Raw genomic sequence first — 272,339 nt, 5'->3', positions numbered from 1 at the left:
CGGGCGGGTGGGTGGGCTGGAGGGAGGGCAGCGGGAAGGGGTCCCCCCTCCGCCGGCACCGCCGGGAGTCGCGCCGAGCCGGAGAGCGGGATGTGCGTGAGGGGGGCAGCCGGGGCCGGGCAGGGGTGGGCAGGGGCAGCCCCTCAGCACGGGCGGCAGAGTTGGAGCCGCGGCTTTGGGGGGCTCCGCGGGTGCCCCGGATCGGGGGAGGAGGAGGAAGAAGGTGTCCCCGGGAGGTTGCAGCGGGAGGGCAGGGCACCTTTGGGGTTCGCTGTTCCTGCCGTTTGTGTATTTATTCTGATTCCTCCCATCTCCCGGGTGTGGGGCACGGAGTGGCGGCCGCGGAGCCCCCTCAGCCTGGGTGGGTGCTGCGGTTTGCGGGTGTTCGGGTGTTGTTCGCCGCGGAGTTTTGGGGTGGGCTGGTGCGACCTCCGGCGCTCCCTGTCCCGGAGACCCCCGGGGACGGCAGGGGAAGTAAGGGGGCTCCGACCTGCGGGGATGGAGCCGGGCACGGAGCCCCCTCGCTCTGCCGGGGAGCTCTGCCCTGGCTGGGGCTGTGCGAGGGCTCCGGGGGCTCCTTTTCGGAAGCTTTGTGCCGCTGGAGGTCGGGGAAGGGGGCTCAGGGGTGCCCCAAACCCCGCCGGCTCCCAGGGCTGCCACATCTCTGGCAGCTCCCGGGGCTTCGAGAGGTTTTCGGGGAGGGCAAAGGCGTGAAACCCCCGAAGGGTGTCTGTGTGCTGGAGAGTTTAACGTGGGAACGGGTGGGGGAGGAGGAGGACCCGGAGGGAAGTCATTCCCAAAATGTGCGAGGAGAACTTGGGTGGGGTGTCAGACGCGTGTTTGTTTTGTACTTCTTGGGAAGAGGTGGGGAGCGGGGGTGGCCGGTGAATGCTTGTGTGTCCCGTGTCCGGGATGGTTTTGGGTCAGAACGGTTTGACCGCAGGAGCGGTCGGGGGAAGCGGCAGGACATTCTGCTGGAGTGTTTGCTTCGGCTTCGAGGTTAAAACAAAACAAGATGCGAGAGTGTTTAGGTGCAGAATACACACCCGAGCTAGACCCCGCCGAGTTCCTCGACCTCAGTTTTGTCTGATAGGTGCTTTCATTTTTTTTTTTTTTTGTTTTTTTTTTTTTTTTTTTTTTTGGGTTTGTTTTTTTTTTTTTTTTTGGTTGGGTTTTTTCCCCCTTGTTGGTGGAGTGTCTCTTGGTATGTTTGCAGAGCACTTCTTCGGAAGCATTTTGTTCTTTGCGATAGGTCTGGAAAAGCCTCGGTTGGACGTGCTGTTTTTTCCCCAGTTCTTTCGTGTTAGGGACAAAAAAAAAATTTGCTGTTTTGGGGGGTGGGGAAGGAAGAAGGAAGAGGAAACGAAGGTTTAAGCATGTTCGTGAAGTCAGGTCTCAGTTTGTTCAGGTAACACTGGGAGCGTGATTCGTTGGCTTTTAAGTACAAAACGTTTATGAACAAAAAAACTGGGGAGATTTAAACTTTGTAGGCAGGAAAGCGTTAAAGTGATGGCCAGGGAACGCGGATCTGCGAGACGCTATCTCCATCCCCCTGCTTCAAACTAGTGGGGATGGAGGGAAGGAAAAAAGAAAACGCTGGGGAAAAATACCCCTACAATTTGCATGAATGATGCCTTGTAAAATACCGGAGCGAGGAATTGTGCTCTGCAGACGATTTGTGGGCTGGCGAAAGCCTGAAGTGCCTGCTCGGGTCCCGTGATATGACTCGCTCATTTCTGCAGGGCTCATCAGGTACAGGCTCTGCTTCCTTCCTGGGATGGTGCAGCTGGCATTTGATTTCCTCCATGGATGGGAGAGGAGGAGTCCTGTGCAGTTTTTTTCCCCGAGATGATTGCATTTTCTTTGGCCTTGCTGTACCCTGCCTCATTAGTAGGAACTGCATCTATACTTATTTACCATTATACCGTGTCCCTTGGGAAGCAGGGTGTAGTTTGGAGTAGGTATATATGGATTTATCACTCCTAACATTTTTTTCCTCCCATCGTGCTAAGACCAAATCCGTCAACAGCAGAGAACAAACTTAATTTATTTCTGTGTTTTGCATCTCCCTTTTTACCATTTCTCTTCCAAATTGCTAAGAAAACATCTCTGAGATGGAGAGAGAGGAGAAGGAAGAAAGGGATGGAAAACGTTGTCTGTGCAGGGATGCATTTGTTATCTGCATGTCCGGGGAGCACCAGTGTGAGGAAGGGCAGGGTTTGTTTCTCCATGTGAAAACTGGGGTTTGAGAATGTTCTTTTTCCCTTATGTGGAGATTATTCTTTAGCCCTGCGACAGCCACAACTTTTTCTGTCTGGTTGACAGAATTACCCGAGGAGCCTGGGCAGGAGGCTGGGAACAAGGAACTTGTGTTTCACTCCGTGCTGCCTGTTCTTCCTCCCCTCATTCCCTTAGCACCAGTGCAAGCACTAGAACAGGCATCAGCATTTTTACTCCTGTGTCATCCCACTGTTCCCAGCAGGTCTAGACGACATTGTGGTATGCAGGCTGCCAGCTGGGTTACAGGAATGCTACCCTAGGTGAAACGGCAGGATTTTTAAGGAGGGGTAAGGAAATCTGGGAGAAAATCCCATGTGAGTGAGGCCTGGTTTTCTCTAGAACTGCTTCACTGAGAGGTGTCAAGCAACTCCTTGGGTTTACTGACCTTGCTGGACAACGTGCATCTCTCTAGCATTGTGATTCTGATAATTCCATGGAATCTGTAGCTGCTGTCAGCTGCAGGGAGCTTATTTTTAAGGCAGTTTCTGTGTGGGTCTTACTGGTCTCTTACAAAGGGATATTAAAAGTTGATAGCTGTGCAGTGTTTTGAAAACTAAATTATTATGAAGTGTTTACTTTGTAGTGATAATCCATAGCTTCATGGGAGTGTTGGTATGTTTTTTCATTGCTGTCTGGATTTGGGAAAAGAGTGGGGCTCTGACATTCATTTTTAATACTAACCTGCTTTTTAATAAAACGCATTTTTATTAAGCATGACTGTCAAGAATGTTCTGTTGTTAACTTTTGGGACTGCTCTTTCTGTGTTATGTGTCAGTGGGGCAGGGGTGAAATTTGGGTCTTTGGGTGGAGAATTGTGAGTTTCAATGAAAGTGAACCATGAGAAAGGAGGAAGCTGTACTGTTCCTTTTACCAAGGGATCAGGGAAGGTGTTTGGTTGTATATGTTAGAAAACAAATGAATTTTCAGGAAACAACAGCACATTTTAATCTAAAGAAAGCAACTTGCACTTCACAGTGATTTCTGTGCAGCGCTTTTAAGGACATTACAGAATGACAGGCTACAGTATTGGCATCTGTAGCAAACCTTTTTCATCTGCAAAGTTTTAGAATTTGAAATCAAAATACTGTCAGCTTAAGAATCTTGTTGCAGAAAAAACAGATGCCTTTGTTCCTCCTGTCGATAACTTCATGCAGCTTTGATTCTAAAGCTCCTGAAGTTTATTTCACGTTATGCTGATTTTAACAGAGCGGGGATTGGATTCTGCATACATGTCCTCATGGGATTGGGCTTTAATTATACCTATGCTGATAGTATGATCTTGTGGGTTATCAATGCAGTGAGACCAATATTGTGATTACAGCAGGATTTTTAGGACATAATGAGGAGAATTTTTTTTTTTTTTTTTTTTGAGGAGGGGATCAGTGTAACTCATAACCCTAAAGGCTGGTTTTATTTGTAAGATTAGTAATAAACTGTATTTTAGCATTCCTGTATTGACGACAGCTCCCTTCTGACTCCTGTTAAATTAGGATAGCTGGGTAGCAAAGTGTGTTCAGAGTTTGTATCTGAACACTCAGTCATGCAAACGGGTTGTGTGGTAGCTGTGAATACAATTCCCAGGGTTAATGCTAAAGATAAGTGTTTTGACAAATGCTTTTAATTTGGGGAACAATACAAGCAAGAATGACAGGATATGAAAAGAAAGTGCTATTTTTTGTCTCGCAGGTGGCAAACAAAGGTGTAGAGGGATCAACTTGCCCAGGTTCCTACAAGGACTCTGCAGCAGAACTCGTAATCAGTCTGTGATCTCAAGGGTTTGTCAGGGCTTTAATCAGTTTTTCTCCCTCCCCTCATTAATTGGCTAGCTTTGACATTTTGAAAATAACATCTAGAGATTATTTCTCTTTTCTCCAGTTTCAAACTTTATCGCGTGAAGTTTTTTTTGTTTTGTTTTTCATTTTTAGTCAAGCCTTGAAAACACAAGGTTGGAAAACTTGATCTGAGCAGCACCTCCCTGACATATGATACTATCTCCAAACAGCCTCTGACAAGTGAACCCTCTCATTGAAATCATGTGAGGAATTTTATTACTCAACTCTGAAGATCTTCTGGGGGAAAGGAGGTTGCAAACTATTAACTATGTGGTCTTCATTGCAAGTTGGCAGATAAAATGCTCTTACGTATTTGAGGCTGTCATGTGGTCCACAGCCAGAAGTAGAGAATCAGCTTTGTAGTCGCTGACCAACTGAAAATTTCGTCTTGTCACTGTGAGAAACACATTTATTTTTGTGTTGTGCCTGCAGATTTCAAGTGAATATATTCCTTTCTTTAAACATGCTCTTGATTATATCCTTCCTCTCTTAACTGGACACTTACACAGCGTTATCCTGTGGTCATATGAGCACGTGGAGAAGCTTTTACCCTTGATAACCTTAAAAAGTCTGCTGGGTTTGGGCATCTCCTGTTCTTTGCTGTTGCAGTTGGGTTTAGCAGAGGTTTGTTGTTGGTGCAGGCTCCCTGTGTGACACCACCAAGCTCAGGGCTCATGTCACAGTCCCAGAGCCTCTGCTGTGACAATTACAGCGTTGTAAAGCCCGACCTAATTGGGGCTGATCGATTTATGGCCGTAGCTCCTGTGGTGGCCAGAGCAGCACAGCTCCAGTGGCTCCCACTCGATCGTCCTGGCTGAGCCACTGCCCTCCTTTGCTGTTCCATGTCAAAACAATACTTTGTGCCTCTGTTTGTAAATCTCTAGAAGTGCTTGACAGAGGTATTGGTGTTTTACAAATGGAGAAACTGAGGCACGAGGGCCGAGTGACTCACGTAAGGTCACGGACCGAGGCAGCAGCACTTTAACACAAGTGTCTGCTCCCCATCTGTTGCACTTTCCATCTGTGATATACTGATATACAGTAACCTTATAAGGAATTTATTTGCTGGTCATCTGATGTCATTAAGAATATCTAAGTTCAGAGATTATTTTTTATGGTGATAGGAGGATATCCCACTGACTTCTGTGGCTTGACACTTCTCATCCTTACTTACTCAGTTATTTTACCTGCTTTTAAATCCATTATATTCCACCTCCCATCAAGTGAAAAGCAAACTTTCTCATAAGACTGTGAGGGATTCCCTTCTTTCTTGTACTGCTTTTCTTCTGCTTCATTTAATAGGATTTTTTGGTGTTGGACTTCTGATCTATGTCAGGAATGCACAAGCGTGTCTGTTACTTGTTTTACTTCAGCCCCATGTTAATACAGACACCAGCAGGTTGAACAATTGCTGTTTTAATGTGCTTTATTAAGAATTAAAAGAAATAATCTATAACTGGTTATTCTCCCTGTCTGTGTGGAGGTTTCCCTTTCCCAGTTCTAAATCAAAGCTGCAGGCAGAGTCTGAACTTAAAGTCTGCTCTTAAAACAGGGAACTGCTGTAGTGCTCCTGACAGAGTGAGCTCTGCTTTATCTTCCTGTGCAGCCAACCAGGAGCTGTGGAAGGTCAGTTCACTTTTTCCTACAGAATTCCACTCTGAACGTTCACTTCATCGTCTCATCTTGGTTTCAGTGCAATTACCAGCCTGAAACTCATTACCAAGCAGAGCCCTTCCAGCAGGTTGTACATGAATACACCTAAAATCACTTCTGTAACACGGCTTGACAAAGATCCCACTTTGTGTGTGTGTCCATGGAATGCTGACAGGTAATGCTTCCAGTCTCCATTTGCCCAATGGGTGGAGTGTTGCTTCAGGGGAAGAGTTTTTTCCAGCCTGAGGAAACAAATTTTGACACTTACCTCATGCATAGAGGTGGCGTTTTTTTGTTTTCCATATGTACAAGTTACATTTTTAAGCTTTATTAAATTTACATGAATCCCATTCACTGCTGTGGTGGTAGATGGGATTTTAATATTGGGTTAAGGAAGGAATTTACAAGCCAGGCATAAAAATTCTATTAATTATGTTTGGCTCTGCCCCCAGTTGAACCTTGCTTGTCCTAAGTTCCTGGCATTGGTCTTCTCCCCACTTCTGAACTTAATATTTAAGAAGCCTTTTCTTTCTTTTCTTTTTGCTTCCTCAGAATTTTTAAGCTCAGCAGCAGGATAACTACCACTGAAACAATAGTGTAGGCTACTCTTTCCGTGGCCTTGTGAACAGCCAGTTTTGTTCTTCTGATAAGCCCTTGCCCTATCAATTGGGAAGTGCAGCATATAGTCATTTCCTGCATTTCGAGCTGCCCGTTCCTTCTGAGCTCTGAGGGAAGCACTGAATCTGCTTTTTGTTCTTGCCATGGCACAGTACTACTGATGGCAGCAGAAAGCAGTTAGTTAGTTCATCAAATACAAGTGCTGTTCCTGCTTGGATATTTATTCTGACCTTTACTTTGGACAGTTTCTCTGCCATGATCAGATTCTCTGATTACAATGTCAGCTTTCACCAGAAATCTCTTTGTGATTTAACTGGCAGCGTTTGGGGGTTTGAGCAACTGGCTGTGCAGCAGCTCTGACATGGAAGTGGTGCTCCACTGTTAGAAAGTTCTTCCTGGCAATGAAATTTCCTTTCTAGGCTCTACCATAGGTTTTATTTTATGACCCAGGGCAAACTTTTTGACTTGCCACTGTTCCAGTGTGGAATATGGAAATAATCCTTTCAGGGCTGTTGAGATGCTTTTATATTTAGGAGGTATGTAGAGATTCTTAGCTGGCTGTTAATGGGTGCTGCTACTCTTGAGAGTATAACCCTGGGTCTCAGAGCTGTAGTTACCCAGAATGAGAACTGATTATATAAGCTAATACTAATTTTTCGTGGCCCAGGTGGGAGGAGTAAGTAGCTGATCAGAGTTTGCCCAGCTAAATTGCATTACATGTGGTTTCCAGGCATCATAGCTGGTCATTCCATGTTTGTATTTCATGGGAGCTCCATCTGCTTGGTGGAGTAGTGCTGTTCAGTGATAAGTATGAAAAAGAGGGAACTTGCTGAACTTGAAACTTATTCCTCCCTCTTTAATTTCCTGGTCCACAGAAGTTGAGTGATGTTAACATATTGGAGATTCATAAAATTTAAGGCGAGAACAGATAATTAAATTGCCTTCCCTGATATGTTTTATATGCTTTGTATCACAGGCCTTTAAATTTTAATCATTTACTCTGAAACTGAGACCAGTAAATGATGTTTGGCTAAAAACAATTTGAAAGCTTTCCAGCCCTGAGTGTCCATCACTGGTAATTTCAGGCTCATCACTTCTCTTGGTGGTTATAAGAGGCTGATTTCTAATTTGAATTAGTCTAAGTTGTGCCGCTGGTTCTTGTTAGGATTTTCCTGACAAGATTAGAGCCCTTTAGTATCCAGGACTTTCTTGCCATGAAGGTACTTACACTCTGTAATCAAGTTATTTGATAGATAAGGAAACAGAGTTGAGCTTTTAAGTCTCACTCTGAGGCATTTTCTCCAGCACTCAGATCATCCGGTGATTCTTCATGGTCTCCGTTTATTTTTAACATTGTGGGGACCAAAAAAGGTGCCTGCTCCAGCCTGTGCCTGTTCCATACCAAATTCCGAGGTGCCTTTAGTCCTTTTTGCTGCACAACCATTGAAAAGGTTCCCAGGAGCTCTTTTGCATGGGGAAATCCCGTTCATGAGCCTCGCTGCCCCAGCACTGGCATTCCTTACTCAAGTAAAGTCTGCCATTTAGTAGTTACAGTCTGCATTTTTTAGATTATAAATTAGCCTTTGTATTCTGATGGGTTTGGCTTTCCTGAGCTAACTTAAGGCAGGTTTTCAGCCTCCTTTCTCCTGCTGTCCTTTCCTCCTCATAATGCCCTGTTGTGCTACAGTCCGGGTGTCACTCGCAGATTTTTATCTGCAGTGATAAAAATGTTGAACTGCATCAGACCTTAAATTTAGTGACAAAAAAAAAATAAATTAGCATGATGCAATCCCAGGAAGTAGATTAAGAAGTGTCTGACTGACAGCTCTCGGATATGAAGCAGCCAATGTGGGTTTCCACCAGCACCAGAGTATGCTCTGTGTGTGCACTTGACTGTGCTCAACTACATTTGTAATCTCAAAAGAACAAAGTTAGTTCTTTATCAAGACATTTGCCATTAAAACGTGCTGACTGGCACTACTGGTGTCCTTGTTCTAGTAATTTTTTACTGGGAAAACACAGATTTTTCTTTTCCTGTTCTTTGCCTGGATGGATACCCAGCTTACAGCTTTACTCCATCCCCTGGCCTGGGATGAAAGGCCTCTTTGGTGCATGGGTTTTAGGCTGATTTAAATGTTCCCCTGCTAATGGAATTGCTGCGAATCATCTTTTATTGCTGATGAATTAGAAGGTGCTTCATGTGACACAGGCATGTTGCCCCAGTCAACAGAAAACTATTCCCAGTGTTTTTTCCTTTCACTAGAAAGCTACTGGGGTTTAAATTTTACTACTGGTACTGTGTTTGTTTTTTAAGACAGCTTGAGTCTTGCACTTTGGTTGTTAAGAGAAACATCCCAAGGCCTTTTTTTTCCTGGATGTCCTCAAGTGTAAAATGGCAGCGTTTTTGGGGTGGTTGTGGTGCATCTGCTGCCAGATCCTGTGGAATTGTGGAAGTGATTGAACTTCCCACCTTTACAAGCAGCTACTTCTGAAGACACTCATGAATTACCCTTCAGTTCATGGGCATTATTCTCATAAATAGTGGTGTCACTCCTCTGTCACACTCAAGGAAATTCTGATTTATTCATAGCACTGTGCCTTCTTGCTTTTTGTTAAAAATGCAGCTGCCTTTGCTTGCTGGCTGTTCCCTTGAATTTCCCTTTTCCTGTCCCAAACTGATTTAGCTTTTACTCCCTCAGTATTGCAGCTGTAATCAGCAGTGCACAGGAATGTTGTCTTCTGCAGGAGAGGCAGTATTTTTGCCATTGGTTTTTAGGATCCTGGATAATGTGGAATCTTGAAACCGAACCTCATTTAAATACCACTAACAGGAAGAAGTAAAAAGTGTGGTGTTTTAGGCTGGGTGTTTTTTTTTTTTCAAGTTGGGTGTTTTTAAGGATTTGCTCCCTGAGAAAATCCCTATTTTGAAACCTGCAAATTCCAGGCAAATTGCAGTGAGGTCGGGCGAGTATCTAAAGTTTGGGGTGTCTGCTTCCCTTCTGGCTATCTGGTGGGAAAATGGCCACAGTGATAGGCTTTGAGGAAAGATTGGGAAGAGAGAAGAAAGGAGAGAGCACTGAGGCACAGGATCTTGGAGGCTGGGGAGGAAACTGTGGAAGAAGCTGTGCCGTTTGTACTCCTGCACTCTGAGGTGTGGAAGTGGAAGGCAAGCGATGAGGACCCAAAGCTGTGGAGTTCTGGATATTTCATGTCATGGCAGCCTCTGAGCTGAGCCAGCAGCTCTCCTGCCTCCTGGTTAAATCAGGATCTGATTTTCCTGTTCCTCTGCTGTCTTCTTGCAGGAGTTGTTTATTGACTGAAATTGTTTCCATATGGCTGCAATGTAGAGCTTGATTACATTAATCGTGGTGCTTTCCTGTGGCATTGCAGTGCTATGGGAAGATCATCCCTCCCTCTCTCCCCTTCCAACCTCCTCTTCCTCTATAAAACCTTGGGCTTGGAACATGGAACTTGTTCAGGTATTATCTTCTTTCCTCTCTGAGCCTTGTAAAATGGGAAAACTGGGATCCAGATCTTTTTTGGTTCGTTGTATTTGATTGCCTAGGTGGGTTACCTTGGCGTATAAATGACTCATAAAATAGTTAAAATGAAGATTAAAGTGGCAATAATGCTGGAACTGGGCCTCCAGGGTGTTAAACACTGAACAAGCAGAAAAGAGTCTGCTTCCAAAGAGTTTTGGGACAGTCCATTTGGATTGTATTTGTTGACACTAATGATCAATTTAAATGCTGCTTCAGGAAGGTGTTAAAATTCCTGTACTCTGGATGCTGGAAGGCAGATTCCCAGCTTATCTGGAGCCTGGAGGCTGTGTCCAGTTAGTGGGAAACAGATCTGTTTAATGGCAAATGGATGCATCTGTATCTTTGATAAGAATAAAAGCTGATTGCTGGCTAAGTTGGCTGATAAAACCAGCAATGAAGCATCTCTACCTTCTCTTTGTAATTACACCTAAACCTGTGTTCATAATCAAAATTCAAAATCTGGGGTTTTTTGTTTAAAAAAAGTTTTCTTTTTAAATAGGGTGAAATATAAAAATGCTTTTTTTCTAAAGCCTAAGCTTTTTGCTGTAATGCCTCTGTTCTTGTAATGGACTCCAACAGAACCTCAGCATGGTATTTCTACTGCCAATAAATCAAGTCAAACCAGTGGAGTGGTGGTTGTCACTCTTGGCTGAGCACATGGAACCAGAGTCTGATGAAACAGTCAGTAAACCTGGTTTTTGACAGAAGTAGCCTCTTCTGCATGTGCATAGAGAATATTTCCTTTATTTCTGTGTATTCAGGTAGTTCATATCACAACCTATTTAATTCAAACCTGAGAAACCATTTGGGAGCTGTAAATGCCGAAATACTTGTTTTCCTCCCCTAACATAAGGTGGAAAAAAGAACAATGAGGGAGGAGATTCACTAATACTGAAATCTTTCCGTGGAGGACACAGCAAGGTTCAATTCATTTAATAAAGAGAATTCATTTGTTTTCACTAAAGCATTTTAAAATGCAAACCATGTTTCTGTAACCCTTTTATGCATCCTGCACCTATGATGTATCATTCAAGATTAATAAAACTGTAATACATAAAAGCTGGCATTTTAAAATTGTTTTATAAACAGTCTGGCTAATAACCCAGGGTGGAAACTGGAATGCAGGTATGCTGCTCTTCAGGCCTTTGCCTGGCTAGAGGGTGAAGCTCCAGTTTTTGTTGTTTGTTTTTTTTTTTTTTTTAATTTAGTGGAAAATGAAAGCTTTAGGGGAAGATTTAAGCCCCGAGCACGGGGTATCCAGTGATGTTCAGGGTGGTGTCAGTCACTCCGAGGTGTCTGTGGCTCGGAGAAAGGCTCAATGAATGTCCCTCAATAAATGTCCCTCCTAATTTAGAGGTGTCTGACTCGTGAGCTGGCAGGTAAAAGGCCAGTGACCATGGAGTTGTCATGGCCGTCTTCTCTGCTTGTCTTTAAAGGAATTGCTGCTGTCCAGTGCCTGGAGCAAAGGATGTGGGCACCTTCTCCAAACTGGGATATTGAAAGTCTTAAAACTGTGAGATCTGCCTCCCTTTAGCCCATGCTGAGACATGACGCTCAGGGAGGGTGGATTTAAACCCTTCCATTTTGCTTTGTGTTTCAGCACTGCTGCTTGTCCTGCATTTCCAGTATCAGGAGGAGTTTCCTCATGGAAAGAGCAGTCAGGCACTGGAAAAGGCTGCCCAGGGAGGTTTGGAGTCCCCATCCCTGGAGGTGTCCCAGGAAGGGCTGGATGTGGCACTCAGTGACAGGGTGGGGGATCAGTCACAGGTTGGACTCGGATGATCTCAAGAGGTCTTTTCTAACCCAAGTGATTCTGGGATTTATTTGTCTTTTGTGGATCCTTTGTGGATGGCTTGTAGACATTGTGGGGAGAGAACTTCTTGCAAAAGGCTGGGGATCCTGCAGCTGGATGCCTGCAGATCCTGATTTATCTGGAAAACCTCTCTACTCCCTCCTTGTTTTCCAAAACACTGTGGGAAAGGTAGGCTGGAGAAACCTGAGTTTTCTTCTGTCCCTCACACAACCCACTGGCTCCATGGGAGCAGAAATTAAGACAGGGACATTTAATTTTAAGTGTTGTCATCTTTACAGAAAATCACAATTTATCTTTCCTTCTCCCTGTCACAGAGCTTGTCTGTGCTACTTCTTGCACATCCGAGCTGCTTTCTGCTTCTTACCCATTGCATGACCAGCTGAAACAAAAATACAATTCCACTGCTTTGAGTCCGTCCAGAACTGCCTTCAAGTAGCAGCTTTACACTAATGAAGTTTAGTTGGTTTGCCAGTTACTTTTCAGTGATTTGCAGAACTGCTGAAACACAATGAGTTGGTGAAGACTCTCTTGTGTATTTTGTGTGAGCTCAGATATTTGAATATGGAGTAGATGAGTACTAAATATCTGCAATTTCCATTAAATTTCGATATCTTTAAAGGATGAGTCCTTAAAACAAGCTCTTACTGACGTTAGAGGCAGTGGGATTGCTCTCTGTTGGCTCTCACAAGAACTGAACTGGAGCTGTATTGTGGATATTTTGTTTTTAATTAGCAGATCACTGAGTTCTAGGTCCTTTCATATTTAAGAATAATTAATTCTCCATTGTTTTTGCTTCTGACAGACTTTTACTGTCAGCCTTCCAGAGGATACATTGGCCTTCCCTCCAGTTATCTGCCAAAACAATTTATTGTGAGCAAACTTCCCCCCCACCCCTCATGGCAGAAATTTGCCTCTGGTGTCTTTCTGGGTGCTGTTTCCCAGCTCTGCTTTATGCTCTCCATCTCTTCCAAATAAAACCTGCACAGGGATGGGATTGAAACACTTAAACTCCCCTTGCCCACTCCTGAAAAATTCCACAGTGCTGGCTTTCCAGTGAGCAGCGTATGTTAAATGTCCTGCAAATCACTGGATGAAGAGGATGATCCTTCAGTTTTCTTCTAATGAGAATGACTTCTGAGAAGGCTGCAGGCTCAGGGCCATGCTGCCATTGCAGTATTATCAGTACATTTTGGCTGCAAATGTGATTTCTTTTTTCCTTTAATATTAAAGGGAGGGGTTATGACTTCTGAGCTATAATTGTGCGGAGACATTATTTGGGCAGACCTCCTAAACTCTCCTGCATTAATCTGGATGTGCTGGATACGAGCTGCTGAGGAGAGTCTTGGACCGTGACTGGTGTTTGCAGAAAGCAGAGAAATTGCAAATTATGTGTTTTGATGCTGCACCTTGAGTTTCTCTTGCCTGTTTTCCCTGCTGTTGTTGATGGTCTTTCTTTTGTATCCATTCCTATACCATTTGCAGTCACAGTTCCCAGTTCTAAATTTAGCTTAAACCCAGTTTTGACTTGACTTCTTGGTTTTGGACTTAGTCAGCCACCAAGCAAAAGTGATTTTAGCAACATTCCCTCTGGTTTCAGAAGCCGCCCTGCTGGGCTGTGCCTACCCCAGGGCTCTGAGGCTGCTGGGCTTTGTAGGAAGATGTATTTTTGTAGCCCAGTCATTACCCCAGCACCAAACTAAATCCAGGTGGATCGTCATGTTCCTGCGCAGTTATTTTTGGAGCAGGTTGCACTGGAAAATTGCACTTAAGGTGGGGGTTAGACTGGACAAGCTCAAGAGGTGCTGTCCAACTTCTGCAGTTCTGTGGTCTGTGCAAAGGGGGAAATTCAACTGATAATTTTCATGGAGATGCATCCTTGTGCTTTTCATCCTGTCCCATGTTCTCTCTCTCACCTTATTTTTGAAAAGGAGAGCTTTTAAAGTGTTTTACTGTAGTTTTTAAAGACGTGCAACTCTTACTGGATTGAACACCATGGCTGGCACAGGGGAGACTTAGAACGCAGTTGTTTAATTGGCATTTTACATGGTAGACTGAAATTGAGGATTGAGTGAGGTTCCTGCTTTGCTGCTCTGTTTCTGCAGGGCAGAATGGTACAAAAATAAGGGGGTATGTCCTGAGAGTGCTGCCTGGAGCTGATTGTGAGCTGCACCACCACAGGGCAATGCAGGTTTGTAACTCAGCATTTGGGCAGCTATAAAGTAATGTTTGTGTAAGAATTGCAAAACTCAGCCTCATTTAAAATCAGGTGGAAGAAATGTGCTGTTGGGGTCAGATCAGAAGTTTGCCTTTGCTCTGGCACAAGGCTGGATAATGCAGTGGTGGATGCTGAGGAGAGCCTGAGGAACCAGGCAAACATTTGACCCCTCCCCAGCACATCCTTGCAGCCATCCTCACTGTGTGCTGCAGATGTTCTCTGTGTCCCCCCTTTTCCACCCAAAGGGAGATCCAGATGTGTTGGATCCTGAGCCATTTCCATTGTGGTGTCTTCCCCTGCTGAATATCCCATGCCTGGGGTCCAGGTAGCCCTTGTGAAGGAGGTGTTAGTTCAGTTCCTAGTGAGAAAGTGTCCTTAATTTCTAATTTAAGTCACTTTTTTTCAATTTGGCTTTTCCATTCTTTTTGTTGTCTTTTTCTTTCAATCCCAGTTCAGTCCTGTGCTACTTTAAGCATGAACAAATACAGTATTTAGACTCTGTGAGGTGGATAGTGAGTCCTTCCCATTCCCATCCTCACCAATGTGTTCACAGGGCTGTTCAATAACTCTGGTACTTGGTTCACATGGGATCAGTTGGGAGAACATGGATGTTTAACTTCATGGTCTGACTGGAATAAGGGATAGTTTTGCTGGGATTGATTAAGAGAGAGTCCAAAATTCTGAGCCAGCAAGACTCTGCAAGTGCTCACCCCTGGCAGGGAGAGCAGGACACAGCTTGGATTTCTGATGGATCTGCATCCAGAAAAACACACCTGGCTGTGTCCAGAGTGACACAAACCCTGTGGAATAAGGGCAGGGAATTGTTTCTCTCCATTTTGGGCACTCTCCAAACATCTCTCTGTCTCTCAGTTACTGTTTAACTCCAGCTCTGTGTACTCTTCATACGCAGGGACTAAGTCTGCTGTTGTTTAGAAAATGAAGGTTTTTTCTGACCTGTCAGTGTCTTTTTGGTGTGGATGTGATTGCTATTTGCCTGTCATTTCTCTAACTTGTAAAGCTGTCTCCAGTGTATGCAGTTTTATATCCCATTAGCTTGCTTTTTCTCATCTTATCTCACAGCACTGTAATCATCTGTTCTCTTTCTACCCCCAAATACTGGCTTTAAATACTGTTTTCTAAAAACCTTCCTCCTAAAAACTGCCTCTGTGTGACACCTCCCTTGCATGCAGTGATACATGTAAGACTTGAACAAAGAATTTCATATTTATTTCATTGTAATTTTATTCTAGATAATGTATTTGATACTTGCGATTTTTGGAGCATTCTAATTTACCTAAAAGGTTATTTTTTATAGGGGATGTGTAAACACACTGTTTCAAGTGCTGTACAACAGTGGTGATTCTTCACTGGGGAGAAGGAGCTGAAAGCAAAGGAAGTTCTGTGAGTTGCATTACTGAAAGCACAAGGGTTAATGTTTTTTTCTTGCCAGTTGTTAAGTCTGTTTCCTGCTTTTACTTTAATGTCTGTATATAAAAAGATTTTGGTTTCTTTGTCCCCTTGCACTTGAACTAGAAACTGTAATCTATTTGTGGTGCATCGTAGAGAAGTTATTTTTTTAGTACTTTTGGTTTAACAGTTTCTCTGTAGAGAAAAAAAAAAAAGATTGAGGCATCCTTCCAGTGAAATATAAAATGAGAGGATTGTGATATCTGAATTTAGCAATGCCTTTGCTAATAGGACCAAAGATGACAAACCAGATTGAATAGTCCCTTATCCCTCTGTTTTGGAGAGAGCCAGGCTGAAGAGAATAATCTGCAAATAAATAGCTGGGAATGACATTTGCATTTCTCCTTGTAAGAAGTTGGTAACAGTTCTACAAGGAATGGATTGGAAATGAGTTTTCTTAACCTGTAATGAGTAGGGAGCTTAAATTTCATTGCTGCTGAGGATTTCTAGCCAAGGATTTCTGTTTTACAGCTGTTATTAAAAATTTATGGGGCAGCTCAAGATCAAAGCAAATATATATTCTCTTTATTATGTAAACTTGGTTTTGTGCAACATATGCATTGCATCTATATAGTTTAGGCAGGATTTTTTGTTCTAGCAAAGGCAAACAGCCTTTACATGGTGCAGTTATATCCCAGTGACTAATGGTGGTCTGATTCTCTCTCTTCATTCTTTTTCCCAAGTAACTCAGGAAAAGAGAGGTGCTGCACTTGCCTTGTTTCCTGGTTGAAATCTTCTGTACTGTGCTTCATACTGAGGTTTTATTACAGCCTTTTTTTTTTGGTGTTCCACATAACCCAGGTTTAGGTTTCCCACTGATGTGCTGAAGGACCTCCTTGGATTACCTTTCACTTCTTAAAGCCCAGATCTGAAAATATTTATAGAGATTTTTAACCTTATGGGGTGGATCACCTCACAGACAGGGTACAAGAGGTTTTCATTTCTTTAGGCTACAGGAGGTTTTCAGGAAGGGGGTGGCCTGGCTTCTGTGCCACACTCCAGGTACTGGGTTCCTTGTAAATGCCTTCTGTTCATTCATATTTCTTCTCTGAGTGTCTTCTTCTTGCCCTCCATTCCCACCTTGCTGCATATGAAAGCAAGCTGTCAATATTAGCATCTTTTATCACATTTTTGGAGTGAGACTTTTTTTTATATGTTAGCTTTGAGAATACATTAGTTGTCAATCTCAAATTTTACCAGGACCTGTGATCTCATTTTCAAAGTGAAAGCTTAGATATGAACCTTGATGGTTCCAGTTGGAGAAGACAACTGTAAAACCTAAAAACACAGGATCATTAAGGTTGGAAAAGACCAAAGAGGTCAAGTCCAACTTGTGACTGATCCCCACCTTGTCACCCAGCCCAGAGCACTGAGTGCCACGTCCAGGCCTTGCTTGGACACCTCCAAGGATGGGAGCTCTAAACCTCCCTGGGCAGCCCTATCCTATGGCTAATCACCCTTTCCATGAGGAAATTCATCCTGGTTTCCCAACCTGACCCTCCCCTAGCACAGCTTGAGGCTCTGTCCCGCTGCCATGTCATGGTTTCTGAAGGGCTGTGGTTGCTGTACTCAAGCATCTCATAGAGATTCACACATTCCAGTTCATTTTTGGATTGTGTTCCTTGTATCCCACTTCTGTCCCGTGTTCCCAGCTGCCTGGTGGTCTCTGAGCTCTCACATGAACTCCTGCTTTTGCACTTGCTGGGGTTTGTGTGCACAGCCCTGGGTGTAGCTGAGCCCTTGGTGTGCTGTTACTTTAAAGCACTGATAAAAAGGCTGTAGAATATGGGAGGCAGGAAGGGCAAAAATCTGAAAAGCTGCTAGATCTTAAAGATTAATCAGCCTGGTTTAAATAGCAAGCAAAGCTACAAACAGCCTTTTCTGCCCAGCATGCTTTCTTCCCTTGCTTTTGCAAAGTTGTTTCTCCAGGGGAAGATTTCAAGCTCCATAAGACTTGTGTTCTTATATTAGTGTCAGGACAAGGGCTAAGATTATTTGTGTGAATATGTACAAACAATTTCATTACCTGGGGTTCCTTTCACGCTTTCTCCCCGGTGGAATTATGGCCTCATACTGCATGATGGTGTATCTGTTCCTGTTTGTACAGATCTGTATTTACAAACAGGCCAGGGAGCTCCTGTGCATGAGCTGAGAGAAGGAGAAGTCAGTGTAAATGACAGCCTGTGACACAAAACCAGCCCTATTTATAAATATAATGAAGGATATACAACGGTGCTCTCACAAGAGGGGTGCAGGCAGACCTAGGGTTGCTGTAATGCGGGTGGTTTGTGGGGTTTTTGGTCTTTTTTTCATTTGAAGAGCAAATGCCTCCACATCTGTGAACAGCTTCCTGCACCCTTTTAACTCACAAAGATTTGATTCAGTTCTGCTGCAGGAAAGAGAATGATAGGAGCAACCTGAAGATGGGGGCAGTTCCCAGAACACATCATCCCCCAGCTCTGCATTGACAGAACTGGCAGCCCCTTCTCCTCCCTTTGCTGGGGCTTTTCAGCTCCTCTCCCTCCTGGGTTTGTCTGCTTCTCTAATCAGATTCAAAGAAGGATTGTAACACCATGATGGGGGCAGGGGGAGCAAGGGAAGCAGGTAGAAATGATAATTTATTCCTTTATTTTCTCCTCTTTTCCAAATTGATTACCAGTTGTGCTTACAAAGCACCATTTACAACAGAAATCAAACCTGAGGGGGTCTCATTCAGATCTGGATCAAACAGCAGCTTTCCATATTGGTGGTACTGACTTGCTGTCTCTTGGTGGACTGTAAGGTATTAGAAAAAGGTCCCTGAAATAATTGCAGCAAATGTGAATGTTCTGTCTCCTGTGCACGTTCTCAAGCACTGTCAGTGTTGCTGGGATTGTCTGAGAAGCAGAAGCGATGCAGGTTTTTATCAATACTTGTAATTAAGAAAATGTTCTGGCTAAAATGGTGAGTGGTTTTATGAATCTGCTGTGTCTTGTAGTATTAGTGGGATACAGGGTGGCCCTTGGATCTGTTTGCAGAAAGTTGGACTTTTTTTTAAGGTTAAGAAATGTGATCCTGGCCCAAGGCTGAGGGAAGCAGTGTACTCAGCAGCCAAGGTGGACAGGACATCTGAGGTTGTTGTCAGACCTCTTTGTGCCTGTAAAGTTGATGTGTTTTACCATCCTCAGAGATTGAGATGAGACTTAATAGTTTAGAGTATGCTGATGGAAATATGTATATATATGTGTATATATGACTCACAACTGAAAGTGTGATCAGAGATTGAGATGAGACCTAATAGTTTAGAGTATGCTCTGCTGATGGAAATATGTATATATATGTGTATATATGACTCACAACTGAAAGTGTGTATTCATTCACTGAACAGCATTTGATACAAGATCAAAGTTTATGTTTAGAGAGGTAAACCAGCTTTTTTTAATCTCATCCCATGAAAAGCAGAGCAAGAAGGGCAAGAGGGCAGGTGTGGGTCACAGGTAGCAGCTGGAAGCTGGACTGGATGGACTGGGAGGACTGGTTGTGGTCCTTTGTGGGACAGTGGGGCCCAGGAAAGTGATGCTTTATCATCCTGCCTCTGTGGCAAAGCAGAATGTCAGCAGTGGTAAGTGATGGAGGGAGAGATTTTGTGCTGGTTGGACATTTATTAGGAAGGATTTTTGCCTTAGAGAGGCTTAAATCATGATATCCATCAAAGAGTGGTTATTAGATCACCTGGCAAGCAAGAAGAAAATAAGGGAAAACAAGAAATTGTGTTTTCTAGCACTCGCTGTCCTGTTGCTTCTCTAGTCATGATTTTCTTGGGGAAAATTGTTTTTGCTGAATAGTGGATTCTGAGACAGGCAGTTAAGGGACAAGAAGACTGTTGCTTTTATTTGAAACATCTTGGAAAGGAAGCAGTCTTAAAGGCAACAATAAATGTTCTGGCATAATGCAGACTAAACCATCCTTAAAACAAGTCTATATCCATCACTCTGATATACTGGAGTCCCAGTCTGCTGATTTGATGTCAGGATGATGAATTATGACCTTTTATTATTTATTTATTTCTTAAGGTTTAGTTGCAGACTTTATAAAAACACAAAGTAGGTCTGGATTTGGTTGTGAGGTTTATGGAATGGCTGGAAGAAGCCTATGGTTTTGGAGCAGAAGTGGGTGGTATCTTTTCCTGTATTTGGGTTTATTTTATATACACCCAAATGCATTTGTATGTACATAAAATTTATTTATATATACACACCTTACACTGGGTGAAATTACAACCAGGTGTAAATCACTTTTACTTCTGTACATAGCAGTGGTTAGAGGTCAATTTGTGGGTGTTGCCTCCTGTGCTCAGCAGGGCTCCTGTGTGTGGAGACACAAATTTAAGCTGATAGGGAACCAATTTCAGATGAAGCTTGGTGAGGCACTCACAGTGACACTTGGGTTGTGCAGATTTATTTAAATTGCTCTGAGGTCTTCTTTAATCCTTGCAATTTGTGTAGACAAGGCCATTGGAGAACATCCCTGAAAATACCCTGCAAGTGCTCTGCACAGCAAACACAGTGCTGCAGTTCTCCCAGGCCATTTCAGTGCTGGGGGATACTATGGGATGTATCCAAACCCCATGGCCAGCCCTGTGTCCCTGCAGATTTGGCTCTTGGCATGCAGTGCTGTAGTGTTGACCTCTGCAAGGCTGTGCAGTCATGGAATGGTTTGGGGTGAAGGGGCCTTAAAGCTCATCCCATGGGCAGGGACACCTTCCACTGTCCCAGGCTGCTCCAAGCCCTGTCCAAGCTGGCCTTGGACACATCCAGGAATTCAGGGGCAGCCTCAGCTTCTCTGGGCACCTTGTGCCAGGGCCTCACCACCCTCACAGGGAAGAATTCCTTCCCAATATCCTATCCATCCCTGCCCTCTGGCAGTGGGAAGCCATTCCCTGTGTCCTGTCCCTCCATCCCTTGTCCCAAGTCCCTCTCCAGCTCTCCTGGAGCCCCTTTAGGCTCTGGAAGGGGCTCTAAGGTCTCCCTGGATCCTTCTCCTCTCCAGTTGAACACCCCCAGCTCTCCCAGCCTGGCTTCAGAGCAGAGGGGCTCCAGCCCTTGTGGATTCCTCTGGACTCTCTCCAACAGCTCCACGTCCTTCTGCTGTTGGCCCCAGGGCTTGAGGCAGCTCTGCAGGTGGGGTCTCACCTGAGTGGGACAGAGGGGCAGAATCCCCCCCTCCCCTGCTGCCCACACTGGGGGATCAGCCCAGGTCATGGGGGTTTCTGTGATGTGAGAGCACCCACCTGGGGCATGTCCAGCCTCTCATGCCCCAGCACCCCCAGGTCCTTCTCCTCAAGGCTGCTTTGTATTTAGTCAGATATGCATGGAGATGTTGCACATTACTGGGCCTTTGTTTTAAAATAAAACTCTCAAACCACTCTCCTGACCAAAAACCTCAAGTTTTTCCTCTTTGAGTTTGCCATTGTGGCTGTTGGAAAGCTCTGCCTTGGCTTGTGATGGTGTTGTTGTCTCATCTTGGTGTCTCGAATAGATCTGATAGGAAACTTCATCAATTGCCTTATTCCTCATTTATACTAAAACCTTTCCTACTTCTTGACAGTGAGTAAAGTGCTCCCTAAATTTCTTGACATTGCTTTTGCAACTTCCTAGCGTGGGAGTGACCAGGTCTGCTTGCTCACAGCAGTTTAATAATTTCTAAACAATTTACTGCACCTGTTTGAACATTTCCTTTATATTCCATGTGATACAAAACTCATGCCCATGAACTCCTTCTAGTTCATATTTTTAGAAGGTGTCAGAAAAAGTGGTTTGGTTTTAATTTGCATGTTTCTGCCTAAAGGAATGAAGCATTTGTTTCCTCAAATATACTTGAGAGCCAAATTCCTCTGGTTGTCCTGTTGTCTTCTCCCAGCATTTCCTTTGCTCCCCTTCCCTTAGCTGCTCGGGGCAGAAGTAGGACTGTCTCAAATGCCCAACTCCTTCTAGTTCATATTTTTAGAAGGTGTCAGAAAAAGTGGTTTGGTTTTAATTTGCATGTTTCTGCCTAAAGGAATGAAGCATTTGTTTCCTCAAATATACTTGAGAGCCAAATTCCTCTGGTTGTCCTGTTGTCTTCTCCCAGCATTTCCTTTGCTCCCCTTCCCTTAGCTGCTCGGGGCAGAAGTAGGACTGTCTCACAGGTAGATAAGATCCATGAAATCCATCCCAGAAGTTCTGTTCCTCCAATAAATGCATCCCATGGATGTTGCATGGACCTGATTGTGGCTTCAGAGGGTGGGGATTGTGCAAAGTTAACGCTGCAGCACGTGGATCAATGCGAATCAAAGGGGTTTAAAGAGCAGGCAGGAAACTTTGGTTTGAATAATTTGTCCTCACTTTTGTTTTGCACTTGTATTTCTTGGGCTTTGCTGAGAACTTCAGGGGTTTGTAGCAGGTGTCAGGATGTAACCTGAGCAATTACATTGCTTCCTATACATTTATTACATGCTGAATTAGAGCATGGTTAATCCTGCATATTTCCCAGCTGATTCCTATTTAAAATCATGTCAAGCTTCATTTGGATGGAAACTAATTCAGTTGAAAGTGCAGTTTTACTTGATGTTAAGGCTGTGTTACACTTCTGTCAAAATACAGCTTTTCTTCTAAAGTACATTTATTAAATAGAATGAGTCTTGCTAAGCTAAATTTCACCTAATTTCTGGTTACCTTGTCCTTCAAAACCATAGATCTGGCAGAGCTCATCAACTTACCTTATTTTTATTCCTCCTTTAAAAGCGAGAAACTGTTTTTCCTGCTTTCTGAATTCCCAGCTGATTTCTCAACTTTGAAAGCAGCAGTCATTGAACTGAGCTAAATAAGCAAAGTAAAAAGAAAATGTTTGTTCTTTTGTACTTGCAGACAAGGATTCTGCTTGAAAGATGGGTTGGCACTTTATCAGACACTGGTTCCCAGTGCTTACCAAGTGACTTCCACTGCTTCACTGCCTTGAGATTCTTCTCCCTTGGAAAATTTTTGCAAAATACGCATCTTAAAATCGTTTTTCTAATTTAAATTATTTCAATTTAGAAAGTAATTTTCAAGCTTTTATTTTTAAACTGCATGACTCTGCAGTGATGCAGATGCACCTTTGCTTGTGAGTATTGCAGCTGTGTTTGTGAAGTCAAGGGCACGTGTGGCAGCAGCCCCAGCCCTGATCCATGGATAGCGTTGAGCTGGATGTGGGATTGGCATCGTGCTGCTGGCTGGGGATTGTTGAACACACAGCCCAGTGCTGCTGTGCCTGCTCTAGGACCTCTTATCCCAAATTTGGGTGCTCCTCTGAGATCAGCCTTTCAGTGGGATGAGGAACCAAGGACTTGGAAGTCATTGAATTATGGAATCAAAGAGTGGTTTGGGGTTGAAGGGACCTTAAAGCTCGTCCTGTCCCATCCCCTGCCATGGGCAGGGACACCTTCCACTATCTCAGGCTGCTCCAGGCCCCATCCAGCCTGGCCTTGGACACTTCCAGGCATGCAGAGACAGCCACAGCTCCTCTGGGAAACCTGTACTGTGCCTTCCCCGCACTCACAGCCTTCCCAATATCCCATCTATCCCTGCCTCTGGCAGTGGGAGGCCATTCCCTGTGTCCTGTCCCTCCATCCCATGTCCCAAGTCCCTCTCCAGCTCTCCTGGAGCTCCTTTAGGACCTGGAAGGGGCTCTGAGCTCTCCCTGGGGCCTTTTCCAGGCTGAACATTCCCAGCTCTCTTTCCAGAGCAGAGGGGCTCCAGCCCTGTCCAGTCTGGCCTGGAACAATTGAGGGATGGGGAGTCCATAACCTCCCTGGGCAGCCTGAACCGAGGCCTCACCACCCTCACAGGAAGAGGTGATGTCCTGCAGCTGCAGAGAGGAAATGTCCCCTGCTGGACACTCAAACTCTGGGTATTGCCCGGCTTTGAGTATTCCAGGGATTTTTCCTTGGTGGGAAAGACCCTACAACTGAGAATGTATTAAAATACTTGAAGCTACATGCTAAGAGCAAGCTCTTAATGCAATGTTTATGACAAGGCCTTCAGCTGTTTCAGTAATAGGATTTGGTTTGACTTCTTTGTTGTTCCTGCTCTGAAGTTTTTAGGATAAGTCTCTGGAAGACTGGTGGGAAGGAACTTCCTGAATTATTCCAGGATCCACGTCCACGGCCGGTGCTCCTGGCTGACAGCGCTCTGCCGGCTATTTTGAGCTCGTTTATCTTTGTAGATAATGCTTGTCCTGGCATCATTCGTTGCACTCCTTTAACTTTTAAAGGCTCTAAATGTGAGTTAAACATAGACCATCTACTTCTAAATCCTTATTTTGTGCTCATGTCAGACATTAGAGGCAGCAGCAGTATGGAATCATGGAATCACGGGATGGTTTGGGTGGGAAGGGACCTTAAAGCTCGTCCCGTTTGCTCCAAGCCCTGTCCAACCTGACTTTGGAGACTTCCAGGGATGGGACAGCTTCTCTGGGCATGCCCTTTTCCTAAACAAGCAGTGGAACTTTGGCAGGTGGCAGAGCTGTAAAGGTTAAAATTGGAATTACTCTGTAGAAGGATAATTTCTTATTCAGAAATGGTTTAACTCTGCTGAAGGCAAGGCAGGCAAGTCTCCCTGCAGTCTCTTGAGCAGGAGCTCTGCTTGCAAAAAGAGCATCCTCGACAGATGCAGCTTCTGTGCAGTAGTTAAAAATAAACTGTGAGCAGTTTAACAAGAAAAAAAAAGGTTTGGAAACAAATCTGGGCATGAGTTTATGACAACTCTGGTTTTCTGAGTGCATTGGGGAGTGAATTTTTAAGATCTTGAGGCAGGAAGTGTCTGTACACAGCCATAAGAGCAGCTTCTGCTTTCTTTTTGGGATATGAACTTTTCCTGTTCCTTAGGTCTGGGCTGTTTGTTCTCCTGAAGGCAGCTAAGCTCCATCTGCTTTTTAAAAACGGGGAAAATGCTGTTTGCTACACACAGGGATTTGAGGTAGGGTTTTTTTGGTGGTTTGTCCAGCAAGGATATTTTAGGTCAGCACAATAATCTAATATTTATAAAGTTTGGGGGGTTTTTTTGGGTTTTTTTTTGGTGTTGTACAAAAAAGTGCCTTTAATATTAACTGAATTTTGTCATCTAAAAATGTTGTAATTTCCTATTGCATATTTTGTTTTATTTACCAATTACTGATAACTGAATAGATCATGAAAACACAGATTTTGGTATAACTCCTTCACTAAAACACAGAGTATTTGTTTCCATTCCTCCCCTCTTAGATTGAAGTCAAAAGCATAAAGCTGCTTAGGATCGATAGCTTCCTGGTTTTCTTAGGAACAGAATTCTTTTTCCTCCTCTGTTTTTTTGTCCCACATGTGTGTTGGAGATACCATTTAAGCTCTGATCCTGAAAATGCTGAAGTATGCTGGTAATCCTGCTAAATCCACTTTGAATCTCCCAAGTGGAAAAGCTCACGCAGTCAGGGCTGGACGTTCTCTAACCAAAAACTTTACAGCATGGTAACTTTAGATGGAGAAGCTGCAGCACTATTTAATCTTTAAAGTACTGTAATACTTTAAAATGTATTGTAATTGGATCAAAGTGACCAGGATACAGTTATTGGCTTTGTGCTGTTGCATTAAAATGTTTGCTTTTAAAAAAACCTGCTTGGTACTCGAGACAGTCGTGTTTTTGTGTATGCCAATAAAATAGGTAAAAGCACTCAGTGGTTATTCTTTGTTTTTGAGAGCTGTTATTTGCATAAAATGTGCAAGCAGAGCATTGTTTGAATTCTTAGTAGATTCCTGTGCTTGAAAATTCATAGAATGCCACAAGGTTTGGGTTGGAAGGCACCTTAAAACTCATCCCATTCCACCCTCTTTCATGGGCAGGGACACCTTCCACTATCCCAGGTTGCTCCAAGCCCTGTCCAGCCTGGCCTTGGACACTGCCAGGGATCCAGGGGCAGCCAGAGCTTCTCTGGGAAATCCATTCCAGCCCCTCACCACCCTCACAGGAACTGACTTGAATCTGTATCATCTGCCATCCTTTGTGCTCTCACCTCCTTCCAGCTTCTCCAGCGTTTCCTTCCTTGTTGTACCTTGAAGCAGAAGCTTCAGGAGAGAAGGTAGAACCAAGGGGAAGAGTTGATATTTTAAAGGGTTTGGATAGTGCCAGAATGACTGGAAAATTCAGGTGAAGAGTATGAGGATGAAGAAAATGAGAAAAAAATGGTGGTAGCTATGAAGGATTACACAAATCTAAAATAGTTTTTGTAGTAAAGACCAAAGCAAGCCAGGGAGGACTAGGAGGAAAACCCAGATTTCATGAGATGAATAGAATCATACAGAATGGTTTGGGTTGGAGGGACCTTAAAGCTTGTCCAGTTCCACTCCCTGCCATGGGCAGCAACACCTTCCAGAATGCCAGGTTGGTCCAAGCCCTTGTCCAGTTTGGCCTTGGACACTTCCAGGGATGGAGCAGTTCTGAGTAACCTTTACACTGCCTTCAGCAAAGGCAGTTTTCCTGGAGTGAAGGAGCTCCTGCACTTTGTTAATCCCTGCCTTGCTCCCGTGATCAATGCAGGAAAACAGCCTGCTGTGAAAATTTACCACCAGAGATCAATAAGCCCTGGCTACCCAACTGTATTAAAGGGAATTGATGGGCTGAGGGATCTTGTAAACACTTGCTTGTCCCATCAGCATGTTTGTGTGTGTGGTGATGGGCAGGACGTCTCCAGGGCCCTGGCAGGGGGATGTGGCTGCAGCTGTGCTCGGGATTGCTGCGGAATCGCCTCCGTTTATCTTCTAAACCACTTCGGCTGCCCCAAGATGATTGCACATCAGCAATGGAAATGTTAGGGCTGATAGGGAATTTTATAAATTTTTAAGTAAGAACACACGAGCTTTATTTATGCTGGCTGAATTGAGATTTAGAGAAATACCCAGCTAACTTTGGCCCCTAGATGACATTTTAAGGGATAAACGATCAATGTTATGCAAATGAGTGAATTGATCAAAACTGGTGATTTAAATCACTTTGATTTACATCAGCAAGAGGGAAGCTTTGATTTAAATCATTGATTTTAATCTTGTTTTGGGATTGTACTTTCATTATTTTCCTAAAGATAGGTTGATTTTCATTGGCTGGTAACTATTGGAAGCGTGTTTATTCACAAACAGGTACAGCTCTTAAGTTAATTCCTTCATTTCTTTGTTTGGGCAGGAGCAGGAATGCTTAGCTGGTAGGGAAAGTGGGGTAGGAATATGTCCTGAAGCAGGTACATAATTCAACAAATCCTCATTTAAATTCTGTAACGTTTACATTTATAAATGAACAAATTATTCCTTATATCTGCCAAAGAGGGCAAAAGTGCTTTAGCACTTGACTCTCCTTCCCAGTGCTTCTGCTGTAGTTTTCACCAGCCAGGACTGGGATTTATTTCCTTTCCTTTCTTGCCTTCCAAAACACAGCAACAGCTAATGCTGCTAAATATTTTCCATGTCATTTTAAATACCATTGCACTAAGTTTATGTTTTGGAGTAGTTGATCAAAATTGTAATGTAACTGCTAAAAAAATTAAAATACAATTCAGAACCTTTTTTTTTACATCTTGCCTTACAAATTCTAATATTAATTCAGGTAGTTTCCTAGTATTTTTTTGATGGTGAATGTAATCCTGGTTTGGTAGTCAAGGTGAAAAATGCACTAAGCTATGGAATACATATTGAATTTCTTATTTCCTCTCTGAAGGACTTCAGCAGCAGATTTTTTTTAATTTGTGTGTGGAGTGTGTCTTGCAGACGAGTTCAAGTGGTTTGGTCACTGTTTAAATTCCCCAAGCGAACGAGGCAGGCAGATGCTGCTCCGTGTTCTTCTGATTAAAACCAAAACTCTTTCACACTTGTATTTTTTTGTTCCTGGGCCGCAAGATTTACTGCAGCCTAAGAGCAGCTTCAGTGGAGATGGAATAAGCACAGACAAGAGATCCTTGTCTGTTTAGATTTTCTATTACACTTTGTTAACATTGATGGGATGATGATGATAGCTTTGTCTCAACTCTAAAGAGCACCTTAAATCCTTTGGTAATTAACTCTTTGCTTATTACTTTGCATCTTCAGCACTCTGTAAATATTTATGTTTAGGAAAAACAGTTTGAGGTGTTGAGCTGATAATTCCCATCTTCAACAATATCAAACCCGTGATGCTGCTTAGAGTTCAGTGCCTCTGCTGAAAGTTGCCATCATTTCTGTAGAAGATGCTGCAGGGCTTCCCTTCCTCCCTTCCAGAAAACTAGAATTAATTCTTTTAATTGTACTTTTTGACTTTTGTAGCGCTTTAAAACAAACTCCCTCCCCATGCTGATGAACCAGCACTCCAGTTGCTGAACGTGCTGCACTGTAAATCAGGGCAAAAGTGAGGTCCCAACGTTTTGTCACTCTCAGTTTCACTTGAGTTCTGTATTGTCAGGTCATTCATTTGCTGCTGTTTGTGTTCCTTGGTGATGGGTTGATAAATAGCTGTCCCTGCCATCACTCAAGTGGCTTCTGCTGGAAGTGACAAAGTGATGCAGGAACCAGGCTCTTGCAGATGTTAAGCTCTGCTTAATAAGTTAGAAAACACTTAATTTTTTTCTGATGAGGACAAAACACCTTTATATGAATGCAAAACGTTTTTGCTGCTCAGATCTGTAAAACTGGAAGGGAGAAGTTAATGGTCCATATGACCTTACACCTCTGGGCGCTTCTGTCCTACATCCTAGATTAGGTTTTTAATTCTGAAGCAAAAAATTCCACCCATATCTGACTACAAATCATATGTTGGTGGCTGATGCAACTTACTGAGATGGTTTATATATTGGAATATCCCTTTGCAATAAAAACAAGTTGAGATGGAATAGAAATGTCAAATGGTAAAGGGAAATTAAGTGGGAAGAGCTGTTTCCCCATACTTGTAACACAGGGAGTGGTAGATGTAAAATGGAGTGGAAGGATATCCTTCAGGATATGTGCCAGCCTGGATAAAAAATGAGGATTTCTTGTCCATTGCTGTGAAACACTTGATTCTTGGTGGTGTTTTGTGTCTGGTCCCTCCAAGATGTGGATGTGGGAGCTGCAGTCTTTGATCCCTTCTCTCAGCCCCTGCAGATCAGCTCCTGGCCAGCTGCAGCACACACTTCCTCTTGCTCAGCTGCACAAGCAAAGCAAAACGGGATGGGAATGTGGGCAGGAGCAGGACTGGAAACAAGATGTTGTGAAGTTCATGTAGAAGTTGAGAATGTGGCAGTAAAAGGATGGAGAGATGAATTCTGGGAGGATTCCTACACTGGAAGGAAAGAGAAGGGACCTTTACAGTGAACCTTTCAATAACCCACCCCGCTTGCCAAGAGTTGTGCAAACCCAGAATGGAAGTTTCTTGTAGGGAAATGAGGAATATGATGTTTTCTCATCTTCTCTGGGCAGTACAAGAAAGAGTCAACCTGATTTTCAGCAAGAAAAGGATATTAGGAAAATAATTTCTGTGCTGGACTTCTGAAATAGCTCACTTGGGGAGTCTTAATATTCTGGTTGCTGTTCCCTGAGTTGCCGTAAGCTTTTCCTGCCAGTAACTTCATCTCAATGCAGCAACAGTTATCTGTAAAGTCTAAGTGATCCTGCAATAAAAGGGCCTTCTTAATCAGAGATGGTAACGTCTGAGACAGTCAGTGCTTTCAGCATTGGCATCCTGTTCTGCTCAGGCAATCCCACGTAGGAGGAAGACAGACACAAAAAGTGATTTGGCTGTAATGCAGCAAAACAAATTCTGGCCAAATTGTGGACTTGGAGTTAATGGGTACACAGTGTTACTCTGCAAGTCTGCAGCGCTGCCTGGAAATCAGGGGCAGTTTTGTAGCCTGTTAACTACTTAGGACTGTTTTGTTATTTCAAGTTTGGCTTCAGCCAGTGAAAAATGGGGCACTTTCACATCTTATATTTCAAAAATAAAAACGTTTTAAGAATATTAAGGGCAAGTCTTACTCGATTGCTTTAGAGCGGGCGCTGAGGCTGTGATCTCATCCATTTATATGCCGTGTGTGTGTCATCCCCCTTTCTCCCCCAGCCAACTGGATGTTGACTTATGGTGTCAGTTTTCTCCTTGTGGATGTGGAGCGAGCCTTTCCTGCCATTCCATGTTTTACAGTGCATCCACGCTCCGCAAGGGCTGCACATAAATTGTGCCCAGGCCATTTCAGAACATCGGATCCTGCAGGGTCAGACTGGCTGACGAGCCCAGGAACCAGTCTGTGATGGCAGTAAAAACACTCCTTGCAGAAAGTCAGCCTTCATCTGGCAGCTGGAGAAGTGGCAGAAACCACACCCAGAGCTTCAGCTTTTGGGGTTGTTCATCCTGGAGAAAAGGAGGCTCAGGGAGGACCTTATTGCTCTGCACAGATCCCTGACAGGAAGGGACAGCCACGTGTGAGTTGGGCTCTTCTCCCAAGGAGCAGGGACAGGAGAGGAACGGCCTCAAGCTTCCCCAGGGGAAGTTTACGTTGGACATTAGGAGGAATTTCTCCATGGAAAGGATTGTCAGGCTTTGCAACTCCCCAGTTCCAAGGTGGCTTGGATTCCCCATCCCTGGAGGTGTCCAGGGAAGGCCTGGATGAGGCACTCAGTGCTCTGAGCTGGTCACAAGGTCGTGATGGGTCACAGGTTGTATGTGATGATCTTGGAGGTCTTTTCCAATCTAAATGATTTTGTGATTTATGGATTGGCAAAATTTGGGCCATCAGGTGTGGTTTCTCTGCCCCTGCCCAAATCTCTCCATTTCTATTTTTCCTGATAATCCTTGACCCTCATTCTAGAGCTCTTCTGCTGTGAGCTCTTCTCATCAAGGGCACTTGCTGGTTCTTGCCTGATCAATCTCAGTCACAGGTAAAAGTGGCTCCAAACAAGTTTTTACAGGTTAAGAGAGTTTTTTAGATCAATCCTGTTTTTTTGCCAAGACCTTTATATTCCAAAGTATTAAGGCTGAGTAGTCTTTTGATATTAACTGCTGCTTGTTATTTACAGCATCAAATATACCAAATAAATTCTTATTAAGTCAGGGTTTGGCAAAGTGAAGGACACAGGAAGGTATGATGTATTTATTTACTTTACATCTCTCAGCTTTTTTCCCTTCAGATCATTTGACTCCACAAGCTGGAGCTGAAAAAAGAGCAAATGTGAACTTTGTGAGGACAGTGGGAGAAGGGCTAAGATGTTTCACTTTCTGCTTTGGATTGTAAAGGAGGTCCTAAAAAAAGACACTTGTCAGAGTTCCCCCACTTCTCCTTTTCTTTCTCAAATCCTGAAATGGTTCTGTTGGTGCAAATCCTTGGTGAAAACTGCAGGGCACCAAGCAGCACTGTAAAATTATTAACCCTTTCCAGTGATTCAGGTATTTCATTATTTCCATCACCCCTCTCCTATAGAGCTTATTATGTGTAATCTAGTGCCAGCAAGAGGGGAAAATTAAAACAGGTTGCTCTATCCCTGGGAGTGTCCAAGGCCAGGTTGGAGGGGGCTTGGAGCATCCTGGGATAGTGGAAAGTGTCCCTGCCCATGGCAGGGACTGGAGTGGGATGAGCTTTGAGGTCCCTTCCAACCCAAACCATCCCAGTATTCTGTGATAATCAGATTTTTTTATTTAATACAAAATCAGTCGTTAGGAGATCCATCTATTTTGACTATGGGATGAGAACTCATAACCAGTGACTTTTGTGCTGTCCTGTTCTCTAGAGGAAATTGCAGCAGTCTTGCTGCTGTAACTTTGGAATGTCTTCCAAGAGTTGTTTAAATTCTAGGACTGACCTCAGGCATGGGAATTTGGCTGTGCTTTCAGTGGTAAGTCGTGTTTCAGCAGGGGTTAAACTGACTTAACAAATTGTCTCCTTGGGTGGATGATGACAGAGATTTATATAAGAGATCAATGTGCCAGTGTATGATCTTTACTGGGTGTAAGGAATCATAAAGAATTCTTTAAGTAATAAATGAAGTTGCAAGTACCCCTTTATATAAGTCAGTGTTTTGGATAATATTCTTAGAACTAACTAAAAAGATAAAAATTCATCCTCCCGTCTCCTGTGCTTGGCAGCAGAATTGTTGGTCAGCAGGAATTTGCAGAACTTTGTGAAAAATTGTTTTTTAGATAATTGCCTGTTGCAGACTGTCTAGAGGAACTCACATTTTATTTTTGGCATATTGCATTAAACAGTAGCTCTTATATTTTAGGCCTGATGTGGTGATTTATATATCCTTCAGTCCTCTGGTGGACATCCAATTTCCAAACTTGGATACCTTTCCTGAGTAACTAAAATTTTTAGTTCTCAGACAGGAAGAGTAACTTTCCAAGTCAGTACCTGTCCAGCTCAGAGGAAAACCCTAAGGTGATGATGGGGATGGATCTAAAAGCTTGCGCAGGAAAGGCTTTAAACTCATTCCCACCTGGATTTTGGGGTGAAGACCTTTGAACATCTTGGCTGTCCTTTTGATCAATATCCATGCACTTGGAGAAGGCTTGGAAACTTATCTAAAAGTTCAGAATCAAAGTGGAAGTCAGGTTTGAATTAAAAATACTGGGCTTTTTCTTTTATTGCGTTAAAACTGGAAGCTTGTTAACAGCAGCTCATTGTTTTGTCACTGATACACAGGAGATACTGCACAGATATTTTTGGATTTTACTTGGTACAGCCAGTTTTGCAGGGGGAAAATGCAGTTCCTTGATGGTGCAACCACAACTCTTGAAATATAATTTGGGGGGATGCTGCTGGCTCATCTTGGTACCCCAGCAGGTGGAACTCGAGGGATGGAAGCATTCACACCACAGAAAGATCTTGCACCTATTTTTAATTGACAGTTATTGTATCTTTAATTAATATTTGAAGGACATGTGTGTAAACATGGGTTTGTCTCCAATTGCTGCTTCTCTTACTTTAGAGTGCGACTGAATGGGATGAAATTAATGGACCATTTATTTGCTTTGAAAATAAAATGCGTACATAAAAATACATAATTACGTAAAATTACATTAAAATTACATGAAAATAAAATCACATAAATACAAACTTCCCTCCAGGAGTCTGAATGGCCAAATACAAAGAATCTTCCCAGACCTTTGAAACACAGGGTGAGGCGTGGAGATAGAAAAACGTGTTTGGAAATGATGGAAGACAGGGCTGGAATAATTCCTTGGATGATTTCTGGTTATCTCCTTACAACTCTGGGATGCAGTTTTGAGCAGTCAGCCTTGCTCTTATAGGGTCCCTTTGAATTTCTGAGCTGGTCCCTGGCCCCTTTGGACAGGAACAAGTGGATACTTTACAGTTCCTTGGCTGTAGGAAAGGCTGGAGAGCTCCTCTCAGGAAAACAGCTCCCAGAAAATGCTGCTGCTGAGGGGGTTTAGGGAATAAGCTGTATCATGTCTAGGAAGCTTCTGGATTAGAGAGGAGTTTGGGGGGGTTACAGAGTTTTTTCTGTGGATTGTCATTCCAGCAGGTAACACAGGTTGATTTAAGGAGGGTTTGGACAAACCCTGATGTCCACAGCCCTCTGGTGTTACAGCTCAGTCCTTTGGAATATAGAAAATATCTGAATGTGGGGGATAAATTGGTGGGTTTTCGGTATTATTTTGGCCACTTTGCTGCTGCTTCCCCCAGCACTGGCCTGGACCTTGTGCTTAATCTAAGCTCAGATGTTTGCTTCATAAGCCAGCTGTAGTAGGTAATGCATTTTCTTCTTGTTTCTGGAAGTGCAAAAACTCCATAATCAATCAGCTTTGAGAATAAATTGATGGCAAGTCTGCCTGTGTTGAGTACAGATGATTTGTTCCCAATTCTTCCCATCTCTTTACCTTCTGACTGGCTCACAGTTAGCAGGTTTCCTGCAGACATTGCCTGCATCCCCTTGCATTATATATGGAAAAAAGAAAGTTTTCAGAGAAGTTAGCAAGTGAAAATGGAGAATGTAATGGCAGCCAGAACTGTAGCCTTTGCTGCCAGTGACAGCTATAATTATATATGGGGCATGTACATTCTAGCAGATCCTTCCATTTAACCACCCTGGTTTAAGCAGAGACCAAATTTAGGATCTGAGCTTGGTGACCATGGTACTCACTAAATCTCTAATTCCATCTTCTGCCATTTACAGTCTTTCTCAAATGCTCAGTGAGACTTTTTTTCCTCTAGTTGTTCTATGGAACAGCTTTGATTTTTCTCACTTTGTGGTTATTTTAAGCTTCAGAAAACAATAAGAATGTACTTTTTTTCCCCCCTCTTTCCTCTGTGCTTTTATGAAAGCAGAATCTGTGTAGATAAAGCACAGTTGATCTGTTACGGATTACTGTTTCTCAGTTATTCTTTTGCTCTTGCATATCATGCCTTTATGTAGAAGAATATTTAAAGGTGCTGCGTAGAACAGTGAGATGAAAGATTCTTTGTGCATTGAAGAATTCTGGTGTCACAGGAGTCCACCTGTTCTCCCCTAACTTTTTTTTTTTTTTTTTTTTTCAAACAAGTTTATTTAAAGTGATTTTTAGTGCTTGGAAAAGCTGCTGCCTTTTGACAGCCTTCGAGATTGAAAGGCTGTCCCCACAGGTGGTGGCAGCGGCACCGTGGCCTGGAATTCAGGGCACAGGAGTGGGAATCAGAAGATCCATGTTCTGTTCTCATCTTTATCTCAGTTGACCTTGAGCCAAGTAGCAGCAGCTGAGGCTCAGTTTTCTGTGGGGAATTTTACCCCAGCTCACGAGGACATTGTTGTAAAGATTTGCTACTCGCTTAGGGAAGAAAAGACAAAGGATAAAAACTCCTTGCATCATCATCAAGCCACAGAGCTCGTGTCCATTCTGCCAGCCATGAGAATAATTGGCTGTTTTCAGGAGATATTACCAGCAGCCCGTGGAAAACCTTGGGTTGAGTGGGAGTTCTTTTTGTCTGTGGAAAATTGCCTCAAAGGGGCTGCCAAAGCCACGCTGGTTTCTTTTGGTGTGTCCTACATGAATGAAATCGTGGTGATTTCTGTGGAGAGTTGAGCTGGATCTGCCCAGAGATCCATTGGATGTAGCTTGGTGTGTCACATTGTGGTCAGCATGGGACAATTGATGCACCCATCCAGCCTGCAAAGCTCTTCCTCTGATTAAGCACCAGAGGAGTTTTCTTTTTGACCCTTTCAGGCCATCAGCTTAATTCCCAGAAGCTTCAGATTTAATTACCCAGATCATTACCACAGCATGCATAGCTGCAGATTTTATTAATGACCATAAAATTACTGAATCCTCTTTAAAATGAGTGTGGATTCCCAGCCAGAAGTTCCCTTCACACCTCAGCTCTAGTACTGGTGAATCCCACAGGTTGGTGCAGCACCTTTGCAAGTGCCACCTTTCTGCACCTGATTTCCTCCAGATTTACTACCACTAGTAATACCCTTCTGCAGTTCTGTCACCAAATTCAGCTGTTCTTGCCTCTCAAGTGGTAGCTGAGGTGAAGTTTTACAATTCTCAGAGCCCATTCTTGTACCTTTAGCAGCAACCTGACCTTTACACCTCTCTGTTTCAGATTCCTTCCACTCACTCTGCTGCCTTTGTGCCTATCCCTAAAATGTTCTTTAATCCATTTCAATTCCTTCTCCCTGCACAATACTTTATGACTTTGTAAATCAGCCTGAGTGGTACAAAATCAAATGCTTTCCTGAGATCCTGATAACTTATGTCCACTGTTTCACTCTTGTCTAACCTAACGATTTGGTCGTATAATAAAAAGGATTTCAGCAGATTTGTCAGGCATGACCTTCCTTTTATGAATCTGTACTGAATGTCCTCTACTAAATTATGCATTTCCAAATGTTCTGCAATTTTGGCTTTTATCAACACTTCCAATACATACCCACAGCTGAAGCTGGATTTCCTGTTCGAAGATTCAGCAGAACTCTGTCACAGCCCAATGAAATTCATCAGTTTTTCAGAAGCCTCCATCATACAACTTCAGCTTCTTGTCCTCATCTTACTGAATGGTTCTTTCTGAGAAAAAGTAGGTTTAGATTGGATATTAGAGAGAAATTCTTGGCTGTGAGGGTGGTGAGGGGCTGGAATGGATTTCCCAGGGAAGCTGTGGCTGGCCCTGAATCCCTGGCAGTGTCCAAGGCCAGGCTGGACAGGGCTTGGAGCAACCTGGGATAATGGAAGGTGTCGTGTTTTGAACGAGGTGAGCTTTAAACCACTTTTCTGTCCCAAACTATTCTGTAATTCTGTAAACACACTGGAATCAGTATTTTGGTTTATAGAGCTCTGACAGTCCTGAGTGCTCAGGAAATGCACAGGGTTGGTGTCACACATGGGATGAGCTGCTGAGTTTCAGCCCACTCTCAGGTAAGGGGGTTTAGGCTGATAGCTCAGTCTAAATTTGGTCTCTAGCTTCCTAAATAATTTCAGTTGAGACTGGAGGTCAGTTCACCTCTCTGTGCATCCATTTATTTTCCTTGCCTGTTTCCTAAAGAGTATTTTCCACTGCAGACTTGTGTTGCGCTTTTGGCTGAATATATATGTGTGAGGGGGGAAGGGAAACTCCAAATCCTCTGAGTGTTCTTGCTTAAAGCCCTTATGTTTGTGCTTATACCTACTTTGAACATATACCTTGTCACTTGGGCTATGCTTCCAAATCTGGATTTCTCTTGGAGGGATGTTCTGACCCACCTACTTTGCACTGCTGATATATTTAGCAAAGTTTTGCCGTAATAGTCCTCTGGTGCTGTCCTAAAGCTGTGACCTGCTCTGCTGCCTCTCTCCTTCCCTGGCCCCTTCCATGCGTCAAAAGCCAGAGTTCTGCACAGGACCAGGGGAGTGGCTTTAAACTGAGAGTAGGTTTGGATTCTGTGTTGGGGAGAAATTCATCCCTGTGAGAGTGGGGAGGCCCTGGCACAGGTTGCCCAGAGAAGCTGTGGTTGCCCCTGGATCCTTGGAAGTGTCCAAGGCCAGATTGGATGGGGCTTGGATCAGCCTGGGATAGTGGAAGGTGTCCCTGCCTGTGACAGGGGGATGGAATGGGATGAGTTTGAAGGTCCCTCCCAACCCAAACCAGCTTGGGAGTTCATGTTTCCTTATCCCCAAGCCTGGCTGATGCAAAGCAAAGGTGCTGCTCAGCCTGGGTAGATTGAGAGTGGCGCAGGAGGGTCCCAGCTGGATCTACAACTCCCTGACTGGAGGAAGCAGCCAGGTGGAGATTGGCCTCTTCTCCCAGGTAAAAACAGACAGGACAAGAGGAAATTTCCTCAAGCTGTGCTAGGGGAGGTTTAGATTGGCTCTTAGGAACGATTTCCTAAACAAAAGGGTGGTCAGGCATTGGAAGAGGCTGCCAGGTAGGTTTGGAGTCCCCATCCCTGGAGGTGTCCAAGGAAGGACTGCACGTGCCACTTAGTGCTCTGGACTGGTGACAAGATAGGGATCAGTCACAGCTTGGACTCAATGATCTTGGAGGTCTTTTTCAACCTCAGTAATTTGGGATTCTGGGATCCCAGTGCTGGAGCAGAACATGTGGGGATGGAGTATTAAGACTACAGGGAATGGTCTATTCTTTAGCCTGGACTCAGCTTTTAGAGCATAAGCACCCCTAGATCCCTGCTTGGGTCTGTGTCTGCCCTGCTTATTGAAAGAGAAGATTGGAGTTATGGAGATACTTAACTTAAAATTACAGAAGATGCTCAGTGTTATAGATTGGCTTTTCTTTAAAAAGCCAGGTTCTGCCTCCCTCCTCCAGCCTTCCTGTTAGATGTCATCCAAGATGGATTCCAAGTGCAAAAAAAAAAAAAAAGGGAAAAGAAATAAAGCAAGTGAACCTGCAGCAAGTGAATCATTCCTACTAAATTTAAACCACTTATTATGGGGAGGGAAAAAAAAAAGAACTCGGATTACAGGTTTAGCAAGCGTGAGCACATACTTCAGCGTGTATTGCTGGATTTGCAATTGCCAAACTACTGATTTCTTGGAACTCTGCTATTAGCATTGTTAAGCAGTGTTCCAGACAGTCACTCCTATAAATCCTGTTAATATGTTAAGCAGGAGAAGGCCTTTGAAAGAATAATATTTAGCTGGTGAGTGATCTCCATTTGGGTGTGTGGTCTGGGCTAAGGTAGGGGAAGTGACTGTGCTTGCTCTTGGAATGTGTGGCTGGAGCATCCAATTGATGTTTGCTTGAATGTTGCTGCCATTTCTAGTAGGTGCTTGGGAATATTTTATTTATTTTTGGGAGAAAAGTGTTTAACAGGGTGTATGAAGGGGCCAGGAAGAAAACTGGAGAGGGACTTTGGTCAAGAACCTGAGGGACACAAGGAATGGCTTCCCCATGCCGTAAGGCAGGGCTAGATGGAATATTGAGAAGGAATTCTTGGCTGTGAGGGTGGGGAGGCTCTGGGATGGAATTCCCAGAGAAGCTGTGGCTGCCCCTGGATCCCTGGCAGTGTCCAAGGCTAGGCTGGATGGAGCTTGGAGCAAGCAGGGACAATGGAAGGTGTCCCTGCCCATGACACAGGGTGACACTGAATAAGCTTTAAGGTCCCTTCCAGAGCAAACCGTCCTGTGATTCCATGATTCTCTAGCTCTTGACTTTGGAATTAATATTTTGTTTCACATAGCTTTGAGAGGACTCTCTGCTGAGATCAGAGTACCAGCAGCACCCACCTGCAGTTCAGCAGGGTGGGTGTCACACATGGAATGAGTGTCCGAGTCTCAGCCCAGTCACAGATCAGTGAGTTCCAGCCCCCTGGCCTGGGCAGGGACAACTCATCTCTGTTCTGCATGAGTCACTGGGTAGAAACAAGATGAAGTCTCTGGTATAAAGTCACCAGAGCACAGCTTCACCTTGGACTAAAAGCTCATCCTCTCCCTTGTGTCTGCTGCTCCATGTTCCTCTGCAGGGGTGGCAGAGCCCCTCAGGCTTTCTGGCAAAGCTGTGAAAAAGGAAACTTTGATCGGCCTCTTTGCTTGCCATGGATAATTCCTGTAGAGGGGAAGCTGATCAAAGTCCAGGTCAGCTGGGAGGAAGAAGAGGGGAAGCAGAAAGGGACCGTGGAGCCACAGATCGATATTTTCAGCACAACAGGTTGACAAGGGCACGGGGTGGAGCGAGGTGAGGGGATGTGTTTGATCTGTGCTGCTGCAGTGGGGACATGTCTGCCACAGCCCAGCCCTGCTCCAGCATCCCTGGCAGAGTCAGGATTCTCAGATAACTCCTCGTGTTCTGAAGTGAGCAGCAGATGGGTGCCCTGTGACCTCCAGCAGTTGTGAGCAGAGGGCAGACCCTGGTGACAATGCCCTGCTCTCAGCCTCCTTTTATGGCACAATTTTTATGTAGACTTTTTTTGGAGGTGAAAAAGAGCTGCATTCTTATTTTATTACAAGTAACCGAGGGCTTGCAGCATTTTTCAGAACACCATTTTATATTTTGTAAAGTTCCTACCAAGTTTATTGTTTGTACAGCATTTTATCACATTCCTTTTTGGGAAAAAGTAATGATGATCTTAAATCCAAAGCCTGTTTTAAAACAGATAATACTTAAATTTTATGCAGTGAATTTGCTATTGTCAAGCGATACCACTTTCCTCCTAATACTTTTTCTTGTGCCATACAGCAGTGCAAAAATAAAGGATTGTGAGGCATGACTTGTTTCTCTTGCTTGTTCCTGGTACAAGTGATGGCAGATACAATTCTAGTTTCTTTTTTTGGGTCAGCAACTGCGTTTAGGTTCTTGAACTCAATTCACCTGAATGTGCTTCTTGTATTGAGCATCTTCATTGGATTGTGTAGTTGCAATTCTCTGTCCCTGCCGAGGGTTTTACGTCCATGCAAATGCAAATTCCAGGCATGGGGGACCACTCTATGAAAAAATGCAGCTTTTGGAAGTGTTCCCTGATTTGGCACAGGAAAAGTTAAAATCAAGTCACATAAAAAGGAAATCAAGTTTGATTCAATCAACACATTTCAAAGCCCTTGTCTTGCAATTAATGTTCCTCTATCAAGGACCCAATGCCAAGTGCAGTTTCTGGAATTCACTAAAGAGGGTTTGGGGCATCTACAGAGGTGTTCCCTGGAGAGTCATGGATGAAGGAAGGTCCCTTCCTATCCAGTTGGATTTCTTGGAGCTGTTGTATCTTCTGCAGTGTCCCTTGTTGACCCTACCCTTTCCCACACAGAATCTATGAGTTTCCCACAGAATCTGTGAGTTCCTCTTCCTAGTGGACTCCTGAATCCCCTTTGGGACAAGCAGTCTGCCGTGGAGGTGGATTCATGGCGTGCAGACGTTGTGCTGGGCACTAGACCACCTCATTTTGCTAGGCGTGTCCAGGGCTCCTGTGTCCCTGTATCCCTCACAGAAAACTATCAAGATAATTAGTGTTAATGGGATGGTTTTTGGAGGAGTCTCTCATTTATTGTATGTTTGGACTCAAGGACTTGGAAGTCTCCCATCCATCAGTTTTGTTGGGATGGAGGTGTGTTCCTTAGAGTGGAGTTGAAGTTGCAAACCCTGCTGGTGTCATGTAGGGGCTTTAAATCTCAGTTCACTCCAGGGCCTGTCTTACCTCTGGTAGCCCTGTAGGAGTCAGGTAACTCCTAATTCACTCTTCCTCCCCCATTTCAGTGCTCAAAGTGATCTGAGGTGGCTGAGAACCTGTTTGATCCCTAAGGAAATGGGGTTGTAGCAGTCATTGGCTGTCCCTACTGGTCAGGAGTTTGTGCCTCGCTGCCACTCTTCTGCTGGTGACATTCACACGTCATTTCAGCTGGAAAAGCCAATTCAGGTATGTTCTTTTATTCCAGGCAAGCTTTTAGCCGTGTTTGGAGGGGTGAACATGCAGCAATCCAGGAGATACAGGAGTGTAGGTGGTTGGGATGTTAAGGCTGGAAGCTCATTTGTAAACATAACCAAGGTACAACCTGGGTGCTCTGCTCAAATGGGTCTGCAGGGGTGGCTTGGTGACAGAATTTCATTTCCAGCTGCCATTAAGGACAAAGCAACACTAAATAACATCCTTTTACTGGGCTTGCATTGCCTTTGATGGATCTCTGGGACTTCTGGAGCAGCTCAGGGTCCGTTCACAGATGGTCATTTCTGCCTTTCTGGAAGCCTTGGAGTTTGGAGAACGTCATGATTTTGTGACCTCAGTTTTTCTGTAGTAGGATCTACTGCCAGTCTGTCTCAAAATGCAGCCTGGCCTCTGCCTCGTGCTCTAGGAAATTCGAATAAATTTGTGAAAGGAGGTTTCTTTTGCATGGGATTTGGGAGGGAGAAGAAGGGAGAAACAGTTTTGACTGTGATCTTTGGCTAATTGTCCTGTGCAAATGTGCTGCGGGGCATATTGTAGGAGAAATCATTTATTTGCTTTTCTACGTTTACCTGTAATAAATGATAAGCTGTGGCTGTATCATAAGATTGAGGCGTTTGTTTTCCAAAGGGGAGAGGCTGCTGTCGATGTTTTCCCCTCAGAGTTCAGAGAAAAAACAAGATTCCATAAAAAAATTGTAAACTTGTTAACTTGACAAGGAGCTTCTGCATTCCCTCACCATAATCCCAAAATATGGCCTGCTGCAGGGTTGTACTGTGAAAGGTTTGGTAAACAACACACTCACAGTAAGAATGAAAATAGCAGTGACTGGAGGTGACTTCTGAGCATTTTTTAAAGCATTTTTATGTTCATAAAAAGTGTTTCCACTCACTGGCGCAGGTTGCTCAGAGAAAATGAAGTCTTAAATTTTGAAGATACTCAGGACATGGTCCTGAACAGCTGGCTTTGGTGGCCCTGCTTGAGCAGGAAGCTTGGATAAAAGGATTTCCAGGTGAATCTGGATGCTGCACGTCACCAAGCCATGGGGTGTGCTCAGGAGGTGGCAGTGCCTGGAGAAGGTTCCTAGCCTTGCTTCCCAGGGCACAAATAAAACACATCCTCGAGTCATATGGCAGAGCTTTTTTTACATTTTTTTTTCCCTAATATGCCTATTTTGGGAAAATGGGCTAGAGAGTCCTAGATTAGCTCCAGTATTTTGGACAGTAGTCCTACTTTTGTGCGTGTACCCAGAAGAATTTAAGTTTTGATACAAATGCAGTACCTGGACTTTTAAAAGCACTGGGTAAATAAGAGCCTGTCTGAACATCTCCCAGGAATAAAGGACTTGGAGCTGGCAAAGGAGGGCTGCTGTCTGGAATGTGAAGCCAGACACATTCCAAGTAGAAATTAAGTACAAATTTGTAGTGGAGAGGGTGATTAATCATCAGAATGAACTGGAGGGGATGGATCCTGGGTCTCTTGCTAGTTTTGAGGCAGGATGTCCTGGGACAGAAGTTAAACCAGGTGACAGCTTTACTTCACACTGACCTCAGTGTATAGAAGCCTATTAAATTCAAAATCATTTAGGTTGGAAAAGACCTCCAAACTCATCCAGCTGGAATGAGTCCCACGTTTGACAGATGCTTGTCACCCAGCATCAAGTGACACATCCAGCTGTGCCTTGGGCACCTCCAGGGATGGGGACTCCACCACCTCCCTGGGCCCATTCCAATGTTGAACAACCTTTTCCATGAAGAAATTCCTCTTGATGTCCAGACTGAACCTCCCCAACACGTTCATGTACATGTGTACACACGTGTGCACAGGGTCCACCCAGAAGACCTGACAACTCCTACAGACCTTAAGCTGAACATTGAGTAAAAGACCTAAATTTTTTAATTTTTACCGTTTCTAGGAGAGTATTGGTTTGTAATTATGCGTGGAGTTGTGGATCTGCCTTTACTGCAAGTTCAGCAGTGGTAGAACTTTGTTCTTAGGGCTGAGTTTCTTCACCAGCCTGGACCTTGGTGGTTCTGCATTTCAGGAGTGGTGTGACAATTGTAGTGGTGGGGCCTCTGCTGTGTTCAGCCACTGCCCTGGGTGGCTTTAAGCAAGAATTCAGCCCCTCTGTTCATGTTTTACTTAGGTCAAAATGTTGATGTTTGTCTTCCCCAAAGACAAAAGCTTTTAGTTTGTTATTTGTAAAGCCATTTTAAGAACTCACCAAGGAAGGTATTAGTGAAATACGAAATGATGGCTTTTAAAAAAAAAAAAAATTATACTGTGTGAGTCACTCAGAAATTAAAAGAGAAAATTAGTTTCTCTTCCAAATAAGTGATATCAGCCTCATCTTTACCAAGTGACTTTCTCCTTGCTTCTGCTGGGTGTTGTGGATCAGGGTGAACTCTACTTCAAAACATTTAATTGCACACAGTGAGAAATGAAGAAAACTGAAGGGGATCCCAAGAATGTATTAAAAATCAGAACTAAAATGAGAATGATTTCATGTCAAGTGAGACAAATGCAGAGTTGATACTCCAGTGCTTCACACTTCCACTTGTCCTTGGCACCGAGAAAATGAGATTTTTAATATCTGAAAAACAGATTGCCATGAAGACTCATCCATTGTAAATTTAAGCTGCCTTTATAGCAACTTAAGCTGGGGACAAGATTGTTCATTACATCTGATTCTACAACTGCAGCCATGATTTCCATATTAATAGTGACTTTTTTTTTTTTATTGTCTCTACCAGAAATAGGAAGGGGAGCTGGTTGTGTTTTCCCTGGGTTAGCAGATAATTTATTTAATGAATAATGCGAAAAGGGCAAAGGTTTGTGAGTTCTTACTCCCATATCACCACAAAGAGTGGTGACACCTGCCTTGGCTGCTGTGCTCAGACTGCTTTGGTGCTAAAAGGAGACTGAGGGAAAGGGGGATATTGAATGATGATTCAGAGTCAGGATTTGTTGCTGATGGAATTTATGTTGGTCAGGATTGAACTGTTTTGACTCAGATTTTAGGTGAAGGGTTTGCTTGTTCCCTGCCTGATGTGCCCTTAAGCTACAAAAGCATTGAAGCAACTTCTCACATGTGTCTGGGGGTGGGGAAGGTATTTCTGTGCCACTGAACTTTAGACCAACGTGGAGTCAAAGACTGTTTGTGCCCCTTTTCAATAGCGGCCGCTGGGGCTGGCAGCGCCTGGAGGAAGCACCAGCTTCCTCTCCTTTCTCTGGAGCTGGGTTTCCTTTCACCAGCCCTGCTCCCAAGGCAGACCTGAGCCTTCCCTGTCCTTCCTTACTTCGTCTGGGATGGTTTGTGGTTGTATTCTGAGTGTAGTAAACCTGCCTGGTACTTTAACATAGCAAAAGCAGAGAATTATCCCTATTTTCTCATGGATTTGCTGCTGTTTATTTCTGCTGAAATCCATTCGTCCTCTGTCTGCACTCACAGATCTGCAGTCTCTTGGAAAAGCTCATCTTCCTCCTCTAATCGCATCCCAAATTTGGTCTAGATCCTAATGGCTCTTCTCTTAAAACATCTGAGGTCCATACCAGCTTTTCCCTCTTTCATTGCTATCACTAATATCATCCTCCTGCCTTTGTCATCTCAAAACCTGAGTTACAGCAGCCTTTTCTTTGCTTCTCTTATCTCATCTCCTCATGTTCTACTTTTAATCCTGCATTTCATGATGATGGAAGACGATTTTGTTTTTCCTTTCTGGGTTTTCTTCTTTGCTACATCCATACTCCTCACCCTGGAAGCAGATCTTTCTCTGAGGAATCCAGTTCTTTATCATTAGCCCCTCTGACCTTCAGAAAGTTTGTATATATTCAGTCTAATTTGTTCCTCTTTGGAAAACAAAACAGCTCTCTGTATTAAAATTTGGCAAGAAGTCAGCAGCATGATCTCATATTTTTTTGTGACTGCCTCGGGGAATATGTTTAAAATGCAGTTAAGAGATTTGACAGAGGAGGGGCTTTGTGGGGAAGACTCTCTAAAAGGTTTGGGGTGGCTGACAGGGAGGGACCTGGGTGTTTGGCTCTTCCATCCATCAGTGGTTTGGTGTCACTGATTCTCTCCCAGCTCACAGAACGTGGCCTGTGAGGGTCTGCTGGGACAATTTGTCTTGGTCACCTCTTTTCCTGGAGAGAAAGAGGCAGCTCAGAGCCTCAGTGTGGGCCACATGAGTTCTTCTGGAAGAGCAGCAGCCAACTCTCAGCACCTCCCCTCCCTGGAAACACCCAGAGCTTTCCCTGACCACAGCTGGGTGGGAGAAGGCTCTTACGGACAGGCTTAAACCTCCCAGGAAAGCTGGTGGTCAAAAGCTGAGTGCTTCCACTTCTGGGAAAGCTCATTCAGACCAGCCTTTGGTCCTGGAAGTTCATGAGGTTCTTCATGGAGGAAAAAAGGGAGAAAACCACGTAGAGATGATATCACCATCCCTGGAGGGATTTAGGAGCCGTGTGGATGTGGCACTTGGGGACAGCCTTGGCAGTGCTGGGGTAACAGTTTTACTTGATGGTCTTGATGGAGGTGATTTTCCTCCTGTGCTCTGCTTTGTGAAACCTCATGTGAAATTCTGTGTCCAGCTCTGGGGTCCTCAGCACAGGGAAGACGTGAAGCTGTTGGAGTGAAACCAGAGTAGGCCACGGAGCTGCTCCGAGGGCTGGAGCCCCTCTGGAGCCAGACTGGGAGAGCTGAGAATGTTCAGCCTGGAAAAGGCTCCAGAGAGTCCTCAGAGCCCCTTTCAGGACCTAAAGGGCCTGCTCTCCATGGATTAGCAATCCACAATTGCTGATGTTACAGATGGAGCAGAGAAAATTATCCCTGTGCTCCCAGCTCCCTGTGCTGCTGTATCCACTCATTTTCTATCCCAGCTCTGCCTGGATATAACATCCTGCTTTTCTCTTTCCTTTTGGTTAATAGTTTGACTTTTGGAGCACTTTCAGTCCATGTTAGTTTGTGGAGAAAGACATCAGCAGTGATAGCTGAGGAAAATTCTATTAGGTCATTCCTCCTCAGAACACAGTACCTGTCTCCTGAGCTCTTTGCGGATGTTGGCCAAATAATCCTTTTAATAGCTTTTGTGAGTTAAAAGGGTAGGTAACTGTCATAAGGCTAAATGATTGCATAGATTAATTTACTTGTGGCCGAAAGAAATCAATTGTAATTTAAATTTTTGTCTCTGGACTGATTACAACACCAGACATCAACTTTCTCCGTAAGAATCTACCATGTGCATTGAAGTCTGTGAGTCTGGATTAGTGACAGATTATCCAGAATGATGTGATTGGATCTCTTTGCCTCTCCCAGACATCTCTAATGTTCTTGGATCTTTTCCTTGTGTCTTACAGAATGGTGAATAACACTGAAGACCCTCAAGAGGCTTTGTAACGTCCCATCCTCATGTAAAGTATGCTCAGAACTTTTCCAGTAGTGTAAGTACAAGCTGAAGAAACTCATAGCAATTGAGAGTAATTTTTTGGTGTTCTTCTGTTAAATTGTCTAAAAAGAGCAGGGAAATGCTTACAATGATTATGAGCAGTTGGCTGAGTTGGAGAGTTTCACTGGTTTAGTGGAAGATTTAAACCTGGAATAGTAAATTAACTGGATGTTTAAATTAGGGTGTAGTAATGTTGAATTGCTCACTTGGTCTGGCTTATGTACTGTTTGTACTTCTGCATTTCTGTCACTAAAACAGAAGGGAAATGATGCAGTTCTTAGAAAATCAGTCTTGATCAGAGAAAAATCAGTGTTAAAGGAGAGATCTCTGTACAGCAACTGAACAAATGAGAGTGATAAAAAGTTGAACACTCTAGATTTGCTGAAAGGGATGAGCTACCTTCAATTTAGTAGCCTCTGGCAGAGACAGAAAACCTGGGGTACCTCACCTAACCCTGGTGCTGGATGTGTTACTCCAAGCAACTCAAGTGTCTTCAGTGCCAGTTGAGGTTGTCCAAATCTCATTGTGGAATTTGAAATCAGTTTGTTCCTTTTAATTACTTCCGTCATATATCTTCAATTTAATTGGTTTCTATGCTGTTTCTTCAATAAATAAGCAAATAAATTCAAATTTTGAAGCTTGTCAGGCTGAAAGGAAGGGCTCGACCTGCACTGTGCTGTCACTCATCTCCCACTGGGCAGTCCTGTGTGGCTGTTCACAATATCCCTGTTACAGGCACAGCCAAATGCTCATCCCCTGCAATCAGATCCTGAGATACTTTGACCTCTTGACTTCAGATTGTTCCTTCTGTCAGGTCTGGAAAGAGAAGCCTTTTCTGCAGGATAGGTAGCAAGGAGCTGGGCTGCTGTGAATGCATCACATTTTCCCTGATGGGTTATTTCAAGGATGAAGATCTATCCTTGGACAGTGATAGTGCAAGTGGCAGTGCAGAACAGCCTTCTGTAGAAGGAGTCACAGCAAAAAATAATGACTGACAGGGATTTAATGCTGGATACCAAACTCTAAAGGATTTAAAAAAGCCATTAATTAGTGATTTTCTATTGCCAGTGGCTTAGTGTTCTGTTCAAAACTGGTGGTTTCCTATTTTGCTTCCAGTCCCTTGAGCCACCTCCTCTTCTTCCTTTTAGCTGGAAGTATGTTGGATTTCAGTATTAAAATCACCACTTGAAATTGTAAAGATCTGGTTCACAGCAGGAGAGAAGTCTGGAGGTAAGGCCACATCACCCTGGGCATCTTTGTTATCCCAGTAATTTGGAGTTTGCTGGGTGACCTCAGAGCTCCTCTGTGCTTTGAGTGAGCACAAGGACATCTCAGAGCTTTGTGTCAGGCTTTGGTCAGAAATTTCCAGACTGGGAATTGCATAGCTTGAATTTCCTGTGCTTTAGCTCAATTTCAGTCATGTTCTGCCCCTGTGCAGTTTTCTGCTGCCACCTCCCAGCAGAGCAGTAGCAGCTTCCTTGATTTATCTCAGTGTATGTGTAGTCAGTATGTCCATGGAAGATGCTGTAAAAGTAGAGGTGAATCATTTTTGACTGAGGGAAAACCGGGGGGAACATATTTGGAGGGAATTAGAGAGTATTAAATTAGAGGAAATGGGCCAAGATGACCCATTTAGATAGAAAGTTTCCAGATTAAACCACAGATATCTTTTTAAAAGGGTAAAAGGGATTGTGAAGGGGAAAGAAGAAAATGGAGCCTTAAAAATTTTTTTTAAAGTTTGAATTTAAATAATGATGAAGATTAAGATTGAAGAGTTGCAGAGCTGCCGTGGTCAGAGTTGGGTTGCTCCTAAGAGCAGGAGTCACTCGGGTGCAGTTACTATTTCACTGCCTATTTTTACCCTTAGTAGGATGAGAGTCAGTGCTGGAGAGGAGTTTGAGGCATGGTGTGAACACAGAACTCTTGATCTTGGCTTCCCAGGAATTAAGAATTTATCTAAAATTAAGTCCTGTAGCCAAAACAGCTTTATCTCTATTGGGCTCCCCATAAATATGGGAGTAATTACTTGAGCTTTGTAGTCCATATTGATTAATTAATATGTGTTAATAGTGAGCTATGGCTATCAGTGTGTTTTACGTCCCTCAGTGTATGATTTCTGATAGAACCAGACAGTTTCACTGTCGTCACTTCAAATTTACCTGGATGATCAGGCCAGTGGTTATGAATTTAACTGCCAGCAATGGCAGGGGAGTCTGGAGAGTGAATAAAAGAAAATCAGGGTGAATAATGCAGATGGGGAAGGACTGGATTGAAGCCTTGTCATCATTTGGGAAAAACAACAGGAAGAAAAGAACAAGAGTGTGACTTCTACCAAGTTAGCACGGATTGAAGAGCAGGTACTGGACTTAAAGTGGCTCAGAAAATCACCACAGGCTGAGCTGTACCTGTGCAGTGTCCTTGAAATGTGACACAGAACAGGTGAATTAAACTCAGGTAACAGAAAACTCAGCTAATTTTCTCCTTTTGTCTTTGGTGACAAGGTATTGTGTAAATAGTGGGTGACTCTGGGAGCATTCATTTGGCTTTTTTAGCTTTTTAACTGAAACTGCCTGAGTCTTTGGTTCACTTTAAGATAAACCACATGAGTTAATTCATGATTTCGTAGCAAAAGTGACCTAAAGAAAAAATCTTGTTGTATGGTAAAGTTTTTTCCTCAAAAGGGTTTGGCACAGCTGCCCAGGGAAGTGGTGGATTCCCTTCCCTGGAGGGATTTGAAAGCTGTGTGGATGTGACACTTGGGAACGTGGGTTAGTGGTGGCCTTGGCAGTGTGGAATGTGCACTGAGCCTTGTCTGTCATGCAGGAAATTCCCCTGGTTTGGGTCTGGGTTACACAAAGACATGTTTGTTGCTTTAAGAGCATTAATTAGGATATTAATTTCTTTCTGAAATGCTTTTAACTAAAATACAACTCCAGTATGGAAGCAGCAGTGGCCAGAAGCCCATGGTTTTTGCTGTTATGATTTATTTTCTTCAAGGAGACACTGTTATCTATTCCTGAGTTCTCCAAGTGTAATCTCTGTCTTCACTAAGGCTGTGCCAGTAATACTGCACTTACAAACTGTTTTTCTAGTGGAAAATAATTTGCTTTGTAGTTAAGCACAAAAACGGGTAGGTGAGGTTCAGCTGTTTGCTGAGTTTGGATTTTAATTTTCTGAAGTAATTAATTTCTCTTTTAAGACAGTGTTTTAGTTGTTATAGATCCTGAAGGAGAGTGAGGGTGCCTGAAATACTTCAGAATGTCTCTTTTTCTTCATGTATGGAAGAGATGGTGGAAATCCTGGTGATGGCTTTGCTTGAAAGTTGTCCTGCACTTTGTCATGTGTGATGCTGTAGATGAACCCTGTATGTGTGAAAATGCTCAGAGTTTGGCCAGGCTCTTGTTCTGCCTTGTTGCAGAATTCCTGAGTGACTTTGAAGGAGTCATTTGGACTTGTCCAAAGTTCAGCCCCTCTGGGAGCTCTTGGTCACAAAAATTAGTGTAGTGTTGCTTCCCTGCCTCACAAGGATCTTGTGATTGGAGTATTTAGATACCCCAGGTGGCAGAATTAATGGAGAAGAGTTCTGAGACTCTGCCTGCATTTTAATAAAGGATTGAAGCCTTGTCATAATAAAGAATTGGTCAAATTTTGAAATTAAATGGAGGAGGCAGAAGACAGCACTGTACCCTGTGATCTTGACGGTTGAAAATGATGAATTATTGTAGAATCTCAGAGTGCTTTGGGTTTGGATTGGAAGGGACCTTAAAGCTCATCCTGTACCACCCCTGCCATGGGCAGGGACACCTCCCACTATCCCAGGTTGTTCCAAAGCCCATCCAACCTGGCCTTGGACACACACAGGGATGTGTCAGTCTGGTGTCTAGGCCAGGCCATGTCTCAGTTTGATTGATGACTTTTTTACTGACTGTTTCTTCACGTGGATTACACTATTTCAGTGTGTTCATGAGATGTACTGTAACTAAAGCACACAAGTCCTGCTTTGAGAGCTGTTACAGAGCTTATATATCCAAAGTTTAGTCTTTGGCTCCCAAATCCAAGAGCTCTTCCTTGCTCTTGGCACAGGTTTGGGCTTTGGGCCCTGGTTCAGCACTCAGCTGCCACTACAGTTCTTCTCTCTGTTTGTTAGTTCTGCTGATCCCTCATTCTGCCCTTGAATCCAGGCTCAGAGTTTGAATTCCTGCCTTGTTGCTGTAGAATTGCAACAATAGCAGGAAACCCAGATTTTGGAAGTAAGGAAGGTTAGGGTTAGACAGATAAGGTGTCAGTGTGAATCAGTGTGTGCCTTGAGTAGAATTCAGAAGTATCTGGCTGCCAGCCCTGTGCTTAGTCAGAGGTCAGTCCCTTTTGTAAGACTTGGATTATGACAATAATTGCCATTTATATTATATTTTTGCCTTGTAAGATCAATCTCAAGTTCTCTCTCTCTTTCCCAGAGATGTAAAGCAGAGTAAGTTACTCACCCAAGTGGCAAAATGACTGGGTTTGCTCACTGCCAGCATCCATTAAAATAATTTTATCAGCAGAGAATTTCAGAGAATAAGTGGAAGAACAGCTTGTGTAGAGCAGTGAGTCGGGGTTTGGGGCTCTTTAACCAGCTAAGAAACTTGAAGCCTCCTGAAGAAACGATGTGTTGATATTCTGCTCTCAGCTTGCCTCCTCTAATTTGTGTAGCGGTGAGCATTTGATTACGCCGGATTTATTTTCAGAAGTTTCAGGCTGCTCTTATTAATTGTCCCCATTTTGATCGAAGGCGTGTGGCAGAGCTCTGCATTCCAGAGCCGCTGTTTTGCATCCCTAAACAGAGCTGCTGACACTGGGGCTCAGCTCGGAGCCTGATTTCCCTCCTTGCTGCAGCACGAGGCTCTCGTTTCCCTGGGATGAGAACAGTCATTACAAGAATTACATTTTGTTTGTGAATCAGGATGAATGGGAGTAGAGTCCTTTTTTTTTGAAAATCAGAACCCAGAGTTGCAACTGCAGGAGATAATTATGCAAACGTATGGATGAGGATGGTTCTGTGTTCGTTGACATGATCAGCACTTCAGGCCTGAGGTTTCTTTCTTTTTTTCTCTCTCTCTCTTTTGAAAACTGGTACAACTCCTCTGAAAATACTGGAGTTGCAACTGATGAGCATAAGTGATGAGTCAGATCCTTAATCCTCTGTTACGCCTCAGAATTCACAGCATCAGCTCCTGGTTTTGAAGGCAGCTTTGCTTAATATGTTGCAAAGTTTTAGGTGGTTCTGAAATATTTATATTGCTATGAATCATTGAGTCACACAATGGTTTGTGTTGCAAGGAATCTTAAAGGTCATCTCATTCCAAAGGCAGGGATGCCATTCACTGTCCCACGTTGCTCCAAGTTCTGTCCAACCTGGCCTTGGACACTTCCAGGGATGGGGCAGCCACTGCTTCTCTGAGAAACCTGTGCCAGGGCCTCCCTACCCTCCAAACTGAAGGAGAATAATTTGTTTAGTAAGAACAGAAAAGGCCAAAGCTTGAATTTCAGAAGACTGAATACTGTTATGCCCTCAATGCCCCAATTCTCTTCCAGCAGTGCCTTAGAGCTGCCCTAGAAAGGTCACAGTCTTTGCTTCTGAGCTTGACTGTCTGTCCCTTGTCTGTCCCTTCCAGATCAGAACATTCTGGCATTCTGGGATTTTTTTGGTGATACGTGTCAGTAGCTCAATTAAATCCCTTCCTTTGAGTGTCTTGTAAGAACCAGCTGCATCCCTTGGGATGGGGTGAAGGGTTGGATGGGCCCTGATCAACCTCATCTCTCAGTGCCTTCCCTGCCCATGGCAGATGAACTTTAAGGTCCTTTCCAACCAACACCAGCCCGGAATTCTGTGTGGGAGAGGAAGGACTGAATGAAACTATGCTTGGTCCTTGGATCTCATAAATATGTGTGGAGAGAGAAACAAGCTTGCACAACCTAAACCAGGGTTAAAAAATGTAGAGTGGGCAGCTGGAAGTGGAGTTTCTTTGTAGTCACTGGTGCTCATAGGGAGCATCTGGAGCAGTACTTCATGTGGATTTGGTGGTTGAATATCAGACTAGGTGATAAACAAATTACATTGCTTTGGAAATAGCAATGCCATCCTTAATGCCTGTTTTTAATATCAGGAGGACATCCACCTCCAGAGCTGTTCAAGCTGCAGTTCCCCTCAGTAGTGGATGCACAGATACACAGGAAAAATCTGGCAGGTTAAGGAGTTCTACTTCCAACTGTGATGGTAGTTAAAACTCTGGTTTAAGTAATGAGTTGTACAAGTGATTTTTTAGCTGTGTACTTTGGAAAAACCTATTTCAGCTGAAAAGCCACAATTTGTGTCGTGATTTTGCTCTTCCCTTTAAATGGTGAGATGGCAGTGAGCGACACCAAGGAGGTGCCTGTGATGTTGTGAAAAATGCTGGTGCTGTAATAAATGAAATGACAAATCCTGGATGTTCCTGTAAGCAGGACAGTGCAGTGCAGGGGTGTCCTACCCTGTGCTGTGTGTCAGAGAAGGGTAAATGTTGGCATCTCTCCCCATCCTGCTCTCCTCAGTTGATGGGACTTGATCAGAATCATTCTTAAACCAATTACCAGACTTAGGATCCTGTTCTGAACACTTTGGCTCTTGCCCACATCCATATTATGCAGATTATATCAAATATAGGTCTTACAGCAGAAAGCTCAACTGGTTTTGTAAGTCTTGAGCTTTGCTTATTAGATAAAGCTGTGAATTTTATTGGGAATTGGAGAAGGACCTCTGCAGAAGAGCATCTCCTCAGTGATGCTAGAGTGCTTCCTACTCATCTACAGTGAGTAGAAGAGTGGAAAAAATGATTTCTTGTGATCATTAAAGAGTCCAGAGCCATTTTCTCAAGTGTTAGAGGTGTTAAGGCTGCTGTCTGGCCTTATTCCCAAACGGGTAATTGAATTGCTTTGAACTTCTGCGAGTTCAATTGGACATGGACTTAGCTTGTAGCTGTTTTTATGGGATTATTCTGCTGTGCTCCATCACCTAGAAAGTTAAGTGTTGGGTAAATGATTCTTGTACCAGCGTGGGCTTGGGCTGTGAGAGCAGGTGAGAAGCTCTTGATGTGTTTTTCCTTACCTTTCTCTATACAGTGCAGGAAAAGAGGGGAAGAGAGCACTCTGACCTTGCATCCGCACTGGAGATCAGAGGAGTCAAAATGGGGAGGGAACCCCACATCCAAAGGGTGGAATTCATTTTAAAAAAAGAGTAAATAAATCTTGATGGAATGAGAAGGACAGGCAGTGCTGGTGAGAGGAGCCCCTGAACAGCCTCCACTCCACAAAGTCCCCTCAGAAGAGGAGTGGTGCTGCACTGGGCTGGTTGGGACCTGCTAGATATTTTATATCTGCAGGTTTGGGCTGGAAAATAAATTCCTTTTTATTTACCTCCTTAGAGTTCTCCCTTCAGTCTGATATTCAGGTATCTCTGGTTGCTTTCGGATGAGCTTTGAAAGATGAGCATGAAGTTTTAATGCTTTAGAATGGTAGAATTGGACCATCTTTTTGGGGATGATTGCCACCTTAGTGTAAGGAATGTAAATAAGTTTGATATTTTAGGCTACTTAATTTTTTTCTGCCAGAACCTAAAGAAACTTTGTCTTAAAGGGCAAGATTCATTTGTTAAAAAATCAGGCACTTTTAGTTTTGAGCTTAATCAGAAATTTGCAGAAGTTTTGCTTGCAAAATTTCAGGGAGAAAAATGCACAGCTGTTCTTCCTTGGTTATCTCTCTTTTTTGGGGTGTCTCCCCAAGGAAATTTGACAGCTCATTGTCATTGGTGAGAGTATTGACAGCAGATAAGGCATGGGATGTAGAGGATATTTTGCTACACAGGCAGCAAAGTTGGCTTACAGCAAAGTCATTCCACAGTCCTGTTCTCAGGAAAAGTATTTTCCATCTTGATTTTTTCCTATACCCCCCAATCATTCTGCTTGTCTCTATCTTATTTTATTCCTTGCTACTTTTGCAGTTGATTGTATTTCACAAGGAAAAAGAGGGGGAAATAAATTGAATTAAAGGTAGCCAGAGGAGTGCAGGAGGATAAGAGGCTCTTACTGCAGTGTGGGGGGGATGAAGTCGTGGAGAATATTCACTCATTAATGAGGTGAATGAAATTAGGGTGATTCTAAAATGGTTGATTTAATTAACTGCTTTGTAAATTGATCTTTAAACAGGATAAGTTTATTGAAATATTTTAAAAAGGGAAAATAACCAAAGCCCTGCTCGAGTAACAGTTTGAAATAATGCTTGCTGTAGTTATTCATTAAAAAGTTGTGGATAGTTGGCAATGTTGGAACATGTTCAATAATACCACATTTTGCAATATTTGTTTTGGGGTTTTAATGGAAATTTCCAAGTTCCTGCAGCTGTTTTCAATCATAAAAGTCCCTCAGGAGCATTATTTCTAGATCTCATGGCTGTGTAGAAAAGCACGTGAAGATGGGAACAAGAGTTCCAGATCAAGAAGACGAGTGAGATGTGTCAGTGCAATATTTGCTGACTGTGCGAATAAAAACCAGCCACTTTGGGCATCTCTCTGTGACATTAGTGAGACCAGCAGGGAGATATTCTAATTTCGGTGTTCTTACCTCTTAAAGATTACCCAGAAGTTGCCTTAAAAGTTTTAGAGGGCTGGACTAATTATTTGCATGGAGAAGATAATTGATTTTAGGTGGTTTTTTTTGTTGTTTTTTCTTCCCAAGTTGTCCACATTTTTCCAGTGGCTGTGTTAGGCACAGTATCATGGAGTTAATTTGACATTAGGTTTGCTACTCTTACATTAGTTTCTGCAAGGCTTTGAAGTCCATTGATGAACAGGACTCCAGAACACCAGTTGGAAGTCATTGAATGTCTTATTCCTGGGGCAGAGGGTCGCCTTGCCTTGCATCCCTGTGAATTGAAATTCCTGCACAAGCTCAGCTGTGTCAAAGAGGGACAAATTGAGGCCCGAGCTCTTCCTTCATACATCCACGAGCAGCAAGAGGTCAACCCCTGCCCCTGCATCTGAGAACTCTGCCCTTCATTAGCTGGAATTCACTAAAGGACAGTTAGGATTCACCAAATCATTGTGTGTAATTTACTAAAGGAGATTAATTTGGCCTGGGCACCCAGATCCAGGAGCTGAGCCTTAGCACTTTAGACAAATTAGGAATGACACCCAAATTTTAGAGAGAATCGCTGGCCATGGCCACCAACTGCTTCAGGAGGTGGTAAGGTCCTGGAACAGGTTGCCAAGAGAAACTGTGGCTGTTCCATCCCTGGAAGTGTCCAAGGCCAGGCTGGACAGGGCTTGGAGCAACCTGGGGTAGTGGAATGTGTCCCTGCCCATGGCAGGGGATGGAACTAAATGATTTTACAGCCCCTTTCATTTACCATTCTTTAATTCCATGAGTCTGTGTTTTGAAAATTGTCTGTTGACAATTTTGAAGCCATCTGGAAAGTCTTGTATTTGTCAGATGGGAGTTTTTTAGTTCACGGGGCTACAAGGACAAAAGTTCTGGGTTTCTGCATCTGTGATAAATGGACGATTAAATAATTTAAAGTATGTTTTAAATACTGTTAAATGTTAGTCTGTAAAGTAGGAATTTCGAGTGGAGTTAATTCTGGTTGGAGGCTCTGGCTCATTAAATTCTCCAGTTCAAACCAAGAACTTGAGCACATGAAACTTGGTATTGACAGATAAATGATCTGGGAAATGGTGACATTAGAAACACTGGCAAGAAATGCCCAAGCCGGCTGTTGCCCTGAGGAAGGGTAAGCTGGCATATCCAGTGGAAACCACCTCAAGGCCAGATGTTTAAAGAGATTTTTTTCTTTGAAAACGGTGCTGCTTGGAGCTGGCTGTGATGAGTCAGTAAGTCCTTGTGACACTTCTCCCAAAGCTGGGAGAGGAGGATGGAGCAGCCCTGCCTCCTCCAGAGGCCAAATCTAGAACACAGCGTCTGTTTCCAAATGCTCCCCGCCAAGCTCCGAAGGTCTCAGGCTGGGATGCCACTTCCAAATTGTGGTGGTTACAATTCCAGTCAGTTGCAGGTCGACTGCTGCATTGCCTGCCGTGCCCTCCTGTGGTTCAACAGTCTAGGTGCTTGTCTTGGAAAATTTTAAATGGCCTGGATGTTTCCAGTAATCAGTTTTCCGGAGGACAGCGCATTCCCGTTGGGCTGAAGCGCTGATGTGGATGTAGAACGTCTGTCTTCTCACACAGGCATTTTCTTGGATGGGAGTCATCCCCTTGCATTGTCCTCCTGCTTCCTTCTCCCATGAAACAATGTAAGGAGCTCAGTAGTTGCTGGATGAGGACAAAGATGGGATTTTCTTCTCATTTCTGTATTTCCCAGGCTGCAAGTGCCGTTTTTGTGGATTTGTGCATCTTGGCTTTGTCTTTACAGCTCTACTTCAGCTCTACTCCAACTTGCCAGTACTCAGTGTTGTTCTTCAGCCCCAGCTATGGATCTTGAGTCATTCCATGACTCCTGTTAGGAACTTCTCTGTGCCAGGGCAGAAATGGACATGAGGAGTCATTCTCAAAATTTGTGGGGAGGAATAGGCAGCCCTGTCCCTGGAAGGTCTCTCAGCCTGACAGCCATCGTCCCTCTCCTGGCTTTCACAGGGTCCTTGGAATTCTTCCTTGACTTTCCCTCAGCTGTGGTTTGCTTTGGCTCTCAGGGATTGTACATCAGCTCTGTCACGTCTCCTGGAGTTTGAGTGATCTCTTCACCCTGCTCTCCTGCAGGAATGGTAATAAACCCTTGACTCACGAGAAGATTCCCGAGAAGGATGGAAAATGCCGTATTCTGCTTGCCAAGTTCTGCCTGCCCTCCATCTGCCATCCCTTCTTCTCAAGATCTAGAGTTCTGAAGGAGGAGATCTTGTTGTTTGTGTGACATTTGGATCTGTAGCCAGGAGACTTAGGAAAGAAGCACAATTAAGGGACCATATTGTGATTTTTCAGTTCCATTTCTGGGCTTTGCAGCAAATAATGTTAATTTGTTGTGGCACCTTGGGAAGTTTAGGAGTCAAAAATGATTCTGTTTTTTGAGCCACCAGGATGGTCGAGTTACCTGAGAAGCCAGTCTTTGGAGGGGAAAAAGCTGAAGACTTATTTCTTTAAATGAAAACTCAGGAGTAATTGGATGTGCTGCACTTTCCTTGTCAGGGCAGGCAATCTGTGACAACATTCCAGGTTCAAAAGTTCCTAACTTCAGAAATCCAACTTCAGTCAGATCAACTTGGGTCCTACAGGCCACTAGAATTTCCGCTGGGTGTGTTTTTATCTTTTTTTTTCAAGGTAGCAACAAAAGTTAGGGCAACTCAAACTCTTTGTAGTTAAGATTTGAAAGAGTGGAGATTCATAAATCTCATGTCATAACTGGTGAAAACTTGTCCAGAAAAACTCAGATCTGTGGCCACCACAGAAATCTGAGATTCCTGTCTGGTGGGTACTTAACACTGGGCAAAATTTTCTCTGGGATCTAGTTGCAGCCATAATTACTGAGCAACAACAGTCTCTGTAGCCGTGGTTTATCAAAAACAAAAGGGCACAAACAACAGTCTCTGTAGCAGTGGTTTATCAAAAACAAAAGGGTTGGTGCAGATGTGGGGAATGTCAGGGGAGGTCCGAAATGCTGTTGGAGCACTCCAAGGAAAATGAACCCTTCTGCTGTGTAGTGAGATTGGGATTCATGGCAGGTGTCCGACTGAGGTTGGTTGGAGGTGAATTTTGGAGCTGCCATGTGTGTGTGTCTTTAAGTTTTCCACCAGAATTTATAAAGTACCTTCCGTGTGCCACGTAGAACTCTTGAACTGAAGTATTTTGTATTTTACCTCATTTCCAGCCTGCTGGAAACCATGTCTCACTACACAGACGAGCCAAGATTCACCATAGAGCAGATCGACCTCCTGCAGCGCCTGAGACGCACGGGAATGACCAGGCATGAGATCCTGCACGCCCTGGAAACCTTGGACCGTCTGGACCAAGAGCATAGCGACAAATTCGGGAGAAGGTCTGGCTACGGAGGCGGCTCCTACGGCAACAGCACCAACAACGTGCCGGCGTCTTCCTCGACGGCCACGGCTTCCACACAGACGCAGCACTCCGGGATGTCCCCGTCCCCGAGCAACAGTTACGACACCTCCCCACAGCCTTGCACTACGAATCAGAACGGGAGGGAGAGTAACGAGAGGTTGTCCGCCTTCAACGGGAAGATGTCGCCCACCCGCTACCCCCTGGCCAACAGCCTGGCCCAGAGGTCCTACAGCTTCGAGGCTTCCGAGGAGGACTTGGACATCGATGACAAAGTGGAGGAGCTGATGAGGTGAGTGGCGGTCTCTGTAGAAGGTATGGAGGTGAGAAGTGCCTCAGCAGGAGTGGGTGCATTGGAGGATTGCTCAAATAGGGATTGTAGGGTGGTAAAATGCTGGCACAGGTTGTCCTGGGAGGTGGTGGATGTCTCATCCCAGGAAATATTCAAGGTCATGTGGGACAGGGCTCTGAGCAGCCTGATCTAGTTGAAGATAGTCCTGCTTATCACAGTGGGTTTGGACTAAATGACCTGAAGTGTCTCTTCCAACCCATACTGCTCTATGAGGATTTGATGATGATGATGATGATGATGATCAGGAGAGCAGGAGCTGCTTCAGGCAGTTGTTCCTGCCAGTGCTCCAAGAGTCACCATCCCAGAACCTTGTGGAGGCATCCCCTGGCCCTGTGGGAGTGCCCCACAGTCTGACTGTTGAAATAATTTTTCCAGTGCTATGCCAAAAATTGGAATTGATGTTAGAGCACTCTTTTATTCAGGATTCTGATGAAATATCAATTCACATGACTCCTTCTCCACTGTCTCACACTCACTGTAATTCCTTCCATATAGAGGGAGAGAAGGGAATCCAAGTTGGATTGGTCAGTGCTTTCCAGTGGGATCTGGAGAGGATGTATGCTGTTTGTTTATAGTTGGTGGCAGGGATTTGCAGAATGATGCAGGAAAATACAAATAATAAAGAAGAAGCAGAAGTTTTCTCTGAGAGCCATTGGGGTGGTTTTTTTCAGGGCTGACCTTCCTTTACTTTTAGCAGCTTTCTTTTCAACATTATGGCAAAGATGAAAGGAGGGGATTATACTCCTGAGGATGAAAGTCAGTCAGTGGGCTTTGAGAGCACAAAGAAATAAGAGGAAAGGCCAAATGTCTCAAAACAATTTTGGTCATAATGTTGGAATTTATTCTTTTTATTCTCCCAAAACTGCACCATTCCTGAAGTAGCTGTGGGAGGACTGGAGTCCATAAGCTCCAGAATGGAAATGTGTTGGAAGTAGTTTGGAGATTTCAGGGAAAGATGTGGCTTTTGGGGGAGAGATTAGAGATGAGCAGTAAGAAAAGCCGATCAGCCTCATTTGCTGTCGGCTGCAGGATGATGGAATCGTGCAGGAAGGGGGTGAGTAGAGCAGAGTGCCAAGTTCCATGGCTGAGCTTTGGGTTCCTGTGCAGTGAGTCTCAGGTAATGCTTTTAGTGCTTGTTTAAACTGAAACTGCTTGTGTTTGCAGGCATATGGAGGATGAGTGTTGGGTACAGAAATAAAAATGAACCCACAGCACAGCATTCATTTTGCATTTATATTTGCAAGCTTGAGTCTGCCTTCAATGCAGCTGGGGCAGGAGGGGAGAAGGGAAATGTCTCATAAGGCCTAGTAAAGGCTGATTTTAATTGCCTGCCCTTCTCAGGAAGGGAGAGAGAAAGAGGAGGGGCAAAGTATGTGTTTATTGCAATTGAAATTTGCTGTGTATCACAGTACATGTGCAACCTCCAATTTATTTGCTTTTAGCACAGTTTTAGCCCCTTCTGAACTACCTGTGCAGACCTTGTACAAAAAAATCATACAAAGACCTCATTCATTTAGTACAACCTCTGGACTAAGCAGGGGACTAAAGGAGGGATGTGAGGACAGAGGCTGCAAAATTTTGGATCTTTTCCTTGGGATGCTGGAGGAGGTTGGTGTATGTATATTCATTTGAGCAACTAACCATGCAGCCCCTGCTATCCTTTATTTTTTATTTTTCTGCCTCATTTTTATGAGTGAGGTTTTTATGCTGGTATGAGAGATTTATTCATCCCTGTGTAATGAAACTTTGTACATTCCATATGGCAGTGCTGCACCTAATATGAATTATATGGGACATGAGTCATCCATTCTCCTGCTATGGTGCTTTGATCAAACGTGACACTTGTTAAAAGAAGTGTCCAGCACTGAAGCATTTGGGCTGTTTTAATGCCAGCCTTCCCCACTCCTTGTCCCCTAAATAAAGGAAATAAAGGCATTTTGCATCTTGCAGGTGCACTTTGGTCCGTCCCTCTTTTTGTGTGTCCTGTTCTTGTTTTGTTTTGGTAGGAGGGACAGCAGTGTGATAAAGGAGGAAATCAAAGCCTTCCTCGCCAACCGGAGAATTTCCCAAGCAGTTGTTGCACAGGTAACAGGTAAGAGCTCGGGGAGTCCTTTCCTCATTTTGGGAATCTCTGTGTCTGAACTGCTGTCTGAGCATGGTGCAGATGTTGGAATATCACTTGGCTTTCTGCATTGCAGTGCAGATCTGTCAGCTTAGTCATGATAATGTATGCCTTTGATTTAAGACCCATTGTCCTGCACATCATGGAACTTCCCCAGTGAATCACTTTTTTTTTTTTTCTTTTTTTTTTTTCCTGTGGCTTGTGCTGGCAGATTTTATTTTACAGCATTATAATAAAGCCTGAAGTTCTTATCTTAAAATGAAAACGGTTTTCCTTAATTCTTAAATTGTTGTTGAGTGCGGCAAATAGATGCATATCTGCTTCTCTGGGTATGGAGGGAGAGAGATAATGTGTATTCATATATTAAAAAGTATATGAATAGTCAGGAGAAACAGCTATAGCTGGTACCACCACAGTCAGGAGTTGGAGGATGAGAGTTGGAAGTTTTATCCATCCTTTGAGTCACAATTAATAAAAATCCGAAGAGAGGTTGAGGATGACCAGACCAGCTCAGGTGTTACCTGGAAGGAGCAGCAGTTTGGGTGCCCTGTGCCCTGAGTCTTCTCTCTCACATCCAGACTGGTGAACTCACTGCAGTGGTGCCACTTTCTCCCTGGGTGTTTTCCCAGAGCTTTAGTGAGAGGGTAACAAAGTCCTGTTGCTCCTCCATGGGGTGAGGTGTTGTTATTTCTCCCTTCCAGGCACACAGGCCTTGCCTGGAACAGCCTTGGAATCATTTTGGTTGGAAAAGCCCTCTGAGACCATTGAGTCTGATCCCCCAGCACTGCCAAGGCCACCACTGATCCGTGTCCCTAAGTGCCACATCCGTATGGCTTTTAAATCCCTCCAGGGATGGGGACTCCAGCACTGCCCTGGGCAGCTGTGCCAGGGCTGGACAGCCCTTTCCAGGCAGGAATTGTTCCCAGTATCCAACCTGAACCTGCCCTTAGGCCATTCCCTCTCATCCTGTCCCTTGTTCCCTGTCAGGGAGTTGTGCAGGGCCAGAAGGTCCCAGCTGAGCCTCCTTTTCTCCAGGCTGAGCCCCTTTCCCAGCTCCCTCAGCTGCTCCTGGTGCTCCAGCCCTACCCCAGCTCCATTCCCTGCTCTGGATTCACTCCAGCCCTTCTTTTAGGATGAAGACTTGATGATAAAATTCAGAAAGCTCAATCCCATGTTACACCTCTAAGATTTATTAACTTCTTAACCCAAGCTTGGATAAAGATCTTGAAATAGATGATTTTTAAGGTTCCTAGATGTCTGGGAATGCCAAAGCAGTAGGAGGAAAGTTACTATTTTATTATATTTCCAGGATTTGAAATGTCATAGGAATCCACCTGTCTGGGAGCTGTGGGTTTGCAGACATGGCAGCAATTGAGGTGGGCGAGCACAAATTGGTGCTTGAGCCACAGAGCCAGGAATTCTTTCTGTGTATCCAACTCTTCTGTGATCCTGGGTAAAATGACTTGTCCTTCCCCAGTCTCAGTTTCATCCTGAAAATCACGAGATTAACAATTTGTGTAAATGTAAGGGATGTTTTTTGCCTTATCAGATGTTAGCAATAATACTTCAGAAATTAATATGTAAGTTGAGTTGCTTAAATTGTACCTGAACTCTAAAATTTTGGTACATAGTGGGTCACTCTCCTGCTTTTGTTCATTCCTTGCCTAAATATAGTCCTGGAAGAACCCATCTCTGAATTAACTTCTGTATAGCACCCAACAAGTCAGGCTGGCTTCCCCTGCAAGAGAAGGAGTACAAAGAGAGGAAAACTGCACCAAAGGAGTCTTTCCAAAAGGAGCCAGTGTTTGGGGTTTTTTTGGTCAATGGGACTGCCAGTTGTGGGGTCATTGAATCAGAATCACCACACCAGATCCAAGTCTGTGTCAGTGAAAGGAATGGGTCTAATTATAATTAACTGATTAATTATAATTAACCCTTGATGCATGTGTTTGATACCCTGCAAGAAGCTGTATGAAACACAAGACCAATCTCTTTACACCTGATCCTTTCCCTCCTTCCATTCTGAGCCTGTTCTCTTGGATTTCAGTTGGCATTAAGTTGGCATTTAGCTTTTGGGAGCTCTCATTGTTTCCTCCTGTGAGTAATTGACACCAACCATCCACTTGAGACATGTCTGACTGGATTTCACACCCTTCCCACTCAACCCTCCTGTGCAGCACAAGGGAGATCCACAGTGTGCTCACAGAGGGACCAGAGAAATACTGCAGGGTGTCAGTGGGACAGAATGAGGGCTGAGCTGAAGGCACTGTGTTATTATCTTGTTTTTGAGCCAAACCCATGGGAAACTGGTACATCTTTGCATCTCAGTCATCCTCCCTGTGCTTGGTGGGAGCTGATTCATTTTAAATCAACCCCCGGCCTTGTGTAAGCAGATGTGTAGCACTTACGTGCCACTCCTAAGTACATAGTAATGGCTTATCTGAGGGAAATGGTAAATCTCAAAGAGATGTTCGGAAGGACCAGATTAAAGAGTGTGCTCAGCTCTAGCAGGGAGAAACATCAGCTTCCTCTCCAAAGCAGGGAGTGGTGAGGAGTGACTGGAAATAGCTCGGGACTGAGATCCGGAGCAGAGCGTCCCAGGGCTCTCCTTTCCAGAGCTGTCTCAGCCTGATGAGTGCTGGATGACTTGGAGTATTCTTCAGATACCTCCAACATCCCTTTCAGCTGGGGAAGAGACTCCCAAGGAATGTCTGGAAACCACTTCTGGTTCAGTAAAAAAACAGTTTTTATAGGCAGAGGCTTTGCAGAGTGTATGATCCCAAATGGCATCACCTCAGGATTTACAGCCTTTGTCTTACTGATAAAGATTTTCTGTAAAAAGTTACTTGTACAAGAGAAAAATAGAAAAATTGGCTTTTAGTCTTCATCCCTTCTGCCCTGGGAAGAGGCAAGAAAGAAGTGAAAAATTTATGGCTGGTTCTGTCCAGGAGAGTGGCTTGGCTTGGCTACCTCTGCTGGCAACTTTTCCTTACAACTTCTACCAATTCTCTGTTTCCCCTGTCCTTATGACCTTCTTTATCCCCATTCTGTAACTTGCCATGTTCTGTCCTTGATGCAGAAACCTCTACTGCAACTGTGACCCCTCAAAACCTCCTTTTTGCCTAATTTTGCTAATTCTTCAAACTACACTTTCATTCAGAAACACATTTCTCCTTTTCCCCATCTTAATTCTAACCTTGCAAAGCAGTTACAGAATCCATAGTTCTGTAGAGCAGTTCTGCATCAGTAAACAGCTTTTCCTCTTGTTTTTCCTGCTGTAGCATGAGGCAGGTGATGGAGAGGGAGGATGCAGGAGAGAGGAACACAAAGCTGCGGGTTAAAGTCAGCTGTTGCAGTAGAAAAATGTTGAGGCTCTCTTAATCCTTATAAAATTACCAGAAACTGTAAAAGTCATTTAGATAATGAATCTGACAGGAAAAATTAAACCTGGAAGACATTCTACGGGGCTGCCTGGTGTATGGAGAGGACAGGGCAGGCTGGAAAATAGTAACAGGGTATTAAAAAGTGACTTGAAAATAAAGGATGATTGATAAGAAGCAAAAACTTAGCATAACACTTACTAGTGCTGGTCCTAAAAACAGGAGCTGCTTTTTATAGAAACTTTTTTAATGGTGTCTGTAATAAGATAAACAAGAAGCACTTGGGTTGGGCTCTGTATAAATAATCTCCTACTGATAAGAAAAATGACAGTATAAACAGGAGCTAATAATAGTTCCTGCGGAATTTCCTCTCCTGGAGTTTGGAGCTCCTTTTAACATCACTGCAGCCTGCTCAGGGGCTGGGGGTTCTGCCCCACGTGGGGCAGGTGAGCTGCCAAATTTTTACCAAATAGAATTTGAGGTCTTGTGTTGGAATTTGCTTAAATTGCCACAAGAATTGTACTTGGCCACCAGGTTATGGTCAGGAGGCAGAGGATGAAGAGAGAAATGTAAACTTCTCTCAGAGATGCTGTCTGAGCTTCCAAAGTTAGATGGAGGGTGGAGAAATATTTTCAGGAGCTGATGTCTTTCTGTTCTACAGTAAAGGAGAGAGGGAGGAGAGCACAGGGATGAGCCCTCTGCAGATGGGCTAAAGTGGTTTGATGGATGATGCCTCTGCAAGGTTTGGAAATATTACCTTTCCTGTTTTTTACACATAGGGAGTGAAGGAATAAAAAAAAACACCCTTATTTTCCTGAAGTTACAGAGCAGAAATTTCAATTCAGTTTTTTCAATTCTTAAAAACATAAAAACCAAACCACCATTAAAAAAAAAAAAACAACAACCCAAGCCCATCAAGAGTAAAATGCAGATGTCGTTTTTTGGGTTGTTTTTAAATACACAGAGAGCTTTCTAGGGTGCATTTCTGGTACCCTTCCCAATTATTCTGCTTGTACAACCCAGCCCTGTCCTCCTGTCTCTCTGCCTTAATTGATAGGAGATCTCCAGGACTTGGCTTTAGATTATGCTAAACACACGTGCAGTGGAGGGCAGCCTTGGAACACTGCTGGAACAAATAAAATCCCCACAGGTTTGGAACCCACACACAGGGATGCTGAGCAAATGCCAATACACAGGGAAACTTAACTAGTTCCACCGTGGAGAGAATTCAGAAAATTCCTGAATTATTGATCATCTCAAATGGCATGAAACTGCATTTTGAGAAACATTTTCCTTCCTGTTTTTTTTTTTAAATACTCATGACAACACAGAGATTTGGTTTTTTTATGATTTTGATCTTTGCAGGTTTTCTGTAAACAAGCTTTGCTAATCTCCTAAATTGATAGATGTCCTTTGCAAGCACTTGTTCTCTGAATCTGGGACTTTGCTTACAAAGTGAAGAATTAAAACACAGTCAGTTAACTTTCTTCTCCAGCTCTGATGTATTCCAGGTGCTTCTGAAAACCTCTCCTGAAAGAAACATTAAAGAAATGCAAAGCAGAGCTGCTGAACAAATCTATCAGTGAAGGTGAAAACCAGTTCCCAAAGACTTGGTGAATAGCAGAGTTGAGGGTTATGAGCAGATTTGAACTGCACATAGCAGTGGCCTTCTCTTGATGATGTATTTTGCCATTTATTTTATGGTTTTGGAGGGGAAACTCTCCCCTAATCAGTTGTGTAGGGGACAGCAGGGCTGGCCTGGGGGGTGAGCACAGACTGGTTTGTTTATCACTGGGAAGTGTGACCTGCTGTGGGAAGGAGTGAGTGTGACACAAGCAGTCAGCATCTGTGCTGCAATAATCCTTTGTGGATACCACTTTCCTTCAGTATTTTCTGTGAGAAAACTGTTGGTGTCCATAACCAGCTGTGTTCCTGGCCCTGCTGATGCTGAGCCCAGAGCACCACAGCCCTCCTTGAGGTCCCTGCTTCACTTGGAGGGTGAATTTCCTCAGCACAGCTGGGTTTTCACTACTCCAGAAAAGTTATTTCATCAATTGCTTCTGGCAGCGGGATGATTTCTTTTTTCCTGCCCGTGCAATTCCCTAAATCAGAGTATGATTAGAGACAATGTGACAGGAGGGTCCTGGTGGTCACTGTCCTGTGAGTCAACTGTCTGAAACCCACTTGAGATGCAAGAAACTCTGACATGACAACTTGGGGGATTTGGTTTTTTTCAGTGAAAGGAGTTAAGGATGGGTTTAGATCCCACAGCCCTGGGATCTGGGAGATCCTGGATGAGTTCTTCTGAAAGACTTTGCATGTGACCTTGGGTTGGTCAAGCTGTTGGGATAGTTTCGGGGCCTCTAAACCTTGCTGAGGTCAATTTTATGCCTTAAAAACATTTTACAGAAGCAGCTTTATGAGCTGTGAGGGCTCACAGTAGGTCAGAGGCTCAACTGCTGTGGCTAAATGACAGCCACAAAAGGATCCCAGCACAGATCCAGCTCTGTTTGGGAGAACTTTGATGCAGTTCAGGACATTGGGACAGTGCATCATCTGGAAAGAATGATGGAAAGAAGCTTTTTACAATGAAAATGGCACAGGTTGGTCAGGAATTTGGTGTCTGCCCCATCCCTGGAAACATTCAAGGTCAGGTTGGACAGGGCTCTGAACGATGTGATCCAGTTGAAGATGTCCCAGCTCATTGCAGGGGGTGTTGGACTAGATGACCTTTAAAGGTCTTTCCAGCTCAGATTTTTCTGTGATTCCATGAAAGTGGACATGGCAAGACCCTGCTTGAGTTTTTTGGCTCCTGCTGCTGTGCCTTGCCCTTGAGCACATTGTCTGGAATGGTGACATCTGTGCCACGTGTGACAGTGTCAGGCAGCCTCTTGAGCAGGATTCAGATTTTCCACTCATGGCAGACATTTAATCTCTATTTATAATTTTTATCTACCAGTGCTTTGTGTTTGTATCTTACGTTGTTATCCAGACACTCAACACACCCTAATTCACTGCAATAAGTGTAAGTGGACCATAGTAAACAAGTAAATGACTGGAACTGTGATTAATTAATGGGAGCAGGGCAGCCAAAAGCAGTGAGACACAAACCTTTGTGTCCCACAGCCCAGGACAAGAAATGGCTTTTATAAATCATAATAGGTCAAGAGCTGCACATTTTTGCACTGGTGATCAGGCATATGCAGATGGCAGGATTTCAGCTAGGCTGGAGCCTTGTTTTGGGCCAGAGAGTGTTATCAGCTTAAACTGCCTTCTTCTGGTATTAACTTGTGTGCTTCCACAGTTACTTGATGTAAACTTGGCAGAGTCTGAGGGCTGTGTTTGGTTGAATAATTCCACTTCCCCAGTAGTGTAAACTCAGTTTTAGATCCCACTGTGGGCCCTGGGGGTAGGCAGCTCTTGGCTGCCCCAGCTGTTCCTGAACTCTGTCAGTTGAGGGCAAGGCAGTCTCTGAGAGTGGGGTCTGGGAAAATCAGGGTCTGTTTTTTGGGCACAGCTCTGCTGAGCAGCAGTGAGCTGCTGTATCTGAAACAAAACACACCCATCCTTTCCCCCAGGACAATTAAGACTTCATAGCCTCCAGAATTCTGTTTGAGGAAGAACAATTAAGAGTACAAACCCAGTGATTTTAAAAATCTGGTTGGTGTAAACCCACCTGAATATGGTACCTGAGAGTCAAGTTGAGACATTCTGAAGTTAGCTACCTTCAACACACCAAAAAAAGCATAATAAACCCCCACTTTAGAAGTGGTAAAACTACAGGGGGCTGTTTTTAATGAGTTAAATATGATTATGAGAGCTTATAAAACCTTGATGCATCTCTAGAGGGGGGAGGTACTTTGGGTTCTGTGTGCAAACCAGCCTCTACCTGCCCGGGTGATATCTCCAAGCAGGTGGTGGCACAGGTGGTGTTGGCAGTATATTGGTACTTGGAGCACCTCCTAAAACTTCACTTCTCAGGAGAGTTTGGATGTTGTTAACCTGTTCTGATAGCTGAAGGGTCTTGTGGAAAGCACAGGGAGTTCTGAAGTAGTGCTTCAGTTACTCAGCAAACTGCATTTTTACATTTTCAGGTGAACCTATTGCTGATCTCTTAATGCACTTCTAAACCTCTTGTTTTACTTAGTTTCTCTGCTGATCATTTTTTGCCCTTGCTGCATTGATCCTTCATTCCCTGCTTTGGAAATAACTGTATTAACTTCTAGGAATTTTTTCCCCCTTCCTACAGTTTTCGTAGAAATCTTGCTTTAAAAACTGCAGTGTTTTATCCCCGATCCTCCCTGGGTACCTCGAGCTTGGCTCCTGCTTTGCTGACAGACAGCTGCTCTTTCTGGGTTGTTTTCTGGCTGTTGTTACAGCTGCTGGCAGTTGGTTTGCTCCATTTCTGAACTGATGTGATCTATATCACATAAACTGTTTTCTGTGTTTATCTCCGTTCTTATTCAAGCATTGAATGATAAGGATTTCCTAACAATCGTTATTTGTATGTAATAGTGGGGAAGGGACTTGTTCCCATTTCACAGATGAAGTTTAGGAGTCATGGAAGGAGTGGACAATTCAAGTCTGTGACAGCTTTGGCTTCCCAGTTTTTCCCTCTTTGCTTTGGGGTTGATTATGGAGATTCCAGGGTGTTCCTTGAGTAAGGTTGAACATAACCCCAGGGAGAAATTTGGGCAGTTTGGGACAGAGCAGGGAAGCTTCAACTCTGCTTTTTACAGGATTGAAGCATCACCAAGTCCTGGGCTTTGTAAGGCACCACCTTTTATCAGTAGACAAACCACTTAAAAATGTTTGGTAAAGAAGAACTTTTCTCTTTCTTTTTTTGTTGAACTTTTCTCTTTCTCTCTTTTTTTTTGTTCTGTTCTGGTTTTTCACAGGTATCAGTCAGAGCCGGATCTCCCATTGGCTGTTGCAGCAGGGGTCAGACCTGAGTGAACAGAAGAAAAGGGCATTTTACAGATGGTACCAGCTTGAGAAGACAAATCCTGGTAAACAAATGCAGACTAAACATCTCCTGCTGTTTATTTACAGAATGGAAGCCTTTTGTTTGTTAGCACTGATAATTCGCTTCTTGGTCTGGGGTACTCCAGAGATTCTCCCTCTGACCAGGTTAATTTTTAGGAGGGTGGGAAGAAATATGCTTTTTGCTTTGCAACAAATGATGCAGAGCTGCCTCATCCAGAGCTGTCTGTCCAGTTCCTCAGCCACAGATACCTGCTCTGCCCTCCCTAAAATCTGGGACCACTCGCTAAATCTGGGAATCAGAAGCAGCCAGTGAAGCTGTAATCAGTTAATGTGAAATACAAGCTGAGGCTCTTCAGAGTGAACAAATAGAAACCATTCATAATGGCTGCATAATATAAAGTTTCAGCAAAAAACCCCATACATTTTGTCAGAGAGGATCTTCAGAGGGTTTTGGTTTGGATCTCAAACTCATGGATTGGGTGTTGATACTTACAGTGATAAGCTGGAGATGTGTCTTTCAAATCCCACCTGCTTCTCCAAATCTCAAAATAGATCTTGAATACAAAAAGAGAAGTAAAGCTCCTCATTATCTTTAACTAACCAGCAATCTTCAAAATCACAGTTGAATTAATTTCCTTGTATTGTTCTCCTCCATAGATTTTGTTTGACCACAGTTCTTATTTTTCCCTTTTTAACAGTTTTATTGTAAAGATCAAAATATTTATGTTTAATTTCCTTTAAACATTGGCTTGATTAAATTAACTGTGTAATTTATTTAAGGAATTTAAAACTCAGGCTCTCTAATATGAACTTGGCTTCAATGTCCAGAATTCTATTAAGAAAAATTCCAAGGGAATCAGAGCCTGAAAACTTCTGCTTTGTGTGTAAACTGAAAATCAAGAGGCTCCAGCCAGCAGTTGGCCTGAGGATAATTCAGATTTAAGTTGGGTGGGTTCAGAAGGACAGCTAAGCCTGTTTTTTCTGTTAAGCATGTTGAGGCTTCTTTTTCTTAAAGTTGTTTTAAAGAGCAAAAGTGCCAAGAGGCCTTGATTTTTGCACTGGCTGGAATTGTGATGCTGAGGATCAGCAGAATTCCTGGGTACAACCATCCAGTACCAGCTGCTTGGAAAGGCTCAAGTTTTACCCTGCAAAGTAACTCCCTGACCTTTCCCTTTGATGAAAGGTGTTGCCTCCAAAGTAGTGGAGAAAACTTGAGAGTTTTTGGAATGTGCAAAAACCACCAAAACCCTCTCCAGATGAAACCTGTTGTGTGGGTTTTTCCCAGCCTTGCATCCTTTATTTGCAGTATCACATGAAGCTGTTTAGGAAATAGTTTTTTTTTGTGCTAATAACAGAACCCTTGTTCAACGTAGCTCTAAAATCTTTACTTCTTCCTCTTTACCTTCTTTTTTCCCCATATCCATGAGCTCACATCTTCTTTGTCCTTTTGCTCTTGAGAGATGTCTAAGGAAGGAAGACTTTCCACACTGGAGGTTATGGCTGAAATTGAAATGAATCAACGTTAACTCTGCTTTGCTTTAGGCATGGAAAAACTCCTTGAAGAGTGCTTGTTTGAGTGTAACCTTTTTCCCAATTAAGAGGTCTTAAACAGCATTTTCAAGGAGTGTAAAAGGCAAATTGTTTCCTCTGCTTAAGCCAAGGGACTATTTGGATACACTTAAATTCCTTTTAGAACCAGACAGCACTTGGTTTCTTTTTAGAGGCTGAGGTAGAGGGAGGAACCTTCAGTTTTCCTGTTGCTGTTGGGAAAATCTACCTGAGGAAAATGGGTTTGTATTTATTTATTCATTGTAGGATAATATAACACTGATTTGAGTTATTGCTATCTATTATATTGCAGGTCAGCCCAGGTAGCCAAGAATAATTAGCATGGGAATGAGCAAGTGTGTAAAGGGAGGTACCAACCTTGTCCAGGGAATCCTGGATGTAAATCACTGTTACAAAACCAATCTGGAGCTGGAGTTTTGGCAACTACTTAGAGTATCCTGTGATTAGTAGTCAGAGTAGCAGGTTTGGTGTCCTCCTTAGAGCCAGAAAATGAGGAAATCAGTGGAGCTTCCTCCCGTGTTCCCAAAAAAATGATGCCATCACCACACTCTCTGTAGGGTATGAAAGATTGTCCTCCTTGGAAGAAACGTGGGAGATGAAATGACTGCCATGGTTTTTTGTCTAGTTGCTCACTTACTAAAAGGTGGCATCTGGCTTTCTGTTCTCATACATCCCATCTTTTCCAGTTCCACCTGCTGGGAGGGAAATCTCAGTCCTTTGAGAGAAAGTCAGGTCTGTGTGCAGAGGGACCCGCAGGTTTGAGTTATCAGAGGGCAAAGTGAGGCTTTTGGGAACTGTTGGTTCCCCAATTTCTGTAATTCTTTATCTTGAAAAAGTGGATCTTCGGAGTAAATCCATTTTTTGAACTGAATTTGTATAGTAAAGGAAAGAAAACCTAAAACTGAAACAGTTTTGACGGACTAGGACAGCAGATGTAATCAATTCCTAAACTGTGAAGGGGGAATATTTTGTATGGAAAGAACTGGAGATCTCTTGGCAGACTTTCCCTTGATTCTGCCAGTTTTTCTGTGCAACTTGTAGAATTAACCTTTTGTCTCCCTTTCCCATCTCCTGGATACAGGTGAGGCCTTTCCCTGTGGGTGACATCCCTGCCTTGCCTTCAGCTCCTCACAGCAGGACCTGTCTTTTACTGTGCTTATATAAGCTAATTATGACTTACAAATATATCAAAAAGAAATTTTATTTCTATCATCCAGAGGCAGTGCTGCATCTGCCAACCAAAACTTGGTGCTGGGGAGCCTTAGGGCAGTTCCAGGGCATTGCTGCTGTTCAGATGCTGGTCCTATATGGACAAGACTCAGCAATTCCATCCCTTCATTCTTTTCCAGCTGGCTTTGAGCTCTTGAATGTGCTGTTTGTTATTTGCCTTGGTTTGACTGCTGGTTTGCATGGGCAGTTTCTGCATTTCTCCTGTCCTTGGTGGTGGGTGTTCAGACAGCACCAGACTGGAATGTTGCAAAGGAGACTTGGAGTCTCATGGAACAGGAGAAAAACACCCACTTGTCCCACTGTATGCAATAATCTTGCTCAAAAAAATGTCTTAATCAATGTTTTCTTGGTAGGAGTGATGTCAGAGTTAATGGCAATGCTGTGAATTCCAACGTGCTACTGACTGTAAATTTTTCTGGAAGGAGTTGCCAGTTGGGGTGAAAGGCAGTTTTTTCTTTTGTTGGAGGGAAGAAGTAAATGCTAAATACTGATGTTTAAAAGGTCTTTATTCCGATTAATAGGGATGCTTTTCGTTTAGATGGAGCTTTATTTTCACACAGGCACCACTTGTCCATCCTGTGTTTTGTGGAGGACTGAGAACATTTTGGCAATAGATAAATTTTATATATTTCAGAAGCCAGTAGTGTCCTGCACTGTTCTCACTATTTTTTTCAGAGCCCATAGGTTTTAAATATTTTTTTTTTCTAGATTGGTAGTTGTTAGCCTGATTAGTTTCCCTGGCACTGGGTGTTGGGCAATGTGGGAAGTTTGTGATGGAGTAACCTTAAGCTTGTCTCTTGCCTCTGTGTAGTGCAAACTGAAGCTGGCACCTCGAAATGATCTGTTAAAGTTACAGATGGATACACACTGCTTCCATTTAGGCTGGGTATTTATTTCTGCCAGTCTTCTCTAATAGGAAGGCAGCTGTGGTCACCTTGGAGAGAACCATGGGCACTTCTTCCTTGAACAAAAGAGAAAATGAAAAGGAGTTATTATCAGGATGTAGCATCTCTTTTGTTATTTTCATAGTGGTTCTTGTTTAGCTATGAAAGAAAAGCCAACCCAAAATCAGGGGCTGGCTGTGCCACGAGGTTTGCACTGGGGAGGGATGGTTGGTGATGTGCTGTTCCACAGAGCTGCAGAGCAAAGTCCCTGCTCTGCTCCTTCTCCTCCCTGCCCTGGGCTCTGTAGGGAACCTTGTGCTGCTGCTGATTTCAATCCAGCATGGCTTACTCTGACCAAGAGGTGTTTATTGTGTGATCTGGGGTCAGCCTGGCTAAAAATACAGTGAGGCATCTGTTCTTATCAGGGTAATGTACAGCAGGTACTTGCTGCAAATGAAAACTTGCCAGGAAATGGTTTCTTGGAGCTGGGAGACGCCTGAGGCTCTCTGACCATTCCATGGCAGGGCCTGCCTGAGCCCAGGGATGGGGAGCAGGGATGCTCTTAGAGCAGCTCCCTTCCTTCAGGATGGAGTCTGGGATGTGCAGGCCCTGGCCAGGAGGAATTTTGAGCGTGGAGAGAGCTGCATTCCAGTTGGAGAGCACCTCCCCTGCCTCCTCTCCCCCAAACCCGCCAGCGGCATCCTCAGTCACACAAAAAATTCACAGAGAAAAGCCAGTGCTGTAGGAAAAGGTGCTGAGCACTGGCAGGGAGTGAGAGCTGTCTCCTTTCATTTCTGTGTGTGAAAGGAGCTCTTCCCAGGCGGTTCACCTCTGCACCCCTCAGAGGTGTCTTGCTGTTTGATACATACACTGAAAACCTTGTACTGCGTCTTCTCCACTCTGTCTGCTCAGGAGACAAGTTTCACTTCTCCTTAAAAGCTGTTTGAGGGGTTTAAAAAAAGAATCTCAACTGGTGACTGGGGTGTAACTTGCTAAGTTATAAAGAAGTGGAGCTGGGTGGCGAGAATATTGTGATGGAATGTTGGAACAGCAGAATAAACGGGAGCTCATTGAAGAGAGGGGGATGAGGAAAAGCTCCATAGCTTCCTTATCAAATGTGCATATCATAAATTATAACTTTGGGTTCAAAGTCATCTCATTCCACATCCCTGCTGTGGGCAGGGACACTTTCCATTATCCCAGGCTGCTCCACAGCCTGTCCAGCCTGGCCTTGGATTCTCTGAGGGATCCAGGGGCAGCCACAGCTGCTCTGGGCACCCTGTGCCAGAGCCTCACCACCCTCACAGAGAACAATTCCTTCCCAATATCCCATCTCTCCCTGCCCTCTGGCAGTGGGAAGCCATTCCCTGTGTCCTGTCCCTCCATGCCTTGTCCCAAGTCCCTCTCCAGCTCTCCTGGAGGCCCTTTAGGCTCTGCAAGGGGCTCAGACCATCCCATGTTCCCTTTTTTCCACACATTCATCCAAGCCCATTTTGGGCCTCTTTATGCATTCAGGTCCTCCTCTCTTGCTGTGTGGGGGTACTTGCTTGTAATTCTCAGCATATTCCTCTCTTATCTGCTGCTGATATTGATGTTACCCCATAGAAAAGAGAAATGGCTAAATTGATCTAGGAAGGCTACTAAAACAAAAAAAAGTGTATTATATTCAGTACGTGAACATACCTGTAGCAGCAGCAGAAAATTTATGCTTTCGATGCAGATTTTTTCCCCTACCTTTGTCTGAAAAATCTCAAGCAAATTTAATAGAAGGATTCTGCATCTCTTGGCTTGATGTGAGGGATCACTGATACTCCTGTCCTCTCCCTGTGAAATCAAATCTTCAGGTAGGGAAAGTATATTGCTAACACAATACAGGGAAAGCTAATTTCTTTTCCTGTTCTCCTCTGTCTCTTTTTAAAATTTTCATTTTTAATTTTTTTTTTTTAAGTTTTTGAAGTGTATTTAAAGCCTGGCAACTTAATAGCCACCCAGCCCCCTAAACTGTGCAAGTAGCAGAAAGACTAGATAAGGAGCTCTCCTTGAAATGGCCTCCCAGTAAATTGGCACTATAGGAAATATTTCATGTTTCAATGGAACCAAGTAATCTGTGTAGGCTCGTTAGCTGGGAATTAGGGAGAGGCACCGTGCCTTGTGTGTGCAAGGCAGAGATTGTGGGCTTCACTTCCTACTGACTCCTCCTGGGGAGCATTTGTAAATTATTTTGGGCTCCAGTACCTAACACAGATGCAAGCCCCTGGCAGGAAGGGAAAGACTCTGTGTGCATTTCTAGAAAGGAACACGGCCAAGTGCCTGAACAGCTCATTTCTTGCTTTTTAGCTGTAGGAATTTGTTTATTGGTTAAACTCTTGGGTTCCCTTGACCCTTCCACTCCTTGTGTATTAGAGGAGCAGTGTTGTTGCACTAACACTGTGTGGTTTGATGATTAAATCCCAGCCATTCTGAGTGAGCCTGAGCACCCAGAGGGGTTTGCTGTCACAGCCTTGCTCTTGAGTGTGCCCAGCCCTGTGAGCAGTGCTGCTGCTTCTCCTGGGTCTGCCCAGGCTGGCTCAGTGCAGGAATTCCACTGGAGCTCAGGATGCTTATGGGATATAGGTGGTGATTTATCTTTTCATACAACTTTTGTTTTCTTTTTTATGTTTTTTTTTCTTTCTCCACATTAGAGCAGCTCTCTCTTCCCTGCAGGGGAAGTCACTGAGCACAAAGCTGTCCTTCAGAACATATCCTGGTTTCTGTCCTTGTGTCCTATCCCAGGTTCCCATCCTCACCAAGGGATATAGGACAGATTGATCTCCCAGAGTGTCTTGATTTATCTTGATTTATTAGCTGAGAGGCTGTTGTGGAAAGGATCAGGGGTAAGTTTCAAAGGGGCCTTTCCTGAAGGCATCTTGCCAAATCCTGTCTCGTGCCTGATGCTTTCCAGCTCAGACTCAGGGAAAGGAGAAATACATCCACAGAAGGGGAGCAGGAGAGGAAAGTTGTGATGTTAATTTCCTTTCAGTGACTTTTTCAGGCACTCTGGCACTCGTGAGCCCCCATTTGCCCAGGCCACAGGGTGTGTTTCTGTTGGTAGAGCTGCTTCAGGTACTTCCTCAGCTCTTCAGACACACTGAAATATACCTTTGGTATAAATTTCCATTTTGCTTCCGGAAGCTGCTGTATAATTAAACAGAAACTGCCGTTTCCTACTTTGTGACAGCTCAGGTGGTAGCACAACCTAAATGAATCCCAGCTGGGGCACAGCTCACCCTTTCTGTGTGATCCTTTTCCTCTTGATGAAGACAAGACAGATTTTCCTAAGTACCCATCAGCTTCTTGGATTTCCATGGTCATGCCCTTCTGCCTCGGAGGTTGGGAAGTAGGAATTCTACCTGGCTTTGTGTATCTTTAGGGTGTCTTTGATAATACTTCATAATTTTTTTTTCAGTTTGAATGGTTTCATCACCTGTCTTGTCTTTTTTTTTTTTTTCTCACGAGCAGGAGTGAGAGGATGGGCCTGACTTTTAACCCTCTGGGAAACACAGTGTTTATTGTCCTTAGGGGCTACACTAAGCATGAGACCCGCTCCCATCCCAATAGAAGAGCCAGAATGGAGACAGACGCCTCCCCCAGTCACAGCTACCTCTGGGACCTTCAGACTACGGCGAGGCAGTCGGTTCACGTGGAGAAAGGAGTGCCTGGCTGTTATGGAGAGGTATGTGGTGGCTCTCTGAGGGGGTTTGGACATGGGAGCTCTAAAGCCAAGTTCTAAAGGATTTTTCCCTGCTCTGGTGTACGCCAGTGCTGTTTTCATGGATGTGTTGTAGCCTCGTGCAAAATTGTAAGAGTTGGATTTGTGATGATGGAGTAGGAGGAGCTGTTTTGCCTCTTGTGTTGTTTAAAAATTTGTAACATTTCTCTGGACAGGATCTCTTTATTTTTGTACACCATGTCCTTAGCTCAGTCTGAGCGTGTTGGTGTTCAGCTCTTTGCTTTTGTAGAAACTTTTCCACTTTTCCTGATCCAGGCTCTCTTGGGAGGGTCTTGCAAGCTCTTTCCATTCTGCATTTCTCCTTTCCACTCTCCTGATTTGTCCCCCTGATGCCTCGTGGTGGTTTAAAGTAGATACCGGCATTTTGGCAGCACTGTAATTGTTTGGGATGCAGAACTTTGCCTCACAAGCAGTAGATTCCTGGTCCAAAAAGGCTCTTAGAACCTCTTACAGGAGCTGGGAGCAGCACAGAGCAAAGTGGATCTTTCAAATCCATATGCAGAGTGGCAGGTGATCATTAGAGCTCCCAGTTCTCCTCTCTGAGCCTGGGTGTGCTTTGCCTTTCCCTCTGCTTACAGGAATGTCTCTTTTGTGGATGATGTTGTACAGTAGAAAAGGGCTGGGGAATTTGGATATAGTTTAGGGATGAACATTTATTTCTGTCCAGGGCTAAAAGGCTGGGAGGAGTTTTTTCCCCTCTGACAGCCTGAGGAGCCTCCTTTCCATGGAAGGACTGGATGACTGTGTGTGCTACACTCCTCTCAGGTCTCCAACCCCAGTGAGATCTCAGCCAGCCGATTTGTAGGATGTGTTTATAACATTTCTTCAATGCTTCCCCTTCCTCTTGTTTGCATGGGGGTCTTGGGAACTGATTAGGAGCAGGAGAGCATCATTTGCCTGAGCTAAGGCTGAAATCCTGAGCTCCCTCAGGAACACAGGGTAGACACATTTCTGTGTCTTTGCAGGGCTGGAACCAGTAACTTAAATGTTTGTTTCCCTGTTCTGGCCTGGCACTGATATTTTATCTGGCATTGATATTTTTGGCTTTGCCTGGATGTTTCCCCAAAGGAAGTAATGTAAATGTTTGAAATCTGTTCTGCTTTGTTAGACCCAACTAATGCAATGCCCTGTGATCTGATAGTGTGTTTTTCTAGTGTCCCCCTCCATAGAGGCAGAACAAGGGGCAGGACAGGATCTTCAGCACTTTGAAATGCTTGTCTGACTGTCCTGATTGTGTGTGCAGAAGGACAGAACCACCACAGCTCTGTGTGCCTTCAGGGCAGCACCATCTCCTGATCAACACTCTGTGTGTGAAATGCTTTTTGGGAGTAGAATTAGAGCTCTTTGGGCATGGCTGGTTTTGGGCATGGCTGGTTTTCTTCCTGGTTTCTGTCTGGCCCAAATACCTGCTGTTATTTGCTGTTTGAATCCTGATTGTGCCTCAGACTCCTTTGCTGGGGAAACTGCTGATAGAGAGCTGAGCAAGCCACCCTTTCCTCATCCACCTCTCTCCTCAAGCCAGTCTCTGCTGGGACTCTCTAGAAATTAAAACTGTGATGTTTTAGTACATCTGTTAGAGAGGTGTGAGATTTGGGTTTGGGTATTGAAAGAACCAAGTTGATCTTGGCACTGTAAATCATCCAGTTGTGAATGCAGATACATAATCACTCAGTCTAATTTTTCATTAAATTCTTCTTGGTTTTGTTCTCTGTGTCTTGTGCTCTGTAAGGTCTTTCCTGCCAGAGTTTTCTCCTTATTCTGCTGCTGCCACATTGCCTTAATCCTGGCTTTTAATATTAATTTGCCAAGCCCTTGGCTAAGTCACTTTGGGTGCTGGGTTTCACAGGCTTGTGTGGGGTACTGGGAAGCAAAGCTGAGGAGTTTTACTCGAGGCAAGAACACAGTAAAAGTGTTGTGTGGCAATAAAGCTGCACCATAAAGAATGGGTATATGGTTGTTTAACTGTTGTGCTTTAATAGGCCTCGTTGAGCTGTAAGGATGAGCTGTTTTATGTGACAAATTTTGAAAGAGTGGGAGAAAAACGCTCTTCTGGGAGCCCTTGGAAGAAAATCACTAATTTCACTTACAGGGCACTGGAGATTTCCAGGTTTGGCCATGATATGACTCATAACAGCAGCAGGATGAAGGTAACCAGACGCCTCTGGCCCAAGCAGATCAGGTTTCCCTGGTGCCCCAGGGTCAGGAATAAGCATTTGGCCACTAAAATGGTGTTTGGCATTGCCTGTGGGCAGGTGCCATTTGTCTGGTAATTTGCATTTTCCTCTGCAGGATTAAGTTTTGACTCTAAGTGGAGGCATCTCAGTTTAATGGACTGTTTTCCCTAATGAAATTCAACTTTCAGTGCACTGAGTTTGTGTGTCCTGCAGCTTCTGGCTCTGATGTTGGTGCACATAAGGATTTGGGCACTTGGTTTGGAGCTGCTGCTCTGGGAACCTCAGGAAAGTGCTGGTTCATTTGGGCTGATACCTGTCCAGGAAGGAGAAACAGAGATCCAGGAGACAATTCCATCCCATTAATGCACTCAGAGGAGGGCTCTGTGCTCCTTCCTCTCTGGCTGCCTCCTGCAATTAGAACTAACTTTGATGGCTTAGTTTAATGCCTGAAGATAAGAGGGTGGAATCCAGACCTGAGTGGAATCTCTGCAAAACTTTTCCTTCCCTCTGAAATGCTTCTGTGATGCTGTATAAATATTTTTGGGCTGAGGATGGGGGTGTTGACCTGCTCCATCACTTAATTGTGCCCCCTACTTTTGCTTTTGTCTTGGATTCAGTCAGTAAAAATTGTAGTTGCTAAGAGTCCATGTGTCAAACCAGCTGAGAGCACTTCAAGGGAAGAATCTCCATGTGATTGCAAAATTTGGAGGGATTTGTTTCTTAGGAGCAGGCTCTCCAATCAAAAATGCACAGCACCAGTCAGGATTTGATCCATGAACTGAACAAGAAGGCTGAGGGTTGAAGGGGGGCAGTTTCTCTTTTTTAAAAAAGATTTAATTCAACAAAAAATTCCAGTTCAATTAATTATTATATTGGTGCCAACCTGATAGAATGAAGATTAGAGTTAGGGCCATATCCTGAAATGTCTGATGTACCTGAGGGTCTGAGTACAGGGTATGTGTATTAAATGAACTAATTGGTTTATACTCGACTTCCAGGATGCTGCTTGTGGTTTCTGTAATTCAATTCTCCTGCCTTTACTGCTTTTTTGGAATCCTCCCAGGGTAGTTTATTAATCCCTGGTCTGAGATTTTTTTGGACAATAGATTCGGGTCTCTTTATCCCTTTACCTTTTATTTTTCTGTAGATATCTCCCTGAATATTTATGTTCTGAAGGTTAAGAGGAGCAGTGGTTCCAGAAAGTAAAGTTCTATATTTAACTGCAGACTAGGTGTGGTTCAGACAACTGCAGTGCTACTGATGCCAACCTTGACCTGTTCTCTTCTGGAGCCTCCTGCTCATGGAATATGCTGAGTTTTGAGTGTCTCGAGGTTGTTGTGTGGCTTTGCCCTCCTTTGGGAGCACAGCTAAGACTGCAAGAGTCCTTTCTGTGCAAACCTGAGGTTAAACTTGAAAGCCTCTTTCTGGTTCACTTTCATGTTCTTTTTTGTTACGTCTTGTCCCACAGATAATGTTGTGTTGTGTTTTGTTTTTTTTTTCTTTTCTCTGCTTTGCTTCTTCTTTTCAACCCCTCTCATTAGAAGAATGGAAGTGAAAATTTCCCTTAGGGCATTCTCTTTTTTTAATGAAGCTGTGTTGTCTTGTCAGTCTATTTTTTTTATTATTTTTATATTTCCCCTCCAGTGATTTATGCTTCTCTTCTAATCATATGTTGGAGTAGAGGTTTATCTTCTTTCTCAGGCAAAAAAATAACTAAGATTGGCAGCAGAATCAGTGATTTTATACCCATTTTAAGGCACTTTTCATTTGTGCTGTTAAAGACTGAGGGGGGAGTTGAATGTTGTTTTTTTAAGTATATGCTTTATCCAAAGATTAAATTAAAATAACTGTAAATTCTGCCCTAAACAAAAATGAATAATTCATCAGTTGAATGTGTTTCAGTTTGTCTAGGGAACAGGGACTTTGCTTTCTGGTTGAGAGTTATTTGGTTTGATTTTATGGCTCTGGGTTTTTATTTCAACACTTGTCTGTGCTTCTGAAGATTCATTTGTAAAGGTGTATTTAGATTAAATAAGGCTGAGATGCCATAGATCCCCATCATCCCCATTTCATATGTGTCAGGTGTTTCACTTGGCTTTATGCAGAAGAGAAATGGGTGTAGATTTCCCAAGATAGGGGGGTACAATTTCGTGCTGTAGCTGAGCTGAATTAACATTTTGTCACCAGCTCATCCTTAGGTGTTACCCTGCCTCACCACCCTTCTCAATTCCTCCTCCTCAGTTTCCCTGCTCCTGCCACACTGGGCTGTGCCAGAGATGTTTCTTGTCTGATGGAAATAGCAGCCAATTCACCCTGCTTCAGGAAAAATAAATCCTTTTTATTTCCCCCTGCATTTTCCTGAATTGTTTTGGCTTGCTGCGCCAGGGCTGTGCTGGGGCAAAGGACAGGATTGCACAGCTGGGAGCACCAGGAAGGGGAAGTTGAACAAAAAGATGGTGATTCTGTGGAGTTGTTTGGTCTGCTTGGTTTTGTTCTGATTTTGTTTGGTTTGAGTTGGATGAGTTCCTGGTTTCTTTACAGGCATGGTAGTACTGGCATAGTGGAAGAGAGGTCCTTTGATTTTTCCAAGGTACAGGAAAGCATTAGGTCCATGAGGATTAGAGGGATGGAGCATCTTTCCTCTGGGAGAATTAGGGGTTTCCAGCCTGGAGAAGAATCTAAGCAAAGCTTAGAGCCCTTTCCAGCACCCAAAGGGGCTCCAGGAGAGCTGGAGAGGGACTTGGGACAAGGAATGGAAGGACAGGACACAGGGAATGGCTTCCCAGGGATAGATGGGATATTGGGAAGGAATTTTTGGCTGTCAGGGTGGGGAGGCCCTGGCACAGGTTGCTCATAGAAGCTGTGGCTGCCCCTGGATCCCTGGAAGTGTCCACGGCCAGGTTGGACAGGACTTGGAGCAGCCTGGGACAGTGAAAGGTGTCAGAATTGTAACAAGGTCCTTTCCAAGTCAAACCATTCTGTAATTCCATGATTACTGTGGCATCACTGCCCAACTCTGCCTGATTTAACCATTTGTGGTTTTGTTTCCCTTCTAAAGCTGAGGAAGGTCATCTCCGTGCCTGGACCAGTCGCTGCTGCATTCCCATCACGGTGCTGGGAGATTCAGCCTCATTTCCCTCCTGGAAGAGGCACATCCCACCCTGATCCCGAGGCAGTGCCCTGGGCATGGTCCTGGCCCCGAGTGAGATGAGGCTTGACGTGCCTTATTAGAAATCCTTCCGACTGTGAAAGCGCTTTTACTGCAGCTCTCCTGAGCGCCGGGGCTTCCACGGCTTCCCTGGGGACCACGAGAGCTCTATTAGCTCCTGAAATTCAGTTAGGAAATTTTCTTAGTTAATTTCATCCCATTACTCTTAGTTATGTCTTCCAGCAGAACCTTAATACCGGCCCCATAGGGGATCTAAGTTTCCTGTGCAAGGCTTTGGAGGAGATTTAAGTTTGGGATTCATTGCGTTTCTCCCTTTCCAAGCTGACAGCAGAGCAGGAAGTAATGTCCTTTGGCCCCTTCCATTAGTCTGTACATTGTTAGAAACAGAACAGCAGCTTCTCATCAATATAACGATGGCCACGGGTTGGCTCGGGAATGCTGCTCGTCTTTCCTGGGTTTGCTGGGAGGTCAGCAGGGTTGGGAATTATCTCTGCTGTCCCTGTGACCCTCAGGTGTCCTTGAACCTTTTGGTGACTCGTTGTTGTCAGCTGTAAAATATCCACTACCTGCTTGGGAGATGAGTCAAGCCAAGGGAAAAGTGCCAAAAGCCTCTAATTCTTGGGTTCTTGAGGAATATTGGCATTAGGAAAAACTTCTGACTTCAGGAGTGGCACAGCACTAAGCAGGTTATCTACAGGAGCTACAGAACATTTCTCAGGAGCAAATCAGCTGAAATCTGCCCGGATGGTTCTGAGATACTTGATCTTAATGCAGAGAGAAACATCAGGTGATCTCTTTATATTTTTTCCAGCTCTTTCAATCTTGTCATAAGGTGTTTGTTAGTCAGCAACTTCCTGGGGGAGATTCAACTTCATTAAGTCCTTTGAGATGCAAGGAATGGGTTTTTTTTGGGTCATTGCTGTTTGTGCTGCTGAAATACTTCGAGATCTGAGCGAAGGCACTTTGCAAAGGCACCCAGCAAAGTTCTCTTTACCATTCATACACAGGCAAGATCATGTGGTTGTGTGAAGGTTCAAGTGGTTTGGCTCAGGGTCATTGCTCTGTGTCTGCATAAAATGCAAGAGCAGCCATTTTCTGCTTGGCACAGAGGATCTGCCTTATTTTGCATTAGATCAAGCTCAGTTCCCTCTCAGACATGCATAATATACAAGCTTCCTATTCTAATCAGCTGTAAGCAAATCCCAGTTGTTTGGCAGATTGCAGGCAGTAAAATAGAATGCAAGGATGTCTGTCCAAAGTCTCACCAGACTCTGGTTTCTCCAAGGATTCAGCACCTAATGAGTTATTTTGCTTTCTAGAGAGCTCAGGTGCTTTTTGTATCCTTGTGTTCTCTCTCTCTCTCTTTTTAAAAATAATAAAAGATGATCTGTGGGAGGGGCAGTTGCTTGCAGCAGACCTCAGATAAAATTCTTGTGTCTGCCAAGGTCAGAATAACAGAAATGAACATTTAGCAAATGCAACTTTGTCAGCCTGGTCTGTAACAGCTCTGGCTGGTGCAGCAAACCCACATTTTAGAAATGAGAATTCTCCTCTAGTCCAGATACTCTGCTGCATTTCTCCAGCACCAGGTGAGATCCTCAGCGTTCTGTCCCCCTGCTCATGAAGGTGACAAGCAGGATCTCATCCCAGGTGATGATGGTTGTGGTGTTTATCATTCTTTCTACCTCTGCTCTCCATCCTGTGCCTGGCTCACACCTGGCCAGCAGCCATGTAGCTGTGGACAAAAGCTCTTATCTCCTATCCTGTATTTTTAATCCTGCTATTGCAGCTCTGGGCGTTCTTATTATTCACATAAATATGTAATTCCTTCTAAATCCTGCTAAGGTCTTCAGGGTACTTCCGGAGAACTAATTATACCTAGTTTCATTTTATATGCTAAAATGTGTTTAAAAAGTCAAAGGTCCCTTTGGCATGAGTATCATGAGAAAGAATAAGGCAGAACATTGCATTTATCCAGGATCATTCTCTGTATGTGCTGCTGTCAATGTGCTGCTCATTTATCTCCTCTCTGAACTTAACAGTCACTCTCTTATCTCTTCTCAGACACCAAGGCTTCCCTTGCCTCTAATAATATTAATTGTCACTCTTCTTTGGACCTTTTCTATTCTTACATTCAATTTCTAGTGACCTGGGGCAGGTGAGTGGGGACCCAAGCAGAGCTGATTTCCATATTTCCAGGGTAAATATTCCAGCTTACACAAGCAGCTGAATCCAAGTCCTGTTGTTCTCTGACCTCCAGCCTAACATCTGTTTTTTTTGCTGATCGCTTTTGTGTACTGATTGAGAGTGTCTCATCTTAGAATAGTCTTTTCCTGAAGAACTACTACTGATTTAGACCTGGTCATGTATGTGAGGAGTTGGAATTTGTTCTTCTCCACGTGTAGTGCTTTGCTTAATGCCGAGATAGCAAATGAAGTTCAGTCGTGGGAGTGTTAATTGCTGTGAATTTCAAAAATACCAGCTTTATTTGTATCCAGTATAAATAATTCTTCTTGCAGAACTTTATTTAATGTAACTGTTAATGCCAGTTGTTCTTGGGCACAACTTGTGGGAGTCAAGGGCTTGTGCTGGGTTCATACACAGAACCTCTTGCTCTTTACAATCATGTTGAGACCTCTAGATGCTGCCTGCTGTAAGGACAGTGTAAAAATATAAGTCTGGTGCTGTGATTCCTGTCTCTTTGAGCTTTCTTGATTTGCCTCAGTCCTTCATGGTATTGTTTTTTCCTGTGATTGTCCTGTTTAAAGGACACAGAAGGAATTAGGAATAAATAGCTTTTATTAATCAGCTAAACTGTTATTTTCTCAGGTATTCTAACGTGGATTCAGGAGGCAGGGAAAGCCATGACAAACTTGTCACACAAACCGTGTGAAGTGGCCCCTGGCAAGTTCAGGCTGCATTTTATGTGGTAGTTCATAATGTTTGGGCTGTCCAGAACAGCTCCAAGCTGAGGGAAGGGTCTCCCCTCCCAGCAGGATTCATCCAATCCGTGTGTATTGTTACCGCTGGAACAAACCTCCCGAAGTGATTGACAGAATTTACTTCCTGAGTGGTCTGGGAAGCATTCAGAAGGAATTCAGGACCAGGCTGACACCTTGTCACTCTGTTTTGCTGCAGCCAGGGCTTTGCTGCTCCTGTCAACAAGGAGGATCCAGGAGCACCATCCAGCCCAGAGTGCAACAGGATTTTCCCATTCCTGCTTTCCAGAACAGTGCAGAGCATTCCTGCTGACTCTCACTGCAGCTCAGCTCTGAGCAGAGTCCAGCCCTTCCTCAGCCAAAGGAAGCTCTCTGCCATGGAGTAACAGATGGGAGGTCTTTACACAAGTAATAAAGAGAGTCATTACCAGGAGAAGTGAAAGAGGAAAATTCCGAAGTCAGACTCTTAAGTTGTTGCATCATGTATTTATGGGCTCTTGGTCAGACTGTGGAGCACTTTTAAAATGTTTAAATGGAGCACCTGAAAAAATGTTCTATCAGAGAACCATATGGGCTTTAGCCACAAAAGTCATTACCACATCCTAGATTTTTTTTTTTATTCTTTGGGGGTTTTTTTTTTGGTGATCCAGTGTAGCCCAGCTTTCTTATTTGTTTGATTTTCCTTTGGAACACATGTAAGATTTAATTTGTTTTGTATACTTTGTTTTTGTGAGGAACTCTGTCAGCAGCATAGAAGTGCCTTTTATAATGCTTTTCTCTCAGGATAAGGAATAGCAGCATCCTCTCTATGTCAGGCTTGGCCTTTTTGGTGCTTTTGTTGCATTGTATCTTTTGGTCACAGTGACTTCACAAAAACTGATCTTCCCAGCTGATGATCTTTTTGTGCCTGTGAAGTTGTTGTTCCCAAAGTGGGTGACCTTGGCTGCTGCACCGTTAAATTTCTGTTTAGTTCTTGCCCTTAGGATTCTCTATTACTTTTTATGGTGCTTCAATTCAGTGTATTGATGTGGCTTCTGACTTTGGTCTCAGCAGATTCATCACCATGTGCAGACTTTCTGTCAGGATCATTAATTGTTTTTGTTTTTAAGATGCTCCAAAGATGATACTTGAGGACTATCCCTGATTGTTGTCTTCAATGCCATTAATTTAATTTTTCGGCCTCTTCGTAGTTAGATGTTTCCTTTCTACCCTATCTCATAATTATACTAATATTTGTCTCTTCCAAAATCGTGAATAATTTCCCATTTGTCACTTTATTAAATACTTCACTAAAGTCCAAAAATGCTAAGAATAATTAGGTTTTTTTGTCAATTCCTCACTTGTTTTTGGAGCTTTACTACCAGCACTGTTAAGGTCATGCCTCCTTAAAGGATTGTCCCCAGGAAACTCAGCTGATTTGAGCGAGGGTGACAATGACATTTAAGAGAAAGCACATGGCAAAAACCATGGCTCAGGGCAAGGAGCACAAATCTTGGGAGTAAAGAGCTGTGGATTGATTTAATCTTGGTTTCTTCTCTTCTACCTGTAAATTCTTGTAATAATATTAAAGAGTAAGATGAAAAAAGACAATTTCAGAATACTTTTAAAGGAGTTGATGATCTGGGTATAAGAAGCGCTCTTGAAATACGAAGCATGATGGGTGTTGGTAAATCAAATAATCTTTTGAGTCTTTGGTGCTTATTATTTCCAAGATAACTATTCACAACCCTGTAGGCAAAAAAAAACAAAAACAAAAACAAAAAAACAAAAACAAAAAAAAAAAGTTGGGTAATAAATGCAGCTATTTCCTTTCCCTGTGGATGGTGAATGGTCACTGAACAATCTTCAGGAAATAAAGAAAAAGATGTTGCTGCTACCAGGTTTGAGAAATATTCTTTAAAGATCCCAAAGTTTCCTGGTGGCTTAAAACTTCCCTTAAATCTCCTTCTTTGCTGTGTTGTCTACAAAGAACCTCCTGAAGTTTGTCTTGGCACTGTAGTAGTTTAATCCACTGGCATTACTGGGTTCATTCATTATTTCTCATTTTCCTTTGCTTCTGTCCATCTCTTGCGTTGTATTTAGGTTGCAATGTACAGAATGGATTGATATTTTAAAATTAAATACATTTTCTGCTACATGGCTGTACAACACTTAATGGGATAACAATTTTGGCCCAGATCTTGAGGATGCTGGGTGTTAGGAAAAATACATGTATCAAGCCCAAAGTCGGATTTCATCTTGACTTTAGGTGCTGGATATCCAGGTGCAGGATAACTTTAGGTGCTCCAGGAATTGGCCTTGTCTGTGGAGTCCTGTAGGATCCTTTCATTTAGCTGAATTATTTTTTATTTTCTGAAAATACAGCAGCAGTTGGGGGCTCTGCTGAGCTGAACCAAGTCTGGTCCAAGACTAGAAACTGAAAACAAAAACTTGTGGAGTTTTGAGGGAAAATGCTGGTGGTGGTGTTGGGAGCTGTCAGTTTATACTGAGATTAACCCCAAATCTCATGATTGGTATTTTTTCCTCTTCTGGAGGCTTGGAACAAAGGGAGGCTCCAAGATTCCCATCCAGAAGAACTAAAACCTTACTGAGGCTAGAGTGAGGACAACCTGAGGGACCTTGGTGCTCACACTGACATTATTTACACACATCCAGGGCTGAGCTTCCCACTAAAGCACGGTTTTGAGGCAGGGATAGGCTGTTCTAGGAATACCCAACCAGATGAGCTGAAAACAGAGCTCTGCCTCTGCTGACTGGAATATTTTGTTCCAGAGAGCAAATAAAGATCTTCTGAGTAATGTAAAAACCAAGTTTTGTTATTTATTTATGTTGCCATATAAAGCCTTGGAATCCTCTGTTGTCTTGTGAATGGTGTCTGTAAAACCCTCAGTGTTGATTAGAGTTTGTCTGGTTGGAATTTTGGGTCACCAGCAGCAGAACAGCCCTTGCCAGTGGGTGGGCCAGGGCTGATTCCTGCAGAGATTCCTCATCCCTCCTCGGAGATGTTTCTTCCATGGGCTGACCCTGCTTTGGCTTTGTTTGAGAGGAGCAGATAATCCAAAATACAACTGAAATAACTCTTGCCCTGTACCACATTTAAAAATGAAGATGAGATGTTTGTTTCACAGTTGTTTGCAGAAAGGTTTTGTTTATCACTCACAAAGTCCAGTGGATTTAATGCACATAAATATCCCTGCAGCATGGAGGTCTCCATTTAAATATTTCAAGTAAATAAAAGAGAACAAGGGATCCTATTATTCATGCTTAGATGCCTTGTTAGGAAGAGCTTTGAAGATGCTGTTTGCTTACACAAACCAGCAGGACAAATCTCACTTTATCTTGTCTCCATGTGTTGGTTACTTGCTGGCTTCAAAAAATGCCCACTTTTATTTTATGAACAATTTAGTGAATTCTGTTGGCTTTGAGAGTCTGGTGGTGCCAGTAAGTTTAAGGATAAATTGAAGGATATTCAAAATCTCAGCTGACATTGTCTTCAAGGTGCCTTAAGCAAAAAGTACCTGTGTGTTTCAAATTGCTGCAAACTCCAAATCTTGCCATTCAGGAGAGGCCTGTTGTGTAATTTCAGAAATGCTCTTATCACCAAATCCAATTAGAAGGAAGAGTAAATCACCACCTCGGATGTCTTAACTATTCTTTTTTTTAATTGTTAATTATCTCGACAGTAGGGTGCTAGAGATTAGGAGACACAGATTATCTTTTGCAAGTACAAGGCTTTCAGAGCTATTATCAATTAATTCTATTTCTAAACAAATTTTAGGATAATATTAATAGCTTGATAGGATTGTGGTCCTCGAGACCGCTGTCAAAATTCTGAGAAAGTGATGTTGAAAGAATGAAAACCTCGTTGTTCTGTTAGCTTTGAAGGTCATCCAGCTTTACCCACTCCCGTGCAAGGTGTATTTTTGGCATTTTAATCTACGTGGCAGAGAAGATTCCTGCTAAGAAACATCAGTGAAATGCCTCTCTTGGAGTTTAGACAGTGACTTGTAAAGCCAGAATTGAGAGTCAGCTCTGTTGTGTGAGGATTTTTAATGTGTGCTGACATGGTTCTGGAATTTATGTATGCAGACACGTCCTGAGGTGTGAAATAATTTCAGTTTCTCTCTGTCTGGTGCTCTAAGTGATCTAGTGCTGGTGAGATCTCTCCTCTAGATTTGCACTTGCAATGAAAAGAAATCCAAGAATGAAACGTTTCTTAGAGTGAGAGGCTTAAAAACTGTGCTGTCCCTGGACAGAGTGTGGCCATACCCTGGGCCTGAAAGCTCAACTGGGGAATGAGAGAGATTTTTAAAAAATGTGGATTTTTACAGTTTGGTTCCAAAGGTGATGTAAAGTTACAGTAAATTCTGCATTGGATAAATCCCCAATATTTTACGTTGGGACTGGATATGTGTGCAGGTTAGACAGAAGATCTGGGCTTAATTCTGGGCTTCCAGAATTGCTGAGAGACCTCTTGTCAGTGCTGTAGAAGAGGCCAGGCTACAGTCCTGCAGTGGTTTCTCCATTCCTTTAAATCCATGGACCTGTGGAATCCATTGGCTAAATAATGGTGCTGTGGAAAAAACAGCAGAGAGCTGCAGCCATCATGTTTGTCAGTGGTTTTTCTGGGTTAGGGCTTTTTTTCTTAGATTTTTGCTGCTTGGATCTGGTTGAGCTGATGCCTCGACTGAAGTTCATCCAGAGAGCTGCACTTCCCATCCTTGCCTGGTTATGTTTTACAAGTCCTGGGGGAAGTTCTCAGCTCCATCAGAGTTTATCTGTGGAGGGGATATCTTGGAGCTTTAATTTTGCTGTCAAAAATAAAAATGACTTTATATCATTAGTTTAGTTGACACCCATGTCGTTACTAGGGAATCAGTAGAAATATCAGTAGATAAAACTGGTGGTGTCATCTGCTGACCTCACTGAGAGTGACATTAGTGATATTCTTGGCCAGTATTTACTGGGAAATAAACCAGTCATTACACTTTCTGATGAGATTATGCTCTGAATGCCACTTCTCTGACAGTCTGTCTCATGCCACGCTGAGATAAGATCTCAGGCACAGATGACAGACTAACTTCAGGAATATTTCCATTGATTTGACAGCCTGAATAATAGTTCTGCTACAAGCCACAAAGGCTGGAACAGTGACCTCTGGCTGCTGGGTGATACTGGGGTGATAAATGTACTAATGAGAGATAAATAGGTAACTACATTGGAGTGTTTTCTGTGCCTTGTCAGTGGAAAGCAGAGGAACTCTTGGGAGGGAAACCAGATAGGGAGCTGAAATTACAGGCATCTTATCAGAGCAAAGGAGCAGCTTTCACCTCATGTATTTTGAGACACCAGAGAATTTGGCAGGGAGCTCCATCCCTGGGGACAGCACAAGCTTCTGTTCGTCCAGGGGTGGGAGCTGGACAGTTCTGCTTTTCCATCCCTCTCTGGGCTGGTGGCCCAGCTCATGGCTCTGGCTTTGCTTTCAGCATCCCTTGGGAGAGGATCTTTGGGAGCTGCTGTGGAAGGAGCTGGGCCCAGCTGCCTTTTCAGCCGTGTCCTCCCGCCTCCCTTGGCTGCACAACCGCTGCTCTTGGCACGTGTGGGGAGCTGGACCAGGCAGGCAGCTGGGCACAAAACATTCCTGCAGAAAGGGAATGAAGGAGAGGATGGGATCGTTCCCTTTGCTCTGTGATTAAATTGTGTTGAGCTGGACTGCAGCCTGAGTTCAGGGAAGATGAATCTCCCATTCCTGGAAGTGTCCAAGGCCAGGCTGGACAGGGCTTGGAGCAACTTAGGGTAGTGGAAGGTGTCCCTGCCCATGACAGCAGTGGGAACTGTAGAGGGTCTTCAAGGTCCTTCCAGCCCAAACCCTTCTGTGGCTCTTTGGTCTCCAGCAGAGGAGTTGGAGCCCCCACAAGAGTGCCAGGATATTTCACTGGCAGGTGAAGCTTCCACAGGGGTGGAAGTGGGAACCCAGGGATGCAAACACAAAGTGAGGGAGCGAGTTCGCAGCATGTCTGCTGTTCTTCAGTAAATGTCCATCTGTGTATTCTTGCCTCCCATTAATTGCAAGGTGAGTTATCCTTCCTCCAGGGAGGGTGATCTGTGTCCCCATACCTGCGTGACCTCACCTGAGAGTGACTCAGTTGCAGCAGCACTTACCCTGCAACACTTTTGAGCCTCTCCACTCCGAACCCCTGCCACACTTGGAAGTTTTAACCATTGGGTCCTGCTGTAAACTATGCATTTCCTCAACTTGGGGTCTTTTGATCAGTTTTGGGGGGCTTTATCTTTTTCCTTATCTGGAAAAGCACCGGCCCCACCCATCCTTCTGCTGCTCAGTGGTTGTTGTTTCAGACACTTCCCTGGCAGCTGCAAAGCTGATAGGAAGCAACAAAACTTCCACTGTGGATTATCAGGAGCACTACTGAGGCATTGCTTAATGCATCTGATATCTCAGCCTCGAGAACAGAAGGGGAAAAAAAGATTGGCAGCTATTGCAGGAATTCAGAGAGGGGCACCTTGGTAGAGAGTCGGGGGGAGACTTCTCCTTCCATTACAGAGCCCTGGGCTGAGATGGATTCCCTCTCCATCATTGTCCTAAGCACATTATCCCTGAAAGAAAGAGGGTTTCTCTGAATCTGCAATTTTTCTGGGCTTCAGTGTTATTGAAATGAAACGGCTTCAAGGATATCCACATTCTTTACCATCATATGGATTCTCATCTCATGTAAATTATTTGGCCACTTTTCATTTTAATCCTCCACTGTCATTTTCTACAAAAGAGATCATTTGGTTTCTTCATGGAAGGTATTCAGCTGACAGCTGCCCTTTGTCTAGAAAGCAGTGTGCCTTTGCAGGAGTTACTTGTGCCTGCTCCTTTCTTTTTTTCCTTCCTTTTAAGTTCATATGGCTTCATATTTTTCATCTATAGCTTTCAGAAACTTTTCAGGCTGTGAACAGGTTTGTGGCTGTGAAGGGAATTTCAGACATCCTGCATTCTTTGCCTGTGTACCTGGCTGATAAGAAACAGAACTAGAGGCAGAATAATTAATTTACTGCAAGAAGAACTGTAGTCCAAAAAAATCACAGTGTTTTCACAACTTCTACATGAGCAAACAAAATAGTCAGTGATGAAGCCTTGAATTTTTTTCCATGGCTTCCCTATCTTGAACACTTAATTATTCTCATCTACTTCTCAGGAATCATAGAATCATATAACCACAGAGTCATTAGGGATGAAAAAGACCTTTAAGATCATCAAGTCCAACCATCAGCCAGCATCACCAGTTCACCACTAAGCCAGGTCCTCAAGTGCCACGTGGTGGGAGGTTTTAAATGTTGTGCTTTGTGTCATGGCACGTCAGCCACAAGACCTTGATAGGATGGGGATGAAATGTGATGTGTTGGTAGAGTTTATGCACAGGGGATTTGCAGGCTGAGGAGGAAAATCAGCAATTAGGGTTGGATATTTAGGGTTACCTGGAGCTGTGAGACCTTTTCCTTTCAGGTTATGAGCTCTGATGAAGAAGCTTGCACTCCTTCAAATACTAAAAGCACAATATGGAGATGAACAGTATGGCCTCAAGAATGGCCCTAAGCTGAAGGGGGCGTAGATGTAGGTTGGATTTTGGAGATAAAATCTTCCCTGTGAGGGTGGCGAGACTCTGGCACAACCTGCACAGAGAAGCTGTGGCTGCCCCTGGATCCTTGGACTTGTGTAGGATTGGGTTGGAGCAGCCTGGGATAGCGGCAGGTGTCCCTGCCCATGGCAGGATGTTGGAACTGAATTATCTTCAAGGTCCCTTCCACCCCACCCCATCCTGGGATTGAGTTCTGAGGAGAAGATTCAGTTTTGAGGAGCACAAGTTGAGGGCTGGCCAAGTTTATAAATGTGTGGGGGAAGGAGAAGTCCCATCATTAATGAAGATAAGGAATAGTCCAGCAGGGGAAGGAGAGGCAGGTTCTAAAATCACTGTCAGCTGCAGAAACAGAGCTTTAACTGCTCCACTAGTTCCCCTTCCAGCTGGTACCCACTTGGGTTTGGGATCCCACAAAAAGGACCAGGATAGCTGTGTGACAGCTCTCTGAGATTTTTGATGCTTTTTCATAAATTGGACATTTAGGGTGAGAAGAATTTCACATTTTTTTGTGAGAATTTCTTTTAAACATTTCTTGTACAAATGTTTAGACATTTACATGAAAAGATCAGAAATTTGATGAGAAACGACAGGCAAATTAATTGTTTATAACTTAGTTGTAAAATGTTTAGAGATAAGAATTACTACTTCAGCAGTTTCTGAATCACAAAAATGATTGGTATACACAGAATTCCCTCATTTGCTAGAAGAGGTGTCTCATTCCTTGTCCAGTTCTGGAAGTTTGCTCCATCACAGGGAGATTTCCTGTTATCCCAGAGAAATGTAAGCATGGGCTGAAGTTTTGTTGTTGGTAGAAAATATTTTTATTATTTGTTGGAAGCAGCAAAAGCCTGGCTGTGGCTTGGGAAAGGGACAGTGTTGAGTTAGAAAAGGGTCACTGGTGGCTCTGGTGTTGCCTTTGCTGCTTTAATTAGTGTCTCACTTTCTTGAATTAACAAGAATGGGCAGTTCAAGGTCACCCTGATTGATAATTTTATGTATTTTGTAATTTCTTCCATAAATGTTGTTTTTTGTACATGTGATGCTGTTTAGGACTCCAGGGCAGGCAATATGTGCATGTAAATAACAGAGCAGCAGTTTTCAGCTGTGATCTCTTGATGTTCCTTTATCTCAGGGTGCTTAAAAGAGGAAACAATTCTTGGCTCTGGGCAGAGGGCAGTGCTCTGTAGGTGGGAGAGCTGAAATATTGTCATGGGGCTGTGGAACTGGGATCCTGAGCTTCTCCTTCCATCACTAACTACTGGAAAAAGCATTTTCTGCTGTGTTTTTTAAGTTCTCCATTCCCCAAAAATGCACCTTTGTAGAGAACCCTGCAACCCCTTTGCACAGAAGTTTGCGGATTTGAGATGGACACACACATCACTTCAAAGGCTGGAATCACAAAGGGGATAGGCATGGAAGAGGGGAGAATGCACTTTAAAATTAATTACCATTTCCAGAGGGTGTGATGTTCATTCTAAATTCTCATAAAGCTGAACAAAGACACCAGTCCTGTGTCAGGGAACTCCTTTGATTCCTCGGTCACCTTAATTCCAGCAATTAGTTCACTCTAATAGTGGAACTGTTGGCTGACAAACTCCCAACTTTTCCAACACTTGAACTGAAGTTTAAGGCAGAGCTGCCCTTCATTTGGAGAAGATTGAGCTATCCCTGTGGTTCCATTTGCTCTCTCCCAGGAGATCACCTGGAAGTCCATGAATGGTGCAACTCTCTGAGCTCATGTGTGATTTCTCTTACTCACTGAGCAGCAGCTTTGAAATAGGACCCCATTTTGGGCATCGCTGTGACTGTAAATGACTCTGTGAACAGGGGGATAAAGTAGTGGCGCCTAAAATTCAACCTGAGTGTTCAAAGTTTGGACAGAAACAGTTCCTGTGTGGAACAGAATCTGGATTTCCACAGAAAGTAGCTGGGGCCAATCCACTGGATGAATAATGGAAAATAGTAATTGCCTCAATATGCTTGAATCTCCTATTACCAAGTGATCTACAGTTAAGGAAATAAATATCTTATTTTCAAATCCAGAGCAGCTGTCCAACAGCCGGGCCTGCTGCTGATCAAAGTTGATAAAAGAAATCCTAGGATTATATATTATGGATAATCTACAGAAAAAACAGTGGTAGTCTCTGCTTGTGGTATGATTAGCAGAGCCCATTGTAGAAAACAGGACGTTTTGTTGGTTTTAATGCAGATCTGATAAGCTCTGTGGAATGTAAATCAGTTCATTAAAATTTGCAGAATGGTTCAATGAGGTAAAAGAGGAAACAGTTTTAACTTTTATAGGGTGTTTACTGCATATAAAGTACAATAAAATCACAGTTATTCCCAAAAAAATAGTGTTAGAAACATGCTGTACTCAATGTGTCGTTCTGAGGAAAATTGAAAAATTTTGAATTGTGGTTTTAAAAAAACAATCTGACTGTAGAAATCATCCTGTGCAATTTCATAGCATCTACACACCACATCTGTCTGTGCAGTATTTGTGGGCTTTTGCATAATACAGATATTAAAAGTATGTATGGATGTGTATATATTAAAAAATATATATGAACAGGGATCAGAAAAAATGTTAAACAGCTCCTTCTACCTAAGCTGGGGGTGTGTGAGGGGATAAAAAATAAATTATAGTAAAGTCAAAGGCCTGTGGTGTCTTGGAGATGATGCTTCACTTGACAATCTTAACTCTGATATCCATGGAATTGCCTGCATTTTTTGGGTGTCCTAGTACAATATTCCAAATGCTGAGATAATACTCATTTATCTGAGGGATTTGGGAAGTTTCCTTCATTCCATGTGGACATAAATGCGGGCTGGTGTTACTTTACCATAAAATTCACTGTGGTACCTTTGGAGAAGTGATGCATAAATCAGCAGCTGACACCTTTTAGTGGAGCTGCTTTGGAACCTTCATGCTCTGATTTCTTAAGAAAAAAACAGCTTTTTTTTTTCCCCTTTTGCAGTTACTTCAATGAGAATCAATATCCCGACGAGGCAAAGAGAGAAGAAATTGCCAACGCCTGTAATGCAGTTATACAAAAACCAGGTGAGGAACTGCTGGGGGGGTCCTTCCCAAAAACAAAGAGGTTTCAGCATCTTGAGTTGTGAGACTGATGTTTGCAGAATCACAGAATCATTTGAGTTGGAAAAGACCTCCAAAGTCATCAAGCTTGACTTGATAAATCAGGTTTTTGGAGGAGGAAGGGGCTCAACTCTCCTGTTTTTTAATATTTTACAGCTTCCAGACAGGGATCTCAGATTAGGACCTGGGTGTTAATGGAGGACCTTATCTTTAGGTCAACAAGTTGCATTTTCCCTGTTTCTGGAGAAGTTATACTTAGGAGTGGAGCATGAATATTCAGTGTAGTGTTAGTGGATGCACCTGCCTTTGCTTAGTTTTGCTAACCAAACATTTACATAGATTTCAGAACTTGTGTTTTGGATATATTTAGATTTCTTACAACCAGAATAAAAATTAATGAGAAGGCAACTAAAGTGTGAGTCATGCACATGGAATCACAAAATTATTTAGGCTGGAAAAGCCTCTGGGATCATGGAATCCAACCATCCCCAGCACTGCCAAGGCCAGCACTAATCTCTGTCCCCAGGTGCCACATCCACGGGGATTTTAAATCCTTCCAGGGATGGGGACTCCACCTCTGGGCAGCTGTGCCAGGGCTGGACAGCCCTTTCCAGACAGGAATTGTTCCCAATATCCAACCTGAGCATCCTTGGTGCAGCTTGAGGCCATTTCCTCTTGTCCTGTCCCTGTTCCCTGGGAATAAAGACGGATCCCCACCTTTTTATCCTTTCAGGGAGTTGTGGAGGGCTGGGATTATCACAGGATAGCTCAGGGTCAGACCACTTAAGAATGGAAGTGACCTCTGGAGTTAATCTGGTGAGGCAGGACCTGCTTAGATGAGATTGTTCAGTTTTCAGGTTCTCCAAAACCAGAGCTTTTCCCATCTCCAGGCCCCTGTTCCACAATTTTGAGTACTCTTCTGGCAAAATAAATTTTCCCTAATACCTGCTGAAATTTTCCTTGGAAAATCAGAGGACCAGAGAGCTGAGGATTTGATTCCTGGCTGTACTGCTGGTTTGTGGAGCAACTTGGAACAAAGTGCTGCAAGGCCATGTCAGGGAGCAGTAAAATACTGCCAGTGGTGCTGATGCAAACCATTAGGAAGCAGCCAAGCTATCAATTTCCAGAGTTTTCTTTCTTTCACTTGTCTCATCTCTCCTAACTTATTTAAGTGTGCAGATTGCTGCAATTACATGGGTGTTTTGTATGCTGAATAAATAAACTTTGAGAAGGAGTCAGAAGCAGGGGGGTGCTCAACCCTGTGTAGCCTGCAGAGGTCTGAGGATGCAGATATGGGGAACATTTTATACAGGGTCAAGAGCAACAAAAGAGGTTTCCAGGATGTCCTTGAAATACTTAATCCCTCCAGTCTTCCCTTATTTATGTTGATGACCAGATAAAGGCATAGTTTTCTATAGCTGCCTTCTGCTTTTTGGGACTTTTTTGTTGGTTTAAGTGTAAAAATCCAGTTTCCAGCATCCACCCCTGTTCTCCTGAAAGATCCCGAGTGTCCTGGCACTGTTGGGAGGGTGTGATGGGTGCTGGGGGCTGAGAGAAAGGACAGCAGATTGCAAGGGTGACACAAAACCTCTTCATTCATTTTACTGCTGTGTGAAATAGTGAACTGTACCCTCGTGACACATAGTAAGAGAAGGAGCCCCAGGGATGAGGTTTGTGGCAGGAATTTCAGTTTTTGGAATCTCAGTTTTGTGCTCAAACTGGAAAAAAAAACTTCATTCTCCCTTGGCTCTGGATTGAGTTGGTTAAAGCTGTAAAGAAATTCCTGTAATTCAGATTTAAAAAAAAAAAAAAAAACAGAAGAAAAGAAGATACTTGGCCCTTAGTGCCACAGCACCTAGACACTGGAATGTGATCCACATAAAGTTCACTTTTTTCTCAGTTATAATAACTTGCCAGTGCTGTCTGTGTTTCAGGGGTTTATCCCATAGAATCCCAGAATTGTTTGGGTGAACAGGGACCTCAAAGCTCATCTAAAATTCCAATCCCAGGACAGGCACACCTCCACTATCCCGAATTGCTCCAAGTCTTGTCCAACCTGTTCTTGGACACTTCCCAGGGATGTGGCAGCCACAGCTTCTCTGGAACCCAGTGAGTAACACCACTGAACTATTGTTTTTCCCTACTGTTGCTCTCCTAGGAAAAAAGTTGTCGGATTTGGAGCGAGTTACCTCCCTCAAAGTGTACAACTGGTTTGCCAACAGGAGGAAGGAGATCAAGAGAAGAGCCAATATCGGTAATGTATCACAGAGCCTGCCTGTAAGGCTTGGGGTTTGCTCAGCAGAGGTGGCAATTACGTAAGAATAAATTAGTGAAAACACCAGAGGTGCTGACAGCCTCGGGAGAAATGTGGAGGAATTATGAAAATGAGTCTCTTGCTGTTCCAGATTTTTTGTGAAATACGTGTAATTTGTAGAATTCTGTCATCAGGGCAGGAGAAGTGATGCAGTTACAAAGTTTTACTGGAAGATCAGCTTTAAAAAGCAAAGTGAGAATTTTATAGGTGGAAGGAGAGTTGCATTTCCCTCCTCTCAGTATCCAAACTCAAATCTGAAATGAAACCTCAAAATTGTAAATAAAGGAGATAGAGATGTTGGCAGGTTCACAAACTTAGTGTGGTTTTTATCCTGGTTATATCTCTGCCCCTGACAGCTTTCCAAGGTTTTGCCCAGGGACGAGTGGCTGGAAAAAAGCCACATTTTTTATGGATGATCAGGAAAATACAAAAGTCACTTCACAGTTAACCCTGTGGGTCCTTAGCTGTAAGGAAATCAAAAGTGACTATGAACTTGTAGGAAGGAGACCCTCTGATGTGGATAAGATATTCTGAGGAGAATAAATCACCTCAGTGATTTATTATTTTGTGGATTCAGCAAACTACTGCCATTCATAAAAAGTTTGATACCCTTACTTAGATATTATGCAGAATTGCTTTTGCAACACATGGGTGACCAGACATCCATATCTGCTTATTTCCAGTATTTTTAATTATTTCAAATGTTCCACGTTTTCCCTTATTTCTGAATAAGAAAAAAAAGCTCTAATTACATCATTTAACATGTTACTGAAGTTTAAATAAATTTATTTTTCTACAAGTAAAAATGGCTTCTCAAAGGGATGGGGGAATAAAGCAAACTTAGTGTTTGGAGAGGAGGTTTGGAAAGAGATCAAAAAGAATCAAGGGGAGCTTTAGATATATGGATCCTACTGGAAGATCAATTTTTGTGTTTTCAAATCCCTGAGGTGCTTTCAGAAATTTCACCCATCTATTTTCAGACACTCCCCATCCCCTTGAGTCCTGCCCAGTCCAAACTATAGGGGAAGATTTACAGGGAATGCCTTTGCCACCCTAGAAATGACACTGATTTCTGTTAGGATTGGCTGGAAGACAGGGATTTTTACTCCCAGGACAGTCTGGTAGTTGGCAGGGAAGGATTTCAGGCAAACCAGTGTTTGTACCTGGGCTGCCTTCCCAAATGTTGGAGGGTGAAAAGAAAGGTGCTAAGAACTAACCCTGTTCCTCCAGTCATTCTAACTTCCCGAAAAAGGGAAAAAAAAGCCCTGAGTTACTTTAACTTCTCCAATGCATCAGATAAATGAGGGATCCATTTGCTTTTTTCGAAGAAGCAGCAATCCTGGAGAGCCATGGAATAGATGTACAGAGTCCTGGAGGTCACTCCAACAGCGACGACGTGGACGGCAACGACTACTCAGAGCAGGTGAGCACTGGAGCCTCGTGGCCCAAACAGGGAGAACTCAAACACCCAAAAAGGCCCTTTTGCCTCTTGAAAATCCTGTTTTGTTTGGCTTTTGTGTCACTGTGATGGGGAGAGGGTGAGAATCCAGTATTCACCCACGTGGATTTGTTGCCTCACGACAGGACACTTGGCAAGTACGCAACGGGGAGGAGGAGGGACGATGTTCTGAAGGAGGCAGAGAAGCAGAGAAGGTAGAAGAAGACAGGAGGATCTGCTCCAAACAAGCAAGTTACACCCCTCACACCACACACAATGTCTGAGACGCGGCAGGAGAGCCTCACCTCAGCCAGAGCCCTGCCATACCCACGCTCTCCTTCCCTGTCACCCTGAGTTCCCCTCCCTCAGGAAGGGATGGACAGGTCCTTCACAGCCCTGTGTGTCAGGCACCAACACTTGTCCCTGAAAAACTGGGCACCTCTTGCACCTCTGATGTGTTTCTGCAAGAAAGGCCCTGTTCTAGCCAGGGCCACCCCTGCTGTGAGCTGCTGACCTGGCCTCAGACATGAGCAGGAGGGAGCCCTGCCCAGGAGCTTTCAGAATTCCTTGTGCCAGCCTTTCCCAGCAGGATTCTGAGCACCCTCCTGGAAGTTCCTGAGCTCCCTCTGTTCTGTGGGAGAACCTTCCAGGAGCTTCTCAGGATCATCCCTCAGACACTGACAGACAAAGGGTGAAGGGTGGGGGAAAGGATTTGATTTACTAAGCCCTGACCTTTAATTGGCTTATTCCATATTGTTCTGCAAGAGTGTGCCACAATTTGGATTATTTACATATTATCTGTCTTTTTTGTTTGTTTGTTTGTTTTTGCATTTTAATTCTTGCCTGTTCTCTCTTTTGCTTGTTTGTTTTTAACCCTTGACAGCCACTTCTTTTTCAAATTCTCTAGCAAAAGAATACCCCTTCCCACACTCTGAGCCCTCACCTACCCTAAAGTTGGTGACCCTTCCTTCACACACCTTCCTGACAGGTATTGCATCCCCTTCCCAATTTTCCCAGTATTGGCCAAACCCCCAGGGCTGTCTGTGCTGAACTGGTTGAACTCAACCAGCTCACTCCTGCTTTTGAGAGGAGATATTTCTGTGCTACCCCGCAGCTGGGCTGGATCACTTCTCCCTGCCTCTTTTGGGAGAAACTGGGAGTTCTCCCTCTGCAAAAGCTGCTGGTGGAGTGGAACAGCAGCTGAGTGTCCTGGAATGAGTCCCTGGCACACTTGGCTCTGGCCCAGGGCAGCAGATCCCTGGCAGAGGCATCCCCAGCTGCTCTGCTCCTGATGGGGATTGAGACCCTTTTTATAGGTCAGCACCAGCAGATTTGGTGGGACCAACTTTTCTGGCTCTCAGTGATGAGAAGCTGCTCTGTTACTGCCATGGAATATTTAGAAACCACTGCCAAGCCCAGAAAATTCCCTGTCAGACAGACAGGACTGGAATACTGAGGTGGAGCGTGATGTAGGCTCCTGAACTATGTTTTTCTACTGTGCATTAACCAGCATACTTTGAAAAGAGAAATAAATGGGTTATTAAAATTTAAAGATTTTTGTTTAGAGGCCTTAGAAATGATATTTCTCAGTAATCTGGGCTCCTCTACGAGGTGTAATCAGTCATTAGCAGCAAAGCAGATTAAATGGCAAGTTCTCCTGATGACCATTCAACATCCCTTAGCTGTTAAACCCAGAAATTCTGTTTTCCACAGAAAAAACTAATTAATTAAACTCTAATAAACTTTAAAACACAAAGTTCATCTGAATACTAACAAAGTGCCTAAACCCCACATTTTAGGGCTTTTTATTTGTACCATGACAAAGATTTCTGAGAGACCCTAAAATTTACCAGACCCTTGTTATAAGTGAATGAATCCTTCTAAATAACCTCAGGATTTTACCAAATCCTGTTTTTTTGTGTTTTTTTTCGGTTTGTTTTTTTTTTTTTGGTTTGTTTTTTTTTTTTTTTTTTTTTTTTTTTTTTTTTTTTTTTTTTTTTTTGTTCAGTTGGGGTTTTTTTGTTTTGTTTTGGTTTTTTGTTTTTTGTTTTTTTTTTTCCTCAACATTTGCCACCCCTCATCTTAATTTTAAAATACTCTATGCACGTTTGAAATTTTAAATCACACAAGGTCATTACTTGAAGGTTGTTGGGAGACTGATAAATGTTTACAATTTCCTTTCTGTAAATTGTAATAATTTAAAAATCCAAGATCGCAGGGGGATAACTAGTAGTGCCCTGTTTCAAAGAGGGGAAAGCACCATGTTTTTTCCCAAAATTCCCTATATGATTTATGGTGGCTCCAGTCCTCTTCAGTCACTGTGATTTTTTTTAGCATTGGAAGAGTTTTCCAGCATCTTTTCCCCTGTATCTGTGTGAATTCAGTGTTTTCACAGGATGCTGATTTGGACCAAGGCTTAGGCTCAGTTTGTGTCATGGTTTTCAACAATAGTAGCAGTTAAAGAAAAAGTGCTTTTCTAATGTGTATAGAATTATTTCATTCTAGTAGCTTCGAGCTTCTGGAAATCAGTACTTCTCTTACTACTTAAGAGGCTTTCTGAGTTTCCATAATTTCTAGCAGACTAATTTTCCCTGGATTTGTCAAACATACACTTTTAAAGCCATTTTTACTTTTGTCTGATGTAAAATCAGTGAATCCTGAACTGAACTGTGCTAGGTGAGCAGTGCTTCCCACTGCTGCCTTGGATCACATTATCATTCCAGCGAGTGTCTTTGATTATTAGATCATAAAAAACCATGGACAATTGTCCTCTTATTTTCCAATTATTTGTAATAAACATTTATCATGTCAACCATCAGCCATTTCTCCCCCAAACTGGAGGACCTGACTCTGTTTAGCTTCTTCTCATGAGGAAACCTCTTCCCTTGGGATGTTTCTTTTCTCTGCCTTTTCGATTTCTGTTGTGGCATCAAATAGAATCAGAGAACCCACAGAATGCTTTGGGTTGGAAGGGACCTTAAAGTTAATCTCATTCCACCACTTGCCATGGCCAGGGATGACCTAAATAGGGCAACTAGAACTGTATATTCCAGCTATAAGCATGGACCTGCCCAGTGATTCCTGTCCTAATTTGCTTTCCTGGCTTAACTTCATGTATCACTTGTGTCTTTATAATTCAATATTTTCCTCCAGAGCTGGGTCCCCCACTCTCTGCCTCATTTACCTTTGTCTGCACAGTGAGGGAAACCAGTCCTAAACCAGTTGTAAACCAGTCTTAAACCAGTCCTAAACCAGTTGTAAACCAGTCCTAAGCCAGTTTTAAGCCAGTCCTAAACCAGTTGTAAACCAGTCCTAAACCACTCCTGAACCCACGTTGTGACCGCACTCTGTCTCCCCACAATCACACGGCTCATTTCTTTTCTCCTCTGTGGTTTTGGACTTGTGGAATAACCCTGCTTCTCTCTGCTCCTTCCCACATGGTTCCCAGGATGACAGCACTAGCCATAGTGACCACCAAGACCCCATTTCCTTAGCTGTGGAGATGGCAGCAGTCAACCACACCATCCTGGCGCTGGCCCGGCAAGGAGCCAACGAGATCAAGACAGAGGCTCTGGACGACGACTGATGCCAAGAGAGGGGAGGGTCAAAGCAAGAAGTAACTTAGTTTTAGACGTAGCACCTTAGCAGACTTTCCTCGGTCCTTAATATGTGTTCTTACAGTATAACTTTGCAGTTTCTTGTACGTCAGTTAGCTGTTAGGGTCTTGTTCTGTGAAGATGGCATGGTGCCCTCAGCCTTTGCATATACTCTCTCAGTATTAATTCCCAATAAATAATCAATCAACCAACCAACCTCCCTCTCCCGGCCCCCAGTGGCTAGAAAGGTAAAATCAAAAAAAAAAAAAAAGAAAAAAAAAAAAAAAAAAAAAGAAAAAAAAAAAAAAAAAAAAAGAAAAAAAAAAAAAAAAAAAAAGAAAAAAAAAAAAAAAAAAAAAGAAAAAAAAAGACAAAAAAAAAGGAAAAAAAAAATCTTGCTGCTCTGTCTTAGCATTCAAAGTGCTTCCAGGTATTTTAGACAGCCCTCAATTACAAGTCTTAGGCTACATTTAAAATCTTGGATAATCTTAGAGATGGTGTTGAAACCGATAGTCCGTACGCTTTCCCTGCCCTGAGACTGAAAGGATGCAAGCTGAGGTAGTGGCACAGGGTCGATGGACACCAGACTGGGAGTATCAACAGAGAGTAAAAAGAACACTTAGAAACCCCACTCCAGCATGGGAATAAATGATTTCCAGCTGCAATAAGCCGTGCCTCACTGGTCATACAGTGACTCCGTTTACTTTCGGGTGCTGTGCCGAGAATGTCCATTGGAAACACATTCCCACATTTCAGTTGATGCTCACATATTCAACACAGACATCCTCTACTCTCACAAGCTGCGTGGCTTAGTGGAGAAGTGCTGCCTTCTGCCTCTGCGACCATGGTTGAAGCCCAGCCTGGGATCAAATGAAAAATGAGCTGAATGTCTAAATGGACAACAGTCCACTTCTCAGAACCACTGCTCGTTCTTGGCATGGCTGGCAGTGCCTGCTCAGAAGAGGTCTAGACTCTTACCCATCCATCATTAACAATTTCACCTTAATTCCTTCTCTCTCACCTTTTCTGTCCCCACTCTGCTCCCCTCTCCACTTTGCCACTTCCGAAAGCAATGTTTTCCAGGAAGGTTGTTAAGGTCCTAAAATGGGTGAGTGGATTTTTACACGTCTGTGTAAGTAATGCCTACATCCTGACTAGCCTGAAAGGTTACTGGAGAATTCAACATCTGACCTTTGCTAGATAATCATCAGAGCATAAATATTCTCCTAAATATGAACTTCTTTTGTTTGTTTGAAGGCAGGAGGATCTCTTACCTGAGAAATGGGGTGTGAATGTTTTGTGTTCTCTTTACTCTGTCTTTGTTAAGGTGTGAGAAAGCTATACTGCTACGAGCAATTTAATTAATAATTGGAAGCCATACTGATAATGGATGTGGTAATATTTGTAAAGCAAACCTACTCTTAAGTAGCAGGAACTAATGGAATTGTTTTCCTTGATCATATGTAGCACTTTTGTTACTTTTTTCTTAAAGATATTTATATTTGATAAGTCTTTTTTTTATCATTTGAGAATTCCAAATACCAAACAGCAAACTTGCATTACAGAGTCACCCTGCGATCACCTTGTCATCTAGTATCTAAATGATGAACTGTGTGTGCATCTAAGAAAATTACATCTGCTAGCATTGTGTGGAAATGATCTCCTGGCATCCTGATAAAATGATATGTTGCTGCCGGTAAGAGGAAACGTTTTGATGGAAACAGCACGAGAAGCGTTAGAGACGGGCAGGGCTGTGTTACATTAACAGAGAACAAATTAAAAACCTACGGAAATTTTTGTAGAGAGACACGTATATAAAAGTTTGCATAGCATTTCCTCCACATTCCGCTTTATCTTCCCAGTTTGTGTGGGAATAGCCTAAAGAGGGGAAAACAGCTCAAGGATGGGTTTCCCTTTGCTCCCCTCCACTTTCGAGGTGGAGCAAAGGGAAATTCCTGTTACTCACCTTGTTCTCATCCCTTCCTCCCTGTTAACCCTCAGAGAGCTTCGTGATGGCTCCAGTGTGGCTCCTCAGCAGGTTTTGAGGCAGGCTGAGCCCTCCAGATCAGCTTTTCCTCTGTCCATGTGGAGCAAACTGCTCCCTCATGTGCCGAGGAGATCCTGTGCTCTCAGAGGGCACCGCCGTGCCACCTCTCTGTCCCTTGGAAGATCTATAGGTAGGGCTTGGCCTCGACTTCCACTTATGGATTTCATTGGAAAATTTATGTGCTTTCCTTAGATACAGATCACTGGAGCAGAATGAAGCCGTCTTTTTTTCCTGTTTTATTGCATTTCTTGAGTAGGCAAATTCATGAGTAGCGTCAGGGCGGACTCAGGAAAGGCAGGACTTGGATCAGTGACCATTGCACCACTGCAGTTATTTTCCTACTGCCTGTATGAATGTTTTGGTACTTAGGAGTGAAAGGATGGGGAGAGCTTTTATTTCTATTTTTGCACAGCAGAATGATCGAGCAAACTCGAGCCTTAGTGGAATTTTACCTACTTATTCATTCCACAGTCACACACTGAGCTGACAAGCAACATCCACGATTTATAGTAAGGAGATTTTAATAATCGATGACCTCTTTACGTTGGGCTTGCCACCACCATTTGTTCTGGCTGTTTCATTTTAAAAGGAACAGACTCAAACTGTTGGACAGCTGCAATTTTAAAAGAAATATTGCTTATTGCTTACTATAGTATCTGTAAAAAAAAAAAAAGGCATTGTTTGAGACTTTGCCTTTTTAGAGCAATAGGGAAGAATAAAAATAGTATTAGAACTTCTGTATCCTGATTATAGGTTCATGTGATGCAGGATCAGAGTAACACCACTGAAATTGTGTGTCTGTACCATCTCATGTAGAATAATCTGGTCTTAATTCTGTTTGTCACTATCAGGAAGCTGCTGACATCCCACACAGCATCTTCTCTGAAGGTTAAACAGGTAAAAAACCCCTTGTGAGCAACTGGAGATTGGCAGATCTTTCTGGGCTGTAAATACCAAGTTTTCCACCTTCCCACATTGTCATTTTACCAGAGAAAGTATCAAATACTTGGGGAATCAACCCCTTGGTTCCGTGGGGTCAGTGTTTGGGAGGTGTCTGTTCTGGCTTCTCCTTGGGCATTGGGAGGTATGAGGAGCAAATGGCACCTCAGAGGAATGAGTGACACCTCAGCTGTCCCCAGGGTCCTCCTGGCAGGTTGTGCCCTTCATTCTAGAAGTTCATAAGGAGCCATTTGCAGCTGGTCAATCCCTTTTTGGTTTGAGTTGAATTATCTGTAATGGGACAGGTGCTGATGGTACCGAGAAGAGCGAATGTGATCTGGAGTAAGTGAAAGAACCAGTGGAGGGTGTGTCCTGGAATTCAGGGATCCTGGAACTCTTTCTTTTGGGGGTTTTTCCAAGATATAGGAGTTGTCTTTGTCTTTATGTCTGTGGGCTGCCTTGGAAATGAAGCCTCATTTTGGTAGCACTGCAGTGGAGTGGCAGTTTGTTGTAGCCAGGCTGGAGTCACTGCAGTTTGTTCTCTGGGGGTTCCCTTGAAGTGGCTCTGGTGGCATATCCAAGCCACCTTTTTGTTCTGTGAACAGAGAAGAAGTTAATTTAAGAAGCTCCTCATCTGTGATGGTCACAGATTGCTTTTACCTTCGTAGAGTGAGTTCTGGCTGATATTTTGTCCCTCATAAAGTCTTTTTACTTGAGTTGTCTCTGACCGTCTTCTTAAAACAACAATTTCTACCTCCACTTCTTTACTGGATTGTTTTAGTGTTGGTTTTTTTTTTAGTTCCCCACCCTTTTTCCTGAAGTATGAGATCCCAAACATTTGCAAAAGCCTTATGAGTTGATAAAAATCAGCAGATTTGTTTTCTGTTGAATACTCTGCAGACACATGTGTGGTTATAGTGAAATCCTGTGCTGGATGTGCAGTCTGCAGTGCACCCTTGCAGCAATTAAGGAATCTCATTAAGAGCTTTCAGGAGGTCATAGAAAGGGTTTGAACCCCTCTGTCCATCTTTTGTGGGGCCATTGCTTGGGCAGGAGGGGGCAGATGGGAGGGTTGGAGCACATGTCACATAGTGGGAGATTGCAGGAGCTGGGATTGTCCAGGCTGGCTCTGGGGACATCCCAGATTTTGGGTTTTAACTGTCTTAATAAATTAGTTTTAGCTTGGGGGTCCAGTGCAGGATCAGGAGTTGGACTTTGATGATCCTTGTGGGTCCCTCCCAACTCAGGATATTCTGTGATTCCAGAGAAGACAGAGCCAGGCTCTTCTCAGAGGTGCCCAGCAAAACCCTGAGGGGCAGAGGGCCAAAGCTGCATGAAGGAAAATCCCAGATGAATATAAATAGAAGTATTTTATGCTCAGTGGCAGAAATGGCCCAGAAAGTGAGTGAAATTCCCATCCTTGGGGATACTCAAAATTCAACTGGACAGGGTTGGATTAGAGACCTCCAGAGGTCTCTTCTGACCTAAATTATTCTCTGATTCTGTGCAGACCTGCTCAGGCTGAGGTGTTCCCTAGTTCTGATTTGTACATGTTGACTTGTTTAAAGAAATTCTCTTAATTTGTTGAGGGTTCTTTCTGTTTTGCTGTTCATAAAAATTATCTTTTCTAGTTTACTAATAGAGAGGAGCTTTATTTGCAGGGTCTGGCTCCAGGCTCCAATCAAGCCATAAGTTAGAGATTTCATTAATTATTTGCTCTGTTTACACAGTTCTTCAGGGATATTTGACTTATTCTGTTTGTTTCATTGCCTAACATCAGACTGGTAAGTTTTTCATGTTTTTGTAACATTTGTGATTTGTAGATCAGTTTTTGCCTTCATTTGTGAAGATTTATCTTTGTCTTGCTGCTGTGAGTGCAAGTGAGAAACTCCACATAGCTGAACCTATTTCAGGAAAAATTGGGATTAACTCAAGACCGCTACTGACTACTGTAGTAAGCCAGAAATTTGGGTCAGTAAATCACAAATTGGTGATTATTAGGAGCTGAAAATTGATTGGGAAAAAGTCAGATTATGCTCACTTGGATCCCCCTTTCCTTATGCTGTTGGGCACTTGTAGGAAAAGCAGTGTGGTAGTTGAAATAGGTTTTATTTTTCATAGAGATAAACCCACTAAGATTGGTGTAAGAATTTTCCAAACTCAGAATTGCTGCCTTGATGCAGGATGTTGGTTCCCTGTGCGTGATCCTAACTGGAATCCAAAGCTGGAGTCACATTTTCCTTTGAAAATTACTAAATTCACTGTGAGACCCTGCCCATAATCCTGAGCTGTGAGTGTTCAGCTGGGGATGGTTTCCAACCCCTCCTCTGCTTTATCCCTCCTCATTTTAATTAATATTTATAATAATATTCCTCCTCCCGCTCCAGCTCCGTCGTGGTGCAGCCCCCACTTCCCAGTGCTCATCAGCTTCTTTCAAACTCATTATGTAATTACCTGCAGATTTTAGGGAGTTTTGTCAAAACTTTGCTCTTACTTTATCTGAGTTTTCTCACTCAAGTAGCTCTTGCACTCTTTGAAGTTAACTTGATAATATTATTTTGATCAAAGTCTTAAGCTCATAGGCAATAATCTTTGGTTTGGTGCAGCTTTTGGCATTTGGCAGGAATCTTTGTTGGCAGGACTGGTCTTAAATTATGTTACATGTCAGTGACCTTAATATATGTTCCTTACATGGGTTTTGTGTGTTTGTAGCAGCAGTCAGGGGTTGGATCTTGATCCCAGCTACTTTAATGGAGTTTTGTGGAGTTTTCACTGTGATTCCTTGGAAGGGAAGGTTGATGGACAGACCAAAAAAATACCTTGCAGTTCCCAAGAAGAGCTGCATAGATACTTCAACCTAAAACATCCCCCCTTGGGCTTCTGAGCAGCTGGGATGTTTACTCAGGATATTGGATCAGTTATTGGCCAAAAGGGATTTGGTACAGCCCTAAAAACCTTCATTTCAGCCTCTCTTTCTGCTGTCAAATTTATGGGGTTTAAACTGTCTGACTAAAGACATTGCACATTGATGAAAACCAGAGGCATTCTAGAGATGGCAGCTACAAATCCAAATTTAAAATACACTGAAATTATCTTTTTTTCCTTTGTGAGAAATGTGTTACAACTAGAAGAGCATGGTTGAGTGTTTTGAGGACTGTCAGTAAGGTGACAGTGATTTGATGTTGGTTTTTGTCCAACAAACGTAAATCAGATCAAACCAATGGAAGTTTATCTCAGCGGCAGCAGTGAGGCAGAGGGGGAAAAATTTAAACTCTTTTACTAAAGGCTTTGTTACCATCCTTGGCCTTAGGTTTTGTCACTTAAAAATAGCCTGGAATAGTTTGTTCTGTAGTTTATCTCAGAGATTTGTGGAATGGGTTGAGTGGGAAGGGATTTTAAAGAGTGTCCAGTCCCATCCATGCCATTGACAGGGACACCTTCCACTATCCCACGTTGCTCCAAGCCCCAGTGTCCATCCTGGCTGTGGACACTTCCAGGGACAGAGCAGCCACAACTGCCACGGAGCTAGAAAAGAATTTACCATTTGAAACACGGGGAGAAAATTCACAAAACATTTTAAATGTCCCTTTTAATCAGGCCTGTGCAGCAAAAGAACCGATGGGCTTGATGGCTGCAGTGTGGAGCTCTTTCCCATTCTTTCAGGGAGGTCTGGAGTGCTCCAGCCAAGAGCTCAAGCAGGAATGAGCTGAAGCCATTGAGCTGGAGCGGGCTGGTGATGGGCCTTTGATGTTTCTGTATGTGCAGAGCATCTCTCCCTCAGCTGCCTTGGCAGAAGCCTCCCTCTGCCATTTATTCCCTCTCTGCTCAATGGCAGCGGGTGTGTTCTGCTGATCAAAACACCCAGCACACTTGTGCTGAATCCTTTCAGGCTGCAGCCAGGGTAATTGGGATGGGCAGGATAAATGCATGGGAGTATGGCAGTCGCAGTGATGGCAGCTCTTTTCAATGGCTGGGTGTCCCTGACTGGTAATTAGCAGCTTTAGAACTGTGGGGATTGGCATGGCCGTGATTAAAAGGATTTCTGTCTTTTCTGTGATTGAAAACAGAAGATCTCCCGCCCCCTAATTCTCTTTTAATACCAGTGTTATTAGTGACACTTGGAACACAGCTCCTCTGTAAACTTAAATAATGACCTCAGTGAATGGTGACTTACAACAGCAGGGACTGAACCGAGCTCAGTTTTCTATGCAAAGCTGCTCCTCCTGTTTCTGTGTTCCCTGCTCCTCCTGCGTGTCACTCCCAGTGAGTTTGAGAGACAAAGAGGACATTTGGTTGTGTGACAGCCTGGGGACAGATTGCCCAGGGCCTGGTTTAGCTCTTCTGGCTCATTTTGGATTTAAGGAGATGAAGAGGATGAGCCATGAACTCCGCTGGACTCATCCTGAGTTTTCACCTCTCTGCAGGTGGAGGGTTCCTTGGAGCAGGGAATGTCCCTGGCTCTTGGGTGCCACTCCAAATTCCCATTCCATGTTTGGAAGCCTTATCAGCACCTGTTCGTGTGTCTGGAGGAGAACACAGCCAGCCGTGTTCTCCTCCAACTCTGTTCTCTCAACTAACACAGTGTAGTGATGGGAGCTAATTCCCCTTTTACCTCAAAAAAAAAAAATCTCGAAATTCCCCCCACAGGAGAGCTGGACACCATCCTTGCCATTCACACAGGATATCTGGTGGTGACCCAAAATATCATCATTTTCCCTGATCTGTTACTAGAGTCTCCAAAAGCATCTGCCATAGGGTGTTCTGTGCCTTTTAAATCTGTTTTTGTGAGTATCTGTTGCCCACTGCAGAACCTTTGCTCCATTTTTGCCCTTAAGTTTCTTGACCAGATTTTTCTGTAGTGCTGTTCTCCACTTACCAGGCAAGTTTCCACTTTTTTTTGGCATGTAAAGATGCTTAGAGGGACTCTTGAGTCAAATTTAGTAAAACTAGCAGCTTCCTATTACCAAAAAATCCTCGAGAGAATTTAGGGACTTCCTTAGGCTTTTATTTAAATCTTCCAGTTACTTTTCAGCTTTTTTGCACTGAAATCTGTGTGAATCCCAGTTCAGAGCAGACCTGTGGCCGTGGGTGCTCCAGTTCTTCGAGCACAGTTCCCACCACTGCACTCACAGTAGCAATGGGAACAACTTCTGTTTTAGAAAATATATTTTTAGATATTCACTTGCTGCTGTCACTGGCCTCAATTCAGCTTCCCGTCCTCCTCTCCCTTCTCCTTAACTAATTAAAGTCTTCCATGTTATGGCAAGATGGCATATGTAGCTTAAATAACCCACCTCTTTAATTAAGAGGTTGGATTCAGCCTTCTGAGATATATTTGACATCATTTGAGATTTAAAAATACATTTTACTTACACAGTTTATCTGTCAGATCGCTGAAGGAGGGCAAAGAGATAATGAAAGTAAATTATTAATTAATATTTCTCACCCAGTATATTCCATTAAGAATATTAAGCATTTATTCCATTCCTCAAAGCACATTTGCCTTTGGATAGAATATTTTTTTTAAGTCTGCCTGCTGATGAAGTTGCTGCTGTCTCTCTTTGCCAGGGCTGTAGGGACAGGGTAGAAAATACTCTTCAGGAGCTAACCAGAGCCAGGAATTCCAAATACCAACTCACTGACCAGCTTTCCCATTTCCTTTATGCATTGTGGGCAGATCTTTTCAAGCCCAACATGCCACTGACTGTCCCTGACACATCCAAGCTGTTCTTACCTTGGAAACAATTGGTAAAATGATGGAGTGAAAACAGCAGCAGGAGCATCTCCACCTCCAGGGTATGGGATGGAGTGGGATGAGTTTGGGTTTGGAATGGTGCTGGGAAGGACCCAGGGGTATTGCACAGCATCTGGAACTGCTCCCTGCAAAGGGGAAACACCTCAGGATCCTTGTTGGTGAGAGAATTGGAGTGGTTTAGGAGTTGTCCCTAGAATTTGAGCTGTGCTTTTGTTCATTTTCTCACAGAGGTAGTTCAGAGAATCCTGGAATGGTTTGGATGGGAAGAGCCATTAAATCCATCCCATCCCACCCCCTGCCATGGGCAGGGACACCTTCCTCTATCCCAGGCTGCTCCAAGTCCTGTCCAACTTGTCCTTGGACACTCCCAGGGGTCCAGGGGCAGACACAGCTTCTCTGGGAATTTCATCCCAGCCACACCCTCACAGCCAAGAATTCCTTCCCAAATCCCAGCCATCCCTGCCCTCTGGCAGTGGAAGCCATTCCCTGTGTCCTGTCCCTCCATCCCTTGTCCCAAGTCCCTCTCCAGCTCTCCTGGAGCTCTTTTTAGGCCCTGGAAGGTGCTGGAAGGTTTCCCTGCAGAGTTCCCTCTCAGTTTAACCAAACATTCCCACCTTGGCACACAGGAACAATTCAGGCAGTTCCGTTCAGCACTTCCTTCTTTCAGAGCTCTTTACTTACACAAATCTTTTTTCTGTGGAGCTTTGTAAGTCTCAGTTGTCTTTCTTCACGGCCTTGGAGAAAATAAATGCAGTTGAGATGTGGGAATGTTTATAAATCCATTGGATATGTGTGATAAATTTATAAAGAGCGATGCAGAATAGAGACACTTTCAATTAGGGTTGGGTTTGGTTTTTTAATTTATTTTTTTTTTTAATGAAGTAGGTGGAATAGGGAGCTTGCATCAGGATTGTGGGAGGCCACCCGACCTTCAGGGTCTCCTTGTAGGTGACACGCTGGTCCCCTCTGGCCTTAATTGTAAATCTATGACTCCAAAGAGATAAAACGTGTCTTTTACCTTTAGAACTTGTTCAGAATATTGAGTAGTTACAGAGATTTGAGTTCTGGAGGGGTTCTCTGCAGCAAGAACTTTCCATCAGAGAACACGTTGTGCCTTAAGTTTCTAACCCCAGTTCCAGTCCCACACGATAAAAATCTTGTACCATTACCCCAAAAATTCAGCATAAATAGAATTTGATCAACTACAACAGTTTCTTTGGGCTGCAGTGCCTCAGCAGCTGATTTTCACAAATACCATTTTCAGAGGGCTTCAAAAAATCCCACAGCCAGCACAAACCCTCTTGCTAAACTGATGTCTCCTTATTTCCTCCATGGAGCCTGCATTCCTTGAAGGAATTCCTGTGGAGTCTGAGCTCAACCCTCCTCAACTGCTCTGAGCAATTTGCTTCCCTCTGAAGTTAATTCTCAGTACTGAATTTGGCACATTATTTTCCCAGATTTCAGTGCTTCTCATAGAAATAATTTCTTTGGTCTTTCATGCAAAGTCCTTCACATCCCAGTAATCCCATTTTACCTGGTTGGTCTGTTCTGAGGTGCTCTGACCTGAAGCTGTTGTCCTTGCAGCCTCCAAGTAAGGGTTTTATGTTATTTCCACCCTATAAAAAGCAATCCAGTGTAGGGCAGAAGCTTCCAAACTTTCTACTCTGGGGTTTCCCAGCTCTCAGACCCTTCTCCCTTCCCTCCTTGCAGTTTGGGTGATTAGGAAATCACAGAAATAGCAATTTTTAAGTATAATTTTTTTATTATTATTACTTGGTCTGTCTTCTTTTTTTACTGGGAAGATTTGTTTACTGGGAGACATTCCCCTTTCCTTTGGCCTTTTAGATGGTGCTGTATCCATTACTTACTTGAAGTAGAAGTATATATGAAATAAATAAGGACAATTTTATCTACTTTGGCCGGTTTAAAAAAAAAAAATCAGCTCATAAATTCAGCCAGTTTACAGCAGGTTCTTCACTTCCACAATCCTGTGTGAAATCAGGTGGTTGGACCATGGGAGAGGGAATCATGGAATGGTTTGGGTTGGAAAGGACCTTAGAGCTCATCCAGTTCCTCCCCCTGCCATGTGCAGGGACACCTTTCCCTATCCCAGGTTGCTCCAAGCCTCATCCAACCTGGCCTTTTTTGTTCCAATTTATTTTGCCTTGCTTGCCCTTTGTGTTGGAACCTTAATTGGAGCAGTGGATTTTCCTGGTTTGGGTGCCTGCTTTTAATGTGGGTGTTTGGGACAGGATGCCTGGATTTGCACAGCTTTCCCAGGAATCTGCTGCTTCCCTTGGACACTTCATTTATCCAGGGTTAGGGATCCCTCATTGCAGCCAGAGTAGCTTATTCTTATTATTATTCCTAAGTTGGTTTAGGATTGAAAAATCATTGGAAAATCTTGAAGTCACTTTTCCAAATGAAAAATTACAGTGAAAACAGAACTTGGATTTTGAGCTTCCCATCTTCCAGTGTCATCCACTGAATTTTCTGTTCCTTTTTTTTCAGTTTCTGTGGGACTGTGGGTGTCATCCTGGGCCTTGTGCTGACCTGAAGCTGCTTTTTGGTTGCTCTCTGTTTGGTCTTTCGGGAGGGACAGATTGCCCATTCTGTCACGCAGTAAAAACCCAAAAGCAGAAGCCCTTTTTCCTTGCTGTTGGCTCCTGGAATGTCTTTCTCAATCTCATCAAAGCCTCCCTGGTTTTGCTGCTGGAGTTCTGGAGGTTCTGGGCAGCACTTCTCCCAGCAGTGCTGCTGGTTGAGGCCAGGAGAGCCCGGTGTCCCGTGGGAACTCAGATCCCCTGGGATGTCACCGTGCCACCTTGGGACAGGCTGTGCCCTCGAGGAAAACCCCGCAATACCAGATTTAAACTCAGTTTAGTTTCACAGCAGTTCTGTCAAAGGGTGACAAAGTCAGTGGTGGCCACGGGGAGCACCATTTTCCTGACACATTGCCTTGGCTGAGTTCCTCTTGCTCTTCATGATCTTCCCAAAGCCCGGGAAGCAGGAGGATACCTGCAGTACTTCTTTCATTTTAGTTTTTTTTTTTCTTAGTGTCGATTTAAAAAGTGCCTAAGTGAGGAACAGGACTCCAGAGTGAGCTGGAGGAATAGGATTAGACCTCATTTCCCTCTTAAGAAAAGAGCCCTCCCTGCATCCCTCCACCCATCTCTCCAGTGAGTCTGGAGCCCAGCAGAATCCAGCTGGAAAAACTTCCCTGTTCTTTCCTCGTGTTGCCCCCCTTGGTTCTCAGTCTTTTGGGGGGATCTCATTCCTCAGCCAAACATCTGCAATCTCTGATCTGGGGTGGATGGCAAAGAGGATGGAATTCAGTAGGAAACTGCCTCTTGGATTGCAGATAAAAAGAGCTCTGTTTGATAAAACATCCACCTCTGGAAAAGCAGGTCTGGGTGGAAAAAGCTGATGTGCTTCTTTAATCGCCTCCTTTGGAATCACAGAATGGTTTAGGTTGGAAAGAACTTTAAAAAACCACCCCTTGGCATGGGCATGGACACCTTCCACTAGCCCTGGGTGCTCCAAGCCTTGTCCAACCTGGCCTGGAACATTTCCAGGGATGGGGCAGCCAGAACCCCTCTGGAATCCCAAAGGCAGTTTCTTCCTATATTCTTAATTATTTCTAGATTTATCATAGTGGCACCTGCTACACATTTTGTCCAAATAACCCTAACTATTGGCAGGTGGTTATAATTTTGTAAAGGTGAGAATTTTATGTGGGTTTAAAGAATAAAGGTATCAGTGATAGTTTAAAATATTTAATTAAAGGAGGATTTCTTCTGACCACAGTGAGAGGAGGTAACAGAACACTATGAAGGAGTTTTAGTACCACTTAAGGGTTCAGCAAATGAAAGCAATCCGTGTGTAGATGTTTTATTTTTCATTAGCAACAAAATGTTTTCATTCTGACAACATCTGAGGTGGGAAGGCCTGGGAAAGGACTGTTGGCAAGGAAAAGCTGTGAGGGCATCTCTGCAGAAACTCAGCCTCTGGGGAGTGGATGGGTGTTGACAGAAGCAGTGATCCTGTGGGAATCCATTGCTGGGGTCCTGATGGAAATCAGGACATTTCCTGATGGAAATCCACTGTTGGTGGAGCCTGTGGCACACACAGACCTTGGCCCTGCTCCGAGATGCCTTTTGGAAGTGATTTTTTCCCTGAGAAGTGCTTGTCGCTGGCAGTGGATGTTGGTGACAGCAGTGGGTGCTGTAGCTGAGCGTTCCAAACCCAGGGGTGAGGGCACGGTGGAACAACCTCAGAGCCACAAAGAACAGCCAAACCCCAGCCAAGGCCGGGGAGGTTCTCACATCCAGATTCTGTCTTGACTTTGTCCCACCGTGCCCTCAACCCAGGAGCTGGTGCCAGCCGTGCTCCCCCTGTCTGGGATGGCTCCAGCTGCCTCCTGTCCCTTCTCTGTCACCAGATACATCCGTGACACCCGAGACGAGCCGTGTCCCATCCCTGCCCTGTCCGTTCCTCCGTCCCAGCCGGCTGCTGGCTTGCCCCAGCTGGGCCCTGTGTCTCATCTGCTGTAGGTGTCCTGCCTACCTCAAGAGGTAACCATGGGATCCTGGAGCGGTGTGGTCACCCTCTGGTCAGTTTTCCATGAGCACTAGCGCACACTCACACTCACACTCACACTGGAATGTATATTCTCCTCCCCCCCAGCCCCCAAATAACCTCTTGACCTGATCCTTGCTGTAGCCACCACCAACTCCTCTTGCAAATTGGATGCTGCTTTAAATGTGAAAACAAATGTTCAAGAAGCTATAAAACCTGAATGAAAGCTAAAGCTGAATTTATAAAAGCCTTGTTGCATATGAGCCAAAAGTGCAAAAAGCTCTATATAATGAACTAACCTGCCACTCATATAAATATAAATATATATAAATATATTAAAATCAGACTGTTCTACAAAATTGTGTATTTGTATTTTTGTGTACGTACAATTTTCTGCTAAGCAGAAGGAGGATGTAGTATAGGATGATGTGAGAAGAGATTTTGTTTAATCATATTTCTTTGTTACTTATTTTTGTTAACATCCAGATGCCTGTCTTTGTCTTATGTGTATGACACTGTTCCAAAGGTGCAGTATCCCTCTCCTGCCGTGTGTCCGACCTCCTTCCTCCACAGGGAGAGTCAGGTGATTCCCCTCATCATCATCATCCTCACCATCATCATCATCATCATCCCCTTCAGATCCTCCCTGGTCTTGATCTTAAGGGCTGCTCGTTCAGCTGAAAGATGAGATGTTTCATTTCCAGGCTCCTTTTCATGGTGAAGTTGAATATTCATGTTCTGGTTGACTCCTCTGCTCGTAGTTGTTCCCTAAACACGTTTCCATGGTCTGCTGCTGCTCCTCAGCCTGACACTTTGGGGGAAAAAAACCGGATTGGATAGGTTGGGAGGGAGGATGAGCAGATCCTCGTGGTGGGAAGCTGGGGTGGTCCCAGGGGTGAACCTCAGTCCCACCCCACGGGGGATGGAGGAAGCACCTCCTGTTCCCCGTGCTGGCTGCTCCTGGGGGCTTGGCTGTCAGGAAGGAGGGCTGGGGAGCTGATGGGCTGTAACTCTCCCTGTGCCCCCTCAGGAACATCCACCCCAGCACCCCTGGTGGCTTTGGGGCACTTTGGCTCTTTGCTTTGGGAAGGTTGGAGCAGCCTTGGGAGGGGCCCATGTGTTCAGATGCCCTTGCAGTGACGGCGCTGAGTGTTGAGAAGAACATTCCAAACTCTTCTCCCAGTCACTGCCTTGACCTGCAAGGTGCTGATGGCTCCCTGTGAGGAGAAAAGGAACAGTGTAGGAAACCTTGGTGTGCTTGGGAATTGTTATTTATCCATCACAGAGAACTGTCCAGGGAAGCAAAGGGCCAAAGGAGACTGGATAGAACAGGATGTAATGGAGTAATTGATGGGAAGCTTGGGGCAGGAGATGATGGAATTTCACCTTCAGTCCCACCACAGCCCCTTGAGGAAACTGGTCCAGCCTCCACCCCAAATGCAGGTGAGGGTCAATATCCATCACACCTTCCCCTGGCAGCAGCTGCTGTGAAAAGGAACCATCAACCTCTCCCCTTGTGCCCCTTTTTTTTTTTTACAATTTAATCCCTGTCTTTGTCAGAGCTGACCCGCGGCCGGGGGAGAGTGATACTGCACCTTTCTACGTAGGGCTCATATTTATAACAATGTGTAATGACTGTAGCAAAAGTCCTTGTTTCTGTATGTGAATGGACAGAGAAACAAGTGCTCTATTGTATTGATTAAAATAGTTCAAATGAGTCCTGTATCATTGTATCTCCTATTCTGGATTAGTGCCTTTTGGACAGTAGACTGTTCTGTAATTAAAATGTAGTATAACTGCTTTTTTGTACAGTTTTGTTTTAATAAAACTTTTTTTTAATTTGTGTTTATTTTAGTATTGTACCTATTAGAAAATAAAAACGTATAACTCAACACTGACCCTTTTCTTCTGTCATCCTTTTTGTGCAGGGCTTGTCTGAGACCTAAAATGTGTCCTGAGAATGAAGAGAATGTAGAAAATTTGGATTTATTTGGGGGGAAAAGGGATTCTTTGTGCCCTCTGGAAGGGATGAATGTGGTGGATTTGGAGCAGTGGAATCACTTGGAATGTGAGCCCTGGGCTGACTCCAGAGACCTTTTGGAGCTCTTTGCACTCAAAGGAGATGTTGAGAGTGGAGTTTTCCCTCCTTTGGCTGGGGTTGTGTTGGTCACAGCTACAAGTGCTGGTCATACAAAGGTGGTGTGTCCTTGGGGATGGAGCCCTTCCCTCTGGGAACCTCCCCCTCCAGGCTCCTGGAGCCTCAGGAAGGGCCCTGTGAGCCCCATCCCAGCCACAAAAGTCTCCTGCTGAAGCAGCTGAAGGTCTGCAGGGAGCAGACCTTGGGTGACAAAACCAGAAGATGCTGAATTATTGAGTACAGGGGTGGTTTGAGGAGCCCCAGGCAGGAGGGGCTGTGGCTGCCCTTTGGTCCTGGCCTGCTTGGGCTGAGCAGCCTGGGGGGGTCCCAGAGAGGGTTTATGGGGTGGCTGGGGGGGGAAAAGTTCCTCAGAGTGGGAAGAAATTCCTGCAGGTGCTGTGGAAGCTGAGCCAGGTGGCAGAGAAGACACAAAGTCACAGGAATTGATTTATTCAGTGAAATGGTGCCCAGGTCCTGCCATCCTGGTTAAAATCAGGATGTGCAGCTGTGGTTGGGGGGTTTGCTCAGGATGGACACCCCAAAACGGAGGGAGGCAACTCTGGAGGGGTGTAGATGATGAATAATGAACTTCAGGGGTGGAAACACGTTTCAGGCTGCCCCTTGTGCCTCTCAGACATCAAAGAAGGGGATAAAATTTATCTTAACCCTCCCCATCATCAGCTGCTGTGTTTGCAGAGGGAATTTTCTGGAGGGAGGAGGCTGGAGATCATGGAATCCCAGAATGGTTTGGGATGGAAGGGACCTCAGAGCTCATCCAGTCCCACCCCTTGCCATGGGCAGGGACATCTTCCACTACCCCAGGGTGCTCTAATCTCCATCCAGTCTGGCCTTGGACACTTCCAGGGATGGGCAAAACACTTCTAGGGGTGTCTGTTGCAACACCTGGGATGCTGGATGAAGCCCACTCCCTCCTTCACAGCTGAAAACCAGGAATAAAGAAAAGCTCCATTTGGAGATGTTTTAAAAAACACAAGAGGAATAAATCCTCATCGGAGGTCTGTGCTTTGCAAAGAAGCTGCATTTCCAGCCCTTTGTGTCTGCTTTGGTGGGAAACCAGATTGATCAGGGAAAAACCAATAATTTCTCACAGGTTGGTGTCCAAAGGTGAGCAAAACCCCCTTGGAAATGAGCCCAGCTCGTGGCAGGGCAGCTCCTCTCTCCACTCAGGGTGAAGCCCAGGGGCTGCTGCCTCCCATGGCAAAGTGTTTGAAGCCAAGTGAGGCTGATAGAAGCAGCGTTAATTTGAAGGAAAACGGGGGGAAAAAAGGTGTTCTTTGTTAGTTTTGGAGGTTTTTTAAAATTATTTTCCTGCTCTTTTTGATGGGAGCCTTTTCAAGCCAGCTTTGGCTGCAGAACAGAACGTGGCAGCGTGGGGAAGGTGCCACAGCCACCTTCCGGGAAGAGCGAGGTTTCAACAAAGTGATGCTGCTTCAAACAGCTCCTGTGTTTCAGCCAAAGAGGGTTTTTTTTCTTTCAGAAGGTAAAACATAAAAGGGAAGTGGCTTTAAAGAAAAAAAAAAAAAAGCTGTTTTCGTGTGCTGATTGCAAGACAGTGCTGATAAAAATATCCTTTGCTCGCTGAGTTTCAGTGGGGATGGGGGGGATCAACATGGTGTTTGTCACTTTAGAAAAAAGCCAAGATAAGCTGAAAAACTACAGAAAATAATCCCAGTCAAACCCTGCCTGTTGTTTCCAACATGAAGCTGCATTTGGGAGAGAAATGGTGCTAAAGAGAAAGGAAATGATTTGGCTCAGGCTGGGGCTTTCAAGGACACAATGAAATGTTGAGGGGGGATCACCCCAAGGCCTTGGCAGGGTTGGTTGTGGCAGTTCCCTGAGGCACCGAGCTCCCTACAGACCAACCTGGAGCAAGGCAGAGAAGTCCTTGGGAATCCTCCTCTCACCGTGGGTATTAGGAAACAATGCTTCCCCAAAAGGGTGGTGAGGCACTGCCACAGCTGCCCAGGGAATGCTGGAATCACATCCCCAAGAGGGATTTAAAAGCCCTGTGGATGTGGCACTTGGGGACATGGGTCAGTGGTGGCCTTGGCAGTGCTGGGGAACCACTGGAATTAATTTTGGAAGCTTTTCCAACGTAAACTATTCCCATTCTAAACATTTTGGTGCCACTAACTGGAACAACAAAGCACAGACGTCCCGGCTCTAAAGAAGACGTTTATTCAGGTCCTGCAGGCGGCATCGCACGTATGATACAATATTACAGTCATTTAGTATGGTACAGAAATAATTAAAAACTTTACAGCTCATTACAAAGTCTCTTTGGATTGCAGCTCATTTAAAGTACACGGAGCCCCTGCAGAGTCTGACCCTGGCAGGGCCACACAAGCTGGGAGCGGCTCCCAGGGAACCCAACGGGATCGCGGTTTGGGAACGGTGGAGAGGGCAGAAACCAAAGATGGATACGGGAGATGGAGGAACAAGACACTTGATCGTGACCCCACTCGAGGTGTTGTGAAGTGTGACCGGCCCACGCCATTCCTCACCCCCTCATTCCCTAAAATCCAGGCACCCCGAGGCTGCCCAGCCCCGGGATAAGGCACTGGGAAAACGAAATGTTGTGCAAAGAACCGGAGGAACCGGCGGTGGGACAACGGGAGCATCGCCATGGACAGGGCTGGACAACGCCCAGGCCCTGCTCAGGTGGGGTTCCACCGCTGTGGGGAGCAATGAGGGGGCTCTGCCTTTGTAGGAGAGCACGGGGGTGCTGAACCTTCCACCCCAACCACGGACAGACCCCTCTGTTCAAGGACCTGGGCGGTGTCACCACACAGAATTCGCTTCTGTTCGTTTTCCTCAACTCAACAACATCATGGAACAGCAAAGGGCCAAAACCTCGGGGTGAACAGGCTTGATTTTGGACACGGAGATCAAAACACCTCAAGAGCTGAACCTAACACAGGAAAAAGGTGTGGCTTGGCTTGAGAAAACACCAAAAAGTCCCTGTGAGCAGCCTCCCCTTGGCTGGCTTGGTGCCACAGACACCCATGGGAGGAGGGACCCCCAGCCCTGCAAACACAGGGGCGATGGAGCCTTTCCAACCCACCAACACCATTTTCCAAGAATCTGAGACCCACCCACATTTCAGGGACACAGCCAGCAGGACTGAACCCCTGAGAGACACCAGAGGAGATGAGACACTCCATACAAATGACACCCTCCTGCATTAAATATTCTTCTTCCCTGTATAAAGTGCATGAAAATCTTGGAAAAATCTGCATAGCTATTCACAGACCAGCCTCAGTGCTGGGCGGTTCCAGTTAAGAGCACCTCCTCCTTTAGGCTGAGAGTAGAGCTAATATTATCAGTAAAAAATAGATATTATTACCTCCATGATGATTTTTACCTCTTTTCTGGTTAGTTGGCTTAGCTGGGATGAAGTGACAGATGGCTTTGAGTAGAGGAATGTGCACTCACTGTGCCAAAAATTTGAAAAACTTCTTTAGAAAACACCTCACATGCCCAGGAAAGCTGTGAGGGAGCAGGAGAGAATCAGGGAATCCTCCAGGAACACCCTCGTGGCCAAATTTGATGTTTTTGGCTTTCTGGAGCTTGTGCTGCATCGGGGTGGTTTTAGGGTGCAATATCAAGACAGGTTTTGTTTCCAAAGTCAGAGGAAATGGTGAAAACCAAGAGAGCTCTGAGCAAGGTCCTCCCTCCATGAAGGCACCACAGGCTCCTCGTGCCAGCAGATTCCTGGAACCATCCCAGCCCTACTGAACAGATTTGCTTCCAGGACCAGTTATCCCAGAGGAGGGACATCCCATAGTTACCCCAGCAGGTGTGGGCTGCTCAAAGCACCCCTCACACCCCTCTCTGTGGTTCTGCAACACAACTGAGGGTGGGAGGAGAGGGAATCCTGGCCGGGTCAGTCGGATCAGCCTCCGGCCACGTGTCCCAGGTGTGCAAACACCAAAGCACAGCCAGGGCTGGAGCCCAAACAGGCCAGAGGAGTTTATAACCAGCAGCAGAAACAGGGAACCACCAACCCAGCTCCTTCTGCTCCTGCCCTTCTCTCCTGCAGCCTGGACACCTTTCCCTGGGGAAATCCTGGATTCCCAGACAGCAGCACAAGAAAAGAGGCTTCAAAAGGACTTGGAGGTTCCTCCCTTTGCATCTCCCCCAAAGGGGCCAATGAGCAAACATGGAGGGGTTTTAAAGACATCCCTAAATCCAAGTATCTGAAATGCTGAGACTAAAAACACAAACTCTGGGGAGGGGCTGCTTCACACCAGCTTCTTCCGGCAGCGCATCAGAACAAAGTGCAATTAAAAACACGGTCAGGGTGGAGTTCAGAGAACCAACAAGGCAGTGTAAGAGGCATCAAATTAATCAGTGGGTGGTCTTTCATTGGCAAGACTCCTCAGACCCCAAAACGAAGAGTTTCACTGTATGGGTTGTGTTCATAAAACCGGTTTTCATTTTAAAACCCGGGATTTCAGCATCAGAATTCTTTATTACCAAATTCCTCCCCCATCGTGGGTTGGATGGACAGGAGCTTCGTGCAAAGGGAAAAAGAGGGAAAACTGTACACTAAAAATATCTTTAAAAAGCTGCTCTGTACATTTTATATTAAGATTTCTTGAGGAAAATTTAGGAAACACTGAAACTACTTACACCAAGCTGGAAGGATACACAACCCCTGGCAGTTCTACGCAGGCTGCATCGGAACCCAGCCCGCTTATTTCTGCTACAGATTAGTTTCTATTTTAATTTTATTCCTTCTGCATAAATGATATTAATTACAGTAAATCAGCATAATTATCTCCTTCACTAAGCATCCCTATCTCCTTTGATACCAATGGAGCTTTCCTTTGGACCTCGGAACCAGATGTTTAAGGCACTTGGATACCCACGGGCAGCGACTGGAGAGATATTAAAGTTTGATCATTAATTTAGCATCCTAAATAGTCCCCACGTAGCTAAAACATCTATTGCTCAGGCTGTCCAATCCCCCCGTGATGACTAAACAAGATATAAACAGCTCAGGATAGAAAAATCTGTGGCTTTTCAGGATTTGACAGGAAAACAAGCGTCGGCCGATCCGTGTGTGGACACACGGACAGGGATACATCCCCTGTGCCACAGGCAGATAAAAACCAGCCACAAATAAAATCAAGTTTTCTAAAAGCCAGCCCAAACCTCCCCCTTTCCAAGAGAGAGGCTGGTTCTGGGGATGACAGAGGCACCTCCTCTTTGGATCGGCGCTCGGGATGGTGCTGGGAGAGCTCCTCTGTGCAGGGGGGTGATTGTAAAGCGCAAACATTTCATGCTTTAAAAGAATAAATAAAAATAAATAGACTGGATTGATCCTGTTACGAGGACAGAGACACCCTGCTTGGCAAAATTCTGAGTCTCCAAAGGCTGGGTGGGAATGGGGAAGCACTTCAGTGCTGACACCTCTGTGAAAATCCTCTTGGCCCACAGGGAGGAACCAAGGAGAAGGTCCTGCCACTCTAGGGCAAGTGAGAGAGGGGATCTTGTCATGGTGAGAGCAAAGATTAAATGGATCAAAAATCAAAAATCGGACAGAGCTGGCCATGGGCTTTCTCCCATTCCCAACAAACCAGCGGGGAAGGTCACACTGCTTTCCACACGAGAGTGGGATAACGGGGCAGTGATCCAAACAGGCACTGGTCCCAGCCACATAACCCAAGGGCTGCTGCTTCTTTAAATAAAGGGACTTTGGGGGTTCTTTATCTCCAAACAAAGTTCTACTTTCACTTTTCTGCCCGTCTGGAATCATTCCCACCTTGCCCTTTCACGGCGGATTACACGATACTGACACAGCTCTTACGGAATTACAACAGAGCTGTTACTATGGGGAGGTTCTTCAGGAACTGCCCTGCACTTCCAGGGAAGCACTGGTGCCTGGGGAGGATTTTGTGGCTGTTGGGAGTCTGTGGTTTGACCAATTTTCCTCTAAAAGGAGGAAGAGAAGGAGCTCATTACACCCACCCAGCGCCGCACGCCGGCCCCGGCTGCCGTCGGTTGCCCCCGGAGGCGTCAGGATTTGGGACAGGAAACGAAGGATCCAGCACCACGACGAGGCAAAGAATTATCATGTCAATCACCCAGAGCAGAGAGAACAAACCCTTCATTAGTGTTTGCCACCAACTGGAAGTTGGGACGGTTGCTTTCGCTTCCCGAAGCCGCCGGCTCCCCCGGCCGCGTCCCAGGGCGTTTGCTGGGCTGGGATCTCTCAGTTTGCCCAGGATTTCCTGTTCTCCGCGTTTTTCTGGCTCTTCTCCAGTCTCAGCGTGGATCCTCCTTCTGCCTTGGCCAGGGCTGTGAGGGAGGCCAGGTTGGAGGCTGACCCGGAGAAGTTCCCGCTCCTCCTGTTCTCCGGCGCTCCCTGCAGCCTCAGGCCGGAGCTGCGGCGCCGCGCCGGGCCCGTGGCCCTCCTCACCCTGCCCGGCTTCACCAGCAATCCATAGCCCGGGTTACACCTGAAATACTGCTTCCCCCCGATGGAGCCGTCGTTCTTGCCTGGGACAAGAGAATCAGGGAGTCACAGACTGGTTTGGGATGGGTTAAATCCAACCCAGCACCTTCTGCTGTCCCTGGGTGCTCCAAGGCCCAGCCTGGCCTTGGACACTTCCAGGGATGTGGCAGCCACAGGTTCTCTGGGTAACCTGTGCCACCCCTCACAGGGAAGGGTATTTTCCTACAAAATGGGTTTTATTCTGTGCAGATTGTGCTACTGCACCCAGAGAAGGAGGCAAGGAAAAAAGTGCTGAGAGGGAGAACAGCTGGTCCCTAAAAATACACCATGGAGGTAAAACTTCCCTGCTGAACCCCAGCAAGGCCGCTGCATGGAGAGTGACTCTGAACGGGACACTCCACCTTGTCCTTCCTTCCCACCTGCTCTATAATTTCTCCAAAAGTGATAAATAATCACTTCTATTACCAAAGTAACAGGAAGGAACAAAAAGCAGACATTTAAAAGAGCTTTTGGCTTTCTGAGTTGATGTTTGAAGTTGAGGATTGTCACTTTTGACATGTCATAAACCCTCCACAGAACAGGAAGGATAATTTCTCTACACTGGTGCTGTTGAGATCTTTCTATTTCTCATTTTATATCATTTAGAATTCTCAGGGAAACTGTTCAGGGATTGCTCCCATCCATAAAGGGAAGGTGGAAAAGTCCAACAGCTCTTTAAATGACATAAAGTCACCCCTTTGGCTTTTGGGGTGCTTCCTTTTCATTTCCACTATCAGCACGTTGGGTCCAATGTATCCTCACGTGGCCAGGACTTGGATTTCCATGTCCTTGGAGTTCTGTCCCTGTTTGCAGTGTGACAAAGACACCCTCTGTGACCACCTTCCCCAAATGAAGCTCTAGATGTGCCATGTTCCAACAAATCAGGATCTTATTCCTTGTGGAAACAGAAAGGGGGGCGGGGGGGAAATTCCAGCAACATCAGCAGCTGAGTCCTCAGCAGGCTAAAAATCTCCTGAGTTTTCCATGGAAGCTGCTGCTTACTGGGATGTTACAGAATCAGCACTGGAGCAGCCTGAAAGAGGGAAGGTGACATTCCAAAATTGAAATGAATCTGTAAATATATATATATATTTATTTTTTTTTAATTTTTTTTTAAATGAGGCACAAATCCAGGACTGAGGAACTACTACAGCTTGCAAAAGGATTGAGAGTTCCAGTTTGACTTCCAGGATGGAAAACTCCAGAGAGTTTTCTGAAAGCAGCTGGGAAGTCACTGCCCAGTTCAGCTCTGATGAGGACCTGGTGGGGCACAGGGAGATTTGGGAGCTCTGGATCCTGGACAGTGTTCTGCTGGATGAACTGATTCACACCCCAGCCTGGGAATGCTGCACTGGCTAAAAGGATTGGAATAAGGAGTTTTTCATGCCCTGGGTAACCCAAATTCTCTCTCTTACTGTACCTCTCCTGAATTTTCCACTGGCACTCCCTGACTTCCCCCAGTCCTGCCTGCTCTGGACAGGAAAGGGGTTGGGAAGCTTGGACTCCAGCAGGGATCAATCCCAGCCATCATCTTCCTCTCCTCTTGTGCTGGAGACACCCCATTCCCACATCAAGAGCACAGCAACAGCAGCAGCCTCCCCAGGAACTGCACCCTGTTTCCAAAAAAAATCCTGGAAACTCTGAATTCTGGGAGTTCCACTGTACAGGTAAGAGTCAGGCAGGGATGACAAATGAGATGGTGAAAGAAACCTCAAATTTTCTGTATGACCTGGTAGTCAGGGGATGGTAATTTCCTACTGCTTTTCACATATATATATACATACAAACTATATATATATATACACACTATATATATATACATACTGTGTATATATATATATATACATACACACACTATATATATACACACACACACAGAAATAGTATTTTGCCATTTTAAAGCTTACTTTAAAATAAAATCCTCTTACCTCTTAATACCTATTAAGAGACTTTGCAACTCATTTAGCCTAAATGTCCCTTTGAGCTAAATCCCACGACTCCTGTTGTGCTTTGAACACCCTTATCCTCACAGCAGAAGCCCAGAAAAGAATCCTACGGACACAAGGCCTGTCTCCTGCAACTACTGCTTGGAAAAGGAATCCTGATTCCTACTTCCAGTGTAAGAAGCCAAAGAAATGACTGAAAAGGGACAGTCAGGCATGGTTTGGGTTGGGATCTCAAAGGGGTTGGGAATGAGAGCAGGTTTGGAAAGAGATGACAGCAGGGAAGACCTTTTACATTTCCCTTTTCTAAATGCCTCCTGCAATGAGCAATAAACCCCCCAGTGGGTAATAAACCCCCCAAAAAAGCAGCTTTAGGATGAGCTCTGCCAGCTGGGACACGCCAGCTGCTTCCCACCTGATCCAGGGGATGTTTTACCTGAAGGCAAATCCAGCTCCACACCAACCCACGTTCCTTCCTGGAAGTCTGTGGGCCCGATGTACCTAACAGTGCCCGTCTTATTGGTGCCAACTGTGACATATTCTCCCTCTTTCAGCCACTCAGGAATTTCATTGGCATCTTCAGAGTCAGAAATCACCTCCAGTTTTTCCTCTGCTGTCTCTGACCCGTTGTGGTTCAGTCCACGGGCACTGGAGGTGCTCTTTTCTTCTTCTTGCTGCTCTTCTGTGCCCAGGGAACTCGTGGGGTCTGCTCCCAGCATGCTGGTAAAGGATCTCAGCTCTGATGTTTTCACCTTCTGGATTTTGAAGGGGGAGGCTGCAGCGCTGGGCTGGTCGGGATGAGCTTTGGGAAACCCCAGCTCTGAAGCTCCAGTAGATGTTTCCTTTTTCCTGGCTGGTCCTGTTGACTCCACTGATTGTTTGGATATTGACTCCTTTGGAGTGGAGGTAGAGAGAAGAGGTTTTGCATCAGTGGCTGCAGAGGCATCGTTCCCCTGCTCGCTGGGACAAGGAGAAGTGCAAGACTTCCCATTCACTTCGGGGCTGTCCCTCGGCCTGGGGGGAGCACTTGGAAGGCTGAAGGTGGGGGGATTCTCCCTCTTTGTGGCCAGAGAGCTCTCAGGAGCTCTGTCCTGCACATCAGAAGGGACCTGAGCCACTGCAGGAGCAGGGGAGTCACTCCCTGCAGGTGTTGGACCTCCCGGCTGAGCCACGGTGTCGCTTCCCGCTGCCAGGGCCTCGGAGAGGGTGGCTGTGGAGACACTGTGGGAAAAATACCCACTGGAGGCTTCACTCAGGGGGCTTGGAGGTCCCTCCTGGCAGTCCTGGGGCTGGGTGTCCCCTGTGGGCTGCTGCAAAGGCACTTTGGGTGTCTTCTCCAGACTCTTGTCCACCTCAGGCGTCTGTGCCACAGTTTCCAGTGGCTGCTTTGCTGCTTCCTCTTGGTTCATCTGAAGCACAGGGGGAGAGAGGGGCTGTGTTATCCTGAATATCTGGGCTAAAAGCACAGATCCCAGACCTCTGGCAAGCAGCAAGGCTTTGAGCTTATATAAATCCCTGTGTAGCTGCCATCTCCAGAAGATGGAAGCTGATCCCAAGTCAGTGGGAGGATTGTCAGCTCGCTCCCTTCCATTAATAAGGGAAGTGTCAACCCCAAGAAATACGCTCCCCCATATTTACTGAAGAATTATTTATATTACAGGAGTGGTCATTTGCTGTTTGAACAGCAGGATTTATATGGAATGGGAACCAGCTGTGATCCATAAGTCTCTCACAGTTATTTGGCTTAACTCTCTGGGTGGATAAATCATCCCCCTGCACCTAAACTGTCATTTCTGTCCCCATTTCCAAATGCCATTCCCACCTCAGAGCCACCAGCACCTCACACTTCCAGAGGATGAAATTAACTGCACCTCATGAGATTAACAGCCCATTTCAGTGATGTATTTCTTGGCTGTAAAGTTTACTAAATCTGATAGATCAATATCTTTTGCCAGCACATGTACTCTAAAAGATTAGGATGTCTCTAAATCTCTTTGGGAAGGAGGGAGCTGGGAGAGTGCTAATAGGAAGGGGGGGTGGAGAAAGAGGTTGGAGAAGGGCAGATTTGAACAATTCCTGTCTCAGGTGAACATTTATGTTTATTATTCACAATTTTGCGATTTCTCCCATCTAGTGGATGAGTGTCCCAAACTACAGGATTTTCAGCTTATTCCCAAAATGCCTTTTCCACTGGAAACTTAAGCAGCATTTGAAGAAAGAGGGATTTGACTGGATTACTAGAATTTCAGAACCAAAGGTTTGCTATTGCTAAGTAAAATGTAATACAAAAAAAAAAAGTTTTTTTAAAAAGTATTTCAGCAGATTAAAAACATATTGTTCACTTTTCTATGGCAAGGGTGGTGTCCATGTGGACTCAGGAGCTTTGCTCTTTCTCTGCATTTTCCCTTTGGATAACACAGGTTTTCTAAGACAATAAAAGCACAGTGGGAGGAAGGTGATGTGCTGCTCAGGAGACTGAAGTTCTTCTGGAAAATGGGAGATCACAGGCTCTATTTTCTCTCCAGCTTAGCAAGAGTTTTTCCATGTTATCATGGCAAAATGGGGAATTAAGCTCCACACTTAGAATAGCCACATCCTGCTTATAGACACTGTCAGAGCCCAGAAATTTTCCTTTTAAAGCAGCAAACCAGCTAAATTTCAGCTAATTATCTGCTAATGCTTTCAAATATCAAAGTGTAACCAGGAATAGGAGAGGAGGTTTTACCAGGACCTAAAACACCCAGCAGAATTTCACTGTCTCACAGCGAGGCAGCAGCACAAGTGCAACAGGTTTGAAGCAGCTGAGGTTTTGGCCACCTCTGGCAGGGGAATATAAAAATTGTATCCTCACAACCTGGGATGTGCTCACCTGTTTTATCCTTGCAGCACTGGCCTCCAGACTGGCTGACTGAACCATAATTCGTGGGACAGCCTGGGGGGAGAGAAATGGAAAAGAATCATTCAATGAAAGGATTAAGTATTGGCAAACTGGTAAATGTTAAAGCTTGCATTTGAAATTTTGGTCATGAAAGGATGGAAAACTAAACTTTCAGTACACGAAATGGAGTTTGTCAAAAAGAGAGGGAGAGAGGCTTTTTACACAGGCAGAGGGGAATGGTTTTAAGCTCAAAAAGATTTAGGTTAGATATTAGGATAGAATTCTTCCCTGTGAAGGTGGGGAGGCCCTTGCACAGGTTTCCCAGAGAAGCTGTGGCTGCCCTTGCATCCCTGGAAATGTTCAAAAACCACCTGGATGTGGCACTTGAGGACATGGACTGCTCCTGACCATGGAGGTGGTGCTGGATTTGAAGATCTTCGAGGCCCCTTCCAACTTTAAGGATCTATGGTTTGATCTCCAGAACTCTTTATCCTTTTCCAGTCTCTAAATTCAGTTTGGATCTGAGCATTATTGGCTTTAACACAAAAAGGAAGGCAGAATCCAGGTCTGTGCATCCCCTTTTCCAGGAGGACATTCCCACTGCCTGCGGGACAAGCAGGCACTGACAATAAATGGCCTTCACTTGCTCCATATTCAGGTTTTTATGTTGCAGATTTGAAATAATCCCTCTCCTGGGACCAGAGCAGCACATTGTGACACCTGATATAAATCTGAGGTTATGCTGTTGGCTTGGGCTGTCACACAGCAGGGGAAGGAGCCACCAGATCAGTGCAGAACCTCGGGAAAGGGAAGCATGAAGAGAAGGAGAACGGAGAAAAAGGCAGAAAAATCTCTTTAGCACTGTTAAATAATGCACTGCAAGGGCAGGTTCAGACTTTGAGGAGCAGAGCTCCTTAAGGGAGACACATTACATAATTTGGGAGCTGCCTGCTTTTATTATTATTTTTTCCCCCAAGGATTTCTGTACAAACACACAGGCAGTGCTCAGCTCCCAGACAAGTGATTCCCAGAACTCAGCACTGAAATCTTCCAGCTGAAGAGTGAGGAACCTTCTCTTGCATCCCTTCTAAGCCCAGTAAAGCAGGAATATGACTGATCTTACCCTCAAGAGGAAGAAACATGGGAGAGAAGAACAGCTTTTATTTATACAGAGATTGTGCCAGGCATTAAAAGACCTAGGTGCTTCAAGGTAGAAAATAAGAAGACAAAAAATGGACAAAACCCCAGCAGGGTCACCAAATAAATTTTTTGAAGACATTAAAGCTCCAGTTCAATAAAAGGAAGCAGGAGAGGAGGGGTTTTGGCTTGTTCCTAAACCTGCTAAATGAAAATTCACCACTGGAATGGGGTTCAGAGCAAACTGGCTCTGTTCTGGGTGCACAGGTTTGTGCATTTTGAGATCCTCACTGGGTCAGGACCTGGGGCTCCAGGAAGCAGATGGATGAGAATAAACCAATGAAGAAACCCTGCAAAGTTTAGGTTTTATAAAATTTGTCCAGCCTTATTATCCAGAAATAAGCACTCGGAATAAGGAGAAGTATTTAAAGCAGTTAAATCAGTTCCTTTGATTCTCTTTTCTCCCTTTAAAACAAATAAATAGTGTTTGTTTGGGTTTTTTATCTCTCCAAAACCTCCAGTCTTACAGCCTGCAAATCCACAAAAATCTAAAAATCCAGTTGGCATCACACAGCAAAAGAAAGAAAACCATTAGGCTTTAATCACTCCTCATCAAGTTCCTCTCCTGAAAGGATGACAGATCTCCAAACTACAGAAACTTTGCCAAGCAAGGTTTAGAAATACAGGGAGAAAAAAGCAATTCTGAAGGGTGGCACTTCCCAGCTTTGGTGCTGACAAGAAGCAGCTGGGCAGGAACCCCCTCAGAGGGCACCACAGCAGACCTGTGGGATGAAATGCAGTCAAATTCCTTGGGGAGAGTGCACCCTGAAAACAAAGTGTTGGGACTATCTGGGAAGACACTGCTGGATGAAAAATATTTCTGCATCCAGAGCCAAATTCTATCATTAAATGTTTGTAGGCAGTGGCTGCTAAACTTGATGTATCTATTTATCCACGAGCCTTTTACAGTGATGGATTCTGGCAGAATTTCTTCAACCAAGCTGACAAAACACAGAGTGAGGGAGAACATGAAAGCTTTTCACTTTAAAGCATCTTTGATTGTCTTCTCCTAAGAGCTGCTGCTCTGTGCAGGGAGATGGTGAGGATGTAAAAAGCTGGACGTGGCCCAGAAGAGGAGACTAAAGGGGCCCCATGAGAGCTGGAGAGGGACTGGGGACAAGGGATGGAGGGACAGGACACAGGGAACGGCTTCAAACTAAGAAAGTGGAGATTTGGATGGGATATTGGGAAGGAATTGTTGGCTGTGGGGGAGAGGAGGCCCTGGCACAGGGTGCCCAGAGAAGCTGTGGCTGCCCCTGGATCCCTGGAAGTGTCCAAGGCCAGGTTGGACGGGGCTTGGAGCAACCTGGGATGGTGGGAGGTGCCCCATGGCAGAGGGGTGGAACTGGGTGAGCTTTAGGGTCCCTTCCAACCCAAACCATTCCAGGATTCCACGGTGACTCTATGAATCTTTGATCCTTTTTTTGACATTTTCTGCTCACTGAGAGGTCACTTTGCACAATCTCTGAGGTGACCAAAGGAGAGCCCAACCTGTCACACTGGTGAGCTTGAAGAGGAAAAGCATTTGTGTGTCTCTCCCCAGTTACAGAGGCACCAATATTAATCCTGAATGACCATTTTTTCATCCCATATATTCCACATCTATATAATGGCCACCTCTTCAAAGAGCTCAGCAAAACACATTTGGCACTTCTGTGTCATTAAGCACTTTGTGAAATGCCTCTGGCAGCAGTGACTGATGCCTTCAGTGCAAAGCCTTTGATTTCGTGTCACTTGGATGAAAATCCCTCAGCATTAACACCCAATATGCAGAAAGTTCAGTGGCATTTAGGAGAACAAATCAAGCCAGTGTAGCCAAGAATTGCCCTGTGAATGCCACGAGTGGCTTAGACAAGGTTGATACAATCCTAAAGGGATTTTATCCCAAACTTCCACTGTTCTTTTTGCTTTGCCATCCCCAGACAGGAGGGGCTGAGCCCAAGGAGCCTCCCACTGACAGTGTTATGGTCCCATCACTATTTAACAACAGCTGCTGGGAACTTCTGCAGCAGAACAGAGATTTAAATTCATTAAACAGAGATTTAAATCAGTCTGGAGCACTCAGGATACAATACTTCCACGAGGTGTGCATGGGAATGCAGGGAGAATTCCAAATTCCCTAGGACACAGCCCAAAAGAAAAGATTCCATTTTTAAAAGGTACTCCCCTGCCCCAACAATATTCCTCTTGAAAATGATTTTAGAATTGATTGCCAAGTCATTAATCACTCAAATACAGAATCTCCCACCTTCCACAAGGAGATCTGAAATTCAGTGCAAGTTAATTTGTTGGGGTTTTTTTGGTGTTTGCTCATTTTCTTCTCTAAACACACTCTGTATTTAAATATTAACCCAAACAACCCCCTCTTATTGCACAGTCTCTAGGTGAAATGTTTCAGCCTGTAATAAGAAATCAGAATTCCCCACTTCTAGTACAATTTATGCAAAATTAACCCCAACATTTCGCATGCAGCTCAATTACTTCATTTCTAGGTCCTGGCAGATTAACAGAGTAATTCATACCCATTTTTAAGTTAGTTTACAAAGGAATTCGAGTGTTTTGAAACTACCAAAGCCAGTTTTCCACACTCATTCTCATCAAAAACTATTTGTATTTGAGGATGACAGGGAAAACCGAGCTCAGAAAGAAATCAAAACACCAAAAACTGAGAGACAAGGAGACACACGAGCTCTGCTGTGGAGCTCTGCTGACTGCAGCATCCAAATGATTTTTCACTTGAAACTCTGAAGAAAAAAAAAAAAGCCTTCAAGATGTTAAAGAAGGTTCTCTGAGGCCACATTATTTACATTTGATTAAGGAATGTCAGTTCTAGCAATTATACTGTGCACCAGGCCCATCCATGAAACTGTTATTTTTTAATGGACTGCCAGAAAAGGGGTTTTGTCTATTGAGAAAGCCTTTCATTAACTGCATTTCATTAGTTTTTAAGATTAATTTCCATGTCTGCATCAGAAGGTGGAAGGGAAACAATTGACAGCTGCCCTCTCCATGTGGCTACACCATAAAGCAAAAATGAATTATATGGAAATTCAAAGAGTTTATCTTTTTTTTTATTTTATTTTAAACAAATCTGACTCAAGATCTCTCTCTCAAGCCATGTGCTAACAAAAAGACATCTGAGCATCCAAAAAGATTCTTGGATAGGAAGGTGACCAAAATCTACTCACCAAACTGGCCACAGGAATTTCCTTCTGCCACAGCAATGACAAAAACCCAGAAACTGGAATTGAGTATGTCCATTTTTAATGTCAGCACCCAGTGATGCCCTGAAATGTGATTACACAGGCAGTTCCTGGAGAGCCACGGGGTCACAGGGGAAAAGAACAGGAATTCTGCTTGGTGCACACTGGGAAAACCTCAGCATGTGAATAAAAAAGAGAAGTTTCAATTCCTACATAATATAATTGAGCACAGACAGATGAAACTCTGCTTCTCCCTCCACCTGCATATTTTACACAAAGATTTTAAGCTTCTCCTCATCAGCAGGGAGGGTCAGAAGACTCCAAATCTTGCACTCTGTGGTTCTCAGCTTTTTCAAGAATAGGCTGGGAAAATAAAAAGCAATTCCAGCCATCGAGAAAGGTTTAAATTGTTGGTTTTTAAATTTTTTTTTTTATTTACAGACTACTAGCAATTAATTTAAAGGCAGCAGATAAAGGAGAAAATAGGCATTTTCTAACTTTAAAGTATATAAACAGCTTCATCAGAACCCAATCTTTTAGGTACATAAACAGCTTCATCGGAAGCCGTTCTGCGAGTTACATAAAGAATCCTATTATGCCAAATTAATTCAATCTAACTAATTAGAGAGCAGGAAGTTCTTTCAATTATTTTATGTGCTGTCTGAGAAACACACTTGAATACGAGAGCAGATTTCATTAATTGCGGTTCATTATTCTCCAGATTAGTTACTAAACTTGCAGCAGAAGGTCAAAGACAGCAATTTTGTTCACTGCCACCACCTTGACTGGGACGTCTCTGCCTTTTTTTTTGTTGTTTTTGAAGCACAAGCAACCACTCCAAACCAGGGGAGATCACTTTGTACAGGTAATTTTGTGTGGGTTCGCCCACTTTAACGTTGATGCCGCTCCAAGCAATGGGCAGGACTGAAATAAAAAGCTGCTGAAATAATTTTAAAAGTGTATTTTTATAATTACTGATCAGAGCTGATCTCCTTTTTTACCAGCACAGGGTCAGAGATTTGGTACCACAGCCACTTGGAATAGTCATGGTGAACTTAACTTCAGCTCCAAACATGGGAAAAGGTTCAGTCCTGTTCCTTTGAAATTTGCTTTTCATGAAATCATGGAATATCCTCAGCTGGCAGGGACCCACAGAGATCACTCAGTGCAACCCCTGGCCCTGCACAGAGACCCCAACAATCCCACCCTGTGCACCCCTGTGAGCATTGCCCAAACCCTGCTGGAGCTCTGGCAGCCTTGGGAATGTCACCATTCCCTGGGGAGCTGTTCCAGTGCCTGACACCCTCTGGGGGAAGAACCATTTCCCAAAATCCAACCTGAATCTCCCCATATCTCAACTCCCAGCCAGGAAAGGATGATTCAGATCCTTCCATCCCCTTTGTCGTTTCTATTCCTGAACTCTGCTCTCCCAAATTATTGTTTACAGCAACAGAACTCCAGCAGTTCCCAGTTAAGGGTCAGATTCCTTTGCATTTAAAGCTAAAAAAGTCCTTTAGGCTCTGCCTCTCCCTTACAGGTTTTTAGTTTACTAAAAACACTTCTCCCACCTTGCACGTTCATTGATATCCCCTGCCACTGTGCACTGAAATTTCCTTTTCCCACAGCCCTAGAGGTGCTGCTCTGTATTCCCTGGGGCTGAGAAAGATCTCAGAAAAATTATCAGAGATGAATTTTGGTGTCCCCTCTGTGGCACAGTTTCTCCAGCTCCACAGGAGCTCCTGGCTGCCTGCCCAGAGTGACCCCCTGAGCCCCCTGTCCCTCAGCCATCCATCACCACCCCCAGCTTAACTCCTCTGCCCACATTTGCATCCTCAGGCCATTAGAAAGAAGCAGCACTGGAGATTATGGGATGGGATGGGATGGGATATTGATAATCTTCAAAAGCCAGACTCGCTGCAAAGGCACCTTTTTATTTTTGTGCTGCACAGAAGAAGCTGGAGCTGATTCTGGGGCAATTCCTTCTGGGTTTTTTCTCTCTTCTGTGCATCTTTCCTTAGGATTAGGAAAAGGTTTTCTCCCCAGAGGGTGCTGGGGCACTGGAAGAGCTCTCCAGGGAATGGTGACATTCCCAAAGCTGCCAGAGCTTCAGGAATGTTTGGACAACACTGTCAGGGACAAGCTGGGATTGTTGGGATATCTGTTCAGGGCCAGGGGCTGGATCAATGATCTCTGTGGATCTCTCCACCTCGGGATATTCCACAATTCCCTGGGACTGCTGACAGCAGTGAAGAAGCCCCATTTCCCTAGGGATGGAGCTGCAAGGAATTTGTAAAACCCCTCAAACCAGGGAGGCACATTGCAATACAGCTGATTTGTTCCATTGTAAAACCTGGAAGTAGAGAATAATTCTAACATTTCATTACATGACACAGATCCACTGGCCATGGAAACCCTGGGCTGCTCTCCAGTGCACGCACTGAAGCATCACCTACTCCTCTTATTTTTTAAAAGACAGAGCATTAATAGCATTTCCCCTCCTATTAAAAATCACTGAGATCATGACCTGGTTGCCTTTCCATAGTAATCCATACCATAAACTAAAATCTCATTGAGGAGATGTCTCTGCAGTTTAAAACTTGATTTCTAGAGAAATCATCCACGACTGATCTTGAACAGGAAAGGAGTGGGAACAGGTGGTTAGACTAGAGGCAGGAAATTAGGCCTCGTTCCTCCTCTCAGCTCTCACTGATTCACTGAGGATTCAAGAAGGTGTGAAAGGCTCTCACTGCAATTGTAAGAGCACCTATTTGCATCTTTCCATACCCAAATACCTTTAAAGAAAGTCACCACCTTCATTTTAATTCTCTGCAGTTCATAGATGATGGGGTTTGTACAATTCCAGCCTCAGCACCAAGCAAAAGGCAAGATTAAAATGTAAAATGAATCCCCAATCAAGCTAAGAATATTTTAAAACTGCCTCACTCTTATTTGTGCTACATGTGCCAGAAATTTCTTTTAAAAATATTTAAGTGTTAGTAGATTTATTTTTGCTTTATCTGTTTAATATTTTACTGTATTTCTATTACGTCAAAACAACTTCCTGTACTCCTGGGATGTTCTTGTAACATCAAGTTTAGTGGTAGCAAAAAAAAGACCTGGATTCACCCACCAAAAAAAAGAGTTGTTCAGGGATTTTAGGGTTTGTTTGGAGGAAGATATTCTTTAAAATGTTTGCCTGCATGGCAAGAGGTGAAGAAAAGTCTGAGTTAGTAAGTAATGAGCTTCCAGAACTCCAGGCAAAGGGAAGAGGGTGAGAGCAGAGCCAGCATGGACAGAATGGAATCCCAAAAACTTTCACACAAGATCTGGCTCCAGATTCATCTTCAAAACAGTTTGTTAAACCTTCAACATTTACTCTAGAGGGAAATATTCCTTTGTAAATAAATATTCCTCACAAATAGAGGAGATTACATGATTTATAATGGGATTCTCTATTTCATCTGGTGTTTTTTTAAAAGACAGAAGTGTTTTTCCAGTCAGCTTGACTGTGCATCAACTTCTGCTCGGAGCACAGGAGCCACATCTGGAGCAGATGGGAACTTTGCAGCACAACAAAAGGAAAAAAAGGAAATCAAATGCTTCCCTGGCACGTGGAGTAGATAAGAATGAACAAAAGCAACTGCCCCAAGTACACAGGGAAAGATGGTAAAAGGTGACACGAGCTGGGTGAGGGGTGGGGATATGAAATAGGGAATTAAAAATAGAATTACATTTTCCTCCTGGCAATACACAAACAACACTAAGTGGCCTTCATAAATTTTACCATTGTTGCTGCGAGTGGGAGGCCCATAAATCACCCTGGGAGTGGAGCTGGCACTTGTAAAGAGCCAAGTGTGGGCTGAGTGTGTGTCAATAAGTTCCAGCAGCTCCACTATCCCTGGACAGGATGGAGGGGAAATGGATCACGAGGCTTTGCTGTGCCTAAAAGCCTGGTTTGCTCTGCAACAACTTTTATAAAACAGCTCTCTGCCAGCAAGCCCAGCAGCACTCACCAGTATTGGATTTTGTGGGTGATTTGATGCCTTACCTGCTGTGCAAGGGGAGAGCTCTGCCTGCCCTTTTTCTCATCTCTAACAGGGAACAGGGACTTCAGTAGCTTTGGCATCTGAGGCACCAAGGACTTGACAGGATTCAGGTAGGAAGCAGCCAGGCTACCAATACCTGTTGGAAAAACAAAATATTCACACATGCAAAGAATTCTTCTTTGGAGAAAGGGGGAAAAAAGCCCCAAAGCTGATTCAAAACCCTCTATAAAAAAATTTTAAAACCTTCTTTTTAGTCTAAGATGATTTCTGCGGTCAAAGAATTAGCCAAGGGAAAGCACTCTCTGACTTTTAGTGACACTCAGGAGCTGCAGTGACTTCATCCCATATTTAGGAAGTTCCCTGAGCTGAAGAAGAGCCCTAGCTGGATCAGGAGAGTTTGGTGAACTGAAGAAGAGCCTTACCTGGATCAGGGGAGTTTGGTGAGCTGAAGAAGAGCCTTACCTGGATCAGGGGAGTTTGTTGAGCTGAAGAAGAGCCCTGCCTGGATCAGGGGAGTTTTCTGAGTTTAAGAAGAGCCTTACCTGGATCAGGGGAGTGGTTCTGCTGCCCAGAGCCTGGCAGGGAGGTACGAGATGGACTAATGCCTCTACTGGAGTTTGTGGCACCTTGGGACACATCTTGCTGACTCTCCCATCGACCCTAGAGGGGAAAAAAAAAGGTGTTTTTCCAAGTTAGCACAACAGAAGAAGCACAGCAATCCCGACACACCCTGCACACCCCCTCTGCCAAGCTCAGAGTGCCAGAGCTGAGGAAAGACCCTTCCCCAGAGGTGCTTTTAGTTGGCAGACCCAGCCCTGCAAAGATGAGCACCCTCAGCCTAAAGACACAGAAAAAGTTTAATTCTAGACCTCATAGCTGTAATATTTCACTCACTTGTGCTGCTGTGTTTTAGAAGCTGAGTAGGTTACAACCAGGTGAAAATAATATGGTGCTGTCTGCCCAAAATTCCTGAATATTTTGTGTATCTACTCAAGAGTAGTGCCAGGAAAAAGGGTGAGGACAGAGCTTTAAACAAGACAAGAAATACAAGACCTAAAGGCTGGATGGTTGTGCCTGGAGTCAGAGAAAGGAGGAGATCAAGAGGAAGCAACTGTGGCACTGCAAAGTTTTCTGGGAAAGAGAAAGTTGGAATATCCAAGCTATGGATAGGCAGGACCCACAAAAAAGATTAGGACAGGTTAGGGTTTTGAAGATGAAACAAGATTATTTTCAGCCCTACAAAAGTCTGATGCAGATGAGGAAGAAATAGTGACAGAGAAAAGAGCATCTCCTCTGCCTTCCCAAGATCCCAGGGTTCTCTGGTTGGGTTTTCCCATGGATCCCACACACCATTCTGCACACCAGGGATGATTTCTCCTGCTTTTACAGAGGCCCACTGTAGTTTTGGAACTTTCCTCTCAAACTCACAGCCAGAAACTGGCCCAGTGACAAAGCCTCTTGGCTAACAGAGAGAAACCCCAAGCCACTGTTTCACAGCAGCATGTGAGTGTCAATAATTTGTGTCCAAATCCATTTTTTATTTATTCTTCCGTCTTGCTAGGCAAAATCATTTATAAATTTGTCTGCAATGATTACTCCAAGTGACTGGCCAGGGTGTGGCCCTGCTGGAAGTTTCATGGATGCAGGACAGGGCTTGGTTTTGGTTCACCAAACTGAGTGTGCAGAGCTGGAAGGGAAACCAAAATTCCATGGGGTTGTCCTGAAAATGTCTGAGGGAGGCACACATGCAAAATCAAACTGCCAAAGCAGCTCCTTCTCATTTATAGGAGACCTGAAGGCAACTCAGTACTCATTTATGAATCTATGGGTCAAAAAAGTCCAGGCTCAGACTCTTCAAGAAGTCTCAGGATCTTGTGGGAAGATGTTGTCCTGTTCAGGTGACAAAATGTTCTCAGGATGAGGTTGCAAAGCTTCACCTTTCCACAATCAGAAGTTGCAAGGACAGGATGGTGCAGCCAAAAAAACCCTGAAGTCTAATCCCTGATAAAAACTGAAGTCTAATCCCATTTATTTTTTTGGTGAAGAGTTTTGCTATGGTTGGTGCAAAATCTGGATTTTATTGTACCCTGAGTTTTGCTTGTGTTTTCAAAGATGTAACAACAGGCAGAGAAATACTTTCACAGTAAAAAGGTGCAGGAGTTACAAGGGATGGAAGGACCTGCTGCATCCTAGATCATAAGTTTAGTATATTTTTTCCTGGAGGAAGAGGGGGGGGGAAATGTGCTTTTTCAAGAAGCTCCCCACCGCTGGATGCAAGGAATTAATCTGACCTTGAACATAAAAATAATGACAGGCAGCCAAACTAATCTTAAGTGCAACTTGAAGTCATGAATGTTTCACAAATAATAAATAAGCCAGGATAGGAGGAATAGATTTCTCCACTGGGTTGAAGGTCACAGTGAGCAGCCCAGGGCAAGAATCATTTCCATTTGGATCTATAAGTCAGTCCCAGGGAAGCTGCTCCTGCTTTGAATAGCAAATAACCTCACTTGGGCAGAGCAGGACATGTCCTCAGCCCTCCTGCTCCAGGTACAGCCAGTACAGACAAATTTGGGATAACTGATGGGTGTCTGAGGTCACTGAGGCATCCTGGAAGTGAAGCTGGTGGAGGCCAGGCTGGGAGCAGCAGGAGTTTGTTTGTCTGCTGGTTTTGAGGACTTTGATGTTTAAGCCCTTCTTGGAAGCTTTCTGCTCTGCCCATGCCTTAAGCCTCCAATTCCAGCATCATCTTTTACCTGCAACTCATTTATGTCTTACACACATCCAAGAGTCACGTTTGAGGCTGGAAAATTCCACAAAATGCTAGTTCCACGAAACCATCTTTCCTATTCCTCATCCCCAAAGTATTTTTTTTTTTGGCTTTTGTGTTTCTATTAGTGTGGATTTCTCTCAGGTGGCCTTATCACGTGCAGAGATTAACAAAAAACAGAAGATTCAAACCAAATAGCACAAGACTCAAAATTATCTTGAAATACTGGTCTTGTTGCCTCCTGGCCTAGTCTGCCATCAGCCTGATCGATGTTGGCACTGGATTAGGAAAAAGAACTATGGAAGAGTGAAAAGCACCTGAAAGCTTTTTTTTTTTTTGAGAATATAAAGCTTGATTAGCGATCCTTTCAGATCTTGGGATAGTGATCCACTTAAAGACAAACAGATCAAGGTGCCACATCTTGAGCCAAGCCCAAGTGCTTCTGGAGGCCACAGAAGAAGAATAAATAGAAAGAATATTACAAATACTCAAGAGTATTGTAGCTTACTAGAACAAGGACTCAGTGCACGTAAAGAGCAACTAAATAATTTTCTGAGTCATGATCTGTGGAGTCAGAAGTGCCCTTCACTGAGTGTTCCAAGAGTAAAATGGTTTCAAGCAATATCTTGACTTTCTAGCCCTGTTTGGGGAATGCTGAAAAATTGGAGTAGGTAAGAACCAGCAGACCTCTTTCAGAATATTCATCCTGCACAGAAAGAATGGCAGCATTTGGTGACTTTTTCTGTAGGAAAAGGTTTTTTTGGTAGGATCTTTTAGAAATTTTGCTTCAGCCTTGATACTATAGATGACTACATTTTCTAAATAATTTTAAGTATTTTGCCAGGAGAAATAAAATTAAGGTCCTGAGAACAGGAATGAGAAAAGGATTTGTGTGGTTGTTTACTTAAGGCATGTTGGGTTTTTGAATTACACTTGCTTTGGAGAGAGTGCAGAGATCAGTTTTAGCCTACAGGTCAGATTTGGGACCCTCAACTCTGAGATGACAACAAACCATCAAAATTAGGTTAGTAATGGGTGGAGAAACATTTTGAAAAGAAAATACTGGAGACAACTGGAAGTGTCAAGTACTCTGCAGAGGGAAAAGGTAATTAATGAATGATTTTACTAAGCTGGATTGAAAGATAACCCATGTCAATCTCACTAAAATAAAAATAATTATTAACTATGTTAACTTGATGAAGTTCCCAAGTTTCCCATCTGGATGTCATCCAAGACTCTCCTGTGTTGCTTTGTGCATGCACCACTACAAGTTTTAAGTTTATTCTTCTTATTATTATTTAAGTGCTGTGAATCTTTTCTCTCTCAAGAAGGGTGGTAAGAGAAAGAGAGAAAGCTTATAAATCACTTGCCCAGAGGAGTCATCATTTCATGAATATATTTGCTCTCTGCCAAGTGACCAAACAAAGGTCAAGTGATTTAATTTAACAAATCCAAGTAGCCACCAGAAAAATGCATGTCCCTTGATGTGTTTTAATGCAGAGCTGTTTATAAAGTGGTTTATTTTTATAAAACCTTCTCCTTCTTCTCCTCTGCCTTCCCTTCTTTCACACATCCTCCATGAAAAACCCCAGGGGATTTATTTCATGCACAAAACCTTTAGGGCAGGAAGGGATGATCACTACCTAAGTCATCTGAGGCTTTACCTGACAAATCTTTCCTTGAAGTTGACAGACCATTAAAATGCAGCCACTGGGTAAGAGAAATGAATAATTCTTGTGTTTTATTATTTCAGCAGTTCAGAAAAGGCTTAGGAAAAGGTGACCATGGAGCACTGGAACACAAGCAAACAGCTGGGACACACAGCTGGGACAAAAGGCACTTGTTCTCATGAACAGCAGGATTATTCAAGTTCAATCTACACGGTATCAATTTGCTGGGAAAAACTCTGGTTCCCAGAAAAACCTGAAGGTTTAATGGCACCATCTTGCCTAACTTGGATTTTCAGCTATAAACACTAGGTCTTTGGGAAAGGAAGGACAACTGTCCAAGACAAAATGGTTCTTGTCAGAGGTGTTTTAAGAGCAACTCGTGGTATTTTTCATCAATATGTCATTTAGTCTGATCTGTAAAACACCTCAGAGGTGCCTTCCATTCACTGTGCCTCTGATTCATCCAGTTTAGTCAATGCAGTTTTTAAAAATTCAGCGTCCACCTGAAATAAATTAAATTAAATTTCCAGCAAAAGCCCCCTTGAATATGAAAATTCACCCCCTGTATTTGATATCAAGACTAAGACACTCAATACCCCTGCATCACTTGATGTGCAAGGAGAAATCAAAATCATCTCAGTCTTCCCTAACCACATCTGCAGTTGTAACAGGAGTAAAAATTGCCTTTTTCTCATTTAAGCAAGCAGACAGAACCTAGAGGTGAGGCCACGTGCAGTAAGACCATAAAACTCAACTGAAGTAAATTCAGAAATTAAAAATTCTCAATGGTGACTTAAATATTTCCCAGGAATGCACAGCTCAGTTTGCCTCATCCTGCTCCCTAGAATCTCTCTGTGCTCTCAGCACACTGGGATACTCTTTAAGGTGTTTTTTTCCCCAAAATGTGCCAGTCCCACACCTCTGCTCCAGTCCTGGAGAAGGACCTTTCCAGCTCTTCAGGAGGATGTGATCACCCATCCATGCTTTTACTACCAAAGTCTGCAAAATGAATCCATGCCTTAATTCTTGAAATTCCTGAGCTGCCTGTTGCAGTTGCATTGACACCGCCTTTAATTCTTATTTCAACTCATATAATATTCTTGTTTAATACTTTTTTTTTTTTTTTTTTTTTTACAGGGGAATGAGCCCTGGCTTTTCTAAGTGATGGAGAATGAAGCAAATCCTAAATTTTACCAGCATGGATGGTGCTCAACATAGAAAAATGAGACTGAGGAGCCCTTTCCACAAAGCTAAAAATCCATGGTAAAAGCAGCAGGGGTGCAAGGAACAACAATTACAGAGAGAAATAAAGAAATGGAATAAAAGTTAAGGAAAGGAATATTCTGGGATGTGCAAAGGGCTTCCATCCATATTTTGCACCCAGTTCAGGTGTTGTTAGTGTCCTGTGACTGCTTTTTCCTGTGATACATTAAATCACTTGTCTGGGATTGGCTTATTATAATAAACAACACCAAATTCCTGGTAAAATGGCAATAAAATAACAATCCATGACTGGAGAAGACTTCTTTGCCACCAAATTTCTCACCAAGGGACAAAGACATCCAGCTTAACCAAAATTCTGCCTGTCAAGCTCCTCTCAGGTCCTTTATGCTGAACTGGACAGGACTGATCTCACCAGTGAGCTCTGTGGTGTCTGTGTGCTATAGGGACATTTAAGGATCTGTTAAATATTTCATTGGGATTACAAAAGCTTTTGCTCATCTTCTTATTGAAACTGGATCACTGCATGACAGTTTGGGTTGGGAGGGTTTAAAGATCACCTAATTCCAGCTCCCTGCCCTGGGCAGGAACACTTCCACTAAGCCAGGCTGTGCCAAGCCCTGCCCAACGTGGCCTGGAACCAGAGATCCCTTCAAAACCAGGAATTCCCAGCTGGGGAGGTCCCATCTCCATGTCCTGAGGAACAAGTGCCTTGGATTGAAGCTCACTGCAAGCAAGGGGAGCAGCTCCACCACCTCAGCTTCACATTCCTGCAGCACAGAGTCTCTGTCAGCAACTACAGCCACGGCCAAGAGCTGCAAATCCTCATGCAAACCACTGCCAACAATTCCAGTTAACCAAAGCTTGGGAAAAGGGGTCATTCCTCTGAGAGCACTAACACAAAACTAAGGAAAAGCATGTTTTCCATTGGGCCAGTTATTTTAAATTCATTTGTTTGCAGAAATCAAGAGTTGCTCACACTGATCTATAAAAGCCATAAAGCCTGAGCAAGATTTGAGAGAGAAAATCTCAATGTTTATCTCATCTCCAGGCTAATGTTCACTGGCAGATATTTAGATATTTGCTTGCTTTCATGTCTGGTTTTTTTTCAGCTGAGAGGGAGTTATTTCTGAAACGACTTCACCCTGTCCAAAAAATCTGTGAGAAATGGCACTGAACAGCTCCAGCTCTGTAAGAACCCATCAGATGCACCCAAGGAGAAAAGTTCTCTGCTTTGTACCAGTTCACGCTGCATTAATGACAGCATTTCAATGGAAAAACTCGTTTGCTCTGTGCTATGCAAAAGAGGCACCACCAGCAGCATCTTCAAAGCAGGAAATAAAAGCGTGTGAGTGAGCGAAATCAACTTTATAGTGAGATAAAATTATTATCCCACTCATTAGGTGGACCTAATGCATTACCTCTGCTGGGACCTTTGGACTCTGAAACATGCAATGAGAGAAATCATTGAGGGGAAGGGGGAAGGGAGGAGAAAAACAGAAATCATTAAGAATCCTAATCTTTAATTTTTGCTTTAAAAACCTTACAATATTGAAACACCCCACAGTTCTCTCCAAATAGAAGTTGCTACAAACACTTCATCACCTGCACATATTTTAGCATTCTCTCCATGGATCAGATGTAGCAGATTTAGCAACCAATGCTGGAGCACTACATCAAAATTCTATTATTCTGTGCAACTGCATTATGCATTAAAATGCCTTGTCACCACCAGATTCTCCCCCTCAAAATGACTCCACGCTTGCTGGGCAGAATATCTATCAGGAGGAGATCCTTCAGTTGATCTAGGATTTGGAAAAATAGGCTTAAATTTAATTTTTCACCTTTTAAAGGAATGCTTTGGGTCTCTAGTGGTGTTTTTAAGGAGTGAAATGGGCTGGATTATCACCCACCACAAGTTTAGGATGACTGGGAGGTCAGGGACTTTCTTCACAGCCTTTACTCTGTCTAGAGGTGGACTTGGACTGAGACATGGACCCCAAAACTCTTCCTTTCTCCCAGCTTTTTTTCCTCCACCCAGGTAAAAGCTCTGGAAGAGCTCTAAAGCTGGACAATGCTCCTGAGTATCCCACAGGGACTGGGACAAGAGCTGGGAACTTCCCCAGAGAGGTCCAGAGCAGCACATCCCAACCTATTTCTGTCCCAAGGATCCAGGAGCACATGGGGGTAGCCCATTTTTCATAAATATTTCCCTTTTATGCCCCCAATCACTGAGTATTTGGGTAATTTCCTTTTTTCCCCAGTTTTCCCAGGAGATCTGCAGATACTCACCCTGTTACTGCTCAGGTTATACGGGGGGGCTAAATCCTGGCGGCTTGCAGAAAGCTGGAAGAGTTAAAAAAAGCAGAATTATTTCTTAAAAAGAACTTTAAAAAATTCATAACTATGCCTCTTGGCTAGTTAGACTAAAAAGAAATAGTTCTTTGGTGAAAGCAGAATCACAGTCCAAGAAATTAAAGGTGAAAATTTAATTCTTGACCTGGGAGGAGCCAGAATTTGACATTAGTTTGATTACCAGTTCTATCAAATGATTTCTTTCCAAATTTTGGGTGGCAGAAGTCTCATTTTGCTTATGCACAACACTGCCACAAAGCTTAAGTTCAGCACATAACTGACTTCAGCATATTACTTGTAACTTGTTTGGAAATCTTCTAAAGAAAAAGAGAAAAAACCCACCCCTTCAACTTGGAAAGGAAATGAAAAATCTCCATTGTTCAGGGAAAATAAAAAAGTAGCACAGAGGGGTCAAAAAGAAGGAAATTCATTGCTCTGTTCCATGACTCCAGGACCTGAGAATGAAGAGTGGAGCTGCTGGAGATGCCAGCAGGGAAAACTCACCCGATTCACGTTGGGGGAGCTCAGGCTCCTGCGGTAGAGTTTTCCTTTTCCCATCAGCTGCTCCTTTACAGCAACTTCCTGGCAGTCACAGAGAGCAAAACGAAGAAAATGAGTGTATTTGGCAAGAATTAAAGCTCTGATCATCCCAGGATAGCTTTGTCTATACAAGTAAAATGCTTCTGAGCTGCCTTGTGGCACAGGCTGCTGTCTGTAAAGTTTACACGGCTAAAATTATCAATGGATAAATTTTAACATCTGGTATTTTGCTGATTGGCATGTGTAGGATTTTGCAGTCTTGATTCTAGGAGATGACAGAGATGCAAAGACTTAGACTCTCTTTCCTAGCTGTGCTCTTATTTTAATCCTTTAAACTAATTATAAATGACAGGGAACTTGCTTTCAATATTTAAAGTGCATCACATTTCCCTGTGAATTTATAGTGGGCAGGCACAAGCTCCAGCTTGTTTTGCATAACTTTTCTGTTTGTGCTTGCATAATTTATATCCAGGAGAAAAATTTTTAACAAATGTTTTTCTCTCCTCTATTTTTCCTGGTAAACAGATCAAGTTATAGTACTTAAAATTAACCCAATCAATGTCTTTTTTTTTTATTGGCAGGATGGCTTTGGTGAATTCAAAGTAGAATGTGGGCAAAATGACAAAAAATCTACTGGCAATTGCAGAAAACTATTGGTAAAGCTTCAGAAAGCAAAAGCTAAGGCCACATAACTCCTTTTCCTAAACCAGAATTAGCAATGAACAGCTTAAAACCAAACCAAGCTCCCCAGAACTGTGCCCTGGGCAGGGAACTCCCAGCCCCATCTGTGCTGGAACTGAGCAAGGACATCTCTGCTGCCCTGGATCTTTGCCACAGGCCCACTTTGGGAGGCTGAGGTGTGCACTGGGGTGGTTTTTGGAGTTGTTTGGTAGCTTGTGTGCAGTCAGGGGGTGTTTGGATGGCACACAGTGTGCTCAGCACTCCCTGCTGCAGCCAGACCTGGCGCAGCCGGTCCAGGGTGAGGATGTTCTCCACGGCCAGGACGCTCCGCAGGTACTTCTCAATGTAGGCTTCAGAGTCAGCTGAAGCTGCATCTTCCACGTTTGCTGCCATCCTGGCCAGTGCCTCCCGCTCCTCAGCCCCTTGAGCATCCTGAGGAGGCAAAAAGAGAGGGCAGCATTTTAAAATAAACCCGAAATCTCCCACTCACTCTCAGAGAAAATGCATTTTTAAACCACACAGCACCAGCTCAGCACTCTTTGTCCTTAAATTCAGAGGCAGATGAGAATCATGGAACAGTTTGGGTTGGAAGAAACCTTAAAACTCATCCCATACCACCCCCTGTCACGGGTAGGGACACTTTCCACCATCCTAGGCTGCTCCAAGCTCTGTTCAACCTGGCCTTTGACACTTCCATGGATGGGGAGTCCAGAACCTCTCTGGGCAATCACTGCCTCATCACCCTTGGAGAAAAGGATTTCTTCCTAATATCTATTCTAGATTTCTTCCTAATATCTATTCTAAATTTCTTCCTAATACCCAATCTAAGATTCTGATCCAAATAAACACCTTGTGCCACGTAACCTGCACAGGTGCTGCTGCCACTGTCACAGACATCTCAAGCTGTACATGGTTATTGTTTTGAGGCTTTTTGGGTTCTTTCTGAGAGTCTCACAGCAAGACATTGCCATTAATTAGCAAAAGGGCTGCATTCAGATATTTCATAATTAAAAAGTGCTTGAGCACATTTGGGGCGTTATCTAACCTGAGAGGAAAACAAAATTTCAAGTGAGCTGCAAGAAGAAAAAAAAATAGAACATTGCTCGAGAAGCATTTCAACACAGAGTGCAAAATGCAGCAGAACATGAAAGAGCCAGGCAGCAATCAGAGTTTTGGCTCTTCATGTGTTAATGTTTTCACAAGTGCCCTGATAGAGCATCTCTTTGGAAAGAAAGGATTAGCATCTAACTGGGAATATGCTCAGGAATCAAGAGCTGCATAAAGACATTACTGAGAAAAAGCCACTTTGTTATTTTTTTCCACAGATTCTCGTGCTCCCCGCAGCAGCCACTTCACCTGCCCATTTTTCCTCCTTCTTTTTCCCTCCCCATCTCTCTTCAAACTGCCTCTTCAAGGACCTGAGCAAATAGATGCTCACTCAACAAAATACACAGTGACAATGCTAAGTCACAGCATGTAAAGGAACAGGCTCCATCTTTTACAAACCACAGTTTCTGCTGGCAGCAGCAAGAGCCAGCATGCCCAGATTAGGGGGGAAAGCACAAAATTAGAGGCTCTTGGCCAATTTGAGACACTCTGATTTCTTACTCACCTCTGGAATGTTTGAGACTATCTCAAAAGTGACGCCACAGCCAGGGATGGAACTTCGGGGGGACATTCTTCGGAGGAAACTCTGTGCAAAACCCTGTGGGGAGCAAACACGAGGAAAATGTGGATTAACAGGTTCCAGCTGAAATAAACATGAGGAAAATGTGGATTAAGAGATTCGAGCTGTGGATTAAGAGATTCCAGCTGAAATAAATGCAGTTCACAATGAAAGAAGCCCAAACTGCAAAGTTTAACCAGTAAACATGTAAGAGCCAAAGATTTCAACTTGGAAAAAATCATTTGCTTGCTTATTGTGGATACAGAGAAGGAGTCACTTCCTTCCTTGCAAGGTGACTGTTTCACCAAGCATCAGCTGCTTTTAGAGGTGCTTTTTTTTTCATGACAGAGCCCTAGGTGACTTGTCTTGAATATTGACAAGTACAGACATTAAATTCTTGACCAAAGAGATCGTTATGAAGAATGATTTAAGGGGCATGGTCATTGTTTATGCTGACTTGGCGCCTTGCAGGGTTAAGAACTGGACTGTTGAATTAATGCAGAGATGAGTCATTCAAAGATGCTGCTGAGACAAACTCCCAGGAAAGGTTATTGACGGGGGTTTTTAGAAAAACAGGAAGAAAGCCGAAGATTCTGTGTTGGATGAAAGTAAAAAAGGGCACTGACTAAATCTGTAGAAAACAGAATTGATGAAGACTTCACCCGATTGTGATTATTGGCACATTCAATTGATCTGTTCAATACAGTCTCCCATTCCACAGGACAAAAAATTCACTGTTCTTCCCCTGCTGAGAAAAAGCTTCTGCCTGATGGAAGCACCAAGAACTGGGGTTCTACTTCCAGCACTGGGAATTGCCTACAGGGTTTCTGGGTGTGACCACACCTCTTCTCTTTGCTCTTGCTTCAGATTTTAACTACAGATGTGCAACCAGAATAACAATCCAGGCTTTCTGCTTTGTCATTATCACTGCCAGGGGAGGCTGGATTCTCAGACAGTGCTGAACAAACTCCTTCCTCCCTCATCGTTGTCAGGATTTATATTATTTTCAGGGCATGATGCTGCAAATGGAATGACAACTTCACTGCCTGCTATTTATCAAACCCTGCTCTCACCTAGACATTATTGTAAGAGCACCAGCTGGAAAACATAAAGGACCAAGAGTGATTAACTCTGGTGAATTAACACAAGGGATCTCTCTTCCAACTATTCCTAGCTGATTTCTAAATACCTGGTGGTGTAAATAAAAATGGTTAGCAGCAATGTGTGGACTTCATATAGGGCTAGGGAAACAAAGAAGTTCCTTTATGCAAAATACAAACTCCGAGCTCACGAGAAATTAACTCTTCTTCATTTTCCAGTGAGAAAGCACTCAGTGGTTAAGAGAAAAATTAACTTCTCACACTTAGATGCCTTAAAAAACAAGCTGTGTAATCATCCACAACGCAAGGGATACCAGGAAAACGACTTGGCAGCTCAAAGCCTCGCTGGACGCCGCTGATCCGGCGCTTCCACCCAGGCTGAGATGGGGGGAGAGAGGAGGGAATGCGAGTCCTGGGAAGTGGGAAGGGCTGCAGGAGCTGTACCTGTCTGCCATAGACGTTGACACAGATGCGCTTGCGCAGCACCAGCTGCATCTCTGCAGGGTGGCTGAGCTGGACAGTGGCTCTGACAATCAGGTAAACCCTCTCCTCCGCCGCCGTCCCCTTGCTGAGCTGGATGCAGTCGTGGACCGTGGAGTCCCACGAGGCTTCTGCTTTCACCTGCAAAAAGGGGGAAAAAAAATAAATGTATCCTCTAATAAGCATAATTAGGTGTATAATTAACTGTAATTAATTAAGCATAATTAGCAAAAATACATAATACATAAATTTTGAGAGTCGGCTTCTCCGTTTCGCTCCCTGTGAAGAAAAAATCCCCGCACTTTAGAAGAGGCCATTTAAAAATCAAGATCAGTTTGCCAAATGAAGACGTTGGGATTAAAAATGCCAACTTGCTCAAAATCTGGAACATTTCCTCTTGAAAAAAGATCTCTGAATACCCAGGATCATTGCAAATAAATTATAAAATATGCAGAAGTGCAGGACCATTTGGCCTAATTTATTAAGATAAACCAGAGAGCAACAGAGATTGCAGTGGAAATCTTCTATCACGCCACAAAAATTCTCTTGGTCTGTATCTGAGAAATAACTGTGCTGAAGCCTTTCTAGCAATACAGCAAAAGCTGGAATTTTTCTTCTTGCATGTTAAAATATAAGTATTAATGAAGATTTAATGGTTTATCTTCAAGCCATAAGAAAAATGGCCTGGTAGCCAAATTTCCAGGCTCTAAATACAAATCAGGACAAAAACAAATCCCTAACAGAACTACCAGGAATAAAGCTCTTCTAAAAACCAAAAAAAGTTTCAGAAAAAGAAGCCAAAATTTAAGAAATGAGTCAGAGGTTCTAAACCTAATAGTAGAAATTATAAACCAACAATTGTAAAGTTGTGAAACTATGAGTTATGTGGCAAAATGGAGGATAATGAGTGTAACAATGCAGAGGTAAAAATGTTAACAATTAACAATTAATTGTTTTTTCAACTAGGGCTTTTGTACTCTGATTCACTCAGAGGTTTTGCTGTGTTAAATACAAACTGAATCTCAGGCTTTTGGAATGTTTGGATGAAGGAAGATCCTTGAGTTTTACTATTTTCCAAATCATGGTTATACTTCCAGTGAATATTCCTTGAAAACACAGTTGCTCACAGGCGAAACAAGTGCTTTATCACTTTTATGACCTATTTGATGTATTATTTGCACATGTGGTCATATAAAAAGAATTAAAATTAAATTTAAAATTAAAATTTAATTAAAATTAAAAGACAAAAATTTCCTGGTCTGCAGCTTCCCTTACCTCACTGTCATGATGCTTCACAATCTGCAGCTCAAAGAATTCCTCCTCTTCCTCTGCCACCAGAGTAGCATCCCAGCCTCCTGCCTCTGGGTCATCCAGGTTATCCTGGGAGCTGAAGTCATCAGCTGCAAACAGGAGGGGATGTGGAAGGTGAGGAAACACAAAACAATCACCCTTTTTAAAAAACATCAGCAAGTCATGAATTCACATTTTCACCCCAGCTCCCCAGCTTGGCTACTTAGACTTCACCAGCAAAATTAAAGCTGCATTGCTCCACTTAAAAAAAAAAAAAATCCCATTTCTATACAGAAAGTGTGCACAGAGATTTGGGGACAGAGACTCAAATGTGCCTAATAAGGGGCAGGAATCTCCCCTTCCTTGCCCACAGGTGGATTTTCAGCACTGAGCTCATTTGGCATTAAATATGTGGTGCTGTTAAGATAAACTGCTGGATGAACAGGAGAAAATACAGTACTTTTAGATCATGATTAAACTCTTAAATCTGGGTTTTGAGAAGCTCAACCTGTCCTGGATGGAGTCCCTCCCCATGAATTATTAACCAGCTCCTCTTTGAAGCCATTGGATCCATGGATGTGCTGTCCCAGGTGGACAAACCATCAATGCCAGAGGATTGCAGCCCAGGTCTCCTCCCACCAGGCTGAGTGTCACCTCTCCTTTTCACCTGACACCTCTCATCCAAGTATTAACCCTCCTTTAAACATCCTATCAAGGATTTATTTAACTGACTGCTCCCTGGATTGCTTTGGAGCTGTCACCTTCTTGCTTCCAACTTCCCATCTTTGGTAGGAGCATGTGACAAACACATTGTTCAAACTGGATCTTGCATTGGGATGCACTGAAACATGGAATTATTAAAACCCTATGATGACTCAAATGTGCCTAATAAGGGGCAGGAATCTCCCCTTCCTTGCCCACAGGTGGATTTTCAGCACTGAGCTCATTTGGCATTAAATATGTGGTGCTGTTAAGATAAACTGCTGGATGAACAGAAGAAAATACAGTACTTTTAGATCATAATTAAACTCTTAATTTGGGTTTTGAGAAGCTCAACCTGTCCTGGCTGGAGTTCCTCCCCATGAATTATTAACCAGCTCCTCTCTGAAGCCACTGGATCCATGGATGTGCTGTCCCAGGTGGACAAACCATCAGTGCCAGAGGACTGCAGCCCAGGTCTCCTCCCACCAGGCTGAGTGTCACCTCTCCTTTTCACCTGACACCTCTCATCCAAGTATTAACCCTCCTTTAAACATCCTATCAAGGATTTATTTAACTGATTTCTCCCTGGATTTTTTGGGGGCTTCTTGGTTCCAACTTCCCATCTTTGGTAGGAACATGTGACAAATACATTGTTCAAACTGGATCTTGCATTGGGATGCACTGAAACATGGAATTATTAAAACCCTATGATTCCTCCCATACATAATATTGCTTATTTTGAAACATTAAGCAATATGTTTCAGGGAAAATGGACACTTCTCCAAGTAATCCACCTGCCATTCCAGGCTACTGCTAATTTTAAGAGCTTGCTTCAATTCTGAAATATCACTGGCTGGACAAAGTTTGTTTCCAAATTACTCTGATCACTTACCATTCAAGTCAAGGAATATAACAGGAATGTGAGTTTCCATACCAGCCACAGGAGTCCTAAAATACAAGACAGGGACAATGGTGGCATTTAAAGTAAGAGAGATTTACCCAGCACACGTCCCTGATGGTCCAAACCCTCAGGACACTGTATTCAGTCTGCAAATTTTAGCCAGACCATTGATAACCTTGGCAAACCTCTTTATTTTAATTTACTGCTGCAGATTCCAAGAGACTCAAATAAATTAGTATTTCTTTTATATCAGCTCTCTTAGAATTATTATCTTCTTTGACCTCTGCTTTCTGAAGTGTTTTCCCTCTCCTAAATGCTAATAGCAAAATTAAGTTTATTTACTCTGACACACACATTCATGAAATGCAAACCTCTCTACTTGAGTGATGGCAGGGAAAATGGGGAATCAGAAAAGCCAGTCTCAAAGTTTTTAAACTAATACTGATGCTGCCAATCCACACAGTTATTACTCTTTCTTACCAAACCCATACTGAGCCAAAACTGATGGATTTATAGTGAAAAAGAGCAGGCTGGAGTCTTGTAATATATAAAGTGCTTGAATCATACTAAACATTTCCTCTGGTGCAAACCAGATTCTTCCAGGAGCAAGTTTCCTGCTCCCCTGTTTTTAAACCTAATGAAACACACTGATATGAAAGTTATGTGTTTCCAACAAGAACTTGATATTTTTTTTTATGTTTCAGAAGCTCTGACAAACTTCAGCTTCAAACTCCATGACACTCAATTCCATCAATAAATACTGTCAGAGGCTTGCTCAGAGAAGATATTCAGGAAGTTTCAAGCAACTGAAGATGAGTTTGAGGTGAAAAAACACCGAATTCTTATCTGCAGTTGTTGCTCACAGCTGATCCAGCACAGCAGCCTCAGTCTAGTGCTCTCTACTATTTTTAATGTTCAGAAAATTACATGCAACACTTGCTGACTAAACAGAGTTTGTTCTCAAACCAGGAGTGCAACAAAACGCTCCTGGAGATGCAGTTTTATGATGAGGGCAGCCTTTTAAGTGAATGAACTAGGTAGTTAACATATTAGCTAATTTTTTTAAATGGCGAGTGCAGTGGTAATAAATATTGATTCCTTTTTTTCAGAAGGTTATAATTACACCCTGATCAATAACAGTATAGTTTACCAAACAGCATTTCTGGATTTCAGAGACACAACCTGATAAAATAATTTAAGCAAGAGGCCTAATTTTAACAACTTTGCTCATGCAGGGTACAGAGGCCAGATTGAGGAGAGAAAAAAAATGGCCACAATCCAAAGCCAGGAATGGGCTGTGCATCATTTTTACATCCCTCCTCTGGGAATGGATGTTCCTACCACTCTGCTGGAGCTCCAGGGATCCCACTGCCAGCAGAAGGAACCATCACAGCATTCCTTTCTTCTGTGAGGGTCAGCCTCATCTCCAACAGCTGAGCCTCCCGATCCGCGTCGTCCTCTGTTTTATCTGCAAGATGTCAGGATGGCAGAGCAGCTCTGAGTGCCTCTGGCACGTGGCAGGAACTTTGTACCCCCATGACAGAATCAACCCTGCTCTGCTCACGACCCAGCACACAAAGAAACACCCCAAAACAACAAACCATTTCATAGAAGCTTCTCCAACTGTAACTTCAACCCCAAAAAAGCAAATTACTGCTGAGTTCAGAGCTCCAACTCTCCATGAACATGTTTTCTACATTTGACAACATATTGAGATAAAAATGTGTGCCCATCTCTCAACCTTTTGCCTTCAACAGCATTTTCCTTACCAGGCTTCCCCACGAGTTTCTGCAGCTGCTGATCAAGGTACTCCTGGCGCTTTGTTAAGGCACAGAGCCACTTCCGACGGAGCCTCTCCAAGTCCCTGTCCTAAAAAGAGGACATTAAAAAAACACATTAAATAAAAAAAACACATTAAAAAAAAAAGTCCTAAAAAACCACATTAAATATTGCTCCAGGAAAGCCAAGGTTTCCTGACTGTGGTTTGCACATTTTTTACAAACCCTTCTGCTCATCCTACACCCAAGCACAAGACGAAGACACATGTAAACCCTTCAACTCTCCACATCTTATTTGAAGTATTTTTGCTTGCCAACTCTTTAACTTTTTTTCTGTACTACCCAGCTGAAAAAAACCCTTCATTTTATATAATTCTTCGCCACCTAACTACTCCAAAACTGACTAACCACTGGAGCTGGAAACCCCAGTCCTCACCACCCCCCTCAGTGTTTAGCAGCCTCATGTCAGGAATCCATCCCTACCCCACACCATCCCACTCTTATGGCATTGGCAAATGTGCCCTTAAAATGATTTTTTTCAAGTGCTCATGCCCTTTAAATAACCCCCAAAACATATGAATATCCCTAAGAACATTCAGTTCCTCCTCTAATATGCTTTAATCTGAAAACTTTTGCATCTGTAGGAGAGAATTTTGGATTTTTACCTGATAACTGTCCATTTCATCCTCTTCTTCCTGGGCCAAAATACAAAAAAACATATAATTAATTTTATTTTTTTTGATAGCAGAAGACACTGAATGTAAAAGGTGTAACTATTTTAAGCAATATTAACAGTCTTACATAAAAATAAAACTCTGAGTTTAGCAATGGTCAAATAATTAAAACACACTGACATCCCAAAGATTTGCTGATATCATCTCATCCAAACACCAACCAGAACAACCCAATAATTATAAATGGAAAAATTCAAAGTAAAGTAACTATCAGAAGTCTTAATAATTGAAAGAAACTGGAATACAAGAAAAAAACAGGAGAAACTCCTTAAAACCTCTTGATCCTGGACAGCAAAGAAAAATGTTGCTTTACCTCTAGGACTTAAGTGTTTCAGCAAGTGCTGAAAAATCCAAATCTGGTATAGAATCCCAGAATTGTTAGGACTGAAAAAGACTTTTAAGAGTCCATTGTGTCCACCCTTCAACCAGCACCACCACCATGGTCAGCACTGAACCTCAAGTGCCAAATCCACAGGTTTTTGGAAACATTTCCAGGGATGGGGACTCTACAAGTGCCTTGGGCAGCTGTGCCAGGGCTGGACAGCCCTTTCCATGAAGGAATTGTACAAAATATGCAGCCTGAACCTCCCCTGGCACACTTTAAGGCTGTTCCCTCTCATCCTGTCCCTGTTCCCTGGGAGAAATCCTGATCCCACCTGGCTGCACCTTCCTGTCACGGAATTCCAGAGAGGAAAATTTCCTCTGGAGCTTCATCTTCTCCAGGCTGAACCCCTTTCCCAGCTCCCTCGGTCCCTCCTGGGGCTCCAAACCCTTCCCCAGCTCTGTTCCCTTCCCTGGACATGCTCCAGCCCCTCAGGGTCTCTCCTGTCATGGGGGGCCCAGAACTGCCCCCAAAACTGAGACGTGTCCAAAATGACTGAAGGTAACTTTGCTGCAAAGTTTTTAAAGGAGAAGAATTTAAAAAATCTACTGCAATTATTAGGGAATTAGAACAGCAGCCACACTCAGGAGTGACAATGCAGACGTTCAACCTTTTATTCCCATTATTTTCCCACCTTTAATTCTCGACCTTCATCCCAAGCAGAGCCACTTGCAATGAGCACAACTGCCCCTCCTCACAGGGAATTGAAAAGGAATGAGGGCTCCAATCCTCAAGGAATTATTACTTATCTAGTTAAGCAATAACGAGCCACCAGAGCCTACTTTTCTACCTTTATCATGAAAGCAAAAACTTAGCTAAGCTAAAATTAAAAAGCCACAGAGAAGAGGCATTTCCTTAGTTCAAGGTCATTAGAAAATCCGTCACATTCCAGAGATACCTGATTTACCTGAGATAAGAGAAATGACAATAAGGGGACTAAAAATCCAGGTGCTGATGTCCAAAGCCTATTGTAATCAACAGGTCTCATAAAATCTGATTTTCAATGGCCCTTTCCCACGGGGGTTATCAGTGTCAGGCATAACTCACTGGTTTCTCTCTCTTAAGTTGAGTTGAAGACTTTCTCCTTGATAAAATTACTATTTTGGGGACTGCCAGCTCTGTGGGATAAGTCTGGAACTGGTCAGTGGATCAGGAATTCACTGGGGAATAAATAAGGTGAGGCAGACAGGATACTCCCCTGGGACTTGTCCCTACAAAGGGGCACTTGTAGGCTGTGGGTGAAGGAAAAACTGCAAGAATCAATCATGCTGTCCTAGGAGAGAAACTTCCTCCATTCAGGAATTTCCTGGCTTTACAGGAAGGAAATGTGGGTATCAGGAGCTGCTGTGATGGAAAAGCTGCAGGGAGAGCCAGCAGGAGCATAATGGGGAATAACAGGAACAATCTGCCCAGGATGCTGCTGGAAAGGTGGAAAAAATTCCCCTTTTTGTACCTCGGACACACAATGAGAAAGGACTGCCCTGGTGAGGAGACAACAGAAACCCCAAATACTTCAGAGCTCAAAGGAAAAGCCATCCTGATAAAGCAAAAAAAGGGGAGCAGACATGGACTGGATCATGCACTGTCAATAGGGTAAATATTTTGGGACATCTACTTTTCCACTCAGCTGGCCTTGTCTCAAGCTGGGCAGCAAATCAAAAAAGTTCAGAGACCTGTTCTGCTGCACCAGATTTTGGCTTTGCCAGCTCCAGGGAGTCACTGAATTCTCATTTATCTGCTGGAGGGAAAAAGTCAAAGTGCACCAGAAACTCACAGGAGCACTGCAAAAAGACAATTCCTTAAAAGAGAGGGATATACATGAGGTGAAGTGTGTATGAGATTGTCCAAGAACTGCCCAACATCTACTGTGGGCCACAAGTGCTTCCTGGAATTCTAACATTTGGAATTTGACACTATTTAAATATATGTTGCATTGATTTGTTTTAGTTTCAATTTTTAATTTGAATACTTTAAATTAATTTTTGTTTTGAATACTTAATATTGCTTTCCATGTCTGATATTTGAAGTAAAAACTACACAAAAAGCTCCTAATGGATTTTAGGAATGTTTGCATTTTCTTTTCTTCTTCAAGTGTGTTAAGGCTGTGCTGCTTTCAAAGAAAGACAGGAAAAAAAAAACCCAACCAAAACCAGAAAAGACACAAAACATCTAACAAGTGTTATTTTTGCCACAGAAAATTATTCCCTTGATACTTTCCAGCTCTTGGAAATAGCTGACAGTAAATATTCAGACCTTTACCTGATAATTTTGTGACTTGACATGTTTTATTTGAACACAGCCAACACCAACAGATAATATGGATTCCTCCATCAGTGGCAAGGTCCCAGATTCCTGCACAGATTTCACTTCAACCTGGATTCGTCGAGATTGCCCCGACACAAAACATCTTACAAGTGTTATTTTTGCCACAGAAAATTATTCCCTTGATACTTTCCAGCTCTTGGAAATAGCTGACAGTAAATATTCAGACCTTTACCTGATAATTTTGTGACTTGACATGTTTTATTTGAACACAGCCAACACCAACAGATAATATGGATTCCTCCATCAGTGGCAAGGTCCCAGATTCCTGCACAGATTTCACTTCAACCTGGATTCGTCGAGATTGCCCCTGTCCAAAAAAGAACAATTTGAAACGCTTGTTTTAAAAAAAAATGAATATAAAGTGCTGAAAGTTTAATTCCAGAGAGACCTCTACTGGCAGGCACTGGCAAGGAGTATTATATTTATCTTTTGGGAAGAACAAAGTGCTGCAATCCCAATGACCCAGTGTTCAAGAGATCCCCCTCCTGTTGCAAGAATTTCTGTTTGCAGGATTTATGATTTTTTACAGAGAAAAATAAAAGTTCAGCATTCAGCACCTCGCCTGAGTAATTTTTAGTCAGCTCCCCTGACTAATTATAGCCAAATTTAGTTTACTTTTCTGGAGGGTTTTCAAACACACCCTTACAGGATTTTATTTTTAATATAAGGCAGAAAATGGGATCTTCTTCCCACCTACAAAAGAGGAGAGCAAATAGTGTAATTTGGTGAGCTACTGGAATTTCAGTGAACTTTTTCTGACTCTGCTCTCCTTGGCTGAAAATTCTGACCCACTGATGGTATCAGTACAGCAAAGCAACTGCTCTTTACTAAAACTGTAAGGGGAAAAAAAAGTAAATTAAAAAAAAAATAAAATTAAAATAAAAATCAAAGGAGTTGGTGAGGTCAGAGAAGCAGCCTGTATCTAACTTTTACTGATTCCTCGTGTTATTTGGGCAGCAGCTTACCAATAGCTCATCATTTTAAAAATGTGAGCTGTTCAGTTAAGCATTAACAATTTAAAGCAGGTAGAATTCAAAGAACAAAGGAGTGCTTGGCTGGAAGGATCAAATAAAAGAGAACTCTTGGACCTCTTTAAAAAATAATGAAGTTCAGTGGAGACTGATGTCCCTTCTGCCAGGTGCTGGCACAGGACAGGGCACAGGACAGAGCAAAAAGGTTACAGGGAGGGTTTGATCACCTTTAAGCTGAGTCTCCTGCTTTACATCTGTTTTCCACTACATCACAATTTGCACCTAAGCTTGACACTTCCTTGGGCACCCAAAGCAAAGCTCCCCAGGTGCTTTTGGCACATCTGGAACCCTGCCTGTGCCAGTCTCGTGTTTCTGTGTTGAGATGACCCCGAGGTGTCAGAAAGTCTCTTTTTTCCCAGCCCTGTGACTGAAGAACTGAGATTCGTCGGTTCTGCTTTTCAAGGTTGTTTATTTTTTCTGATCTATTACATTCTTTCTCTGACCTGTGAGATCTGTCCTGCAGGTCTGGTTGTGGCACAGCGCCTGCCCTTGCAGTGGTGTTAACTTTTTATACTAAGAACTATGTGTAATTTATTTACAATAATTTTCCAATAGCTATCACCTATGTTAGACAGTCTGTCTCTAGTCTAAACCAATCCAAAAGTGTCACCATCCCAGCAGAAGATGGAGGACAAGAAGATGGAGAAGAACAACAGAACATGCCCAGATTCCTCCATCTTGCCTCTTGAACCCCCATTCTAAAACCCCAAAATTCTACTTTTTCACCCTGTCACAAATTAACTATCATTCTACTCAAGCTCTTGTGGCTTGTAAATCTTCACACAAAGTTGGTAGTTTTTTCCATGGGCTAAAATCGAAGGCACAGGTGTTTTTGACTCCGTGCCAAGGTCTCTGTGCCCCTTGCCAGGGTCTCAAATCACCCAGGGCAGCCTGAGGAATGTCCTGGGTCCTGACATGCCACACCTCACCTGTCTGAGCTGGAAGATGCCTCCTGTGCTGACATCCTTGGCAGGGGTCACCTCAACTGGGCAGTACTCCCCGTTCTCGTTCAGCTCCAGGATCTGAACCCACAGCTCCACTTTGCGCGTCACCTCACTCCACCTGCAGAACAAGTCATGCACTGGGTTGTTTCTTCTCTTTGGATGGTTTTTTTTTTCTTTCCCCCCAAAGAAAAAGGAATTAAAACATCAAAACAGTGAGCTCACAATGCAGAAGCAGCAACAACTGCTGCAAAAAATGCACCATTTGTGAGCACACAGGGACCAGCTGTGCAGAGCTTCTTAATTTTCCTGACAGCAATTTTAGTCAAACATCAGAAATAAGCCTTTTCCTGATTCCAATACAAACCCCAATTTCACATTTAAGCTCTGGTCTCAACTCCTGCCACAGAAGCCCAGTGTTGTCAGGGCAATCAGACTGAGATGGAAGACAGAAGAATGAAATATGACATTGTCTCACAAGCTCTCAAGATTCAGAGCACTTTCCTGACCTTCTTCATATCATTGCCTTCTCTCCAACTCTTCCCAGAGCTTAATAAGAACCAGCCATTTTTGTAGAACTTCAAAATTAAAAAGGATAGAGGTGCTCACTACTTAGCTAACAAACATAACCCACTATTTCAGAGCATCCTTTTCCTCTTTGTTATATTTCCCTGACTTATATTTTAAATTTCCTTATATGCAGCTTAATAGTCAACATAAGCTTAAGGTGCAAATAAAAAGAGAAGCAACTGCCAATAAATTAAATCGCAGAGCTGCCTTCTAATTGAAAAAGCAAAACAACTCACATTTAAGAAAATGCTACTACAGGATTACTTTGGGGACAACAAATGGTTCCAGCAAACAAACAATATCCCCCTGCAGTCTGAATTACCACAATATTGTATATTTATGCAAACTGAGGTAATAAGGAACAAAACTTTTCCACTAGAAGCATTACAGGGATGGCATTTTATGGCCAGGAATGAATTGGAGTCATCCAGTGGCCTTCAGTTCGAAATTTGACTCCTTACACCAAGCCTGCTTCAAAACTGGGCACCTCAGATGGTGATTTTTCCCAAATTCCAAACCAAAGACGCGTTTTCCACATGTACCTGTCCCGAAGGCTGCGTGTTTTGGCTTGAATTATTCCCAAATCCCACAGGGCTGGGTTTTTTCGGTCACCACTCTGCTTGTGCCCATAAACTTCAATGGCCAAAGCACCATCATAAAGATGTTCCATGAAGTCTTCAGAAATATTCACAGAAACCTCCTGGAAAGGACAAATCAGTTGGTAACTGTGACTACATGACTCAGGCTGGGAGATTTTACTGCCTTTGCTTTAATAAAAGCATTTAGTAAAATCCCCCTGGTTCCCAAGATACAATCCAGGGGAAAGGAAGTGTTGGCTCAGTTTGTAAAATCAAGGAGGCAGGTTAAAGGTATGTGATTTTCCAAAGATTAAAGTCTGTAAGGAGCTGAAAAATGACCACAGGCTGTTGCAAGCTCTGAGCTCAGCCAATGGCTCAGAAAAAAAAATCAAAGCATATGTTGCAATGTTCAGAATCATAAAATCAAAACTCATCAGAAGGTGTTACATCCATTTCATAAATGATAAGAGGAATAAATTGCCCAGTGTGATGAGAAGTGATAGAACACGATGACAGCTGGGGTGATTTGGATGAGATTCATCCAAGCTGACTTTAGATGTCTCTATAAAATGCCTCTGCTCAGCTGCTCCAAAGCCAGTGGGAAGAAAGAGTCTGTCCTAAATAGTCTGTTCTGACCTCCAACAACCCAACTTCAGCATCTACAGCAGCCCCGTGTCCCAGAACTGGGACATTTCTCTTCATTTCATCAGAGTTTAGAGTGATCAGCTCAGTTACTGACATCCAATATCCTCAGATAAATATTCCTCATCCACAGTTAATTTTACTGAGGATAAATTCCAGTATTAGTTTCTTAGATGAACTGATGTTTTCGTTTATTAACCCATTTCCCCTTCAGTAATTTTTATACAAATGAACAGTGCAGAAGCATCAAACTTAAATGGACTCTGAAGACATTTGTGTTCTTATTAAAAAAAATATTAGTGTATCAACATAATAAAATAAAAAATGGTATTAGGGCATCATGAAATAAAATGTGAGAAAAGAGGCAGATAAAACTGCTACACAAACTTAACCTGCTTTTCTTTGCCTGCCTTATAGTTTAATGAATAAAACAGAAAAATAAATTACATTGCAGTGGTCAAAGACAACCATGCACCGTGGCTCCTTGCTGATGGAAGACTGGGAAGGATCCACCTCAGGTGCAACAATAACTGGCTCCACTTGATCCCAGAATGTGTATTTGCAGAACACAAAGTTGGACAAGTGCTGTGGCAAACCTGTAGCTTGAAGTATTTTAATCTAGAAAGGAGGTGAGAAAGAAATGAAAAGCACTTATTCAACAGGCATGGAATTAAAAACATCACCTGGCAGAACAACGTTCCACTGCAAAGGATAAAAAGAAATAAGAACAGCAAACCAAAAACCATTTAGCAAATAAAATTTCTGCACTGATACTCATTGGAGAAAATGTTTGGAGTGCAGCAGCTGAGGACAGTCACTAGATGTCACCAGGCTCATGTTTCCTAGAAGGAAATATTCTCATTTTTAATGGTGAAATGCACCAAAACCATTGCAATTGAAGAGGAATACCATCAAAATCTCGTATTTCCAGTGGCTCCTTTAAGTTCAAAAAATCCTTGGTTTAAGACACTACTTTTTCTTTCTCTGTGATGCTGTAAATAACCCAAAATCAACCCCAAAGAATGAAAAATTAGCCTGTCCCTCATCAAATCAATGCCAAATAGAAACAAAATGTTGTGAATTCTGATCTATACAAAGCCATCATATTCACCATATATTTAATAAACTTTTATTTTTCATTCGTCAAATTGAGACCAAATGAGCTGAACTTCTGCAGTTATGATCCTCATGATCAGGCAGGAGTATTTTTTGCCTATTGCATCCTGCTTGTAAGCACAGGAGCTCTATGGGACAGGATAAAAAGTGGGGGGAAAAAGCACAATTTCTCCCAAACTGTTCATATTGTCCAGAAGTCAGCAGGGCTGGGGACACGCCCTCTAATGTTTTTTGCCTTTCTTTTCTTACCTGTAGCTTGTAGTTTTACTAACACAGAACTGCTAGTAAATATTTCCTACTAATTTTCTTTTTATTACTAACAGTAATAAACACACTGTACATATTTTATAAAGTATTTAATATTTAGAGAAAGAAATACTGAGAGAAACAGAAGTATTAAGAGATAATGATTCCTAGAATGATGGGAGTTTATCAGATTCTGTGACTCTTCTTGAATTGGATATTGCAGTGCCAATCCTAATACAAAGATCCTCCCTGGATTCCAAGAAAATTCCTGGGGTGAGCCTTTGGCATATGAATGCAATTAATGAAAGGAACAAACCCCAACTAATTATCTTGTGTTACTTCAGCCATTCCAAAAACAAAATAAGGTTACAAAGAGACATCCAAGGTCCAGAAGCCAAGGATTTCTTTCTGACTCAGGATGGGAAGAGAAAAGCTTGCTCAGAGTTTGGGATACACCTGGAACTCACCCTGCAGACAAGTTTTCTCTCCTGGATGTCATTTTCATTTGAGTAGTCAGGACTGTCCTCACCTCCCACCAGCCTGTCATCGATTTCCCCGCTCACTCGAACAACTTCCACGTGCAGACGACCTGAAACCTGGCAGGACAGGAGTCAGAGTTATTTCTGTGCCAGAGAACAGTGACAGGTTCACCCCCTCCCAGTCTGTAAGCAGCCAACACTTCATTCCTTTTTGCACTCTGCATTTGTTGCACCATGTGAAGAACGCTTTGGAGCAAGAATCAAAAAGCCTTTGTTGCAAAAACCATAAAGAAATCAGACACTGGGGTCACCTGGGGAACAATCTCACCTTCAAACCAGTCTCTGGAGGGTCTGCAAAGTGCACACTTGATGCAGAGCATGGAGAATCTTGCCTGGTGTGCTCTGCTGCCTTTGAAATTGTTCTTAGAAAATATATTTAAGAACCTATTTTCTTGATGGCAGGCAGTGAAACCAGTGGAGCTATAGAGCTCATCCTAAGGACTTATTTTGGGCAATTTCCCTCAGGAAGGTGCTCAGGAAGCTTTCTCCTTTCACAATCACCTTGCTGGGATTCAGAGCTGTCTGAAAACTCCAGTAAAATATTATGGGATTTACACAATTCCACACTGTTAGCGATGAACTTGTGCACGTGAAACTGGAAATTATCTACTCCATGTTGGTAGTAGGATCCACAGGCTGTAATTGAACAGCTGAGTAAGGATAGATTATAAAAAATTACGAACCTCTCCCTTCTGATTGATGATTGGAACAGCATATTGAAGCTTCACATCGTAGAACAGGCACTCAAGGAAAACATTGGCTACTCCAATAAGGCTGTGGTTTTCCTGCTCGTCATAGAAGGGATCAGCTCTCCTGAAATAAGCTCTCATCACCTGCAAGCAAATCCAGTCTGTCAGGAAACCAAACCTCCCAGGAAACACTTTTCAAAGTCTTGCACAACCAGCCCAGAGAAAGAAAAAGGGACTCAAGCAAGAGGCCAGATTAGATCACAAGAAGAATGGAAATGAATTTTATGTTGGGTAAAGTCTGTCCTGAGCAAGTCCTCCTTAATTTTGCCAGATTCCTGAACATTAACTGCTGTTGTGTCACCTGCAGGTTCCTATTGTGTGCTCCATTCCCTCACCAAACTATGCATGCAAGCAGGGATCAGAGTGACAAGATAAGGGTTAATGAAATGCTGAGCACCAATTCAGTACTAGGAAAAGCAAAACCTCAGGGAAACTCAGCTTTTTGCATATTCCCTCCCCACCTCCACCCAACAATCCTCCTGAAAATGTAACAGGAATGTAATTACAGGAGTACTTTTTACTTACTGGATTGTCTTCCTCACAGTCTTTCCACTCCTGGTAAAGGTCCCTCATATCCACCAGTCGATTCTCCAGCTTTTCCAGTGACCAGATCTGTTTGCCTTTCCCTTTCCTCCTGACCTGGATTGCAGGCTCACTGAGAATTGCACCTCTCTGGGAAACAATTAAGGGATGCCAATAAGGAATTTGTGTCACAACACTGAAAACAGAGTTTAAAACTAACACAAACTTGAGAATATCTTTGGGAAAAGTCTGTTCCTTTTTTTTTTATTCTGGCTTGAGCAGCCAAATCCAAACGTGACAGGCTCTGAGTTCAGCTGTCACAGTGTATTGGTGCTCATTTTAACTGGGAAGTCTAATCACAGCTACAGGCACTGGTTTCCTTGGATTTTCACCTTGCATAAGTGTTAGAAATGGGAACATTTAAGCATTTCACAAATACCTTCAAGTTACAGCAGGCCTGGAGTTCCAGTTAAAATTACTACTGCCTGCAACTTTCAACTAGTGCAGACACTTAACCCCCCTTATCATCCTGTCTCTGGATGTGTCTTCCCCAGAAGACTGTGAGAAAAACTTCCAAAACAATTGACAAAAATTATAATCCTGGAATAAAATCCATCTACTGCACTAAGGACAGTCTGAGTATCACCAAAATACTGATTTAGCTTCAAGAAATAACACCAGCTTTGGTAGCCAGCCTGAGACACAGAAGCCTGGGTTCAGATCCCTCCTTCCAAAACTTCTAAGATGCCTGGGAACAAATAATTGAAATCCTCTCTGCTCCAGTTCCTCCCTACATAATGGGAATGGCAGAATTTTTGCAGTTCACTGGGATGATGCAAAGTCAAATGTCCAAAAGGGATGGTAAACACTTGCAATAGATGTTACCCAACCTGCAGAGACTTTGTCACTCTGCAACAGCAGCAAGTGGGAACTTCAACACCAGGGGAAAGGTCATGCACCAAAACATTTATCTTTTAAGGGATGTTATCAGATTTTCATGGTATAAAATAAGGTAAGGATGTAGCAGAGATGTATTTAATGCATATTAGTGGAAAACTAACTCAACCATTACAGTCAGAGTAAAAGAAATCTGAACAGTGAGGGACAAACTCACTAAACAACCATTTAATTCAGCCAGGGTGACTGTACCTTGCTGTTGGCATTAAGGCTTGAAGCTGGGATCTGGAGGGTCACTTTGTACTCTGTCCTCTTGTCCAGCTCCTCTCCGATAAAATTGGCTTCTCTCACGTACAAATTGGCTTTAACAATCTGCTCTCGCAGCTTCCTCAGGCTGTGGGTCAGCATTTCTTCCCTGCAAGAATGGGATTGGGAAGGGGAGACACGAAAAAACATGAGGTTCATGAAAAGCAAAATAAATGGATGAGGAGGCAACTGAGAGCTTGTGGGTGAGGATTAAAGAGGGAAGGGACAGATGACATTATAGTGGAGCTGCTACAAATATTGGACAGGTGAGCCCCTCCAGAAAACCCAGGAGCAACCTCACGTTCACAAGCCCTGGATTTCACCAGAACTTGTGCAAAGGTTTGGACACTGCCCTACACAACATCCTTGGGTCCAGCTCTGGGGTTCCCAACAGAAGGAGAACATGGAGAGAGTCCAGAGGAGGCCAAGGAGCTGCACCAGAGCTGGAGCCCCTCTGCTCTGGAGCCAGCCTGGGAGAGCTGGGGGTGTTCACCTGGAGAAGGGAAGGATCCAGGGAGAGCTCAGAGCCCCTTGCAGGGCCTAAAGGGGCTCCAGGAGAGCTGGAGAGGGACTGGGGACAAGGGATGGAGGGACAGCACACAGGGAATGGCTTCCCACAGCCAGAGGGCAGGGATGGATGGGATACTGGGAAGGAATTTTTGGCTGTGAGAGTGGGGAGGCCCTGACACATGTTGCCCATAGAAGCTGTGGCTGCCCCTGGATCCCTGGAAGTGTCCAAGGCCAGGCTGGACAGGGCTTGGAGCAACTTGGGACAGTGGAAGGTGTCCCTGCCCATGGCAGGGGATGGAACTGGAAGGACTTTCTGGTCCCTTCACACCAAAATAATTTTATCATTATATTTATATAATTTATATTTTTAACACAAAAATCAGGTGTATGAAATTACATTTCAACTGGGAAAACCCCCCCACACCCATCTGTATGAATTTAGCAATATGAAAATTAGGATGCTGCTGGCTTTGGAGACTTCTCCATGCATCTGCTGAACAGGCAGCTATTATGTGGCTCATTCCAGCATTTTCCCACCACAGATGTGGATGTTCCATGTTACAGAGAAAGGTTTATTCAGACATGACCCACTTACTCACTGGCCTTCCTGGCAAGTGTGAGAGAGAGAGTGGCAACTGTGCAGCCCAGGAATCTGGTGCTAGAAAACATCCCAGGCACACAGCTAGCACCTTGTCAGGCTGTCTGAAATATTTTTTTATTTCCAAAGTTGCTTTTCTATCCATATATATTAGATCTGTATTTTTCATGACAATGTCTTTACCACACTCATTTATTTAGGGTTTCATCTTCCTCCTGCAGCTGCTCTTTCTGACAGCAATAGTGGAAAAGATTATTTGGGGGCTGAAGTAAATAACCTCAGTGCCATCACCCAGAAGAGGCAGAGTGGACAGTGACTCCTCTGTGGTTATTAAATGATTTTTACAATGATCTGGACTAAAATTCTTTGTATCATCCTCTTACTCCCTTTTTTTTTATTTGCACTTTTCTGCTTGCCAGAACCTGCCCAGGTCAGACAGCTGGATCTGAGTCAAGAGGAAAAACAACCTTCCAGCAGCTGAGTCAGGCATGACCCATGAAAGAACAAACTCACATAGGAGCCTCAAAATTTCATCCATTCACCTCGTCTTTAGTTAAATTTGCTGCTGATCAGGATAGAGCTTCTCCTTAACAACAAAGCAGGAACTCATTATTTCTCATACTTTCTATCATTGTAGGCCTTGTTATTTTGGAGGGGTTTAAGGCCAGGTTGGATGGGGCTTGGAGCAAACTGGGATAGTGGGAAGCGTCCTCCTCATGACAGGGGTGGAACTGGATGATCTTTGATGTCCCTTCTGTGATTTTTAGATAAATATTTTGGCTGTGTCCTCCCCAAGCCCCACCACAAAAATCCACCACAACCACAGCACAACGAAAATCTTGCCAAATTTGCTACAGAAATTTGACTGAACGCCCCTGATGGTCTCAGGGGGGTACCAACCTCTCCTCTGCCCACTGCCTGAGGCGCTGCTGGGCACTGGGGGAGTGGAAGGAGAACCTGTCCATGCTGCGGAAATGCTGCTTCTCGGGAGAGAGCCGTCGCCGCAGCTGCTCCAGCTCGTGCTCGTACATCAGCCTCTGCCTCTCCAGAGCTGATCTCTTCTCCTCCTCGTGCTGCTGCTCCAGGCTTTGCAGGATTGACTGCATTGGGTCTAGGCAGAGATTGAGAATAAAGTACTGCAGTGGAATCCATGCTGAGGAGCGTCCTGGATGCACGGTGTGAGCGCGGGTATCGGGTAAAAAGCGAGACTGGTTTTGTTGCAGTGTGTATTTAAAAAGTGCTGCTGAACTCTGAAGCCAAACAAATGTTTATAAGGCAGATGTTTTAAGAGAATTAAGAAAAGGGAAAGCCCAAGCTGAGTAAAAAAAAACCCAAAAAACGTCCTCCTGTTTCCCAAAATAATGTCATTCTGGGACAGCTACATGAGACCGCAGAAACTCAAAAACACAGTTTCAGAGACAGAAATCACTGCTGTTAATGCCTGAGTGAGACATAACACAAGAAAAATAAACAGCCAAGTGAAAACACTTTGATTTGAGACTGCAGTTCCACCAGCATTCCACTTCTGGCTCTCCCCTCAGCAAGAACTGCCAAACCAAACAGTCTGCCATGGTTATTTTTCCCTCCTCAAGCATAAAAATGACTGTGATGAGTCATTCACAAGAAAAATTCTCCAAAAGGAAGTTATAAGGGAAAAAGTCTGTGGTTATCCTCATATTTTGTACACATTCCCAAATAATTTTTTGTGGCGACTTACCATTACTACCAAGAGCCTTCATGGTGACTTCCATCTGGGCATATTCGTAGCTGAAGTTAATTTCACTGGACACCTCACTGGAATTGTCTCCATCTATATCCAGCTGCTCCACACTGTTGCTGCACTTCATGGAGTTATCCCGCTCCTCATCCTCATGATCTGCCTTCTTTTTCTTCTTTGGCAAATTCAGCCTTGAAATAAGAACGTTTTTAAAGATCTAGTAATTGCTCAGCACAGGGTTGCTTTCAAATATTGTTAAAATTCAGTAGAGCCTCCAAATCAGAAGATTTTTTTCCCTTTCAAATTTTATGGATCTCCTGTGGGTGTACTTTTCCTCAGGGCAAAAACAGGAGCAGAAGGTAAACTAATTAATCCATTCTACATTCTCATAATTAAGTACCTCATGCTACCAATAATACAGTTTAGATAATCATGACATGTTTCAGTCATTCCGCACCCAAATAATTTAGAGGCAATAATGAAGTGAAATCTCACTTTTTTAATGTGGGTTCTCCTATAAAGCATGAAATAAAGCAACGACATTTTAGATTATCATTCAAATCCACAGATTTTTGAGGTATTTCAGAGGATTTTAAAGCACAGACTTGAACAGAAAAGATCTACCAGTGATCCTGTCTGATGCAGGAAGGTCACAGACATGGCTGGGACTACAGGGGACAGAGAGCACAGTGACCTTGTAATAACATGTAGCATTAAAACATCAGTATTGCTTTTATAACCCCCATCTTTCCATGCACCTTAACCCAAAACAAAGTGGGTGCCAATTTACAATTCCTGGAATAACTTTTGTTACCTGAAGAAGTGGTTGTTTCCCCACAGGATTCTGTCTCCATGGTGGAGCTGGATGGGACACACGACAGCAGAGCCATTTACAAATGTCCTGTGAAAAGGCAAAAATCTGAAGTAAATATATTTATACGAAGCTTCATTTTTTCCCCTCCCAGTATTACTTTCATTACTGCAACAAGTAAAAGCAGGAGAAGAGATTTAGGGATTGCAAACAGGCAAAATATTCCCAGAAAATTCACTGATCTACCCAGTGCTGTTTCATACATGCCTCAAATTCAGCTTCTTTTGACCTCTTAAGCTCATGAGGTTCAGTACATTTAGACAGATATTACTACAGATGTGCCTGGGGAGTAAAATTAGAGCTTAAAAATGAGCAGCCTGAGAAAACAAAGCCACTAGAACAAAACACTTGCACACTGCTCTGAAATACAAACACAAAACAGAAATATTTTAATAAGTCAATTGACACCTTTGCTACGTGAACAGCTTAAATACACTACTTAAAATAATCAGAAACTACTTTTATTTCTGAGTCAGATTAAGTTTGAAAGTAGGATTGTTGGATAACTCAAATTTGAAGGGAATCTCAGGTGTCACCCAGTCCAATCTGCTCCAAGCAGGATCAGCCACAAATCAGGGTAAATGTGCAAAGTTAGAATTTTGTGTATTAACAATAAGTTGTTGGAGATGCTGACTCTGCATGTCATTTTGTGATCAATCTGAATATGCCAGCTGCTTCTCAAGTAGAGCTACTTAATTGAATAAAGCAACAAATGCTTCAGCAGCTCTTTGCATATCAACAGATCTCCTAGAAAATTAATTCAAATTTTGATAGGAGGTACATCTACACAGCTGCAAATCAGTGAGTATCTACTTGCTGAAAGCACATGTAATTTACTCATCTCCTCTTTAAAAATTTGGGCTACAAACACCCTCCCTGACAGAAATCTCACTGGAATGGAACATGAGCTGACAGAAGAACAGGTGACAATTAAAATGTAAAAGCAGAATTTTTCTTACTACGAAGGAGATAGAGAAGTTTTTTTTCCAAGTATCTTCGTGCATCACTAATCATAAAATACTGGATAAAATTGCAAGTATCAAACAGCTGTGCCTGCATTTTATTCCTTCACCTGGTATTTTTTTGAGGGGTCAGCATAACCTGGCCTTCTGGGGTGATGTCTATGATGCAGTGCTCAGGAAGAATTCCCATTCCACACAGCTGGATATCTTGAGAGTTGTCTGAGCCTATTAACGTGTGCTCCTGGGGAAAAATTAATTCAGATGTTAATGATGGATTGCAGAGGTTCAGTGGGTGTAATTCACTCATTCTCCTTCTGGATGTGTTGTGTCATCTGGTCCCAAAATTTCACAGCTGTTCAATACTTCCTTTAGAGGGAAAAAGAGAAGAAAATCAATGCTTTGTCTTACAATAACAAGCAGAGAGCACTCAGGCAAGTTTACAGGCAACAGTTAAACATGAAAATGAAGAGAATTTTATGATTTAATGGAGGAATCCAGTGCCTTGGAATGTTGTAGAAGCCAAAGGAATAAAGGATTTCAGGCAGGAATTTAGGATCTCAGTGGCAGATCCATGGTGATTATGGAGGTTCCACCTAGATCAGCAACAGCTCAGGAAATTCCTGGATACTCAAGGTATGGGGGATTTGGAAGATGAAGGATCACCCCACACATAAAATTGATGAGGTTGGAAAAAACACTTTAAGACCATCCAACTAACCCTCAGCACTGCCAAAGCCACCGCTGCCCCATGTCCCCAAGAGCCACCTGCACAAAGCTTTTAAATCCCTCCAGGGATGGGGACTCCACACTGCCAGGCCTGGATCTCCCTTTTGGGACAGAAATCTCTATTTTAGGCATCTCCAAGCAGATATAGCAGTATAGACAGGTCAGTTCAGGTTGTTCTTCAGTACTTGAAGGACCTGGTGCACACACAGCTCAGAGGGAAAGTGGGCAAATATTCTGAGAAACAAGAGAGTTAAATCTCAGGATTTTAGGAAAAACAGCTGCAAGGAATTTTATCACAATAATTTCAAAGCACAGGGATTTTTACACCAAAATTCCCTAGGAGAAAGACAAATCTGAGCTATTAAAAAATAACAAAGACTAATTAAAGGAGACAAAATCTACCCCAAGGAGTTTTCAAAGGAAAAGAGCACAGAAACACCTGAGATTTTTCCTGCTAGCACTGATGGGCCAAAGACTTTGCCTTGCTCTTGTCCTTGTTCCCAGTGACCACTGGGACAAAGTGGGATCTGTCCCAGTATCTGTCAGTGATTTAGCAGCTGAGTCACATTCTGGACTTTTTCATGCAAGTTGTCTGGGAAAGAGTCAACCTCTCCCAAAACCTCAGCTCTTTTCTCCTTTTTAATGTGTTTTTTTTTTTTAGCAGATACAACAGGGAAAAAGTGTTTTCCCCTGTTTCTATTGAGATAGCGCAGAGCCACGATGGCTGATATAAAAGAGGATCACATATTTCCTAAGACTGACTAAACCAAAACCACCTTTCAGCTTAATTGCTCATTTTGTGGCTGTTTTGAGAGTTACTACCCCACTTCAAAGGGAACAGAATGATTTAATGTGAAGCTCAAACCGCTGATGTTCGCTGTGAAATTTTTAGAATTTGCACTCCAAGATGTGACTTTAAAATGGCTGTACCTTGCTTCTCCTTCTGAGTCCTCCATCTACAATTTGTAAATGCCACAATAAACTGCCCAAATATTTCAGCACAGGGTGAAAAAGTCACAGCATGTGTTTGATGGTTAATATCAGAAACAGGGACTGCACATCAGAAGTGCTGAGGCAGAACAGAACTGGTTTTTCACTTCTAGCAAGTTGCATGAAGAGGATTAAAAATGCATTTCGTAAACTGAAGACAGCAGCCAAAATTTATACTATACACAGAGAAGGTGACTACTGATATGCCCAACCTTCATATAAAACAATTTCATGGGGAAAAGCTTGTGAAAGTTTGCATAAAAAAACCCCAACCAACAATAAAAACTCATCCCAGAACACAAGATAGTTTCTCAAAAAGAACACGTCTAAATGTCTTTTTTTAAAATGCCAAAGAAGACCAAAACAAACAAAAACATCAAATCCCCAAACTTTTCCTGTGCATTTAAGAATTACATTTGAAATAAAAAGGTTTTACTTACAAAAATCTTAATATTTTTTAGATATACAGTTTTACAGAACTCTCCAAATACACCTCTGCCAAATGAATTAGAGGCCTGACATTACAAAATTCTTATAAACAAAGATATATTTTTACCTTTAAATAATACACCAGGAGTTCATTGAGAGCTGGATCTGCATTCAAATTAACCAGGAAGCATTTATTATCCCCAACTTTAATTCCAGAGGACTGCAGGGATATGCCAAGGCTTTCCAGCTGTTTCTGACGCTCCTGTAAGAGAGCAGCCATCAAAATTGAGCTGATTGATGCCCAGCCCTTCGGAAATCCATTCCCATCTGCAGGAATCACCAGGCAAAAATGATGGATTGATACTTCTAGAACAGGAAATTCTTTCTTCTGCAACAGGTGAGGCACAGAAGCTTCAGCTCTACCAAGCTCTGCTCAGGGGTATCTGCGATTCCTCCTGTCCTCGCCACTCTGGCTCTGTGCTTTGGTCCCACACATTCCCATATTCCCAGTGGGAAATGAAAGCAGCTGAGAGCAGCCTCCTGCAGCACTGCAGAGCTTCTCCATGACCTCACTGGAACAGCAAAATGCTACCACAAAGCCATCTCTAGAGCCCTTTATTCTCCCTTTCCAGCTAAAAAGCAAGAAGTTAAGTTAAATCCTTGCCAAGCCAAGTTCCATGTCTGTCTTTTGTTCCAGAGCAATCAAAATGACAAAAAACTGGCAACCTGCTATTTAAGTAATGCAAAGAACACTTCCTGCTGAACAAGAATAGCAGCATTTGGATGGTGTTTTGTTCTTGTCAAAAGACTTCATAGAAATGCCCAACAAAGCATTACTGTGCAAAAATGTCCATCTCTCAAAGGGAAGGGTTTGGGTGAGACCAGAACAGTGAAAGAGGAACATTAAACATTTCTGACTTAGAAACAGAAAGGGATTCTTCTACAAAAAACAACAACAACAACAACAACAAAAAATCCACTGGGATAGAGAAGTTGAGAATTGTTCCCAGGAGCAGAGAGAAACTGAAGTGAGACTCACTGTACACAACAGAAAAAAAACCAAAATTAGAAATAATGATGGGAGGGTCCTCACAGGATTACTGCAGGAAGCAGGAATAGGAGAGGGTGAAATTAATAAGCAAAAAAAAAAAAATACAAGAGACCTACAGTGCTTTCCCCATGCTGCTGAGACTTTTAAAAAAATCCAATGAGATAATATAGGAATAATCCTGGAATGCTTATCTTTACCTATCAGTGTGCTTTATAATTAAAAACTGAGTATGTCACAATATTCAGGATCATTCTTTGCTCAGATGTACCAGGTCTAATCAAGATTAAAATTGCAAAGAAATGGCACAACTCGCTCTTGATTTTCTGTTCTCTGTCTCCCCCCACGCTTACAAACCCAACATGATGTCCTTGTAAGGAAAAGTCATGTGTGTGTGTGTGTGAGAGAGAGAGAGAAAACAAAGAACAGAGGAGAAACTGCAGTGTGATGTCAAAGATCTCTCTTCCGATCACCAGTGCCAGGCTCTGAAGTTTACAAAAATCCTTATTATCTGCAGAGATAAAGCACATGTTGCCCTAAGGAGAACTTGGCCCACAATGTGAATCTCATAGGATTAACCGAGAGAAAAAGAGCCAATTCCTGTTAATTTTTTCTCAAGACCTAGTGTTAATTAACTTAAACGCTGAAAAAACCTATTAGAAGTATGTCAAATGCTCACTGAAAATGTGAAAAATTGCCTGTTCTTGTGGCTGGTGTTTAAGGCTTTGAACTCTTATTGATGCCTCTTTGATGGGCCTCGCTCTCTATTAGGAATCATCCTTTCCTCACATCCCTCCATCCTACCTGTCTACCCTGACACAATTTGACAGACAGATAAGAAAGTAGCAAAGACAACATGTGGAGAACAGAGCACAGCCCCCTTTTCCTATATCCCAGTCCCACTTGGGGGTAGGAAGTAGAAAACCAGGAGTGAAGTTGAGCCTGGGAAAAAAGAAGAAGAGGGGAGAAGGTGTTTTAAGATTTTGGTTTTATTTCTCATTACCCTACTCTGATCTGATTGGTAACAAATTAAACTCATTTTCCCCAGTCAAATCAGTTTTGCCTGTGACAGTAATGGATGACTGATCTCTCCCTGTCCTTATCTGGACGCAGGAACCTTCTGTTACACCTCCTCTCCCCTCTCCAGGTGAGGAGGGGAGGGACAGAGTGGCTTCCACTGAATTCCAGACAGTCCTGAAACAGCCTGTGCTGTACAAACACTTGTCCTTATCCCTCCTCTGGAAAAAATACCCCTTTTCCAAGGCTCATGAAACACCCAGCTCTGAAACATCCTACCAGGCTGGAATTCAGAGACAGAAAGGCAGAGAGCTAAAGCAGACATCAAGGCACATTTAGTCTGAAGAGCTGAGCCCATTACTTCAGTTTTTCAACCTCCTCACACATTCAACGCCTAGAAACTATTGTGTAGGATAAGAGCAGGATTTTTTTACTAGTATTATTTTTTATTTTATTTTTTTTCCACCCTTATACACAGGGAGGAATTGCACTGAAAGGCAGGAAGCCCTCATAGTCACAGGCAGCACTTCTTACAATGGATCTTTAAAACCAAAGTCAACACAGTCTATTCTGATTGTGGCATCTACAAGAGGGCTTTGTACCAGAGGCTCCATTCTGCCCTTATTTATTACACACTATTCATCACCTCCCCACAGTCCTCCCCCTCCAAAGCTCCCCTCTGCAAATATATACATCAGCATTTGTGTGGGAAGAACCAGGAGTGTCATGCAATAACCGTGGTGACCTGCATCATTTTTCCAAGGTAATCATCTCCAGTTATGGTCTGAGGCCCTAAATATCAGTTTAGGAGCTATGAAAACACACACAGATCCTCAATAGCTCTATTTTTTATCATTCTGAATGCCCTTTGCCTGGTGCATTGAGGCACTCAGTCCATAACCTTGCACTGAATGCTCTCAATGCTCCCTCATCACAAACAATTTTACTGCCTGAAGAACATAAAGACCCCTATAATCCTCTCATCCGTGGATTATTTTATTTTTTTTTAAATAACTCCTCCATTTGCATACAGTGACAATTTATTATTGTCACTGCAGTGGTAATCTGGGAGGCACCCATCTATCACAGGAATTAAGTGAAGCTTTTCAAAAGGGCAGCAAGCTTGACCTACTTACCCATAAATGTGGGGAGAGACTCAGACAACCTCTATGAACTGACAGACAAAGAAAACAAACCTATTTTTCATAAAAAATGGGGGTAGGGAAGGAGGAAAGAAAGCAGCAAACCTGAGCTATCTCCTCAGTTTTTCGTAATTTTTCTTCCCAGGTCACGGTCATCTCCTGAATCAACTTTTCTGATTCCTCCAATCGTTCTTTTAATTCTGGTGATTTCATAGCCTGCAGGAATAAAAGCAAATAAACAAGAAGAGCTTGTTGTGCTCTGTGTTTTTTTCACCTCTGCAGCCACACAGATGGGGGAATAAAGACAACATGACTCATTTTTCAAGGCACACTTAGCAGTAAGTAAAGGGGTCTTAAAAACACACATTGCACGTAAAGGCAGAATCCACCAAAAAGTTCTTTTAATTAGTTTCAAGCACAGATGTTAACGTGGAGTTTATGTACTTCAACACAAACCAATTACATGATACTGGCAGATCTGCAGAAAGATACTCACACACAAACTAATCTTATCTCTACATTCCAAGTGACTCATACCAAAACCAGTTTTGTTTTTAAAGATCCTGCTGCTCTTGCTATGTCCCCTCAGCTGTCAAACTCTCAGAATGACACCTCACATCTCAGTACACTGTCATGCCACCAAAATATTTTTATTGCTCATTTTTAAATGGCCCGATGTGTGCATTTTTTTTTCTGCAGGAAAAATGCAGCTCTTCTGGTTATGCACCTCTGCATCTCTACATGCATTTTACAGAGTGAATATCAGAAGAAGCTTTACAATGTGCTTCTGGACACTGAAATTCCATTTTCTTGTTAATTTGCCACAGCTTGAATTTTGTCTGGCAAAATATTCAAAGGCCCATGTTCCAAACTACCCCATGTTCCAAAGGACTACCTTAAGAATAAGAAGATATTCCCACGGCCATGCACCAGCCACCCCAAAAACTGAAGGGTATCAGCATCTCCCCACCCCTAGAAGTGTCCAAGGCCAGGATGGATGGAGCTTGGAGCATCCTGGGATAGTGGAAGGAGTCCCATGACAGGGGGCTGGTCTAGAAGAGCTTTAAAAGATCCTTTCTATTCTATGACTTTTAAACTTCCATCTCCATACTGGCATTTCCTCTTCTACTAACCTTGATCAAAAAGCCTGCGGACTTGCTCATGTCATTATTTCATTACTGCTAACAAGGAACATGGGTTTGGCTGGCTGGCATTTAGGCAATGCCAATTAAACAACGGGAGCATCGTCCTCCAGCATCAGACATTTCCTTACCACAAACCCAAAACTCCTCACAGGAATCCAGATCAAAGAGTGGCCTCATTACACTGCACTTCATTCAAGAAAAGGAGCAAGTGCCAGGATTGGAAAATCCTGTTTTAAGACAGGAGTTTCCTCCGCCTCAAGACACAACAGTCTAGGAACTGTCAGCTGATGTGTCCTGTGTGGGCTTTTTCTCCTTTAAATACCTAAACAGGGGGTAAAAGGGAGAAGGACTTTGGACAGGGGTCTGGAGGGACAAGGGGGAATGGCTTCCCATGGACAGAGGGCAGGATTGGATGGGATATTGGGAAGGAATCCTTCCCTGTGTGGGTGGGAAGACCCTGGCACAGGGTGCCCAGAGAAATGGCACAGGGTGCCCAGAGAAGCTGTGGCTGCCCCTGGATCCCTGGAAGTGTCCAAGGCCAGGCTGGATGGGGCTTGGAGCAGCCTGGGATGGTGGAAGGTGTCCCTGCCCATAGCATGGGCTGGGACTGGATGAGATTTAAGGTCCCTTCCAACCCAAAACCACCCCAATATTCTGTGAATTCCACACAGCAAGGGAAGTGAAGCCAAGGCAATTTCCCAAACAAAAATTCATAATACCAGAAAAATCATATCAGAGCAAAGGGGTGGGCACTACCAGGGCAGAATGATGAAGTCCAGATACTCTCAAGTATCTGGTTTAATTTATCAATTTCTTTGGACAATTAGTGAACATTTTCACACATTTCAGCTGCACAATGGCGTGGGTAACTCTCCTCATTGCCTACAATGCCCAAATAAATGCCAAAGAAATGGGTCCAACATGATCCCAGACTCACAGGCTGCTTCTCTGCTGGAAGCAGGTGAATTCCCAGCTCAGGAAGGACAAGCTGGTGGCCTTGGTACAGACAAATTAAAACATGATGTTAATTCCAACATGAAAAAGATCAAAATGTATGGATTATAAAAGAAAGGGGAAAAGAGGATAATTCCATACTCTGTGAGGGGAAAGTTAACTGTCAAGTTTTGTTCTGGCTGTTCAGGAGAGAAAAGGACACTGACACCAAAAGGTAAAAAAAAACCCGAACCCCACCAACTTGGCAACTTCTGTATCTGGAAATGAGCTTTGAAAATGCAACCTGTCATAATGAGTCAGTGCTTTTGTTCACTTCAGGAAGTTATTTATGCACATTTCTGGAAGAACAATTAGATGGGCAACAAACGTAATGAACTGAAAGGAGCACAAGGCTGTGAATGTGGGGTTTGACCTTTACTGTGCAGCCTCTTAACAGCAAATTGCTCTGGCTTTTCCCTGCTCTTTGTCAATGCCACTGGGACAACAACTAGGGTGGGATTTTAATACTTGGGAAAGGAAATATTTATTATTTCATCCTTAGGAAACACTACTTCATTACTCTGGACAGCTGCCATTATTTTGGGAGTAATACTAAAAAATGAAACAAATGGGGATTACTTGCAACTCTAAGAGTACTGTTAAGTCTGTGGCTGATATTTTAGAGGAATGTTTAGGTATTTAATATTATGATATTTAACTTGAGACACCTTAAAGAAACTCTTACACACACAGTGGATGCTTAGCACATTAGGCAGCTCAAATGAGAAGAGTCCAAAATCCACAGGTCATTTGCAGTATCACAGCCAGCATTCCCTGCATACCTCATGATGCAAATGTTGTAATCATAATTTTTCTGAACTGCAAACCACAGGGATTATATCACCATTGCTTTCTTTTCCCTTTGGGAACAGAACTGAGAATTACACTAATTTTTGGCCTTCATCTAACATTTACACCATATTTCTCTTGAAATTTCACAGCAGAAGCAATCACAGAATAGGTTGGAAAAGAACTTGGAGATCATTGAGTCCAGTCTATGACCTAACACCACCTCATCAACTAATCCATGGCATTGAGTGCCACATCCAGTCTTTTTTTAAACACCTCCAAGGATGGTGACTCCACCACCTCCCTGGGCAGCCTATCCCAATGCTCAATCACTCTTTCTTGTGAAGAATTTTTTCCTAATGTCCAGCCTAAATTTCCCCTGGTGCAGCTTAAGGCTGTGTCCTCCCATGCTGTCACTGCTTGTCTGGGAGAAGAGACTGACCCCACCTGGCTACAACTTCCCTTCAGGGAGTTGTAGAGAGATATTGCCTAGTGCCTGTGAGAGATTCAACAGCTGGAAACAGGCAAGAAAACTTTATTTAACTGAAGTCACATCTCACAGTATGTGGCCATGCTGAATTCTTAAAAATATATTGGCAGAGCTCTGCATAAACATCACCCAGTCTTAACTGGAACTATCCATGCCTCCATGTCCTCTGCATCACAGAGTAAAACCAAGAATGCTCAACAAGGTGCTCAGCATCTCAAGGAACGCCCGTGTTTCAAGACAGACACACAGAAAAATGTAAAAATATTATATAAAGGGAGATGGAAGCATCCCCTGGACGCCCTGCAACATTCCCTCATGGAATTCTGTCTTAGGTTATAAGATGTGGCAGGGGGGGTGTATTCTATTCCCATCTGTTAGAGGGGGGGGAGTTATCTTCTGTTAATTGGGCAGTTTTTCTTTATCTCTTCCATAACCAATCCTCCCTCTGGGAAATATCTTCCGTTCATGGGTCAGTGAATGTCACTGCATGACTGATAAAATTCCATCATCCCACTGGGAGATGCTCCACCCAGAGGGAGGAGCCAAGCATTCCTACCTGGATATAATCTCAGATTTGGAACACCACAGGCAACATTTTCCCACTGGATTCTCAGAGGAGCAGCGTCCTTCACCAGATTCCCAGAGGAAGACCAGGCCCATCTACACCACCACTGGACCTTCAGAGGAAAACTACACCCTTCTACAGAAGAACCACATCTGTCATTCCAGGAAGACTGCTTGCTGCCACCATTTAATTGGACTACTACCAACACCCTGACCAACAGAGTGTCAGGTCATATTCTGACTCTGTCAGTAGCTTTTTCTTTTTGTACTACTGCATTTGTATTTATTTTAAATTTTCCTAGTAAAGAACCACTATTCCTACTCCCATATCTTTGCCTGAGAGCCCCTTAATTTCAAAACCATAATTCAAAGGGCAGGAGGTTTCCATTTCCCATTTCAAGGCACGCTCCTGCCTTCCTCAGCAGACACCTATCTTTTCAAACCAAGACAAATCCCCTCCGGAGAGCCGGCTGAGCTTGGCGGGCGGTTTCCTGGATTTGCAAAGCTCCCAGACCGTACCTCAGCCTTGGTGAGCTGCTCCCGCAGCTTCTCCACCTCCTCGCGGAGCTCGCGGATGATGCGGGCGTTGGGGTCCTCGTTGACCACGGCGTGGTTGACGATGTTCTTGGCCCTGTCCGCGTAGCGCAGCGTCGACAGCGTCTCGTCGTAGTTGTCGGCCGCCGGGCTCACCGTGGCCACCATGGCCGTCTTGCTGTTGCCCCCGAGGCTGTCCTGGAATATGGGGAGGGAGGTGTGGTTTAGAATCAACATTTTTATTTTGGTTTGCTGGGTTAAGAGTTTAAGCTGTGCAAGTTAAGGAAAGGTCGTGATTTTCAGTGTTTGTTTTTGAAAGGTCATTAAGGAAATGTCATTCTTGGATTTTGATATTCTTGGCTTTTTTCAATAGGAATGAAAAAAAGGCCCTGTTTTTGGGCTTTTTGAATTAATTTTTTAAAGGATTCTAAGTTTTCTCTCTATGTTTTCTGCTTAGGTTTACAAACCAAAATGTAAACACTTTAGCACTGAGCTTCTCAGATACCACTGAGGGAGCTCAGGAAAAACCATGATGGATTCAGATTATCTCATCTTAAAGACTAGAAGACAGATGTCGTCAAGAAATGAATTACTGAAATATCTCTTCATAAACAATATAGCTGATTTTATTCCTATAAACATTCATAATGGGGTCCGTCCCTTCCTCCCACTGGCATAGCTGACAAATCTGAACTGTGTTACATAAGAAATTACCTTCCTGGAATTTGGTTAAGAAGAAGGGCAAGAAACAAGGAAGGAAACAAGGAATAAAGGAAGGAAATGCAGAAGGAAGGATCCACTCCTTTTACTGACCATAAGATTATGGTTAACAATTTCAGCCAAATATACATACGTGAAGATTCTGGTTTAAATTGTAAACAGATTTTTTTTTTATGCGTGGCAGTTTGGTTTCTTTGGTTTTTACCTTCCTGGAATTTGGTTAAGAAGAAGGGCAAGAAACAAGGAAGGAAACAAGGAAGAAAGGAAGGAAATGAGGAAGGAAGGATCCAATCTTTTTATTGACCATAAGATTATGGTTTACAATTTCAGCCAAATATAGATATATGAAGGTAAAAATTGGGCAGCAGGTTTTTTTTTCTGCGTGGCAGTTTGGAATTTTGGGGTGGGTTTTTGTTTATTTGTTTTTTACCCAATATCCCTTTCTGAGACAAAACACGCTCTTAATTTTCATCTTCAATAACCCATGAAATGTAGGTCAGGCATTGCCATTAGAACAATCTGACTGCATTAGCTGCTTGTCAAACCATTTCAGTTCCAAAGCACACGTGGAGCTTTCCCCAGCAATCATTAAAATGCCCCTTTAAGTATTTCCCCAAGACTCTCCTATTGGCTGCATGATGCCTAAACCAGTTTGACAGCAGTCAGGCTGTTGGCAGCACTTGGCTGTCTCTGGTCATGCAAAAGGGCAAGGAACTCATATGAAATATAAATCTCTGCATATTTATAGTGTTCAACACAGTCAGCACAGGCAGGTAAGTGTATTTATACAGAAATCAGCAGCAAAGAACAGCTTGCTGACTGATCTCACCGTGACTTTACTCATCCAAGGATCAGCCAGTGTTTACTCCAAATTAATCCATGGCTTGGGAGGGTCCTCTCTGTACCACAGAAATGTTTTTTTAACTGAAAACTTTAAGACTAACAGGAGCACAAATGAATCATTCCATGGGATTTCCTGGCCAAAAATTAGGAATGACATCCTGCAACTGCAATCCCTGTTCTGCATAAAAAGCTGGAGTTTGGCAGGGAGCTGGCCAGGTACTCCCCTTCCAAATCCAACCTTAACTGTTTGCACTTTGGGAATGCCCTGCACTGCACTAATTAATTCCAAAATAGGATTAATTCATTATTTGAATTGCAGCTCTGCTGTAGAGGCAGCTGAGAACACTGTAACAGTGATACACCAGAACCCACAATACACCCATTATAAACTGGGCAAAGTCCCTCTTGTAGCAATTCAAGCCCAATGCCAGACTGTCTGATAAAGTTTTATGTATAAAACCCATGTGCTGATTTCACTGGTTTCTTTAATGATAAGCAAGAAAGGTGAAAAAATAGCAAGTCAGCCTCTCATTAGTGAAAAGAGTCTGTAAACCAGCCTGGCAAGGCTGGGCTTGCATGTGTTAAAGAGACAGAATGGAAATAAATAAGTTATTTCTAAGAATTAACTAGCTTTTTCTCCTCTAGCAGTAAGACTACTGTGAAAACAACTCAAAATATAGAGCTTAGAAATTATATTTTTAATAGCAGCCATCAGGATTCTGATTAACACGGGAGAACTAGGTGTGCCAATAAAATTTGATTAAAACCAATAGTTAGAGAACTGACAAAGCTATTGTGCTCCCTGCACATAACCTGATGCCACTGCTCAAGCAATGATATTTTTCAAAATGGCACTTTTGTCTAAAATCCTCAACAAAATTAAGCAAAATTAAGCAAAAATTAAGATCTTGAGGTCTCCTGAACTGATTGCTCAGATTTGTGGAGAGACACTGTATGACAGAGATTCCTGCAGTTAGAACACATTCAGTCTGCTTTGGTATCATAATTACAAGTTGAAAGCCAAGGAGAAAGCTCAGCCCACCATCTGATGGCTTCTCCAAACAGGCCCCTTTAAACGAATAAATCCCTCCTTTGATCTCTAATTAAAAAAAAAGTTTAAATGTTCCCCCTTTCAAAACAAAGCTCCAATCAGAGCTTGTTTGTTAAAAAAGCCCAAAAGCCCCCAAGCCTTTTGTGGCTGATGTTGGACACAAAGAGGGTTTGCCTGAAAGGAGGCGGAACAAAAGTGGGCTCCCGTTCCTGTGCCGCGTCCGGCCGGCGGCACCGTGGCCACAATGCCTCAGACAGGTGCTGAACAGGAATTGCAGTCTGCTCCCTGGATTTGTTTAGAAATGGAGCAGCAGAACTAATTCCAACAAGGCTGGAAATTCATCAGGGAGGTTTCCACCCTGCTGCAGCCACATCAGGAACCCAGAGCGTGCCGGGGCGAAGGGAAGCTGTGCAGGAGCTTTGGTGCCAAATTGCAGAGAGACAAAAAAATTATTAGTTTCTTCTAAATGAGAGTAAAAAACTCAGTGTAAATACAGAGAGGCAAAAATGTATTTAAACACTGAAAAAGCCTCAGTGCAAGAACACTGTGCTGTGAGAACTTGTTTTAATCAGACACTATTTGTGTTGTGCCATTTAGATTTTTACGTGGCTATTTGATGTCCAGATCTGTTGGGGATAAATAATTTCACAAGTCATGCTAAAAGGTTCATTAAAAGGCAGCACTGAAAAAAATGACCGTTTTTGTGTGTCAAGAGGTTACAAGAGCAGGGATTTTGTTTTACTTAAGCACTGAATTCATCTTTGTTTCCAAATCTCTGCAAGAAAAAATGTGGTTTTTTTTTTTAATCTCCACACTTCTGTACAACCTGCAAGTCACTTTCTCTTTTTCTTTCTATGCAGTTAAATCCCAGGGATATGCAATTTAAACAACATCTAAAAACACTGCTAAGAAAGGGTGGGGAAGCCAAGACAACAAAATACAGTCAGAGCACCTACAAAAAAGTAAGAGGACAAAGAAAGGCTGGTGATGCTACAAATCAGTTTCTTCTCACATTATTTCTTTCTACCAATAAGTATCTCAGTTGCTCATGAATAACAACTAAACAGAGCACAAGGGAAAAAAAAAAAAAGAACTTTGACTTATATAGATCTCATATTTAACAATTTTGGTTTCATTTAGACTGTACATATGTTCAACCAAGTGGCATCATGAAAAATTCCTTTTTCCCCCCAAAAAAGACCAAATAAGAGTCCTGTACAGTTCAGAAAATTACTTAACTGCTCATTTACATGAACAGCATCTCTGAAGTCTCCTGACCTGTTCCTCAGACTGTAACTGGGGTAATGCCCTGCAATTATACTCTGCTGACAAAAGTAAAATATCTTAACAATTAAATTAGACAATTAGGAAAAGGTAATTGTCTTAATCAACATCTTCAGAGCTAAGCATACCAGGATGTAAAATCAGCTGTATGCAGAAATAACCCAAATTAAATTAGCCCCAAGGTTGTGTGTGAGGCTGTACTTACACTGACCCATAAAATATACACTGCGTTTAATTTTATTTTTAAAGTTCCTTAATCCTTAGGCCATTGCAGGTCAGCAGAAGACTCATATTTAGTCTGCAGAGATACTAATGGCTTACATCCAGCTCATTTTCCAAAGACAATTATGGTTAACATCAAACCCAGGAAATGAGGCAAAAAGCACAGAATTTTGATTTCATTCAATGAGACTCTTCTCCCCCTTTCCTCTCTTTTATTTCACTTTAAAAAAGAAGATTAAAAAAAACCTCCTTACTTACTTTAAGTAACCAAGTGAGCACAGAATCACGATATGGAACAAATTTGTTCTTGTTCTTGCCAGCAGCCTGATCTGCCAGGGCAGAAATAACCAGCCCCAGAGTCGTGAGGGATCTGCCCAGAGAACACAAACAGTTATTAACAAGGGTAAATATTCATAAGTCAAATGCATATTTAGACAGTGACTTTTTCTCTGAAAATATGCTCTGAGGAAAAAATTCCTAGTTTAATTTTGATCATTCTTTCTTCACAAAAGCACCACTCCTATTTTTTTCAGTATGTTTTCAGTCTTAATAATCAGGTCTTCACAATGAAATTCATGGCAGCTGCAGGAACACAAATATTTTTTTAAAAGATGGAGATCTTATTCCCATATCAAAGAGTACTGCATGTCAGAAGGAGAAATAGAGAGAAGGAAAGGAGAAAATTTGACTACAGGAGCTTCCTAGTAGGCTGTATTTAGCAGGAAATAGTGATGAAAAAAAGGAAAACAAATAATCTCCAAGTCTTACTTGTTAATGTTGCTTCCTTCTTTCAGCCTGTCTCCTGCAGCACCAGTTTTAGTTGCCCTTTCACTACCTGCCAAGTCCACCAGGCTGAGCTTGCCCACCTTCTCACCTGATGTCTGGGGAAGGAACCAGAGAACAGCCCCTGTTAGGTCACTTCAATCAAGTTACACTGTTTGATGTATTTTACAACAGCAATCAAACTTCATTTTTGGTATAAACTCTTGTTCCAACTCCTTTGAGAATGACTGGATTTGAACAGTGTCCTGTGCTGTCACTACCTGCTGCTTCAGAAACAACAGGGAAGTTATGGATGTTGTGAAGTCAGGTACTCTGGTATCTTCAAATATCTCGGAAATCTCCAGAGGAGATGCACACAGGGCACACCAATGAACCATGAAAAATTCAGAGTTATGCCAAGGGAGTCACAAGCAGAGACAGGAGGTTCACAATCCCATCTTGAAAAGAGTCTCCTAAAATCCTCGGATTTTATACCAGGGTTTCTTCTGTTTTCCAGTGATCAGGAATGAACCTGATTAGAAGCACGTTGTAATTTACATAAATTATCACAATTGCAAAGTCTTCTTTATCCTTATCAGCCTCCTGGAACACAATCCCAGCTATGTGAGTATGTAAACCCATATAACGCATATACCCAAAATCTGTAACGCAGATTTTGTTACAAATCCTTTCATCTCATTTGACCCAAAATGGCATTCTTAAACACTCAATGAACACCCTAAATCAATTTGAAATTGAAGAGCCAACTGTCTTTGAGAACAGCTTGCTCACATCATGTTCTTCTGCAGCATGTGCACCTTCAGCACCCCAGGATCCCCATAAATGAGTGGGACAATTAAAATCAATAAGCTCTCAAAAATTACACCCTAAACCTATCAAAATATGATGTGATCATGAAACGTGCCATTTCCAGGACTGAAAGGACCAGCAGATGGGAGAACAGGGAAATGTGTTGCAGAAGTTCACCCAGGGGTCACTGGAAGGTGCAGAGAACATGGACAGTCACAGCCACTCTGCATCCAGGCTGAGCAGCACCACATAAAAACCAGGTATGAAAAGCATGCACAAGAGCCACAGCAAAACTGGAATGACAAATTATGGAAAAATCAAAAAAATTCAGCACAGTATGATGCTGATTTGAAGTGCAAAGGGGGAAAAAATCCAAACAAAGAATGAGGAAATTTATCTGGATAAGAAGACTGGTGGAAATTGAGACATTAGGAGGAAAAAAAGCCCAAATTCTTGTTATGCTTTCCAATATATTCAATATTTAGGCTCAGATTTGATCTGTAAACACTCAAAATTTCTCCAAGGCTTTGAAACATTAAAGAATTGTCCAGGCACAGAATCTATCAATGAAGTTTCTTCTGAAGATACTTCTTTCAATTCCAGTTTATCACTATTTTCTGTGAGGACTAAATAATATTGAAATAATGTAGTTCACACACCCCTTCAAGGCGTATTTATGTATAAGGAAACATAAATTAAGATATTTGAAGCTTTAAATGCTTTTTCAATATTTAATATTTACACATAAAAGCATTAATGGCATACAATGCAAAATATTTAAAATTAGTATTTTTTTCAATTTAGAAAGTTGATAATTGACACAAAATTGCATTAATTTAGAAAGCTGGTATTTTATACCAATTTGCCTTAAATAATCATGGGAAGGGGATCACCAAAGGTACACTTGGGTGTATTTCTATTTTTCACCTATTTTATGTTTAGCCTGTACTACAAACTGCTTCTTCCAAAGAAGTGTTTCTTTTCCTGTGAAATACATTAGAGCAAGAGACACATCCCAGCCTTACATTTGGACCTTGCAGCTGGATTTTCTTACCCCTGATTGCACATCATAGAGGGTGTGGGTGAGGATGATCTTGAAGACAGCGTGGGACCGACTGCTCTCCTCATTCATGTTGGTGGCAGCCACTGTCCGAGACTTGTTCCCCTCAGACATCAAGGACTCGATGTCCTAAATACAATTTTCACAGCCATGAGCATATCTGCATTGACATCCTTTTCAATTACCTCCAAAAATCATCCCATCTTGGTCAAATACAGCATTTTCTTGCTAAGCCTCCCGTTTGTTTATTCAGAAAAATGCAATGAAACAAAATCAAAGTTATCCCTCCCTTTAAAGCCTTTAAAGAAACTCCACAGTGTCATGACTCCACCCACTCCTCAACCTAGATATTAAATTATCAACAAAAATAATGCACCTGGCTGCACACAGCAACACTCAAAAGCAGAGACAGAAGTGAGGAACAGCAATTTGTGTTTGAACCCTGTCACATTTTAGCCTCAAGCTGTCATGGTCTGAGGATCTGGAATAGTAACAGAAGGCTCAGAGGTTTATAAAACAGAACCATGCTGAACAGGACACTATATTCCTCCAAATTTTAACAACTTATTAAGTGCTTTGATCTGTTGTGATGCATGAGAAAGGTGCAGCTCCCCTGCTTTGGGGTTTCACAGCAATTGTGTAAAATAGTTAAAACCCTGGGGGTCTTGGGCTAAACTTCTATTTCTGCATCTCTAGCTGGGTGATGCTAAAACAACTCAAATAAACAGTCAAACAAAGGACCACCACAGACCACTGACTCCAAATTCTGGATTACAAAAAGCTGCTGGGCAACATGGAAAGGCAAAGCATGAAATGTGTCCTGTCTTAGCAGAAACCACCACGGAGAGCTGGATGAACACCTGGAGAAACTGCAATTGCACTCTCTTCATGTTTTGGTTAAGCTGACAGATTCCATCCCATATTTATCCATTTTCACCACAGTAAGTTAAAGCTCCTTTAAAAACAGGGCATTTTGTGAATGCAAATATAAACATTTACTGTCCTGCTAGCCAGTTTCATGTGATGCTCTCAGGTATTTGCTTGGTAAACAACCATTAGCTCATAATTCCAGCGTGTGCTACTGGGAAGGGAAATTACTGAGTAGAGCATGACAGGCAAAAAGTGACACAGTGGGGCACTGAGAGCCTGTCTCTGCTTAATCCTGGGCCTGTAATTAATCACAGAACACTTTCTCATGACAGTTTGCACTCATCTTAATGCTGAGAGGAAATCTGTTCCATTCAGCAGCTGAATTACTTCCAGAATTACTGAGCAGCACGAGATGAAGAGAGTTTCTGCTCTTAGCCCTGCTCTCCCCAGGGATCACAACACAACAATCTGCAGCTCTCTTGCTCTAAGATTACTGATAAGGAGCATTTTAGTAGTTCTGTCCAGCTTAAGGGACAGCACCTGGTGTTTAGGGTGTGAAGATAAGCCTTTCATAAAGTTGATCCTTACCTTGTAGCTAGCAACAGCTAGTTTGGATAGGCCATCTACGTAAGGGCCATAAACACTGTGTTCTCTAACCTTTAATGACTGACGGCTTCTGGTTGGGGGGAAAAAAAAGGGATTTATAAGCACATGACTGACTTAAGACAACATTTACACAAAGTCCATTTCTCACTGACATATCTCAAACAGGATGGTCTCACAAACACCCATTGAAGCACAGAGCAAGGGCCAGAATGCAAACACAAAAAAAGCTTTATAACATGTAAAAAGCTGACACAGACAGTGTTGTCACCTCACAAAAGGTACATTTAATCCAAGCTTTTAGTCTTGCTACTTTATTTTGATTTATAATGAGGAGATGCTGAGATCAGGAAGCAGCAAAAGCCATCCTAGGCAAATGTTTTAGATGGGATCCATTAAGGCAAACTGGTTAGGTAAAGGAAGAGTGTAGGACAAATACTACAGTGCCATTCACACACAAATTCCGTACCCTTTGGGGTCAAGGAGATCTCTGACTTTCTCATTGTAAATCTCCATGTAGGATACTTCCACTTTGAAACTCTGCTCTTCATTTTCTTCTTTCTGTGCTCTTTCAAAGAGTCCACTGCAAAGTCTAGGGATTAATCCAGGCTGATCAGCAGTACCCATCATGGTGTAGGATTTTCCAGACCCTGTGTGAGGGAAGCTGTGATTAGAGAACATGCAACAAAGGTTCCTGCTGTGCAGAATATTGATAGGAAATAAAAGAGGTTAATTTTTTTTTTCATTTCAGTAGAAGATATTTGTTCTATTTTCTGCCTTAAAGTAACCCAAACACCACTGAGCTACAGATTATTTTAATTAAAAGGAAAACAAGAAATTTGGTTCAGAGTGCAGGAGAACTTTTAGGTAGACAGAGCCTTACTGTAGATGAGAAAACTCTTTGCATTACTCTTTACATACTACATTAAAATGACAATTTTAATGTAGATTAAAATTTTAAGATTATTTTAAGCACAGAGGCAGAAAATCTGAGCAATGCTCTCAGCTCAAGGACGACCATGGTCATGCCAAAGATTATAACATGAAGTGTGAGAAATAAGGGTAGCCAGCAGCAACAAAACCTTGCTTCTCATCCTGCCCACCTCATATCTGATGTTACAAAAGAGGAAAACATTTCTTATCTACGTCAGAAGGTATTTCTCCTCAAACAATGTCACAAGAGCTGTGGAAAGAACCTCCAGCCAGAACACAACACCTCTGGAGAGAACACTTCTCCCTTACTCTGGGACTCACCCGTTTGCCCATAGGCAAAGATACAAGCGTTGTAGCCTTCAAAGGCATTCTGAAGAATATTCTCTCCAAGGCACTTGAAAACAACATCTTGACCTAGAAAACAGAACACACAAGCCAACATTGTAACACAGCAAGAGCTTTTTGTCCCTCGATTTGGATTTTTCTTTTGGTGAGGGTTTTCCTGCTGTTGCTGCCTAAATCACATCCAGTGTTTGCTCCCTGGAAAGGAGCAGAAGATGTGCTCCAGATTTATGCTGCTGTAAAAATTAGGGGCTGGGATTACCATGGATATACCTGGATGTGCTTAAAGCAAATATCCTATCAAGGTTCATACTCAGAAGTTTTATCAGCAGAGAATCTATGACCAACTGCAGAATTTAATCTGCTGGGGAATGACACTTCCTCAAAATATACTCAAGCTGCATATTTTAATGACAGTCAGTTGATTTTAATCTAAGGAAATCAGCAGAGCACTGGAAAATTTTACTGTGTAAGATATTGGATAATATCACGAGGAGATTTTTGCAGAGAAGGAATCACAAGTATGTGGAAGATATGGATATTCACAGGGTATTTTGCACTGGCAAAAAGTAAAGGGTAACACTTATTTTGTAATTGAACTTTGAGCTTTTGGATCATTTTCCAAGCAGAGAAAGGAAGGCTTAAAATATCTGGGTAGTAACTACTTGAACAAAATTTATTTTCAGAATTAGTTTTACAACCAGAAAAACTCAAGTCTGAACAAGGCATGACAGAACTTTATGGACTGAAAAGTCCTCTCAAAAAACATTCCTTTAAGCTCTTCCTTTCTCTCATTAAAGTTCCTATCTTTACAGCCAAATCCATGCTAAATTCCCCATCAAAAAGCTGTGCACCAAAAGCTGTGCCAGGCTCAGCTGGGGTAACACCTCCACTATTATAACAGACCAAAATATCAGTTATATAGGCATCACCTTTAGTTTGAGAAACAAAGCATGCAATATTCCTTTGTAATTTGTACGGCTGAAAGTGTCACATTTTTCTCAGTGCCTTGATAGGTTATTATCATTATTTGTTAAAGAAATTAAAATTAAGAAGTGCATGTGTCTTTGATTTTTCTCATGATTTTTATGAAATAAATATTAAGTTCAATTGAACCCAAATTTTAAATGATAACAACTATGAACAGAATAAATTATAGGAGTGATAAGTCCAAATACAGTTCATATTTTACCATAAGTATATGCCAAAATGATTTATAATAATCCACAGACAACTTTTAACTGAATACATGACATGTTCTCACTAAAGCATCTGAATTCACATACACTTAAATGAAATTAGGCTTTTATTAATATTTTATTAATATTCTTTTATTGGGTTTTACTATGATGCCAAACTCCCATCAGCACTGAAAAACATGAAATTACATATAACAATGCTCCTCAAAAGAAATAAATGGGCTTGATGCATTTAAAATGATGGAGTTGGGTCAGTATTTTAAATAAAGCTATAAACAGGAGTAAAGCATCATTGTGCTGGGTTTCTCCACTCTCTGCACTGCAAAGGGGTGGCAGTGCCCACTGCTATTGTCATCTTTAGAGAAAAGAAACTGGAATGATTGAAGATTTTCCCTTTTTTGACAGCAGTCAGTCATAGAAGGGACAGCACTTTGTGCCATATGGCCTGTGCCCTGCAGCAAGGACTGTATTTTAATCAGATCATTCCCACTTGGAGACAACCAAGCCACAGTAAATATTATTACCTGCGTATTTTTCTTTGACAGATTCATCCATAGACCAAAAGCAGTGATCATATGCAAACACCTGCAGGGAAACAACCAGGACACCTTAGAACAGCTACTGCCAAATCCAACATGTTATTCACATTCTGACATTCTGAACTCAACACACATTCCCACTGAATTCCTTCATTTCTACGAGTTTGAAGCCTAAACAAAAACTTCATTTTCCTGTATGCTTTTATTTGCTCCTTGTTTCTATTTGCTCCTTTCTGTGCCAACCCTACTCCCCACTCTCCATGTGTCAAGGACCTCTCCATTTCTCCCTCCAAACCCATCCTTGCAATTAGTTTTTCACCAGAGCTTCTTTTTAGCAAACTGACAGATGTCCTCTAGCTCTTTCTGCCTCCCATCTCCCTGTGCCTCTTGTCTGCATAAATTAAAAACAAGCCTTAGGGTAGGGAAGAGGAGTACATATTTATTTATATTCCATGACAAACCAAAGCAGCCACCAAAGTCTAATATTTGCAAAGAATAATAGAAAGCAAATCAGTTTTATCATGAAAAGAGCAGCACTATAATATTTTTAATAGAAAACTTTCAATTTTGCCATAAATCCATCATAAGGTCCACAGGCACTTTTCGTCCTGAAAGATGACCTGAAATAATACAATGTGTATTTTGGGACAGATGTTTGCAAAAACAGCTCCCCTAGGTATGTATCTGCAAGAAAAATATTCATTAGGGTAATGTCTGACCTACATTCACACAGGTAAAATTTATTAGGAAAAGGGAAGTGCAATGTGGGGCTCTCTGGCTCTGGATTTCCCCTCTAAGCTTAATGGAAGCTGCTCTTTCCCCTTTGGGTGTCCTGCATTGCTACACTGCTGACTACCATCATTTATGAAAATGCTTAACATAGCAAAATCCTTGAAATTTAAATAACTTATCTTCAAAAATACATTGTTTCCCCCCCTTATTACACTGATGTACCAGCATCAAGAGATAAAGTAGTTATTTTATATCCTCTAACCGAGGAAACAACAACTTGTTTATTAAAAATTAAGGCGCTCTTTTTTTAAATTTTTGTTTTAAACGCTGAATTCATTTTACAGCTAAACATATTATGAAAGCATCCCAAGCCTTCAGAACATTTAATGAAACATCACTGGCTGTATGAGCACATCCAAAGAGCTGAACCCTGATCTGCAGGGCAGAGTCTTCAGAACAAGCACAAAGTCACGGGACCATAAAAACAAAATGAGTTTGCTTTAACACAAATACCAGAAAATGCTTTTAAAAAGCCCACAAAGAACAAATATCCTCCATTCAGAGTCTGCAGTGCTGAGTGTGGATGTTCTCATTTGTTCCTCTGACTCATTTCTTGGCACAGGCTGTACAGAGCATTTCTGCAGCAAGGAGATGCTTCGAGTTTCTTACTCAGCAGCTGATCAGCAACAGAGCTGTGCAAAATGCTTTTAATATTTGGATAACCCAAGGGTGATCAAGTGATAGGACAACTCTCACACACTGATAAAAGCCCTTACCTTTGGGTGAGTTCTGCTGTTCCCCAATGCATCAGGAGTGGGAAGGATTTGGTACAAGGTCAGGGGAAGAAAAAAAAAAAAAGACAAAAGAAAAACAGTTAGTTGTTGTTAGTTGTAGTGATTTCAGCTTAATTGTGCTATCATTAATCATTGGAATGCTGTATTAAAAGTACATTTCTGTCCTCAGATCTCTCCTTGCTTACAGATCCCAAGTAATTTTATAAACCTTTTCAGGGGCATGATTTGAGATGCTGCTAAGAGCTGATTTAAAATTCAAAGCCACTGATTTTCCTCATGCTGCATCTCTTCCTCATTCTCTCACAGGTTCATTTTTCTTGAGACACCTCTCCCTCTCTCTGGGTGTCACTGTCTCTTAAAAACAAAGTACCCAAGCAACATAAAAATTTCCAAAACCACTTGTACAGGAACTTCAGGAGTGTTATTCAAGAGGAAATTTCAGAGTCCAGCCCCTGGGCTTGCCCAACCCAGCTCTCTCTGGTTGCTGGGACAGCAGAGCAAACATTTGCTTCCCCAAAAGAATGAGCAGAGAACAGCAATTCTTCCACTCTGTTATGTGCAAAATTTAAAAGTTTGGGGGGTTTTGTTTATTTGTTTTTAAGCAAGCACAAAATTACTGGAGTGACCTTTAAAATACCAGCACGGCCCCAGTGGATGACTGCAGGTTATGCAGCCTCCCCACATCAGAGGCTGGAGAAAAGCAGTAAACACACAACAAGCCACTGATATTCCCCTTGTCCTGGACCTTCCAAATGACATTAGGAAACTCTTGACATCAACAACGAGTAAAGTCTTGTGACAAGCAACACTGATTTCTTTTGAACAGAGCAGGAGAAAGACATGGGAGCCACACAGGATTACCCTCAGAGCTCCTGCTGCTCACAGGGCTTGAGAAGCGAGTTTAGAAATACTAATTTCTGAGCATTGTCTCTCAAAAACAATAATTTATTACACAAATCCATCACCCCTTTTCACTCGTGCCTGGATCTGCTGTATCTGTTTGACAGAACAGGAATGACAGGCACTTGGGAGAGCAGGATGATTATTTAAGTCAAGGTCACCCCGTGTCACAGGGTCATCCAAGTCAGCAATGACAACATAACCCCTTTTCCTCTGCCATCTGGCTCAGTTGAAATAAAGGCTCTCCCAAAGTCCTGGCAGCCAGCTTGGTGTGGACTCTAGACTGTTACTCCTGGGTGGATTTTATTGAGGGAATCTCCTTCTCTGGGGCTTTGATCCAGATAAAGGAGACTCCAGAGAGCCCCTCTGGATCCCCCTCCAAGAGACACAGGAGCATTTTCATGGCTTTCTGTGCTCTGAAATGCTCACGGAGCATTTTGCTGCAGGACTTCACTGGAAACTGCCTTTAGGGAAGCTCTGCTTACAGGGCAGGTTAATTACTATTACTACAAAAACCTGCTCCTTGTAAAACAAAGGGAGCAGCAAGCCTGGATTCAGAGTCTGAGTTTAGCACTCAGAGATGTGACACTGCCCTGCTCACATTCCCCAGCCCAATTCCACAGCAGGATTATATTGCAACAACCCAGCTGATCTGCCCAGCCCTCAATATAGGGCATATTATTGAGTATTTGGGTTAAAGCAGCCATAAGGATATAATCTGAGAAGTTCTATACACATACAATTTTAAGATGATGGATTACACAGGGCTATGTATCATCAAGCTTAACTTAAGACCTTTAGTCTGAGCTAAGTATTTCATTTTCTGAAGGGCTGCACAAACACACAAACCCAGGTCTTGGGTCTTGTTTAATCCAAACGTGAGGGAACAGAATCCCCACAAAACACAGGGACACAGCACAGCTACACAGAGCTGCAGCTTGTGTGATGTACTTCTGACCACAAAGAGAATAAATGGGACAAATGTTTCCCCAAGGAAAGCATTAAGGGTGCAGTCTGCATCACATACATTGTGCTGTGAACATATGAGCCCATTAATGCTGCAGCTGTGTGCTGGGCCCAGAAAGCCATAAAAAGATTTTTAGCTTGACGCAAAATCCCTTGGGAATTGAATAGATGGGGAAATAGAGCACCCACAGCAGCCTGGCTGGCTGCAAGGACACACTGGGAGTGCTGGGTGTTCACACCCAAATGCTCCTGTCCATCCCAGAGGTGAGGAAAAGGTAAAATACCAAGAACAGCACCACCCACACAGCAGGGAAGGATCTCCTACAACAAAACATGACAGGAACACGTGCCAAGAACAGGGAGGTGACTTTCTTCCTCTGCTCTTGTCAAACCCCACCTGGAAACTGCACACAGCTCTGGTGTCCCCAGCATGGGAAGGACATGGAACTGGTGGAGCAAGTCCAGAGGAGGCCACAAGGTTCATAAGAGGACTGGAGCACCTCCCCTAAGGAGACAGGCTGGGGAATTTTGGGCTGTTCAGTCTGGAAAAGGTTGTGTGGAGACCTCACAGCACCTTCCAGTGCTGGAAGGGTGACAGGGAAGCTGGAGAGGGACTGTTCATCAGGAACTGGAGTGACAGGACAAGGGAGAATGGGTTGAAACTGGAAGAGGGAAAATTTAGGTTGAGATATCTGGAAGGAATTGTTTCCCATGAGGGTGGAGAGGCCCTGGCACAGAGAAGCTTCCAGGAACCCAGGGGCAGCCAGCTGCTCTGGGCACCCTGTGCCAGGGCCTCACCACCCTCACAGCCAGGAATTCCTTCCCAAATTCCCATCTATCCCTGCCCTCTGGCAGTGGGAAGCCATTCCCTGTGTCCTGTCCCTCCATCCCCTGTCCCAAGTCCCTTTCCATCCCCAAGGATGCTGCCATTCCGAGGTGCAGGCAGCTCCTTGGCCAACAGCCAAAAATTCACATCTATCTCAGATACAGCAGAAGCATCCAAGGCAGGGAGGGAAAAGTTATCTTTCAGCCACTGAAGGATGTCACTGAGATGCTTCCAGCTACTTGTTTTCACTTGTATCCAGTCTGACAGGAATTCGCCAACTCCCTTCTTTTATCTCTTCTCAGTTCAATGTCAAACAGAAGTAGAGGCAATCTAATGCATCTAATTTAATTCTAAAATTAAAAATGGAGGAAGACTACTCCAAAACAACATCCTACATTTAACAGTATTTTATATGCTGCAAGAAATTGCAACGAGATGATCTTTAAGGTCTTTTCCAACTCAAATAATTTGGTGATACCATGAATATAGATGCTGTCTTGAGAGTGAATGAAGACATGGAGCTTAGGTAATAATTTCTGTTTAAACTACCTCTTACACAGTGTAAACGTGTCCTGATCCAGCTTCTTGATCAGGACACACTTGTTTTTCTGGAAGAATTCTGGTGGTTCTACAGATATCAAGAACAATGTAAAAATATGAATAAAATCAGAGCAGGTCCCAGCTGAGACCATCAGTGCATGTGCAATACCACTGCTGCTTCAGTTTTTTAACAGAATAATTGAATTACATATTCAAACACAATAAACTGTTCAACCATAGTTAATAGTGGCATTTTAGTAACACCCAGTTTTTCTGTGCTCAAAAAGGGGGAAGGAAGGTTTAGTAAGCCTAATTGTATATTTCAGATTGTGCAAATGATGAGGGGGAAAACACCCCAGCAAAGGAGCAGAGGTGAACCCTGGCTGGGGAGAGGAGAGCAGAGCTCAGCCTTTATCTCTCCTGTCTGGCTGACCCCCCAGCTCTGAGATAACAGCCAGCTGGCAAATCAGCACATGCTCTAAATCAGTCACAGCACATCTCCCTTCTTGTCTAAATCAGAAACTGGCAGATGGGGCAAAGGGAGGAGAAAGGTGGGAGGTGGCAAGGCAGGAAGCGGGGAAAAAGCTCCAGAAGCTCTAGGACAGGAACTGACATGCCAGGCATGGGGGTTCTTCTCAGTATTTTTTTTTTAAAAAGAACATTTCCTCTGGCAACAGCAACTGCAACAACATCCAAACTGTACATTTGAGTGATGCTGCCAAGTGGCACAAGGTTATGCTGGATTTATGGAATTGAAACATAACATTTTGTCATTTTCAGAAGCTTCTGGACTAGCAAAACATAATACAAATTTGAGGGTTAGAAAAAAAAGAGAGGCAACAATTTCAACTATGAATCAGGAAAGTCTCAGAAAGTCTCTCCAGAAATTCTTATTGCTTTCCACTTTCAATCTTCCCATAACAATTGAAAAAACAACCATATAAAAATCTAGTGTATTCAGTGCTATTTTATACCCTTCAGCAGAAACTGTACAGCATAAACTCTAGAAAGCAGCTAAAAATGTAACTAGAAAAAGAAACTGATGGAGAAAAACTCCTTGGGGTTTACAAGTGAAAAGGGGTCAGTGTCTCCCAGAGATCACCGTGTAAGGCCACATCTTTACATTCCCAGCTGACCTAAAAAATTATTATTATTAAAAATAAAGTTGCCATGATGTGTAACAGTAATTTACTCTTTGGATGCAGTCATTCTGGAATTCTGGGATTTTATTATTAAGTTGTAGCAGGCAGAAGCTGTACAATAACTATCCTAGGTTCTGACAGGCACAACAGCATCATTTACCAATATTCCCTGAAATCAAAGAACTAAAGTTACATTGGGCAGAGTCTGTCATCCCCTCAAATCTTTCCTTCCTTTCTTTCCTTGGTTAAGTATGACTCAAAATAGCACTGGTATGAAAAACCCTGAAGCACAATTTCTTTTGTGGCTCCTTGTCTCAATTTGACAAGACAGGTGTCTGATAAGGGAGGCGGGAAGTTCCCTTGAAATGGAGAATGTAAATCCCCTCCCTCTGAATTATTATAATTTTGAAATAAGAGCTTCTTAGGTAAAGATATGGGAGTAGGAATAACAGTTTTTATTTGGGAAAAAAAAATTAAAATAGAAATGCAGTAATACAAAACAACACTGACAGATTCAGAATAGGACCCTACACCGTGTTGGTCAGGTGTTGGTAGTAGCTGATTAAATGGTGGCTGCAGTGTTTTTGGAGTGATGGATGTGGTTCTGTTGAAGCAGTGATCCTGTAGAAGGGTGGAGTTTTCTTCTGAAGGTCCAGTGGTGGCGCAGATGAGCCTGGTCTTTTTCTGGGAATTTAGGGGAAAAGAAAGTTCTTCTTTTGGGAATCCAGTGGAAAAGGCTGCTGTGGTGTTCCAAATCTCAGATTATATCCAGGTAGGAATGCTTGGCTCCTCCCTCTAGGTGGAGCATCTCCCAATGGGATGATGGAATTTTATCAGCCATGCAGTCTCACTCACTGACCCATGAACAGAAGACATTTCCCAGAGGAAGGATGGGTTGTGGACAAGATAAAGAAAACTGCCCAATTAACAGAAGATAACTGTCCCACCTCTAACAGATGGGAACAGAATACACCCCCCTGCCACATCTTGCAACCTAAGACACTCCTGTACAGTGTTTTATGGAATCACAGAATGGTTTGGGTTGGAGGGGACCGTAAATAACATCCTGTTTCAATCCTGTGCCCCTGGCAGTGATACCTTCCACCAGAAGGAAAGGTGCTTTCCCTTGTTCCTTCTCACTCACCTGCCATGAGCTTCCCTACTCAAACACAGCAGAGCCAGGAGCACCTCAGGAACACCAAACATCCCATTGCCAGCACCTCAGCATGGAGCTTTGCTAAGCAAATTACACTCTGTTTGAAGAGCAGTGGGTCAGAACATAATGGATTTCATGAACTGAAGAGCTTCTCAAGAAAACTCATCCTTCAAACAAGGCTTTTGGGTCTTGAGGGTGTTTGGGTACTGAGCAGACCCCCCAGGGAATGTGACCAGTCCCGAGGTTGCCAGAGCTCCAGGAGTGTTTGGACAATGCTCTCAGGGATGCAAAGGGTGGGATTGTTGGGGTGTCTGTGCAGGGACAGGAGTTGGATTAATAATCCTGGTGGGTCCCTTCCAGCTCAGGATTTTCTGTCATTTTATGGCCCCTGGCTACATCTCAGAGGACAAATATGGGGTGTAGATAAGGTGGAATTCCAAAGGAAGTGCTCTCATTGCCTCAGCATGAGACACCTTCCTGAACAGGAGATGGGAATTAACAACCCAGAGTCTTTTATTCTGAACAAACTGGGCTTATGATGTCCAAGCTTCCCTATCCTTCACTGCAGGACCTTCCTAGAGTGGAGAAGCTGATATGTGGTGCATGAATTACTGAAGAGCTCCAGCACCAGCAAGTCTCAAGGCCTTGCAGCAGATGCAAAGGAGGCACAAAAAAAAAAAAAAAAAAAGAAGAAAAAAAAAAAAAAAAAAAAAAAAAAAAAGAAGAAGAAGATCTTGGATTTGTTTAAAGTTTGGGAGCCCAGTTATCTTTCTGAAGCAGATCCTTTAATCGGTAGCTTGTGTGGGTTTTGGGGTTTTTTTCCTTTATGAATAAAGGACTCAGAACAAACTATTTTGAAGAGCCAGCACTGCAGTGGTCAGAGTTTTATTGTTTAAATTTCAGCTGCAGAATTTCTTTCATGGCATAAAAAAGTGCCAATCAATGGTGAAATAAAATAGATTTAATGATTTTACTGACAGAGACATAACTGACAGGCAGCAGTATGATAGCAGATAACAAAAATCAGAATTCTTTGAGAAGCTGTTTGCTCTCCTTCTGCGTATCAGACGAATACAACTTGCAATCCATTTTGCTGTTGCCAGGTACAAACAATGAGAGAAAAAGTCAACTAAATTAAGTCTGATCACTTCAAGCTTATCCTATGATACTTAGAAATCCATTTTCACAGATTATTTCAGATTGTAAAGTGCTTAAGATTGTTTGGTTTCACAATTGTTTAACGGTTCATAAATAGTTTTACCTCATTTTTACATGCAGGCTAAGTGGTATCAAAATGCTGAGGCCCACCAAACTCCAATTTTTGATGATGTCCTGCAATTAATATTTTTCTTACAAAGTCTCATCTTTACTTCCATGGCAATACTGAATTCTTTGGGAGAAAACCACATTGCCCTATTTGAGTAAAAGATTTTTTTTGCAATCAGAAACAGCCTCTTTAAAACAAAATCCCCAAATACATTAAAAAGAAAAAAAAAACCAAAAAAAACCTGTGAAAGGCATACACAGTTCAAAGCCTAAACTTGTGTAGCTAAAAGGAACAAAGGTAATCACTGTTCCTTGGAAAATTCCTCCAGTGCTCCAAGGCATTCCAGGCGTAGTTGGCGGTTACTTAGTTTCTACTGACAAAACAAATTTTTGCCAGCTCACTCAAAACAATTAAAAAAAAAAAAAAAAAAAAAAAAAAAGCCCCAAACCCCAAGAACTTGGGTTGAGCAGTAGCTTTGTGGGTCTGGGGTATTTTGGACTTGGAGCTAAATTTTCTGTATTGTTGGTACAATAATCTGCTTAGTCCTGACCACATTCAAGCGGTGCATGGATCCCATAAAGCTGGTGTTATGACAAGGGGATTACAACTTTATCCTTTTGTTTGTAAATACTCAGATGTCAGGATACTATTGTGCTCTAGAGAATGTTTGGTGAACAGCCAGTCCCCAAACTTTCAATTACTATTGTGAATTACAGTATTTTTTAATGAAGTGGGCTGTAGCTACCTTTTTATAGCCATGTGAAGGAGGGGAAAAAAGCCTCCTTAGGATGTGGCAGCTTTTTAACTCCTCTAGGAGATCCCAAATGGAAAATGATGGCAGGTGGAGCAGCATGTATAGGAAAATATACAATATATGGTAATCTTGTTCTACAGCATCAACAAACTCAGCATTCACATCCAGGGTAACCTTCAGCCATGCCACTGGCACACAGGATTAATGCCAGAATGATCTCCTGGGCACTGTGGAAAGGAAAAGATTGGCACTAAAAGGACTTTAAGCCTTGAAAGGGTATTTCTAGAACTCTCTCAGGTCCGCCAAGACTGGATTTTCCACCTTTGGTAGATCACACAGCTGCATCACCCAATCTATAAACTCATTACAGCCTCTACCTTACACCAGTCTGAGTTTCTGTATTCCTAGAAAACACAAATACATCAACCAGAATCACTTCGAAATCACTCTGCAATATTTACACAAGTACCTAAATACAAATGTGTGCACCCAACATTCTTTGAAGCAAGAAGAATCCTAGAACAATTTGGGTTGGAAGGGAACTTAAAGCTCATCCCATTCCACTCCCTGCCACGGGCAGGGACACCTTCCACTATCCCAGGTTGCTCCAAGCCCCATCCAGCCTGGCCTTGGACACTTCCAGGGATCCAGGTGCAACCACAGCTTCTCTGGGCAGCCTGTGCCAGGGCCTCCCCACCCTCACAGGGAAAAATTTCTTTCTAAAATCTCCTTCAGCCCCCCTCTACTTCGAATAAGGAAGAGAAAAAGAGAAAAAGCAAGATATTTGCAAGAGTACAACAGGGTCCACAGCCAAGGAGGCTCCAGAGCAACCCACAAGCTCTTCACTCTCACATTAATCAATCATTCCACACTAAGGAAATTACTGTAAGGACTCTTCAACTCAGGGAAACAAATGCCTCACCAAGAGCATTCTGAAAATAGTGGTGATGTTTTCTGTGTCTTTTAAATAGCCACTAACTCCCTCCGAGCACAAATGTGCAGAAGAGGTGTCTCTGAGTACTTGCCCATTCCCCATCTACTCTCCTACTGAATTACCAACACCATGAGGCAGCTCTGTACTCATAACACTTGACAGTCAACATTTTTTTGACATCCCCAAAGAACTTTCAGTCATTTATCTCATAATTGTTCAGGCAATTTGTGTTAGATAATCACCAACGCAACTTGGGAAACATCTTCCAGCCCTGAGGCCTAAATAAGAAGTGAAATTGCTTTCTTCACTTCCTTTTTTGGTACCACAGGTCTGCCTTGTCCTCCAGTGGAGAGGAGGACTTTCTACCTTCCTCTCTTTGGACTTGATTCTCCAACTTCTTCACCACATCCAGCCGGCATTAAGCAAGAAGGAAATGTTTGAAGTGGCAGCAGTTCAAAAGGGAACATTGCTGTGGCCACATTTTATAAAGAAATCAATCCTAATGGTGTGGTTTGTGCATGTACAGGGCATTTACGAGACTGGGAATTTCACTGGCTACAGCAGCCTGTCACTTTTTGAATCATGATGCAATTTCAGCACCACTGGATCTCAGCTGATGAAGAGGGTGCATGCACAGTGCCAAAATTTGTACCTCAAGAGTCATTTTTAGTGCCTCCAGAACCAGATGCCTGCTAAGCACAGTGTTATTTTCATGTGGTAAAGTCTATTCATGGCTTGTTTTGGATCCAGCACCAAATGAGGGATTCAAGCAGTATTTAAAATACAAACACACTGGAAACCACAAATGATGTTGGTCTAATGGATGGTGGATGGGGAGGAGGGAGAAGATCAGAGCTGTAGGCAAGAAGGGTTGGTCATTAGCATAAAAAAGAGATTTGTCTTGGTTCCACCATTCTGTAACCCTGAAATTCCTCACTTCAGCACATCCACCATGATCACAATGATAACCCAGAGGCTGTTAGAAGATCTGGGTACTCCCAACCCAAACCCTCCATCAGCCAAGGAGCCTGGGAGGTGAAAGAACAGCACAACTCATGTGAACCATGCTGCAAACGAGCAGCTTGTCAAGGCACTGGCATCCCAAAAAGAGCACTTCAACAAAAGCCTGACATGTATTAGAAGCCTCAAAGATTCAGCTAGAGTTTGTGTTTATATGCCTCAAAAAAGAATGATGTCATGCTGTCTTTTGCTCTTCCCAAGAGCACAGACTCTGTCCTCTCTGTGATCAATGCTGTCTATATTCCTTCAACCCATTTAAGACAACCTGACTGACAGCGTGGAGATAAGGAAGCAGGCAGCAATCAATGTCCTTATCACCAGCCCTGGAGAGATCTAACAGATGCAGAGATGTGGTGCTTGGACATGTTTTAATGGTGGGCTTGGCAGTGCTGGGCTAACAGTCAGACTCCATGATTTTAAAGGTCTTTTCCTAAACAATTCCAAAATTCTATTATTCCAATTTCTTCCCAATATCCCATCTAACTCCAGAAATCTTACTACAGGAGTAACTGGAATGAGGAAAGCTTTGTCCCAAAGAAAGCAAGAAAGAACTGTTTTCCAGGGTAACATTTTTGAACCAAGCTCTCTTCTGGCTGACCTAAAAAAGCAATCTTTATCCTCAGTGTGCCACTGCAATCAGCTGTTTCTCCTTCCCAGCACAAGGATGAGAAATAAGCTATAATTGACCTGTTTGCTGAAAAGCAAAGGGAAAATACAGCATATTATGAAAATTACAGGCAAGCCTTCACCATGACAGCTCGGCTCCCATGTCTTGTATCTACCCTGCTAATGGCTCCAGACTGCTGAAAAAAAATGTCAGAATGCTCTAGGCAGAATTAAATATTTGCTTAAATCTAGAATTGCATTAAAGTGAACAGATCTGCATCGAGAACTTGTTCTGAAGACAGAAAATAACATCTTTGGAGTGAGAAGGAAAGAGAGACCCCTTCATTATTGGGTGGAAAAAGCCCAATTATTTCTTCCTAAATACGTGTTGCTGATTCACTGTAGCATTCCTCTGAGCCCTAAATTTCCGAAATGCATCTTTTGGCCACATGATGAACCTACCCATCTGCTTTGCCTATTTTTCTCCCTCCCATCTCAGCAAATGGCTGTGGTCATTTTTAAGTGTAAGAAATGTTTTGTGAACTAGTCTTGAGTCAACACACTATAGAACTATTTCAAAGCACAGCAGTTCTTTCATGCCCACTGTGTTCCAACTTCGAGCTCTCATTTGGACAATCAGATAATCCTGAAGAATCTAATGGGGAAGGTAATTTTGAATATGTTTTTATTCCTTACTTCTTGTTCCAATGATAGTTATTCTTGTGTACAAAAATTTTTTTTCGCTAAACACCTGCATCAACACTCAGCACCCCAAAAACAAATGTGGCAGCTGCTGAAGGGTTTGTTCATTACTGCTGCTGATTTATTCATGCTGGGGAAAATAGGAATCAGGAACAGGCATTAGCAGAGGAGTGTGACTGGTGGGACCAAGAGTGCAAAACCATCTGGCCCCAAATTAATTCAGAAGTGAGTTAGCTGGAAAAGGCACTGAAACTGGGCTTGGTGAAGCTACACCATCATTTTTGGCTGACAAACATTTTTCCAGAGACTATGGCCTGCAGGGCTCTAAGGAGCAATCAGGGATTAAGTTATCATTTCATGCTCTGGCAGCAGATATTTAACAAGGTGAAACATGCACCACGCACCATCACTTATCCTTTTCAGCCAAGTAAATTGTGTCAGGCTAAATCTCACCGTGTACTTTCCTGCCAACCAATCTCCTGGGCCTGGATCCTGGCCAGGGACTCGCTGGCTTTTGCCAACCCTCATGTTGTCCCAGGGCAGGGCAGAGAAGTGGTGGAAGGAGGATTCAATTCCCACCCTTGGGCAGACTGCTCCTGCTACTCCAGGATTTGATTAGGCTTCTAAAAAGTGCAAACACGAGTCCTCTGGTCTATCACTGACTTTTATCACATATTTTTGCAGTGCCTGAAGTGAAGGAGGGATGCAGGGTCTTTAGCCATGGCATGAGAACTTAACACTCCGCAGGTTGCCGGCAGATTTTCCGAGGGAATTCAGGTAAAACCCAGGAGCTCTGGCAGCAAATCTTTCCCCAGCAGCCTCAAAGCACCTACAAGCCAAGGTCAGAGTTACTGCTGAAAGTGCCACAGCTGCCAACCAGATTTTCTCCCTCCTCACTCTTATCCCTAATTACTTCTAAGAGCTTCCCACAAGCAACACCATGGACTCGCTTCCTGTGCTGCTCTTATTCCCAGAGCTGTTTATCTCCCCAGCATGCCTTCTCTTTTGAAATCCTTTTCAACACCTCTCCCTCAAACAAAAAAAGCACCCCAAAAGGAGACTTAAACCCTTCCATAATGCTGTTTCTGGTGCAAAAGCTGTTTATGGTTGTAGATATTTTTTTAAAAGTCCTTTTCAGGACATTACACATGTGCTGGGTTACATTCAGTTCAGGCCAATTAAAAGTTCATTGTATGGTCAAGTGCTCTGTGCTGCACAAATGCAGCTCTGTGGCTTTTTAGTACCTTCCCCTCACTCAGACAATATAAAGGGGCTGAAAACAGGGGAAATAGCAGACAGAACAGTGAATCACAGAGCTGGATAACAAGAAATGATGCCCCAGGGCTGTGAGTCTCATGTAGTCACTGAGAACAGAATTTTAGGATGGTTTGGAAGGGACTTTTTAAATGTTATCTCATTCAACCCTGCAGGGACACCTCCCACTATCCCAGATTGCTCCACACTCTTTCCAGCCTGGCCTTGGACACTTCCAGGGATCCAGGGGCAGCCACAGCTTCTCTGGGCACCCTGTGCCAGGGTCTCACCACCTCTTTTAAAAAACCCTCTTAGATCTGATCTAAAACGACTTTGTTCCAACTGCAGGGCAGGTCTAATGCTGTAAATTCAATGCTCCAAAGCTTTTTCTGGACTAAAACATCTACAATGTCCATCCTGGATGAAGACAATTGTTTGGCTTTTCTGTGAACATCACCATAATAAAGTGGTTTTATAGGAAGTCCTAGTGAACAGAGCAATCCATCACTCAAAACTTGGGACCTCTGTGCTGATTCCCACTGCCTCGAATGATTTATACAAAATGGATACTTGGGCATTAAGGAAAATATCAAAATATTTCCATTCTCATCACGGACCATGTGCTATAGCCCTGCAAAAATATTTATAGGAAGTCCTAGTGAACAGAGCAATCCATCACTCAAAACTTGGGACCTCTGTGCTGATTCCCACTGCCTCGAATGATTTATACAAAATGGATACTTGGGCATTAAGGAAAATATCAAAATATTTCCATTCTCATCACGGACCATGTGCTATAGCCCTGCATGCTGCTGATTTATTCATGCTGGGGAAAATAGGAATCAGGAACAGGCATTAGCAGAGGAGTGTGACTGGTGGGACCAAGAGTGCAAAACCATCTGGCCCCAAATTAATTCAGAAGTGAGTTAGCTGGAAAAGGCACTGAAACTGGGCTTGGTGAAGCTACACCATCATTTTTGGCTGACAAACATTTTTCCAGAGACTATGGCCTGCAGGGCTCTAAGGAGCAATCAGGGATTAAGTTATCATTTCATGCTCTGGCAGCAGATATTTAACAAGGTGAAACATGCACCACGCACCATCACTTATCCTTTTCAGCCAAGTAAATTGTGTCAGGCTAAATCTCACCGTGTACTTTCCTGCCAACCAATCTCCTGGGCCTGGATCCTGGCCAGGGACTCGCTGGCTTTTGCCAACCCTCATGTTGTCCCAGGGCAGGGCAGAGAAGTGGTGGAAGGAGGATTCAATTCCCACCCTTGGGCAGACTGCTCCTGCTACTTCAGGATTTGATTAGGCTTCTAAAAAGTGCAAACACGAGTCCTCTGGTCTATCACTGACTTTTATCACATATTTTTGCAGTGCCTGAAGTGAAGGAGGGATGCAGGGTCTTTAGCCATGGCATGAGAACTTAACACTCCGCAGGTTGCCGGCAGATTTTCCGAGGGAATTCAGGTAAAACCCAGGAGCTCTGGCAGCAAATCTTTCCCCAGCAGCCTCAAAGCACCTACAAGCCAAGGTCAGAGTTACTGCTGAAAGTGCCACAGCTGCCAACCAGATTTTCTCCCTCCTCACTCTTATCCCTAATTACTTCTAAGAGCTTCCCACAAGCAACACCATGGACTCGCTTCCTGTGCTGCTCTTATTCCCAGAGCTGTTTATCTCCCCAGCATGCCTTCTCTTTTGAAATCCTTTTCAACACCTCTCCCTCAAACAAAAAAAGCACCCCAAAAGGAGACTTAAACCCTTCCATAATGCTGTTTCTGGTGCAAAAGCTGTTTATGGTTGTAGATATTTTTTTAAAAGTCCTTTTCAGGACATTACACATGTGCTGGGTTACATTCAGTTCAGGCCAATTAAAAGTTCATTGTATGGTCAAGTGCTCTGTGCTGCACAAATGCAGCTCTGTGGCTTTTTAGTACCTTCCCCTCACTCAGACAATATAAAGGGGCTGAAAACAGGGGAAATAGCAGACAGAACAGTGAATCACAGAGCTGGATAACAAGAAATGATGCCCCAGGGCTGTGAGTCTCATGTAGTCACTGAGAACAGAATTTTAGGATGGTTTGGAAGGGACTTTTTAAATGTTATCTCATTCAACCCTGCAGGGACACCTCCCACTATCCCAGATTGCTCCACACTCTTTCCAGCCTGGCCTTGGACACTTCCAGGGATCCAGGGGCAGCCACAGCTTCTCTGGGCACCCTGTGCCAGGGTCTCACCACCTCTTTTAAAAAACCCTCTTAGATCTGATCTAAAACGACTTTGTTCCAACTGCAGGGCAGGTCTAATGCTGTAAATTCAATGCTCCAAAGCTTTTTCTGAACTAAAACATCTACAATGTCCATCCTGGATGAAGACAATTGTTTGGCTTTTCTGTGAACATCACCATAATAAAGTGGTTTTATAGGAAGTCCTAGTGAACAGAGCAATCCATCACTCAAAACTTGGGACCTCTGTGCTGATTCCCACTGCCTCGAATGATTTATACAAAATGGATACTTGGGCATTAAGGAAAATATCAAAATATTTCCATTCTCATCACGGACCATGTGCTATAGCCCTGCAAAAATACTGTCACCAGTTAATTCTGTTCAAAAGCAATGTAATTAAAGAGAGAAAAACCCATAAAAACCAAGAAAAGCAATCACATTTCCTTGTAGGAATCTGAGGAATTTCTTGTTCATACTTCTAAATTCTTCACCTAAATGTGGAATTACAGAATCATCAAGGTCAGAGAAAACCTCCAAGATCATCAAGTCCAGCTGTCAACCAGCAGTACCACCATGGTCACCACTAAACCATGTCCCCAAGTGCCACATCCAGACTTTCTTGAACACTTCCAGGGATGGTGATTCCACCACTGTCCTGGGCAGCCTGTTCCACTGCTTGACAACCCTTTCCACAAATAAATTTTTCATAATGTCTAATCTGAACCTCTCCTGGCACAATCTGAGGCCATTTCCTCTCATCCTGTCACTTGTTACCTTGACCCCCACCTCACTGCAACCTCCTGTCAGGGAGTTATGCACTCTTGCAACCTTTAATTTACCATCACTACAACACCACAATTATAGCAAATTTTGTATCATTTCTTTATGAGGGAAATACAGCCTGTGTTCCATGCGAGTTCTGCTCATTTGGGGCACAACACTCTGCAGAAAGCTGAAAATCCAGAAGTGTAAAAAGCTAAAACAAGACCAAAAAAATCAACTCCACCCAAAATTCGAACTAATGTTTACCTCCTCACACTGTTCTTTCATTCCACAGTAGCCACCAGCACCAGACACTTGCTGGCAGCTGGTTTCACTTAAAACTTCTCTTTTCCTTTTCCAAGGATCTATTTGGAAGACAAATTCTCGTACGTGCCATGTGGAAAAGAGTTTCGTATTTTGTGGTCTCAGTGATTAAACAGTGTGATAGCTCATATACACACTAAAGGAGCCATTAATTTCCCTGAAAAAAAAAAGAAAAAAACACCTAAAGGTGATACCAAATAAACTTGTCAGCTCCTGATGCCAAGTTTGCATTGCAAAGAAGTTATTTTTAGCCTGCAAGTGTGGGCTACACAGCAAGTTGCTGGTATTCATAAACAGGGATGGGATGTGAGGCTTTCATGTACACTGAACAGAACCAAAGGATGTTTCCTGTTGAATTCTAACTTTGAACTGCCAGGCTGCCTGCTGCTCTTCTCTTCTGGTTGAAAAATATCTTGCTTTTAGATGCAACTTGTTGCCTGCTTGACTGTGCTTCATATGGGACAGCACACGCAAAAGCACTTTACGTGACACTATCATGATTTAGCACTGAGCACAGCAGTTCCCTAAAACAAGAATAAAAGCAGATGTCTACTTGTATATTGAGAAGCTCTTTTAATTATTTTCAACACATATCTCACCAAGAAATGCATTATTTTTGCTAATGCTGAATGAAATTTGGATATTAGAAATGCGCTCAACAATCCCTTCTGCTCATCCTGAATTACACAGAGCAGCTGTGGGTATCTATGTTGATGAACAGGCAGATAATGGAATTTTATCAGATGAACAGGATTGGCTTACTCTCAATCTGAAGCAATTGCTCTTATAATCACCCATATTATATTCCTCTAAATCCAAACGACATCAGATCATTTTAAGAAGCTGGAAGTAATTAAAGAGAGAAAAACCCATAAAAACCAAGAAAAGCAATCACATTTCCTTGTAGGAATCTGAGGAATTTCTTGTTCATACTTCTAAATTCTTCACCTAAATGTGGAATTACAGAATCATCAAGGTCAGAGAAAACCTCCAAGATCATCAAGTCCAGCTGTCAACCAGCAGTACCACCATGGTCACCACTAAACCATGTCCCCAAGTGCCACATCCAGACTTTCTTGAACACTTCCAGGGATGGTGATTCCACCACTGTCCTGGGCAGCCTGTTCCACTGCTTGACAACCCTTTCCACAAATAAATTTTTCATAATGTCTAATCTGAACCTCTCCTGGCACAATCTGAGGCCATTTCCTCTCATCCTGTCACTTGTTACCTTGACCCCCACCTCACTGCAACCTCCTGTCAGGGAGTTATGCACTCTTGCAACCTTTAATTTACCATCACTACAACACCACAATTATAGCAAATTTTGTATCATTTCTTTATGAGGGAAATACAGCCTGTGTTCCATGCGAGTTCTGCTCATTTGGGGCACAACACTCTGCAGAAAGCTGAAAATCCAGAAGTGTAAAAAGCTAAAACAAGACCAAAAAAATCAACTCCACCCAAAATTCGAACTAATGTTTACCTCCTCACACTGTTCTTTCATTCCACAGTAGCCACCAGCACCAGACACTTGCTGGCAGCTGGTTTCACTTAAAACTTCTCTTTTCCTTTTCCAAGGATCTATTTGGAAGACAAATTCTCGTACGTGCCATGTGGAAAAGAGTTTCGTATTTTGTGGTCTCAGTGATTAAACAGTGTGATAGCTCATATACACACTAAAGGAGCCATTAATTTCCCTGAAAAAAAAAAGAAAAAAACACCTAAAGGTGATACCAAATAAACTTGTCAGCTCCTGATGCCAAGTTTGCATTGCAAAGAAGTTATTTTTAGCCTGCAAGTGTGGGCTACACAGCAAGTTGCTGGTATTCATAAACAGGGATGGGATGTGAGGCTTTCATGTACACTGAACAGAACCAAAGGATGTTTCCTGTTGAATTCTAACTTTGAACTGCCAGGCTGCCTGCTGCTCTTCTCTTCTGGTTGAAAAATATCTTGCTTTTAGATGCAACTTGTTGCCTGCTTGACTGTGCTTCATATGGGACAGCACACGCAAAAGCACTTTACGTGACACTATCATGATTTAGCACTGAGCACAGCAGTTCCCTAAAACAAGAATAAAAGCAGATGTCTACTTGTATATTGAGAAGCTCTTTTAATTATTTTCAACACATATCTCACCAAGAAATGCATTATTTTTGCTAATGCTGAATGAAATTTGGATATTAGAAATGCGCTCAACAATCCCTTCTGCTCATCCTGAATTACACAGAGCAGCTGTGGGTATCTATGTTGATGAACAGGCAGATAATGGAATTTTATCAGATGAACAGGATTGGCTTACTCTCAATCTGAAGCAATTGCTCTTATAATCACACATATTATATTCCTCTAAATCCAAACGACATCAGATCATTTTAAGAAGCTGGAAGCCAAATACTAAATTGCCCATTGAAGATTATACATCTAATGCTCAACACACACCTCTTCATATAGAATAACAAAACAAGAATCATTAAATAAATTATTCCTCTAAAACTGTCCTGTGCTGGATTCCCTGGTGACTGCATCTCAGAGTCACAAAGCAGCTTTGCAGCCACTGCAAAAACCCAACAATCCCACTTGGAACATAACGTGGAATTTGAAGGTCAGCTCCTCTCCTTCCCATTTGTACCATTACCATAAAAAATGTTTACCAACAACAGTTCCTTGTTACAATTCTTTGCCCACTTAGATCAAATAAACTCAACCATCTTCATTTCCATGGGGATGTTTCCCTGGCTGTAACTCCCCCAAACAGTTCCTTACAAAACAAAATCTACCCACACATACAAGTTGCAAAAGAAAACATTATTTTTAATGGCCAACCTCTGTCTTGGCACGAGTATGGGTGGGAATGGGAAGGAGGACTCCTGTCAGAGAGGGAGGAAAGTTACTGTGTGAAAATTGACCAGAAAATTAAAAATAAACTACAGAATATTTGTGGATTAGTTGTTCCACAGAGCTCACATTTTGTCCACCATTACAAACCATCATTTGGTCAGAAAAGCAGTAACTGAGGGGGAAAATGAGCATTAATAATCCCCAGACTGGTAACTTCACCAAGAAGTTTGTACACCAGCAGCTGGCAGAGATTTAAGAGACAAACTGCAAGTGTGCTACACCAGGGAAAACACAGACATGTAGCCAATATTTCCTCATGACCAAGGGAGAGGGGGAAAATCAACAGCCAAAATTATCTCTGAGAGTCACCAGTCTGGTCTGCTCATCTGGAGCACAGGGCTGAGGTCAGGGAGATGAGCAGGCACCAGGGTAAAATCAAATCACTCTGAACAGCCACACACACTTTCCTTTTCCACATTTCCTTGCTCTTGCTGGTTGTCTCACACAGCTCATGGCTGGAGCTGCAGTCAGACAGAAGTTTTCTGGCAGTTACACCATCTACAAACGTTCTTCAGCTTTTCCCTTCTCCTCTTAATAAAACCATCACAATTTTCTAAAGAGTCTGTGAAGCCAAAATGAACAAATCTGCATTTAAAGACAGCAGACCTTCTTCTGCAGAGCCTTTAGTGAGAGTGCAGACACCCATGCCTCCCTCCCAGAGCCAGCCCTAAAATCATGGGTTGGAACCCACTCCTTTAGACAGACCAGGCTATCCTCCTCCTTGGAACCCACTCCTTTAGACAGACCAGGCTATCCTCCTCCTCCTCCTGCCAACAGAAACAAGAAAGGCAAAGTCCTTATTTTGCAGGGAGGTTGGGAGGCCATCCAAGGTCAGCTGCTCTAGGATGACGCCTGTGTTGCAAAAAAATAGTTTAACAGTTGTTTTCCCCAAAACACAGCCCTGAAAGTGGTGGGTAAAAGAAGTCCCTTTCCCTCAGCATTTTTTTTTGTTTTGTTTTTTGCAAAAGGAAAGGGCTTTGACAAAAAGAAAACAAACTTAACATGTCTGAAGTAAGTATCAGACTTTCAGATAAAAACCTGTGACGGAGTTAGAACTAAATACAAGAACTGACATGGCACAGGAGAGGAAAAAAAGCAAATGGATATTGATGTAAAGTTCAGATCACATGTTTCAGCTGAGTGAGTTCCTCAAAAATCAGCCTTCAGGACAGCCTTGCTGTCCTTGGCTACTATTATTGGCTCTCCTTGAACACAGGCTTGGTTTTAACATCTGATATCAGCTAATTTATCCACTTTTGGTGTTACTAAACTGGTTGGCTTTTAGCTGGTTGCATTTTTTTATTTGTTTGTTTAATCACCTCTGATTATGAGCATCAAATTCTCAGCCATGTAAACATAATTAGCAAAGCCCATATAAAAGACACTGGCATTCTTAAGCAGCAATACTCTAAGGAGTTACCTATTTTTCTATTGCATTCAGTTTTCTGTAATATTAAATGTATGTTTGCCATATTCAGTAGTGAGATATGAATTTCTACAACCATTACAGGTGACCTACTGTATAAAATTAACTTCAGAGACAGTTATTTGACAGCATTTAAAAGAGACAAGCTCCAAGAAATAAGAAGCTGATAGGGATTTCACACCACACATTTGTATTGTTCCTGCCTCTAAATGTCATGAAATTAAATACAGGCAGAAAGAACACTCTAAAAACAAAATATTCAGATATATACAGCAGAAAAAGTACAGCTTTTAGGTAAGACAGTCTGGTACCTTTGTCACCTTGACAGTATCCCTTTAACCTCATTATTGTTCTGCAGCCAGGATAACAGAATAGACAAGATGTCTAATTACCATAATTTGTCCACTCTGGCTTATAAAATCCTTAAATGCTCATTCATGCAGCTGATTGAATGAGTCTGTCCAAGCATAACAACAAACACAGAAAAGATGCTGGATACTCAATTTGGTCACTTGATGCCACAGGAGAACAGGACACAGTGAGAAAATTCCTCTCTTACAGGTACTGCAGGAACAAGCACTGCCCTTGTTAGAAATCCCCACGCTCTTGGAATGTGCAATCCAGGATTTCCTAACCAGCTCCCATAAAAATAAAGCCATACAGAAATTTAAGGTGCTATTTTAAGCCCAGGGTGAAGACAGGATGTTGAATGATGGACTGTCACTGCAGCCTCATCACACCTAATTTATTTGCTTAATTAATCAGTTGCAGCTTGTGAGGTATCACTACTCCAACATGTTTAGGATGAGCAGAGGGGGTTTATCCTTGGGGACAACCTGCCCTGGCCCTGGTTCAGGTCTGGACTGAGGGATGACAGCAAACTGCTGGTCACAGTGTCCAGGAAATCAATCTCCAGGGAATAAAGCACTTTGTACAAGTGGCACAATTATAAATCAAAGGGGTGGAGGGGCACCTCCTGTGCCATTTTCTCCCTCCTCCCCCAGTACAATCCATAAATCAGCCTTTATGCAAGACTGGAGCAGCACTGGGATGCAGCCTCACCTGACTGCCCAGGCACCCAGGGCCACTTGGTTTTGGGTAGAACTGATACCAAAAGGACACAGGGTTTTGTAAACTCTCAAGAATCAGAGCTGGAATAAATTCCAACACTTGGCCCACACAGAAGAGCTAGGAAACATTTTTGTGTTAAAAGCAAATACCTGACCAAACCCCTTCCTTGCACACAGCTCCCTCCTTACACCTCTATTTTTACCCTTGAACTTCTATTTTCCCATCAGGAATTTAATGACTGAATGCTCCCAGGGGGAAGAGTTGGGTTGCGCAATTCCAAACAGGCAAGTTTCCATTTATTGTTTCACAGAATAAGAGGAAAATCCAGCCTCTCCAAGTACAACACAGCATTTCAAACATTACATTTGCCTTCCAGAGTTGAAAGGGAATGAAATGTGCTTAAAGCATGACTTGCAAAAAGAAAGGAAGAGAAAATATGTTACAGGCATAAAGCAGTATTGTAAGAGGCTGCTTGAAAGGCTGCCAGTGCTGCAATTCCCCACAGCTCCTTTGTAACCCATGCACATTACAAACATCAGCAATACCTAGTATGATTCTTATTTTTAAGCTGAAGTGGGTCTTGATACCAAGAGAGTGATTTTTAAACTCTCTAGCTCTTTTGTTAGACTTTCAATGGGTCCTGGCTTGTGTCAAGTCCAAGGTTCCTTTCAGAAATCAGGCAGAGGACTTGGCCTGCCTAAAAATCACTGAGCAAACCCAAAAGAAATTACCAGGGAAAAAAAATCAGATCTCTCAATATCCTCCCCTATTTATTCTTCTCCAATGGAACTACTTTTTTAAGTTCAACTGCTAAATGTAATTTTTTCCAATGACTTACGAGCACTTAAAGGAAAAATTGAATATGAAAACCTTTCAAATGACACAACCCTGGATGGGAAACAACCCTTCATTAGACAGAAAACCATGGACAAGTACACACATAAACATCCCTGCACTTGACGCAAATAAAATTAAATAAAAATAACCCTGCTTAGTTTAACTAATGAGCCCAGAGATCTATCAATTACCAATACACAATGAAGCAGGCAGTATTTCAAGCCCAGTGAATTTATTTGCTTTATGTTCCTAAACATGCCTTATCAAACTACCACAGCAAGATATTTTAAAAATATCTACATTTAAATGTTATAAACCTTAGATCAGGCTGGCTTTGGGTTCTTGAATGCATCTGTCCAGTGATTCACTGACATTAACTCAGCTACCTGTGCCATCAACACACACTAGATGACTGAGAAACAGATGGAATAAATGTGAAGCTTTCCTTTATTTTTTTTTATTTGTAACCCATGCACATTACAAACATCAGCAATACCTAGTATGATTCTTATTTTTAAGCTGAAGTGGGTCTTGATACCAAGAGAGTGATTTTTAAACTCTCTAGCTCTTTTGTTAGACTTTCAATGGGTCCTGGCTTGTGTCAAGTCCAAGGTTCCTTTCAGAAATCAGGCAGAGGACTTGGCCTGCCTAAAAATCACTGAGCAAACCCAAAAGAAATTACCAGGGAAAAAAATCAGATCTCTCAATATCCTCCCCTATTTATTCTTCTCCAATGGAACTACTTTTTTAAGTTCAACTGCTAAATGTAATTTTTTCCAATGACTTACGAGCACTTAAAGGAAAAATTGAATATGAAAACCTTTCAAATGACACAACCCTGGATGGGAAACAACCCTTCATTAGACAGAAAACCATGGACAAGTACACACATAAACATCCCTGCACTTGACGCAAATAAAATTAAATAAAAATAACCCTGCTTAGTTTAACTAATGAGCCCAGAGATCTATCAATTACCAATACACAATGAAGCAGGCAGTATTTCAAGCCCAGTGAATTTATTTGCTTTATGTTCCTAAACATGCCTTATCAAACTACCACAGCAAGATATTTTAAAAATATCTACATTTAAATGTTATAAACCTTAGATCACGCTGGCTTTGGGTTCTTGAATGCATCTGTCCAGTGATTCACTGACATTAACTCAGCTACCTGTGCCATCAACACACACTAGATGACTGAGAAACAGATGGAATAAATGTGAAGCTTTCCTTTATTTTTTTTTAATTTTTTGAACAAAATAAAAGAATCACATGCCTCCTGCATTGTTCCCACTGCATGATATGACCAAGGGGAACAGTAACTTAACCAAGGCTGTGCTGGCAGCAGAGCCTGAGCTCAGTATTTCTCATCTCCCCTCCCTGCTCCATGTTTTATTGCCACTCACACCAACCTATGGAAGAGAATTTCACAGCACAAATAATTTTGTCCAGCGCTGAAGGCCTTCAGAAAGAAGGGAAGAGGAAGGAGATGGTATTTCTTTAAGGCCCAAATCCAAAGTATTGCCCTGCCTTACCCCAGATGATTCCTCCCTTCTGCCACATTAACTGAGGTTTGTTCATGAGCTGCTCCTGCCAAGGCAATCAGAACCCTGCAGAGCCTAAAGAGGCTCCAGGAGAGCTGGAAAGGGACTTGGGACAAGGGATGGAGGGACAGGACACAGGGAATGGCTTCCCACTGCCAGAGGACAGGGATGGATGGGATATTGGGAAGGAATTTTCCCTGTGAAGGTGGGGAGGCCCTGGCACAGGGTACCCAGAGGAGCTGTGGCTGCCCCTGGAGCCCTGGAAGTGTCCAAGGCCAGGCTGGACAGGCCTTGGAACCACCTGGGACAGTGGAAGGTGTCCCTGCCCATGGCACAGGGTGGGACTGGATGAGATTTAAGGTCCCTTCCAACCCACACCACAACCATGCACCACACTAAGTCTGCCCATCATATCCTCTCAATGTTCAGAGATATTAAAGCTGGAAAGAAGAGTTACACAGCCAACCTGACCTTGCAAACACACACACTAGATGACTGAGAAACAGATGGAATAAATGTGAAGCTTTCCTTTATTTTTTTTTAATTTTTTGAACAAAATAAAAGAATCACATGCCTCCTGCATTGTTCCCACTGCATGATATGACCAAGGGGAACAGTAACTTAACCAAGGCTGTGCTGGCAGCAGAGCCTGAGCTCAGTATTTCTCATCTCCCCTCCCTGCTCCATGTTTTATTGTCACTCACACCAACCTATGGAAGAGAATTTCACAGCACAAATAATTTTGTCCAGCGCTGAAGGCCTTCAGAAAGAAGGGAAGAGGAAGGAGATGGTATTTCTTTAAGGCCCAAATCCAAAGTATTGCCCTGCCTTACCCCAGATGATTCCTCCCTTCTGCCACATTAACTGAGGTTTGTTCATGAGCTGCTCCTGCCAAGGCAATCAGAACCCTGCAGAGCCTAAAGAGGCTCCAGGAGAGCTGGAAAGGGACTTGGGACAAGGGATGGAGGGACAGGACACAGGGAATGGCTTCCCACTGCCAGAGGACAGGGATGGATGGGATATTGGGAAGGAATTTTCCCTGTGAGGGTGGGGAGGCCCTGGCACAGGGTACCCAGAGGAGCTGTGGCTGCCCCTGGAGCCCTGGAAGTGTCCAAGGCCAGGCTGGACAGGGCTTGGAACCACCTGGGACAGTGGAAGGTGTCCCTGCCCATGGCACAGGGTGGGACTGGATGAGATTTAAGGTCCCTTCCAACCCACACCACAACCATGCACCACACTAAGTCTGCCCATCATATCCTCTCAATGTTCAGAGATATTAAAGCTGGAAAGAAGAGTTACACAGCCAACCTGACCTTGCAAACACCAGCTCCACAATTACATTTGACCATCACTGCTCCCTTTGGAAACATATCCTCATTCCTGCCAACAAGAACTCTCGGTTACCTGTCACAGTCGCTTCCAACCTTTGCCATTAAGAGTGGTACAGATAAAATCCCAATTTATATTTTTCTAGTTTTAGGCTTTCATATACTTGGTCTTGATGCCACCTTCCCCTTGCCACAACACAGGTTCCCAAGGTGATGCCAGCACTTTGTATTAAGCCCTGAGGTTCTCTGGTAGCTCCAGCACATGAAATACTTCACTATTTATGATCCCTCAGCCTCGAGCTCCACAATTACAACATTTGACCATCACTGCTCCCTTTGGAAACATATCCTCATTCCTGCCAACAAGAACTCTCGGTTACCTGTCACAGTCGCTTCCAACCTTTGCCATTAAGAGTGGTACAGATAAAATCCCAATTTATATTTTTCTAGTTTTAGGCTTTCATATACTTGGTCTTGATGCCACCTTCCCCTTGCCACAACACAGGTTCCCAAGGTGATGCCAGCACTTTGTATTAAGCCCTGAGGTTCTCTGGTAGCTCCAGCACATGAAATACTTCACTATTTATGATCCCTCAGCCTCTAAAACCTGTGGTGTGAAGGTATATTTCAGCAAAACAAAGTAATTTCAGTTATGTGACAAATAAATGCTGACAGAACGTATCTTATACACAAAGTATGACATTTTATCTTCAGTCCCATCCTAAGGTGTCTTACAAACCTTTCCATGAGACCTCCTTATCAAGAATTAAGAAACAAGGGATAAGCAGCTAAAGCTATTCCCTACTCCCAGCTTAGAGACTACCTGGTTTATATAATGGGATATTTTACTGAATTATTCCAATAAAATCCCAGAATGAAAAATGCCACAACAAAGAGCAGACACACAAGGCTACAGCACAGAAAATGGCCTTGTTTTCACAGAACTACTGCAAAAAAATTAAAAACCACCTAATTTTCAAGTACCAAAGGGCAGAAATAAAAATTTTTTCTGGTTTTTTTTTGCTTTAGCTAAATGGAATGCATAAATCTATCAACAGGCACTTCACATTTCTGTCAAGGAAACTGCTGCACTAATGCTCTACCTAAAGAGGAATCCCCAGATGAGAGCAGCGCAGATCCTCAGCCAAAATCTCCATGGTGTCAGAAGTCTCGAGTGCCAGGAGATCAGCAGACAGTATCAGTAAAAAGTGGCACAGAAGGTAGAATAGGGAATAATTAATCACCCAGATTATTAGAAAATAGCTGCCATTTCGAACAATTCAATTTGCCCCTATTTACCTTGTAGGGTTTGGAGTTGAAGTGAGCAGAGTTGAACCAGCATCACTTTCGTTGCGGACACCACAAGACTTACCAGCAGTAAATCTTTTACTGCAATAAGCAGTCTCAGATGATCAACAGTATTTCCATCTGCATCAGATCCTAAACCACAGCTAATTTAAAACCTGATGAAAGGGAACAGGCTATTTTCAACCAGTGATTCATCAGCTAAACATGATATGCACTGGTGGTTCTGTGTGCAAGGTCTACCTTTAACTACCAGAAATAAAAGATTATAGCATGTAGAAACATTTTAAAAAACCTCATTTCAATCTACCCTGTCAAACTCTCTAAGAATATGGAAACATTAGTTTGATTTCCCACAGCACAGAAGGATCATACATACTGAAAAACTCCTGGACACAGCATCAGTAGGTGATTCCTAATAAAGATAAATTTAAAAATAAAGACTTTGAGCCATGGAAAGTGAGTGTTTATAGGAAGGAACCTGCTCTGCCTGGATCACTGCCTGTGAAACAAAGAGACTTTGAAGTTCTCTGTGGCTGCATTGTTTCAATTGATAAATGGCAAGGTAAACCTTGCAGGGGGTTAAAACAAAACTCCAGCACTGGCAGCTCTTTTATGGCTTTGGGGAGAATTGTGAGCCAGGAGACAAAGCTGCCACATGCTCACTTCACTGATTCCATCCAACACTCCAAGTTATTGGTGAAGTAATTCATAGCTCTACATTAATTAAAAATTCATAAAAATTAATAAAAAATAATAAAACTGAGTAACATTTAATAAAACATTTAGAGCAGCTGTGGTCACCGAGGCAAGAACACCAGGCCAGGAAAAGCACGCCCTTTAAAAACGGAGATTCACCCAAGAGGGCAGAAAATGCTGGGTTTTGATGCCTCCTCAGAATCGCTCAGGTCTGGGTTTGGCCTTCCTGAACTTAAATACCCTGCATTAGCAGCTCAGAGGTGGAAAAGTGCTACTCAGAGCCAACACAGGACAAAACCTCCCCAGTTTGGTGTTACTGCAGCATTTAACAGCTGACCGGAACCCAAAAATTCAGTAATCCATCTAGTTCTGCTTCCTGGGCATCAAACTGATGGACCAGACAGGAAGAGAACTGTGCTCCCCAAAATACTTCAGAAGTGGTAAAACACTGGCAGAGGTTGTCCAGGGAAGCTGTGGCTGCTCCTGGATCTGTGAAGTGTTCAAAGTCAGGCTGGATGGGGCTTGGGATAGCAGAAGGTGTTGGAGCTGGAATGGGATGAGTTTTAAGGTCCCTTCCCACCCACACTGTTCTACAATTTGTTATATTCCGCTCAGATCAAGCCAACAGTTTGCTTATCCATGTTTGTACATCACAAACATGATGGATGAAAGGGAAAGGAGACGACTGGGAAGGGGAAAAAGAGGCACCTCTTGAACAAGCATCATCTTGAAAGCACTGAAATCACTTCCAGTGGGTGTTTTTTGTCCTTTGTGATCACTACAGGTCTCTGCACAAATCCTGTAGCAACAGTTGGAATGGGATGAGTTTTAAGGTTCCTTCCCACCCAACTGTTCTAGAATTTGTCATATTCCACTCAGATCAAGCCAACAGTTTCCTTATCCATGTTTGCACATCACAAACATGATGGATGAAAGGGAAAGGAGACGACTGGGAAGGGGAAAAAGAGGCACCTCTTGAACAAGCATCATCTTGAAAGCACTGAAATCACTTCCAGTGGGTGTTTTTTGTCCTTTGTGATCACTACAGGTCTCTGCACAAATCCTGTAGCAACAGATAATTCTCTCTGTGGACAAGTTTGCTTTGTCTTGGGCACTGTGCCCTTCCTGGGAAGAGGCACTGCCATGGCAACAGGGTGAGGCCACCCTGCAGGGAGTTCTCAAGCACATTCTGGGGTCCCTTCCCTTCTGTCACTCAAAAAACCTTAAACAAGGTTTGAGACACAGAGGAAACCCTCCCCCAAATTCAGATGCATCACTGGTCTGATTTTTAATTTTTCTTTCTTTTAGCATTTAATAATAGAAAAAGGTTACAAATGAGCCATATAGGAGAAGCCATAATTTGAATATATTCACTTGGTTTAGCAATGAAAAAGATTCCCTACAAAGCATCAGTGGCAAGAGACTCACATAAGAACAGGCTCCAGCGACTTGGAATTCAAATAATAAACTGAATATCTCCTTTTAAGGGAGAATAAGTACTCCTGCCATTATTACTCATTTTCCATACTGCCTTTGGTACTGTATTCTAAAAGAATCTGATTTATAAATAGGTTTTAAAATGTCTTCAAATAACATCCTTCAAATCATAATTAAAAATTTAGTAATTGTTTCAGCATAAGATTTTCCCCCCTTTTTGAGTTCCCATAAATAGACTTTCAAGTCTGATTATAAACTCATTATTTTTCATTATGTTCCCCTGCAAATGCAAAACTTCAGTCCAAAACTCCAGTCATAATTCCAAACACAATCATTTGCAAAACAGCAAAGATTTTTAACTTAATGGCCATTTCTTCCATTTTTATAATATTTTATAAACCACTGTACACAGATGGGACAACAGCAGGAGAAAGCACAATTATGCTGTAATTAGTTTCTTGTTGGCCTAAGGTATGCCAGGAGAGACTAAATCGTCAAGTCACTTTCTTTTGTGATAAAAATTAACTTCATTTTTCTGCAAGGATTGATTTCAATACTTTTCCTGAAGGAATCAAGCTCTTTCTAAGCATTAATCCTGACAATAAACGAGGTTTAATGACTTTTATAAACTTGGCAACAGTTTTAGAACTTGTTAGTGCCAATGAAGTCTTTGGAATTGTATCTGCCAAAATTTGCAGCAAGGCACGTGATGAGCAGAGCACATGGACTCCTAAAAACTCATCTTTCTACCTCACCAGCAGTGTCTGAATTAATCTGTTCAAATCTTCTCCTATCCAATGTTTTTCCTTAGAGCAAATTTAAAAAACATTTTACCAGCATCTGCCATTGTCAAGGTTCAAGGATCTAAATAGTTAATGTTCAAACTCTAAGGAAATAAAAAGTTTTTTCAAAAGCCATGGTAACCTGGAGGGTGTCTGGCAAATTTTGCTAAAGATTATAATCACTGATGTGCAGAAGAACCTCCCAGAGATAAGCCCAAAACTCAGGCAAGATGTTCCCCAAATGAAAAATGACGGAAGGAAAGAAAAAATAATTTTAAAATCCTTGATTTTTTAGAACAAAGGATGTCCTGCACACAGAGGTTGTGTCCACACAAGCCAAAGCAGCCAATTACACAAGAAGCACTCAGCACTGCTTGAATTGGAATTTCTTTGGGCACCACTTCAACACAAGGTATAAACCAAGTTTTCTTTTAGAAGATAATTATTCAAGATGAACATTAGATAACTGTGATTAATTTTTATCGTTTCTGGATGGATGTCCTGCTAAATATGATTTACCAAAAGGTGCAGACTTGTGTCTTGCCAACAACCCCTCACAAATGAAGCTACAATTAACTGCTGACATCACTACTGCCTTGAAAACGAACTTGTCTCTCACTTTCAAACATATTAATTATGGACACAATTATCCAGTGACAGCTGGTATTTATACTGAGTTCTGTCAGCTTAGTTCCCACATCTCAGCAAGGCAGGTGCAATCCAAATTCCACTCAGAACCAGGTCACTCTTTAGCAGTACACAAACAACTTACGGTTTTATTAATGCACAGAGAGCTACATAAATTATCTCTGGAGATAGTAAAGAAACATCTGGACATAAACCTGGGTGAACAGCTCCAGGAGACCCTGCATGAGGAGGGAGGGATGGAGCGAATACCTCCAGAGGTACCTTGCAGCCTGAGACTCCACAGGCACATCCCAGTGTCCAAGACTGCCATGAGCAAGCCTGCCATCACTCCAACAGCAATTCCAAAGCACTCCAGGACTCCTCTGCCTCTCACCTGGAGGCAGCCAGGTCATCTCCCTGCTCAGCAAGAGCTGTCAGAGAACACAGAATCTCAGCCATGGCCTCTGGACAGAGGTTGGTGGCATGACCTGACCTGGGAAAGTATCACCTGAGAAACCTGAACAGGAACCAGAGGACAAAGAAAATCAAGGTATGACGAAATGTTTGACTACAGAGTGCACAACAATCTCAGCCCAGAAAGCCAACACTACCCTGGGCTCACTCACAGCGTGGGCAGCAGGGGAAGGGGGGGATTCTCCCTCACTGCCCTGCTCAGGTGAGACCCCACCTGGAACACTGCATCAGCTCTGGGGACCCAGCACAAGGAAGACATGGAGCTGCTGGAGAGAGTCCAGAGGAGGCCACAGAGATGCTAAGAGCTGCAGCCCCCCTGCTCTGGAGCCAGGCTGGGAGAGTTGGGGGTGTTCACTCTAAAGGGACTCCAGGAGAGCTGGAGAGGGACTTAGGACAAGGCATGGAGAGACAGGACACAGGGAATGGCTTCAAACTGGAAAAGGGGAGATTTGAGTGGGATATTGTGAAGGAATTCCTGGCTGTGAGGGTGGGGAGGCCCTGGCACAGGCTGCCCAGAGAAGCTGTGGCTGCCCCTGGATCCCTGGAAGTGTCCAAGGCCAGGCTGGACAGGGCTTGGATCAGCCTGGGATAGTGAAAGGTGTCCTGCTCATGGCAGGATTGGAATGAGATAAGCTTTAAGGTCCCTTGCAGCTCAAACCATTCTGTGATTCCAAAGACTGACATGATTTCACAAAAAGCTGTACCAGCATCTACCAGGATATACATCACACACTCTCAGAGAACTCTACCAGTTTCACCTTGTGCCACCTTCACAAGTAAAACACCTCACTACTTAACCACGAGATTCTTAATTATCACCTGAAATGGGGTCATGGAGGACTATGCCCAATTCCAAACCTATGTCCACATGCTGCAGTAATTCCTTAGCACCCAGAATTGAGTTTACTCTGTACCACTTGCACTCCTGTGCAGTGCGAACCTGCCATGGTTCTACTAATCCCACATAATTCCTGCACTGGGAACACTGTGAAAGGCCTGCCAGTGCTCCTCCTGCAATTCAATTAAACTCTTAGCAGCACAGGAAGACACCTCAGTGGTGACAGGGAGAGATAAAACCACGTGTGCCAGCTCTGCAGAGAGGATTTGCACAGGCAGGAGCAGAGCAAGGGTGGGAAGTTTCAGCAGAAGTTGCTTCACAGACTCTTTGCTGCACAGGGCAGGTGTTTAAGTAAGAAAACTTGTAGAGTTGCACTAGAGATGCTGGTAAGCCTCAGCTGGTGCAAATGTGGTGTCAGCAACCAGAAAATTGCTTCCTGTCAACCATCCCTATTTCTCTCTTCTCTGCCACAAAATCTGCATATGGTTTTTCTCTGTCTTTTGTCTTTTTTTAACTTCACACCTCTGAAGTTTCTGCAAAGCACATTGTAATTCTCCCTTTCCACAGTGCCATAGCTGCAAACTTTGCAAAGATATTATCTTTAGGTGCATTTTCTGAAAAAGAATCAGAAATATAGGGACTGTGACATACATACATTCCAACATGGAAACTGGCTGATGGCAAATACCATTCCAAGAGCTCAGAGGAGTAAGGAGAGGACCCTTCAAACCAAGAAAAGGTTTAACAGAAGGATAAAACAATGGATAATGTCACAGCCACGGAATTCCAGAATGGTTTGGGTGGGAAAGGACCTTAAATATCACCCACTGTCAAATCCCTGCAACGGGCAGGGACATTTTCCACTATCCCAGGCTGCTTTAAGTCCCATCCAACCTGGCCTTGGACACGTCCAGGTATCCAGGGGCAGCCACAGCTTCTCTGAGCAACCTGTGCCAGGGCCTCCTTACATGGAACAATTCCTTCCCAATATCCCATCTAACCTTGACCTCTGTCAGTTTGATCAGAGCTAAATTCTGATTGGAGTTATTCATATTAGGTACTACTTTTTGAGTGGTTATATTTGCTCCCAAGTACAGATAAAATTCAGATCATAAACATATGCCAAGAAATGCTTTAAAAAAATCCAGAGAGCTGGAAGTGCTCATCACTGCAGGACTGCTCAGATAAAGCTGAGTGGATATCCTGTGCCTTCATTTCATTTATCTGATCAGCACAGTAAGGCTACAACTGCTGAGGGACAGAACAAAATGCTGGCAGGAGGCTACAAACCCCGAGGAGAAAGGAAGAAAATGGTATTGTGCTTTCCAAAAGGCTGAAAATTCAAGTAAAGTGGATGAGCCTAAGAACCTCAGACAATACACATTAAGATATAGGGTTTCCTTACGTCACTACCACAATATAAAGGCCCAGAGTTCTGGCCCCACTGAGTGATGTGACCTAATTAATTATATACCAGCACAGGAAGCTTCTTGCTGGGGGAAAAAAAAAGACCAAAAAAATCCCCTAACACAAAAAACCCCAAGATGACAACAATAACAAGAAGAACAAACCAAAGACCGACCTCCTCAAACAATAAAAAACCACCCTCCCACACAGTAAAACGCTTCTTGGACTAGATTGCAACCAAAAAAATGGGAAAAATGCTAGATTTTAGAGGCTTGAAATGGAAGAGAGGAATCTGCAGTTCACAGTCAGATAAGAAGCATATGGTAGAGCTGAGGCAAAACTTAAATCCCCTTGTGCAGCCAGTGCTCTTAGAGAAGTCCATCCTTCTTCATTCTTCATGTCCAGCCCTCTTCCTTTAGCCAAAAAAATCACCATTACCCTGACTCCTCCTCTCCTCAAAGGAGCTCCAATTGGATAATTAGATTTGTAAAGCAGTATATGCTTATCAAACTTTATGCTTATCAAGGCTGCCATGAACTGAGCACTAATTAAAATGTCATTTTATTTCACATACTCCCAGAGCAGTGAATGCAACGCTCATCCCACAGGCAGATTTATATCCCCAGAATCTGTCCTGCTCCACACAAAACAAATGGATAAAGACACAACTTATTTTAATGCAAATTACAACCAAGGGAAGATAGTTTGGTTACTTCCAAAACTGCAACAACACAAAATTTAGTGCTGCTTTTAGGAGGAGGCCATAAACAGCCAGACTTCCAGAGCTTCTTTCCAGGAAGGAAAAGCATTCCCAGCAGAGGGAAGGGTGCTGCCCATGCAAGAGTAGCAGATGCTGCATTCCTGCAGACCAAGCTCATGGAAAACAGAAAGCAGAAATACCTAGAGGATGCTGATTGTGGATTTCTCCTCACAGGAGGAGGAGAACAAACAGGCTTCGTGTGTTTTTCCTCATCTACTGAAATTCAAATAGGTAGAAGAACATCAAATATTAAAGCAAATCTTGAGGTGCTACAGCAATTCCAATTTTCTCATTTTACTGTAACAAACAGACATAGAAACAAGTTCCTCTGTGTTCAGTAGCTTTACTTCAGACTTTACAGAGCTGGTGACAAAATCAGAATAAACCCCGTAAGTGTAAGGCAGCGTCAAGTGCAACAGTGCCATCCTAAAATTAATACCAACACAACAAAAAATGACAAATTACCTCAAACTGATGCACTCAACTCTAAAAACTTGTTCTAATTTCCTCAGGACAATGACTGTAAGACACTAAGAGGTCTCTCTTTTTCTTTACTTTCCATACTAAGCCTGTATATAACTTAGGAAACAAACCTTGACAGTTTTCCTATTCCTTTTTCCAAAACACAAGGAAATCAGAAGACTGTATGTGAAGGCCTGTGCCTTCCAGCTGACCATACAATCACTGATAATATGATGGGCATCATCCACCTTCTTGGGAGAGCATCAAACCCTGAACATTCAGATTATTTTACGTCAAACTAGCCTGGGGGACACATCTACACGATCAAAATGTCTGCAACAGAGAGTGTGAGAGCTGTACAGCACGAAGTTATCCTGGTTATTACTAATCACACATCTTGGAGGGTGGGGAAATATCCTCTCTTGCATCTCTTTCTGATCTCATATTAATCTGAGATGAAGATTTTGGAGTTTAAACTCAAATACCTCCAAAACAAAATTGGCTGAGCATAAAAACAATTATATATATAGAGAGAGAAAAAGACTCCTCTTAAAACAAAAGAATTTGTCTGTTTTGTAGATTTAACAAGTCAAAAAAAAAAAAAAATTAAAACTTCACAGTCTCCCTGAAGCTTCAACAACCTGTTACTGGAAGCTTCAGACACAGGTGGGCTTGAAAACCACAACTGTTGAGATATTTCCCTCAAAATTGCCATAAATGGTTCAATAAAAGCTACATTCCACTCAAATATTAAACCCATTAATTCTAATAGCTTCAACATGGCACCAAGAGGGATTTTGGTTTTGTTTTCTGGTTGTGTTGAGGTTTTTTCAAGAAAACAACCCAGCTCTGGGAAGTGGCCCTACTGTTGGGAAGAGACCACAGGCAACTTTCTGTTTGTAGCAGAAGTCAACTCCTCAGAGAAATCCCAGCCAAAACGCTTTGACAGCTCCAGAGGAGTTTTCCTGAAGAGCTGGACACTGAGCAATTATCACCACCAACCTCCAAATGCTGTCTGCAAGCAGATCTATAATCCCAGGAGTACTTCAGAACTTGCAGCTAGATTGCACAGCAAAACCCTTCAATTTAGTGAAGAATTAAGGCTGCAGGTACTTTACAAATGTTTTGGGTTTTAAGGAGAAAAAGCACCAGAGATTAAGAATCAATAAAGCACAAGCTAAGGGTTGTACTTCAGATCACATAATGTGAAACAAATGAATTTTTCACCTCTCTGCTCTTCCCCTCAAATGCAACAGGTTATTACTAACTTGGTCAAATGAGCAGCAAGATCAAAAAATGACTCTTTGATGTTCATCCAAGGAATATGAGGGGCCAAGGATGATTCCAGTAGTGACACAGCCACCCACTTCTCACTTCAGGAAGATATGGCTCATGTTAAAGCAGTTTTCACTTGCCATATGGGCACCAAGCTTTTAAATAACAGATAATGATAATTAGTTATGAGTATGTTTGTCATAAAAAAGCTAGACACAAATAGGTGTAACCCAGCTGGTGGGAAGGGAATCAGCTATAAAAGAAATTATTAACACAAGCCTCACCATTTATTTACTTAAGCAATACAAAATAGGCTACAGGTCTCTTTTAAGCACATTGACACAAGTGCAGTTCAAAACTTCTGTTTACTTTATATCCACCACAAAAATTAATGGAGGGTTTCTGTCTCGGATTTTCACTTTTACTTACAGTCAAAGCACGTGAGCTGGAGCAAACACTTCCTCAAAAGCACAGCTTGGAAGCACAGCAACCCCCTTCTCTCCTGGCAGAACTCCCACTTCTCAATTTTACACGAGATAAGGAGTTTATATGGTGAGCCTTCACCTCCTTGTGCAAATTAACTTCTCCCTTGTGCAGCCAAAGCCTCGGGAGGTGCAGCGGCAGAGCCCTGTGTGCCAGTCCTGCTGTCCCCAGCACACTTGTAATTATTTCTAGGTACTGCAGAAACTCATCAGAAGTGTTTAGTCATATAATTTTTACATCAGAAGATAATTTTGAGAGAAAAAGATGACTGGCAGCGGGATGCAGTCTAACCTTAATGCACACAGAATTATGAAAAGTCCTCTAAAATCATCAAGCCCCCAAGCACTACATCCACACAATTTTTAAATCCCTCCAGGGATGGGACTCCAGCACCTCCCTGGGCAGCCCCTTCCAATGCTTGAAATCCTCCCAGCAAAGAAACTGTTTTTAATATCCAAACTAAACCTTCCCCAGCACAAGTTCACCTCCAAATTATAGGTTTAATACCACTTCCTACAAAATAAGCTTTGACAATAGACTGAAAAAGCAATTTCATTCACTCATTTAAATGACTGTCAATTTCAAATTAGCCTTATTTTTCTCTTCTCTTCCAACTTCTTTAGGCTGCTCAGTAACCAATAAAATCCAGCAGAAATAACTGTAATTTTATATAACAAGCTCATGCTTGAAGTAAGAGTTGAGCAGGGATACAACAGAGGCCAAGCTGGCGCTGCAGGAAAATCTCATGGTGCTGTTTTTGCAAACATGAACTTCCTGTGAGCTGTTCTGTGCCCAAAACCCACCAGTTTGGATGTCAAGTGGGGCAGACTTCCCTTTCTTCTGGATGTCTGCTCACAGCCTCTGGAATTCACACACACACTCCCTGCCCCCCCAACTTCCTGGAACATTGCTGCACATGAAAACATTGCACAAATCTGTTCCCTGGATGACACTGCTGAGATCACATCTAACCCAGAAATTTCATCCTCAGAATTTTATGCACCAGTGTGACACCTCAGCCAGGGAAGCCATTCCTGCTTAATGCAACTGTGTCTCCCTGCCACACATCCTAACCTGAATTTTCCCCACCCCCCAGTGGTTTATACTGAATTAATACAATGCCAGGAAAGATATGGAGAAGCAAAGGCACAGCAATTAGCTTTCACCCATCTTCAAAGACAATAATATTTCTCCCTTTAAACTGCTTTGCTGTCAAATAGCAACCATACCACAGCATGCAAATGGTCTCAGCGAGCCCAATATTCCATTTCTGGTGGTGTCCAACAGCTGAGACTCCTCAATCAAATGCAGGAACAGCTGGGGACACAGATGCCTGAGATGAGACAGCTCTCCAAGTGGTTCTTGCCTAACATCAGGCAGGATCCTGGGTGATTTTCAAGAAAATGTGGGCATTTTTCCATGACTATCTACCAGTAATTGCCTGTTTTCTTGGGAGTGTGGAGTTCTGCAGATTAGTTCCATAAATAGCAATGCCTTCATACATTTGCCTCCTTTTCTGATCAAGCATGTCCTTTCCTAGGGTGGAAGTGAAGTCTGCACCCCAACGTGCTCCGGCCATGAGTTATTTTTTAAAAGTCAATTTTTTTTTTTGTTACTCCTACCAGTCAACTTTTTCAGTTCTTATATATGTACACATTTAAGAACATCTCTATCACCCTGTCAGCATTTCCTCTCTAGGCATCTCGACTCTGTGAGTGAGGCAAATGGATGTTTGTGTGAAAAATTGTAAGATATAGAACCAAGGTAAATAAGACCATGACGTGTTCAATTTTTGCCAAATTTTTAAACTGTGATTTTTGCTTATCATTCCACATATACTCCTTGTATGGCTCACTGAAATATATGGTATATATATACTTTGTTACATCACAGAGATATTTTTTAATTTATAACTGTTTTTCCACTCAATGTACGTTCACCCCAACCAACACACTCCCTTATCTATAATTTTCTTACAAGAAATCAATTTATGTGCACTTTTACCACCTCACCACTCAGGCACTTCTACACTAAAATTAGCATTTCCCATCATGATTGAGGGATCTCGAGGTCTCTAACACGCCCCACAGCAAGAGCTCCTAAGTCACGACTTATTTTCAGCTTTTAGCAGCTTTAAAGGGAGTCCTGGAGTCACGCTAAGGAGTCACCCACACATCCCAGGCAGGCGAAAGGCGGCTTCACCTTGCTCTAGGCAGACCCAGCATTGTGTAACTGCCCAGGCTGTGCCAAGCAGGAGCTTATCCTGCCTCCCCAGCACGGGATTCCTGGCTAACACAGAGCACAGGGAGCTTGTGTGGGCTTGCAAGAACACCCCATTCCAGTTTTTGTTTGTCTTTAAATTCCAAGTCACGTGTGTTTGTTACCGTTCCTCCACTTTGAGCCTAACCCTTCAAAAAGAGTGAATTAACGTTGCTTAGTCCTCGAGACCCTAATTCTTGTTTTCTGGTAGCGTTTTCTCAATATCTAAATCTTTGCCAGGATTCTGTCTGAATTGGCCTTAATCTTCATTGCTTCGAAAGGATTAAAAGCTTCTTCAGCTTTGTAAGAAGAAAGAAAATTCAGTCCAAAGACAAACTCAGAAAAGTTTTTAACATGCTGGGCTGTTCATTTTAACCCAGCTGCTGCCTGAAGTTCATCATCCATCTGAAATCAGCAAATTATTACTCACTTGAATTATAGTTTGGGTTGGAAGGACCTTAAAGCTCACCCCATTCCAAATCCCCTCCATGGACAGTGACATTTTCCACCATCCCAGGTTGCTCCAAGCCCCATCTCCTCACAATCTTCTTCAGGACTGTCATATTTTTCAGAAAAAAAACAGGAATTGGAATGGCAGAAGAATCTTCTAAAAATATTCTTTCCTATGTAAAACATACTTGGGCTTCACCCAGTTCCTCATCAAAGCAGAAATCACTGAGCTCAGCTGCTGCAAGGCTACAAAAATCCTCAAGATTTTTTCTCAATTTCCAGAACTCCTTAAAAACAACCAAATTGAGTTCAAGCACCACGACTTGATGAGCAAAAAAACTGTGTGTGTGGGTATAGAAAAGTAAACTGGTTTAAATCCAGAAATAGGTACCTTAAAAGCAAATCTTTATAAAGATCCTCAATTACTGAATTATCTACTACAAAGCACTAATTATAAAGACATTACAATAGCTGAAGAGGAAAAACCCAGCCTGGTTTAACACACTTGTCAGCTCCAGTTAGCTGCACTCATTCCTTAGAAGAGTTTTTACTCTGTGCCAGTCTTTGGAATCTCTCTGTTCTGCAAAACAAGAGGGAAAGCAGCTAGAAACCACAAACTGCAACAAAAGTACAGTGAAGTCAGCACTTGTTTCATTTTTTAGCATTTTCTCTTAATAAAAGGGCTCAGAGGGTTTGCTGGGCAGATTTAATGAATGCTTTGCCTTACAAATACCACGGCTGATTCACAGGGCTGTGCCAGACTGATACACCGCTGATCTCTGAGCTCATATCAGTTACACATCAATTACAGTTATGTCTGCAAGATAGAATAAACCTCCTTTGTCAAAAAAAAAAAAATTCAATCATTTTAACAGGTCTTGTATGGGAGATGTAAAATTACACCACAAGCAAATTGATGGTTAAAAAAAAAAAAAAAAAAAGGCTACAAAGGAACCTGGAGTAATTAGAGTCAATCTGGAGATTTTCCAAAAAATTAATTCCCATAAACATTCCAATTGTTGCCCAGGACTTATCTCCCAGGACTTATCTATTGACTTCAATCACAATGAGTTCACACCCTCTTCCAAGCCCCAGAATGCTGTGAGTAATCTTTGCAGCACGGAGTAAATCCCGAGTAGATAAAGAAACTTCAGCCTTGACCTTTGCAACAGGGAGAGCAGAGGGAGCAGACAGCTCAGGAAGGCAAACAAAAGAGGGGACAAGTCATGCTAATGATCTTATCCATCCACAGAGAATCCCTGGAGCTTCACACATCCTTGAGGAGAGGTTTTGATTTACAGAGGTCATTTGGGGAAATTTGTGACAGAACTCGAAGATCTGTCACAATTAATTTTGTGGAGGCAGCTAAAGAAAAGGGTGAGCATTTCCACACACTATAATTTTAATTTTAAGACAAGAAACCACCACCCAACCAAAGCCACCCCCTCAACAGCCCAAGGTTAATAGCAAAGCCTGCCCAGCCTGGAGGTCATCCCATGGATTTTAAAATTGATCTTTTGTACGTGATCAAGTTACTGAAACCTGCACAACAGCATTAAGGATTGCTCAATAAAATAACTGCTGCCTCTCTCCAGCTCAGGAAAGGTCATTTCTTGGTTAAGGAATAACAGGAGAATACCACATTTTTTCCAGCCATATGAAAAGAGACTTTTTTTTAAGAGCAAGTGTTTTACATGTACTTATTAATCCTCAAGTCCCTAGATAAACGTATAAATAATATATTCAGTTCGTAGACACAAGAAGAACTGAGGTCCATCAGTTACCACCTGGATTTTCAGAACATTCGTTAATTTTTAATGGCAAACTTGAAACAGCTACTGACACTTTTCTGAAGACCCAGGAGTATTTCAGTGGCAATTAATGGACACAATTTGCCCTATGCAACAGTCAGGTCCCACACACCTCAAGTTGGGGGATTTATTTGCTTCTCCTCATCTCCCAGACTTGGTTTGTCCCAGAGAGGATGGAAGTGGGGGAAAAAATGCTTAAATCCAAAAGTCATGGGTTGTTTTTCCAAATGTCACTCCCTGGCAGAGCAAGGCTGAGTCATGACAAGTGGGGAGGTGACAGCACTGAATTCTGTCTCTAAAATTCTCTTCCCAGTTCCTAAATTGACCCTGGCATCCCAATGAGAAATGCAGCAAAGCTCTGGAGGTTTCCAAACTTGCCCTGCTTTGCAAGCAGCTAAACTGTGTATTTACAATATTAATTACTTCTCTTTTCCCTGTTTAGTTAAAAGGTTTGCCAGAATTCCTTTAGCTCACTTGAGACACCAGAAAACTCTGAAATCCAAAGAAATTGATTTTGTAACAGAAGGCGAAGTAGTTGATGGTGGATTTGGAAAGGGAAGCAAAACCTGAGCATAAATTAAGCCCCAGACTCAGAAAAACTGCAACTACAACTAACCTTTGCCTTGAGCTGATATTTAAGATTGCTCTGATGGAGCTGCAGCAGCCAAGACAATTCAGCAGCAGCCTCCCAAGGGTGTAACCTTTTCCAAAAGGACCCTGTTCCAAATCCTCACCGCTCCAACTTGTGTTTTTGGGATCTGCTGTCTCACCATGTCCAGGCAAACCCACAGTGCAGTTAATGGGCCTCCACTCTCCCCTCTTCTATTAAATCACCCCAGATAAATTTCCTATGCTTCCTGCTTAGATTAGCAACGGCCATTTGTGAGGATGCAAATGAAGCATTCTTCTCACACTGAGCTCACCACCTTGTCTGGGACCTCAAGCCACTGCCAACCCAGCCCTCCCCTGCCAAGGGACACGATTTGCATGATGTGTGGCTGCCCCATGAACGATTTTAAACACATATTAGGGACTATAAAGCAGGCATTTCGTTGCCATGTTTTAGAGAAACTATGAGTAACGTTTTTAGTCCAGCTGTGGCTGACTTGGCTTCTGAAAATCTCAATTTCCTGCCGTTTTTAGAGGCTCAAATCAACGTAGGGTTTTGGCAGCTGAACAATGCACATGGTTCCTGGAGGAGGAGGATATTGATACAAACAAAAACACACCCCCACACACAGCCTGTTTGGTTTTAAGTAACTTATTAAAGCTGCAGTCCCACTGTCTGTAATAAATCTTTCAGCTAATGACAATGGAAGGTAAATACTGCAACTGATGATCTCTTCCCTTGTCCACTTGGGTTTGAGGAGTTGAAATTATCAGAGATCAGTTAATGAATACTGACCCCTGATACACAGCTCAGCATCACATGAAAATTTACACAAAGCTTTTCTATGTGTTTAATTTAACACATAGAACTTTTCTGAATTTTTTTCCTGTTACCCTTAAGACCTCTTTCCTCTTCTCCCCCAGAAAAGAGACAATTGACTGTAGACATCCAGCAACAGGTTTTGCCTTTTCCTGCACCATTATTTTGTTTCATGCATGTATTTTTCCATTTCCTCCCCTTGTATCAAGCAATAAATTATGTAGGCACAAGCTTAACTCTATCACTCACTACATGACTTTTCAGTTTCACAGTAATTTAATAGATTAATGCCAGTTCTAACACAAACTTCTCCACGGATTTTTGATGCATGGAGTGTCTCACTGTCAAGAAACTCCTAGAGTTACATCTCTCCAGAATGTTCCCATTCACCTTCTTACACCATGACCCATTACAAGAAAACTGTGAAAATTAATTTCATTCCAAAATGACAAATCCATCACAAGAAAACAACTGTGAAAATTAATTTCATTCCAAAATGACAAAATGTGCTCTGCTCAAATTGTTTTGCAGATTTAAATTTTTCCTGTCCCACAGCAGCACATGAGCAAAAAAATGAATGTTCATGGGCCCATTAACCACTAACACATTGTTGGGAGCAGGAAGAAAATGCAGGTTTTCAAAAAAACTTCCCAGCACAGTAAAAATCAGCTTTATTTTATGGATGACGGCAGTTACACTGCAGAAAGAATATACATAATTTTTTAACTAAAAGCCTTCTATCAAGGCCTACATTTCCTAGTTGTTAGACTCATACTTAATTTATGCAACCTGACCTTCCCAATTCAAAAATCTTACCTGGCATCTCCTTTTGAAAGGTTGGTGTTTACAGGGTGAAGAATAACCTTGTTTGCATCCACATCCACCACACATTTTGTATGCAGATCAAGCTCTATAAAGAAATGAGAGAGTGTCAAGTGCTGCTCCTAAAGCACTGGGATTATATACACCATTACTTCCTCCAGACACCAAATTTATTCATGCAGTCTGACAGCCACCCATCAGCCAGAGAATAGAAACAGGACTTTTGCCAAATTCCACTTCTAGGGATATTCTGATGGGATGGATCCTGTCCAGCTTTAAAGCAAGCACTCTTTTCAAAGCAAGAAAAAGCATTTGGGTTTCACTGAAGGACAATCAGCATAATACAAGGGCAGTATGAAATTTCTGCTGGGGGAAAAGAACCATTTAGGCTTGGTACCACTTTGACAGCTCTTCTTATTGCTCCCTCAATGCCCCACAGGGAAAGCTGCCCCTGCCATCTGCAGCATATTTTCCCCGGCCACTGCTGTGATACGGTGCCAGCTGTCAGTCCTGGGGCACCTGCTCGCAGAAATTCAAGTCCCATCAAAAATAATTTAGGTGCAAGCACGTAGAAAAGGGCTTGTCCTTCCCCCAGAGGCTCCAGGCAAGTCCAGCTCTCCCAAGTGACGCCAAGCAGTGGGATGTGGACTATGAGTAATGAGGATATTTGGAGTGTGTGAGAATTCTCAGCCATAGAGGCGGGGAAAGCAAAATAAAAGCTTCAGATAACACTGACAGCAGTCCAAGGTATCCACCCAGTGACAAATGGAGTTAGGTATGGGATAAAGCATACAGCCTGCACCCAAAGTCACTGCCAGAGGACGTGGGGCCTGCACACAAATATGTCGCTGCAGGGTGATACTGGCCGTGGAAAGGGCTCCCAGGTGTTGACTCTGATGGGTGTCATGGCCAAAGTCACTGCTACAGACACCCAAGGCTTGGAGCCTGCACACAAACATGTCCCTGCATAGTGACACTAATCCTGGAAAGGGCTTCCAAGTGCTGATTCTGATGGGTGTCATGGCCAAAGTCACTGCTACAGACACCCAGGATGCAGGGCCTGCACACAAACGAGTCCCTACATAATGACACTAACCCTGGAAAGGGCTCCCAAGTGGTGATTTTGATGGGTGTCATGGCCAAAGTCACTGCTACAGACACCCAGGACATGGGGCCTGCACACAAACATGTCCCTGCACAGTGACACTAAGCCTGGAAAAGGCTTCCAAGTGCTGATTCCATGGCCATGACACGCTGTTCACCTCCAAAGTCACTGCTACAGACACCCAGGACATGGGGCCTGCACACAAACATGTCCCTGCACGGTGGCAAGGGCCCTGGAAAGGGCTTCCAAGTGCTGATTCCATGGCCATGACACGCTGTTCACTCCCTCCCACGCCGGGATGACGAGGGGCTACGCCGAATAACCTCCACACAGGGTTCAGCACCTCAGCTGAATCACCCAAATACGCTCGTGTCTAATCATGTTAATTATAATCCTCATCCTCCTTCATCTCTGCTCTTTCCTCCTCAGTCACCTGTACTTGCTCTTTCACCTCACAGCACCTTATAAACTCAAGTCTGGAAATCTCTCAGGCTGTGCTTATTGCACAGCATCTTGCAGACTTCTCCGTCCTGGTAAGTGACACAATAAGAGGGAGTTTCTTCCATGAACATTTTTGGAAAGAAATGTTACAGCCTTTTGGTACCTCACACACAGCAAAGAAAGCCAAAACTCGAGATCACTGGCCAAAGCAGGCAGTCACATGAAACTGCAATTCTCCTGAGCAAAACTGCTCCTCTGTTATTACACTGTGCTTCTGCAGGAGGAAGAGCCAGACGAGTTCCAGAAGCCAGTGTTTATTTTAATTTCTCCCCACACCCTGAAAGCCAATTTACCTACCATTAATATGCAACGCATGCTTGCTCAGATGAAACCACGTTCTTCGTACATCCCATATCCGACAAGGCACTTTATCTTGGTCTGGCTGGTTAGTGATTAACACTCTCTATTGCAGTGACCTGCTTTTCCCAGCTCCTGAGGAAGGGTTTTACCTGCCTCATGCAAAGCATAAAGGTCTGCAAGCAGCATGCCTTCTGCCACGTTTTTTAATGCACCTCTTGAGAGAGAACGCCCATGGCAGGCTTTGCATCCGTGACTGCCCAGTGAACTCCATCTTACCAGTGCTCATTAAACCTCTCTGTGAAATGCCCTTAAGAAAGCACACAGGCAGTATAAAAGACTTCCTTAAAGTCAATGTCATCGCAAGAAAAAAGGTTCAAAGCCAATTTGTCCTGTGCAACACACCTTGTTTGATTACCACCCTCACACAGGTAATGCTAAAACCCCTCACCTTGGTGTGCAGCATGGTTTTGGAAGATGTGTTGAGCCAAACTAGCAGCTCTTTCCAAACAGAGAGGTTCTAGTTCTTCCCTCCTGTGCCTGTTGCTCACCTTCTGTCACTACCATGCTCAGCAGAACCTCTGTAAGTCATCTCAAGTTACTTCAACAGCAGAAAACTACCCAGCGTGGAAAATGGATGTATCCAGACCCCATGGAAAGCTCCATCAGCCCACTGAAAGCCTGGCCATGCAAACAGGCAGGGAGACCTGCGCAGAGGGCAGAGAGGAGCTGGGAGAGATCGTGTCCCAGCTGAGATGAACTGCTCTACCAGTTCATGGTGTCACATGAAACAAACCCCTAAGAAACAGTTATATTGAGACTCTAAGCTGGGTCTAGATCCAGACATCCTTAAGGCTGCTTATCCCAGTTACCTTGGCCAAAGGCTCACATGGAAACTCTCCTTTCAGCTGAAGAAACAGTTTAAATCCTGTTTGATTCACTTTCTTCACATTCTGCCTCCATTACATTCTTTGGCAGATTCCTAAATTCTTTAATGCTTCCGGTACACTGAGAGATGAATCTTACATTAGCCTCTACTGAAACTTATATCATCATCATTTCCACCTCATTAAGTTCTTAATATCATTAAAGCAGGTTGGCCTTATAGTCAAATTATCTGCCTGCTCTTTTGGATATGATCACACAAGGACTCCACCCTTACTTTTACTAGTTTCAGTGTCTCCCAGGTGGGCTGGGTACTTGCTGCTCCTGAACAACAAGCAAAATTGGGATGCACCAAGATAAGATCATAAGAATGCACATCCAAACACCCCAATTAATTCCTCCTGTAGTAAGGACTCACTTGTCAAAGTTTGGTATTATTTTCTTCAATTATTCAGGAGTGGTTTTTTCAGGCAGCATGAAATTCAGAAATTAAAGGTGAAATGAAAGATGACAGAAGCAGCTCACTACCAAACTTTGAAGATTCATCTCAAATTTTGCACCTCAAAAAGAAAATCTTGCCTGTTATTACTGTTAACTTGCTTCTACCTTCAGTCATTACTGAGCAAACACAATCAAACTACTCGCTTCATCAAATCAAGAAACTAATCAGCTAATTCCTCTTTGAAGAATTAAAAACTCAAACTCTAAGCATCAAGAACCATTTATTGCAGAGAACGAGAGAATCTCTTTCACAGCTTCAGAGTAAGAGAGCTGTGACATCCATAATAAAGGGTAACACTTATCTGAGTCACTTCTCCACATTTACATTTCACAGCTGTAGAAGTGTTAAGCAAAGCTGGGCTGAGTGTAAGAATAATTGTTAAGTGTTGTGTCCAAGCTGCTCACAGAGAATTCCTTGGATGAGTTTTTATTTTACTTGTGAAACTGGAAGGTGGGTTTGACAGAGGTTGAAGGAAGCCACTCTCCTTCCCCTTTCCCTTGATTTTTCAACACCTCACAAGACTGTTCTAAAACTGGGATTCAGTGTAGATCATAGCTGAAACCACACTTGTGTAAATCCCAAATCACTACCATACCTTTGATAACAGCATTGTGAGTGTTACAAAAATAATTCACTCCCCATATATGCTTTGGGCTTTTTCACTAAGAAATTCAGCGAGTTTCAAAGAGGGTGGAAAAGTTAGCAAGCAAGAGAGAGCTGGAAAAGCAAACCCAGGAGCAGCCTAGCACTGCAAGGAACGGTGGATTCAGCAGGCATCGGCCCATTCCCAGCACAGGTAAGAATTTCCAATCTCTCTGTAACAGCAGTCACGTGTCTGGTAATCATAAACTCACCACAGCAGATTTTCCACAACAGAGTTAAGAAACACTGGCAAAGGTGCCACTTGAAATTGTACTAATCAGGTTCAGGGCAGAGACAAGGAATGTGTGCGAATCTTGGAGGAAGGGGAGAGAGGTATTTTGGAAAATGTTGGATGTTTTCACCTCTGGGAAATTCCTGTCTTTGCTTATGGATCTGGCAGGGAACCGTTTCCATGGACTGGCTGCAACTGCTGGCAACAGAGGTTGGATAATGTTGTACCCAACTCTGGAGGCTGCCTTTGGTGGCACTACAGAAACACCTGAACTGCCACGTGGTGACACTGCATCTTCCTCAGCCAGGACTCTAAAAACCATCCCACCGAAGGTCACTGCATTTCAGACCCAAACAGAATGATCCTAAGAGAAAGCTTTCGCAGGGCAGCTTGAAATAATCTTAAGGTGAACAACAATACAGCAAATAAGGCAGCATGCAAGGTTTTAAAGCTCATGGTTTGAGTGGGCATGGTTTAATAAGAGCTTTTAGTACCACAGCCAGGGCAGATGAAAGGTCTGTTACAAATTATTTCTCCATATTTTCCACTTTACATTCTCTATTTTTTCTCATTGTTTAAGATGGCAGCAGCCTTCCAATGCCTAGAAGTGCCACAAAAGAGCTGGAGAGGGACTTGAGACAAGGGATGGAAAGACAGGACACAGGGAATGGCTTCCCACAGCCAGAGGGCAGGGATGGATGGGATATTGGGAAGGAATTGTTCCCTGTGAGGGTGGTGAGGACCTGGCAGAGGGTGCCCAGAGAAGCTGTGGCTGCCTCTGAATCCCTGGGAGTGTCCAAGGCCAGGCTAGAAGGAGCTTGGAACCACCTGGGATAGTGGAAGGTGTCCCTGCCCATGGCAGAGGGTAGAATGAGATGAGATTTAAGGTCCCTCCCAACCCAAACCATTCCATGATTCTAGGAATTAAGGGAAAGCACTTCCCAAATAGTCACGAGTTTTGATTTCCATGTAAGTTTTTCCATTAATCTCAATTTAAGAAATTAGTTTATGAAGGTTGACAATTTCCCAGCCCTTTCAAATACCATTTCATCCTGAACTCCAGTGAAACAGAGTCATGAGCCTGGTGTTATAAGACAGATCAAATAAAAGTTCTCTCAGATTCCTCCTGGTTCCACTACCACATTTAGGGCAGCTGTACCTTCAGTGACACTTCAGGACCCTTTGGAGATGGGCCTCAGATTCTATACAGTCACTGGGAACCAGAAAAACTGGCCTTGTAGAGCTTCACAAAAGCTGGAAAAGTCAACTGAAGTATAACAAATAAAATGTGAAAGGTTTAAAGTGCCCCTCCTAAGCTCATAAGCCAAAATTGGCCCCAAATACAAAAGCTCAAATAATCTCCTGTGAAGACAGACGATAGAAATTTTATATTTTAAATTGCCAGTAGATTTTCAGGAGATTAACATTCCCTTGGAGGTTAGTTCTGGAATGTTGTACCCTGAGCCGTCAAGTTGCATTGGATAAGAAATCACAATTGGTTTCTTCATACCTTTCTTGGTCCTGGAAAAGCAAATGGCAAACACTGAGAAATGTTTAAACAGTAAATTAAAATGTTTGTCTATCACACAAATAAATTTTAAAAAATGAGAAGTTGTTGTTTGGGGTCTTCTGTTGTTTTTTTGTTTGAAAAAGAAATGTGAAAGCCAGTTCAAAGACAAGTCCTCAAGCTTCCCTGCCAATATTTGTCTCCCAAGAGTGACTTTTCTCTTTGCCACGTAGGAGCCAACACAAATAAAGCCAAAAGTAACTGAGGAGATGAGTGAATGTGAAATTAACTTCCATCTACATGATAATGCTGAGGGCTTATATGGAAAAAAGAGTGTAAAAGCACTTTTAGGGAATTGATTGCAAGACATAGTGACAAATTCTGACAAAAATACAGGAATTTCACTTGTACTTTACATCTACCAACATGAAGGCACCTTTCAAGCTTTTCTTGTTATATGAACTGCTCAAATGTAAGTCATGAAATTTTCAGTTTGCAGCAATTAAAGGTCATTAAATATGTACGAGTGCATCTGGAAGGGCACACTGCTATCACTGCTATTGTCCAAGAAGGGAAAATCAACTCAAAATCACCAGCACATGGAACAGGCAAGGTGTCCTCTCATGTTAATTCCATGTTGTCCAAATGTTTAAAAATTAGTTCTAGTCTCTGCAAGGGAAAAGCTTCCCAAGCAGCTTTAGTGAAGGCACTTCATGGATCTGGACATGGATCTTGCTCACAGCCAGCTCTGCTGCTGCAAACACTCCTGAGCTCATGGGGACTGAGTAAATAAATCAGTGTGGGGACTCTTGTGAGCTCCCAGTGAAGTTCAACACTCTGGAGTTATTAATAGGCACGAAATGCCTGAGTTTGCTCAGCCACCAAGCACCCAAAAGCCAAGGCACAGCTATTCCAGGTGTATCTGATCTTCAGGAGGAGCAGCCAACCTGAAACCAGAGCAGCAAGGAAACCTCCCCCTGCACTTGGAGCTCAGAGGGTTCAATTAGCACTAAAATTCCTTGGAAGGTGTAATTAGCACTAAAATTCCTTTGTGGCATCCAGGCTGGATGTCTGGGAGTCTCTGGCTGTGCAGAGGAATAAGGCTGTAGCACCTCAGGAGCTCTTAAAATACAATTGCCTCACAAGATAAAACATTAACTCTGCATCCTTTACCCATTTGGCACCTTATCTCAAGGTTAATCCTGCTCACAGCCCAAACACTGTTTTATAGCTTATCAACCATCACCAGGAAATATTCCAAACTCCAGGCACTCATGACAAGGATAATGGTGAAGAAAAGCCTTGTGGTTTGCACATTGCCATCAGGATACAACAGGTGCCATTTCACGCCCTGTAATACTGTAATTAATCTCATAAACCTGCTTGCACAAACTCCAATTTATAGATAAATCGTGTCTGTTGTCATTTCCATGGGAAAACAAACAAACAAGAGCAGAGGAACAACCCCCACCTCCTCACCTCAAACCCCAAAACATTTCAAGGAGCTAGAAATGAAACCTCCAAGAAGAGTAGGAGGACGTAAAATTACCACCTGACACAATGATCAGAAGCTTGTACAGATACAGAAGCAAATTCCTTCCTCACAAGCACTGGAAACAGAAATTTTAGCATCAAAGTGTGAGAAGATCCCTGTTTCAACACTGATAGTCTGGATAAATATACATATCAACATAACAGATACCTGAATGTGTATTTACAGACAATCCAGGTATTTAAAGTGGAGGTTTAAACAGGTCTTACACTACAGTTCTAGAACAGTTTAATCCAAATATTTAAACTGGAGCTGCAGATCTTACACTACAGTTCTAGAACAGTTTAATCCAAATATTTAAACTGGAGCTGCAGATCTTACACTACAATCCTAGAACAGTTTAATATGGCAGCATTGCCAGAATACAGGCAGCTGTTTTCCTGACTTTCTTTGTTCAAAAAGTATTGACCCAAGTGAGATCAGTCTGGACTGGCTTAAGTGGCATCAGCCATATCCTTGAGCATAAGTCATGTTCTTCTAAAACAGAGCAATTTTATCAGTATTAATTAACATGACACTGAACTGATTCAAAAGCACAAGGAAACACAATGACTTAAAATACTTATGTACTGCCTGTACCCAAACATCACCTGAAAACAAAGCATTCAGTCAGAAAAATCTTAATTAAAAAGCCTTCAGCTGTCATTTGCTTTGCATCATATGGCTTGAGATTTGCATTTACCTGAAATATGATTAATATCTGCTAAGAGAATTCAAACACGACACTTATAAAAGGAAATCCACTGCAAATCTTAAATAAAACAGCAAAAGAACTTCCTGATTGTTATCAAACCCCCATTTGAATAACGCAGTGCACTAGGAAATACTTCAGTGAATTACAGAGCCAGCAAAATAAAAGACCAGGAGCCTTATCTAACAAAGCAGTACTGAATTATTTAATTCATAAAAGCCTGTTAATCGAGATCCCAGTTTGCAAAGTAGGAGGGATGTGAGAAAAGATGCCTCAGTTGCCACCCAGGAGAGCCTCCAACCTCAGACGTGGCACTGAGAACGTGTGGACACAGCAGCATTTTATAAAGGCGAAGCTTCCACACAGGCTTGGTAGGATTGAGGTCTAATTTGAAGCAAGATCCAAAGCAAAGCAGCCTCGATGCAAAAAAAAAAAAAACAACCCCAAACCCAAGTACAATTAGAAATGCTTCCCCTCACTAAAAATGAATGCTATAAACTAAGTTTATGGATTACCACTCTGCATGAGAATGAAGCAGGACCCTCAATCCAAACACCTTGAAATGTGAGTGCTATAAATAACCAATTATTTGATACACAAATCCCTTCCACATGCAGGCAAGGATCCCATTATACTTTTATGAGCTGTAAAAACTCCTAACAGTTAAGCACACCACTTTTATTAACCTAATAAACCCTTGCCTTAAGAAATTCATAACTCAAACACCAAAGACAACCACCACCACCACAAGTAAACACCGAGAATATTTCAAAGCTTAACTTTCCACAGTCTCAGCCATCTGACAGGTTTGCAATGTTAAGCCCTTCAGTGCAGAGGGAAGGAAAGAACATTACTCGTGATCCTGAAGAAAACAAATGCTTGCTTCAGGTCCAAAGCCCCAGAAGTCCATACAGATACTGCTCAGAACAAAATATGTATGAAAGAGCTTCCAGGAAAGCTGTCTCTTGCCTCAAAACTTAATAAAAAAAAAAAAGGCAAGGCCACAGAAGTCTTACAAATGGATGACTCTTCAGAAAATCAGCTGCAAAAATGCTTAAATTTAACATTAAAAAGATAAGAAAAATTGTAGCCTCGGTAGCACTGTCTGTGTCTATAAATTCCAGGTGCATCAGAAATACCATAGGGAGGTATCAGTTGTTTAGACCTGACCAAAACATCTGGACTGTGACAAATACTCTGCTGGGAAAAAAAAACAAAAAACACTTCCAGGAGAGTTTGAGGGAGAAAACTACATGGATCTTCTAGGTTAGACTTAAATGGATTTAGGCATCACTCACAAATAACAGGATGTTTAATAGCAGCAAACTGCCAAGAGTGGGGGGGTTCAGGCCCGCCTCTTCTCTCTGAGGAGCATCAAGGACTGATACTCAATGTCCCTCACTCCTGGATGAGATTCCTCATAGGAGTCATCCTCTCCATAAGATTTTTAAGTTTATACAGAATAAAACAGAAGCTGGACTTGTGAGTCACCTTCCAACTCAGGATATTCTGTGAAAGAGAGCAACAAGATAAAATCTAGATTTCCTCTAGATTCCTTTACTTCCCCCACTGCTTCCCCACAGTTCCTGGCTGGAGAGGGACACGAGGACAAACTCAGGGCTGAACAGATGAAGGATATATGTGGGAGGGAGAGGTGCATTAGTCACCCCTGGAGATTCCAAACTTCACTGACCTAGTCCCTAGGCAACCTCATCTCCTCTGACGAGCTCCAAAGGTCCCTTCCAACCTGAATTATTGTCTAATCCCGGGGGTGAGGAACACCAAGCGGTCAGGAGACCTCTGGGGCACAGCCAAGGAAATGACCTATGTCAGGAAAGGGACATGAGCAAGAGGAAAGCCCAAATCTGTCACCGACACCGGGCACCACCTTCCAGCTCCTCTCCCAGCTCCCACCACCTCCTCCTCACTGCCACTCCACCTTCTCCAACCAATTCCTGTAAGGATGGGTTCTGCTCTGTTTTGAGAGCTGACACCTGAACTTTAACAAAACTTTTGGTCAAAATATCCTCAGTTTCCCTAAACTACCAGATTGTAAAGACATCAACTCCATCTCTTGCTCTGGAAGTGGGACTCAGGAGCTCTTGTGAACTCAGTGAACATTCCCCTGCTGACGTTTTACAGGTGTGGAATAACTGTACTCAATACTTCAACCCTTCTTCTTTCTTAAAGAAGGGAATTAAAGAGATATTATATGTCAGATGATGTAGGCAATAAAAGGCTCCCCTCTCCCTCTTTTTTTTTGCTTTAACTGACTTCACTGGATTCCCTTTCCCCAAAAGGAATTATTGGCATACTCCTGTGAGAATGTGGGATTAAAAAAAAAGCCACCCTACACTTTCTTGGATTTCTGCCTCCTTCACCTTCCCATTCCTTGGCTGAAGCTGCCTTTTCATACTTGCTTCCTCATCATCCAGAGCAAGCTTTTCTAATTAAGACAAGCAATAAACATTTAAACAGCTGCCCAGACCACGGTCTGATTAACATAACCCTTAGGCAAGTTTCGTTGAGGAGGAAAAAAAAAAGCCAACAACAACAACAAAAAATTTTCTCTTGTCAATTCTCGCTTCCTCTTCTGTATTTTCTTGCTTGTTTTTTGTCCTTGTGTCGCTGTCATCTGGTTAACAGCGTCCCACTCAAGCACCGAGGGCTGGAGAGCAGCGGGGTGAATTAGCACGGGGCAAAATGCAGAAAAAGAGGCATTTTCCCCCAAATCCGCAAAGCAGGAAGAAGGAAGCGCTGTCCCAGCAGGAACCGGCTGTAAAGCAGGTGCAAGAGGTGCGGAGAGGGCTGTTCCCCAGGGGAGCAAGGCAAAATAAAGCCATAAAACCAGGCAGGTTTGGGGAAATCAGGATATCGGGAGAGGGGGGTGAGCACAGCGCGGCTGCGGCCGCACACCCGCCTGTGCCTAGCCGGGCTGTGTTTATTCCTGATAAATAATTAAGCACACACGGACACGCAGCGATTCACCCGCACTGGGGCACACCTGTCCCGACCGACACCTGTCCCCAAGGACCGGCACCCCCGGCCCGCGCCGCTCCCGGGAAGGACAGGGGAGGGGGATGCTGAGGAAGAAGGGGGAGTCTCACCTCGCCGGTTCATGGGGCGGACACGCACCGCCACCTTCACTTTGGAGTCCCCCATCCTGCCGCTCCAGCCTTCCCGGCTCCCCCGTCCCTGCCCGGCTTCCGTCTGCCGAGGGAGAGCCGGAGCGGGGAGGAGCGCCGGGGAGGGAGGTGCTGCGCCGGGCCAATGCCGGTCGGACTACAACTCCCAGCGAGCATCGCGCACCGCCACGCCCTTCAGCTCCCGGGGGCCGCCGCGGTGCGCGCTGGGAGATGTAGTTCTTCCCGCTGGCTGAGTCACGGAATTAAATTAATGTGGAAAAAAACCTCCGCGATCATCGAGTCCAACTTGTGATCCATCACTACCTTGTCACCAGACCAGAGCACTGAGTGCCATGTCCAGGTGTTCCTTGGACACCTTCAGGGATGGGGACTCCAAAACCTCCCTGGGCAGCCCCTTCAATGTCAAAGCACAGAATGACAGAAGTGGTCAATTTAAAGGTGACCAGGCATCTGGTTCAACCTCTCTCCTCAAACAGCGTCAACCCAGAGCACAGGGTTGCAAAGGATTGCATCCAGGCAGTCCTAGAACATCTCCAGTGAAGGAAACTCCACATCCTTTCTGGTCAACCTGTTCCAGTGCTCGGTCACTGCACAGGAAAGAAGCTCTTCCTCATGTTCAGGTGGAACTTCCCGGGCACCAGATTTTCTGTGAAGAAATTATTCCTAATGACCAACCTAATGACCCTCCCCTGGCACAGCTGGAGGCTGTTCCCTCTCCTCCTGTCCCTGTTCCCTGGGAGCAGAGCCTGATCCCCACTGGCTGTCCCCTCTTGTCAGGAGTCGTGCAGAGCCACAGGGTCCCTCCAGAGCCTCCTTTTCTCCAGGCTGAGCCCCTTTCCCAGCTCCTTCAGCTGCTCCTGGTGCTCCAGCCCCTTCCCCAGCTCTGTTCCCTTCCCTGGACATGCTCCAGGGAACGTCCACACTGAAGTGAGGGACCCAGGCATTGAATACTTGGAGTCCTTCAGAATGGAGGGATTTGTCAGGGGGTGCAGCCAAAATGGCATTTATAGAGTGGAGGGAGATCAGGGTCACCCCAGACCCTGCCACTCTACCCTTGGGTGGCTGCAAGGGAAGCCCATCACGTCTCAGTCCCCTCCTTTTGGGGAAATACTGAGGTATTTCATGTTGAGCAGACAACAGCATCACCTCTGGAACTTACACACCTCACCTTGGGATTTCCTCTGTGTTCCATGGAGTTTCTGTCCATCAGAAATCCCTTTATAAGTCACAGAAAGATCACAGAATCACAGAATGGTCTGGGTTGGAGGGGACATTAAAAGCTCACGTTGGTCCCACCCCTTCTTCTATGCCAGGTTGCTCCAAGCCTCATCCAGCCCGGCCTTGGATACTCCCAGGGATCCAGGGGCAGACACAGCTGCTCTGGGCACCCTGTGCCAGGGCCTCACCACCATCCCAGCCAAAAATTCCTTCCCAATATCCATCCATCCATCCCTGCCCTCTGGCAGTGGGAGCCATTCCCTGTGTCCTGTCCCTCCATGCCTTGTCCCAAGTCCCTCTCCAGCTCTCCTGGAGCCCCTTTAGGCCCTGGAAGGGGCTCTGAGCTCTCCCTGGATCCTTCTCTTCTCCAGATGAACACCCCCAGCTCTCCCAGCCTGGCTCCAGAGCAGAGGAACTCCATCCTTTGGAGCATCTCTGTGGCCTCCTCTGATTTTATTCCAACAGCACCACATCTTTCCTGTGCCAAGGCTCCCAGAGAACCTTCATGAGCCACAACCCAAGGTACAGACCACGGGTCAGGTCCTGCCTGGGTCTGGTTTCACAGACCAACCCCTGGTGGGTCCAGTGTCAGTGAAGGCAGCTCAGTAAAAACCTCAGCAGGAATAATCAGACACAGTCTGGACAATATCACAATTTATCCTCACTAGACCCCTCGACTGCTCAACCACAGCCACCTATTGCAAAGACCGAGAACGAAACTAAAATGCAAAGTTGCAAAAAAAAAAAACAACCCCAAACCTCATTTAAATGGTCATGGTTGAAAACCCTTGCAGCTGCTATTTTAGTTCAAAACAAGGATTCTCTCAACGTTGTTTTGAAAAGGCAGATTTCAGCAAGGACAGAAAACCCCCTGCCAAAATTCACAGTTGTAATCCTTTGGCTTTCCAGCATTGAAAGAGGTTTTGTGACAGAAATAAATAAATAACACATGTCCAAGTGGGTTCGAGATAAGATTTTGGTAGGTGGCACTTTTTGCCCAGAAGAACTGCACTCAATATTTATCATTTCATGCCTGCCTGACCTGAAGAATATCTTGTCAAAGCAGAAAGAAAATGAATATTAAGTTGGCATTTAAGTCACACTGGGATTAATGCCCATCTTCCTAAGAGCATCCCAAGCAAGCACGAGGGCTGGGACGATGTCTTAAAGCTATACAAAATAATTTAAATAACAGGTCAGAGCAAGCAGAGTTGTGAAAGCTTGAAGCAAAAACTGAGTTTTTATCTGCAGCAGGGGAAAGCATCATCTCTGCAGCTCCCTGGGAGAGGGGACATCCCACTCTGAGCCTGCACAGTTGCTCCTTGCACTTGTGAACTTGAGGATCCAATTACAGGATGAAACCCAGCTTTGAACTTCTTGTGGTATTCTCCAGCTGGGGCCTCGACAAAACCGCACCAAGGTTTTCTGAGACCCAGTGCTTTGGCCGTGGAGATAAATTTAATCCTCACTTTCCAGCTGAGCACCACGAGTGGAGGGTGGGTGGTTTTTTCCTCGGGCTGAGTCACCTGGAATTTGATTTAGAGAAATGGGATGAAGCCCATGGCCAGATGTGTGCACTGCTGGGGATGGCAGGTGCCACCCAAAGCCTGCCCTTCCTCCTGCATCTCCTCTCCTCTGTCACTCACCACTGGTTTAGGTAAAATTAAACAGCAAATCTTTTAGGGGAAGGATCAAACTCCACTTTTTTATTTGTTCCAAAGAGGTGCCTGGCGCGTTTTAAGTGCGATCACACACTGCTTGCGAGCTTTGCAAATCAAGTGAGTTTTAAAATCCACAGTTTTCTGCTCGGAATGAAGAATTCGTTTAAAAAACCTGAAAAATCACTCTTTTAGCCTTCTTTCACTTCTAATAGCCAAGGAGAAACCATATTTACATATAACCATTGCCACTTTCTGCGAAGTTCTTCAAAGACAGAGACATCCTCAGAGTCCAGAGACCCTTCTCAATTTTGATGCTGTTGAAGATGCTCGGCAGCAATAAATTCTCATTCTCTCTGCAAGTCCTGCCTCTGGACTTTCCCTTTATGCTTCCGCCTGTTTCCTGCGCTGAATTACAGCAGTGCAGCTCCTCTTGCACTGGCACAAACCCTACCTCGGTGTAATTACCCCACTGTGAATTCCTCCACAAGCCCTTTCCCTGGCTCAGGGCTCCGCAATCTGTGGGAAGCATCTCCCTGGAGGGGCACAGCTTGGAGGGAGGATATTGTTTCCATTCACAGCCCTGGAACATGCTAATTATGCTGGGAGGAAAGAGAGGGGGGGTGGCAGCTTTCACTTGGGAGGGACAGGCCGGGCAAATAGTTTGTGAAACGCCAACTTAACCCCATCTTGTAGGGAATTGTCTGCAGCTCTTTTCCCCCTTCCTAGTTACTGTAATGAGGGGCTGACTTCCCAGATTAGCTCTGGCTATTTAAATGCTAATTTAATTAACAAAACATCCCTGGGGGGGAGGCACTACTTGTCCCTCCCATTCATTTATCGGGTTTTTGAATGCGACACTGTTTTCATCAGGTTGAGGAGCCGCAGTCATTGCTGTGCCCACCTGGTTGCGGCAGGGCTGGAGCAGGGATGTGGGCGAGAAAAAAACAGCTCCTTCATATCTTTTATTTTTAATTTTTTTTTTTAAACAACTAAATTAGATTGCTTTTGTTTAGAAATAAGTGGTTTCGTGTGTCCTGCCCGGGGCGTGCGTTATCACCAGCCTGCCAGGGAAGAAGTTTTTGCTTTTATCTTGATGACGGTACCGAATGTTTCAGCTCTCAGATCCTAACTAGAAAGAATTTTATCTCCGGGCAAGGCAGAAAACACGACAGTCCTTTGGATGTCCGTTCATCCAAACCACAACAAGCGACAAATCAAGTGAGTTTTAAATCCACTTTTCCATTTGTTCGGCTGCGCGCCGAAAGAGAGGCATCAATTATGGATTTGCTGTAGACCTACTTTGTGCCCATAAATCATTCAGGAGCTGGAAAACCAAACCAGGGGATCTTACCAGGGTTTAGTCAAACTTTGAAGCGCTCACCACTTTTGCAAAAAGCTCAGCATCTCTGGGACAGCCCTGGGATGCATCCAGCAGCTCTTCAGCACCTGCAGTGATCAGATCCTCACCACACAATATGTGATGAAGCATTTTAAAAATAAAACCTGTTGCTATTGTACATTTTTAATAGATTTTTGTTTTGTCCAGTCCCTGGGGTAATAAGTTTTCATCTGATTTTGTCTTCTGGTTTATCTTGCTTTTCAGCCTGAAGATATGAATGTATAAAGGAAGTAGAAACTTGGAGGCACGAGCAAAAACAGAAGACATGTTATGAATTTATTTCTACTTTAAAAGAGAAAGAAAGTGCCAAGGAAAACCAATTTTAAGAACAGGTGAAAAAAAAAAATCTGGATAAAACAGCAAACGGATTTTTTTTTCCAAATCAGTTGTGTCAAAATTCTGCTTGTTATAAAAATTAATTAATTTATTTCCAGAGGAATTGCTGACATTTCTCATGCAACACTTTGTGCAAATGTGCAGGTTCAGGAGATTCATCCCAGTTTTTGCAAAGCACTTTCTGTGCTTTATTATTTTAATAGGAACTTTGTAAATTTGAAGGATTGATCATTGCCAAGGCCGTTCATAAATCTGAATTACACTGGTCCTGAGATGGATTTTTAAAGGTATTTGTGTGTGACCTCCTGCCCTCACTGTGAAAAGAATCCCCAGATAAATAAATAAATCCTTGACATCTTCTTGCAGCAAAATATAACGGAGTAAAGCCCCAAACAAACTTTTTATAGACAACTCCCACTTTTTAAAAGTAATTCCAAAGTTCAAAGTCTTGGCCATAAATTTTATGGCATTATAGGACCTGATGCTTATTCTTGTTACCCAGAGGGAGTCCCAGGCTCTGATATCTCCATAAATCCCATCCATGCCCCGTTAATGGAAGGGAACTTCCTTATAGCTGTGCTTTAATAGTAGCATTTCAACACAAATTTTACTTCTGGCAGCAACAGCCAGGTAATATCAGCAATTTATGTGCCGGTAGAATGAGGCGCCTAATGAGAATTTTCTCCTCTTGTTGACTAAAAATTTTTATTTTCCTTATCAGCTGCTCAGTTTGCTGATTCAGCCTGTGCCAAAGCAACTGGTTTTACCTGTCATGTTGCATTTTATTGGAGTGGTTCTTTAGTCAATCAAAGATTCCACATTTGATTTCATCTGTATGAAAATAAAATAGATTTTCTGTCCTTGCAGGAAATGGAGAATCTCCAGAGACCTCGAAAAATACAAAATTTAGCAGGAAAGCAGGTTTAGCTGTTGCAAGACAAGTTGGTTATCCCAGAAAAGCAAAACCCCCCCAACACAAGGCAGTCACTGATGCTCTGAAGAATGCATATTTCGAGAGTTGTGTAATGTTTTCAGCCTTTATCTCCTCCTGATTCTGAGGTTCGGGATGGGTGAGACCTGAACTGCCTGGACTTCAAAGGCTGGAATGTGTTACAGCTTCATCTGCTCAATCACCTTGCTGCAGAGGAGACACCTTCAAAAGCCACATTTTTGGGCTTTTTCACCCATCCCCACTTTCTCTCCTCCTCACTTTCCCTCAGACACCCGATCTAAACGCAGATCTAAAATTTCCAGCTGAATTTACACCAATAATAATAATTTTTTAAAAATTTAATCCATTTTGCAAATAGTATCCCAGGCCAAAGTGCCAGCTCCAGATCTCCCCAGATCTATGAGCTGGTGATTAGATTTTGAAACCGTGAAATTCTGATAAGTGGGGGTGATGCTGTCACCGGTGGGAGCCGCAGGTTTTTATTGATGAAAAAGGATTTTATCAGCCACCAAAAATTCCTTTCTGACTCCACAGGCAAGAGTGACACCCGGCGGCTGTGGAGGAAAATAAAATCAGCTCTGATTGCAATGTTCCCATTTTCTCTCTTCGTTTAGTGCTGATTTTTCCTGCCGATTTTAAAGGAAGAACTGGCACAGGGATGTACTTCTACCCCCTGGAGAATGGACGTCCATCACCTGCTGGCACTGATTCCCTGGGATTTGGATTCCCTGGGATTTGGATTCCCTGGGACCAGCTCCTTTGGGAAGAAACTGGGAGAGCAAAGGGATGCTGGCACCCCTCCCGTGGCTCCCAAAACTCTGCAGCCAAGCAGGGAGGCACAGATGGGGCCCTGGCATCCTGAATTTGGGCAGAGGATTTTTCCACTGATCCCATCACAGCCCTTCCCAGATTTTGTCCAGGCTTGTGGACATAAGGTGGGATTTATTTTAACCATGTTTCATCTAAAATAACAAGATTAGCTCAGTTATCAGAGAGAGGTAGATAGCTGGGAGTTCTTTTTTGCTTTGTGCTTGTTAGATATTTTTTATTACACACTAAAAATTGTGGGACAAAAGGAATGAAACATCATTTTTCTACTACCACTGTGGATGTAATGTGAATACCTTCACTAAGTGGTTACTGAAGTGCACTGTGAATGGTTAAATACCACAAGGAGAGTGCTAAAAAAGAGATAAACTAGTAATCTTTCATGAAAAATGGGCTTTATTTGGACTTTCATTTGGAATTACTAAACATGAAAATGGAAATGTCCAGGTAATTACATCACTCACTGAGCTGTGGCTTTAATAAATGTCAAGAGTTGGCAGAGCCCTGCTCAGAGTTGGTGTCAGAGGCTCCCCTGGAAATGTGCCCATGGAACAAACCAATGGTTTGGTTCCTAAATCCGAGTTCCTGAGATGTTTCTGTATGGGAGAGCTGTGATATTCCATATTCCCTAAGGCACCCATCCCTATCTCAGTGTGCAAAGAGAGGCAGCTCAGGCTGAGGTCTGAGCACTCCAGTTTGGTTTACTGGGAAGATAAAGCCCAGCTCTGATATTTGGAGCTTGGTGCTGGCTCTGCTTCCAGTTCTCTGCTTCCCTGGTGCTGCTGGATTTGGGAGCTGGGTGATGCTGTTTGAAATTGAAAACACGGAGCAGGGGAGGGTTGTTGGAGAGATCTTGGTGCTCTGATCCCTCACTCATGGCTGGCTGCGAAATTAAGAAAATGCAGAAATCTCTCAAAATGTGGGAACATCTGAGTGAAAATAATGAAATTCTCTCTTGAACGCGGTAGAAAGGAGCATAATTTTTGTGCCACGAAGTTTTGTGTGTTTTCAAAATGCCAAAAGAACCACGTGGTTACGAGCATCACATGTCCCCAGGTGCCACATCCACATGGCCTTAAACGTGCCCAGGGATGGGGACTCCACCACTGCCCTGGGCAGCTGTGCCAGGAAGAAATTGTTCCCAATATCCAACTTAAACCTCCCCTGGCACAGCTGGAGGCCGTTCCCTCTCCTCCTGTCCCTGTTCCCTGGGAGCAGAGCCCAATCCCCCGGCTGTCCCCTCCTGTCAGAGAGTTGTGCAGAGCCACAAGGTCCCCCCTGAGCCTCCTTTTCTCCAGACTGAGCCCCTTTCCAGCTCCCTCAGCCCCTCCTGGTGCTCCAGCCCCTTCCCCAGCTCTGTTCCCTTCCCTGGACATAGTCCAGGGAACCAAACCTCCTTCTTCCACTGTCAAACAGCTTCACAGCTTCAACAGAGCTCTCAACATTCAGCAAATATTGGATCAACAAATTGCATCTGGAGAAAGTGGCTCTGGAATGAAAATGTCTTCCAGGTCCTTCTGTGCCAGGCTGCCCTTTGTTTTTTCCTTCTTTTCCATTCCCTTCTCCAGCTCCAGCTCCCTTTTCTCTTCTGGAAGCATTGGCACTGGTGAAGATGCAGCATAATGGGAGTTTTCAGAATCTTTAGCTCAGAAATCCACAGCCCTGAAGCCACACAGAAATCCTTGCTCAGCCTCAGCACTCTGAACTTCTCTGTTTCTTCCTCTCCCTTGTGAGGTGAAAATAATGAAAAGCCAAATAAAAGCATCAAAATGTGAAGCATCAGGAAGGCTCAGCCGAGCTAACAAGTCCAAGAGCTGATGCAGATGTTGTGTTTGGGCACTCCCATGGAAATTATGTGCTCAGGGCTTTGCCAGATGCAGCCAACCTTCACTGGCTCCAATTATCCCAGGGATCTGGTGTGGCATTAAAGATTTCACTGAATGTGCTCTGTGCTAAGTCACTGCTAATCTGTGCTCAAATCATGAGTTACCAGCATGAAAAAAAAAAAAGAAAAAAATGAGGGAAAGCTGTACTGCTCACCAAGAGTTAGTGAGAACTTTTCCCCCTGACTTCCACAGGAGGTCTTTTATTTCCAGTTTTGCACATCCCTTTCTTGGCCAGTTTTTGACACCTCTGCTGTGTAGGAAGGGGCCATCCCTTACTCTTCCAGCCTGTCTGAGTTCATGGGTGATGCTCTGCATGTCCCTTGGGGCAGTGCCTGGGTTAAAATAGGCACCTACAAGTGGAATATTCACATGAATTAGCTAAACAAATCACCCTGCAAAAGGAGAACACTGATTCACAGCAGAACCAGAAACACTGGAGTGGTGGATTTGAGACTGGCCAGGGCATGCCCAGATTTATCCCAAATCAGAATTTGTATTTAAGGATATATCCCAGAGCAAGGAGGGACCACTGAAGCCTCTGAGTCCTCTGCTCTATAGAAATGATGAATTTACACACTGATTCTTTCCCTAAATCTTCAATTCTTTCCACAACCAGAGCTGCCAGTCCTTTATCTCCACTTTTTAAGTCAGTTCTGGTTTTAATCCCAGCCTTCAGATCATTCTGTCTTTGGGGTTCTAAATTGTATTTTATATAGATGAGATTGTTTGCTTCCCACTCCATATTTTCTACAGAGATGCTCTGAAACTTGCTGAAGGCTTAGATAGGAACAGGAGGGCAGCTTTCTGTCCTACTTCAGCTCCTAAAAATGCAGGATCTAATCACAGAAAGGGTTGTAAAGCACTGGAACAGGCTGCCCAGGGCAGTGGTGGAGTCACCTTCCCTGGAAGTGTTCCAAAAACGTGTGGAGGTGGCACCTGAGGATGTGGTTTTGGGGTGCCCATGGTGCTGGGCCTCACTGATGATATTTTTCAGCCTTAAAGATTCTATGGTTCCATGAGATCAGTCATCTCCCCTGCCTTTGCAGTGGGAAAGAGAAGGGAAAAAAAAAAAAAAAAACAAAACAAACCTCTTTGTAGTGGGAAAGAAAAGGAAAAAAACCCCAAAAACTGGAAGACAATTCTGCTTTTCTAGAATAAGTATCAAAGATACATGGGATTAATCATCTTTTTGCTGGTGCTGATCTCTCTCTGGGGGACAGGGAGGCTTAGAGGGTCTAATTTATAGTTTGGTAAAGGCAAATGACTCCCACTCCAAAGAACCTTTTCGATGTTTAAGGTTGCAGATCTGCAATGATCCTCCTCTTTTCTGTCTCTCCAACCATCCCAGCAATCAGTGGAGCTGCTTTTTTTGGTTATCAGGGAGGTGTGTGGCTCTGGGAACAGGTTGTTCCAGCTGCTCAGAAATGCTCAGAGCCCTGCCTAGTGTATTTTACAGGAACTTGGTGTTTCAGGAACTCATCCTGGCCCTCCTTTGTGGCTTCCCACTGCCACAGGGAAGGGCTTGATGGGATTTTGGGAAGGAATTATTGGCTGAGTGTGGTGAGGCTCTGGCACAGGGTGCCCAGAGAAGCTGTGGCTGCCCCTGGATCCCTGGAAGTGTCCAAGGCCAGGCTGGATGGGGCTTGGAGCAACCTGGGATAGTGGAAGGTGTCGGGGTTGGACTGAGATGAGCTTTAAGTTCCCTTCCCACACAAACAATCCCAATTCTTTTCCAGGCACTGATGTTCTCAGGCAGAAGGGGGAGCCCACACATTATTTTTTGCATGTGATCCTCTCAAAGCAGTGACAAACCCATGAGAGCAGGAGGGATTTTGGAACTCTGAGAGCTCCTGCTTGGCTGGAGTTACAGCCACACACAACCAGGGGAAGGCAGGGCCTGACTGCTCTTATCTCTTCCTTTGCCACAATGAGAAATCGAGGAAGATTTGAATTCTAAACAACTTTATCTTGTGTCATCACATCAGCTCCAACACCAGAAAGCAGAATTTAATTAAGAACTTGTTGAACAAACAAAAATACAGAGGTAAAACAGAGCCTTTAGAAACAGAGTAAGTCATTGCCGCGTGACATTTATTTTTTGCTAATTTACTTACACACCCACTGGGAAACCAAATAAGTCATCTGTAGAGTGCTGCTGTGGTTATTTGTACAGAAGCAGTGTGTCAGATGCTTCCCAAGGATTCACGGGAATGTTAAACCATTAAACAAGCTCTGGGCTTTTGTTGGGAACTCCTCTCTGGATGAGCAGCTGAATAAAAGCACTGGGGAGGCTTTTTCATCCCTGCCCAAACCCCCTTCAAATCTTTTCTCAGCACAGAAGCTTCCAGGCATGTCTTTAGTCACAGATCCTTCTCCAGCCCATAACCAACATTTTGATCCATGCCTGTGCATCCAGGGAAACCCCCGAGCTCATTTGAGCTCTGAGAACCCCCACAGCTCATCCCCCTGGGATGGGTTTCTTGTTACTTTTCTCCAATAAAAGCTTTGATTGCTCTTTCTGAGGAGTTTGAAAGCAAGGAGGTTCTTTTGACTTGTGGTTTTAACACGATCTCTGCTATTCTTTACAGAATTTCAGAGTCATTTAAGTTGGAAAAGAGCTCCAAGACCATCAAGCTGTGACTGATCCCCACCTTGTCACCTGCCCAGAGCTCTGAGTGCCACATCCAGCCCTTCTTGGGACACCTCCAGGGATGGGGACTCCAAACCTCCCTGGGCAGCTCCAGTGCCTGACCACCCTTTCCGTGGAGAAATTGTTCCTGCAAGGAAATTCTTCCTGACAAGAAATTCTTCCTGAGAGAAAGAATTAATGGCACTACCCACGTGCTGGCTCTGTGTCAGAAATTTGGTTCCCAAAAAGAAATTAGAGACTGGGAAAATAATGTGCAGGTTTGGAGGGCTAAGGGAATCTGAGGCTGTAGAGGGGCTTGGAGCTGGAAACCTGAGCTAAAAGCTGGTAGGAGATCCCTTAAAACTAGAAGTGAAAATTTGGAGAATACAGAATACAATCAGCCCAAAATAGAAATTGAATTCTTATGCTGAGGTATGTATTAACTTTTACTTGAAACTGCAGTGGAAGCTTGGGCAAGAAAAACATCCCATTAAAGAGGGGATGGTTTCAGCCTACATGGGGGAGAAATCCTTCCCAGTGTTTGTGGTTTTGTGGCTGATGTAAAGATAAACTCAAAAAAGGTAAACTGGAAATCATTTCAGGAAATGGCATTTCTGTTCAAAGGGTGAAAATCTGTCTGTTGCACTGATGGAGATGATGTTCAGGAAGCGGGGATTCAGAGAGGTGGAAAATACAAAAATACAAATGAAGAGCAGCCCCACATGGAATTATAGAAATAGCAAAGGAAAGACAAAAATTTTGTAAAGAAAAAATGCCCCAAAGACAAATTCTGGACAGAAAACTTTAATAGAGAGGAGCTCCACTAAACAGTCCTGAAAAAAGTATTCCGGTGGTGGTTTGATGGAATGGAAAACAAATGTTCCCATAAGAATCAATGTTTTACAATTGAAATGCACAGGGACATTATCCTGCAGCTTAAAATCATTTCCACTCAAACCCCATCCCTGATCAGAGGCACAAAGAGGTAGAGATGGTGTGATAATTAAATCCCATAACATTGAATTACTTAAAATTGTACAGTTTTTGCAGTTGTACTCCAAACAACTGTGTCTTCATGGGTATTTTAATGCAAGTAAATAATTCTCTCAGAAATAAACTGCCACCAGTTGCCAAAATAATTTGGTGCCAGGAGGGTGAGGGACAGAAAAAAAGTCTGATGACAGCAGTCAGGAGAGCAGAGTATCAAATGATTGTCAGGGAATCTGCAAAACACTGGGAAGGGAAGTGATGGAGAGAAGGGTATTCCTGTGCTCTTCAAGAGAGAAATTGTAACAGAAAAAAATCACAAGAGGAAAGGTTTGTGTGTAAAGCTAAATATATTTTAAGAAATCAGTAGACTGAAGGGGCATAAATTCATTTGCTTATGATGTTAATTCTGGATTAGAAACACAAATGCTAGGGATTCACATAAAATTAAAATGTTTACTCTTAGGGGACTGCATGGTTTAAAGCCTTTGCAGCCTCAGAATAATGTAGATATGGTGTTAAAATAGACATTAAAAGGGCAGTACCCCTAGGGAAGTTGCTCCTCATCCAATGAGGAATCCTTTATATCCCAAGAATGGATACTCTGGAGGAGGCTGGAGTCCATCCAGCCCAGAATTCTGTCTCCAAGAGTGGGGATAGGGAACAGCAGAGAGCAAGGTGCATGGATCTGATCCTGCTTCCCAGCCTGGAAATGTGATTCCCATGTACAAACTCCAGTGGGTTGGGAAAGAGAGAGACACCTTCTACAAGGGGGGAAAAAGGAGGAGGATTTTCAGTGCTCAAGCAAAACTGGAAAAACCCAGGCTGGGGAGGCCTTGGAGGAGCAGACAACATCCATGGCTGAGCATTTCCCTGGGCATGGAGACATTCCTGTTTTAAGCTGTTCAGGCTGTATGGAAAGTTTTCCCTGCCTGTGTCCTTGAAGGTCACAGCAGCAGAACTCTCTAGGGATAACTTTAGGAAATTCAGATTTGTATTGGCACAGCTGTACAGACTGGGAGTGATTTTTGATGATTCCCTCTCCAAATCAGCTCATTTTTCCAGGTGCTGCTCTGCACTGGAGCTGCCAGCTGACCTTCCCAACCATGACTCTCCAGCAGGGGCTGGATTTCCCTGGGACGTCCCAGGACCTAATTTTGTGGCTGACCTTGGATTGCACCCTCATGACAAACGGGTCCCACAGCTGGTGTGCTTGGGACCAGTTGGGTTTGGACTGCTGTGGTGGGAACAGCATCCCTGGAAGTGTTCCAAGGGTGTGGATGTGGCACTTGGGGATGTGGTTTAGTGGTGAACAGGGCAGTGCTGGGGGAATAATTTCATCCAATGGCCTTGGTGGGCTTTTCCAACCTTAATGACTCTGTGACTCCATCACCAGCATCAGAAGCCTTTTGGGAGTGAGGTCTCTGATGCTCTGGGAGAATTCCACATGTGGCCCTACAGACATCAGCAGCAGTGGCCTTTCTATTTTCCATTCTCTTCCATTCTCTATTGGAATGTATTTTGGAGTTGTTTTTTTTCCCTGTGCTCCCTCTCCAGTGCTGAGGAGCTCCTAAGCATCCTCCATCCATCCATGCAGCAACCAGCAGCACCACCAGCACCAGGACACCATGTTATGGACACCATTTTGTCCTGCAGCAATGATTCCACCTGGGAAAACCCCACCCTTCCCTTCCTAGCCAACAGCAACCTCAGCTTTGCAGCAACAACCCCTGGGAGATGGACAGAGCTGACCTTTCCAGGAAGAACCTTTGTTTTGGCTCACAGGGAGGAATTAGGATGGTGAGGATTTCCATCAGCAGGAGCAAAATGGGACATTTGTAGGTCCAGCCCTGGCCCCCAGGTGTGTGATCACAGAGCTGTGGAATGGTTTAGGCTGGAAGGAGCCTTTAAAGCTCATCTGGTCCCATCCCCTGTAGTGAACAGGGACATCTTCAAGTAGATCAGGTTGCTTGAAATCCCATCCAACCTGGCCTTGAAATGTTTATAGGGATGGGGATCTACGGCCTTTCTGGGAAACCTCTATCAGAGCCTCACCACCCTCATAATAATAGTAATAAAAAAATCTTCCTTATATCTGGTCTAAATCACCTGGTTTTTACTTTAAAACCATCCCCCCTTGTATTGTAGCAACAAACCCTAATAAAAAGTTTGTCCCCATTTTCCTTATAAGCCATGGGAAGTGATTGGAAAGGGACAGGGTGGGAGCTGGACCTTGCCTGGCTCCCCCAAAAACCCTCCAGGGGCAGAGAGACCTCAGGAGTGACCGAGATGTTGGATATGTCCATCCAACATCTCTGCAGCTTTAGCATCCTAAACATGTGGCTCACCTGGCAGCTCTTCATTCCCAAGGCTTGTTTTCCCATAAAAAATAAAATGCTTTGGCTACAGGGATGAAGTCACGGATATTTATGGCAGCTTTTCTTTAAAACTAGCAAATTGTAGCTGTGTTTCTCTGTTTGGAAAACATTTTGGAGGTTTTTTTTCCTCTGTACTCCCTCCTTCCAGCCCTGCAGCTCCTCAGTGCTGCTGGAAGGGCATTGCTTTCCACAAAGATTTTCGGGAATATTTAACAAGAGGATGGATTGCTCGGAGCCAGCACTTTGGGAAGCCATACAGGCATTTTTGGTGCGGTTTCCTTCGTGCATCCCTCGCATCCATCCTTCCCCAAGCCTCCCGCCTTCCTCCACGCAGAGTTTCGAGTCTCTCCTCCTCCCCAAAGGCTGCAGGGATTTTCCGAGTCCTTCATCCCGGTGCTGAGCCCCCCTCTAGCGGCTGCTGCCCCGGAATGTTGGAATGCCGAGGGATGCGCCTTCAGGGATGGTCAGCGGTGCCAAAATCACATCCTGCGGGATGGGGAGCAGCACCCACAGCGCATCCCCTGCTTGTGCCCTGGGGGGTTTGGCCTCTGTGATATCAGCGATTCCTGCTGCTCTTCCATCGGGATGAGCTGCTTGCCGTGCCGCATTTGCCTTCCCCATCCTCAGGGAGGGGTGGGAATGGGGAGAGCCTTGTCAGGTCAAGGGCGCTTCTCCTTCCCGGCGGTTTTGCCTTGCCAACAGTTTGGATTTATCCAGACCAGACATGCCAGGGGAAAAGCTGGCTTTATTTGAAATCTCATTACGGCCCCTCTGCATTTCATCATCCTGCAGACGCTCTCTGCTGCAGCATCACTCCAGCAGGAATTGCAGGGGAAGCCTCCACGCCTGGTGGGAAGGGAAAAGTGCTGCAGGACTCCCAAACATCTCCCCTTCTCCATCCCCGCAGAGCTCAGCCCGCAGGAATGACCCTGGAGTCCTTCCTGGGGTTAAACCACCACACCTGGCACCAGCTGGGGAATGTTGTGCAGGTGCTGGGAACATGGGGGTGCAGGGGAGCATTTCCTCCTGCTTGGGGACCACCAGAGCAGCACATCTGAGCCTCCCCAGGGGCAATATCCAGAGGTGTGTGAGGCACTGCCCATCCCAGAGCCGCAGATCCAGGCCTATCAAAGCAGGAATAGGGTGATTATTTCAATGTAAACATCACTAAATCTGCTGTTGATGGTGTTAATAAAACCCACCCGGACCAAATGGAGCAATCAGTCTTGATATCTGTCCCCAGAGCTCTTCTCCCAACAAGCAGCACATGCCAAGAAGGATTTCTGACTGATGAAAACTCAGGTTGTCACTGTCTTTTATGATCATGGATCTTCCCTGGGTTATCTTGGTTCCAATCTCAGTATCAGCGCTGTTCCTTTGGCTAATTAAAGGACAACCATTTGTTAATTACTGACCAAAATTTTCAGTGCTCATTGAGATATTTTGCATTTTGCTCAGCTTGATTATTAAAGTAAACTGGAGCCACGAGGATTTGGAGCCCAGAAACTCCCTCTGGTCTGGGGCTGATCCCTCAGGATGTTTGGGGTGTGATACAAAACTTCAGCACAAAACATTCATATTAAACATGGAAACCTGTATTTTAACACTGAAGTGTGGCAACAGCAGCACACTTGCCACCTTCCAGCTCAGTTATTTCCCTACGTCACAGCCAGGGATTTATAGGAAGCAGATCTGGGCAGTAATTAGAATAATTTAAACTGGGATCCCAACTGGATTTCAGCTTTAGCCTGGGATTTCCAAGCAGTGCTATAGGGGAGGAGGGGATCCCTGTCCCAAGGGATCCAAGATGGAGCAGAAGATGCCAGTCCAAAGTGACAATCCCAACCCCCTTGTCCCTCTTGAAGGTCACTGGGGACATAATGGGTAGAGAACAGCTCCTTTTATGCCATGTGAGATATTTATATATCTAAAGGCTGCTGGTCACTGGGAAGCTGCCCAAGACTTTAATGGTTTAATTGCTGTTTCCTGTACGTTCCCCTCTCTGTTGTTCATCACAGATGACAATTGTGGTTTCATGTCCATGGGGCTGGGTTGGGTCTCCCTGGGAATTTCATCTCCTTGTGCAACTACTGCCCCTGGATATCTCTGGGTATGTCCTTGAAGTCTCCCCCCTGTGAAAATCATCCATAAAAACCTTATTTCCAAGTGGGGACTCCTACAGGGTGATATTGGTCCCTTTTTTACCCTGAGGTATAAAGGAGGGATGGAGCAGAGATCTGGACATCCTGGAAATAACCCATAAAACTACTGGAGTGAGAGCACCAGGATGGGCAGGATGCACAACAAAATCCAGGGGTGGACCAGAAAACAAGCACATTTTGGGTACTCTGGGACTGTCTGGTGGTGCCACAGAGCTGCATTAGTGCAAAACAGGGCACAATTAGATCTTCTCAGCCTCACAGATAGAATACACCATTTGCTCCACCCTGATATTGATCCTGAAATAAAACCACGCTGCCCTGCACTCCCACTGCCATTATCTCCAACCCCAAACTCCCAGAAAACCCAGCAAGAAACCCCTGGATCACAAAATTGCTTCCAACTTCTTGATTTTATTTTTAGAGCTCTTTCTAATGTACTTTGGGTTTGCCTTCTATTTTTTTTTTTTTTTTTAGCTGCTCGAGTAAACTCCGCTCATCCCTCAAAGCTTTTGGACACTGAGGTTTTTAAGAACTGAGTTTTGCCTTTGGGGCCAGGGCCTTTAGGGAAAACAACATATATATGTGTGGATATGTATTCCTACAGATATTTGTACCTTCATAAAATGCTAAAATTACACGAGCTGGTGACAAGAATCTCTTTGAGAGGGTGACAAATCACCTACACCCAATGCAGCAGGGACTGAGGTGAGAAGGCAAAGCTTGGCTGGGCTCATTTGAGCTGATCCTTTGTGGGTTTCATACATGAACCCCCTTTCCATGCCTGGAAACACTGGGATACTCCCTGAATTTGGGCTGGGCTGCAGCCAAGGACTGGATGTTTGCTTTAAATCACAGAGGTTTTCTCTGCCACGCTTTAAAAGCTGATCCTGGGCTCGAGTCGTGCCAGGATGAGTTTTATCAGTGATAGGAGGGAGAACCTGACAAAAAGGGTTATAAATCTTTCAAGACATTAAAAAAAAAAAAAAAATTGAAAAAGGAGGTCTCTTCTCCCCTGGGCATTTTAACAAAAGGGGTTGCCCTGGGATTGAGTCTGTGCCCCCCACATGCCTCTGGTTATTTCACCTCCTGGCACTTTCTCCTCCAAAGCTGCTACTCAGGAAATCTGCTGGAAAAAGCTGCTGGGAATTGTGTTTGTGTGTGGGGCTGGTGCCACCTCTGCCATGGCCACTGCTGACCCTGCTCCACTGGCTGCTCTCTGGGGAAAGGTCAGGGCATCAGGACCAGGTAATCCCAGCCCAGGGAGCTGCTCCCCTGCCGTGGCATCACAGGAAGGATCTGAGCCTTCATATTTAATGCATGAGGAGCAGCATCATGATCTTTTTATAGCTGGTGCTTTCAGACTTAGCTTTGTTTTAATTGTTGGGTAATAAGGGGTTTGAAATTTGGGGTTGGTCCCCCAGGTTGGCAGAAGAGGTCTGTAGGATCAAAATCTGGAGTTAGAGCTTTGCTGGAGCCAATTCCTCATCCTGAGGACCAGGAACCCCTGGGGACCTCATGGATCATAGAATCACAGAACAGTTTGGGGTGGAAGGGACCTTTAAAGGTCACCTAGCCCAGCCCCTGCAAGGAGTTGGGACATCTTCAGCCAGAGGATGGCTCCTGGTCTGGAATATGCTGGAACCAGGCAGGGAGTGATGATGGAATGATGATGGAATGGTGGATTCAAGCTCCTTTTGCACCTGAGTGCACCTCCAGCTTCCCCTTCCCTGAAACGAAAGAAAGTATTTTGGATTAAACTCTGATTTTGAGCTGTTAGGTTTTGTTGCAGAAGAATGGGAATCTGGGGGTCTGGAGTGTACACTCTGGTTTGCCAGTGGTGTGCTGGCTGGGAAGTTTTCCCTCTGTTAAATCCATATTTAATCCTCCTTGTTCCTTGCTGGATTTGGCCACCAGCTTGGAGATCTACTTGTACCATCCTTCAGTGGGTTAAAAACTGTCAATTTCCCCTCTCCAGACACTGTATTGCCCTTTCTTCTCTGCTGATTTTGGCCTTGCTCATTTTAAAGTGAAATCCTCGAATCCCATACCGTGATCCTGAATTTTAACCCCTGGCCCATGGATGGTTGCAAGGCAGCTCTTATGATACAGGGATTTTTCACGCCACACAATTGAGGCAAGAAGGAAAGAGATGGAAACTGGGAGTTATTTTTAAGGGCATTTCAGATGTCATCTCACTTTTCCATTGGGTGCCAGTGAAGGAAGTGGCACACAAAGAGCCTTTGGGATTTTAATCATCATTTCCAGGTTAGCTGGACTGATAGACTGATGTTTGGGTGGAACAAGACCTTTGTATCTCACTTGACCCAGCCCCAGCTGGTCCTTAGCTATTATTTTAAAGCAATTTAGTGTTTTTTTCCAAGAATGATGTGAAATACTGGTTTTTAACCCAGCCCCTTGTCCCAAGGCAGGATCAAGTGTTTTCTCCTGTCATTCCTGTCACACATTTCTCTAACTTGGATCTCAAACCTCCCAGGAGCAGAGACTCCATCCTGGTTGCAGGTAATCCAGCCCACACTAAACTAATCTCACAAGGAGGATCTCCCCTGGTAGCAGGAAAAACTCCCAGTATTAACAGCATCAAACAATATTTGCTTTATTGACTCTATCAGCCACTGACCCTGGTTTTGTCTGGGCTGCTGGGATCGTTAACTCTGGGCTAACGAGGGCAGCGTTAAGAGGATGCTGCACTGGGGAGTGATAAGGAGAGAGGATGGAGAGGTAAATCCAGGTCCCTCCTAGGTCTGGAGTTAATCACTGCTGTAGGGCCCTTTCCCACTGCGAATCACATCCCATCACATCACTCCATGTGAACCAACTCTGGGCATTTCCTTTCTCCCCAGGAAAATCTGACCAGAGAAATTCCTCGTACAGCAGAGTGGTGAGGGAAAGGAGAAGAAAATGCAATATAATGGGCCACAATATGGTGCTACCTATAAATATTTTACCAGGAAAGGTATGCAACTGGTATTTTGAACAAATCCCCAGCCACAGTTTTAATAAAGTGCCTTTAGCTGCCACTCTGCCGTGTTTAAATCTAATTCCAGTTGTCAGTCAAATCGCTGCGTGTTATTAACCTATGGGCATAATTGCCTATTCCAAGTCTGCAGCTCTAAGAGGCTTTATGTATGATTGTAATAAATGAAATAACTTCTATGATTCCAACTCCTCGCTGAACACGTTGACATTGGAAATTACACATGCACACGCATCACTTTTGTCTCTCCCTGGATGAGAGCTTCTCGGAGCGGCTGTGGCTGCGGAGGAAGGCCTGGGTGAGCAGGGAAATGACTGAGCTTTGCATTAGCTCATCCCTACAGCTGGTGCCACACGGAAACACTTGGTCTGAAAAGGCAAAATCTCCATAAAAATAAGTGAATGCTCATAGAATTGCCACCGTGTGCATCAACAGCAGAGAAATCCTCATGCGCTGCTGTGGCCTATGGGATTTCTGTCAGATTTTAGTCCCTAACCTCTTCCCTCTTCCTCACCACATCATATTTTGTGTCTGTAGGAGGAATTTATGCTGCAGGAGCTATTGGCCTGTTGGTTTATTTTTCAGTGCTCACCACTGGGCAAAGGGAAAATGAAATTCAAAAGGCAGAGGAAGCATTTTCCAGCCTTTTTGTGCTGCCAAAAAAACACAGCAGAAGTGAAGGGTCGCTGACCACTAAAGGAGGTAGGTGCTGTGAGGTCCCTAAAAGTATCATCTTGGCTTCTCTAGTTACAGCCCCCCAAGTAATTTATTGTTCAGTCTGGAGAAATGAAGGCACGGGAAATACTTACAATACCTTCCAGTGGATAAAAGGCTCCAAGAGAGGGACTTGGTACAAGGGATGGAGGGACAGGATACAGGGAATGGCTTCCCACTGCCAGAGGGCAGGGATGGATGGGATATTGGGAAGGAATTTTTGGCTGGGATGGTGGTGAGGCCCTGGCACAGGGTGCCCAGAGAAGCTGTGGCTGCCCCTGGATCCCTGGAAGCGTCCAAGGCCAGACTGGATGGGACTTGAAGCAGCCTGGGATAGTGGAAGGTGTTGGAATGAGATGCTCTTCCAGGTCTTTTCCAGCCCAAACCATCCTGTGATTGTGTGAGTTTATGAATCCATACAATCTTGTTGAGGAGCTCAGGATCTGCCCCTCCAACTGCAGCGCAGCCATCGGAATCTCTGTTCTTTCTTCATCCTCTGGAATATGGGACCTTGTGCATCAGATCAGCCCCATTCCCACCTCAGCCCTGGCTCCCTTTCCCCCACATGCAGTGATTTCTTTGGCTCTGTAGAGCAAAGCAGGCAGGAATCACTCCAAGCACTGGGATACCACAGCAGCACCTACGCCCCGTAACCACAGCACCAGCGGGGACTGTGAGCACACACAACTCTGCAAGTGCCATGGGAACACTGGCCTGGCATTCCCAGCCATGCAGGGAGTGCTGGACCCACCTTCCAGCTCCAGGGTGAGATGGGGGTCCCCCTTTCTCCCAGCCTCTGCCCCAGGCAAAGCTTTGCTCCTTCAGGTTCTTGCGGGGCATCTCCGCAATGCTGATCCATGGAGGCCTTTCAGCACAGCTCCTGATGGGAATTAATCTAATGGCTGGTCCACCCTGGGCATTTGGGAGAAATTTATTTTGAGGGGATGCTTTGAGATGTCTCAAGACAGGGTGGCCTCGTTGTGTGGAAGGATCAGTGAAGTGCTGTCCCTGCTCCTCAGGGTGCCACGTTCAGCCTCCCTGTTTGACCCCTTAATTTCCAGTGGTGATGTCACTGAAATCCCTGCTCGTGGTCGTGCTGCCGGGCTAAATTTAGAGTGTTTGAGATGATTTGTGACTCTGTTGCTGGGGGGAGGCGGGGCGGGGGGGATGTCGGGGAATGACATGTGAGTCCTGTGTCATTGAGGCTCATTTGGGCTTTAAAGACACTGGAGTGGAGCTTGGAGATGACAGCGCTGTCCAGGAAGAGCAGGGAGGAAAAAGGAGATGGGACTCTCGGCCCTTTTTATAGTCTAACCAATTTAATCGAGCTCGTTGCTTAGTTGAGACATTAGGAAAGGATTTTCCCCTCAAAACCTGATTAGATTTCCCAATAAAACGCCCACTTTGACTGCTGCTGCTAGGAGATGTGTTGGCTTTTGGTTCATGGAGGTACGCGGCACAAAAATAAACGGAAAAAAGGAGCTGGATGCTGTGGGGATACGAAGCAAAAGACCTTTCTACATGGAGACCATCATCCTGCTTGGGGCTGGGTGAGCAGTGGGGATGGCACTCAACAGAGATCTGGGAAATAGAGGAATTTCTCACATCTTCCATCCCACCTCCCTGCTGGAGCCCGAGCATCTCCAGCCCAACCAGCGCTGCAGTGGCGAGCGAATCGGTCAGGGCTGGGCGTGGGCAGGGAGAAATAAAACCGGCATAAAACTGCAGATGGATGGATCTTTGCTCCCCACGAATCCTCTCCCTCCATCCCTTCCCTCTGCCCACGGGATGGGTGCCCTGGGGTCCCTGTCCCCGGCCCCTTCTAGCGCACGACCTTGAGGGCCAGATGCCTGAAGGTTATTTGGGGGCATTGCTGTGTTAATCAAAGCTGCTTAATTCCCCCCATAATCCAAGTGGGGATGGAGCCTGGCAGGTCCCTGCCGTTATGTTTACATCGGACTGCGGGTGGAGGGAGGAAGGAGGGGACAGGGAGGGAGGGGGGAGCTGACGTGCTTGGAATAAAACCGTGCCACCTCCTCCTCCATCCCTCAGCGAAAAAATCAAACGCATCTGTCCACCCCCCCAGCCCCCCCGTGCCAATTCCCTTCCCAAAGTGTCCACCCCAAAGAGGAGGGGCCGCACTGCAGCTCATCTCAAGGGGGCAAAGGTCTTGGAGGAACCCCCGGCCTGATTTATTCAGGGCACAGCAATATTTCTTGGGATTAGTATTAATAAGAGCCTGCTGCCCCCTCCTCTCCATCCCTCTGGGCTGAGCCCGAGGGAGGCAGCCGGGCCCCGCCGGGGGTACCAGGCCTTCGGATGCACGGTGATGGCGTCTCTTCATCCCGGCCGTTTCACAAGACAGAAAACAGGTTGTGTATTTATTTGGGGTTAGTTAGCTCTGGTTTTCCTCTCCCATGCCGCAGCTTTAAAAGAAAATCCATCCTGTTTGTGAGGGCCGGGTGCTGTGGGGCCGGCGGTGCCGCAGAGGGATGCTCGGCACGTAGTGCGGCATGGCAGGAATCTGCCTGCTGGGATGGGGGCAATCCCAGAGAGAAGGCACCCCAAATCCCTTTCTTTTTCCCCCTTTTATTCACTACAGAGGAACCCTCTGGCAGTTCAAACCCTCCTGGAGGTCCAGGATGCAGTGGTGCCCACCCAGGGTTGAGCAGGCGACCGTGGGCTGCCGAATTGCAAGGCTGCGGTTTTTATTTTGGGGCGGATTTTAACATTCATCCCCCACCTGGTGCTGAGTGCGGGTCCTTCAGGGGGGTCCTGCCTCCGCCGCCGTAAAGAGACGGGCGAGAAACCTCCAGGAACAAAGGAGAGGATGCAGGAACCCGCGAGGAAAGAGCTTTATTGGCACGACCCGACGGGCTCCTTGCGGCATCCGCACCGGCCGCGATGCCAGCCCAGGGAGGGATGGCCCGAAATACCTGCAGAACCCCTCGGCGGGTGCAAAGAGGCGTCCCAGGGACCCCGAGCTGCTGTCAGCGTTCCCAAGGGCACCATTCCAGAGGTGAGGCTCTGTGCACGGAGCTGCAAAGAGAGATGGGACCCCCCGCGCTGTCACCAAGGGCCCCCCCCACCCCGAATTTGGGACAGCTCTGCAGATGCCCTGAGGGGTGGGGGACTGTCCCCTGCAGTAAGGCCTGTCCTTCCCCAGTGCCAGGCACCTGCTGGGAGCACTGGGATGGGCCGGGATGAAGGGATGTGGCCTCCAGCTGCAAAGAGAAGGGAGGGGAGGGATGGGAGAAGGGAAAGGAGGTGAAGGGCCCCAGCGGGGAGCAGGGCAGAGCGGTGCTGATGGCTACAAGGGGTGGAGGGGGAAAAAAAACCCCAAATAAGAATAAAAGCGTGAAAAAGGAGGGGAGAAATAAACCAATGGCGTGTCGGGGCGGGGAGGGGGGGAGCAGCTCCTGTGCTGCAGGAGGCTCTGGGGGGCACCTGCTCCGTGTTAGGCCGCGGGGTCGCAGCATCCCTGCGGGGTCGCAGCATCCCTCCCTCCCGCCGCCTCCAGATTTTTGAATTTTATTTTATTTTCTGAATAATTCAGGTGCTGTTTCTCCCCCCCCCCTTCATCNNGGGGGGAAACAGCATTACCATACAAAGGGAACAAATGACATGTTTATCCCTCCGAGAGATTTACGCCCGGCCTCGCCCTGCAGACACAGCGCTCCCCCCCTCCTTCTACCCGGCACTTTTGATTTAAATTATAAGGATTAAAAGGAGAGGGAGGGCGGAGAGGAAAACCACACAAACAGCCACCGGAAAAAAAAAATCATAATAAAGCTTTAAAAAAAATAAAGAAAAAAAGCGGCTTTGCCTCAGCATCCCCCCCCACCCCCCTCTGCCGGGGGAGCAGCGTGAGCCCCGGTGACCCCAAGACCTGCCCTTGCTTTTAGCAGGGAAAAACCCCATCGCTCTGCGGAGAAAAGGCGAGAGAAAAGGCAAAGCACAAAGCGGCGGCAGCGGAGCAGCCCCGGGGGCAGCAGCCGCGTCCCCCCCGGGGCCCACCCGCGGGGCACCCCCGAGTGACAGCTCCGGATTTCACAACCCGGGCGCTTTTGCCCGCAAAGGACCCCCTCTCCTTCATGCCGGCGAGTCCCCCAAAAGCTGCCGTGCTCTCCCATCCCATCCCGGCGCATCCCAGCGCATCCCATGCCATGCATCCTTCTCCGCCCCCTCCCCGCGCTGCGGTGCCACCTGCGCCGGTGCGCAGCGCTGCCTGCGCGCCCCGCGGCCGAGCTCGGGGGATGTGGGGGGGATGTCAGGGGGTGCGGAGAGCCGCGGAGCCGCCTCCGGCCTCGATGCTGGTCAGCCTCGTTCTTGGCATTCACCGCGTGCCTTAATTGTATGGACATTTAAATCAAGGTCCGCTGTGAACACGGAGAGAGGGGCCTTTCCTCGGGAGGAAGAAAATATAGAGAAGGAGAAGGGGAAATGGGGAAAGAAAAGAAGAAAAAGGGAGGGGGGAAGGAAGGGAGGGGGGAGAGGGACCCCGCGGAGCCCAGCCTTTGTTCTCCGCGCCCCGCGGAGGCTCGGCGCGCCCTTCCCCATGGGCGGGGGGGAGGGGGGGACAAAACCCAACCTAGCATCCCCCCGTCGGAAAAAAAACCCCAAACCCCTCTATCAAATCAAAGAACCCCTCTGGCTGTGGGGTGGGGGGCGGCGGGGGGGCCCCGTTACCTGCCCTCCGTCTCTGCCCAGCGCTGCCCGCTCTCTGCCGCCTGCCCCGAGCCCCGCCGCGCTGCTATAAGCGGGGGGGTCCGGAGGAGCGCAATAAACCTTCCCCCGTTCGCCTGCTGCAGTCAATCCTTTCGCTCAGATCCCAAGTGGTGCAAAAAAAAGAGGAGAGGGGCCCATCTGGCTTCTCATCAGCTTTGTCAAGTCTTGCATACGCTAAAATGCTAATGACCTAGATAGCTCATGCAAAATGCAGCAGAGAGAGAGAGAGGGAGGGAGCAGCGAGGGAGGGAGGAGGGAGGAGGGAGGGAGGGGGAAAGGCAGAGGGAGGGGGAGAGCCCGGGTGCATCACCCCCCCTCCCCGTCCCCAGCACCCCCCAGCCCTTGCTGCCCAATGCACCTTGGTAGGTACGAGCAGGGCTTTGATTTGAAAGGTCACCCGGGTACGATGAGGGGGGGCCGGGCAGAGCCCACGGATAAACCGCCCTGGCTTCATCCTTCATGGGTGTCCTGTCTATCCAACCCCCCTTTCCCGGCCCGACCCCAACCCAAACCCGCCCCCCCAAGAAGAGGAGCGAAGGAAATACCCCCTGCGGCAGCCCCGCCGTGGTCCCTCCGTCCTGCAGCCGGTGCGGAGCGCGGCCAGGCGCGTAATCCCGCGGAGGATGCTCGGGAAGGCAAGGGGTGGGATGTGCCCCCCCCCGCGCTATGCGGAGGGGGGTGAAAATTATATATATAAATAAAAATATATATATATATAAAAGAAAAGGGAAGGGGGGGCTGGAGCCAGGCCGGCGGCGGGAGCGGAGCGGGCGGCCGGAGGGTGCGGAGGGAGCGCGGAGCAGCCGGGCGGGCGCTGCGCGGAGCGCGGAGCTGTCAGCGGCGCCTTCTCATTTATCATTAGCCAGCCCTAATCTTGCTCGCTGTCCTCCTTCGGTGATGTTGATTCACTTTCCCTCCCTCCTCCCCC

The 272,339-nt window shown here is 43.7% G+C and overlaps 2 protein-coding genes across 9 annotated transcripts; one reads left to right on the top strand and one right to left on the bottom strand.

Annotated features, from left to right (window-relative positions):
* Positions 1–40,108: 40,108 nt before the first annotated feature.
* On the top strand, positions 40,109–102,696 carry HMBOX1 (homeobox containing 1). Of its 8 annotated transcripts, none has more exons than XM_041480898.1 (11): positions 40,109–40,198; positions 45,578–45,661; positions 57,546–58,025; positions 60,092–60,177; positions 68,486–68,596; positions 75,815–75,968; positions 94,929–95,011; positions 97,206–97,301; positions 98,690–98,784; positions 98,946–99,047; positions 102,248–102,696. In XM_041480898.1, exons 2-11 carry the CDS (start codon positions 45,639–45,641, stop codon positions 102,383–102,385), a joined length of 1,368 nt encoding a protein of 455 aa, XP_041336832.1. In that variant the 5' UTR covers positions 40,109–40,198; positions 45,578–45,638; the 3' UTR covers positions 102,386–102,696. The 8 variants fall into 8 exon arrangements, with proteins under 8 accessions (XP_041336832.1, XP_041336840.1, XP_041336836.1 ...); XM_041480906.1 differs by having other exon boundaries at positions 40,137–40,198; positions 98,696–98,784; positions 98,946–99,014; XM_041480902.1 differs by having other exon boundaries at positions 40,137–40,198; positions 98,696–98,784.
* Positions 102,697–120,035: 17,339 nt separating this feature from the next.
* Positions 120,036–246,626, bottom strand: KIF13B (kinesin family member 13B). Its single transcript, XM_041480858.1, has 41 exons — positions 246,500–246,626; positions 235,473–235,566; positions 193,645–193,660; positions 192,122–192,182; positions 190,378–190,470; positions 189,593–189,773; positions 189,109–189,196; positions 187,645–187,779; positions 185,787–185,899; positions 185,277–185,388; positions 180,884–181,096; positions 176,489–176,599; positions 173,304–173,438; positions 171,142–171,272; positions 170,013–170,099; positions 169,199–169,389; positions 168,382–168,592; positions 166,320–166,482; positions 165,174–165,320; positions 164,583–164,732; positions 163,828–163,956; positions 162,446–162,616; positions 161,321–161,478; positions 160,197–160,329; positions 158,409–158,543; positions 155,461–155,490; positions 154,787–154,886; positions 154,359–154,485; positions 153,009–153,064; positions 151,400–151,524; positions 150,089–150,265; positions 148,491–148,583; positions 147,158–147,310; positions 146,162–146,239; positions 145,595–145,648; positions 144,724–144,744; positions 138,184–138,301; positions 137,644–137,777; positions 129,187–129,249; positions 126,754–127,726; positions 120,036–124,379 (listed from the first exon to the last, which is right to left on the bottom strand). The coding sequence occupies exons 1-41, from the start codon at positions 246,552–246,554 to the stop codon at positions 124,093–124,095; spliced, it is 5,802 nt and encodes a 1,933-aa protein (XP_041336792.1). The 5' UTR covers positions 246,555–246,626; the 3' UTR covers positions 120,036–124,092.
* Between the last annotated feature and the right edge of the window lie 25,713 nt (positions 246,627–272,339).

The sequence above is a fragment of the Pyrgilauda ruficollis genome, unplaced genomic scaffold (genome assembly GCF_017590135.1).
Source record: "Pyrgilauda ruficollis isolate IOZ18807 unplaced genomic scaffold, ASM1759013v1 scaffold54, whole genome shotgun sequence".
NCBI lineage: Eukaryota > Metazoa > Chordata > Aves > Passeriformes > Passeridae > Pyrgilauda > Pyrgilauda ruficollis.
The sequence above is the reverse complement of the archived record's forward strand: the minus strand, read 5'-3'. Positions and strand labels throughout refer to the sequence as shown.

Bases quoted from the DNA above. Each gene is read 5' to 3' on its own strand.
- HMBOX1 (XM_041480898.1), top strand. From the start codon at position 45,639: ATGCTCAGAACTTTTCCAGTAGT. The intron at 68,597-75,814 runs GTAAACAAATGC...TATTGTCCTTAG, and splicing joins GCTTGAGAAGACAAATCCTG to GGGCTACACTAAGCATGAGA. The intron at 75,969-94,928 runs GTATGTGGTGGC...CCCCTTTTGCAG, and splicing joins TGCCTGGCTGTTATGGAGAG to TTACTTCAATGAGAATCAAT.
- KIF13B (XM_041480858.1), bottom strand. From the start codon at position 246,554: ATGGGGGACTCCAAAGTGAAGGTGGCGGTGCGTGTCCGCCCCATGAAC. The intron at 171,273-173,303 runs GTAAAAATATAT...ATTTTTCCCCAG, and splicing joins TCCTGGTGTATTATTTAAAG to GAGCACACGTTAATAGGCTC. The intron at 154,486-154,786 runs GTAAGGAAAATG...GACATCTTGCAG, and splicing joins GAAACTCGTGGGGAAGCCTG to ATAAAACAGAGGACGACGCG.